This window comes from Hyperolius riggenbachi, chromosome 1 (genome assembly GCF_040937935.1).
Source record: "Hyperolius riggenbachi isolate aHypRig1 chromosome 1, aHypRig1.pri, whole genome shotgun sequence".
In the NCBI taxonomy this organism is placed as follows: Eukaryota; Metazoa; Chordata; class Amphibia; order Anura; family Hyperoliidae; genus Hyperolius; species Hyperolius riggenbachi.
The window spans coordinates 146,575,374-146,863,731 of record NC_090646.1 but is presented as its reverse complement, the minus strand read 5'-3'; the positions used below and the strand labels follow the sequence as shown (position 1 = coordinate 146,863,731).

Here is a 288,358-nt window from a genome sequence, read left to right as displayed (position 1 = left end):
ACGGTGAGTGGAGTATTACTGATCCCAGCAATATACACACTGACTGGCAGAGTACGCAATGCTATATAGTGTGGCTGAGCGGTGTACACAGAGTGGCAGTAAACACAATGCTATATAGTCTGGCTGAGCGAGCGGTGTACTACTGTTCCCAGCAGAATCAGAGTGGCAGTAAACAATGGTATATAGTCTGGCTGAGCGGTGTACATAGAGTGTCAGTAAACAATGGTATATAGTCTGGCTGAGCGAGCGGTGTACTACTGTTCCCAGCAGAATCAGAGTGGCAGTAAACAATGGTATATAGTCTGGCTGAGCGGTGTACATAGAGTGTCAGTAAACAATGGTATATAGTCTGGCTGAGCGAGCGGTGTACTACTGTTCCCAGCAGAATCAGAGTGGCAGTAAACAATGGTATATAGTCTGGCTGAGCGGTGTACATAGAGTGTCAGTAAACAATGGTATATAGTCTGGCTGAGCGAGCGGTGTACTACTGTTCCCAGCAGAATCAGAGTGGCAGTAAACAATGGTATATAGTCTGGCTGAGCGGTGTACACAGAGTGTCAGTAAACAATGGTATATAGTCTGGCTGAGCGGTGTACACACAATGCTATATAGTCTGCTATATAGTGTCAGTAAACAATGGTATATAGTCTGGCTGAGCGAGCGGTGTACTACTGTTCCCAGCAGAATCAGAGTGGCAGTAAACAATGGTATATAGTCTGGCTGAGCGGTGTACACAGAGTGTCAGTAAACAATGGTATATAGTGTGGCTGAGTGGTGTACACAGAGTGTCAGTAAACAATGGTATATAGTCTGGCTGAGCGGTGTACACAGAGTGTCAGTAAACAATGGTATATAGTCTGGCTGAGCGAGCGGTGTACTACTGTTCCCAGCAGAATCAGAGTGGCAGTAAACAATGGTATATAGTCTGGCTGAGCGGTGTACACAGAGTGTCAGTAAACAATGGTATATAGTGTGGCTGAGTGGTGTACACAGAGTGTCAGTAAACAATGGTATATAGTCTGGCTGAGCGGTGTACACAGAGTGGCAGTAAACACAATGCTATATACTCTGGCTGAGCGAGCGGTGTACTACTGTTCCCAGCAGACACAGAACAGTAAACAGAATGCTATATAGTGTGGCTGAGCGAGCGGTGTACCACTATTCCCAGCAGACACAGAACAGTGAACAGAATGCTATATAGTGTGGCTGAGCGAGCGGTGTACCACTATTCCCAGCAGACACAGAACAGTAAACAGAATGCTATATAGTGTGGCTGAGCGAGCGGTGTACCACTATTCCAAGCAGACACAGAACAGTGAACAGAATGCTATATAGTGTGGCTGAGCGAGCGGTGTACCACTATTCCCAGCAGACACAGAGTGGCAGTAAACAGAATGCTATATAGTGTGGCTGAGCGAGGTACACAGAGTGGCAGTAAACAGAATGCTATATAGTGTGGCTGAGCGAGCGGTGTACCACTATTCCCAGCAGACACAGAACAGTGAACAGAATGCTATATAGTGTGGCTGAGCGAGCGGTGTACCACTATTCCCAGCAGACACAGAACAGTGAACAGAATGCTATATAGTGTGGATGAGCGAGCGGTGTACCACTATTCCCAGCAGACACAGAACAGTAAACAGAATGCTATATAGTGTGGCTGAGCGAGCGGTGTACCACTATTCCCAGCAGACACAGAACAGTGAACAGAATGCTATATAGTGTGGCTGAGCGAGCGGTGTACCACTATTCCCAGCAGACACAGAACAGTGAACAGAATGCTATATAGTGTGGCTGAGCGAGCGGTGTACTACTGTTCCCAGCAGACACAGAACAGTACACAGAATGCTATATAGTGTGGCTGAACGAGCGGTGTACTACTGTTCCCAGCAGACACAGAACAGTACACAGAATGCTATATAGTGTGGCTGAACGAGCGGTGTACCACTATTCCAAGCAGACACAGAACAGTGAACAGAATGCTATATAGTGTGGCTGAGCGAGCGGTGTACCACTATTCCCAGCAGACACAGAGTGGCAGTAAACAGAATGCTATATAGTGTGGCTGAGCGAGGTACACAGAGTGGCAGTAAACAGAATGCTATATAGTGTGGCTGTGCAAGCGGTGTACTACTATTCCCAGCAGACACAGAGTGGCAGTAAACAGAATGCTATATAGTGTGGCTGAGCGAGGTACACAGAGTGGCAGTAAACAGAATGCTGAGCGAGCGGTGTACTACTATTCCCAGCAGCGACACACAATGACTGGGGGGGACCCTGGCTAGCGTGGCTGGAGCGCGAACTACCCTGCCTGCCTACCCAAAGCTAAACCCACAGACAAATGGCGGAGATATGACGTGGTTCGGGTATTTATTTACCCGAACCACGTGACAGTTCGGCCAATCAGAGCGCGTTCGGGTCCGAACCACGTGACCCGTTCGGCCAATCACAGCGCTAGCCGAACGTTCGGGGAACGTTCGGCCATGCGCTCTTAGTTCGGCCATATGGCCGAACGGTTTGGCCGAGCACCGTCAGGTGTTCGGCCGAACTCGAACATCACCCGAACAGGGTGATGTTCTGCAGAACCCGAACAGTGGCGAACACTGTTCGCCCAACACTACTGACAGCCCTGTTCATCTTCTGGCATAAGTAGTGTCTGAGTCAAAACCTTGCAACAAGCATATGGCTAATCCAGTAAAACCTGAGTCAGAGTACCTTATCTGCTGCATGCTTGTTCAGGGGTCTATCGCTAGAGGTATTGGAGGCAGAGGATCAGGCGGATAGCCAGGCAACTGGTATTGCTTAAAAGGAAATAAATATGGCAGTCTCCTTGTCCCTCTCACTTCAGGTGTCATTTAACTTTTTTTTTTTTACTTTGATATCCTTTAATGGTGTCTTGCGTGGCTTGTGGAAAGTGGTAGCTTAACTTAAATTTAGCATATTACCTCCTTAAAGGATTTATGAGGCCAAAAGCACTAAAAAAGTAAAGAACCTGCATGATGTTTAACCACTTGAGGACCGTGGGCTTTACCCCCCTTAAGGACCAGGCACTTTTTTTTCCATTCAGACCACTGCAGCTTTCACGGTTTATTGCTAAACACATGTTGCAATTGAATGGTTAATCGCACAGGCATACACCGCCTCTGCCAGACTGAAAAATGCATGCCCTGCATCCAAGACAAGTGCTAACATTTATTAAGCTAGGAGGTACTTTAGCTTCCAATTTGGTTTGCATGCAAAGTATATTATACTAGACACTTGCGCCACGGTGAGGCAGACCTCCGGGCAAGTGACCTAACCTAAATTTAAAACTTCGGGAGTAGTGTTGGGCGAACACCTGGATGTTCGGGTTCGGGCCGAACATGCCGAACATGGGCCAGATGTTCGGCATGTTCGGCCCGAACCCCGAACTCAATGGAAGTCAATGGGACCCCCGAACATGCCCATTTTGGGGGCCTTATGGGGTCGCAGGCATAAGGGGGGAGCATGCCACGATCACGGGGGGGGGGGGGGGGGGTCGGAAATTCCCCCCACCTCCTCCGCTAGTGCTCCCCCCTCTGCCCGCTTCCCCATAAAAAAAGTTTAATGCAAGTTAAATAGTACCGGTGGCTGGCAGTGGAGTGAGGAGGAGGAGTCCGAGTAGGAGAGTGACCCGTTGAGGCCGGGCAGCGGGCGGTTCAGCGGTAGTACCCTTGTGGTACTTCCGCCCTTTCTCTGACCTCACGTCCTCTGCATACGAGGGTACGCGTCACGCGTACCCTCGTATGCGTCATCACGTAGAGGACGTGAGGTCAGAGAAAGGGCAGAAGTACCACAAGGGTACTACCGCTGAACCGCCTGCTGCCCGGCCTCAACACATCACTCTCCTACTCGGACTCCTCCTCCTCACTCCACTGCCAGCCACCGGTACTATTTAACTTGCATTAAACTTTTTTTATGGGGAAGCGGGCAGAGGGGAGAGCGCTAGCGGAGGGGGTGGGGGGAATTTCCGACCCCCCCCCCCGCGATCTGGGCATGCTCCCCCCCTTATGCCTGCGACCCCATAGGGGGGGCCGTATTCGGCCGAACAGGGCCCTGTTCGGCTGGCCATTGAGCAGTTCGGGCGAACCCGAACAGTTTGGCTCGAACTCGAACATCACCCGAACAGGGTGATGTTCTGCAGAACCCGAACAGTGGCGAACACTGTTCGCCCAACACTACTCGGGAGCAGCTAAGCAAGAAAAATGTGTAACTTACATTTGGTAGAACAGCGAGGAAAACGCCAGCGCATACCACTAAGGCTGCATCTGAAATGACCACCAGCTCAGTGTGCAGCACCTATATAGACTCTCTGCACACTTCGCATTCAATTCAGATGCAAATCATATGCAAATCTGCTACTACTTATCATGCAAACAGGAAACTCAGGAGGAGGGGCTGGGAGCAGCTAACCTGACCGTTACACAGTTACAAAGTTAAGGAAAGGTGGGGGGGGGGGGGGGGGGGGGGGGGGGGGGGAAAGGCTGCGCATCCCTAAACACATGTTGCAATTGAATAGTTAATCGCACAGGCATATACCGCCTCTGCCAGACTGAAAAATGCATGCCCTGCATCCAAGACAAGTGCTAACATTTATTAAGCTAGGAGGTACTTTAGTTTCCAATATGGTTTGCATGCAAAGTATATTATACTAGACACTTGCGCCACGGTGAGGCAGACCTCCGGGCAAGTGACCTAACCTAAATTTAAAACCTCGGGAGCAGCTAAGCAAGAAAAATGTGTAACTTACATTTGGTAGAACAGCGAGGAGAACGCCAGCGCATACCACTAAGGCTGCATCTGAAATGACCACCAGCTCATTGTGCAGCACCTATATAGACTCTCTGCACACTTCGCATTCAATTCAGATGCAAATCATATGCAAATCTGCTACTACTTATCATGCAAACAGGAAACTCAGGAGGAGGGGCTGGGAGCAGCTAACCTGACCGTTACATAGTTACGCCTTTCCTTAACTTTGTAACTATGTAACGGTCAACCATTCAATTGCAACATGTGTTTAGGGATGCGCAGCCTTCCCCTCACCCCCCCCCCCCACCTTTCCTTAACTTTGTAACAATGTAACGGTCAGGTTAGCTGCTCCCAGCCCCTCCTCCTGAGTTTCCTGTTTGCATGATAAGTAGTAGCAGATTTGCATATGATTTGCATCTGAATTGAATGCGAAGTGTGCAGAGAGTCTATATAGGTGCTGCACACTGAGCTGGTGGTCATTTCAGATGCAGCCTTAGTGGTATGCGCTGGCGTACTCCTCGCTGTTTCACGGTTTATTGCTCGCTCATACAACCTACCACCTAAATTAATTTTGGCTCCTTTTCTTGTCACTAATAAAGCTTTCTTTAGGTGCTATTTGATTGCTGCTGGGATTTTTACTTTTTATTATATATTCATCAAAAAAGACATAAATTTTGTCAAAAAAATGATTTTTTTTAACTTTCTGTGCTGACATTTTTCAAATAAAGTAAAATTTCTGTATACATGCAGCATGAAAAATGTTGACAAACATGTTTTTGATAAAAAAAACCCATTCAGCCTATATTTATTGGTTTGGGTAACAGTTATAGCGTTTACAAACTATGGTGCAAAAAGTGAATTTTCCCATTTTCCAGCATCTCTGACTTTTCTGACCACCTGACATGTTTCATGAGGGGCTAGAATTCCAGGATAGTATAAATACCCCCCAAATGACCCCATTTTGGAAAGAAGACATCCCAAAGTATTCACTGAGAGGCATAGTGAGTTCATAGAAGATATTATTTTTTGTCACAAGTAAGCGGAAAATGACACTTTGTGACAAAAAAAAAAAAAGTTTCCATTTCTTCTAACTTGCGACAAAAAAAAAAAGAAATCTGCCACGGACTCACCATGCCGCTCTCTGAATACCTTGAAGTGTCTACTTTCCAAAATGGGGTCATTTGTGGGGTGTGTTTACTGTCCTGACATTTTGGGGGGTGCTAAATTGTAAGCACCCCTGTAAAGCCTAAAGGTGCTCATTGGACTTTGGGCCCCTTAGCGCAGTTAGGCTGCAAAAAAGTGCCACACATGTGGTATTGCCGTACTCAGGAGAAGTAGTATAATGTGTTTTGGGGTGTATTTTTACACATACCCATGCTGGGTGGGAGAAATATCTCTGTAAATGACAATTGTTTGATTTTTTTTTACACACAATTGTCCATTTACAGAGATATTTCTCCCACTCAGCATGGGTATGTGTAAAAATACACCCCAAAACACATTATACTACTTCTCCTGAGTATGGCGATACCACATGTGTGGCACTTTTTTGCACCCTAACTGCGCTAAGGGGCCCAAAGTCCAATGAGTACCTTTAGGATTTCACAGGTCATTTTTGTTTCAAGACTACTCACGGTTTAGGGCCCCTAAAATGCCAGGGCAGTATAGGAACCCCACTAATGACCCCATTTTAGAAAGAAGACACCCCAAGGTATTCCGTTAGGAGTATGGTGAGTTCATAGAAGTTTTTATTTTTTGTCACAAGTTAGCGGAAATTGATTCTAATTGTTTTTTTTCACAAAGTGTCATTTTCCGCTAACTTGTGACAAAAAATAAAATCTTCTATGAACTCACCATACTCCTAACGGAATACCTTTGGATGTCGTCTTTCTAGAATGGGGTCATTAGGACATCGTTGTGACCGGGCAATTTGATTGTTGTTTTGTCTGGCCGTGATGCGGGGGACCGCGGGTCTTCCTCCCTGTTCGGATGGGCGTTTGCAGAGGCCAGGCGAGCTTTTGGACCTTGTCTGGAGAGGCGGCATCCTCCTTTGGTCCGCATTTGCGGGGCCCGGTAGTGAGCAGTGTCTGGTGGATTTGTTTGCCTTGGCACTAGCGGAGCCTGGGCTCGCCAGGGTGGCCTTGGTGGTGATCCTTGGGTTCTTTCCCGCCTGGAACTTGGAGGCATTTGGGGACGGCCTTGTGGCCCTTTCCTGGCTGGGAGTGATTGTGGTGTGCAGCCGCAGGTCCTCACTAGGCTGTTGTTATGGCCTGGGCTGACCGCTGACCGGCTGTGGAGAGCTGCTGCTTTGCACCTGTTGAGCTGGTTGGCACAGCCTGGTTGGTCGCGGTGGTTGGGATGCTTTGGCACAGTTTGGAGTTTATGGAGAGATGTGGAGCTTTGGATTGTCCCACTGTGGAAGTTTGTGGAGGGTGTGGATGGCTTTGGGCTGGGCGCTTTCTGCTTGGATGTGGGTGGGAGCCGTTTGTTTGTTTAGCCATTTATTTTTTCCTTCTCTGTGGTGCCTCTTGTGCATCACCCTGTTGTCTCCCTGTGGGCGCCTGTATCTGTTATTGTCGGGAAGCAGCTTGCTGGCTGGACGGAGGTGACTTAGGGTCGGGGTTGCCGGGGAAGGGGTGATTGGGGACAGTACTGAATGGGTGTGTGGATATGTAGTGCACTATTTATTTTAATATACAGCATAATCACTATATCACCTCATGTTGGCTGTTATTATTGGTATTTTCTTTTGATTATCATTAATGAAATACAACTCTTCAAACTGTGATGCAAACTTTACCCGACATGAGGAGCACTGCTGTGAAGCCTTAAAATCAGTCGGGATATACCCTGTAGGTATGCTGAGTTTGAAAAGAAAAAAAAAAGAATGGGGTCATTTGTTAGGTTCTTATACTGCCCTGGCATTTTAACCACTTGAGGACCCACCCTTTACCCCCCCTTAAGGACCAGCGCTGTTATTTGTGATCTGTGCTGGGTGGGCTCTACAGCCCCCAGCACAGATCAGGGTGCATCCAGAGCGATCAGATCGCCCCCCTTTTTCCCCCACTATGGGGATGATGTGCTGGGGGGGTCTGATCGCTCCTGCCTGCCGGTGTTGCGGGGGGGGGGGACACCTCAAAGCCCCCCTCCACGGCGAAATCCCCCCCCCTCCCTCTCCTACCTGGCCCCCCTGGTGTTCCGGGCTGCACAGGACGCTATCCGTCCTGTGCAGCCAGTGACAGGACGTCCCCTGTCACATGGCGGCGATCCCCGGCCGCTGATTGGCCGGGGATCGCCGATCTGCCTTACGGCGCTGCTGCGCAGCAGCGCCGTACAATGTAAACAAAGCGGATTATTTCCGCTTGTGTTTACATTTAGCCTGCGAGCCGCCATCGGCGGCCCGCAGGCTATTCACGGAGCCCCCCGCCGTGAATTGACAGGAAGCAGCCGCTCGCACGAGCGGCTGCTTCCTGATTAATCAGCCTGCAGCTGGCGACGCAATACTGCGTCGCTGGTCCTGCAGCTGCCACTTTGCCGACGCGCGGTATGAGTGCGCGGTCGGCAAGTGGTTAAACCATGAGGAGTAGTCTTGAAACCAAATGTCGCAAAATGACCTGTAAAATCCTAAAGGTACTCATTGGACTTTGGGCCCCTTAGCATACTTAGGGTGTAAAAAAGTGCCACACATGTGGTATCGCCATACTCAGGAGAAGTAGTATAATGTGTTTTGGGGTGTATTTTTACACATACCCATGCTGGGTGGGAGAAATATCTCTGTAAATGACAATTGTTTGATTTTTTTTTACACACAATTGTTCATTTACAGAGAGATTTCTCCCACCCAGCATGGGTATGTGTAAAAATACACCACAAAACACATTATACTACTTTTCCTGAGTACGGCGGTACCACATGTGTGACACTTTTTTGCAGCCTAGGTGCGCTAAGGGGCCCAACGTCCTATTCACAGGTCATTTTGAGGCATTTGTTTTCTAGACTACTCCTCACGGTTTAGGGCCCCTAAAATGCCAGGGCAGTATAGGAACCCCACCAGTGACCCCATTTTAGAAAGAAGACACCCCAAGGTATTCCGTTAGGTGTATGGCTAGTTCATAGAAGATTTTATTTTTTGTCACAAGTTAGTGAAAAATGACACTTTGTGAAAAAAAAAACAATAAAAATCAATTTCCGCTAACCTTTGACAGAAAATAAAATCTTCTATGAACTCGTCATACACCTAACAGAATACCTTGGGGTGTCTTTTTTCTAAAATGGGGTCACTTGTGGGGTTCCTATACCGCCCTGGCATTTTACGGGCCCAAAACCGTGAGTAGTCTGGAAACCAAATGTCTCAAAATGACTGTTCAGGGGTATAAGCATCTGCAAATTTTGATGACAGGTGGTCTATGAGGGGGCGAATTTTGTGGAACCGGTCATAAGCAGAGTGGCCTTTTAGATGACAGGTTGTATTGGGCCTGATCTGATGGATTGGAGTGCTAGGGGTGACAGGAGGTGATTGATGGGTGTCTCAGGGGGTGGTTAGAGGGGAAAATAGATGCAATCAATGCACTGGGGAGGTGATCGGAAGGGGGTCTGAGGGGGATCTGAGGGTTTGGCCGAGTGATCAGGAGCCCACACGGGGCAAATTAGGGCCTGATCTGTGGGCGATCAGGGGGCAGGGGAGGGAAATCAGTGTGCTTGGGTGCAGACTAGGGTGGTTGCAGCCTGCCCTGGTGGTCCCTCAGACACTGGGACCACCAGGGCAGGAACAGCCTGTATAATACACTTTGTATACATTACAAAGTGTATTATACACTTTGTATGCGGCGATCCGGGTGCCAGTAACCCGGCCGCCAATTGTATATACGGCGGTCGGGAAGTGGTTAAATGCCCGGAGGACGCCATCCGCGCCCTCCGTGCAGTTCCGCCGGGTCCCCTTAGTGAAATCACCCCCCGTGCCGATCGCGACCCCACAGGCCGGGTCGGGCTCTCCTGCCACTCCTAATATGGCCGCCGGAGCTGGCCGCAGCTGCGCAGTCCGCATTGCCGCGAGTGCGGCTGCGCAGCTCTATGGCCAACCCCCCAACCACGCCCTGTAGTGTGGATTGGAGGGGGAGGCCCTAGAGCTGCGCAGCCGCACTCGCGGCAATGGACTGCGCAGCCGCGGCCAGCTCCGGCGGCCATATTAGGAGTGGCAGGAGAGCCCGACCCGGCCTGTGGGGTCGCGATCGGCACGGGGGGGCAATTTCACTAGGGGGTCCCGGCGGAACTGCATGGAGAGCACGGATGGCATCCTCCGTGCATTTAAACATCATGCAGGTACTTAACTTTTTTAGTGCTTTTGGTCTCGTAAGTACTTTAAAAGTGACATACAAATACATAGTCCCCAACCGTCCCGTTTTCGTCGGGACTGGCACGATTTGGGAGGGCTCTCCCGCTATCCCGCTATGACCCCCCAGTGTCCCGGCTGGCTGGGGGGTCAGACGCAGGGGCGGACTGTTTGCGCAGGAAGGGAGGCAGCCAGTGAAAGGGAGCTGGTGGCAAAGCGGCGGAGAAGTGGGGAAGTCTCCCCCCCCCCTTCCCTCACCTTGGTGCTCCCTTTCCTGGCTCTCCCTTCCGGATTAATGTGACTCTCTCCGATGGCGCAGCAGCTGACAGCGGGCGGGGAGGACTTACCGCTGTTACGCAGCCGCCGGAGAGAGCTGTGATCTGTGCGCCGCAAGTCTGGTCTACTCAAGACCAGACTAGCGGCGCACAGATCACAGCTCCCTCTGCTGGCTAGAAGGACATCGGTAAGTCCTCTCCGCCCGCTATCACTCTGCCGCTGCGCCATCGGAGGAGATACATTGATCCGGAAGGGAGAGCCAGGAAAGGGAGCACCAAGGTGAAGTAAGGGGGGGGGAGACTTCCCCCCTTCTCCGCCACTTTGCCACCAGCTCCCTTTCACTGGCTGCCTCCCTTCCTGGGGGCACCTATACACCTGGCTACATATACTGGGGGCACCTATACACCTGGCTACATATACTGGGGAGACCTATACACCTGGCTGCATATACTGGGGGCACCTATACACCTGGCTGCATATACTGGGGAGACCTATACGCCTGGCTATACTGGGGAGACCTATACACCTGGCTGCATATACTGGGGACACCTATACACCTGGCTGCATATACTGGGAACACCTATACACCTGGCTGCATATACTGGGGACACCTATACACCTGGCTGCATATACTGGGGAGACCTATACACCTAGCTATATATACTGGGGAGACCTATACATCTGGCTGCATATACTGGGGAGACCTATACACTTGGCTACATCTACTGGGGACACCTATACACCTGGCTACATACAGTATACTGGGGAGACCTATACACCTGGCTACATATACTGTGGAGATACTTTAAATTGATATATTACTAATTTTAAAATGTTAATATGAAGGAAAATGAACCAGGATAGAAAGGATCAGTGTGGTTTGAATTATAAAACCACATATTTTTCTTAGGAAATCTTTATGGTATGCGTGACTAGGGGTGTGACGAGGGCGTGATAAGGGGTGTGGCAGGGGCGTGGCTTAAGTGTCCCTCTTTCTCATCTCAAAATGTTGGGAAGTATGCAAATAATTGATTAAGGAACAACTTGCTGTTTGTTTGTTAGATGTATTGCACTGTAGAAGTTAAAGTGTACCTGAGACGAAAGGGGTGAAAAGTTTTAAACATACCTGAGGCTTCCTCCAGCCCTCTCCAGGCAGATCGGTCCCTCACCACCATCCAAAGCCTCCTGGATCCTCTTGTAGCAGCCCCATTATATTCGGCCAGTCGGGCACAGTCCGCCCACTCACAGTTTCTCCTCAGTTTAGCTCCCTCTTTCAGCAATATACCACCTGGAAAAATATTGTGCGCCCAACATACTTTAATTGAGGATATAGAGCTATTTGTCAAACCAGATCCACCTAAAGAACCCCAAAACACATCCTATTATTGCCAGACTTATATGGGTAATCCTCATGCTCCATACCGACCCCCAGTACAGCCATCTTATTATGGCCAACCTAGATGACCATCAAAACTACTCTTTACCAACTTATCCTACTTATTCTCTGAGGTCTTCATACCCCTACTATCCACCCATAGCACCAGCTATGTCTAAAAGACCAGCAGGTCCCCTAGACCCCTATCCTGACACACTGCTCTTCACAGACCTAAGTGGGCAAGGTAGTGGACATAACAGACCACAAGAAAATGTATCTGACAGTGGGACAATCAGCATGTCTCAATTACTGTTTGAAGACTGAAATGTAATGTGGCCTCCTTACATACACAAACTGGTTATTAAAGGGACACTTAAAAGGAAGGTCTGCGCTGAAAAAACAAACAAACTCCACTTACCTGGGGCTTCTTCCAGCCCCTGCCAGTTGATCTGTGCCCTCGCCGCAGCTCCTCTCACTCCGGTGTCCTGCGCTGATGGAGCTGACCTTGCCAGGTCGGCTTCCGGGTCGGCTTCATGTGCGCTCCATGGCGCAGTGGAGTTTTTTTTTTTTCAGCGCAGACCTTCCCTTTAAGCCAACCTAAAAAATGAGGGCTTCTACCAGCCCCTTGCAGCTGTCCGGTGCCCACGTAGACTCGCTCCGAGATGCTCCTAATCCTGCCGGCAGCCACTTCCGGTTTCAGCAACAGGAGCCGACAGGCCGGAAACGCGAGTGATTTTTTTATGCGTTCCTGGCCGCAATAGCGCCCTCTATACTGCTATTGCAGCCAGGAACGCGAGGAGTCACTCGCGTTCCCAGGCCTGTCGGCTCCTGACGCTGAAACCGGAAGTGGCTGCCGGCGGGGCCAGGGGCATCGGAGCAAGTCTACGTGAGCACCGGACAGCTGCAGGGGGCTGGTAGAAGCCCCAGGTGAGTAAAACTAATTTTTTTAGGTTGACTTAAGTGACCCTTTAAGGTTTATTTATTTATAAAGTTTAAACTTTATTTTGTTTAAAGAGACTCTGAAGTCTCATTTTTACCTACTTTTCTTATATAATCCTCTTCAGCATGAATGCCCTAGTAGAATCGCCGCATCCCTGCGGCAGATGACAGATTTATTACAGAGAGATAGCCCTGCAAAGCTCCACGACTTTGCAGGTCGCAGATCTTGCTGCCCTGGAGAGGCAGAGCTTTGCGCTGTAGCTCTGCCTCTCCACAATTAATCTCTGTGGATCTCTGCCTCCTCCCTGCCCCTCTCAGTAAAAGAAGACTGAGAGGGGCGGGGAGCAGCGGTGATCAGCAAAGATTGATTGCGGAGGAGGCAGAGCTACAGCCTAAAGCTCTGCCTCTTCTAGGAAGTAAAGCCCTGCGAGCCCGGGAGCTTTTCAGGGCTATCTCTCTGTAATAAATCAGTCATCTGCATCGGGGATGCGGCGATTCTACTAGGGCTATCATGCTGAAGAGGATTATATAAGAAAAGTAGGTAAAAAATTAGACTTCAGAGTCTCTCTTTAAGCAGAATAGTGCAAACTGACATATTTTATACCAGCAGTGTGCACATATTTTTATTTACAAATTATATTAATAGAAATAACAGTCATTGTATAGGACATATAGGCAGCTGAAAGACTGTAGTTATCTATAAAAGTCTAGGCCACAAAGTTTATTTGAACATCAGAAACATGAAAGTGTGACATGTGGAAGCTACACGTTATTTTGTGTACTGTGGACTTGTGATGTAACCAAAGTTTTTTAAGTTTTTTGAAACAAAAATTTATTTTGTCAATTACTGACAGAAACAGAAATTATAAAAAGTTAAAACACTAAATGACTCTTTGACTTTGTTTAATCAAAAGGTTTACAACTACTGTTTGATGCATTGTTGAAAGGGCATAAAAATGTTACTTCAATATATTTAGAAGTTAGGGTATTCTGGCGATAATTGGTAGCCTATAGCTGTTGCTAAAGGCATTGAGGTCTCATTTTTGTAGATTTTAGATAATTAACATATTGGAAGATACAATGGCTTTGAAGGACCAAAATCTAACTTACACATGCTTTTACATAAAGATAAGGTGGAAATAAAAATCCTATAATCATACTAGTCTTATGTAATGATTTTACACAATTAGAATTTAATTATTACGCTATATACTGGAATTGTACTTTCCAATTTGGACTCACCTTGATGGGATGCACCCTGGAACAAGGAGGCATGGGCCTTGCCCTCCAAAAAGAGACAGCAGACAAAAGAACACAGATTCTTCCTCCATGGCTATACTCTTCTCTACAACCCACAAAGCATTGCAGGTACCACTCCCCTTATATATCCTGCCCACTACACTCATTACAATATTAATTATACTATTTTTAATCATTTAGGTAAGGGGCTCTTGAAATCTGGCTAAAAACAAGCTAAAAAATGCAAATTGCCCCCAAAAATGCATACAAAACGACTGCCTAGAATCGCAGCGCGCGAAAAAAGTGCACAAAATCGCAAAATGCTTGCGTTTGTGATTTTGATTTTAGATGTGAACAAGGCCTCAAAGGAGCTCACAATCGAATACCTACCACCACCTTGTGGGAGAGAACACTGGCTAATGTGTTCTTATAGTGGGGACATTACCTAGTTGCTTTAAGGTTCACTTTACTCATATCTGGGGAGGAAACTCGTGCCCACTGACTTTGGGTTGCACTTTTACGTGGAAATTTTCATTAGCCACGCCCACTGCATGTTACATGCATGCCAACTTTTACGGCCGTGCCCGCTTTTTTTCGGTGGGGGGGGGGCTTCATAGGTCTGAGGTGCCCAGGGTAGCACGAACCCTAAATACAGTTCTGACAATAACAGTTGCCTGGCATCCTGCTGATCTTCCAGCAATGTCTGAAACACACTCCTGTTCCTGAAACAAGCATTCCATAAATACAGTCAAACATCTGATCTGCTGCATGCTTCTTCAGGGTCTATGGCTAAATGTACTAGAAGCAGAGGGTCAGCAAGACAGCCAGACAATTTGCATTGTTTAAAAGCAAACAAATATGGCAGCCTTCATATGTCTTTTACTGCCCAGTTGGGTTAGGGTACATACACACTTCTAATTTTGATTGGCCAATGATTTGCCAATTTTACCACTTCAATGCAGTATGAGGACCAACAGATTTGGAATACAGTACTCTGAACCAGTGGTGCTCAGCAGAGCTCGAATATTCGAGTAGCTCGAATATTCGAGCTCTTTTTCAGCTATTCGAGCTCGGTATTCGAGCTCCGAATAGCTGGAGCTATTCGAATGGGCTATCCGAGTACACTCGAATAGCCCATTCACTATTCGAGCTATTCGAGCAACCCGGCGCTATTCGAGCTCGGTACCGAGCTCGAATAGCGTCATAGCCCAGATTGATGTCCTTAGAGCCAATCAGAGGGCTCCCAGGCCCTCTGACGGCAGCCAATCACAGAGGGGGACCCTGGCCAGCCCCTACCCTATAAATAGCGGCCGCCATGTTCCGTTTCTCCATGCTTGCCTGAGACTTGTACAGAGAGAGAGTTGCTCCTTTGTGCTTTGGCTTAGCAAGTGCTCTATTGTGATCATTTACCTAGCGTTTTTGCTCACCTACACCTGCCATATACACCTATATTGTTGTTAGTTAGATAGACATTGTATTTGAGTTAGTAGCTTGTGTGTTACATTAGAGACAGGCAGCTGCTGCAAGCTTACAGGTTTAGGCCTCAGGGGGGCCTTGCCTCTGTGGGCAGCTGTCCTCTGTTTATTTCTCTCATCTATACCAGTATTTCTGCTGTCCTTTACTAATAGTATTGTAGTTATACTGTACTAGGAGTAGGACACTCACTGACTGTCACTGTTTATAGGCTACTAGCTAGCTCCTGCGTGTGTGCACTCACTCACTGTCTGTGTGTACACACACTCTATTTCCTTCTGATTACTGATAGATTATTGTTAGTTAGTTGTACTTACTTACTACTTACTCTTACTGTACCCGTAGGGACACTCACTGTCACTGTTCATATAGGCTACTAGCTCCTGCGTGTGCGCACTGCACTCACTGTCTGAGTGTACACACACAACACACACTCTATTTCCTTCTGATCGCTGATTGATTATCGTAATTAGTTAGTTGTACTTACTGTTACTACTTACTCTTACTGTACTAGGAGTCTAGGACACTCAGTCACTGTCCATAGGCTACTAGCTCCTGCGTGCGTGCACTCACTGTCTGAGTGTACACACACCCACACTCCATTTCCTTCTGATCGCTGATTGATTATCGTAATTAGTTAGTTGTACTTACTGTTACTACTTACTCTTACTGTACTAGGAGTCTAGGACACTCAGTCACTGTCCATAGGCTACTAGCTCCTGCGTGCGTGCACTCACTGTCTGAGTGTACACACACCACCCACACTCTATTTCCTTCTGATCGCTGATTGATTATTGTAATTAGTTAGTTCTACTTACTGTTACTACTTACTCTTACTGTACTAGGAGTCTAGGACACTCAGTCACTGTGTTCATAGGCTACTAGCTCCTGCGTGCGTGCACTCACTGTCTGAGTGTACACACACCCACACTCCATTTCCTTCTGATCGCTGATTGATTATTGTAATTAGTTAGTTCTACTTACTGTTACTACTTACTCTTACTGTACTAGGAGTCTAGGACACTCAGTCACTGTGTTCATAGGCTACTAGCTCCTGCGTGCGTGCACTCACTGTCTGAGTGTACACACACCCACACTCCATTTCCTTCTGATCGCTGATTGATTATTGTAATTAGTTAGTTCTACTTACTGTTACTACTTACTCTTACTGTACTAGGAGTCTAGGACACTCAGTCACTGTGTTCATAGGCTACTAGCTCCTGCGTGCGTGCACTCACTGTCTGAGTGTACACACACCGACACTCCATTTCCTTCTGATCGCTGATTGATTATCGTAATTAGTTAGTTGTACTTACTGTTACTACTTACTCTTACTGTACTAGGAGTCTAGGACACTCAGTCACTGTCCATAGGCTACTAGCTCCTGCGTGCGTGCACTCACTGTCTGAGTGTACACACACCCACACTCCATTTCCTTCTGATCGCTGATTGATTATTGTAATTAGTTAGTTCTACTTACTGTTACTACTTACTCTTACTGTACTAGGAGTCTAGGACACTCAGTCACTGTGTTCATAGGCTACTAGCTCCTGCGTGCGTGCACTCACTGTCTGAGTGTACACACACCCACACTCCATTTCCTTCTGATCGCTGATTGATTATTGTAATTAGTTAGTTCTACTTACTGTTACTACTTACTCTTACTGTACTAGGAGTCTAGGACACTCAGTCACTGTGTTCATAGGCTACTAGCTCCTGCGTGCGTGCACTCACTGTCTGAGTGTACACACACCCACACTCCATTTCCTTCTGATCGCTGATTGATTATTGTAATTAGTTAGTTCTACTTACTGTTACTACTTACTCTTACTGTACTAGGAGTCTAGGACACTCAGTCACTGTGTTCATAGGCTACTAGCTCCTGCGTGCGTGCACTCACTGTCTGAGTGTACACACACCCACACTCCATTTCCTTCTGATCGCTGATTGATTATTGTAATTAGTTAGTTCTACTTACTGTTACTACTTACTCTTACTGTACTAGGAGTCTAGGACACTCAGTCACTGTGTTCATAGGCTACTAGCTCCTGCGTGCGTGCACTCACTGTCTGAGTGTACACACACCGACACTCCATTTCCTTCTGATCGCTGATTGATTATCGTAATTAGTTAGTTGTACTTACTGTTACTACTTACTCTTACTGTACTAGGAGTCTAGGACACTCAGTCACTGTCCATAGGCTACTAGCTCCTGCGTGCGTGCACTCACTGTCTGAGTGTACACACACCCACACTCCATTTCCTTCTGATCGCTGATTGATTATTGTAATTAGTTAGTTCTACTTACTGTTACTACTTACTCTTACTGTACTAGGAGTCTAGGACACTCAGTCACTGTGTTCATAGGCTACTAGCTCCTGCGTGCGTGCACTCACTGTCTGAGTGTACACACACCCACACTCCATTTCCTTCTGATCGCTGATTGATTATTGTAATTAGTTAGTTCTACTTACTGTTACTACTTACTCTTACTGTACTAGGAGTCTAGGACACTCAGTCACTGTGTTCATAGGCTACTAGCTCCTGCGTGCGTGCACTCACTGTCTGAGTGTACACACACTAAATTTACTTGTGATTACTACTGATTATTGTAACTGCTAGTTGTACTTCCTGACTGTTACTACTTACTTACTGTACTAGGGGACACTCACTCAGTCACCTCACCAACCAACCCACTCCATTAAAGTACCCCACTTTTCACCCGCCCTTTTACAAAACTTTTGTCTATACGCCCAAAACATTTAAGATGTCTGGAAGTGGCAGCCAGCGCGGTTTGGGCAAGGGGAAGGGCAGCAAGGGAATCAGGAGGAGAGGGAGCAGCATTGTGGCAAGCCGCGGCCGCGGGCGCGCCACCATGCACAGTTCCGCAGCAGCAGCAGCAGCGTCAGTGGCTAACATTCCTCCCATAGCCACTGGCCGTGGACGCCTTGGGCGCCGCCCAGCAGGAGCATCTGCAACTCACGCTGCAGAGACACAGCAGCAGCAGTGTGTAGCACCTGCTCCCATTTTCCTCCAGCCGGGTCGGAAACGTCCCATTGAGGAAAAGGATGCAGACACTGTGGTGCAACTCATGACGGAGGATGAGCAGCCCGCCATCAGCTCTGCATCCGAGGCCTCCACCCTCACCACCACCACCACCCCTGTTCGCAGCAGCCGCCCAGCAGGGTCTGGGGAGGAGGCCAGTTCACCGTCACTCGCCGACCTGTCATTCAGCAGTCTTTTGACCCCAGGCATCATGAGTAAATTGTCTGCTGTTGTTGGCGATCTTGAGGAGGAGATGCTGATGGGCACTTTGGGGGATGAGGGATTGGACAGCAAGACTGTGGCGACAGTCAAGCAGCCCATCCATGCATCAGGAGAGGAGTTTGGGGGGTCCTCATCCCAGCAGGACATGTTTCAGGAGGGGGAGGATGATGATGACCCGGTGACAGACAGAGACTGGGTGCCACCACCTCCAGGGGATGTCGTCCTCAGCAGCTCTGAGGAGGAGGAGGAGGATGCGCTTGTGGGCCTTGCAAGGAGGCGCATCATTGCAAGCATTGGCAGCGTCCCACAGCCTGCTGGTGTCTCAGGCTCAGCAGCAGCAGCATCAGCCAGTACCACCCCCAGCCGCACCCAAGCCCCTCCCCCAACCACCACAGGGAGACAGGCAGCAGCGCTTCCATGCCGTAGGGGGAAGTTTCTGTCACCAATCTGGCGGTTTTTCACCATGCCCACTGTGTACAGCAAGTACGCCACTTGCAACCACTGTCAGCGGAAGTTGAGCAGAGGTGCAGACCCCTTAAAGTTCAGCACCAGCTCGCTCATCAACCACCTTGCGGCTAAACATTTCCACCAGCATGAGGAGTTCCAGAGGCTGAAGGCATCTGCTGCTGGCAGTGGCACCACACCCATCACGGCACAGCCTTCAGCAGCAGCAGCAGCAACAGCAGCCACCCGCCCTCCTGCTCCTCCAGCAGCACCAGCAGGAGTGCGGAAACGCACTGCTCCTCCCCCCTCTGCAACTCCTGCCGCCGACACTGAGGCCTGTTCTGGCAGCCAGTCCTCAGTGGCCTCCTCTGCTGTGTCTGCTGATTCCCGTGTCAGCAAAAGGCCACGCCAGAGCCTTTTGAGCGAGTCCTTCCAGGGGGTGGTTAGGGCTCTGCCTCCCAGCAGCCGTCGCGTGCGGCAGCTGAACGGCTTGCTGGCACGGGCCATGTGCTCCCAACTCCTGCCGTACACGCTCGTGCAGGAGGGGAGCGACATTCGTGCGCTGCTTGCTTGCGCAGCCCCAGATTGGCAGCTCCCCAGCAGACACTTTTTCTCCCGCAAGGCCATTCCTGCACTGCACCGCTTTGTGATGGCCAATGTGGAGCGAGGGCTGGAGCACGCGGTTGGTGAAAGGGTCCACGTCACCATGGACTCCTGGAGCAGCCGCTTCGGGACAGGCCGCTACCTGTCCTTCACTGTCCACTGGGTCAGCTTGGTGGAAGGGGGTGAGGATGGGAGAGCAGCAGCGGGCACAGCAGCAGCAGCAACACAGTGGGTGGTGCCACCCCGCAGGCTCAGGGGAACTGCAGCAGGTTCCTCCGATCCTCTGCCATCCTCCGGCACACCTGGCCAAACCCCCCGCCTCAGCAGCAGCGTGAAGGCCCGCCACTGCCAAGCGCTGCTGCACTTGGTCAGCCTTGGGAAGACCAAGCTGACGGCAACCCATGTGTTGGCCAAACTCCAGGAGCAGGAGAGGATTTGGCTGACCCCCAGAGGCCTCAGAGTCGGAGAGGTGGTGGCCGACAATGGGGCCAATCTGGTTGCCGCAATAGACAGGGGAAACCTGACCCACATCCCCTGTCTTGCCCACGTGCTGAACCTGGTGGTGCAGAAGTTCCTGCGCACCTACCAGGGGATGGGCGAACTGCTGGAAACGGCAAGGAATGTTGTGCGTCACTTCCGGCGTTCGGCTGCAGCCTGTGCGAGCCTGGAAGACGTGCAAAAGGAGCTGGATCTGCCACGCCATCGGCTGATCCTTGACGTTCCGACTCGCTGGAACTCCACCCTGGCGATGTTGGAGCGTCTGGTTGAACAGAGGCGCGCTGTCAAAGAGTACCTTGCCCTGGCCACTGTTTCCGCAGCTCTGAGAAGGGACAAGACCAGCAACTACCCGTCCATCGTCCCCGATGATGACTGGAGGCACATGCAGCAGGTGTGCTTAGTGCTGGCTCCCTTCCTGCAGGCCACAAACATGGTGAGCAGGGACCATGCTATGGTCTGCGAGTGGGTGCCCCTGGTTTCTCTGCTGAACAGGGCCCTCGATGCTTTGCTGGAACAGGGAGCGGCAGCCTTGGACCAGCAGGAGCGGCAACCAGCTGCGCAGTCCACCTCTGAGGGGGAGGAGGAGGAGGACTTGGTGGAGGTCCCTGACCTGGCTGCTGATGAGGGGGATCAGCACAGCGCAGCTGAGTTGGTGCGGGGGTGGAGAGAGGATGAGGCGGCAGAGGAGGAGGATGAGGACAGCACTGACGTCGATGTGCCAGCAGACGTGGCCCGCCTCTTCCCAATGGCAGCGCACATGCTGACGTGCCTGCGCAGGGACCCCAGGGTGATCCAGATGAAGCAGAGGGAGGACATCTGGATCAGCATGATGTTGGACCCACGCCTCAAGGGGAAGTTGAGCCAGTTCCTGCCGCCTGCAGGAGGAGACCCAGCGCAACAAATAAGGAGCTTGCAGCAGGCCCTTGTTGAGCGCTTGGAGGAAGCCTTCCCCCAGCCTTCCATCCCCACTGTCCAGCAGCCAGCACAGAGGCAGCAGCAGGTGCCTGCATCCAGCAGCAGCAAGCGCCCCACAGACCTGCTGTCTCTCAGCCACGAGCTCTACAGGACTGTAGAGGCTCCGGCAGCAGTGACTAGAGAGGAGATGCATGCAGCAGCATCCTCCTCCGGTCACAGCCAGCGCCTGACCCGCATGGTGGCTGACTACATGGGGTCGTACAGCGGGCTTGACAGCGATGCCCCTGTTGATCCCATGGAGTATTGGGTCAAGCGCATGGAGATCTGGAGCGAGCTGGCGCAGTACGCCCTGGAAGTGCTGTCCTGCCCCCCTTCCAGCGTGCTGTCCGAGCGCTGCTTCAGTGCAGCTGGTGGCGTGGTCACCGAGAAACGCTCACGTCTGTCTCACAAGTCTGTTGACAGACTGACGTTTCTCAAGATGAACCAGGCGTGGGTGGAAGGCGAGTTCCTGGCCCCTGTTGTCGGCGAGAGGGGGACATGAACTGGCTGCCGGAACCATCGTTAATGTGCCTTACCACCCTTTACCACCTCCTGGCTCCTGCTCACTAAGCCAGCCTGGTTCACTTTGACTATTACGTCGCCTGCAGCCACACATTTTACACCTACAGTGGGCTGCTGTGTACTGCCCTTCTGCTGTCTGTCTGTGTTTCCCACTGCCAGCGTACACAGAATTACCTTCTTCTGCTGCCACTCTGCCACCAGCTATTACGTCAAACAATAGCTATATTGGTTGCAAAACCAAAAACCAAACAAACCATTAAAAAAAAAAAAAAAAGGTTTAATTTTTCTGAGGTGCCCGGGTTGAAAACTGTGTTGTCCCAGTTGTGTATTGGACACAATGTGGGCTGCACGACCGCTGTCTGGGACCTCCTGTTGTGTTTATTTACAGCCCTGGTATCACCGCTAGGTACCAGGGCTATTATGTCACGCTGCCTACCTGCTGCCACACTCACACTGCTCCTCCATACCTCCTCCTGCTGCTGCTGCTGCTGCTGTCTGTCTGTGTTTCCCACTGCCAGGGTACACAGATGATTTACCTTCTGCTGCCACTCTGCCACCAGCTATTACGTCAAACAGTAGCTGCTCGCCTACTCCTCCATTCCTCCTCCTGCTGCTGCTGTCTGTCTGTGTTTCCCACTGCCAGGGTACACAGATGATTTACCTTCTGCTGCCACTCTGCCACCAGCTATTACGTCAAACAATAGCTATATTGGTTGCAAAACCAAAAACCAAACAAACCATTAAAAAAAAAAAAAAAAGGTTTAATTTTTCTGAGGTGCCCGGGTTGAAAACTGTGTTGTCCCAGTTGTGTATTGGACACAATGTGGGCTGCACGACCGCTGTCTGGGACCTCCTGTTGTGTTTATTTACAGCCCTGGTATCACCGCTAGGTACCAGGGCTATTATGTCACGCTGCCTACCTGCTGCCACACTCACACTGCTCCTCCATACCTCCTCCTGCTGCTGCTGCTGCTGCTGTCTGTCTGTGTTTCCCACTGCCAGGGTACACAGATGATTTACCTTCTGCTGCCACTCTGCCACCAGCTATTACGTCAAACAGTAGCTGCTCGCCTACTCCTCCATTCCTCCTCCTGCTGCTGCTGTCTGTCTGTGTTTCCCACTGCCAGGGTACACAGATGATTTACCTTCTGCTGCCACTCTGCCACCAGCTATTACGTCAAACAATAGCTATATTGGTTGCAAAACCAAAAACCAAACAAACCATTAAAAAAAAAAAAAAAAGGTTTAATTTTTCTGAGGTGCCCGGGTTGAAAACTGTGTTGTCCCAGTTGTGTATTGGACACAATGTGGGCTGCACGACCGCTGTCTGGGACCTCCTGTTGTGTTTATTTACAGCCCTGGTATCACCGCTAGGTACCAGGGCTATTATGTCACGCTGCCTACCTGCTGCCACACTCACACTGCTCCTCCATACCTCCTCCTGCTGCTGCTGCTGCTGCTGTCTGTCTGTGTTTCCCACTGCCAGGGTACACAGATGATTTACCTTCTGCTGCCACTCTGCCACCAGCTATTACGTCAAACAGTAGCTGCTCGCCTACTCCTCCATTCCTCCTCCTGCTGCTGCTGTCTGTCTGTGTTTCCCACTGCCAGGGTACATAGATGATTTACCTTCTGCTGCCACTCTGCCTCCAGCTATTACGTCAAACAATAGCTATATTGGTTGCAAAACCAAAAACCAAACAAACCATTAAAAAAAAAAAAAAAAGGTTTAATTTTTCTGAGGTGCCCGGGTTGAAAACTGTGTTGTCCCAGTTGTGTATTGGACACAATGTGGGCTGCACGACCGCTGTCTGGGACCTCCTGTTGTGTTTATTTACAGCCCTGGTATCACCGCTAGGTACCAGGGCTATTATGTCACGCTGCCTACCTGCTGCCACACTCACACTGCTCCTCCATACCTCCTCCTGCTGCTGCTGCTGCTGCTGTCTGTCTGTGTTTCCCACTGCCAGGGTACACAGATGATTTACCTTCTGCTGCCACTCTGCCACCAGCTATTACGTCAAACAGTAGCTGCTCGCCTACTCCTCCATTCCTCCTCCTGCTGCTGCTGTCTGTCTGTGTTTCCCACTGCCAGGGTACACAGATGATTTACCTTCTGCTGCCACTCTGCCACCAGCTATTACGTCAAACAATAGCTATATTGGTTGCAAAACCAAAAACCAAACAAACCATTAAAAAAAAAAAAAAAAGGTTTAATTTTTCTGAGGTGCCCGGGTTGAAAACTGTGTTGTCCCAGTTGTGTATTGGACACAATGTGGGCTGCACGACCGCTGTCTGGGACCTCCTGTTGTGTTTATTTACAGCCCTGGTATCACCGCTAGGTACCAGGGCTATTATGTCACGCTGCCTACCTGCTGCCACACTCACACTGCTCCTCCATACCTCCTCCTGCTGCTGCTGCTGCTGCTGTCTGTCTGTGTTTCCCACTGCCAGGGTACACAGATGATTTACCTTCTGCTGCCACTCTGCCACCAGCTATTACGTCAAACAGTAGCTGCTCGCCTACTCCTCCATTCCTCCTCCTGCTGCTGCTGTCTGTCTGTGTTTCCCACTGCCAGGGTACACAGATGATTTACCTTCTGCTGCCACTCTGCCACCAGCTATTACGTCAAACAATAGCTATATTGGTTGCAAAACCAAAAACCAAACAAACCATTAAAAAAAAAAAAAAAGGTTTAATTTTTCTGAGGTGCCCGGGTTGAAAACTGTGTTGTCCCAGTTGTGTATTGGACACAATGTGGGCTGCACGACCGCTGTCTGGGACCTCCTGTTGTGTTTATTTACAGCCCTGGTATCACCGCTAGGTACCAGGGCTATTATGTCACGGCGAGCTGCCTGCCTCATTGACTGCCTGCTGCCACACACTCATCCTCCTCCTCCTGCTGCTGAATTTACCTCCTGCTGTCTTTGTGTTTCCAGTGCCAGGGAGCACATACAATGGTGCTTCCAACATGCGTGCGCCCACCAGCTATTTGTTACGCTCAAAAATAGCTGCATTTCTTTAAAAAAAAATTGAAAAGAGAAATACGTGAAGAAGAAGAAGACGATATTGAAAAGGAAGGAGAAGATGAAGATGAAGAAGAAGAAGAAGATGAAGAAGAAGATGAAGAAGATGATGAAGAAGAAGATGAAAAAGAAGAAGAAGATGAAGAAGATGAAATAGAAGAAGATGAAGAAGAAGAAGAAGATGAAGAAGATGATGAAGAAGATGAAGAAGATGAAGAAGAAGAAGAAGAAGAAGAAGATGATGATGAAGAAGAAGAAGAAGAAGAAGATGATGAAGAAGAAGAAGAAGAAGAAGAAGAAGAAGAAGAAGAAGAAGAAGAAGAAGAAGAAGAAGAAGAAGAAGAAGAAGAAGAAGAAGAAGAAGAAGAAGAAGAAGAAGAAGAAGAAGAAGAAGAAGAAGAAGAAGAAGAAGAAGAAGAAGATGAAGATGAAGATGAAGAAGAAGAAGACAATATAGAAGAAGAAGAAGAAGATATAGAAGAAGAAGAAGAAGATATAGAAGAAGAAGAAGAAGATATAGAAGAAGAAGATCGAGAAGAAGAAGAAGAAAGATAAAGAAGAAGAAGAACAAGTATATACAGTAACACTACTGAACAAAATTAAGGACACAACTTCTCTTTCCACATTTTTTTTTAAAGGAACATCCCCACATAATCACTTGCTGTTGTTACTTGGAAAAAAAGAGGTTTCTTGCATCATTCACCCTCAAAAAAAGTGTTGGAAGGCTATTTAAGGCCAATTCGAATAGTCAGCTCGAATAGTTAGCTCGAATACCGACTCGAATAGTGAGCTCGAAGTCCGAGGTCGAATCGAATAGTAAAAATTATTCGACTCGAATATTCGACTGACCTCGAATAATTTACTATTCGAATTCGACCAAACTCGAATTTTAAAAAGTGGTATTTGAGCATCACTACTCTGAACAGATTGTGTATGTAAGCTCTCATACTACATGGAAGTGGTAATGTTAGCCAGTCGTCAGCCAATCAAAATTGGATGTGTGCGCAAACCCTCAATATTAAAGTTATTGGAAAATGTGTCCAATGGGACATATGACAGCTGATCTTGTATGAGACTGAGGAAAAAAAACTGAGACAGCAATAAACCGGTTATTTTTTAAATTTTTTATTTTTATTCATTTACGGTTTTTATTGAGCCATGTATCAGGATACAGATCCAAAGGACCAATCATCCAACATTATAAAGCAAGAACCAAAGATTTCTACACAGAAAAGAAACAGTTATAACAGAAAAAAGGTTCTTACTACACAGATATTATTCGATAAAGATCAACATTGTCTCATAGAATTAGGGAACGTGGGTTCATATCCAGGGCCGGATTTAGGTCAAGGCCACCTCAGCCATGGCCTAAGCCACCACAGGAGCAAGGGCACCAAAGCAACAGGCTAAACTGGTGCAGCATGTGCATACTTGCAAATGCTGCAATGCAAAGAGATCAGGCTAGCGCCTGACCGCGGTACTCTGCTGGTAGCCGCCTGTGCAGCAGCCACCTTGCTCTCTGTGCATGTTTGCATTGTGGCCGGAGGCTATAGACTTGGGCAGCATTGGAGATGGAAAGGAAACTAAGGTTCTGCACTGGAGATGAGAGGAGAAATTAGTGACACTGATGGATGCTGCGGTATGAAGGTGAGCTGGCTACCTATACTGAAAGTGGAGAGGGAAAAGGAGGGATTAAGGAAGTAATCTGGCTACCTATACTGGAGGAAAAGGGGGAAGGGATCATCTGGCTGCCTATACTGAGGGGGGGGGGTGATCAGGCTACCTATATTAGAGAGAAGGGGGAGGGGTCATCTGGCTACCTATACTGGAGGGAAGGGGGAGGGGTCATCTCGCTACCTATACTGAAAGGGGGCGGCTGGTGACAGTGGCCTTGGGTGATAAAGAGCACAACTCCGGCCCTGATCATATCCCTTCTTACGTTCCCTCGCTATATAAACAAGCACATGTAAAATATATCTATATAGACATTAACATCCATCAGAGAGCCGACAGATGGATTATAGATAGGAGTAAAGAAGGAAGAAGAGAAAAATAGAGAGAAACTACAATAGACTACTAAGATAGAGTCCTAAACTGGTCAATAATAACTAAGAGCACCATAATAATGTAACCGGAGCCTTGGTTCCCTATTTGGATCCGTAAAAAGTGGTATTTCCCCCACAACTTATTACACATATACAATTTATCTATGAACCCCTTAACCCCAACAGTAACATAAACTTCCAGAATATTCACTTAATGATGAAATTCAGTCCCTAAATTCCAGATTTTCCACAGCAAGGCAACAATACCATGCAAGTATGCCTCACTTCCAATGTAAACCTGCACGTCATCCTATTAACATTTCTGCGTTGGCACCTGCTGCACAGCAATCAGTGTGATAGCGCCATGGGACTATCGTTGCAGTTGCACGTGTCCCTATGCGAAGGAATGGTCAGAGTGAGAAAGGGTCCTGATTTGGAGAGGCTCAGTTCCACACCCTAATCAAAGAAATAGTATCTCCAGGGCCAGGCACAGATCCAGCGCTAAATGCATGCCTATTGTACTCTGCAAACCATCAGATAAAATGTATGTATTATTTCGGCCTCTCTTATACGACCTTTCCCAATTTGTAGCCTCATATGGACGGCTAGGCCAGTTATTCCTTCTCTGCACGATCATCCACTTTTTCAAAAAGCTCTTCACCTATGGAAACGAAATCCACAAATCACTGGGTCTAAATAGACAATGCTCTCAATTAACAGCCCTCATTGGCAACCTGCACTTTGCCCCTGGCTTAGAACCCCAGCCATGGCTGCAGTGGTCTAGCAGAGGTATTTAATGCGTGAAAGATATACTAGGGGAAGGTCAATTATTGTCTTGGCCTGACCTCTCTAATAAGTTTTCCCTCCCCTCATCTGAGATTTTCCAATACCTGCAACTTAGGGGTTATGTCTTATCCCTCATGAAAACAGGCCTAAGGCTTGAATTAAATCTAAACCCGCTAGCAGATCCGCAAAATGCTAGCAGATTTTGAAACGCTTTTTGTTATTTTTCTGTAGCGTTTCAGCTAGCATTTTGCGGTTTTGTGAAGCGTTTTTGGTGTAGTAGATTTCAGATATTGTTACAGTAAAGCTGTTACTGAACAGCTTCTGTAACAAAAACGCCTGCAAAACCGCTCTGAACTGCCGTTTTTCAGAGCGGTTTGCGTTTTTCCTATACTTAACATTGAGGCAGAAACGCATCCACAATCCAAAAAATGCCTCACCCCGGGAGTATGTGTTTCTGCAAAACGCCTCCCGCTCTGGTGTGAACCACCCCATTGAGATACATTGACCAAGCGGATCGCTGAAAAAGCCGCTCAGTGTGCACCAGCCCTGAAGGTGGGTACACACATCAGATAAAAGTCTTTGGAAAATGAAAGCTCACAGACCAATTTTACCCCCTTCCATGTAGTTTAAGAGCCATACTCTACACAGTCTATTCTATGGAGCTGCACTCCCCATCAGATAAAAATCTTTGCAAGATGCTGCACACAAAGATGCTGTACACATGCAACAGATCAGTATCTGCAAAAGATCTGTTCCTGCAAAAGATCCGTTCCTGCAAAATGCATTGATAGTCTATGATATCTGCAGATCTCATACACACCTTGTTTAACGGACATTCATCTGCAGATCATACAATTATCTGCCGAACTGAAGATCCATCCTGGTGGATCTGATCTGCAGATAATTGTCCGTTAAACAAGGTGTGTATGAGATCTGCAGATATCGTAGACTATGAATGCATTTTGCAGGAACGGATCTTTTGCAGGAACTGTTCTTTTGCAGATGCTGATCTGTTGCATGTGTACAGCATCTGTGTGTGCAGCATCTTGCAAAGATTTTTATCTGATGAGGAGTTCAGCTCCATAGAATAGACTGTGTAGAGTATGGCTCTCATACTACATGGAAGGGGGTAAAATTGGTCTGTGATCTTTCATTTTCCAAAGACTTTTATCTGACGTTTGTACCCACCTTTAAGCGTGATAACTGCTATCACAGCAGTTATCACGCGCTCTGCCGCTCACAAAAGTTTACAAGCGAACAGCATTAGTCACGTGATAAACAAAGGTTATCGCGCAATCACGTGCACTTTTCACGTGAAACTCGCACGTTCGTGTATCCAGCTTGATTCACTAATCCGTGATAAGACAAATATCACACCTTATCAAAGTTATCACACGTTATCAAAGCTATCCCACGTTATCAAAAGTTATCACACGTTATCAACGTTAACACGCCTTATCAGAGTAGCATAGCGAGCGCTACGAACCCGCAGGGGCTCAGGGCAGGATGCGTGCCATTGCCAATTAACAGGCATAAGTTCATAGCGCTCGCTATGCTACTCTGATAAGGCATGTTAACTTTGATAACGGGTTTAATTCACTAAACCGTGATAACTCATATCACGGTCGCACTAGCGTTTTCATGTGATCACAAATTTTTGCGCGTAAGAGTGAATTTTCTCCTGCAATCGTGGGCAAAAAAAATCACGATTACGCGCGCCCGTGATATGTGTTATCACGGTTTAGTGAATCAAGCCCAACGTGTGATAACTTTGGTAACGTGATAACTTTTGATAATGTGTGATAACTTTTGATAATGTGTGATATCTTTGATACAAGATACAAGAAGGATTTATTCGCCAAGTACGGTGGAGCCGTACTCGGAATTGCTTGTGGTACACATGGCTTAGGCAAAGTACAACAGCAACAGTTGTACATGTTACATACACGGCTACATTTACATATACTGACAACACTTGACAATACAGTACATTTACAACTACGATTAAACAGGCTAGCAGCATAAACAGTACGATAACATTCGGAGTGGTATTGGTGTCAGCATTGCAAAGAGAGGCGGAAAGTGCAGAAGAGAAGGCGGAGAGTAATGCTGAAGAAAGGCAGTGTGAGTAGGGATGCAGAGGAGTAGCGGAGTAGCCGCACCAGAGGCAGTCATGCTGGTTGCAGACTAGGAGGTGGAAAGTCAGGGGTCAGTGTTGTTCAGCAACAGAACAGCCTGTGGGAAGGAGTCCCTGCGCCTGGTAGTCTTGGATGGAATGGTGCGAAAGCGCCGGCCAGATGGGAGGGGCTCAAAGAAGCGGCTGCCAGGGTGGGAGGAGTCGCGGAAGATCCTGGTGGCCCTCTTCTTCATCCTTGCCCAGTGAAGGAGTTTGAGCGGTGGCAGGAGCAATCCGATGATCCTTTCCGCCTCACCAATGACTCTTTGCAGTTTATGTCTGTCACTAGCTGATGCACTGGCATACCAGACGATGACTGAGGTTGTGATATTTGTCCTATCACAGTTTAGTGAATCAAGCCCGATAACACGATCACGTGTGCGTTTCACGTGAAAAGCGCACGTGATAGCGCAATAACCTTCGTTTATCACGTGAACGAATGCTGTACGCATTTAAACTTTTGAGAGCGGCAGAGCGCGTGATAACTACTGTGATAGCACGCTTTAGTGAATCAAGCCCATAGTGTGAGTGAAACCTATCTGTGGATCCAACTGTTTCAGACTAATGCAGCTGTTACCTACATTTCCTTGTATGTGAAAAGGGAAGTGCTGTACATTGAAGATGGAAGAGGAATAAAACATGGGACTCCTTCAAATTAATACTGACAGTAAAGTCCTCAAGGAGTTCAGAGCACTGGGCAACTGCCTAGTGTTGTCCTTGTGCCAGCCCTGAGCACTATAATTTCAACTAAACAGTGCACAGCAATCGGTAATGCTGCTACTGGCTGGACTTATGTACTACATCTATAGTACTGCAGCCAGATAGGCACGAGGTGTGCAACTGCATGCAAGTATACTTAGTCCTAAAGCCAGGGGCATTGCTAGCCCCAAAGATCAGTGGCATATGCCCCTTATCTATTCTGGGGTGCCCCGAATGTCCCCCAGGCAGAGTAGAGACACCACAGCACCCAGCATGGCACCACACAGACCGAGCATGCCCCACAGAGGCACCACAGCACCCTGCATGGCACTACACAGATCATGGCATGGCATTACAGCACCCAGCGTGCCCCATAGAGGAACCATATTGCCCAGCATTGCACCACAGCACCCTGCACGGCACTACACAGAACATCATGGCATGGCATTACAGCACCCAGCGTGCCCCAGAGGCATTATATCACCCAGCATTGCACCACAGCACCCTGCACGGCACTACACAGAACATCATGGCATGGCATTACAGCACCCAGCGTGCCCCATAGAGGAACCATATCACCCAGCATTGCACCACAGCACCCTGCACGGCACTACACAGAACATCATGGCATGGCATTACAGCACCCAGCGTGCCCCAGAGGCACCATATCACCCAGCATTGCACCACAGCACCCTGCACGGCACTACACAGAACATCATGGCATGGCATTACAGCACCCAGCGTGCCCCAGAGGCACCATATCACCCAGCATTGCACCACAGCACCCTGCACGGCACTACACAGAACATCATGGCATGGCATTACAGCACCCAGCGTGCCCCATAGAGGCACCATATCACCCAGCTTTGCACCACAGCAATGGGGGGTATGCTGGCTGCTATGGTGCCTCTATCTGGGCATATTGGGTGCTGTGGGTCCACTAGAAGGTCATGGAATGATATGGGGGGGACTGGCAGCAGGCCAGCTCGCCAAGCAGAAAGCCAGAACAGAAGCCAGGTAACTCTGCCTAGTTATGTTTAAGTGACACTGCCTATTTATGTGATATGCTGCATTTTTTTTTACTGAGATATGGGGGCTTCAGCCAACATTTTGCTGAGCTGGCCTACAAAGACCACTGCTAAGTTCATGTAATTTTGGCTTCACCCATGGCCACACCCACATTCTGGTGTATGGCCACACCCATTTCTGGGGCTGGAGTGGCCAAAAGTGCTCGGATCTCTTAGGATCCTAGCAACGCCCCTGCCTAAAGCTATGTATTGACATTAGATTATTGTTGCCCAAGACAATTGTTTGTGATTCTCTCAGGTGAAAATCTAGTCTCAGTACAAGAGGTCCCCAATGTTGACTGTGTGAAGCCTCTTTCCCATGGGCAGCTGAAGGTGGTGAATTCACTGTCTATCAGCTGCTCCCATTCACCGGCCGGGACATTGCTAGCGCTCCACACAGGTGGTGGCCTTCTATGTAGTGGCATCTGAGCATGGCTGTTGATGAATGCTGCAGCCAAATAGCGTTTGTTGCAGGCAGCCACGGAAAAGAGACCATAGTGACTAGCAATCTATACCATAGGCCTGCTATTCATGCAGTTGGGTACCTCCTGGTTGTCCCTCCTCCACAACCCCCACCGTACATTTGAACAGGTTGCCTGTCAGTGGCGTAACCAGAAATCACGGGACCCCATAGCAAAATTTTAATTGGAACCCCCAAAATATTTCTAATGTACCTTTGTGCCCCAGGGAGCACCCCAGGAGCTAGAGTTACCCTCAGTATTAGGTAGTGCCCAGCATGGCTAGCCAGAGCATAGGTAGCTAGAGGCAACCCTACAATTACCCCTACATGTATAGGTAGCCCCCAAAGTATAAGTAGCCAGATTAGCCCCCCCCCCCAAGTATAGATATAAGATTAGCCCCTCAAGCATAGGTAGCCTTATTCGTCCCCCAAGTATAGGTAGCCCCCCCCCCAGTATAGAAAGCCCCCCATACTAAAGGTAGCCAGATCAGGCTCCCATATGCAGCAGCCCATGTCATGAGAGAGGGTGCTGTAGTCATGGATTTGAGGATTTTAGAAGGAAAGTAGATTATCAGTGGAGCTCTTAGAGGTATGTTGCTTCTCTCTAGCGCTCTGCTGTAATACTGCAATTCGGGGGCCCTGCTGTGGGTCTCCATGAGGCCCACTGCAGACCCCCTTATTTCCTCCATAAACCACTGGGCCCTCCCTTGGCGAAGGGCCCCATAGAAGCCACTATGGCTGCTATGGTGATCCCTACACTCTATACCTGTATAGCAGTCAATCCTAAAACTATCACCCGCAATAATAATTCCTGAGCCCGGCATCAGTATAAAGCTTTAATCCACTCAAGTTAGCACTGTACCTAACTGACTGCCATTGCTTATTCATCAGTGTAGGTGTGTATTGCCTTCTATTTTCTGAAATGTAGTTACATTTTCATAAACTGAGGGACACCACTAAATAAAACGTATAGGAAGCTGTCTATGGAGCCAATGCCTGTAGAGTGTGATGCGGTGGCTCTAGCTGAACAGCTGCTCTGGCTGCATTAATATGATGAACAATGGTGGATTTAACAGGATGCCACAGTGTACCTTGTAAAAATAACAAAACCTGTGAGCTATGTGTGAATGAGGTTACTTTCTCCACACCCAACAGGCTTTTCCAACACATTAAACGTGCCTTGAACGCGCTCCAGAGAGGGTCTTAGATAGGGGGGCTCCGGAGCGCCTGAACTGGCCTTTATTTCCACCTCTGAAACGTGTCTGCTGTGCTTTTCAGTGTGACTTTCATCAGGGCCCACAGAAGCCAGCGACAGTCCCACCTCTGCCCATTCCCAGGCAGGGACACCGTGCCTGCGCTCCATGGGAAGAAGGGGGAGACACAGGCGCTTGTTGGCACCACAGCCCAGAGCCATCCAGCGTGACAATGCTGTGCAAATATGTTTGCAGAAAATTAGACAATTGTTGGATTAGAACGTATTCAAGTATGAAATAATACCCTTTCTTGTGTCCAGGGGAAAGAAGAATGCAGCGATGGGAAGTTGACAAAAGTGGCCAGTGTCGCCTTTGTCACGTTTGCGCTTTGGCGTCCTGGCTTGGCGCGTTACCCGCAGCACTTTCAAGGCGATTGTTTCATTCCCTTTAATGACATTTACCGGATCAAAACATGCTGTTAATTCGATCAGAAAGCTCTCCTCTCTTCAACAATAGCAGAATAATTTCTCCTGAAGTTTGTTAAATTGACCAAAATTAGGCAAATGAATAGAGGGGGCTCAGGGTGGCGCTGGCTGCGCGCTGCCCTCCTCCTCGCAGGTGACACTGAATAATAAGACACGTTTAAGAGCAGCTGCATTCATTTCTTTTCTTTCTTCAAAAAAATTAGGCCGATCAAACTATTCACACGTTCTCAATGGGACATTTTCTTATAGGATAATAGACTACAAATTGAGCCTCTCCAAGAAGGGGAGTGCGCCCGGGAGCCCCTCGTGTGCCAGAGCCGCCGTGTGCCAGCCCCAGCCCCACACCTGCCGGGCCGTCCCAGCAAATAAAGAGGGGTAAACAAAAAGCTTGCCATCTCTCATAAAGATAGACGTGTCAGCAAGTCGTGTGAGAAATCCCGAGAACAAACGTCTCGCCAAGATCTCCCTTGAACTCGGCGGAACAGCCTATTAAAGGCTTACTTAATTTCTTTAACGACTCTGGACAGGCTTTCTGAGAGGCAGGCATGGGGCTCGGGACTGGACTTGGGGTGGCTGGTTAGGAATTTTACAAATAGGCATCCGTGGGAGAGAGCGGGGAGGGAGGAACGAGGGTCCCCCCCGGTCTATGCCTGTTCCTGGCTCTGTGCGTAATGCGCCCTGGTGGTGCAGCGAGGCTGTGGGCGTCGATCATTACCTCCCTGTGTCCAGTGTGCTCATAGCCTGGCCATTGCAGGCAAGCTGCAGCTTAACCCATCACACACCACACTGCTAGGGGACATTTGTCTGCACTGATTCTAAAGGAGGGAATAAGCCAAAGGTTTGTCCATACGTGGATGCGTCAGTATTCTTAGTGTGGTTCTGGGCATACAGTTCTTTCTATAAAATACCTGCTCCAATGGCAGTGATTTGTGCAGTGAATCTGTGTGCTTCAATTGTCCAGTCAGGAGGAAAGAAAGCTTTCAGGTTTGTAAAATTCCTCTGCATGGCTGGAATTTTGAAGCGCACATGTTCACATCTGCCATGGCAATTCTCTGCCACAGGCAGCAAAGTTGTAAAAAGTTACAAACATGTAAAGGCAGTTCTGAAGCTGATATTGTGCAGCAGTTTTAGGATGGGAAGTGAGGGCGAAAAAGTGAATTTAGGGCAGGGTTAGGTCATATACTGGTCGACAGGAAACCAATTCCACACATGATCAGACACTATCCAATAAATCTGGAATTGGCAATCCACCACTTTGCACCAGAGAATCTAAGTGGCTAGCACTGCTTGTATCTAGACTACCAGGTTTATTTCACAGCCAGGAACTTGTGTGCTTTTGCCATTTGTCTGGGTTTTCTCTGGATTACACTTATATCCCCCAAAATACATTGGTAGTTTAATTAGCTTCCCCTCCAAACTGGCTGTAGACTATAGTAGCCACAGACATAGGCTAGCATTGATTTAGTTCCCATCTGCTTTGTGCAGCTGATCCGGAAAAAGGCGTGCAGGACCCAAGCTTGCGTTATGTTATCGGAACGGAACAAACTGATCCATTCCAAGCGGACTGATGTGAACGGATCCTGTTGATTTGCATAGGATCCGTTCGCATCGCTTCCGAGAAATGGAACGTTTTTACTGGCAGTGTGAGTTAGTCAGTCAGTGTGAAAGGAGCAAAAAATAGTCAATTTCTGAATACGTCTAAGAAAGAAGCACAAACACTCAAATGCACAACTCTTCCAGTAACACCGGTGGGACTTAGTATCCATTTCCACTTAGGGCCCGTTCACACTTAAAATCGCAGAACGCTGGCGATGACCGCCGGCGTTTTGCGGGAGTGATTTTCCTGCGATTAGCGCGGAAAAATCACTGGACACTGTGGCGGTTTTGGAGCGATCGCGATTAGCGTGCTATGCACGCTAATCACGATCGCAAATCGCGGAACGCTCGTCGTCGGCAAACCGCTGCATGCAGCGCGGTTGCGGTTATCGCTAACTGCAACCGCGGCAGTGAGAACACTGCCACTCGCTACATTGTGTAGCGGTTCTTGCAGAACCGCTAGCGGTTTGCCGTGAGCGGGAATCGTGCGATTCCCGCTCAGGTGTGAATGGGCCCTAAGAGCTCTGGAATATTGCATCTGGAAATGCAGCCCTAAAATAGTATCTCCGGATTGTGCATTGGATGATAATGGCTGCAATGGATTCAAGAATGATATTTGAATACCTATCATTTATGCATAGGTAAAAACAAGTGCCGTATCAATCTTTATTCCATTTGCAAATATATTATTAATAATGCTGACTATGCAGGCATTATTTGATTTAATTTAAATTAATTTTACATTTAAATTCATTTAGTTTGATTTAATTCTTCTAGATTTAAAGGGAACCTGAGGTGAGAGTTTTCAGCAAGGCTTGGTGTACAGAGGCGCCAGAGTAGAATTAAAATGTTTAAAAACCGTCTAAAAGAGGGGGATGTTCAGGTGGACTTACCTCCCTCAAAAATATAGAACTCAATTGAGTCACAATATATCAATACAAAAAAAACGTTTTATTTAACTCCACTTAGTGCAACGCGTTTCGCAGGTGTGGTCCTGTCACAGAGGCGCTCACTTCTGCATCTAGACCCATTGAGTTATACTCCTGTTTGCCTGATGAAGCAGGACCACACCTGCGAAACGCGTTGCACTAAGTGGAGTTAAATAAAACGTTTTTTTTGTATTGATATATTGTGACTCAATTGAGTTCTATATTTTTGAGGGAGGTAAGTCCACCTGAACATCCCCCTCTTTTAGACGGTTTTTAAACATTTTAATTCTACTCTGGCGCCTCTGTACACCAAGCCTTGCTGAAATCTTGATTCCACCCTCGGTGGAGGGGTGCTACCCCGTTTCCTATCTACAGAGAGCGACATCTTAATAACCTGAGTGGGGTCAGGTTCTAATACTCCCCACCTGCATTTGAAGTGGTTGCCTATGTTTGTGAGTATATCTTAATATTTTGCTTTAAACCACAACCAACTTAACAATACTACACCATATTGGGCTCTCGATTTCTCTTTGTTCTTCCAAGCACTGAGGTGAGAGGGATACAGTAGTGGACATATATATTTCCTTTTAATCAATACTAGTTGCCGGCAGTCTTCCTGATTATGTGTCTCTTTTAGGGCTCATTTCCACTATCGCGAATTCGCATGCGTTTTTCGCATGCAAATTCGCATAGCAATACAAGTGAATGGGACTGTTTCCACTTGTCAGGATTCCTTTGCGTTTTTCTGTGCCGAAAAAATTCGCATGGCAGAGCCATCAGAATTCGCATACCGCATACCGCTATGCGAATCGCATACAATGCATTTAATAGGAAATTCGCATGAGGTTTGGGTATGCGAATTTTCATGCGAATTTTCATGCGAATTCGCACAGAAACAATGGAAAAGCACACCAGCACCGCCATGGTTAAATTCGCATACATCGTCATCCATGCGAATTCGCGTGCGAATACGCATGAAAATTCGCATGGACCCGCATGCGAATTTCGCATCCGCATGCGAATTTTTACCGCGGCGATTCGCACCGCACAAGTGGAAATGCAGCCTAAGCCATAGATCCTGAACAAGCATATGCAGATCAGGTACTCTGACTCCACTCGCTCAGGTTTTACTGGATTTGACATATGCATGTTCCAGGGTTTTGACTCAGACACTACTTAGACCAGAAGATCAACAGGGCTGCACAGCAACTGGTACTGTTTACAAGGAAATAAATATGGCAGCCTCCATTTCCCTCGCACCTCAGGTTCCCTTTAAAGGGACTCCGAGGAGTGCCCGAATTTAAAAGAATACACTTACCTGGGGCTTCTTCCAGCTCACCGTAGGCGGCGAGGTCCTGCGGCGTCCTCCTGGCTCTTCTCCCCCCCCCCGTTATCCGCGCCACCAAGGTCTGCACATGCGCGGAAAACCTGCCGGCGTGATGATGCATTGTGTCAATAACCAGAATGAGCCGGTCGACACCAGGCCCGGGTGTCACCGGGTGACGCAGATAACGGGGCCGGCGGAGGCTGAACGAAAAGAGCCAGGAGGATGCCGCGGGACCTCGCCACCTACGGTGAGCTGGAAGAAGCCCCAGGTAAGTGTATTCTTTTAAATTCGGGCACTCCTCGGAGTCCCTTTAAAGGGGATCTCCAGGATGTGTCACATAAGTAAATCCCCTGAAAACGAGTAAATATACTTTGAACTGTATATTCTGTAAGATTGTATCATGAGTGGGCTTCAGGCTCGGACTGAGCCGGCGGGAGCTCGGGATTTTGCCCGGTAGGCCCCTTACTTACAGGGCTGTAGGAGGAGCGAGGAGTCACAGCCAGGCACATCGCAAGAAGGAGGAACAGCGGGGAGGGGGGCAGTCTCCCCCCCCTCCCTCACCTGGGGGCCCCCCTTCCATGCAGCCTGCCCTGCCCGAATGCCTTCATATAACAACAGACCTCAGATCGCGGCGAAAGCAAAATGACAGGCCGCGTACGCTATCCGCACTGAACATATTCCAAATGCGGAAGTGACGTCACTTCCACATTTGGATTACATTGAGCGTGGATAGCGTGTGGGGCCTGTGACTCTGCTGTCACCGCGATCTGAGGTCTGTCACTATAAGAAGAGGATCAGGGACAGGCTGCGGGGACCAGTCGCCGCGAGATCTGAGGTCTGTACTGCACCCTGCCCCAGCACAGCACCCTGCCCCAGCACAGCATCCCTGCCCCAGCACAGCATCCCTGCCCCAGCACAGCACCCTGCCCCAGCACAGCACCCTTGCCCCAGCACAGCATCCTGCCCCAGCACAGCACCCTGCCCCAGCACAGCATCCTGCCCCAGCACTGCACCCTGCCCCAGCACAGCACCCCTGCCCCAGCACAGCACCCCTGCCCCAGCACAGCACCCCTGCCCCAGCACAGCACCCCTGCCCCAGCACAGCACCCTTGCCCCAGCACTGCACCCTGCCCCAGCACTACACCCTGCCCCAGCACAGCCCCCCTGCCCCGGCACAGCACCCTGCCCCAGCACAGCACCCTGCCCCAGCACAACACCCTGCCCCAGTACAGCATCCTGCCCCAGCACAGCACCATGCCCCTGCACCCTGACCCTGCTGCTGCACCCTGACCCTGCTTCTTCACCCTGCCCCAGCACCCTGACCCTGCTACTGCACCCTGCCCCAGCACCCTGACCCTGCTGCTGCACCCTGCCCCAGCACCCTGCTGCTGCATCCTGTATTGAACCCTGCCCTAGCACCCTGTCCCTGCACCCTGTCCCAGCACCCTTTCCCTGCCCCAGCACCCTGTCCCTACACCCTGCCCCAGCCTGCACACTGCCCTAACCAGCACCCTGTCCCTGCACCCAGCCACCCTGTCACAGCTCCCTGCACTAGCACCCTGTCCCTGCACCCTGCCCCAGCTCCCTGTACTGAACCCTGCCCTAGCACCCTGTCCCTGCACCCTGTCCCAGCACCCTGTCCTAGACCATGCCCCAGCCTGCACACTGCCCTAACCAGCAACCTGTCCCTGCACCTAGCCACTAGCCTACACACTGCCCTAACCAGCACCCTGTCCCTGCACCCTGTCCCAGCACCCTTTACCTGCCCCAGCATCATGTCCCTACACCCTGCCCCAGCCTGCACACTGTCCTAACCAGCACCCTGTCCCTGCACCCAGCCACCAGCCTACACACTGACCGAACCAGCACCCTGTCCCCGCACCCATCCTGCACACTACCCTAGCCAGCACCCTGTTCCTGCACCTATCTTGCACACTGCCCTAACCTGCACCCTTTCCCTACACCCATCCTGCACACTGCCCTAACCTGCAGCCTGTCCCTGCACCCATCCTACACACTGCCCTAACCAGCACCCAGCAAGCACCCTGCACCCAGCCAGCAATTGGGGATCCACTATGGTTACCTAATATCTACGGGCACATTTTTCGGGGTCCGTTAAAAATGGCGCCAGTTATCGTAGTTAAAAAACGGCGCCCCATAGAGAACCACTATTGCTAGTTATTTTTCGTTTTTGACAGCTAAAAAAAGGCGCCGGCTTTAAAAACTATATTTATCGTTTATATTTATATTTGTATTGCTCCCAAACGATATTTTTCGTTTTAACCCTTGCTTTGCTGCCGTTTGGAAAATATCTGCCTGCCAGCTTTAATGTTGAATAGCAAAACCCCCTTAAAAGCTAAAAACACCAAATTTGCAGGGAATGTTAAGAAGAAAATTGTGAACAAGAGGAAAACATTTTTTTTCAAAAAGACATTATAGTTTTTGAGAAAATCGATTTTGAATATTCTTCTTCTGACCGTGGGAAAATTAAACGCCCGCCGACTTTAGCGGTTAATAGCAAAGCCCCTTTAAATGCCAGAAACACCAAATCTGTAGGGAATGTTAAGAAGAATAGTGGGAACACGAAGAAAAAAAATTGTTCAAAAAGACCTTATAGTTTTTGAGAAAATCTATTTTAAATCTTCAAAGAGGAAAATGTATCTATTTAAATCGCGTACTGACATTTTGCGGCGGAAACAATTCCCGCCGACTTTAGCAGTTAATAGCAAAGTCCCCTTAAATCCTAGCAACACCAAATTTGCAGGATATGTTCAAAAGATACTGGGAAACAATATTTTAAAAAAAATTGAATTTTGACGTGGGGTCCCCCCTCCCGAGCCTCTGTAACCCCTTGTCTCCCATGCAGGCTGGGATAGCCAGAATGCGGAGCCCCAGCCGACTGGGGCTTCGCACCCTGAGCTATACCAGCCCGCATGGTCCATGGTATGGGAGGCTCTGGGGGGGAGGGGCGGCCAAGCCTCCCCCTCCCCCCCGGAGCCCTTGTCCAATCCATGGACAAGGGGCTCTTCCCCACCTCCGGTGCCCCAGGAGGAGGTGGGGGCGACGACTCCCTGGGGGGGGGGGGGGGGGGTTCATGGTGGCATCTGGGAGTCCCCTTTAAGAAGGGGACCCCCAGATGCTCACCCCCTCCCAGGAGAAATGAGTATAGGGGTACAAAGTACCCTTTCCCGATTTCAACAAAGGGTTAAATGAAATAAAAACACAACCACGAGAAAAGTATTTTAATAATCTTAATTAACCACAAATACTTACCTGTACCTTTAAAAAAATGTTCCCACGCCAATATATCCTCGGAAATGATCCAACGAATAACAATATCCTCTTATCTTGCGATCTCATAAATGAGCCGGTTCTTTTTGGGATAGTAACCGGCTCTTTAGTAGCCGGTTCTTTTTGTATTGAATCAAATGAATCGATTCATTTGATTAAATACAAAAAGAACCGGCTCATTTATAACCGGCTTACTATACCTTAGAATACGTCCTGTGCGTACGTATAGCTGCCAGCTCGGCTGTCTCTCCCCGTCTGCCTGCACCTGTCACCCTCACCTAGGGTGGCACCCATGGGTGAACCAGGTGCCAGACTAGGTGAGGGTGACAGGTGAGGAGGCGGGGAGGACAGTGGGAGCCGTGCTATGCGTCCTTACGCAGGACGCATTGTAAGGTATAGTATTCTAATTGGCGTGGGAGATCTTCAATCAAGGTAATTGAAGATCGCAAGATAAGAGGATATTGTTATTCGTTGGATCATTTCCGAGGATATATTGGCGTGGGAACATTTTTTTAAAGGTACAGGTAAGTATTTGTGGTTAATTAAGATTATTAAAATACTTTTCTCGTGGTTGTTTTTATTTCATTTAACCCTTTGTTGAAATGGGGAAGGGGTACTTTGTGCCCCTATACTCATTTCTCCTGGGAGGGGGGTGTGCATCTGGGGGTCCCCTTCTTAAAGGGGACTCCCAGATGCCACCATGAACACCCCCAGGGAGTCGTCGCCCCCACCTCCTCCTGGGGCACCGGAGGTGGGGAAGAGCCCCTTGTCCATGGATTGGACAAGGGCTCCGGCGGGGAGGGGAAGGCTTGGCCGCCCCTCCCCCCGAAGCCCCCCATACCATGGACCATGCGGGCTGGTATAGCTCAGGGTGCGAAGCCCCAGTCTGCCGGGGCTCCGCATTCTGGCTATCCCAGCCTGCATGGGGGACAAGGGGTTACAGAGGCTCGGGAGGGGGGACTCCACGTCATTTTTTTCAAAAAATTCCCACACTCTGAACATAACCCAAAAATTTAAATTTAAAAAAAAAATAAATGAAATTTTTCAATTTTTTTTTAAATATTGTTTCCCAGTATCTTTTGAATATATCCTGCAAATTTGGTGTTGCTAGGATTTAAGGGGACTTTACTATTAACTGCTAAAGTCGGCGAGAATTGTTTCCGCCGCAAAATGTCAGTACGCGATTTAAATAGATACATTTTCCTCTTTGAAGATTTAAAATCGATTTTCTCAAAAACTATAAAGTCTTTTTGAACAATTTTTTTTTCTTCGTGTTCCCACTGTTCTTCTTAACATTCCCTACAGATTTGGTGTTTCTGGCATTTAAAGGGGCTTTGCTATTAACCGCTAAAGTCAGCGGGCGTTTAATTTTCCCACGGTCAGAAGAAGAATATTCAAAATCGATTTTCTCAAAAACTATAAGGTCTTTTTGAAAAAAAATTTTTTCCTCTTGTTCACAATTTTCTTCTTAACGTTCCCTGCAAATTTGGTGTTTTTAGCTTTTAAGGGGGCTTTGCTATTAAACATTAAAGCCGGCGGGCAGATATTTTCCAAACAGCAGCAAAGCAGGGGTTAAAACGATAAATATCATTCAGGCAGGACAAAATAAAGTTTTAAAACGATAAATTTCGTTTTTAAAGGTCTGCACTATTTTAACCTTTAAAACGATAAATATCGTTTTAAACATATATCGGGCAGAAGGGGGCGCCATTATTTTGCCGGCGCCATTTTTCACTAGACGCCATTTTTCTACCTAATCCTGATATCTATAGGCACATAGCTATTTAACTCTTTTATTTGGTGAACAGGCTGTTTAATTTATGTATCCAGGGTGGACTTGGCTACTAAATTGTTTTATCTTGAGGCATCTGTCTATGTAATTTGTCTATTGTGAGGCACCTGGCTACTTAATTATTTTTTCTGGTTGACTGTTACAACTCTATTTTTATTGGGCAGCTTGTGACTACTTGATTAATTATCTGATGGCATGCAACTACTTGATGAATTATCTGATGGCATGCAACGACTTGATGAATTATCTGATGGCATGCGACGACTTGATGAATTATCTGATGGCATGCAACTACTTGATGAATTATCTAATAGCATGCGACTACTTGATGAATTATTTGATGGCATTAGACTACTTGATGAATTATCTATTGGCATGCGACGACTTGATGAATTATTTGATGGCATTAGACTACTTGATGAATTATCTAATGGCATGAGACTGCTTGCATTATCTGATGGCATGTGATTACTTGATGAATTATATGATGGCATGCTGCTTAATGTATGTATACAGGGCTCATTTGGCTACTGAATAATTTTTTTTTGATGCACCTGGCTATTTATTTTGTTCATTGTAAGGCACAGGGCTGTGGAGTCGGTCCAAAAATCCTCCGACTCCGACTCCTCAGTTTAGGATTCCACCGACTCCGACTCCGACTCCACGACTCCGACTCCTCTAATTTGCATATTACAATTTTGTTGATTAAAAGTATGTAACATGAAATTCGTCTCTTAACTGCCAACGCTTAGGAATTTTACAAGACAACTGAAGTGAGAAGGATATGTAGACTACTATATTTATTCCCTTTAGACTAAAACTAGTCCTTGGTAAGAGTACTTGTAAAAGGTACAAACCGGAACAAAGAACATCTATCAGGCCCTAGGCAATGTAAGTGTGGGTACATGTAAGAATGATGTGCAGGCACTCTGCAGGGGAATGAGGAGATTGTAAACAGACAACACCTCTGTGTTCAATGTGCACAGCATTCTCAGTGGATTCCTGCAGCTCTGTGGGGAGTGCATATGTAGAGTATAGTACTACTGTGTAACAAAGTAAACCTGAGACAGATGAAATTAAAGTTTTATACATACCTGGGGCTTCCTCCAGCCGCCTTCAGGATAATCAGTCCCTCGTCGTCCTCCTCCACCACCTGGATCTTCTGCTATGAGTCCAGGTACTTGAGCCAGTCAGGCGTAGTGCGCATGCACACACTCCGCCGCCAGGAGCATACTACACCTGTGCAGCACTATTGCGCAGGTGCAGAATGTTCCTGGCTGTGGGAGCGGCATGTGGCCGGACAGCGCTGACTGGCTGAATTACCAGGACTCATAGCAGAAGATCCGGGTGGTGGAGGACAGTGAGGGACTGATTAGCTTGAAGGGGGCTGGAGGAAGCCCCAGGTATGTATAAAACTTTACTTTTCATCCGTCTCAGTTACCCTTTACTTTGTAGTCACCAAACCAAATTTTAATAACATATCAAATTATTTTATTTCATCAGCAAAGGGAGTGCATACATTTGCATAAATCAGCATCAATGCAGAATTATTTCCATCTCGTTGATCATCTCTATTAGTGACACAGCTACACATCAGGCTTTATTCTTACAGCATAGATGTTATTTAGTATATATAAGAGATTCCTGTGTACACATCATATATACAGTCACAATCAGATATGTATATCTGACCTTAAAAATACAGGGACTGCTTTATTGAAGCAGCACAAGTAACTAATTTTGATTGGTTTATTTCATTTTTGTGGACTAAGCACAGCTATTACTGTATATATACTGTATATATACATTATTTTTAATGACTATTGTCTGAGAAATAGAACATTTTATCATATTTTCTATTTTCATTACAGTTACAAATTCATTAGGAGTCGGAGCATTTTTTTCCCGACTCCAGTCACCCAAAATTGCCCGACTCCACGACTCCGACTCCACGACTCCGACTCCACAGCCCTGGTAAGGCAACTCTCTGTCAATAGCACCGCTACTTATTTTGTGTATGCTGCGCGCGCCACATGTGTCCATCTCCCTGTTATGGACTGTCCTCAGAAGTGCTCTCAATCTATTCCCCACCATAATTTCTGTAGTACATGTGTGAGTGAGCTCATAATGGTGGGAGGCGATCCCGTGTTGCGTGTGCGTGTGTGGGGGGAGGGGGGCGGGGCGGGCCCCAGGCTGAAACTTTCCTGGTGGGCCCTTAGTGTCCCAGTCCGACTCTGGTGGGCACCATTAGTTATATTAGTTCTAATAATTACAGCTGTGGTTTCCCTTGCTTATATGCTTAGAAGGATTGCTGAAAAGAGCAGGTTTGTTATTGAAAACACTGTTTCTTGGATTTAATTTACTTGGACATTCAGATCATGGTTTATTTACATCCCCTGCTGAGTCGCTAGTGTGTATGCGGAATCCGGCGAGATGGACGGAAAACGCATGGAGGCTGACACCGGACACGTAATGTATAAATGCACACACTGGGGGGAACATTTATACATGGCAGTGGCAGCGGCGGGGGTTTCACCGCTCGTTTCAAAATCATCCGCAATAACGCCGTGAACCAACCAACTTCGGCCTGACATCTTGCAGTCCGTCCCGAAATTGGTTGCTTTGTCGGTCGGGCATGCACTTGGTGGCACCGATTTATTTTCATCCAATTCGATTATAATAATCTAATTGGGTGGTCGATCGGCCGCCAAGTTGCCTGATGTATGGCCACCTTTAGTGTTGTCTGTGGGAGAGGGGAAGGGGCCATTGGCACGGAGAAGGCACTACTCACTGATAGTGCCAGATAAGTCATAAAATGCAAGGACAGCAGTCAGGCCAGACTAATTTGATTTATCATTTTCCAGTCAATCATAGTTTGGCCAAGTGGCATTTTCTGCACTAACAACATAAGATTATTGCCCGATTGGTTGTAAAACAGATGGATTGAATAAATGTCATCTCGTGTCTGTGGGCAACTTAAAGTAAACCTGCCATATCCTTTACCTGAATAAAAGTCTGCACTATATAAATAATGCTTGTTTTAATGCATGGATGTGCTTCTAATTTCATATCAGCAGCCAGTGCCTAGATATCTGTACAAGTAAGGCCTGGTTCCCACTTGCTGCAAAGACGTACAGTACCCTTTGGGTATGTTTTTGCAATCTCCGCTCAGAGTATAAACTAGATCCTAATGTTAAAAACAGCATCAGCTTCAACTTGTTAAAACAAACGCAACCGGAACACAGAGTCCAAACTTGCTGCATTTTCCCGGACGGGAAGATGTGTTGTCCATAGCCACCTGGGTCCGCTTCATTTTATGTTCTCATCGCAATCATGTCTGGAGGTGCCAAACAGATCAGTTGCAAATAGAAACCAAGCCTAATCCATCATGTAATTAAAATACCAGTATCGCAAAAAACTAAAATGTAAAATACTGTAGATGTAAACACATACCTATAAGGAGAGGTACATTTCTCCCATATTAAGATGCATTATAAATCACTTTTCTCCTGTGCTGTTGTCACTAGGCAGTCAAAATATGACAGATCTGTCATGTTTTAAGCTAGTCCATCTCCTCATGGGCTTCTCAGTATTTTCTTTATTCTTTAGAAATCACTCCCTGGAAATGATCTATTTAGTGATGTTAGCCTGCCTCTGCACTCATTAACATACTACTCTGGCTTTAGGACTGAGCAACTGACGTTCAGCAAGTGCTTTTGAAAATATAAAAATCCATGAGACTCCCCCATAAGGATATGGAGTAGTCCAAACATATTAGATCTGTCAGTTTTCTACTTCCTACTGTAAGCGACAGGAATATAGGAGAAAAGTAATGTATAGTGCATTTTATTCTCGGACAAATCTACTTTGTTTACATACGTACTTGAGATTTTTTCATTTTTTGCAATAGTGGTCCTTCAAGGAAAAGTGAAACAAATATGAAATACAGCCTTGACATTCTGTGACTTGGATGCCACCCATCCTTTCTGAATTTCCATAAACCAATGAGAGCTTAGCTCTTACCAGTCAAGGTACTCTCACTGGTTTGTGGGTTGCCAGATTGGTTGGCAGAGGTCTGAGAGAATACACGTCTATTCAGTATGGTCCCAAGAGATTGGAGCTTTTACAACAAAGCTTGAGAAAGCGCCTATCAAGGAGTGTAACGTCCACTTTCAGCCTCCGCACCTCCCTGACTCCTTGCAGCCGCTTTGCCTGTCTGAGAGGTTTTTTTTGTGATTTGAAACAGTGTCTTGTTGGCATTAATAAATGCAAGTTCTAATGCTCCATGAGTGCAGAATGTTCGGTTCTTTAGTGCAATACATTCTATTTCTATGGAACTTTCTATGTATCTCTGAGCATAAATGCACAAGTGTAGACTAACCTTGCAACCAATAAAACTAAGTGCCAATTCACACTTGTTTACTTAAATATGTATAGATGTGACAAAGATGGCTGACTAACCAAACATCATAGTTCAAGCTTTGCTGATCAGTTTTTCTGCTCATCCCATCCAGTGTTGCGTCCAGTCAGCACCCTACTTTTTTCTATCATTCTCCATTCTGGCTGCATCCCTGGCACTGTTCCCACTAGTGACCAGCAGCGCTGAATTAGGTTACAGATGTGAACACTTGCAATAATTAGAACATTGGTGCCATGCTATATTTGACTGTATCCTATGGAGTAATCATACTGCCTGTTGTAGCCCCAAATCCCCAGTCTAAAAGGTGCCCAATAACGGTACAATTTTTCACTAAATGCAATCTTTTGATGCAATGTGAATGATCGTAAATAATCTGAAGGCAATTACCGAATGTTCACATTTACTGAATGACTCTTTCTTCAATTTCAATATTTTCCAACTTTCGGATCGATTTTATCCTATAAAGCAATCGACCAAAGAAACGTCGACTGTCAATTGCCTTCATAAACGGCAAATTTGCTATACAATTCGATCGTAAAATTGAAATGAAAGATCGCATTTGGTGAAAAAAATTGTACCATTAATGGGCAACTTTAGGACCGCAGCCCTGCAAATGCTATTTACTCCCTGCCATGCATTTGTGCTACACAATTTTAAGGTTTTAATTACCGGAAAGCCACATCAGATATTTTCCTGTTACTATATCAGGGTTGCTGTTTTGAACCTCCCATCAGAACTGGGTCTCACGACTTCCTGATTTATAAAGATTTGATTGGTGATAATCAAAGAACTGTTGCTTGTCTCTATGTAAAGTATGTACAACAGGCACCCCCCAAAAATGAATATGTTTTACTGTCAGTTTCATAGATTGATATAATCATAATAGATGCAGATTTGTAATCCTGGGATTCAAGTTCCTCCCATCATAGCTGCTACACTTCCTGTGGTGGGGAACTACTTGTACTTTCTTGCAGGGCGGGGACAAGGCTTCCCAGCAACAGAGGCTGAGATTCCAAAGTGCGCCCCCCCCCCCCCCGCTTTCCCAGAGCAGGTAATTCTATGGCACTACTGCACAAACGTAGGAAACACTCTCAGGGACAGAAGGACGGGGAAGTGCGTATCGGCCAGGCTTTTGGGGACAGTTGCAGATAACAGGAGTCACCCAGGGAGACGGTGAGGGACAAGCAGCCTTAACGGGGCTTAAAGGAGATATCAGGGCAAATCTATGAAAAAGAGTGGTACTTACCGGGGGCTTCCCCCAGCCCCAAGCTCCCAGGACCTCCGTTCGCCGGAGCTCCGACCCGGTCCCCCGCGATGACATCAGAGCGACCTCCAGGTTGCTCTGTATTGCGCCTGCGCGATCGGCGCTGTCAATCACCGCCACGTGGGCTGGAGCGGATTGTGCAGTCCGCTCCGGCCCACGTGGCGGTGATTGACAGCACCGGGATCGCATCTGGTCTTCTCGCTTCCTGCTTCCTGTGATGTCACAGGAAGCGAGAAGACCAGATGGGATCCCGTTACGCAGCGGAGAGGCAATGAAGTTACAGCCCGCTCCGCTGCACATTTGTTTACTCTGCGGGGGGGGGGGGGGAAGGGGACACTGGGGGCACATTAGGAGGGAGGGAGGGAGAAGCTTAATGGCGGCGGCCATCCATGCCGCGTATGCATCTCGGGCTGGTGCCTCGACCGGATTTTTTTTCCCCCCTCTCTGCCCATCCACGACCACCCTCACCCTCCTCCTCCCCACCCACTGGCACCCACTGGCACCCTCATGCCCCTCCCTTTCGGGAGTAATTCATTAAAAATATTTATGTAAAAAAATTTGGTGGGCGTGACTAGGGGGGTTGGGGTGTGTGGCCAGGGGCGTGGCCTAAGTGTCCCGCTTTCAACATTTAAAATGTTGGGAGGTATGCACACACACTGTACACACACACACACTGTACACACACACTGTACACATACACACACACAGGGGCGTAGCAATAGGGGGTGCAGAGGTAGCGACCGCATCGGGGCCCTTGGGCCAGAGGGGCCCCGAAGGGCCCTCCCTCAACTACAGTATTAGCTCTCTATTGGTCCTGTGGGCCTAATAATCACTTCTATAGATACTTTGAATAGTGGTAACCATTAACTAACTGTTCCCCATCCCCTTCTTGCACCTCTGACACTGTAGTTGCCATTGGCAGGTATTGGTGCGCCGTAGCAATTGTTATGTATAGAGTCCTTGGGGGGGGGGGCCCATTGTAAAACTTGCATCGGGGCCCACAGATCCTTAGCTACGCCACTGCACACACATACTGTACACACACGTACTGTACACACACACTGTACACATACACACACGTACTGTACACACACTGTACACACACACACTGTTCACATACACACATGTACTGTACACACACACACACACACACACACTGTACACACACACACTGTACACATAGACACACGTACACAGACACACACGTACTGTACGCACACACACTGTACACACACACACTGTACACACACACACACACTGTACACACACACACACACACACACTGTATACATACACACATGTACTGTACACACACGTACTGTACACACACACACTGTACACACACGTACTGTACACACACACACTGTACATACACACACATGTACTGTACACACACACACTGTACACACACTGTACATACACACACTGTACACACACTGTACATACACACACTGTACACACACACACTGTACACACACACACTGTACACACACACACACACACACACACACACACACACACACACACACTGTACACATACACACACACACTGTACACACACACTGTACACACACACACACTGTACACACACACACACTGTACACACATACACACACTGTACACACACACACACACTGTACACATACACACACACTGTACACATACACACACACTGTACACATACACACACGTACTATACACACACGTACTGTACACACACACACACTGTACACACACACTGTACACACACACTGTACACACACACACACACACACTGTACACACACACACACACACTGTACACATACACACACGTACTATACACACACACACACACTCTACACACACACACACCGTGTTCTCAATACTGCAGTGTATGATTATCTCTCTGCCCTTTCAAAGCCCCTCTTCCCCTCACCATACCTGCTGGCTGCTTCTTCCAAGGGGACAACAGCTGGGTCTCTGTCCCTCCTGTTCATTGATCAGTGGGCAGGGTCCGCACTGCTGCCTGAATCCTAGCAGGGGGTCCCTTATTCAGTTAAGCTGCAGTGCACAGATTCACAAGTGCATAATAATTCTTGTCCTGAGGCAACTCTGCAGGAAGCCGACACCAGTTCCATTCTAGCAGAAGCCGGCTTCCTGCTGTTGCCTAGCAACGCAATGCACACAGCCGTGCCTGTCATCTCTTTGATGACAGCGGCTGTTACACCGCAGGGCAGGATGAAGCGCTCTGTGCCACGTAGGAGGAGGACAATGAGGGGACTCAGAGATATTAATGACAGGGGAGATCGCAGAGCAGGAGGGGAGAGGGCAAAGGAATGGGGCGGCAGGGAGAGTGCAGAGGAACGCGCCCTCTAGGGGAAGCGCTCAGAGGCTGCAGCCTGTCCTGCCTCTGCCTTGTCCCGACAGAGGCAGGACAGGCTGCAGCCTGCGCAGTACAGCCCGGAGGACGTCCGATGACGTCAGCGCGCACAAGTGACACGCAACTTGGAGCGCAGAAGCAGCCCGACCTGGCAGACGGCCTGGCCAGGTCGGGCTCGCCAACGGAGACCACCGGGAGCCTGCGGAGCGGCGGCGAGGGCACCTCCTGCCTGCCACGGGCTGGAGGAAGCCCCAGGTAAGTGGATTTGGATTTCTATTTTTTACAGCTCCTGCGTGAACCTTCCCTTTAACACTGAATCAGCCTTCTGTCTTTGTACTTTATCTGTCCGTACGTTGCCTACTCTGCTTGTCTGACCTTCCTGTCCTCACCAGTGGGCCTAGCCACTGGTGAGGGATCTGTAGTAGACTTCACCTACTCCTCAGGTGAAGCTCAGCTGCAGCACTATCTGTAACACCTGCTCCTCAGGTGTCCGCTAGCTGCAGTATAGTCTTAATCACCTGCTCCTCAGGTGACCAGCCTTTGCAGCACTGTCTGTATCACCTGCTCCTCAGGTGTCCACTAGCTGCAGTATAGTCTTTAATCACCTGCTCCTCAGGTGATCAACCTTTGCAGCACTATCTGTAACACCTGCTCCTCAGGTGTCCACTAGCTGCAGTATAGTCTTAATCGCCTGCTCCTCAGGTGATCATCCTTTGCAGCACAGTCAGTGGTCCCTGCTCCTCAGGTGTCCACTGGCTGCAGTATAGTCTTAATCGCCTGCTCCTCAGGTGATCATCCTTGCAGCACAGTCAGTGGTCCCTGCTCCTCAGGTGTCCACTGGTTGCAGTACAGTCTGAATCACCTGCTCCTCAGGTGATCATTGGCTGCAGTACTGTCTGAGTCACCCGCTCCTCGGGAGATCTCCTCTTCCTCATTACTATTGCACCAAACACTATCTCACATTGGTTGTCCTGTGTCTGGCTATACTAGCATTATTGGTGATTCTGCAGATCACCACATAATCAGGTATAGCATCTGTATTATTCTTGTTATTTTATCTCTGAATGCAGGAGGTAAGGTGTGAAGGAGCTTCTGTGAGCAAGCTATAAAGATAGTTTAAAGCAGGAGGATCAGCCATACTATGCCAGGAAAAAAAACACATATATAAGTAGATAGATACTTGATCTACTTACATAACATATGTATTGTACTGTCCACATTTTTATTTCAGTAAATCTTATACAATAAATGAAGAGAATTATGTTCCTGGTGGGAACCATGTCTTTTGCCCACAGCTGAAGCTAAATATTGATGTCATTCTTCCCTTAACTTATTTTCTTTTCTCCTCCAATTGCTCAGTCACCTCAGCCTTGCTTGCAAACACAAGTGAGCAGGGGATCAGGTTTCAGCTAGGCAGGGAAATAAAGGGAAGGAGCAATATATTATAGATAAAAAGAACCCCCAGCATGCAACTGTTTGGCACTGGCTACTAAAGGGCGAGTGCTACTAAAGTATGTGATAACTCCAAATCATAACAGCAGAAAAAGTTTTGAAAGTTTTGAATGCAGGATTAGCATCGTTATCACTTAATACACTCAGACCAGTTGCTGTTGAAATATGATTTTTATGGTGACAATCCCGCTTTAAAAATACAGAACAGCAGCATGGTGCTTACAGATTGAACTGAACGCTACATTTTTGTAAAATATAGAAGCTTCCAGTCCAGCTGAATGTGACTAGAAGTAAATTTGAAGTTCACACAGGTAGGATAAATTTGTAATTCTATATCATGCTGGACTCTACTTCCTGTTTGCTAATATTAATTCTAAAACTAGACCAGGAACTGGGATTCAAAATAAATTGTAAACAAATGTATTTATTTACCCCTCTACAATCCAGGGGGTGTTAGAGACCATTTATCTTCATTACAGTGGTTTGACAGCTTCAGAGATTTTGAGATCAGAATTTCTAGAGACCTCATTAATTGTTCCTCATTCCCTATCCCTGCTGTGTCTGGGACAAAACCTCCAATGTAACTTAGGGATACTCATTCAGATTTCGCGGAATTGAAATTTTCGCATTTCCAATCGGAAACTCAAAAATGGGATTTCTGCGGAAATCTACAATTCGGTCATTTTAGCCCAATCACAGAACTTGGAAGCACTGGACCAATCAGAGAATACAGAGTCAACTTAGAAGTATTTCGCCAATCATAGAATGCAAAAAAAAATTACCTGAAAAAACACTACTCGGAAATTGGATTTCTGTGGAAATATTGCATTACCACAACTCTGTAATTTCAGGCCAATCACAGAACTTGGAAACATTGGACCAATCAGAGAATGCAGTCAGCTCAGAAGTATTTGGCCAATCAGAGAATGCAAAAAAATTACTAAAAAAACACTACTTGGAAAACAAAAATTGGAAATCCACAGAATCGGAAATCAGCATTTCCACCCATCCTTAATTTTACTAATAATCACTTATCACTCAATTAGTAAAACTTATTTTTCACAACAAATGTTTGGAAACTCTTCCCTTTGGATATTCCATTCCCTTTGTAAAACAGCCAGGAACGATGTGGATTGCTCTCATCTGAGGAGAAAACATCTCCTTCTGTATATCTCTCTCAACTCTCCAGTTTCCATTATATAGGCGCAATTACTCACTACCAAACCTCTGTCTTTATTACTGGGCTTCAGTCCTAGTCACAGTCAGATGGTGGTCCACTCAAAGTGACACTAATCCTGACCTCAGAGGCCACAATGGTGGATTTATATGAGACGCTTTGCAATCTAGTATTCAGAGGAACCAAAGTTTCATATAATCTGACCCCATTAGTGAATACTACTATTATGGCTTGTGACTAGACAGAAACATTTGGATGCAAGTCAATTTTGAGCCTTTATCCTTCCTGGGTAATCCTTATCTTAAACGCTTTAGTTCTATACCTGACCCCAACTGAGGGCACAATAGAACGATCATATTACTTTCACATATTGCCATGAATAAGTTGCCTAGATCCCTGACAATCTAAAAATACAATTCAACCTTCCAAATAGGCTGTTTTTTAGATGTGTGGGGGTCTGTAATGCATTTTACAATCAGCTCCCAGAAAGACAGTAGAGACCATTTTAGTTTAAGTGTCTTTAGAAAAGCCCTTGTCATCTTTGTAGATCTTACTTGTCTAAAACCAGGCTTAAACTTCATACACATGCGAGATAAAAATTGTTGGAAATGAAGGATATACAACCAGTAGTTATGCTATCGTTTTTTTTTTTTAAACAGCCCAACGTTAGGAAAAGATAAGGATGTCGAAAAGTTCTCGGGTACAATGAGCAAGAATGCTCCATAAGCACGCCATAGGGACGTTTGTACTGGATCTATGTCGTATTTGAAACGCCTTGCTTCTTTCCCAACATTGTAGCTCTGTCCGCTAAGCTCTTTGAGCCTGGTCGTACCTTGTGCTAACGTGTGTATTTTGGCCTTCACGCCTACCTTGATCTGTTATTCTGTTACCCGACCTGGCTTGTCTGGTTATCCCTTATCTGGTTTCCTCGTGTGACCCCGCCTTGTGACCCTTGCAAGTATGCAAGTTATCCACCTACTCTGACCTTGGCCATTCTACCCATTTCTGCTAATGACTTATGTTTGGACCTCACTATTGCCTGTCCTTTCCTCAGCATGTCTTGTCCATTATGGATAAGAAAGAATGGACGGACTCCGGCACTCTCCAAGTCAAGCTTTTTTATTAAGGCCACAATGCACAGATACAACAACAAGTGCCCCTACAGTCTACAGCTGTTTCGCGTGTACAACATGCCTCCTCAGACCCTGTCTTGTCCATTTTGACTGTTTGCTGCCTGCCGCGACCTGGATTGCAGAGGCGGGACAAGGTCCTCCAGCACCCAAGGCTGAGACACCAAAGTGCGCCCCTCCATCCCTGCCACCCCAGCCGTCACACACTGATTGCTATTAGACTAAGAGGTGCCACAGGGCCCACAACCTCCCCAACACCTTAATATCTAGTTATCTGGCTTGCAGTCACTGCTATGTATCCCCTTTTCTTATTTCTTTCTGCTTCAAACACAATTAGGAATGACAGCTGAATGAATTGTGCGCCCCCTCCTACACTGCGCCCTGAGGCTGGAGCCTCTCCAGCCTATGCCTCAGCCCGGCCCTGCTGGGTTGTCTCAGATGTTGCAGCTTCTACTCAGTTATCCTATCTTCAGACCTTGCTCAACAGTACAGCATCGCCATTCTTTCTGTCTTCAGTTGGATGTTACCAGGGGTTGTGACCTAATAGTCACCGTCAGAAAACAATGCATTGTTTAGTAGTAGTGTTGCATTGTTCTTTGTGGCGAGCTCCAGTGAGGACTGGATGGCCGCTTATACTCCATGCTTTGGGTGAACACTCAGCAACCTAGGGTCAACAGAACCTGCAGTCTAATTCATAATACTTAATTTACTTACAGCATATTTATTTGTACATATAGTATTATACCAGTTTTAGGTAGCCATTGTGTTTTGTAGCCAGAGGAAACCCCCAGCATTAGGTATCCTGCAGCATGGGTAGGCAGTGAGGACCTCAGTATTAGGTATCCCTCAGTAATAGGTGACCAAAGGGGCCCCAGTATTAGGTACCCACAGTATAGGTAGCCAGAAGTAACCCACCAGTATAGGTACCACTAAGTAGCCACCCAGTATAGGCAGCCAGACGAAACTATAGTTATCCAGAGTTACTCCTCCCCAGCATAGGTAGCCATAAGCTGTGCCCCCAGTATAGATATCCCCCTAGTATAGGTAGTCAGAAGGACCCCCAGTATTAGGCAGCATACCTCTGTTTAGGTAGCCAGAAGTGACCCCCCACGTTCATGCAGAGTAGCGAGCGCAGTGCAGGAAAGAACCGGTCATGCAGAGTAGCGAGCGCAGTGCAGGAGAGAAGTCATTCACCTCTCTAAGCTCCATCAACAATGTACCTTCTTCCATAGTTACCATCTCTATGATTCCAGTGCCGTCTCTCTTTGGAATAGCCAGAGGGTCATGTGATGATGGAAGGCACTGGAATCATGGAGTAAGGGATGCGTGGAGAAAGAATGTTGTAGGTGGAGCCTGGAGAAGTAAGTTACTTCTCTGCTCCACTCTGCTCGATGCACTTCAGGTACTCCCTTATCATGGGCCACTGAAACTCCCCTCCCCCTTGCTCTGGCTAAGGGCTCCGGCAGTCACTATAGCTGCTACGGTGTTGCACTACTGGTATCAGATACCCTATTCACCACTTTTGCTGCAGGTTGCTATTTTAGAAAGTAGTGGTAAGTGATCGCAGCAAAAGTCAATGAGCTGCTTACCACTTCTTTTAAAATAACGATTGCAGGGAGAATTAACAAGTGGCGATCAGCTACTTCGTCCAGCGAATGGCTCAGCACTTTAGTGTAATGATTGTATAGCAAATCACTACTTTTGACATCCTGATTTCCTGGGAATAAAACCTGTTCCCACTTTTATAAAAAATGGCTAGGGAAGGTTCATGAGAGGCTAGTAATTTTAAGTTGCTGTTGCGTTTGATTAGTCCATTTCCAGGCTCCATACATTTGCATAAAATATATGTAGCATAAAATGTACATCGTCTCAGAAAAATTTGCATTTTATTTATCAACCCTAAATATGGCATTATAAATGTTACATAGTACATAGTTATTTTGGTTAAAAAAAGACATATGTCCATCGAGTTCAACCACTACAAAGTACAACTCCAGCCTGCTCCCTCACATATCCCTGTTGATCCAGAGGAAGGCGAAAAAAAAACAACAAGGCATGGTCCAATTAACCCCAAAAGGGAAAAATTCCTTCCCGACTCCAGATGGCAATCAGATAAAATCCCTGGATCACCATCATTAGGCATAACCTAGTAATTGTAGCCATGGATGTCTTTCAACGCAAGGAAAGCATCTAAGCCCCCTTTAAATGCAGGTATAGAGTTTGCCATAACGACTTCCTGTGGCAATGCATTCCACATCTTAATCACTCTTACTGTAAAGAACCCTTGCCTAAATAAATGGCTAAAACGTTTTTCCTCCATGCGCAGATCATGTCCTCTAGTCCTTTGAGAAGGCCTAGGGACAAAAAGCTCATCCGCCAAGCTATTATATTGCCCTCTGATGTATTTATACATGTTAATTAGATCTCCTCTAAGGCGTCTTTTCTCTAGACTAAATAAACCCAGTTTATCTAACCTTTCTTGGTAAGCGAGACCTTCCATCCCACGTATCAATTTTGTTGCTTGTCTCTGCACCTGCTCTAAAACTGCAATATCTTTTTTGTAATGTGGTGCCCAGAACTGAATTCCATATTCCAGATGTGGCCTTACTAGAGAGTTAAACAGGGGCAATATTATGCTAGCATCTCGAGTTTTTATTTCCCTTTTATTGCATCCCAAAATTTTGTTAGCTTTAGCTGCAGCGGCTTGGCATTGAGTACGATTATTTAACTTGTTGTCGATGAGTACTCCTAAGTCCTTCTCCAAGTTTGATGTCCCCAACTGTATCCCATTTATTTTGTATGGTGCTAGACCATTGGTACAACCAAAATGCATGACTTTACATTTGTCAACATTGAATTTCATCTGCCATGTATGTGCCCATATAGCCATTCTATTCAGATCCTGTTGCAATATGTCACTATCTTCCTGAGAGTTGATGATTCTGCACACTTTTGTATCATCTGCGAAAATAGCAACATTGCTCACTACTGCATTAGATTTTGAAAATGGAGAACAAAAAATGATGATCTGATTCTCAGGTTGCTCTTTAAAAATAGACCCCTAGGTGGCAGTAGTCGCTGCACAAGAGGGTCATACCACCAGTTGCTGAAAGCAATGTTTCATATATATTGGCCACTCTTAGATATGTGGATCATTTTACCTAGTAAATAAATACACATTTTTGATTTGTTTGTTTTTAGTTAAGCTATCATCTAGTTTTAAGACTTGGGTTAAATAGGATGATAGAATTACTGAAAACTCAATAAGGCCCATTAACGTGTGTTAGGCGTGCATATTAAATGTGATTTGATTATTATTTTTTTTTTGCATGTTTCTGTAGTGGGAAGAGATTTCTCAGTGTTCAGGAGGTTATAACAAAAGCAATAAGATTAAAATCTATTACAACTGTTCAGCCTAATTAATAAAATCTCTTCCTGAGCTTTTACGCCCCATAAATGCATCAAGTTTTCTAATTTCAGCCGACAGTTTGCCTTAAAATACTGTGACAATCAAGTATAGGAAGCTTGGCTGAGTGATGTGTACTGTGATATGGAGAGGGTTGGGGCAGAGAATCAGTGCTCTGTGACCTAGTGGTGGTGGAATTTTTGGCCCAACTGATTGTGGCTAGAATTTTTACAGACCGAGTCAATGGGGGATGACTATACGGACATCTGTCTCAGGCCCAGTGCACACCAAAACCGCTAGCAGATCCTCAAAACGCTAGAGGTTTTTGAAGCAGATTTCAGAGCGATTCTAGGCATGTTTAGAGAGGTTTTCTAAACATGCCTAGCGGTTTTTGGAGCGTTTTTGTGTAGCAGATTACAAATATTGTTACAGTAAATGCTGTTAGTGAAAAGCTACTGTTACAAAAACGCCAGGAAAACAACTCTGATGTAGCGTTTTTCAGAGCTGTTTGAGTTTTCTCTATACTTTACACAATGGCGGCGCCACACTGGGGCTTACCCAGGCTTCATCCCCAGCTGGCGACTCATTAGCCCCCCTGAAAGCCCCCCCGCTGGCCGCCGCAAGTTCCGAGGAGCCCGACCCTGACCCGACCTTTGTGCAGCACAAACAAGGAGCCGAGCCTGGCTGGGAGGAGGACTTGGGCTGGCGCAGACTGTCACCACCCACCACCAGTGATCAGTCACCCGCCGCCCCGGCCCGAGTGCAGGCTCGGCTCACGCTGACACGCTCGGCCGTGCAGAGCGGCCCGCCCTGCAAGGGTACGTGGTGGCGACAGTATAAAAGTGTGCAATGTCACGTGACATGCAGCGCGTGACATGCAGTGCGCTCTCTTTGCCCGCCCGTGCAGCTAGTTGCCGCCAACAGGAGTCTCCTCTCCACCCCAGACTCTCCGCCGCACAGGCACACAGCAGCGCTGCGCTACACCTAGTCACATCCAGTGGCAGTGACCCAGGCACCCGCGGACAGCGCACAGGGCTGGACTCAGCTAAGACAGCCAGCAGGAGGACAGCACTCGGAACTCCGACAAGGTGGGTGTCCTGTTCACTCCAGCCAGCCTGGCCAACTGCCAAATTGTTTTTTTTTGCACCAGAGAGCCACCTAGGCCTGAGCTGCCCTCCTGAGCCTAGCACCAGCAGGCACCACCAACCACCAGGCCTGACTCTGAGCACCCCCCTGGGGGGCCACACTCCCCAGCCCACCCACCACCAGCTGGGCCTGAGGCCTTTCCACCACCATCCAGGCCTCAGCTGCCCTGGGGCCCTCAGCCCACCACCTACCAGGCTTGGGCTACCTTGGGGCCCTCAGCCCACCACCACCAGCCAGGACTGAGGCCTTTCCACCACCAGCCAGGCCTTAGCTGCCCAGGGGCCCCCAGCCCACCACCTACCAGGCCTGAGCTGCCCTGGGGCCCCCAGCCCACCACCTACCAGGCCTGAGCTACCTTGGGGCCCTCAGCCCACCACCACCAGCCAGGACTGAGGCCTTTCCACCACCAGCCAGGCCTTAGCTGCCCAGGGGCCCCCAGCCCACCACCTACCAGGCCTGAGCTGCCCTCGGGCCCCCAGCCCACCACCTACCAGGCCTGAACTGCCCTGGGGCCCTCAGCCCACCACCACCAGCCAGGACTGAGGCCTTTCCACCACCAGCCAGGCCTGAGCTGCACTGCGGCCCCCAGCCCACCACCACCAGCCAGGCCTTAGCTGCCCTGGGGCCCCCAGCCTACCACCACCAGCCAGGCCTGAGCTGCCCTTGGGCCCTCAGCCCACCACCACCAGCCAGGCCTGAGCTGAGCTGCGCTGCGGCCCCCAGCCCACCACCACCAGCCAGGCCTGAGGTCTCAAGCCCACCACCAGCCAGGCCTGAGGTGTCCTGGGGCCCCCAGGGCATCACCAGCCTAACTACATATACTGGGGACAGCTATACGCCTGGCTACATATACTGGGGACATCTATACACCTGGCTACCTATACTGGGGACACTGTCTGTCATTATGTGCATTAACTGGTGAAATGCTGTCTGTCATTACATGAATTTACTGGGGAAACACTGTCTGTCATTACGTGCATTTACTGGTGAAAGGCTGTCTGTTGTTATGTGCATTTACTGGTGAAAAGCTGTCTCTTATGTGCATTTACTAGTGAAAAGCTGTCTCTTGTGTGCATTTACTAGTGAAACGCTGTCTCTTATGTGCATTAACTGGTGAAACAATGTCTCTCATTACGTGCATTTACCGGTGAAAGGCTGTCTCTCATTCTGTGCATTTACTGGGGAAACGATGTCTCTCATTCTGTGCATTTACTGGTGAAAGACTGTCTGTCATTACGTGCATTTACTGGTGAAAGACTGTCTGTCATTACGTGCATTTACTGGTGAAAGGCTGTCTCTCATTCTGTGCATTTACTGGTGACAGGCTGTCTCTCATTACATGCAATTACTGGGGAAATGCTGCCTGTCATCACGTGCATTTACTTCATATTTTTTTATGTAACTACATTAGCTGGTAAAACTACATTATAGTTAGCCCCACCCAAATGATGTAATGACCACACCCATTTGTGCGCCACGGCGCGCTATGCATGCCGCAAATTCCCCCCATTAGCCCCGCCTGCCAGCCCATGTGCCCCCTTTGAGCCCCCCCAAAAATCTGAAGCTGGAGCCGCCACTGACTTTACATTGAGGCAGAAACGCATCTGCAAACTGCAAAAGTGCTGCAGGAGCCACGTTTGCGGTTTGCTAAAAACCTCAAACCGCTGGTGTGCACCATCCCATTGAAATACATTAGCCAAGCGTTTTCACAGGCGGAAGCGGTTTGCCAAACACTTCAAAAACCACTCGTTGTGCACCAGGCCTCACAGCCAGAACAATTCTCAGATAAGAAGCATCAAGCATGTTGTGAGAAAACGCGGAAAAGCCGCCGCATGTGCTCAGAACAAGGCGGCTGATTCCGCATCTAACGCGGCGGTTTGCACGCGTGGGCCTACATCTGCCAGTATGGCTAAACGCGGAGAAACCGCAGCATGTCCTGATAGCGGTGCGGCTGGTTCCGCGTCCAGCGCGGCAGGTGGTACACAACACATGTCTGGTGTGGCTGGGACTGATAGTCCACACAGGTTCAGAAGGACGTGCGCGCGCTGAGAGGCAGAACTTTTATGACAGCTAGAAGGGAGTCAGCTGACCAAGCCGGTCAGCTGACGATTCAGCCAGTTCCCATTAGTCCAGCACTTAGGGGAGGCGCTGGAGAGTGCTGTGCTATATATACCGGGTGCTGGTCATTCACTGGTTGTCTGCCGTTGCGATCACTACGTGGAAGCACTAAGACCTTTTTGTCAGTATCTGTGTTACCATTCTGTTATACTTCAGACTAGTTCCAGGGTGTCCATGATCAAGGACCTCACACCCAAGATTAGGGACTTGTGTTACCATTCTGTTATACTTCAGACTAGTTCCAGGGTGTTGATGATCAAGGACCTCACACCCAAGATTAGGGACTTGTGTTACCATCCTGTTATACTTCAGACTAGTTCCAGGGTGTTGATGATCACGGACCTCACACCCAAGACTAGGGACTTGTGTTATCATTCTGTTATATGTCAGACTAGTTCCAGGGTGTTGATGATCACGGAGCTCACACCCAAGACTAGGGATTGTTTATTATCTGTTATGACTTACTGCTTTCCTGACCACTCTTCTGTTCACTGATTCGGTACTTCGCTATATCTGATACTCTGTTGCCAAACCCTGCTTGCCTTAGGATTACCGAATCAGCCTCCTGTCTTTGTACTTTGTCCGTGTGTTGCCGGCCTGGCTTGCCCGACCTCGAGAACTATCTCCCCAGTTAGAGATAGTTCACTGATCAGTCAGTGAAATCCTCATATTGGTGTCACTCACGCTCTGGTCCTTCCTTCTCCCAGCCTGACTCCTCCCTGCGGGAGATTCTCAGGCTACTGAAAGGTACTCGTTCTCTAGTGCAGTATTCCTTACTGCCTTTGTACATGTTCTCCACATGTTGTCCTCAAAGTATTACTGTTGCACCAAACACTCATATTACTCAGGTGTCCAGAGGTTAGTAATATATCTGATTATCGGTGATACTGCAGATCATCAATAATCAGGTATATATCTGCATTTTTGGTGAATCTGCAGATCACCAATAATCAGACCCTCTCTGTGTTACACCGATCGTTACACATGAGTACAGCCACCCCCGATGTAATTTAAAGTACACTTGAAGTGACAGGAATATGGAGGCTGACGTATTTATTTACATTTAAACATTTTATTTATGTTTCTCCTCTGTATGCCAGTATATATAAACTGTGTTTTTCAGTTTTTGTTAGTAACCATGTCCGACGAAGGCTTTTTATAAGCTGAAAGCTCACTGTTTATCCATCTCTAAGTTAGCCAATAAATGGTATCATCCTGATTCAAAACTTCTTGCTTTTACTGATGGCTAACACGGTACAACACTCTACTGCTTTTAGTATGTTTGTAACATGGTACTATTCCTTCCTATGGAAATGCCTTATTGGAAATGACAGATAAACTGTAGAAAGCTCTGGTGCGTCACACTCTTCATATGATAGGCAATCTACTACAATGTCTAGGAAACAAGAATTTGGAAATGTTTCATTTTGTTTTTAAAGCCACTTTATCCTTCTGAGTTTTAAAGACAATTTGTCAACTACAGCTGTACAGTTTTTAGTCCACTTTCACAACCTTGCATTTGCCTCTGCACACAGGAATGAAATGGACCAATGAAAAGAACGATTCACAATACTTCATGCATTTTAAGTGCACAATGGGAACGTGTCAAGAGGCCTGAAAACTAGTATAGAATAGGAGCTGCACTTGTAGAGGTGAGGGGCAGAGCTCTGAACTCTGGCTGTTACTGAGGAAGCGCCGTAGCACTAAAACTATGTACAGAAAGGATATCGTAGCACTGAAACTATGTGCAGAAAGGATATCGTAGCACTGAAACTATGGAAAGGAAAGGAGATCGAAGCACTAAGACTAGCCATATGGCCTCAATTCACTAAGGTTAACTCCTGTCTTTAATAACTCTTCAGAGCTGTTTTACAGTTATCACAATTATATCACCATGGTGATAACTGTAAAACAGCTCAGAAGAGTTATTAAAGACAGGAGTTAACCTTAGTGAATTGAGGCCATACAGAAAGGAGATCGAAGCACTAATGTACAGAAAGGAAATCATAGCACTAAAATTAAGTGCAGAAAGGAGATCGAAGCACTAAAGCTAAAGGAGATCGAAGCATTAAAACTATGTACAGAAAGGAAATTGAAGCACTAAAACTGTGTACAGAAAGGAGATTATAGCACTAAGACTATGTACAGAAGGGAGATCATAGCACAAAAACTATGTAAAGAAAGGATATCCAAGCACTAAAATTCTGTTAGGTGGTGCTCGACAGAGCCGGATCATCTACAAGGCAAACCAAGGCAGTTGCCTAGGGCCTGGAGAGAGTCTAGGGGCCTGGTGGATGCTAGCCCCCACCAAATCTTAAAAAAAAAAAGCCATAAGCCATGTGATTATCAGTGGTGGGCAAAATCTGCTATCTTGCCTATGGCCACATTTTGTTTTAATCTTTTTCTGCAACTAGAAGCTGAAATTATGGGATCATACACAGCTCTGTCCAGCTTACCATTTAGAGGGAGTCGAAGCATATAAGACACACCCAATATGCTTGCTTCCTCCAAAATGTGGGAAACAGTATATAGATTACACCAGTCTGCAGGTGAAATCTCCCCATATACGCCGTTGGGGTACAACCACACACTCACAGAATCCCTAACCATGCCAGACCCCAGACTCTGGGCTGATATTGTCAGGCCAAATCCGATTGTCGAAAAAACAATTCCCTTAAATCTTGTGCAGCACTCAAACGAAAATGTCGCCTTCCTCCTTATATTCAATTTAGACATTTGCAATCAGAGCTGGTTCTCTCATGAAGCAATATGAAACACTTGCATCAGGCGGAGAGATTACAGGGGCGGCATGTTTGTACTGTGTGTTTACACTAACAGCATGCAGTCAGAGTAGAAGGAGAGCGAGGTGAAGAGGTCATCATTGGGGAAAAGCAGCTTGTTGTGCTGTGTGAGGAGTCTGACAGTGAGGCGCTTCCTCACAAGGTTACCTCAGGCAGCAAAAAGTCAAGAATCAGCCCGGCAATTGCAGCATGTTTTTTCAGCAGTTGATCCTGGAAGATCGCATTATCGATTTGTTTCCTCAAAGCACACCTGAAGTCGGAGGGATATGGAGGCTGCTATATTTATTTCCTTTTAAAGCGGGATTGTCACCATAAACATCAAATTTCACCAGCAGCGACTGGTCTGAGTTTATTAAGTGATAAAGATACTAATCCTGCATCCAAGACTTTCAAAACTTTTTCTGCTGTTATGATTTGGCATTATCACATACCCTAGGAGCACTGGCCCTTTATATGCCATTACCATCGGCTGTCAAAACAGTTGCACGCTGGGGGGGGGGGGGGGGGGGTTATCTATAATATATTCATCCTCTTCCCTTTATTTCCCACTCCTTCTAAGGACATAAGACAGTGCACTTCCTATAATAATAATAATAATTCCTTTTTTTGTATAGCGCCTTTCTCCTGTCAGACTCAAAGCGCTTGCGAGGCAGCCACAAGAGCGCACTCAGTAGGCAGTAGCAGTGTTAGGGAGACTTGCCAAATGAACTCCTTACTGAATAGGTGCTGGCTTACTGAGTAGGAAGAGCCAAGATTTGAACCAAGGACGCATACATCAGAGGCAGAGCCCTTAACCATTACACTATCGAGCCACCAGCATAGACCTCAGTGGGAGTGTCTGAAGACTCTGGGAGGAGGGCGGGTAACGAATACACAATTAGCAAGAGGAGAAAAAAAGAGTGAGGGAGGAAAAGATGTCAGGATTAGCTTCATTGAAAGGTAACTAAGATGGAGACTGTCTATAATAGGATTCTCTGCTTTTCCTTTTAAAATTCACAGGAATCATAACGTGGACAGTGCAATATATCTGTTATGCAGTGGCGGACATACGAGGGCCCCTGAAGTACCGTTTCTTCAGGGGCCCATTAAGTATTTTTTTTTATATATATATATTTTTTATTTTTTTTTTCCCTCGGGGGGCCCCGACTCCTATCCTCCCTCCCTCCCTCACCTCGGGCCCCCCCCCCCGGTATGCGCGGCGGGAGAGCGGCAAATAGAGGATGTCTCCTGGTCTCCAGGCATGCGCTAGAGGCTCAGCCGCTTGGTCTCCAATAGGGTTGGAGACATATTGGAGACCAAGCGGCTGAGCCTCTAGCGTCTGCCTGGAGCCCTGAAGACTTCCTGTATTTGCCGCTCGCTCTCCCGCCGCGCATATCGGGAGGGGGGCCCCCCCGAGGTGAAGAAGGGAGGGAGGGAGGGAGGATAGGAGTCGGGCCCCCCACCCGGATAGCTACTCAAAGGGCTACCTGCCTACCCACCCGGCTACCTAACCACCTACCCACCCGGCTACCTAACCACCTACCCACCCGGCTACCTACCCACCCACCAGGCTTCCTACCTACCCACCCACCAGGCTTCCTACCTACCTACCCACCTGACTACCTAACCACCCACCAGGCTTCCTACCTACCTACTCACCCGGCTACCTACCCACCCACCAGGCTTCCTACCTACCCACCCGGCTACCTACCCACCCACCAGGCTTCCTACCTAACCACCCACCCGACTACCTAACCACCCACCCGGCTACCTACCCACCCACCAGGCTACCTACTCACCCGGCTGCCGGCTACCTAACCACCTACCCACCCGGCTACCTACCCACCCACCAGGCTACCTACCCACCTGGCTACCTACCTACCCACCCGGCTACCTAACCACCTACCCACCCGGCTACCTACTCACCCACCAGGCTTCCTACCTACCCACCCGGCTACCTACCCACCAGGCTTCCTACCTAACCACCCACCCGACTACCTAACCACCCACCCGGCTACCTACCCACCCACCAGGCTACCTACCCACCCGGCTACCTAACCACCTACCCACCCGGCTACCTACCCACCCACCAAGCTACCTACCCACCCGGCTACCTACCTACCTACCCACCTGCTACCTAACCACCTACCCACCCGGCTACCTACCCACCCACCAGGCTTCCTACCTACCCACCCGGCTACCTACCCACCCACCAGGCTTCCTACCTACCTACCCACCCGGCTACCTACCTACCCACCCGACTACCTACCTACCTACCCGACTACCTACCTACCTACCCACCCGGCTACCTACCGGGCTAGTTACCAACCCACCCACCAGGCTACCTACCCACCCGGCTACCCACCCACCAGGCTGCCTACCTACCTACCCACCCACCAGGCTACCTACCTACCTACCGGGCTAGTTATCTACCTACCCACCAGGCTACCTACCCACCCACCAGGCTACAAACCCACCCACCTACTCACCCACCCACCCACCAGGCTACCTATCCACCCAACCACCCATGGGAGCTGCACGCCGGATGGAGGCTGGGACAGGAGGTCTGCTGCTGCAGGTGAGTAAATGTTTTTGTTTTTTTATTTATATTAGCAGGTGTATGTTCTGGGCAGGTCTGCCACATGATTGCATGTATTTTCTGCACAAATCTGCCGACATGATTGCATGTATTTTCTGGGCATATCTGCCGACATGATTGCACGTATTTTCTGGGCATATCTGCCGACTTGATTGCACGTATTTTCTGGGCATATCTGCCGACATGATTGCACGTATTTTCTGGGCATATCTGCCGACATGATTGCAGGTATTTTCTGGGCATATCTGCCCACTTGATTGCACGTATTTTCTGGGCATATCTGCCGACTTGATTGCACGTATTTTCTGGGCATATCTGCCGACATGATGTGTATTTTCTTGAGAAAACCTGCACAATTATGTGAATTTTCTGGGGAAAGGGTCACCAAAACTTGGGCCCACCGTCTTTGCGTTGCACTTTTCAAGGGAACCTGAGGTGAGAATAATCTTGAGGCTGCCATATTTCTCTCCTTTTAAGCAATACCAGTTGCCTGGCTGCCGTGCTGGTCCTCTGCCTCTTATTCTTTCAACCATAGACCCTGAACAAGCATGCAGCAGATTAGCTGCATGCTTGTTGCTGTTGTAATTCAGTTTATTACTGCAGCCAAATAGATCAGCAGGGCCGCGAGGCAACTAGTATTGTTTAAAAGGAAATAAACCCTCACCCCAGGTTCGCTTTAAGTTACAGTTAGCTCCGCCCTCATCTGGTCATTGCCACGCCCATTTTTTGCCGCGGCACTACGCGCTGCAGGTTCTATCCACTCCTATTTTTTGCTGCGGCTTGTAGCCACGCCCATATTTTGCCGCAGCGCGCTAAGCGCGCCGCAGGTCGTAGGGGGCCCACAATTACAATTTTGCACAGGGGCCCACTGCTGGCTGTGTCCACCACTGCTGTTATGTAAGTAGAACTAGTATTTATCTACAGTACTTATATATGTGTTTATTACTAGGTTAGCATGAGTGTCATTTATTCTTTAAACAATACCAGTTGCCTGGCATCCTGCTGATCTATTTTGGCTGCAGCAGTGTATATATCACACACCTGAAACAAGCATGCAGCTAACTTCAGTCAGAAGCATCTGATCTGCTGCATGCTTGTTCGGGGTCTATGACTAAAAGTGCAAAGCCTAGTACACACTTTCAATAAAGGTTGGCCAAACAATAACCAATTATACCACCTCCATGTAGCATAAGGATCAACAGATATTAAATACTATGTGCAGAATGTGTAGGCAAACCCTCATACTACATGCAGGTGGTAAAATTGGTCAGTGATTGGCTAAACATAATTGAAAGTGTGTACCAGGCTTTAAGGCAGGCAATGTGCATTGTTTAAAAGGGAATAAATATGTCTGCCTCCATATCTCTCTCACTTCAGACGCGCTTTAAAGAAATAGTTGATTGGCGTGGAAGCTTTTTCATACATAGTCAGAATTGGTTTAGATATGATTGCTAACATTGGATTCTTTAATGCTGTGGATCCATTACCGTAATTATGATCTTTTCTTGACCTGAATAAACTTATCAAAAATAAGTTTACACTATTTAATGGGCACCTATAGGCTGACTGGAAGTGATGTTTTACCCCGAAAGGACAACTAGAACAAAAACATTTTAACATTCAAAATACATACATATAAAATGTAAAATGCACTATAAATTACTTTTTTCCTATGTTGCTGTAATTTACAGTAGGTAGTAAAAATCTGACAGAAGCCCCAGCGAATGCCAAGTGAATATCCACTAATTCAGATGTGCTTTAAGGACACCCGAAGCAAAAATAAACGAATGAAATTTAAATATTTTATTCTTGTTGGCGCCTCTGTCGTGTTCTATTATTCCGCTAATGAAGTAAACAATTGTATCGTATCTATCTTCCTTCTCCTAAAAATGACTTGTAGGTATTCAACAGTTTTATTTTATGTTTAAATCTACTTCTTAAGTTTTAACTGTTGTATTGTTTTTGCTCAATGACACATTCATTGACGTATGCCAGAGCTAAAATCTATGAACTATTTATATTTTTTATCTCTTTCCTGCTCTTAGAAGCCATTTTCTACTAGGAAAATGTTTTATAGTTGGAATTTCTTATCAGTGAGGGTCACACTGTAGTCACTTCCTGTCTGAGTCAGGACTGAGTCAGTCACTAACATACCTGATATTTAACTCTTTCAGGCAGAGAAAGAAAAAAAGGAACACAGCATAGTTATTAGGCCTGGTTCACATTGCACAAAAACCGTAGCGTTAAGCGGAGCGTAGAAGCGTATCTGTGGACGGATGCAACACATTTCAATGGGAAAGTTCACATTGGTATTATAAAACGTTTCATTTTCATGGAACTGGCACGGACCTGAATGCTGAACGTATATGCAATGTATCTCAATGGAAAACAGACAATACTGATCCCATTGGCTAGAAACCGTACCTGAATCGCACCAAAAGATCACTTCCTGTTTTGATTCTCTCTACTTCCTGGGCACAGATCGATGCACACCACGCCAGACACAGCAGGTTCCAGGCTGTCTGTCTGCTGCATAGGCACACTGCAACATAGGCCCAGCAACATAAGCCCATTGCAAGCCACATCACCCATCCAGAACTACAACTCAATAGATAAAAATAACCACCGAAACCAACCAACTCCAACCCCACCCTGGCCAACCACTTTCCCTTCCCCATTGTCCATTTTCCATACGTTTTAAGTCATACTGTACTGGAACAGAACGTATGTGAAATGGTTGTAAAACGTGAATGAAACGTATGAAAACGTATCATACGGAATGGAGAACGGATTCCGTTTTGTCGGATCAGTCCCGGATCAGGTACAATGTGAAACGGACCTTAGTGTGCTTGGCACTGTACTTACCCATGTCTGTCTCATCATGTCACAACATGTCACTTCTGGCATCTTTTAAACATCTCTGGGATTGGTCTCTTATGGCAGCTCAAGTGCCAGAACTTCAGCAAGCAGCCAATCAGAGCAGCTATATAGATGAAGCTCTTTGACTGAAGCTGATTATGTGAAAAGACTGTTGATGCGGCCTTGTCACCTTTCTTTATAATTTACGAGCAAAAAGGAATATTACCGGTATTACTATTATTTAGCATTTATATAGCACCAACATCTTCTGCAGCGCTGTAAAGAGATTATTATTTAAAGAAAGATATAGCATTAAAGGTAGAAGATATGACTAACTAAATAAATACAACAGATTTTTATGAATAAATAGATAATGATTGTCAAAAATGTTTCACGATTACAACCATTTATAAACACAAGCATTAAGGGGTCCTGCAGTGTCAATCATGCACATGTAACTGTATTTATAGTGTTTTATAGTGTAGTAGTGGCTGGATGGGGTAGTAGTGGCTGGATGGGGTAGTAGTGGCTGGAAGGTGTAATGGTGAAGGGCTCTGCCTCTGACACAGGACACCTGGGTTTGAATCTCGGCTCTGCCTGTTTAGTAAACCAGCACCTATTCAGTAGGAGACCTTAGGCAAGTCTCCCTAACACTGCTACTGCCTATAGAGCGCGTCCTAGTGGCTGCTGCTCTGGAGCTTTGAGTCCGCCGGAGAAAAGCGCGATATAAATGTTATTTGTCTTGTCTTATTCCACATGGTGTACACTGAAATGTATTCATCTATGTAAATAGATATACTCAGGCTTATTTGCAGACAGCATAATTAACTCAACGCTTTGTACACAAGGAGGAAAAAAATGTCAACAATTTAATAATAATCATTATAAATTCAAATACCTACTTTTAAAATGTGTGATCCAAAGAATGCTTTGTCTGCCTTAAAAAAGCAGCGCTTCCTTTGTGTTAATACAAGAAAAAAAAACAGCTAAAAAGTATAAGTAGTTGAAACCGCAAATGGGCAACATTTGTTCCTGTTACCATGCATAGGTTAAGGTTTTGTTTTTATCTATGTCCTGTAGAGGGCGCACCTAACACTTGAGACTGATCATGTTTTGGCAATATATGATCTGCTGAACTTGCTGATTGCTATATATTTTTTCTACAGCGTCTTCTGAAAGACCTTCCTACATCCACTACTGCTTGAACACTTATGCCTGGTACACACTTTCAATTATGATTGGCCAAACACGGACCAATTTTACCACGTCCACATAGCATGAGTGTCAACAGATATTGAATACTATGAGCAGTTTGCGTTGGTAAACCCTAATACTGCATGGAGGTGGTAAAATTGGTCAGTCATATTTGAAAGTGTGTACCAGGCTTTAGGTTGCATACACACATCCAATTGTGCCAAGTCCATGTAGTATAATAGTTTAGGGCCCTTTTACACTTAATGCGTTGGTATGCATTGGTACACATTTTTTGTGTTCCTCCATAGCAGTATATTGGGAAAAAGCTTTCAGTTAAAACGCGTATAGTGGGAACTGAGCCATAGGAAAACATGGACATTACTTTGAAAATCAGATTTCTTTCATTTATTATTGAGAGCAACTGATTAAAGACCACTATCGTGAAAAAAGTAGACAGTTAAAACCTGAAAGAACCGACAGGTTTTGGGCCAGTCCATCTCCTCATGGGGGTGTAAGGATCTGCGCATGCAGATCCTTAACAAGGCAAAACAAGAAATAGAGATCACTTGTAAGGAAATACTGAGGTCTGTACAGATTGGATTTAAAGGTGACATGAACGTGTTTATTTACAGAAGTGCAACTTAACATATTTACACATACAAACAATATGCATGCAATCGTACAGCAGTGCCCCGATGTCACCATGACTAACTAGCTAATATTTACAACAAATATGCAAAGACACAGGTCACACAGTATATACAATAGCAATAATAATGCAATATATACAGACACGTATCAGCAGAATCAGCACACAGGAGAATTGTCGTACAAGCCAGGATCAATGACCAGAATATCAGAAGTATACAGACAGTGAGCAAGAGAGTAGTCAGACAAGGCAAGAGGTCGATACCTGCAGATCAATACACAATACAGGAAGTAAGGAGCCAGGAACAAGGATGGATGACCAGAGCACAAGGCCTACGGCACAAAATGATCTAGCAAAGTTCTTCTGCTAGAGGCAGCCTTAAATACTGCACAATGGTCAGGTGACTGTTCACAGAGTTCCAGAGATGATGTGAGACCTCTGCTGGTATATACACAAACATGTATACACTCCACCAGCAGAGGTCTAATTACACCATTCAAAAAGAGATAGCCATCCTGGGCAAAGTATAATATACCAATAATAGCTACTGAATCGGATTTCACATGACAAAAACATGCGGGCGTGCGCATACACACATATGTGCCGTCAATAATAAACAGTTTATTATTGACGGCACATATGTGTGTATGCGCACGCCCGCATGGTTTTGTGGGGCGTGGACATACACACATGCACTTTGCACTTTATTTATTCATTAGCGCTAGGCATTGTCACCTTTTATATTAGTACTTTCAGCACTTTGAATGGTCGTTTTGGTTATATGCAGCGTCTGTAGTGACCGGACAGTTATAGATTTAATCTAAACACTTATTAATTATCATTAGTGCGGGCGAGTTTCCATTATAAATGGCAGCCTCTGGGAGTCTCTACATTGTTTTTTAATTGTTTTTAATGTATCCAGCTTGTTGTAATAAAGAATAATTTTTTCATGTGAAATCCGATTCAGTAGCTATTGTATATTATACTTTGCCCAGGATGGCTATCTCTTTTTGAATGGTGTAATTTAGACCTCTGCTGGTGGACAGCGGAAGTTCATGTAAAGTCCATAGTGTGACACCAGCAGCATGACAATTGTCAGGTGACTGTTCACAGAGTTCCAGAGATGAGGTGAGACCTCTGCTGGTGGACAGCGGAAGTTCATGTAAAGTCTATAGTGTGACACCAGCAGGAATTCAAACAGCAAGCAGCATGACAGGGGGAGTCTCATGGTTTTATTTGTTTTCAACAGCATTTCCTGATCAGCAGTTGCAAAGTCTAACTGACAAAATAGTGTGTAAGTGAGTAGGGAGGCTGGCTGGTATCTTACTATTTTGGCAGGTAAACTGCTGTTCAGGAAAGGAAAACCCTGAGAATCCCCCATTAGGAGATGGACTGGCCCAAACCTGTCGGTTCCGTCAGATTTTAACTGCCTTCCTTTTTTCGCGATAGTGGTCCTTTAAGTGTAAATGGATGTTTACCTACACAATCTGCTCTAGTATTTAAAATCTGTTGGCCTTCATACTACATGGATGGTAAAATTGGTCAGTGATTGACCAGTCACAAGTGAAAATGTGTACCAGGCTTAAGGGCTGGTTCACACAGGCTTCTGTGCGGTGATAAACCAATGTTTTTGGCAGGCGGCAAAAGACAAGTTTAAAAGTGATCAACTGCTGTCCATTCAAGTGAATGGAAGCATTCTTACATGACAGGCGCAGCTTTGTGTGTAATTCGCATAAAAGCCGCAGAACATCTCATTGTCTCGTCCTGGGTGCAGCATCCAAGGCAGCTGCGTTCCAGCAGTTCCATGCTTCACCTAGGCTGAAATGTGATGCAACAACAGAATGGCGAGAACTGATGCAGAAATGTTTTCTACTTAGTAGCAGAACAGCATTTTCATCGGCTAAATGAGCCGCCAGCCGCCCCGCCAGCCGCCCATGTGACCAAAGTCTAACAATGGCCAATAGAGATGGGCAGTTAATCAGAGAGTACAATTAGTTGCAGGTCTTTCACATGCTATAAAGCTTTATGCACCTTAGCATGCCATGTAAGTGACACTGACACCCGGGCTCATTGCTCCCTTCATTCCCCCACCCTATGGAAGTTACCCTATCATGAGTCATACCGCTGTCTCTCCCCCCATCTGCATAGAGAAATCTTGCTCAGGTATGCCTGAGTGACGTGTCTGTACAGCACTCATTCCCCGTAGTGTTGCCCACAGGATTGAGCTTCATCCTGATGTTGACATTCATAGAACACGTTTACTAGTTTTGATAGCTATTAATAATTTTCTCTTGTAAATTTTCATATAATTTTATACAATTCATATAAAATGAATTCTAATTATGATGTTGCGTTATTTTTGCAATATGTTCATGGAATCCACTAAGGTATTTCCTCCTAACTTGCGAAAATACATCCATGGTGCACGTACCACGTGTCTGTTGAGTATGTTCAAGGGACGCCATCTTGAAAATTCTTAAAGGACTACTATGGAAAAAAATTGTAAAACTTGCCATACATGAAAACACACACAAATAGTACTAGGTTTCTTTCATCGTAAAATTACTTCTAAATTACTTTTCTCCCATGTTGTTGTCACATACAGTATTTAGTAGAAATCTGACAGAACTGACAGGTTTTGGACTAGTCCATCTCTTCATGGGGGAGTCTCAGTATTTAATTTTTTTCTTTACAAAAGCAATCCCTGGAAAGGATTTGTACAAACATGCAAGCCGCTCCCCCTACCTGTTTGCCCAGTATGGTCTGTACCTGCGCAGTACGCTCCTGGTGACATCAGCGGGAGCGAGGACATGGCAATACAGGCTCTGTGGTTTTCAGACTTTAAAGTCTGAAATTCCAGAAGTAAACCTGAGGCGGGGACCGGAGCATCGGTGAGTGGCTGCACGGGCACAGGATGCCCCGGGTAAGTTCAACTCATTTTCAGCCCGACCGCCCCCCCCCCCCCCCCCCCCTACAGCTGAAGGAGCAAAAGCTGAGCTTCAAGTATTCCCAAAGAAGAGAAATTGTGCATCACAGAGGCGACTATGTTATTTACACTTTAACTTTTAAGAGTTGAAGAAAAAGAAGATCCACAAAGTTCAGATGAGATGAGTACTAAAGTTGGCATCATTATTTTCTTCAGACGGACACAGGATACAAAGACATCCACAGAAACAACTGCTGAGTATCGGCCTCACAATCTGCTTGTAGTTATGGATGATGCAAATTTGCTATTTCCCAAAATTATAACTGTGAAAAATAAATTTTACAGTAGTTTGAAATTTTGCATTACAATTTTGTACAGTAATTGCGATCTTTACTGCAAAATTACTATTGTGCAACATTCGAACTGAGCACTAATGTTTACGCACCTTCAGGATCTTGTCCATTGCAAATCCATTTCTACAAACGTAAGGTGGCCATACACTCGTTAGATTAGCAGCAGATAGATCATCAGATAGATTTCTGTTCTATCTGATGTGTTTAGGAATTTTTTTTACCAGGAACAGATTTCCAATAGATTTCAGTTTGAAATCTATTGAAAATCAATCTGATGGCATTTTTTTGCCATCATATTTCCATTAGGGCCAATGCAAAATGATAAAAAATCGAATTCGATCAAAATCAGCCGCAAATCGGTCGATTGGTCAATCGATTTGCAATCGACCAATCAATTGATTTTGATCGATCGATCGTTCGGCCAAAAATCGGCTGAGTGTATGGGCCCCTTTAAGGTACCCATACACTGATAGATTTGTAGCAGATTCTACCATCAGATAGATTTCTGTCAGATGCCTATCAGGTCGAATCTGACAGGACTCTATCTGATGTGTGCCACACACTAGGAACAGATTTCCAATAGATTTCAGAATCAAATCTATTGGAAATCTATATGCATTATTGCAACATTAGATCCAATGCAACTCTATGGGCCATCTGCCTGCAGCAAATCGACCTAGATCTTCCATCCTGTCATAGATCCTGATAGATCAAATCAGTAGCGTCCCTACCATAGAGCGCAGGGGGGCGGGGCGCACGTGTGACAGACACCCAGGGGGGTGTCACCACGACCCCCCACAGCAGCACAGCAGGAGGGTGAAAGCAGCGCTAAGGGAGGGGCTGTGGAGGCAGTGGTGGGGAGGGGGGAAATATCACCCCCCCCCCTCCCTCACCTGGCACCCCTCCTTCTGCCTCTCTCCCCCTCATAGCTAACTGTCAGCAAGTGCAGGGGCGGCCGGAGGCGTGCTGAGACTTACTCACCTCATTTCCGCGTTCCAAGCGTGGAGCGCAGCGTCATGTCACAGGTCTCTGTCTTCAATGCCGCCCACTGTGCTTCCTGATTAGCGGAAGCACAGTGGGCGGCATTGAAGGCGGAGATCTGTGACGACATGACGCTGCCACGCTTGGATCGCGGAAATGAGGTGAGTAAGTCTCAGCACGCCTCCGGCCGCCCCTGCACTTGCCGACAGCTAGCTATGGAGGGGGAGAGAGGCAGAAGGAGGGGTGCCAGGTGAGGGAGGGGGGGGTGATATTTCCCCCCTCCCCACCACTGCCTCCACAGCCCCTCCTTCTAGCGCTGCTTTTACCCTCCTGGGGCATTTATACTGGGGGCAACTAAACTAGCTATACTATTACTGGAGGCAACTAAACTAGCTATACTTACTTGGGGCAACTATACTAGCTATACTGGCGGGGGGCAACTATAGTGGCTGGGGGCAACTATACTGGCTGGGGGCAACTATACTAGCTATACTGGCTGGGAGCAACTAAACTAGCTATACTGGCGGGGGGGGGGGGGGGCAACTAAACTAGCAATACTTACTGGGGGCAGCTATACTAGCTGGGGGCAACTATACTAGCTATACTTACTGGGGGCAACTATTTTAGCTATACTTACTGGGGGCAACTAAACTAGCTATACTTACTGGGGGCAACTATACTAGCTATACTGGCGGGGGGCAACTATACTAGCTATACTGGCTGGGGGAAACTATACTAGCTATACTGGCGGGGGCAACTATACTAGCTATACTTACTGGGGGCAACTAAACTAGCTATACTTACTGGGGGCAACTAAACTAGCTATACTGGCTGGGGGCAACTATACTAGCTATACTGGTTGGGGGCAACTATACTGGGGGCAACTATACTAGCTATACTGGGGGCAACTATACTAGCTATACTGGGGGCAACTATACTAGCTATACTGGGGGCCACTATACTGGCTATACTGGGGCCCACTATACTAGCTATACTGGGGACCACTATACTACCTATACTGGGGGCCACTATACTAGCTGTACTGGGGACTACAATACTACCTACACTGGCTCCTGGCGCTACCTAAACTAGGGGGCACCTCTCACTACCTAAACTATCTAGGGCAGCCAGCCCAACATCACCACCAGCCAACCAGCCCAGAATCACTGGCAAAAAGGCCACAGCATCACCCCCTGTCAGGCCAGCATTTACTTCAACCAGCCAGGCACAGCCCAGCATCACCGCCAGCCAGCCCAGCCACAGCATCACCGCCAGCCAGCCCAGCCACAGCATCACCGCCAGCCAGCCAGCCCAGCCACAGCATCACCGCCAGTCAGGCCACAGCATCACCGCCAGCCAGGCCACAGCATCACCGCCAGCCAGGCCCACCGCCAGCCAGGCCCACCGCCAGCCAGGCCACAGCATCACTGCCAGGCCTTTCAGTCCACACATCATCCCCAATCCAGCCAAAAACAGTATTGCCAGCCAGGCACAGCAGCCAGTAGAGGAGAACTCAGAAGCCAGGTGAGAGGTGTCTACCATATTAAGGGGGCATTCTGCCCACTTATGTGAAATGCTGTTTATTTATGTGCCTCATGACTGCTGAATTTGTCTTGTTGGGGGCCTCATGGTTACTGGATTTGTCTTGTTGGTGGCCTCATGATTGCTGAATTTGTCTTGTTGGTGGCCTCATGATTGCTGAATTTGTCTTGTTGGTGGCCTCATGATTTGTTGGGTGCCTCACGATTTCTGAATTTGTCTTGTTGGGGGCCTCATGATTGCTGAATTTGTCTTGTTGGGGGCCTCATGATTGCTAACTGTGAGACTATGGGAAAAGCTGAATCATAATCATATGAGACAATAGCCTTAAACCTACTTTTTTAGCCTTTTAAAACAGAAAATTAAAACTAAAACAATACATTTTTCAGGAGTAGGATGGATGAGTTGTTAATCTTCACAGTTTATTTTCAATTTGGATTTTCCATAATGTTCACTATGAGTTAAAATGTTTGTATTTAGTTTAAATTGCTGTTGGCGCTTTGCGATAGATAAGTGACTTTTGGGTTGCAGTTTGGGCACTCGGCCTCCAAAAGGTTCACCACCACTGTCCTAATCTAATGTCCCACCATTGCTAAGTTCATGTAAATTTGTCTCCACCTGTGACCACACCCACATTTTGGTCCATGACCACACCCATTTTTCAGCGCAGCCGCACAATGTAGCCCCATTTTTCGGCTAAGCGCGCCGCATATTGTCTTCCTGTTTGGGGGGGGGGGGGGGGGGGGTGTCTGTGGATAATCAGCACTGGGTGCCAAATACCCTGGATCAAATCGATCGAAATCAAATTAAATCGTCCGAGCATCGATTTGCGGCCTATCGATCAATGTCTGAATTCGACCATTGTATGGCCCTTTACAATGCAAGTGATGATGTGTGATTATCGCTTCCAAACAGAGCAGGATCATCCACCAGGTGCTTGGGGCCTAGTGGGTGTGAAGGGGCCCACCTGCCGCCTTCTCCAACCTCTTACCACTTCTGCTTACCAAAAAGACCACAAGGAAGCCCCAAATCTACTACATTACCCAGGGCCCCATCTCTGCTTCCAAGGATTAGATGGGCATGTTATTTATCACAAGGAAGTCATACACAGCCTGCTTCTGTGAAATTAGGCTGCATGTTTAAACTTTTCCTCACCGGCAGCACTGAAATCTGTGCCATAATTTACAAACAGCACACAGAGCCCTTTTCCACTGTGAAACGCGAGCACGCTGTGATGCACTTTCACTCATTTTTTCAATACTCTAGTGGGATTTATGACAGGAGAAACACATTCTGAATAACTGTAATTCTATGCTATACAATTTTTCTGCTTTTTACAGAAGAGCAAATGCATGGAAAAGGGAGCAGAGAGCGGAGCTGCGGTGTGGGACATGCCAGCTGCAAGGGGCTAGAGGAAGCCCCAGATAAGTAGATCGGGGGGTAAGAGAGATTGCCTGATGATAACCCCTTTTTCGCATGGTGCTTGGGGTAGTCAAAGTCTATGGGCAACGGCCGCAGCGCACATCTTGTAAACGATGTAGGAAGTGCATGTGTGGACTGATGGGAATCCCAGTGACGTACTTCCTGTACAGTAGGGAGTATGTCATTGAATGACGGGTGGCGCTATGCATCTGACCCTGTTGGCGCACTCTGCCGCAGGGACATATGATTGTCGTTTTTAGCGTTGTGACAAGATGTGGCAGGAGCATCGTATTCCATTGCAATGCAAAAAACGTGTAAAACCACCCTAAATGACTAACTGTACAATATTTCTTTGGAAGCTTTCAGAATATTAAGTTTATTGTTCAGGAATGTTACAGAACTGGATTAGTATGGTTCTGATTACGGTTCTGAACCAGTTCTTATCATGCCTTAAAGAGACTCCGTAACAAAAATTGCATCCTGTTTTTTATCATCCTACAAGTTCCAAAAGCTGCCAAGTTCTTCAGTGTTGTGGTTCTGCTATGAACTCCCCCATCCAGGCCCCTCTCTGCACACTGCCTGTGTGATATTTAGATTAGTGCAGCTTCTCTCTGTTCTATTATCTTTTACAAGCTGGATAAATCCTCCTCTGAGCTGGCTGGGCTTTCACATACTGAGGAATTACATACAGGCACAGCTGTCTGCACTCTGCAGGAAGAAATAGCCTGACACTTCAGTGGAAGATAGCTGCAGGGGGAAAGAAACACACAAATGATCTCTTGAGATTCAAAAGGAAGGGTGTATACAGGCTGCTTGTGTATGGATGTATTTTGTATGTGTGGACATACTGTACATCAATCTACTTCCTGTTTTGGTGGCCATTTTGTTTGTTTATAAACAAACTTTTAAAAACTGTTTTTAACCACTTTTAATGCGGCGAGGAGCGGCGAAATTGTGACAGAGGGTAATAGGAGATGTCCCCTAACGCACTGGTATGTTTACTTTTGTGCGATTTTAACAATACAGATTCTCTTTAAGAAGAAACATAAAGTTTTGAAAGCTTGCAAAGAAATCTTGTACTGTTAGTCATTAACGGTACCCAAAAAGGCAACTTTTGTTGTCATGTGTATGAACTGCTTGTGGTACATCTCAGATCATGCGATGACATTGAGACTTTCCAGCGTGCAATGCGCTGACTACAATCACAAGTCTTGCACCACTAAGCTTGTTGGAAGGCACACAATTAGCCGGCTTTTACGTTTAATCCACAGCATTCTGCAAAATAATTTTATTCCTTTATAGTGACTCCCTGTCTATTTGTCTACTTAACTTATCTACAGGAGGTTGCAGCAGAGGAGAACATGCTGCATCCTTACCTTTTTACATATCAAAAGCCCTGATGGCCCATGGACAAAAGAGGGGACACACAGAAAGCTCCAGTGTAGTGTTATAATTTAATTTACACAAGTTCTGTCTCTGCTGGCTCTTGACATTAGTAAGACTGGTAATGCATTAGATATGGGGCTGCATGCAGAAGCCTTATCAGCAGCGATCATTGCGCAAGGTGCCCATTCACACAGAAGATCCTCACCTCTTCTTTCACCCCTGATTACTGGGCTCACAATCACGTGTCTCTCAAGGGCCACGTGGATTAACAAAGCTGCTGTGCCCCCTGCCAGCCCCCAGCCACACATAGGGATTTCTGTTGTTTTAGGGCTGTCTCGCCTGGCTGATCACCCCTCCTTCACTATTCTCTCTGCTCCTAATCCCCAGAATAGAAGCTGAATGCACAGCGCTGATAAGTGATCGCTTTATAAGCCCAGCCTAGCTGGGAGAAGAGCTGCAGTGCAGTCTACCTGACCACACTACAGGACCATGGACATCAGCTTGATGGGGCCCGCCTGCATGATCTCCCTCAGAGGCTCAGCCAAAATCAAGGAGAGAAAAGTGAGTGATGTGTATGGGTACTGAGGACACTCAACTGCAGGGCTCTGTCTGACAGCTCTGTCACTCTTGCCTCACCCATGTCTCTGCCTGACCACTGTCACTCTTGCCTCACCCATGTCTCTGCCTGATCACTGTCACTCTTGCCTCATCCTTGACTCTGCTTGACCACTGTCACTCTTGCCTCATCCTTGACTCTGCCTGACCACTGTCACTCTTGCCTTCTCCCTTGTCTCTGCCTGACCACTGTCACTCTTGCCTTCTCCCTTGTCTCTGCCTAATCACTGTCACTCTTGCCTCATCCTTGACTCTGCCTGACCACTGTCACTCTTGCCCGACTCTTGTCTCTGCTTGATTACTATCACTCTTGCCTTACCCTTGTCTCTGCCTGATCACTGTCACTCTTGCCTCATCCTTGACTCAGCCTGATCACTGTCACTCTTGCCTCACCCTTTTGTCACACTTGCCTCATTCGTGTCTCTGCTTGACCACTATCACTATTTCCTTACCCTTGTCTCTGCCTGATGACTGTAACTCTTGCCTCATCCTTGTCTCTGCTTGACCACTGTCATTCTTGCCTCATCCTTGTCTCTGCCTGACCACTGTCACTCTTGCCTCATCCTTGTCTCTGCTTGACCACTATCACTCTTGAACAAGACAGGACACAGAACATTTATATTGCACTTTTCTCCTGGTAGACTCAAAACGCCAGAGCTGCAGCCACTTAGGTTGGTTTACTGAACAGGAAGATCTGAGATTCGAACTCTGGTCTCCTGTGTCAGAGGCAGAGCCCTTAACCAGTACACTATCCAGCCACTGTCACTCTTGCCTCACCTTTGTCTCTGCCTGATCACTGTCACTCTTGCCTCATGTTTGTCTCTGCCTGATTACTGTCACTCTTGCCTCATCCTTATATGTCTTTGTGTTTATTTCCAGAGAACCCCGGTCTCCCATAAGGTGATAGAGAAGAGGAGAAGAGACAGGATCAATCGCTGCCTCAGTGAACTTGGGAAGACTGTGCCCATGGCTCTTGCCAAGCAGGTCAGCAGCCCTGCCTAGTGAGCAATGTGCAATGAGCTTTAATCTACTATGATTTCTACTATATTTTATATTTTATCTACATATTACATTATACAATGTTTCCTGTACAGGATTATTATCCATGAGGGCTGTTTTTCTAAATAAGTGATTTACATCAACGTTCCTTTCAAACATTAAAGCGCAAACAAGTATATGTAAAGAGAAAATATGCAATAAATAAAACTGGATGTTTGAAGAAAACAGAATTTAAGGCTGATAATGCTCTGTCATTAGATAACCCCCATACAATGTTACATTGCAGTATGGTGGCGTAGGATAGCACTCTCGCCTTTCAGCGCTTGGTTCCCGGTTCGAGTCTCATCCAGGGCATTGGCTGCACAGAGTTTGTATGTTCTCCCTGTGTCTGTGTGGGTTTCCTCTGGGCACACCAATTTCCTTCCAAACAAACAAACAGATAAGTTATTCGGCTTCCTGCAAAAAAATTGGCCCTAGACTACCATACATACATAGACATATGACTATGGTAGGGAATAGATTGTGAGGCCCTCTGAGAGACAGTTAAGTAACAAGACAATATACTCTGTACAGCACTGCAGTCACTCAGATGTTGGCACTATATAAATACTAAATAATAATAATATTGCAGTGCTGTCATCACCACTGCTTCATCTCATGGCAAAGCATTTCCTCTTCTACACTCTATTGTGAAACACTCCCCTGAATATCCACCTGTTATATGCAATGCTACTTAACGTAATTTCTTTGTTTCCTTGTTCCATTCATACAGTATTTGTTAATTCTCAGTGGATCATTGTTTATAGCTGCAGTCATTTGTTAAGTATGCCTTGTACACAACGTCAATGCAGTGCCAAGTATATCACCAAATCCAATCCATCATGCTGTCCATCCCGGCAATTATCATTATTATATAGTATTTATATAGCACTGACATCTTCCGCAGCACTGTACAGAGCATATGGTCTTGTAAGTAATTCTCCCTCAGAGAAGCACCACAGTCACATATCCATTGTAGTCTACGGCCAATTTAGGGGTAGCCAAATAACTTATCTGTATGTTTTTTGGGATGTGGGAGGAAACCATAGTTCCCAGAGGAAACCCACACAGATACAGGGAGACCATCTAAATTCTCTTATATACAGTAGAAATATTACACTCCAATATATGCTTCCTTCAAATATCCAATTAGAGAAATAAAAATTGATGTACCATAGACCTTTGTAAAAGATACAGATGACATCTTATTTTTAGGTACATTCAGTTGTGGTGGAAGTTCCAAGGATCTCATGCTCTGTAATTGAGCCCTATAGCTGATCTACTACCTGTAGTAATATCTTCCCTTATATGCACTTTGTCAATCAGGCCACCCTCTTATAGCGCTCACTTTTTATAGCAGCGTTAGTAAGCTAAGGTAATAGGCGGTCATCAATATTTAAAACTATAAAAGTCCACCTAAAAATAATAATAATCCTAACATTTGTATATTTTATCTGAACAACAATTTCCTGTTATCTCAAATGTTAAGCAGACAAAGGAGAGTAGGGGAGGGTTTGGCTGTTTGCCCTCCATGCTTGTGATACCAGTGGACTCGGAGTTGCCACCAACCGTCGTACATTTCAACTAAGCAAGAAAGATTGTTCATCGCTGCCCTAAATGCAAAACATTTTCATAAAGACATAAAAAACTTTTAAATCTACATTCTGTTGGCTGAAAAACCGATTTATTTTTAATGCTGTGATCATATTTAGGCCTCTTTCACATTAGAAAATGTTTTAACGTGGACTAATGCACAGCATTGCAAAGTCTGTGCGACATTCACAGTGCACACGTTGCATTGTGTGTAACGTGTAGCAATATCTAGAAAGTGCTGTATGCTGTGAGTATAGCAATACATTTGGTGCTTTATGTGTGTTGCACATGCTCAGTATGGTTTTTTTAAAAAAAAAATGTTACGCATGCACCGTTTTCGTTCCATCAGTATGTGACGAAAACAGCGCACCAAGAGACACATAATGCAGTGCAAAAAAAAGTCCAATTTCATAACCTAAATGCGCTGCGCTAGAGGCACGTTGTGCGACTTTAATGTCGCATCAAACGCAAAGTCCCACTGTGAAAGAGGCCTTATGCTGGGTACACACGTTGCAATTTCCCGCGCGATTCGCGGGATCGAATCGATCGCGGGAAATCGAAACGTGTGTACCCAGCATTAAGGTACTATGTAATGCTGGGAATACACCATACAATTTTCTGTTAGATTCTTCTGTTAGATTTTCTGTTAGAATGCATAAAGATAAATTTCCAACATGTTGAACTTTATCTATCTGGCAGGTAAATCTAACAGAAAATTGTATGGTGTATTCCCAGCATTAGGTACCCACTTATGATGCAATCTTTTTTGTGCAATCTTACCAAATCTATGTAGTAGATGGGTAAACTGCACTTTGATTATTTTAGGTAGTCCCTTACATTATATAGAAATGGTAAGATTGGACAAAAAAGACTGTATCATTAGTGGGCACCCTTAAGGTGGCCACACACAATACAATTAAATTATCTGATTTTGCAGCAATTCAATAAAAACAATTGTTTTTGCAGAAAAATTAAAAGCTTTTTTTATTCGAGTAAAAAATTCCATTTGGATTTCCCGTTTTATTTTACTCGATCGGGAGTGGCGGAAATTTCTGATCAATATTTTGCAAGATTGTATGGTGTGTGGTAGATTGACAATTCTGTAATGTAGAGACGCAAGCAATTTTTTTCAGTGTTTTCAATCATTTTTTTCATAATTGGAAAAATATTGAAACCGTGTGGTACATTGGTCAGATTTTTCAAATGTTACAATCAATCAGAAAAATTAAGGCCTCTTTCACAGTGGGACGTTGCGTTTGATGCGACGTTAAAGTCGCACAACGTGCCTCTAATGCAGTAGGTTATGAAATTGGACGTTGTTTTGCACTGCGTTATGTGTCTCTTGGTGCGCCGTTTTAGTCGCATACTGATGGAATGAAAACGGCGCATGCGTTACATTTTTTAAAAAAAATTTACTGATCATGTGCAACACACATAACGCAGCAAATGTATTGCTAAACGCACAGCATACAGCACTTTCTAAATATTGCTACACGTTACACACAACGCAACGTGTTCACTGTGAATGTCACACAGACTTTGTATTGCTGTGTGTTAGTCTGCATTATAAATGTTTATAACGTTCGACTTTAACGTCCCACTGTGAAAGAGGCCTTATTCTTGAATTGAAAAGAAATGTAAAAATTGTATGGAGTGTGGCCACCTTAAGACTGATTATCAGTTAGGTAATTATGTTTTTGCATTTCCTATGCTCTGTGCCTGTCTGTGTATGAGGTGAAGAATTTCCTAACCAGATTATTATTTTATTTTCAGAACTCAGGAAAGCTAGAGAAAGCTGAGATTCTGGAGATGACTGTTCAGTACTTGAGAGCGTTACATGCCTCCGACTTCCCTCGAGGCCGGGACAAAGGTGAGGTATTCATTACACTAGTTACAAAGTTTTATTATTTTGACTTAATACTATTACACAAGTGAGCAGCACAGTCGCTTGGTTGTTACGTACTGTAGTTACATAGTTAGTTGGGTTGAAAAAAAGACATTCATCCATCAAGTTCAACCAGAAAATATGGTACAACAGTGCCCTGCACCCTCACATATATCAGTTGATCCAGAGGAAGGTGAAAAATCCTTACAAAGCTTAGACCAATTAACCCTAAAAGGGAAATATTTTCCCAACAGACTCCTGGACGCGATTAGATAAAATCCCTGGACCATTTGGAATTACCATTTGGAATTACTGAGTAACTATAGCCAGGGATGTCCTTCAATGCAAGGAAAGCTTTCAAGATTCCTTTAAATGCAGATATGGAATTGCCACAACTATTTCCTGTGGTAAAATATTCCACATTTCAATCATCTTTACAGTACAAAACCCATTTTAAATAACGATGGCAAAACTTTTTTCCTCCACTTTTTTTTTGTCCTTCATATAAGCCTAGGGACATTAAAGCTCATCTGCCAAGCTTTATATTGCCCTCTTATGTATTTATACATGTTAATTATTTAATCACCTCATAGAAAAAAAATCCAGAGGGACCAAAATAGTGCAGGACATGAAATGTCTTTTTACGATACTAATCTATTCATCATGGTATAAAAGTCAAGAATAGTAACAGTAAGTGTGGATTATTTCATTCAGTTCAGTTAGAAATAACTGTATTTTGTTGTATGGCTTTAAATAAGTCCTATATTATTGTTGCTCCCTGTTTTTTAAAGTACATCAGTCATGAAAAATCTGTGACTGCCATCTAGAGATGATAGTCTTCTGCCCTTAATGCTGATCCTCTGATGATAATAATTTGTAGGTCATTCACCCAGTCCAGGTGACCCAGTAAAGTTTACTGACATTCCTGAATTACACACCTGAAACAAGCATGTGGCTAAAATTGTCAGATTTTTGTCAGAAACACCTGATCTGCTGCATGCTTGTTCAGGGTCTATGGCTAAAAGTATTAGAGGCAGAGGAGTAACAGGACAGCCAAGCAACTGGCATTGGTTAGAAGGAAATAAAATAGCTGCCTCCATATTTCTCTCACTTCAGGTCCCCTGTAACCTCCATGTACATGTCACATCTAGTACTGATGTCTGTGTCATGGAAACAGAATATTGCAGAGGAATGGTAGAAATGTGATACCTGGAAAATATACATTTTAATCTAACTTACAGTATTTATCATGCCCTATCTATTCCTTGCTCATACAGTATCTAGGCCGATCTTACTGAAATTCCTACCAGACTGGGTTGTATGTCACTTGCATTGCTTCCATCTTTTTGTCTACAGTGGTATGATTAGATGAGATAAACAGTTTAGTCTCTGGTAATTTGCACTGATGGGATATGTACAGCATTGAACTAGTCTGACTGCATTTCAGGCATCCATTCACATGCAGGGAAGTTTATATTTGAGCAAGTGAATGAACCATTACCAGCCTTCTACTTCCCAGGGTTCAGAGGAGGAGGTGTAGACGTAGCTGCAGGAAGCAGGAAAGATAGATCCAAAAGCGAAAGGTCCACAACACACCATTAAATGCCCAAAAAATCTTTTATTGTGCAAAACATTGGCGACAGAAAGCCTTTCTGTCATTGATGTTTTGTGATTTTCACAATAAAAGACATTTTTGGCCTTTAATGGTGTGTTGCGGACCTTTCCTTTTTGAAGTTTCCATTTACTGAAATCTCTCTCTGTACCGACATAACGTTTTTGGTGCATGCGATTATCTTTGTATTGTCCAGACAGAATCCATATAATGTTGCTTTTTACATTAGGATGTGCTCCTCTATTCGATTTTATTACTGGACTATAATTGCAGAGCGCTAACTGAAATCGTTGTCTTCCAACAGATCTCCTATCAGAGTTTGCCAACTACTTTCACTATGGTTACCACGAGTGCATGAAAAACCTGGTCCACTACCTGACCACTGTGGAGAGAATGGAAACCAAGGACACCAAATATGCTCGCATTGTTGCCTTCCTTCAGTCTAAAGCCCACCTAACTACAGAGCCACTGTTCAGTTCTCTTCAGGAGGTAGACATGTCATGCCAGCTGCCTACCTCTCCGCCTGATTACCCAAGCCCTGGTGACTCTACATTCACACCAAGCCCAGGAGCTCCCTTCTCATGGCACAGCACTACCAGAAGCCCCACACTGAACTACCTCACATCAGCGGCTCCTATGCCTTTGCCATGCACCGCCCCACAACAGTCCCCGCATAGCAGCTTCCTGTCTCCAATGCAGACTCTGGACAGACATTACCTCAACTTGCTGGGTCACTCTCATACTAATAGTTTTAGTATGCACAATTCACAGCATCCTGCTGTTTTGTGACACAAAGGGTCAGAATATTTAAGTAATTAAGTATCAAATAGCTCAATCTCCTTGGAAAAAAAAGTAGCAGATTGATGAAGACACTCGCAAAGAAAACTGGATCAAAATTAGAGCAGTTTCCTGCAGCAACCAGTCAGGATATCTTCTTATGCAACACACGATTGGTTGCTGTGGGCCGCTCCTCCTATTTTACACTGGTTTTCTGTGCACCTGTGTTGCTAATATGCCATGGCCTATATCCTATTAATATTTCTCCTGAGTTTTCTCCAGCTTTTTCCAATGAGATATATTCAAACTGTTTTAATAATACATATTTAAAGCTCACATCAAGCAAGAAATTAAAAAAAAGAAGTATTTTTTTTACCTACCAGTAATTTTTAGTACTTTTAAATTGCTAAATACTGAAAAGTAATTTTTTGATAATATGAAAAATGATCGACTGGGAGAAAACTGGGGAGAAAAGTAAACTGGATTAGGGACATTGGCGTCAATTCACCAGAGGTTACCAACCTATTTATCTCTTGGGAGGTAATTTACCTCCTGTGATATCTCCAAATAGCAATTCTCCAGAAGTATAGGGGAAAATATCGACAGAGAGAAATGCAAGAGATAAATGTGAGATAAGTATGAGATAAATAAGTGATAATTAGTAGTTAGTTTTTCTCCAAATCACAATTCACCAGGGAAGAAAGGGGGTGTGGCCATCGTTATTTTTTCATCTCTTTATCCCCTGAATGAACCTGGAAATATCGTGGTTTTCACACAGCAGCTGCTGCTGTGGAAGATGAAGCCTTTTGAGCTTACTCTGTTAGGCTTGGTGCACACCAAAAACCGCTAGCAGATCCGCAAAATGCTAGCAGATTTTGAAACGCTTTTTCTTATTTTTCTGTAGCGTTTCAGCTAGCATTTTGCGGTTTTGTGAAGCGTTTTTGGTGTAGTAGATTTCATGTATTGTTACAGTAAAGCTGTTACTGAACAGCTCCTGTAACAAAAACCGCCTGGCAAACCGCTCTGAAGAGAGGTTTTTCAGAGCGGTTTGCGTTTTTCCTATACTTAACATTGAGGCAGAAACGCCTCTGCAATCCAAAATCTGCAGCAGCCCGGGAGTATGCGTTTCTGCAAAACGCCTCCCGCTCTGGTGTGCACCAGCCCATTGAAATACATTACCCAAGCGTATCCGCAGCTGCAAGCGGATCGCAAAACGCAGCCAAACCGCTCTGGTGTGCACTAGGCCTTAGAGCTTGCTTCTATTATGAAGAGACGAAGGCGCAGGAGGAGGGTCTGTTTAATCGCCCCTCGTATTTTTCGTGAGAGAACAGTTCTTGATAATCTTACTGAGACAGAGGTGGTGAAGAAGTTCAGACTGACTCATGATATGATTTATGATATGATCCGGCAGTAAAAGGCGGGAATACTCTGGTCAGGTAGTGGTAAAACTCCGCCTCCTACCCACAATGCTTCACTTTCAAGCTTACAGAGAGGAAAAGTATCCCATGTAAATCATTAATACCGATTACCTAACTCTCTGTTTTCTCACACTTTCCTCATGCATATCTCTCCATTATCCCCTGCTATCGAACACTTTTCTCTCTGTCCTCTCACACTGGTGAATTGACTCCAATGTCTGTATTGCTAGAAGCAACCAGTCAGATAACCACTCTTCCTTTCAGTTTTGTACCAATTTGACCCAAGACAAAATCTGTGTATTCTCTTAACCAATCTATGTCCATATAGCACAGTAGTGTAAGTAAAAACTTTAGAGTACAGTATTCTCTTGAGTGCATTTCATCAGCTGTCTAGGTTTCAGGTATGGGGAAATCAGAGGTCCCGACAGTGGAGGAACTAGTCGGACATGCAAGGGCTTCCTATACTACTGTATCGCTCTACGTTCAGGCTAAATACTGTCTTGCTATCAGATCTGTCTGATCTGCCCAATGAACTATGTTTATTGTTTGTGTTTATCAATGTGTCCGTTTCACATGTGTCTTTCCATCAACAAGCCCTGGATAGAAAGCTACATGTAGTGGTAGTAATCTGATAAAGTGTCCCTACTGTGGCTCCCTTTAGGATGAGCCGCTGCCTTGTATAATATGCCTTTTGTCTTCACTGCAACGGCAGACATCAGGAAATATTTTTACTAAGTAAATACTTGTAAATTTATAACTTGGTTATTATAATTTATTATTTTTTTCTGTGGAAGCACTCTTTGTAAATGTAGCTGTATTTATAATATACAATTTGTAATAAAAGTTTATCCTTTCAGTAAACTGCTTATAGTTTTTTTTTGAAATCTGTATATTTAATGTGCACCAGTCTGTCACCAGTAAAGCTCATGGATGTGGGGCAGTTTAGATAACTGAACATTTTCATCCAAATCTGTCACACTTTCTGATTGATATGTCAATGCAGTACATCATATAAAACTTGTGAATAAGAATCAGTCGCATGACATGGGAATATGGCCCATATGCAATTCAATTTTTCTCCTAAATTTTCTCCTAGGTGATATTTTCACACCTTGTCATAAAATGCTTTTTAAAGCACCAGCAACCAAGAAAATGCTCAATTTAATTTTGATAGTACTTTTTCACCAACTTTTAGGTACTTTTCCAATTGTGAAATGCTTAAAACTTATTTTAAAGACAATATAAAAATTATCTCCTAGGAGATGACTCAGGAGAAAAAGTTCATTGCATATGGGCCTAATGTCTTAGAATAGGTGACACAAGCATCTACGGTACTTATGGTTAGGGACTTTACTACTCCATGGATGCCATGGGAGACAGCAAATTACAGTCTGGAGGTATTAGAGTAATATTTCCTGCCATATTATGGTGCCTGAATGATCCTTCTCTAGTGATTGTAAGCCTTTGGGCCTGTTCACACTGCACACGTTTCCAGCCGCGTTTTGGAAACGCGTGCAGGTGGCCGACACGCACGACATCAGACATTGCATAGAGTGCAATGTCTGATGTTCACACTGCATGCGTTCCGGACCTGTGCAGTCCGGGAACGCATGCTGCACGCAGATTTTGCCAAAACGCGTGGCTGTCCCATTCACTTTTCAGTGATGGGATCAGCCACGCAACGCACACAAACACGGATGGCCATGCGTTCGTACGCGTTGCGGTCCGCACGCGTTCCGCACGCATGGCCATTCGCATTTGTGATCTGAACGGGCCCTTTGGAAGGGCCCTCCATTCTGGTATATTGTACCTGATTGTGTACTCTGACCACAGAATAATGTGATCGTGTATTAATCGGGACCACTACCCCAGCGTATGATCTGGCATTGTGTGTCTTACTGCTCATTACCTGTATTGTGTTGTCTGTCACCTCTGTTATCACTGTCTATAACCTTATCTAAAATAAATAATAACAGTGTGTCCAAGCATAAACTCTAACTATCAATTTAGATTACATTTGAATTATTATTTAATATTTAAAGAGGAACTGTAACCAAGGATTGAACTTCATTTCATTCAGTAGCTTACAACCTCTTTCCCATGAAAAATCTTTACCTTTTTCTCAAATAGATCATGGGGGGGGGGGGGGGGGGGGGGGTCTGTATGGCTGATATTGTGGTGAAGCCCCTCCCACAGTGTGATGCCATGACCAAGGTCCTGACAGTTTGCTTTCTGTGAACCTCGTTGCATTGTGGGAAATAATGGGTTTTTACAACTGCCAAGCAAAGAATCTCCCTCTCTGCATAGAACTCTCAGTAACTAACATTCTGTACAGATCACCTGGCAGAACTAAAGATGTCACCACCTGTGATAAATTTAAAAATGTAAATCAAGGAGAGGCAAGATTTTACAACGGGCAAGTACTGGCTAAATAATCTATACATTAATATTGTAAACAATAAGCAATTTTATTAATTATGTTATGCTAGGTACACACGATACAATTTTCTGTCAGCTTTACCTGCTAGGTCGATTTTTTCCAATATGTCCGATCTGAACTTCCACAGATTTTCTGAAGTGAACAGCAAATCAATCAGAAAATCGATCGAAATTCAGATCGGACATGTTGGAAAAAATCAATCTGGCAGGTAAATTTGACAGAAAAAATTGTTTGTACCTCGCATTAGTTTTACTACTGTTCCTCTTTAAAACCATGACAACAAAACATTTGACTCCCTTATTTTCTCTTAAACATGACAGTAATAGTGTCTATGAGCAGAAGAATACAACAAGAGATGTCCCTCCCAACATATTATTCTCAGGATCTTTTGGACATGCATTATTTTTCTCCCCCTGCATTAGGTCTGCCCTTGCAAATGTTCATAGGCATGAATATGCACATACAGATAATCCTGGGTGGCAATTTAATGAATGGGTGACATTAATGGTCATTGAGCCATCATCATGCAGTGCCCGTAGGTCTGGACACCAACTAACATCTACTGGTCACTTAAGGTAGGGCGCCTTGTAAAATAAGGAAGCATTGAATCAGGTATAAAAAGATTCTCTGACAAAACAACTGATGGCCTCTCTTACCAGGACATGGACATTGTACAACATCTATAACTCGAGCACTGATCTACTTCTGTAACTGGTGACAGGAGCTCCCTGCCCAGCAGGGCCACACCTCCTGCATCAGACCCTTTGCTAATAACCATGTGTGTCTCGTGCACCTCTGCATTGGTTATTATTCGGAATCTCAGCACAATCCCTCCAGTCTCAGTCCTTCAGTCCCGGGCAAAAGTCGAACCTGAAAGTTTAGGCTTTGCACACACAAAAAAAGATTTAGAATGTTAGATCAGCTTAGCAGGGGGAGACTGATTCAAACCAGATTGTGATTAAACATGTTTTCCCTACTCCCACAATACATGAATAGATTTATCTGTATTCCCCTTTTTTTACTCTTTGCTTCTTTTCTTTAAATAAGTTGTGTATGGCCGATTTCCAATCAAATCCCCAAAAAGAAAAAAGGAAGAAAGAAAGGAAAAAGCTGGCAGTGTTTTTTTTTTCAGGAGCTAATTCATTGCAATGGCCCTGAAAGGCACAATCCCTTGTTTCTTGGGTTTCACCCTTGAGTAAGCAAGAATAAATATAATCATCTCCATGAAATCAAAGGTTCTACACTGTTCTGTGAAACAAAGCTACATGGTCCTCTTGTTACCAGGCTAGGAGTCTTAAGCATACGTAGGGCTCCCCTCCTTTGCCGTAATACAGAGCTCACTTGAGCTCCCAAGCGTTATTGAACAAACAGATACCATGTTGTAGTCACACCAGCGCTCTTCTGTCTTAAAGCCACTGGGACCTCATATAGAAAAGCAATTGCAGGTGCTTCCCTTGCAGCTGCCTGTAGAGCAAATACAGTAATCTCTTTCTTGACCAAGACTAGGGAAATGGGTGCCTTAAAGATGCGCGGGAGGAGAACTGCATCCACCGTCAATATTGTTCAGAAAACATCATTTATGCACATCACAATGCTTTATTATGAAGACACAGTTCTATTCATACCATAAAGCACCATGGTCATAACACACTTTTTAAATGTCATATATATTATTAGTATTATTATTTATATTGCGCCAACATCTTCTGCAGCGCTTTAAGGAGTATAAAGTCACTAAAAGTCCCTCAGAGGAGCTCACAATCTAATCCCTACCATTGTGATATGTCTATCATGGTCTAGGGCCAATTTAGAGAAAAACCAATTAAATTCTCTGGGATGTATTAGGAAACCCACTCGGACACAGGGAGAACATACAAACTGCTTGCAAATAGTGCCCTGGTTAGATCTGAACCAGGACCCAGCACTACAAGTCAAGAGTGCTCTCCACTACGCCATCATGCTGTCCAAATAAATGCCATTGTATAATCTTAATCACAATACAACGGGACCAGGCAAATGCTTATGTCTTATCAAGGATCATGTCTGATCGTTTTTTAACAACAGTCATGCAGCTATTTCTGAAAGTTAGCCAGAACAAGACTGGACACAGGACATTTATATTGCACTTTTCTCCTGGCGGACTCAAAACACCAGAGCTGCAGCCAATTAGGCTCGCTCTGTAGGCAGTAACAGTGCCCAAGTCTTGCCCAAGTTCTCATACTGAAAAATGTGCTGGCTTACTGAACAGGAAGAGCCGAGATTTGAACCTTGGTCCCCTGTGTCAGTGGCAGAACCCTTAACCAGTACACTATCTATCCAATCACTGTGACATCAGTTCTTCATCACCAAACAGAAACTTTGCTTATGTAATGATGATTTTGAAGGAGGCAATGTGTTGGTGTAGCACACAATGAAAACTAATGGAGCCATACATTTGAAGCAGTTAGGTGGGCCCACGGCAAAAAGTGGTGAAAGAACTGCAACACACCGTATTGTGGCAACTGCCTTCAATTGTGTATGTGTATATGGGCCATAACGGCTTTTCCCACTGAGTTCACTGCATTGACAGCAGCACCTCATAACCACTGACAGGCCCACTGTAAATGCCTAGGCCCTGTATGCAATTTCCCAGCCATTATACATAACTATCAATGTAACCCTGTCGTAAGGCAGCACAGACAGCCTCAGGGGCCGTCCTCCCAACCCTCCCACAGAGCTGAACTTTAAATTGCTATGGGAAGATCTTGTAATAAATGAAAGGATAAAAATGTGCTCAAATGTGATGCAATTCACCTTTTTTCTTGATTTTTTTCCTAGGTGATATTTTCACATGTTGTCATAAAATAATTTTGATAGCACTTTTTCACCAACTTTTAGGTACTTTTTCAATTATAAAATGCTGAAACATTATTTTAAGGAGAATATTAAAATTTAAGTAAACTGCATACAGGCCCAGGATTTTTTATTTAAGTTTTTGAACTGTGTTGTGTGGAGGGATTAGAAACATTGAGGGAATGTGTACCCATTGGAAAGTTTTCACGGCTCTGCATGGTACTGACTGCAGTGCTTGTGTGAGGATTTGGCGGTGGGGGGGGGGGACAATGGTTCTCCAAATGCCTGCACCATAACTCCCATCCTGCTCCCTAACCCCCCACTCCCCACTCTTTTACCCTTACAACACTACCCTACCACCCCCTGAAAACCCAGCCCAACCCCCAGACAAACACCACCAAGACTATCTGCAATTTCCCCCCTCTCCCCCCCATAGAAGTGCGGCTTTATGGCACTTTTGCGGGTACAGGCACATCTGCACAGTAAGCCGAAGCCCCGCCATCCTCTACACTACACAGGCACAGTACATCTGTGGACGTACACAAAGGGGAGAGAGCAGCCCTGCAAGAGCAGTGGTGGGATTGATGAGGGAATGGGAATCCTCTGGAGGATCCAGAGGCTTCTTTCATCTTAGGCAAGTATCTAACTGTAGTTTTTTATCCACCTTGGGTTTGCTTTTAGACTACATTCTAAAGGTGGCCACACACGATACAATAAAATGATCTGATTTTACGTTAATTCAATAAAAACGATCGGATTTCCCAAAAAAATCGAAAGCTTTTTTTTTTCATTCGCCTGAAAAATCCAATCGGATTTCCCGTTTTCTTCGATTTTAATCGATCCGGAATGCCATATATTTTTTTTCAATCTTTCTAAAGGTGGCCACACACCATACAATTTTTTAAATATCTGTTCAATTTAAGAATTGCAATCAATTTTTCTGACTGATTGTAACATTTCAAAAATGTACCACACACCTATGTTCAATTTTTCCCCCAATTATGATAAAAATGATTGAAAATTCAGACAAAATTGCTAGGGTGTGTATATTTATAAATTGACAATCCAACACACATCACACAATCTTTGGAAAGATTGAAGAAAAATATCTGGCATTCCGGATCGATTAAAATCGAAGAAAACAGGAAATCCGATCAGATTTTTCAGTCGAATGAAAAAAAAAAGCTTTCGATTTTTTCGGGAGATCCGATCGTTTTTATCGAATTACTGTAAAATCGGATCATTTTATTGTATCGTGTGTGGCCACCTTTAGGAGCACCCATGACAGTCTGATATAAAATCTGCTTTGCTGAGCTGCAAAACAGAGTGAATGACATTTGAAACTTTTTGGTGCTAAAACCTTATCAGCATTTTTTCCTTAGCCAGATAAAGGTGTTCTATCTTCTATCTATTTAATTTTAGGAAATAGGGTGAATTCACTTACTCCATAAGCTTATTTGTATACATAGCAGATCTAGTTTTTTAACATGATCTCCAGGAAAACAGAAAGGGACTTCAGACAATTACTTATTAGGACTAGTACTATATGTACTTATGCTTAACTCGTCATGTCACATGTCAGTTCAAGTATGCTTAAAGGGACGCTGAGCAGTGCCCTGGAAAATAAATTTGGACTTACCTGGGGCTTCCTCCAGCCCCCCCCCCCCCATAGGCCGCAAGGTCCCTCGGCATCTTCTTCTTACTTCCCCGTTCCCGCTGGTGGCTCCGGTAATCCGGTAACTTTGGCTGAAGTTACGCGTACGCGCCATCATGTTGGTTGCCGTAAGAGTCCTGCACATGTGTGGTTCAGTCTTTAGAGAACCGCGCAGTCTTTAGACTCTTATGGTGACCAACCTGATGACGCGCAGGATGTAGATGGGTGCGCACGCGAAGTTGCCAGATTACCGAAACCACCAGCAGGACCACGGAAAGGAAGAAGAGGATGCCGAGGGACTTTGCAGCGTATGGGGGGCTGGAGGAAGCCCCAGGTAAGTCCAATTTTCTTTTTCAGTGCAATGCTCAGGGTCCCTTTAAAGGGAAACTTAAGTCAAGTATAAAAAATGAGATTTACTCACCTGGGGCTTCCCTCAGCCCCCAGCATCCGATCGGTGCCCTCGCAGCCCCGCTCTGACGCTCCAGGACCCGCCGGCGAACACTTCCGGTTTCGCCGTCACCGGCCGACAGGCATGGGAACGCGAGTGATTCTTCGCGTTCCCAGCCTGAATTTCACCCCCTATGCTGCTATTGCGGCCAGCTGGTGATGGCCAAACCGGAAATGTTCGCCGGCGGGTCCTGGAGCGTCAGAGCGGGGCTGCGAGGGCACTGATCGGCTGCTGGGGGCTGAGGGAAGCCCCAGGTGAGTAAATCTCATTTTTTATACTTGACTTAAGTTTCCCTTTAACACTGACCTATTCAACTTCCTGCTAAGTAGCTATACATACATTTCCATACTTAAACAACAATGAGTTGGGCATGTAAGCCTGGGGGAAAAAACAGATGCTTATTACTGTTAATACAGCTGGGGGACACTAAAGGCCTTCTTCACACTCTGGAAACAAGAATGTTGACAAAGAAGTAAAAACAAATGTGGGGCAAGAAGTAGAAGAATAAAAAAAAACAGTAAAATTAACTTGAACCCTGAAAGCCCTTTTCAAGTACAATTTATTTGTATCATTTCCACTGAACCAGGATGATATACAGATCTTTAGTTTGTGCCTTAGATGTCCCAAACTTAACTAATTGAGGTTTGCCTCTTTGCTTTGTATTGTCAAGTGCCGTCACCTATGTTACTAAGATAATTCCTGACCGAGTATGGGGCCTTTCAGACAAACGGCTAAATGACACGTTAAATGTGCCATTTAACTGCAAACATCCATCACAGAAACAGGAGCGACTGTTAAGCAGTAAAGTGCGCTGCTGTCAGCAGTTCATGTAAAAGAGCCTTATTTCTGCACATGGGCTGTGAACAGACATTTGGGATTCTGAGCTGCCCTTAGATTAGCATACTAATAATACTCTAAAATGAACAGTCACTCCAGAAAACCAGAGGCTTTTTAGCTGGAGATACAAAAATCAGAAATTTGGACTACTCCATACACAAAACTCTGGACTGTTGATGCAATTTTAGGACACATAATTAAAATAACTAAAATGGAAAAGTACATTTTAATAACAGTAAATTACAAAACGGCATATGTACTAATGTTAATAAAAAAAAATAAAGCGGGGTTACATTTTAAATGACATGCACAATACACCTTTAGTAGGAGTCTACAGAAAACTACACGCTAAATGTTAGAACAGATAAAAGCTAGGAAATAATGATAAAATAAATACCTTAAAGGAAAATCCACACATGAACTGCTGATACTCTTTGTGATTTTAATTTAGGAATATTCTGAAAGACGCTGGGAAGATAGTAGTGAGAGAAATGGGTGATGACATCTTACTGGTTACCCTTATCTATCATTTATATGATACATTCACTGCAGTGATGAAGTCAAATCCTGTAATGTGTCGAAGAAGTGGAATATTTTTTCACCTAATATGTTCAATACACAGACTTGGCTTCTGATGAGGAGAATGTCTGTTGTGTTTTATCCAGAACAGGTCCTAAAATTCATTTGACAGGTTCACTTAAATAATCTGGGGCAGAAAGGGGCAAGCAGTGGCTCTCCAACAATTGTGGTAGGTGAAGTCCCAGAGTCTAGCTCTGAAGCAGATGGACATCTATAAGTAGCTGGAGCTTAGTCATCATCAGGTTTGTTGGGGTCACGAATGATGTTTCTCATGGTGAAGTGGCCTCTACATAGTGTTTGACAGAGGTGTGCCGGACGTTTCCCTCTTACAAGTGTGCTCTAGAAAGGATTTGTAGTTGATGCGTCCATCCATGTTCTGGTCATACTTAGACATGATGTGATACACCTCATCTTCATCAAGAACAAAGTTGCAGAGCTTCAGGACGGATCTAAACTCAGGCAAGGATAAGTAGCCGCTGCTGTCCATATCCAGCTTCTTAAAGGCTCTGCGCAGAGTCTTCCACTCTCCTTGTAGCTGCATATTACAAGACATGGTTGGAGTATTTAAATCTGTCGTGCCAGCATTAAATATCCCCCTCCAGCCCCCTTTCCCAGGACAAGGCAAATTCTATATTTATATTAAAGAGAAACTGAAGAGAAACGATTGCATTGTTTCTGGGGCTACATTTAGTTACAGTACAAAATTATATTTTTGAGGTGCACAGAAAATGTAAAGCTATGCATCTTCTAAAAGCCCTGGGGATATCCTGGATGATGGTGGGATTTTATATACACATGAGGGTTTACCTTCAGTTGAATGGGCATTTAGGGCACTGTCACAGGTGCTAATGCAAATTTGCAGAAATTTAGCCTCCTGATAACTAGCGCCTGTCCAACCCAAAATGTTTAATTTTGAGAATTATTGTTTTGAAAATTATCATTTTGAAATTCATTTTGAGAATTATCATTTTGAAATTCATTTTGAGAATTATCATTTTGCAAATTATCACTTAGATTTTTTTTAATAATTTCAAAATTCATTTTGAGAATTATCATTTAGTAAATTACTGTTGTTAAATGTATTGTCTTACAAATGTATCTTTTTTTTTTTTTTTTACGTTATTTGTGGCGGAGGGAATGGGTTTTAAGATTAGGCATCAGAAAGGGGCATTTCAGGGTTAGGTGTCAGGAAGAGTGGTTTTAGGGTTAGGCATCAGGAAGGGGGTTTCAGGGATAGGCATCACCCGGGGGGTTATTTAGGGTGAGGTGTCAGGAAGGGGTTAGGCGTCAGGAAAGGTGGTTGTAGGGTGAGGCATCAGGAAGGGGGTTTAGAGTTAGGCATCAGGAAGGGGGGTTTTAGGGTTAGGCACCACTAGGCGAACACTGCAAATGCAGCGCAGGAAACTTGGGCACAGCCGGCGCCACCGCAGACCGTAATAGGAATTATGGCTATAGCGGCACACAGTCAGTAACTTCGGCGCCGTCAGAAAACGGAGCCAAAGTTACTTTGAAAATACTGTAATTTAGCCTCCAGCAATAGCTGGCAGCTGAATTTCATCATTCCCCACCATTCACGTGGACCTAGAGGGGGAATAGTATTTAACGCCAACGGGACTTGTGCAGCAGCAGGATAAGCCATACCGGCTGTATCCTGCACCCAAGTCTCCCAGCGGCGAATTCTTTCGGACGCCCACTAGGGGGGGTCTTAGGGTTAGGCATCAGTAGAGGGAAGGGAAGGTTCTGGGTGAGAGTAGAGTTAGGTTAATTTGTAGTAAAATCTCAGTAATATTTACCAATGTTTTACTATCCTCATTATGATGTAGATATTGATTTGTTTTCATGGTTATAGACAATATTTCACAATTTCAGCTTCACCCCACGCCCTTTTTAATACCGTTATTTTAACATACCGTATTTATAATTCTAACTAAGATTAAAAAAAACATTGTTATAAAGATATTTTACAATTTCGGCTTCACCCTGAGTCCTTTTTTCCTGGCGCCCTTATTTAGTGTATGTACTTTCTCACTAAAGCAGTGGTCCTCAAACTATGGCCCGCGGGCCGAATGCGAATTTTCACTGGCCCTCAAACACAAAATGTATTACTTATAGATGTGGCCCACTGCACCTTTAAATATCAGCGGCCCGCATATAGAATAGCAGTGCTGGCACCACCCATCCACATACTGTAGAAGCCAGCGAGCACTGTCTGGTGCACAAAGACGTTCTTTGGGCGCCGCTTGACTGAATGGCTGCTACTGGGAGTTCTCCCGGCATGATTGGGGGAATCAATACCTAGATTCCATGTAATGTTCTTCAACATCATTTTGTGCATGTTCCGCCCCCCAGCAGTCTGAAGTATGTTGAAAGGTTTGGAGACCCCTGCACTAGAGTGTTATGTTTCAATGGACAACATAATAACAACCACTAGGTGTAATTACCGGTATATTGTAATGGTACATTCACATCTGTGCTTTAGCAGTGCAGTGAGGCAGGATCTGACTGAATAATAATGCAAGCCATGCTGTGCGTTACTGGACAACGTGTGCGTTTAAGCCTCATTCACACTAGTGCGCTTCTGTCCGCTTTTCAGCAACATGTATCAATCTGTAACATTGATGTGCTGGAAAAAGCGGACAGAAGCGGACGAGGCCTCATTTCCACTTAGGGCCTGTTCATACTTGCTGCGTTTGTAGAACGCGTATAAATTCAAAGAAACGCAAGTTGAAAAACGCATGCGTTTTTCTTGCGTTTGAATGCGTTTTCTATTGCGTTTTGCACAAACACGTGACCCAGGGGAAAAAAAAGAATTATGGGAACCGCAGAGGAAAACGGACGCTAAAAACGCAATAGTACGCGTTTTTGATACGCGTCCATAGACTTTCATTGCGTCCGTTTCTATGCGTATCGCACAGAACTGCGTGCAGCAATGCGGATGAGAAACGTATGCGTCTCATACGCATACATGTGAACTAGCCCATTCAAAAGCATTAGGAGCCGTTTCTATGCGTTTTTGGTACCAGTACGCGTTCCCTGAAAACGGCTAGGAACGCATATAGTCTGAACAGGCCCTTAATGCGCTTTTGTCGGCTTCTGTCCACTTTTTCTTTCAGCACATCAATGTTACAGATTGATACATGTTGCTGACATGCGGACAAAAGCACATAGATGGAAACAAGGCCTTAGAGTTGCAGTGAAGCATGCGTCACATCACATGCATGCTGCACAATGCGAAAGCACAGATGAATAGTTATATTTGATTTGGGCACCAAGCATCAGGCCTAGGAAGTTTAACTGATACTGAATTCAATTAGAGTTCTTCTGAAACCCCTGACCTCACTGTACGCCACTTACCTACCCTATCCCTAACATCATACCCTACCTTAATTGTAACCCTCCCATTCCTAACATGACATTACCCCCTTTCCCCACTACTAATCCCCTCCAAAGAGCCCAAAAATTCACCTTAAAACTCTTCCTACTAAGAGCCTAAGATTAGCATTTTCATATCAGTTACGCCCATATCTATCTATCTATCTATCTATCTATCTATCTATCTATCTATCTATCTATCTATCTATCTATCTATCTATCTGTCTGGTAGTGTGTATGTGCAGAATGTCATTTTGCAGTGTTAAAGCGTGCATCCTGAATACAACATACAGCTTTTTTTGTGAGACAAATATGTTAACAAGGGCAGGTTTAGTATTCCCAGCCTTCTGAATAAGGGGAGTGACAGCAATAAATGCATAACGTGGTACTTTTCAGGGCACCCTATTTGACATTTTGTGCATGGTTAGTCATGCAGATAATATAGGCGGGTGCCCAATGCAAATGGCCAAGACCTCATATTTGTCCTCTGTTTATGTCTTTGTATTGATACAATACTTGAGCTAATCTCTCATTATGGAGAGGGGTCTCAATCTGCATTAGGCTGCATTGTTTTTTTAGACCATAAATATCTGGACTGTGAACGGTTAGATGGGGCTTAATACTAACATAATAGTAAAATGTATTGCTGTGACTGCACAAGTAAATTTAGCTTTGTGGAATTCTTTTTTTTAAAGGAAAACTAGTCAAAGTGCTCACTATATATATATATATATATACAGTATATACACACACATAGAGAGTGCTCCCTCGACCCCAACCCTATATGCATCTTGTTCCCAGGCAGGCTGGTATAGCTCAGAGAATATGGAGCTTGGTTTTCTAAATATGGGTACACCAGTTTTTGATGTTCGCACCTTTAGGAAGTAGAACAAATTATCCTCCTCATCTCCTGCAACATGGCAACAGCCATTCAGTAACTTGTAACATGGTAGGAATGACTCAGAATTTCCTGTAATATAACAACAGTGACTCTGTCTGACAGTCTCTTTTGCTTGTTTTAATATGGGAATAGTAATTAAAGAGGAACTTTAACCAAGGATCGAACTTCATTTAAAAAATTTATTCATTGTGTTATTTTCACTACAGTTCCTCTCTTTAAGCTTGATTGTATAAGGCAATGGCACAAAGGGACTGATTCTACAAAGAAAGAAATAATGTCTTTGCTGGGTTTCGAGATCGCTGAGAACCGCAAACTTTCCCAGAAGTTCGTTTCGCCCCCACAGTGCATCATGAGGGTCAACTTTGACCCTCTACATCACAGTCAGCAGGCACATTGTAGCCAATCAGGCTACGCTCCCTCCTGGAGCCACTCCCCCCTTATAAAAGGCAGGCAGCGTCAGGCTTTGGACTCACTCGTGTGCCTGCATTAATTAGAGAAGGGAAAGCTGCTGCAGACTCTCATAGGGAAAGCTTAGGCTCTTGTAGGCTTCTTAGCTTGCTCCTTGCTGATTCTTATTGCTAAAAAAGCACACCTCAACAGCTCTTTTGAGAGCCCATACCCAAGAAAAGAAAAAATTCCTCCATTGCATCAGCAGTTACAACCCACTAACAATATACCTATGTTTCCATAACAGAGCTCCATATCCCATATAATCTCGAAGGATAATCCAAAGAATCAAAAACCATATCATCTACAACATTATCTTCAATTCTCAGATAAAACAATACCTTTTCTTTTCATTCTTGTATACCTAATGTCAGTGGGTTTTTCCATCTTTCTGCTATCAGTTTACGTGCAATTAAGAGGGCAAAATTAACTATTTTACTCTTGGGCGATGTTTCTATTTCGGTATTTGACTCCAAAGTATTTCCAAAAAGAACAATTAATATATCATTACTATTCTTAGCCAGATCAAGATGGTTATAAAGAAAATCAAGTACCTCTAACCAAAATAATCTAGTTATCGGGCAATAAGCCCACATATGCAAATAGCTGGGTGAATCTTCCTTACATCTCCAGCACACATTTCCTTCTTTTTGTTTACCTCTTTTCATCTTTCCGGGAAACCAATACATTGACAAGCAGGTATCTTTGAAATCCATATACTGCTCAGTATTTTTTTCCACATCACATTATCAATCATTATACCCAGTTCTTCAGACCACTTATCCCGTACTATATTTGATGATCTCGAATCATGCTTGTTAAGGAATTTATAAATCCAAGAGATTGTCCGTGATGGTATTTTTTTTTCCCAAAAAATTTCTTCAAACTCGTTTGGAACTGATCTTAGCGTCTATATTCCTTTTTAATCTTAGCCATTATATTGTAAGCTTGTGTCAGAAAAAAAGATTTAACCACTTGAGGACCGCCCCCAGCCGATGGGCGGCGGCAAAGTCCGGGCCCAAACGACCGCAATACGCCCATCGGCGGGGGTGGCTGCGTGGGTGGCTATGCGGCGATCGCGTCATTCGTGACGCGATCAGCCGCCGGGGACTGGCTCCGCCCACCGCTCGTAGTAACCCGCCGGCCGTTCGGAAGCGCCGGCGGGTTACTAGCAACCGGATCGCCGCATGGAAATAGTATAATAGGCTTTGTAATGTATACAAAGCCTATTATACTGGCTGCCTCCTGCCCTGGTGGTCCCAGTGTCCGAGGGACCACCAGGGCAGGCTGCAGCCACCCTAGTCTGCACCCAAGCACACTGATTTCCCCCCCCCTGCCCCCTGATCGCCCACAGCACCCCTCAGACCCCCCCCTGCCCACCCCCCAGACCACTGTTTGCACCCAGTCACCCCCCTAATCACCCATCAATCACTCCCTGTCACTATCTGTCAACGCTATTTTTTTTTTATCCCCCCCCCTGCCCACTGCCCCCTCCTGATCACCCCCCCACCCCTCAGATTCTCCCCAGACCCCCCCCCAGACCCCTCCCCCCGTGTACTGTATGCATCTATCCCCCCTGATCACCTGTCAATCACCTGTCAATCACCCGTCAATCACCCGTCAATCACCAGTCAATCACCCCCTGTCTCTGCTACCCATCAATCAGCCCCTAACCTGCCCCTTGCGGGCAATCTGATCACCCACCCACACCAATAGATCGCCCGCAGATCCGACATCAGATCACCTCCCAAATCCATTGTTTACATCTATTCTCTCCTCTAAACACCCACTAATTACCCATCAATCACCTATCAATCACCACCTGTCACTGTTACCCATCAGATTAGACCCTAATCTACCCCTTGCGGGCACCCAATCACCCGCCCACATGCTCAGATTGCCCTCAGACCCTCCTTTATCAATTCGCCAGTGCAATATTTACATCTGTTATTCCCTGTAATAACCCACTGATCTCCTGTCAATCACCTATCAATCACCCCCTGTCACTGCCACCCATCAATCACCCCCTGTCACTGCCACCCATCAATCAGCCCCTAACCTGCCCCTTGCGGGCAATCTGATCACCCACCCACACCAATAGATCGCCCGCAGATCCGACATCAGATCACCTCCCAAATCCATTGTTTACATCTATTCTCTCCTCTAAACACCCACTAATTACCCATCAATCACCTATCAATTACCCCCTATCACCACCTGTCACTGTTACCCATCAGATTAGACCCTAATCTACCCCTTGCGGGCACCCAATCACCCGCCCACACGCTCAGATTGCCCTCAGACCCCCCTTTATCAATTCGCCAGTGCAATATTTACATCTGTTATTCCCTGTAATAACCCACTGATCACCTGTCAATCACCTATCAATCACCCCCTGTCACTGCCACCCATCAATCACCCCCTGTCACTGCCACCCATCAATCAGCCCCTAACCTGCCCCTTGCGGGCAATCTGATCACCCACCCACACCAATAGATCGCCCGCAGATCCGACATCAGATCACCTCCCAAATCCATTGTTTACATCTATTCTCTCCTCTAAACACCCACTAATTACCCATCAATCACCTATCAATCACCACCTGTCACTGTTACCCATCAGATTAGACCCTAATCTACCCCTTGCGGGCACCCAATCACCCGCCCACACGCTCAGATTGCCCTCAGACCCCCCTTTATCAATTCGCCAGTGCAATATTTACATCTGTTATTCCCTGTAATAACCCACTGATCTCCTGTCAATCACCTATCAATCACCCCCTGTCACTGCCACCCATCAATCACCCCCTGTCACTGCCACCCATCAATCAGCCCCTAACCTGCCCCTTGCGGGCAATCTGATCACCCACCCACACCAATAGATCGCCCGCAGATCCGACATCAGATCACCTCCCAAATCCATTGTTTACATCTATTCTCTCCTCTAAACACCCACTAATTACCCATCAATCACCTATCAATCACCACCTGTCACTGTTACCCATCAGATTAGACCCTAATCTACCCCTTGCGGGCACCCAATCACCCGCCCACATGCTCAGATTGCCCTCAGACCCCCCTTTATCAATTCGCCAGTGCAATATTTACATCTGTTATTCCCTGTAATAACCCACTGATCTCCTGTTAATCACCTATCAATCACCCCCTGTCACTGCCACCCATCAATCACCCCCTGTCACTGCCACCCATCAATCAGCCCCTAACCTGCCCCTTGCGGGCAATCTGATCACCCACCCACACCAATAGATCGCCCGCAGATCCGACATCAGATCACCTCCCAAATCCATTGTTTACATCTATTCTCTCCTCTAAACACCCACTAATTACCCATCAATCACCTATCAATTACCCCCTATCACCACCTGTCACTGTTACCCATCAGATTAGACCCTAATCTACCCCTTGCGGGCACCCAATCACCCGCCCACACGCTCAGATTGCCCTCAGACCCCCCTTTATCAATTCGCCAGTGCAATATTTACATCTGTTATTCCCTGTAATAACCCACTGATCACCTGTCAATCACCTATCAATCACCCCCTGTCACTGCCACCCATCAATCAGCCCCTAACCTGCCCCTTGCGGGCAATCTGATCACCCACCCACACCAATAGATCGCCCACAGATCCGACATCAGATCACCTCCCAAGTGCAGTGTTTACATCTCTTCTCTCCTCTAAACACCCACTAATTACCCATCAATCACCCCCTATCACCACCTGTCACGGTTACCCATCAGATTAGACCCTAATCTGCCCCTTGCGGGCACCCAATCACCCGCCCACACCTCAGAACGTCCTCAGACCCCAGCCCTGATCACCTCGCTAGTGCATTGCTTGCATCTATTTCCCCCCTCTAATCACACCTTGAGACACCCATCAATCACCTCCTGTCACCCCCTAGCACACCTACCCATCAGATCAGGCCCTAATTTGCCCCGTGTGGGCTCCTGATCACTCGGCCAAACCCTCAGACCCCCTTCAGACCCCCTTCCGATCACCTCCCCAGTGCATTGATTGCATCTATTTTCCCCTCTAACCGCCCCCTGAGACACCCATCAATCACCTCCTGTCACCCCCTAGCACTCCTATCCATCAGATCAGGCCCAAAACATCCTGTCATCTAAGAGGCCACCCTGCTTATGACCGGTTCCACAAAATTTGCCCCCTCATAGACCACCTGTCATCAAAATTTGCAGATGCTTATACCCCTGATCAGTCATTTTGAGAAATTTGGTTTCCAGACTACTCACAGTTTTGGGCCCGTAAAATGCCAGGGCAGTATAGGAACCCCACAAGTGACCCCATTTTAGAAAGAAGACACCCCAAGGTATTCTGTTAGGTGTATGATGAGTTCATAGAAGATTTTATTTTTTGTCACAAGTTAGCGGAAATTGATATGTATTGTTTTTTTTTTCACAAAGTGTCATTTTCCGCTAACTTGTGACAAAAAAAAAATCTTCTATGAACTCACCATACTCCTAACAGAATACCTTGGGGTGTCTTCTTTCTAAAATGGGGTCACTTGTGGGGTTCCTATACTGCCCTGGCATTTAAGGGGCCCTAAACCGTGAGCAGTAGTCTAGAATCCAAAGGCCTCAAAATGACCTGTGAATAGGACGTTAGGCCCCTTAGCGCACCTAGGTTGCAAAAAAGTGTCACACATGTGGTATCGCCGTACTCAGAAGAAGTAGTATATTGTGTTTTGGGGTGTATTTTTACACATACACATGCTGGGTGGGAGAAATCTCTCTGTAAAAGGACAATTGTGCGTAAAAAAAAATCAAACAATTGTCATTTACAGAGATATTTCTCCCACCCAGCATGGGTATGTGTAAAAATACACCCCAAAACACATTATACTACTTCTCCTGAGTACGGCGGTACCACATGTGTGGCACTTTTTTGCACCCTAAGTGCGCTAAGAGGCCCAAAGTCCAATGAGTACCTTTAGGATTTCACAGGTCATTTTGCGACATTTGGTTTCAAGACTACTCCTCACGGTTTAGGGCCCCTAAAATGCCAGGGCAGTATAGGAACCCCACAAATGACCCCATTTTAGAAAGAAGACACCCCAAGGTATTCCGTTAGGAGTATGGTGAGTTCATAGAAGAGTTTATTTTTTGTCATAAGTTAGCGGAAAATGACACTTTGTGAAAAAAAACAATTAAAATCAATTTCCGCTAACTTGTGACAAAAAAAAAAATCTTCTATGAACTCACCATCCTCCTAACGGAATACCTTGGGGTGTCTTCTTTCTAAAATGGGGTAATTTGTGGGGTTCCTATACTGTCCTGGCATTTTAGGGGCCCTAAACCGCGAGGAGTAGTCTTGAAACGAAATTTCTCAAAATGACCTGTGAAATCCTAAAGGTACTCATTGAACTTTGGGCCCCTTAGCGCAGTTAGGGTGCAAAAAAGTGCCACAGCCACACATGTGGTATCGCCGTACTCAGGAGAAGTAGTATAATGTGTTTTGGGGTGTATTTTTCCACATACCCATGCTGAGTGGCAGAAATATCTCTATAAATAGACAATTGTGTGTAAAAAAAATAAAACAATTGTCATTTATGGAGATATTTCTCCCACCCAGCATGGGTATGTGTAAAAATACACCCCAAAACACTTTATACTACTTCTCCTGAGTACGGCAATACCACATGTGTGGCACTTTTTTGCAGCCTAACTGCGCTAAGGGGCCAAAAGTCCAATGAGCATCTTTAGGCTTTACAGGGGTGCTTACAATTAGGCACCCCCCAAAATGCCAGGACAGTGAACACACCCCACAAATGACCCCATTTTGGAAAGTAGACACTTCAAGGTATTCAGAGAGGAGCATAGTGAGTCCGTGGCAGATTTCATTTTTTTTTGTTGCAAGTTAGAAGACATGGAAACTTTTTTTTTTCTTTTTTTTGTCAGAAAGTGTCATTTTCCGCTAACTTGTGACAAAAAATAAAATCTTCTATGAACTCACCATGCCTCTCACTGAATACTTTGGGATGTCTTCTTTCCAAAATGGGGTCATTTGGGGGGTATTTGTACTATCCTGGAATTTTAGCCCCTCATGAAACCTGACAGGTGCGCAGAAAAGTCAGAGATGCTTGAAAATGGGAAAATTCACTTTTGGCACCATAGTTTGTAAACGCTATAACTTTTACCCAAACCAATAAATATACACTGAATGGGGTTTTTTTTATCAAAAACATGTTTGTCCACATTTTTCGCGCTGCATGTATACAGAAATTTTACTTTATTTGAAAAATGTCAGCACAGAAAGTTAAAAAAATCATTTTTTTGCCAAAATTCATGTCTTTTTTGATGAATATAATAAAAAGTAAAACTCGCAGGAGCAATCAAATAGCATCAAAAGAAAGCTGTATTAGTGACAAGAAAAGGAGGTAAAATTCATTTAGGTGGTAGGTTGTATGACCGAGCATTAAACCGTGAAAGCTGCAGTGGTCTGAATGGAGAAAAAGGCTCTGGTCCTTAAGGGGCGAAAAGACTGTGGTCCTGAAGTGGTTAAAGGGTCATTTTGTTTAACAATATTCTCATCTTTAAACAGTAATGACATCAAATCTCCCACTGTGGCCTGCTCCATCAGTCCTACTTTCAATAACCACATCTTAAACTTAAATTGGTCTATCCCCAGACTTAGAAGAGATGTAATTGGTGACATATCCTTAAAGCCTTTTTTCGGCTTTAAGTAATTGGTTAGTATGCTTAAGGTAGATTTTATCAGAGGGTGAGAAGTATTCAAAAGAAGCTGCCGATATATATTTTAAAATTCCATGTGGCCAGAAATGTATCACTAATTAAATCCATCTATAGAATAGTCCAGATATTAGTCTGGTTACAATTCCTCCAGCATAACACTCGGCCCAAATGGACCGCTTGATAATATTTGAAAAAATCGGGGGCTGCCAATCCTCCAACATTTTTATCTTTAGTCAAAATTCACAGATTTGTGCCTTTTTTTTGCACCAGATAAATTCTTGTAAAAGCTTATGGAGCTCTTTAAACCACACATTTGGTATATTAACTGGTATATTTTGAAAAAGAAATAATAGCTTTGGAGTAATCATCATCTGTATAATAGAAATTCTTCCCATGCTAGATTCAGTAATGACATTTCTATAGTTAAGCTCAAAGAGATCACCTAATTTTTTACCAATTTTTATACCTAAATATTTAATATATGTTTCAGACCATATCATATTTATTATGTTAGAAATGTCTTCTCTTGTAGTTTTTGTGCATCCCAAATCCAGAATCAAAGATTTTCCATTATTAACTCTGAGTCCAGATAAAAGCCCAAATTCTGCGACTAGCTCCAAAGCTCTTGGTATAGATCTACCAGGACTAGTAAGCATTAACATAATATCATCTGCATAGGCCAAAATCTTCGCCTCTCCATAAGTGAAGAGCAAACCGCACACAACCTCATCCTGTTGGATTTTTTGAATGAGTATCTCGATAACCAAATTAAACAGATATGGAGATAGAGGACATCCCTGATGAACCCCTCTGGTCACAGCCAAAAAAATCTGAATTAAAAACCATTAATTTTGACATACGCATACTTTTTCAAGTATAATTTCTTAATACGTTCAATTATATTTTCCCAAAAACCCATTTCATGCATAATCTCATAGAGAAAGTCTCTAGAGATCATATCAAAAGCCTTCTCAGCATCTAGGCTTACCTGAACCGCCTCTAATTGTTGAACTTCACACTTGTGCATAAAACTACAGATGGTATATATGTTATCCCGAGCCTGTTTGCCCTTTCTGAAGCTTGCTTGCTGTCCTCCTAATATTTACTCCATAACAGAAACCATACTAGTTGCCAAAATCTTAGAATATATTTTCACATCAATATTTATAATAGAAATCGGTCTCTAGTTTTCACAGGCGGTCCGTGGCCTACCTTCTTTATGAATCAGAGAGAGAGCAGCTATATTTGTTGTATGAGAAAAGGTTGTTGAGGTCTGGTCATTATTTATCATTGTACAAAATGGATCTGCCAGAATAGATACAAATGCTTTATAAAACTCTGCTGAATATCCATCCGGTCCTGGGCTTTTATTTGTAGCCAATCCAGACACAATACTAACAAATTCTCCTTCTTGAATTGGTGCATTCAGCAACCGTCTTTCTTCCTCCTCAATTTTTGGTAGATTTATTGTTTTTATATATCTAGATATATCTGATGAAAAACCCTTCTCTTTTGTATAAAGCTTGCCATAAAGTTCCGCAAAGGCATCAGCAAGGCACATGATTACAAAGCACAAACTTCAATGGGATGACCACCTGAGGAAAAGCAGCACACACAAGCAAAGCCACACACTGCAGTGGAAGATTGCAGGCCGCAATTTTTTCTCAAAAAAGGCGATACCTAAACTGTACCATGATGTTGAAAGGCAAGTGGTGACATCTCTGGCACACAGCGTTGGGTCAAGAGTCCAGTTGACCACGGATGCCTGGTCTGCAAAGCACACTCAGGCCTGCCCGAAGACTAAGTCAGTCCCCACACACAGCATCTCTGCCTGCACGCCGTGTGACTGCCTGCCCCTAGACTAAGTCGCTCCCCACACAGCATCTCTGCCCGCAGGCCGGTTGACTGCCTTCTCTGCCACCACCAACAGGGTCCAGGACTCCAGGTGGATTCCTGAATTTTTAAGGCCACTGCTAGCAGCGGCCGCTATAATACTTTTTCTGGTGCGTGTACATGCCTGCCTAATTTTTCTGGCTGCACTGCAGCTGCAACAAAAACACAAAAGGCATGTACATGTGCCAATCCCCCTTCGTGATCATTACCTTGCAGCGGTGAAGGGGCTTGCGTATCACAATGAAGCAATGACCACCGGCTATATGAGTGTCTCGGGGGGGGGGGGGGGGGGCACACCCAAGATAATAAGGTAGTTGCTTCATTGTGGACAGACCAAACTTGATCAGCTGGACAGTCACTGTTGTTCTATCATTGAGCTACCACAGCCCGGCGACCATATGGGCTTGAAATCCGCCACGGCCTGCACTCTAGCCATGGTGTGCACCAGTCCAGCACGGCCGTCACTACACAAACAGCTGTTTGCGGTGCGTTACACAGTAAGTTTAGTCTGTCAGTGTGAAGCAGTACACTAATTACACTCCCTGATTGATGTATACACATGCAAGATGTTTTAAAGCACTTTAGGCCTGCAATTTAGCATGCAATGTGATTTCTGCCTTTAAAACGCTGCTTTGCGTCCAATCCAGATTTTTCCCCGGGACTTCTGGTGACTATCACACTATCCCGCCCCCTCCAGGTGTTAGACCTCTTGAAACATATTTTCCATCACTTTTTTGGCCATCATAAGTGTTTCTAGTTTTCAAAGTTCGCCTCCCCTGGTTCGCAAACTGAAAATCGGAGGTTCGGGCCATCTCTAGTGTGAAGTAACAGCAGGTGAAGTGACATTTTCTCTCTTTATACCACCACTGCTTTAACCTCTTTAAACATATGAACAGTAACTCAGTCCCCTTCAGAGCTGGTTTTCGGCAGGTCAACAAAGCGTTGTTTAAGAGTGATCTACCGCCATTCCGTTCAATTGAATGGAAGCAGTTTTTGAATGATGGTGACAGCAGTTGCCATCATTTGTGCAAACATCAATAAGGTGTGATGACATGTCATATCTACACTGTGTTCAGGGCAGTCATACCTTCTTACGCATCCTTGATGTTAGTGTGCCAAGACCATCTGGGTGGCTTTCAGCTGGATCCTTCTCTTCCCGTGAGCTCTGCATAACTGCTTCCATATTAGTTTTAGTCTTCAAAGCTTGTCGCCGAGGCACAAAAGGTTGCAGAAAATCAATATAGCATACCCTTAAAAAAAAAAAAATGAAATGTGTTTATTCATTGTTTAATGGTTGACAGGATAAGTTTGGTGTAAAATGTATGTCATTTTATCAGAGAGTTAATCAAATTTGCCCCAGGCCCCCTAGAACACATAGCCTACCAAGAAACTTGCATGACAGATAATGAAGTACATCATTTCTTTTAAAAAGGTGTACAAAGTGTAACAAAACCCGGACAGTGGCACGGTGGAGGGGGAATCAAGTGCAAAAAACTCACCAAAAATATGAATTTTATACAAAAACATTTTAATGGTTACTTTTAAAGAAGTTTCAACGGCCACCAACTTGAGCAGTTACCGTATTTTTCGGAATATAAGACGCTCCGACATATAAGACGCACCTAGTTTTAGATGGCAAAAATCAGGAAAAAAAAATTAACTAAACCTAGATGCGTCTTTGGTGCAGGGGCGTCTTACCAACCTACTCCCCTCTAAAATGTCTCCATCTAGGCTACACTGGCCAGCTACACTACACTTCACTAACTAACCCCTTCTGCCCCCCACCAACTACACTACACCTCACTACACTTCACTAACTAACCTCTGCTGTCCCCACCAACTACACTACACTTCACTAACTAACCCCTTCTGTCCCCCACCAACTACACCTCACTACACTTCACTAACTAACCTCTGCTGTCCCCACCAACTACACTACACTTCACTAACTAACCTATGCTGCCCCCACCAACGACACTACACTATGCTACACTTCACTAACTAACCTCTGCTGTATCTCACCTGATCCTGCCGCCGCGCTCGTGTCCTCCATCAGCGGTAATCCGAGGCTGCCCGATCATCCAGATTCATGTCTTCTGTATCATGAGGCTTCCCACTCATTAAGGATGCAGCTCTTTGGCGTCCCATCCGCCGCGTTCCTCATCGCTGCAGTCTCGGTAAATAGACTGCAGCCTTCCAGTGTACTCGTTCGTCTGGCGATACTCTTCCTAGTTACCGCGTCATAGGCACTTCCTGGTTGTAGCGCACGTGACGTCAGGCGCACGTGCGCTGCGGGTCACACAGAAGAGGCACTGTAACCAGGAAGTGCCTATGACGCAGTAACTAGGAAGAGTATCGGGCAGAGGAATGCGTACACCGGAAGGCTGCAGTCTATATACCGAGACTGCAGCGATGAGGAACGCGGCGGATGGGACGCCAAAGAGCTGCATCCTTAAGGAATGGGATACAGATACAGAAGACATGAATTGGATGATCGGGCAGCCTCGGATTACCGCAGATGGAGGACAGGAGCGCGGCGGCAGGATCAGGTGAGTATATTCTGGGACCCAAAACCGTACCTTTTGAATATAAGACGCACCCACTTTCCCCCCCCCCCCAGTTTTGGGGAAGAAAAAGTGCGTCTTATATTCCGAAAAATACGGTAATAGCAAAGTCGTCATACATGCCCGAATCACCAAATCTGAGTATGTAAAGGGAATTGTTTTTTCCCAAAAGACATTGTAGTTTTTTGAGAAAATTGATTTTACATTTAGGATACAAAACGGTGTATATATATATATATATATATATATATATATATACATATATACAGTGTTTCCCATAATTATTCATACCCCTGACACATTTTCACTTAAAGTTACTTTTATTTAACCAGCAAGTAATTTTTTGACGGGAAATGAAACAGGTGTCTCCCAAAAGATAATGAGACAATGTACAAGAGGCATGTGGAAAAATTTCTCAGATTTTATTTACATTTGAGCAAAAAGCGTCCAGTCCAAAATTATTCATACCCTTTACAAACTGTCACAGTCTGTGGGAAAATCCTAAGTTCTATACCATTCCAAATAGTCCAAGCTGTTCTAAAGCATTCTAATTACCCTAATTAATTGGGAACAGCTGTTTTTATCAGCTCAACAGGTAAAAAACAGCAACTCTCTGCAGTTGGTTGGTGGACAGTCCTGGCTAAGATAAAGGAGCTCAGTGAGGACCTGTGGCTGCGCTTTGTGGCTGTTCACAAGTCAGGAAAGGGCTAAAAGGCCATTTCTAAATGTTTTCAAGTTCCAGTGGCTACATACAGTGCAAAGTATAAAAATACAAGATGTTCCACACTGTGGAAAATCTCAGAGGATGTGGTCGGAAGCCAAATGTGACGCCTGTGCTGGCCAGGCAGAGAGTGAGAGAGGTGAAAAATCCAAGGATCACCACCAAGGCCATCCTGGTGAATCTGGTCTCTGCTGGAGGCAATGTCTCAAGGCAGACAATCCAAGGATACTGGATGCAGACCTAGGAGGGCGCCACTTCTCCCGATAAGGCACAAAAAAGCTTGCTTGGCCTTTGCAAATCATCTGGACAAAGAAGAAGACTTTGGATCTTCTGTATTATGGTCAGATGAAACAAAATTTGAATTGTTTGGTCACAATGATGTAAAAAGGAGAAGCCTTCAACCCAAAGAACACCATGCCCACTGTCAAACATGTTGGTGGGAACCTAGTGCTTTGGGGGTGTTTTTCAGCCAATGGACCAGGGAACCTAATCACAGTAAACGGCACCATGAAAAAAGAGTAATGCAGTCTGCAGAAAAACTTGGCCTTGGGCACCGGTGTACATTTCAGCATGACAATGACGCAAAACAGACAGCAAAAGTGGTGAAGAAATGGTTAGCAGATAGCAGCATTAACTTTCTGGAGTGGCCCAGCCAGAGTTCTAACTTGAATCCAATTTAGAATCTGTGGAGGGAGCTAAAGATCACGGTGATGGCAGGAAGACCCTCCAACCTGAAAGATTTGGAGAAAATTGCAAAAGATGAATTGGTCAAAAATACCTGTGGAGACATGCAAAAAGCTGGTCTGCAATTATAGGAAGTTTTGATTGCAGTAATAACCAATAAAGGTTTTTCTATTGATTTCTTAGAAGGGTATGAATAATTTTGGACTGGACACCTTTTGCTCAAATGTAAATAAAAGTTTAATAAGATTTTAAGATGTTAAATGTGAACGCAAACTTTTGACACTAAAATTTGTGTTAAGCACAAACGGGTGAACGGCAACTCTTCGCTAGGAACTGTTCGCCGGGCGAACGTTTCTACCATCCCCACTGTTCGCAAACTTTTGCCATGCAGCAAAAGGTAGCTTCAATAATTCAAAATAGTATTTGTACTATTTCACATTTTCTTGTTCTAAAAATATATTTTAATACCAAACACAATAAAAGAACAATGATGCTGTAAAAAACACATCCCCCAACATAAAGACACACATACATAAAGAATTATCAATACAACTTACCGCCCATCACCACTGGATTCAAATTTTTTTGCTAAGAGATCACGTTCATAATTATTCAGGTGAATGCAAAGCTCGGCTAAGAGATCTTTAAATTCTTCTTTGCTGACAAAGCCAGTGCGGTAAGGATCAAGATCCTCAAATTCTTTTCGTAAGTCATCCCATAAGTATTCCACCTAAAATATAACAAATACAGCTGAAACTTTCACCACTGTAGTAACACACCAGCCTTCCGTTAACCTTTTTGGCGGTATGGACGAGCTCAGCTCGTCCATAGCTGCCGAGGCTGATATCTCTGACCCTGCTGGGCTGATTTCCTCCAAATAAAGTGCGCCACACGCAGCTAGCACTTTGTTAGCTGTGTGTGGTCTTCGATCGCCGCCGCTCACCTGCGATCCGCCGCCTGCAGCGGCGGAAGAGGGCCCCCCCCCCCGCCAGAGCCCTGCGATGCCTGGACCAATCACTTTCAGGCAGCGCAAAGGGCTGGATCGGAGGCATCTGACGTCAGGACCTCGGCTGACGTCCATGACGTCATCCCGATCGTCGCCATGGCGACGGGGTAAGCCTAACAACAAATCCCGCTCTTCGCGGGATTTCTTGTTACTTGTGATCGCCGACAGAGCCCTCTAGTGGCCTTTCATGCTGCCAACTTTCAGTTGGCAGCATGGGGGAAAAAAATGCTGCCGCCACCCTGGCAATTTAAACAGAACGCCAGGGTGGTTAATCCTGTCTCACCTATAGTAACTTGGTTACTGAATATATGGGAGAGTAAGAATGGTCAGCTGGTGCAATGTTTATCTAAATTTTTCAGCTTGGAAATCGATCAATCAAATGCATCAACTGCAGCATTTTATTGTTCCAGTTCTAATCTGTATACATTTCCATAACATTTGCATAAACTCAATTATTAGCGTTCAATTTGTCCACCAAATTTGGTTCACGTGTAAATAAAGTCAAATTGAGTACATTTAACAAAATTAAGTCTTGTGCACCAATGATTTATACTTGTATCTTTAAATTAGAATATCTTCTCATCTTTATGCACTGTATGACAAAATGAGGAATCTCTTGTTCCTCTGATCATATGTTTATATACAGTATGTCTGCTGTTACATGCCCTTTTTACTATAAAATTGCTGTAAAGTTAAAAAAATAAATTGAACTGTCTTGCTGTCAACCTCCATCTGGTCAACCCATTCATGAAGTTATCTTCCCTTCAAACAAAAAAATCACCTTAATCTATTTGTAAGCAGCAACAAGCTCATTCATTAAGGTCCAATTACAACAGGCCAAAGGTGATAGGTAGCCTGTCACAACCAATTTTTAAACTCTACTTTTACTGTTCTGACCGATATGCTGTCAAATCTGCCTGGCCGCTATGAAATACTGTAGATTACAAACTGCTAAGCTGTGTTTTGAACAAGCTGGTTAGTGTCAAGATGATTAGATTTTATTACAAACCAGTATCTGAATACGGTAACTAATTTGCAGACTGCATTGATTAGCATCCATTTGGAAATTATCTCCTAGCCGGTGTTAGTCCAGTAAACTGATATTGTACAGGATGCTATGAGTTACAGATTGTTTTACACTGCTTGAGGCTAAAAAAATGGACCATTTTCCATAATGAGGACAAGCATATAATTAGACATGCTGATGGATTCTGTTATTTGTAGGATCCACTCAAATTGGAGTTGCAGAACGCACAGTCCTATGTTGCATGACTCTTCTGGACACCACATACCCAACAGACACAAAGTCTATAGAGACGGACTACATTGCTTCTCACTAGTGCTTGCAGGAGAAATTATACATGTCAAGAATAACAAAAATCAATCCCGGGATTGAGCGCTGTAAAAACCAGCACAGGAGATTTGGGCGAAGTCGGCGGCACCCTAGGCAGTAATAGGAATTACGGCTATAGAGGTGCTCATTGAGTAATTTGGGCGCCGTCAAAAGATGGAGTACAAATTACTACAAAAACACTGTAATTCGGCCACCAGCAATAGCTGGAAGCTATCTCATCTGGTTGATTATGTACATCAGATCGGCTGTGATCATACAGTGTGGCATAGTGTGGACCTAGCCTTACATTATGACTAATTTGCAGCATGCAGCATATGGTATCATTACCTTTGCACGGACATTGTCTATAAGAATGTCGGAGTCACAGTTCAGCTTGTTGGATCGAACCAGGAAATTGCCATCGCCTTTCTTTGGAGGGCTGATCTTTGCATTGGGATAACATGCAGATTTTGGTGAGTAGCCAAAGTGTCTGACAAACTGCAGATAGTCCAGTGTTTTATCCTGGTTTGTGATAAAGGTGTTCCATAGCCTGCGGATCTCTCCTCGTGTGACTCCAGGCTGAATGTCAAAACTATGTAAAAAAAAACAACAAAAAATAGTAAGTTACATGATCTCACCAATGAGCCATCAATGACATAATTCAAGCTGGTCTACAGTATATTAAGGGCTGATTGCTGCTCTGAGTCTGACACAATGAGAGGCATCTTTGGAGATCTACAAGCATTTCCAGTACAGTACGGATATCATAGGTGTTCCTGAAGACCTGGACTACATGGATTAAACTTGCCTGCTAGAAAGTGGTTAAGACTAGTCTCCCTCATCTGGTTGATAATGTATCAGACCAAGAGTTGCTGAGAGATATGTGAATCAATAGTTATGTGATTGTATACAACTTCAAGCAGCATTCAGAGCAAAAGGTTTTCTTTCTTTTAAATAAATCCAGAACAGCCTGAGTTTATTCAAATAAAAGTTCCACTGTAGGCACCTGCATAGAGTGCAAACACACAACTATCAGGGCTGCCATCAAAATCTCTGGGCATTACTGCCCCCTCCCCCCCCTTCCCCAATTAACCAGAGCATCACCCACAAACTTAGCTAATTTGGAGAAGGCCTGAACTTCTTCCCCCTCGCCCCCTTCAGGGTCCGCACTCCCCCTCAGATCTGCAGATCAGCGCCGAGTCTGACAGTGGCTCTGCCACGCAGCTGTGATAAGGAAGCAAGCCCCACGAAGTCGCGCTGCCTCTCTTCAGTTACATTGCAGACCTGCAGATCAGCATGGTGTGTCTGTGTAATAACTCATCTGATTCCCATGCAGGAGTAATCTCTTCTCTGCACTCTCCTGCAGCCCTCAGATCATTCTGCTGAAAGACTTCTAGCCACTTAGAGAGGATACAACACTACAATATCCTTTTTATTGTCACTTACTTTTACACTACACACGATGTGTAAAGGGTTATAGGAAGAACCCTGTCCACTTAAGCAGTGGCTGGGGTGCTTATTTAATTGCTCTATTTTATTCTATTCTATATTTAATTGCAATTAAATAGCACCATGAACACTGCACCTCATGGGCACCCCAAAACATAGATATGGGGTTGTCTGAAAATCTCTTTGTTTATCAGCTGTGAGAAGTGGTTTTTTTTTCACTCTGTATGTTTTATTATGTACAGGTAACTACATCTAGTTACACACAGATACATACATACCGTTTTAACAAGAAGTACATAGTCTCCTGTGTGAGCCGTCTTGAATTCATTTCATCCAATTCTTCAAATGCTTTCTCCACTGCTGCATAGTTCTTGTGGATGTGACTCTTAATATTTCTGAATAGCTTGAAAAAGGATAGATTGTATTATACAGCTGCTCCTAAGGTACCCATAATACAACTGACAACACCGGGGAACAATTTTAAATACATTTTTTGGCCAACTTCAATTTTATGCTTATTTACCCTAAACTAGGTATGCTGATTCTTGAACTGCAGTTAGTTTTCTTCTATCTTGTCAGGTTTTTTTCTCTACCACTAATAGTAGGGTGGATTTGTGTAGGCTATTAATTTACACACAAGGACAGTGATCCAAAACATTGCCCACAAATGTAGACCCAAACATACTGCATGAGCCACTTGTTGATCAAAAAACTATTATATTCCCACCTCTACACAGGAAACTGGGTCTGATGAAGCAGTGCATTAAAGCTTTGCCAACTGAGGCAGATGCGTATCTGGAAGGGTGCAGGCATGGCACGGGCCCCAGGCAACTTCCCTCTTCAAACAACAGGGGGGCGGTGCAGTGCTGCTGACAGCATTCCTGAGTCCAAGGGTGTAACAATCATCCAGCAGAGTGTGTGTGTGTGTGTGGGGGGGGGGAGCGCAATTTTAGTATTTGCCATGGGCGCTGTCTTACCTAGATACGCCACTGAACTGAGGTACCTCACATTGGCATTTCCTAGCCTGTCGTTTACAAGAAGTAAAGGCTGAAGTCTTTGATGGTCCACAGATTCAGCAGCTTATCAAAGAAAAACATTTTATTAGGACAATGTCAGAAGTTGAAATTAATGCTTGGATATCATTTAAAGCCATTGTCGGGGACTTTCTAGGAAACACACAAGCAAATAATTCCAAAGATATTATCCACTCTTGGTTGCAATATGAGCATCAAGGTGCATTTTCTGCATAACCATCTTTCTAAGTTCCCGTAAAACCTCAGTGCAGCCAGTGGGTAGCAAGGCAAATGATTCCACCAAGATTTGAAGGTCATGGAAGGATGATATCAGGGTAGATGGAATGTACAAAATGATAGTTGATTATTGTTGGAGCATCCAGGTAACGCTTCAAGGGTAAATTTTTACCATGAAGCACAAGGGGTTTAAAGCAAAGGGTGAATCTTATACAGTTGTGGCTGTTTATTCAATGACAAGTAATCTATATGAGGATAAAACATTTTTTTAATTCTGTTGATCCTACAGGATGGAAAAATTCAGTGTATTGTAAAAGAATGGAGTACATCTCACCTAATAAAGGCGCAGTGTCTGCGTCCACCTGTATCTGTGTTAGAGATGGCCCGAACGGTTCGCAAGCGAACGATTCCAGGTGAACTTCGGGTGGTTCACCTTCGCCGACGAAGGCGAACTTTCCTGGAAGTTCGATTCGCCCCATAATGCTCTATGAGGGTCAACTCTGACCCTCTACATCACAGTCAGCAGGCACATTGTAGCCAATCAGGCTGCACTCGGTCCTGGAGCCACTCCCCCCCTTATATAAGGCAGGCTCCGCCAGCCATTACACTCACTCGTGTGCCTGCAAATAGACAGAGTAGGGCGAGCTGCTGCAGACTTTCTCCTAGGGAAAGATTAGTTAGGCTCTTGGCTTGTTAGCTTGCTCTTGGCTGAATCTTATTGCTTTAATAGCATCCCTCAACAGCTCTTTTCAGAGCTCATCCTGTTCTTGTGATCTATTTTTTTTTTCTTCTATGTGTCCCACTGACACTTGTGTTGCATACACAGCCTTGATAATTCATACTGTGTGTGTGCCACTGCCAGCAACCCAGCACATTCAGTGACTACCTGTGTGTATGACAGGGAGCTGCATATTGTAATACCCAGTACTGCATATACCTAGTACCTGTTGTGTTTAGGTAACCCACCTCATCACTGCGTATACCTACCTTTGTGTACAGTGAACCCACCTCACTTCATATACCTTTTGTGTTCAGTGAACCCACCTCACTGCATATACCTAGCTGTTGTGTTGAGTGAACCCACCTCACTGCATATAGCAGGGGTAGGGAACGTTGGCTCTCCAGCTGTTAAGGAACTACAAGTCCCACAATGCATTGCAGGAGTCTGACAGCCACACTCATGATTAATAAAGGCAAATGCATTCTGGGATTTGTAGTTTTATCACAGCTGGAGAGCCAAGGTTCCCTACCCCTGGCATATAGCTACCTTTTGTGTTCAGTGATTCCACCTCACTGCATATAACTACCTTCTGTGTTCAGTGAACCCACCTCACTGCATATACCTACCTTTTGTGTTGAGTGAACCCACCTCATTGCATCCACCTAGCTGTTGTGTTGAGTGAACTCACTGCATCTACCTACCTTTTGTGTTCAGTGAACCCACCTCACTGCATATAACTACCTTCTGTGTTCAGTGAACCCACCTCACTGCATATAACTACCTTTTGTGTTAAGTGAACCCACCTCACTGCATATAACTACCTTTTGTGTTCAGTGATCCCACCTCACTGCATCTAACTACCTTTTGTGTTCAGTGAACCCACCTCACTGCATATAACTACCTTTTGTGTTCAGTGAACCCACCTCACTGCATCTAACTACCTTTTGTGTTCAGTGAACCCACCTCACTGCATATAACTACCTTCTGTGTTCAGTGAACCCACCTCACTGCATATAACTACCTTCTGTGTTCAGTGAACCCACCTCACTGCATATAACTACCTTTTGTGTTCAGTGAACCAGTGCCTTACGAAGGCACCTTGAGAAAAGGCACAAACAGCTATGGCAAGAACACCTGAGGAAAAGCAGCACCCAAAAGACAAGCCACCCTCCTTCTCCTCTTCCTCCTTCAGGTGCATCATCTTCAGCCGCTTTCTCACTTGTACCTTCACAGCCACCCTCCTCCACACCTCCTCTGCCCTTGAGTGGTTCCTGCTCCTCTGCCCACAGCAGCCAGGTGTCCATGAAGGAAGTCTTTGAGCGGAAGAAGCCAATTTCTGCCAGTCACCCTCTTGCCCGGCGTCTGACAGCTGGCGTGGGGGAACTATTAGCTTGCCAGTTATTACCATACAAGCTGGTGGAGTCAGAGGCTTTCCGTAAATTTGTGGCCATTGGGACACCGCAGTGGAAGATACCAGGCTGCAATTATTTTTCAAAAAAGGCCATACCCAAACTGTACTGTGCAGTTGAGAGGCAAGTGGTGTCATCTCTTGCGAAGAGCGTTGGGTTAAGGGTCCACCTGACCACGGATGCCTGGTCTGCCAAGCACGGGCAGGGCCGCTACATTATGTACACAGCCCATTGGGTCAACCTGGTGACCGATGGCAAGCAGGGAGTACGGGGCTGCGCAGCGGACCAACTTGTGACACCTCCACGGCTTGCAGGCAGGCCTCCTGCCACCTCCTCTCCTTCTCCTCCTGCTACATCCTCTTCACTGTCATCCTCCTCCTCCTCCTCCTTGGCTGAGTGGCAGTTCAACTCTAGTGGTGCTGCCATCTCCTCCTCTCCAGCTACACAGCCCCATCTCCCCAGAGCCTACGCTGCATACCAGGTACGACGGTGTCACGCCATTTTAGACATGTCTTGCCTCAAAGCGGAGAGTCACACTGGACCAGCTCTCCTGGCTGCTCTTAACAAAGAGGTGGAGCAATGGCTGACCCCGCACCAGCTGGAGATCGGCAACGTGGTGTGTGACAACGGCAGCAATCTCCTTTCCGCTTTGAATTTGGGAAAGCTGACACATGTACCCTGCATGGCACATGTGCTGAATCTGGTCGTGCAAAGATTTGTGTCAAAGTACCCAGGCTTAGAGGACATCCTGAAGCAGGCCAGGAAGTTGTGTGGGCATTTCAGGCGGTCTTACACGGCCATGGCACGCTTTGCGGACATTCAGCGGAGAAACAACTTGCCGGTGAGTCGCTTGATATGCGATAGCCCGACTCACTGGAATTCCACCCTGCTCATGTTCTCTCGCCTGCTAGACCAGGAGAAAGCCGTCACCCAGTACCTGTACAATTACAGTAGAAAGACACAATCTGGGAAGATGGGGATGTTGTGGCCCAACAACAGGACACTGATGCAAAATGCATGCAGGCTCATGCGGCCGTTTGAGGAGGTGACTAACCTGGTGAGTCGCGCTGAAGGCACCATCAGCGACTTGATCCCCTACGCTTACTTCCTGGAGCGTGCCGTGCGTAGAGTGGTGAATAAAGCTGTGGAGGAGCGTGAAGAAGAACAGTTATGGCAGGAGGAGTCATGGGAGCAATTTTCATCCAAACCAGATGTTTCCTCAACACCTGCGGAAGCACAGAGGGGGGAGGAGGAGGAAGAAGAGGAGTCAGACTCGGATGATGAGGAAGGTGTTTCTGTGGAGGAGGAGGCGGCAGAAGAACAACCGCAGCAGCCGTCACAGGGGGCTTGTGCTGCTCCATGTTCCCGTGGTATTGTTCATGGCTGGGGGGAGGAAGAGGACTTGCGTGACGTCACTCAGGAAGAGCAAGAGGAGATGGAGAGTACGTCTGGATCCGACTTTGTGCAGATGGCCTCTTTCATGTTGTCCAGCCTGTTGAGGGACCCCCGTATAAAAAAACTCAAGGGGAATGACCTGTACTTGGTGGCAACGCTACTAGACCCTCGGTACAGGAAAAAAGTGGCGGACCTGTTGCCAACTCAACAGAAGGCAGAAAGGATGCAGCACTTGCAGAACAAGCTGACAATGATGCTTTACAGTGAGTTTAAGGGTGATGTGACAGCACAACGCAATAAAGGTACCACTGGCAGTAATCCTCCTCCTCCTATGTCCACGCAGGCAAGGACAGGACGCTCCAGCGATCTCATGTTGATGTCAGACATGCAGACATTCTTTAGTCCAATGCCTCGCCGTAGCCTTTCCATATCCACCCTCCACCAACACCTGGACCGGCAGGTAGCCGACTACCTGGCCTTAACTGTGGATGTAGACACTGCGAGCAGCGACGATGAACCTTTGGTCTACTGGGTGCGCAGCCTTAACCTGTGGCCAGAGCTGTCCCAATTTGCCATCCAACTTCTCTCTTGCCCTGCCGCAAGCGTCCTGTCAGAAAGGACCTTCAGTGCAGCTGGAGGCATTGTCACTGAGAAGAGAAGTCGCCTAAGTCACAAAAGTGTTCAGTACCTCACCTTTATCAATGAATGAGGCATGGATACCGGAGGGCTACTGCCCGACCGAAGACTAAGTCAGTCCCCACACACAGCATCTCTGCCTGCAGGCTGCTTGCCTTCTCCACCACCACCAACAGGGTCCAGGACTCTAGGCGGATTCCTGAATTTTTAAGGCTGCTGCTAGCAGCGGCCGCTATACTAATTTTTCTGGTGCGTGTACATGCCTGCCTAATTTTTCTGGCTGCACTGCGGGCGGCTGCAACAAAAAGACAAAAGGCATGTACATGTGCCCATCCCCCTTCGTGATCATTACCTTGCCGCGGTGAAGGGGCTTGCGTATCACAATGAAGCAATGACCACCGGCTATATGAGTGTCTCGGGTGGGGGTGGCACACCAAAGATAATAAGGTTGTTGCTTCATTGTGGTCAGACCAAATTTGATCAGCTGGACAGTCACTGTTGTTCTATCATTGAGCTACCACAGCCCGGCGACCATATGGCCTGGAAAACCGCCACAGCCTGCACTCTAGCCATGTTGCGCACCAGTCCAGCATGGCCGTCACTACGCAAACAGCTGTTTGCAGTGCGTTACACATTGAGTTTGGTGTGTCAATGTGAAGCAGTACTCTAAATAAACTCCCTGATTGATGTATACACATGCAAGATGTTTGAAAGCACTTTAGGCCTGCAATTTAGCATTCAATGTGATTTCTGCCCTTAAAACGCTGCTTTGCGTCAAATCCAGATTTTTCCACGGGACTTTTGGCGTCTATCCCACTCCGCCATGCCCCCCTCCAGGTGTTAGACCCCGCGAAACGGAAGCAGTAGATTTGGGCGCATGAGACAAGTGGACAAAAAGGGCGCCCCATTCACTTCCATTATAAATATCGTTTAATGGGCGCTGAACGGGGAAAATAAGGCGCCGGAGATTTTTAAGGATTTATAACGGCGCCCGGAGATTTTTAAGGATTTATAACTATGTTTGTGATGATTTAAGTTTACAAAATGAGCCCGTGACGAATAACGTTTATGAAGATAATAAATCACTATTTCTAAAACATTTCTAACACATTATTATCCACCCAAAAAAATAATTTACATTTTTTTTCTTTACATTTTTTATTTATTAATGTCTGTAAAACATTATTATCCATAGGGGGTTTTAGGTTTAGGCACCAACAGGGGGGTCTTAGGTTTAGGCACCAACTGGGGGGTCTTAGGTTTAGGCACCAACAGGGGGGTCTTAGGTTTAGGCACCAACTGGGGGGTCTTAGGTTTAGGCACCAACAGGGGGGTCTTAGGTTTAGGCACCAACAGGGGGGTCTTAGGTTTAGGCACCAACAGGGGGGTCTTAGGTTTAGGCACCAACAGGGGGGTCTTAGGTTTAGGCACCAACAGGGGGGACTTAGGTTTAGGCACCAACAGGGGGGTCTTAGGTTTAGGCACCAACAGGGGGGTCTTAGGTTTAGGCACCAACAGGGGGGTCTTAGGTTTAGGCACCAACAGGGGGGTCTTAGGTTTAGGCACCAACAGGGGGTCTAGGGGTTAGGGATAGGTACAGGGAGGGTTTTTAATAAACGAAAATATAAGTTTCACTTTACAAACAGGGAAGATTAACGTTTTAAGAATTGCCGATCTCATACACATTATTTAGTGATTTATAAATTCTTAAAACACTATTTATAAACGAAATTCTACACAAAAATTTCTATAAACGATATTTCCATTTATCGTTTATACCACGCGCCCTTTTTTCCCGACGCCCTTTTCGTACGTACGCCCTTGAAACATGTTTTGCATCACTTTTCTGGCCAGCATAAGTGTTTCAATTTTTCAAAGTTCGCTTCCCCATTGAAGTCTATTGCGGTTCGCGCAAAGTTAGCGCGAACCGAACCTTCCGCGGAAGTTCGCGAACCGAAAAACGGAGGTTCGCGACATCTCTAATCTGTGTCTGCCACCGTCACACTGTACAGGTGCAAGGCCATGCATTATGCAACCTGGAAGAGGCATGGGCGCGCAGTGAATGTGCTTGGGCGTGCACGCAGGGGTGTGTGTGCGCATGCACGTGCGGGGGCCCGGCATGCAGCAACCTAGCGTTATTTAACGGGCCTAATCGGCTATTTTCAGTTACCGGTTTATTTTAATTGGTTGATTGTTTTCGAATATACGCATCATCAGCTTTCTGGAGAGGAGAAAATAGCTGGCATCATGACTTATTTCCTGATTGACAGCACAAATCTATCAGATATTGATTTAGGTGTGTGGATCTCTGATTGATTATTTTATCAACTGACCCTTTTTCCGATCGAACAAAGAAAAAAAAATGTTCATGGATTAGGATAAAAGGATGAAAGTGCAAATGTAGAGATGATCTTTTTGTGATATTCTACAGAAATTCTGTAGTGTAAGTTCATCATGAAGCATTTGATGGATGTGATTCTTTCCTAGGCTAAACCAGGAAGTAAAAGTGAGATAGTCACATGACCAGTCCCACAGAGACATACTAACTAATCAATCACCTGATCAAATTGCATCTTTCTCCCTTATTTTTTTTAGAGGAGATTTTTTTTCAATAATAAATGTATGATTTCCACTGAGATATATTGTAAATATTAACCAATACTGAACGGCTAGTTACTTGTTCCGGTGTTCTTCCCTGTCCTTGCACTCTTTCCTCTTCAAGTTCTGAGACTCCCATAGAGCGTTCATCAAAAAGGCTTGGCACGCCTCGTCTATAAAAAGAAAAATATTAATATAAACATGATTAAATTATAATATATAATATTACAATATATCAGCGATGTAACATGATACAGTATATTGAATATTTACCAAAGCCATGGATTTTCACTACACGGTTGACAAAATTAAAGAGTACCTAAGTTAAAAATGGCAGAGCCTGTCAGACTCAGGACAGGCTATGTCTTAATGAGGACGGATGTGGGGAGGGATGCAGGGTTAAATACTTACCTGTTCTGGCATCATCCCTCAGCCAGGTAATCCTAAGCTCCCCTCACTGCCCCCCCCCCCCCCCCCACACACACACACACACAGGCCTTTCGAAAATGGTCCCTGGTGAGTTTTCTCCAAAATCTCTGCCGATGCTTTGGCCACCCTTATATGTATTGCCACAGCTCGCTCCCAGCTTGGCAACTGCTGCCTAATGGGTGGCTTCCAAGATGGGGGTTGGCCGCAGCAGCGTATGCGAAGGTTTCTAAAGAAAACAAACTGTTCAGGACAGCAGTGTCACCTCTTCCCTTCTGCTGTGTAAGTCAAATGAAACACTGCTGCTCTCCTGCCTCCCCCCTCCTCACTCACTGTCAGACTCCTCACACAGCACAGCAAGCTGCTTTTCCCCAATGATGACCTCTTAATTTTGCTTGCTCTCCTCTTGCTTTTCCTCATACTCTGCCTGCATCCAATTAGTGTAAACATACAGTACAAAAATGCTGCCCCTGTAATCTCTGCGCCTGATGCAAATGTTTCACCTTGCTTCAAAAGAGAACCGGCCCTGCTTGTAACCTGAAGACATCTGGACAGGTAAATATTTAACTCCGTGACCCGGAGTTGGCTCTGTCATTCTTACCTTTGGTCCTCTTTAACACGTATTTCCTTTTTATGTAAGAAATTTACTGAGCAGTTCCTTTTGGGCTGTGGCTATGAATGAGCTGATGTGGTTTGAACTCATGTCAACATATAACGGGAATACTGCTTAACTTAAAGAGAACCTGTACTGAGTAAAAATATTTAAAATAAACACATGAGGTAACTTCAAATGAACATTGCATAGTTACCTTGCCATCAGTTCCTTTCAGAAGCTCACCATTTTCTTCTGACAATAATCCCTTCCAGTTCTGACAATATTTTGTCAGATCTGAAATATGTCAGTTCCTGTCAGTAAAATATCAGTTGCTGTCAGTTATAGCTGAGAGCAAAACTGATGTACCAGGTAATGTCCATGTTTCCCTATGGCTCAAGTGGGCGATGTTACAGTTTAACTGTGTGCTGACCAGAAAGCTGTTATGGGTAATGGCCATTTTCAAAATGGAGGATGGAAAATTCCATTGATCACAGTGCACAAACAGGACGCGGGAGAGGAGAAAGACACTGAGGAGTAGACTACATGGAAGGTAAGTATGAGTTGTGTATGCTTATTTTGACTTTTAATTGTCAGTTCAGGTTTTCTTTAAACCACTTTCCTCTGGCTGTGGCCAGATACTTACAACCAGTAATTTGTTGAGCACACAAAAACCCAAACAAGTACAAATTATTTAAAAAAAATGTGATTATCCTCGATAATAAAATCCCTGTGTCCTCTCCTGTCCCTGTGTCCATGCGTTTGCGCTACTGCTTATGTGTGGCATGTGGGTGGACGTTGGAGAGCAGGAGGACGGGCGTAGGGGGAGAGCTTGAGGTAGGGGGGGCGCGGCTTACGGCATGGGCAAAGTGGTGGGGCTGGGGGTCGTGGCTGAGCCCTAGCTCCCCTTTTAAATGGGCAGGCCTAGTAATTATTTACCTAGTAAATAATTATATACAAGTCTATATGGTCAGTAATAATTGAGTATGGCGCATGAGCCCACCTTCTTATTAGAAATGTCTTGCATAAAGCATGTATTTTGGTTTCATAGCCCAATGTATCCTGCATGCCCATGTCTGATAGTACATGAAAGGACATTCATACAAGATTTAGTAATATTATAATGCCGGCAGCTCTGAGAATATACAGTGGGAGCATTCTTTGCAGGCATTAAGCACTGTATAGTCCCGGGGAACTTGATGTGTACCCTAATGAGTTTTATCTCCGCTTCACTGGGCAAAACTGACGCCTTGAGAAGGCCAAAAGCTGCAAACCTCCCAGGCTTTTGTCCGGAGAAATGGCAGGCACTTTGCATCCCTTTTAAAAAGGATGGAGGCCTTTCCAAGCCCTGATGAGTGATGTGGATTTTGAGGGCGACCTTGGGTCATACAGAACTAATCAAGCGAAAACAATGCCCCAAATTTGCCTGACAGACAGCAAGTATCTGAGGACTGTATGAAAAAGAATTAGGAATTGACAAATGCGCAGCCAGTGCCAAAGGATCAAATCTTGAAGGTGGTGGGATTAAAATTATTTATTCATTGTTAATTTATTTATTTATGTATGTGCAAATATCCTGCAGGTGCTGAGGACAGGCTGAAAGGAGGCGGTTTCCGAGCCAGGGTTAAAATGTTGGTCCATTTAACTCATTCTTATTCTTAAGGCAATCACAACACAGGCATTTATGAAGCTTGTGGACGTTGAAATAAAGTAAACAAATGCACAAAAACCAGAGACCAGTCAAAACTGTTGGCCTGAGAGGCCAATAGGGTATTAGCTGTTCAGTGTCCAGGAAATTAGCAAGTCAATGCTTATGACAATGCTAGAATAATCCCTATGTGATCTAACATATAGAAAAGGTGTTCAAGGCATATAGTGCTCTTCGTCATCTAGTAAACTTTTTCCAACCATTTTCATTTGTCATTATGGCCATGGTGTTTGTCTATAAATTGTCCCATAATGTGCTATAAAATCACTACTAATATCCCAATCACTGTTGTGCTCTGAAGTCAGGGAAACCCTGTGATTGTAAAACAATGGTTGAGTAGAAGGCTCAGACTACAGTACTAATACTGTATACACAAGACTATCAATCCTCAGAATCTAGAAGGAACTCTGATATACAGTCATATCCAGTAAAGAATAATGTAATATGGACTATATACCCCTTATACTGTCACCTATTCCCTCTCTATGCCAATAATTCCACAACCACCCCTCCCATGCTAATGCTAATGTTTTGTTTTGGCAAAGCTAAATGTATTTGTTCTTTCCAATAAAGCTTTTTTGGATTGGATTGGATTGGATTGGGACACCTACAGGCTACAGGCAAGAATGCAACATTTTCACTTCCACATAAAAATATATTAGCTCTGTAAAATGCAAAAACATAATGTAACCAATAGCATCTATCTATCTACAAGATAATAAAACATTACACTATACATTTCGGTACATCATGTAGTCCTTAGTTCACACAGAAGAATTTCCGATTCTCATTTAACATTCTGTACATCTAATGTTGCTGATGTTAGAAGCAGAAAGGTGTACTTTCTCAACTGGGACTTATGCAAGGTCCTACCTAACAGGCACAAACTAGTATTCCATATGTGTTCATCCAGACAGTTCATATATGTTGGATGCTCACCACCTTGTCACTATGTGGAACAGCAAATGGGAACTGTCCCTTTGTCAGTTAAGTATTTTTTTTATCAAATCACTAGTGATCCAGGCTCAAATAGTACTTCTCTCACACCCTGCTTCTGATCAGTGTAGTGTTTGTGTAGGGTTATGCTACGTACACACATGCGACAACGATCGTTCGTTGAGAACGACGAACGAACTTTTAATTGATGAAAGAACGACCTAAGTAAAGTTAGTTTTAAAAGGTGTGTAACGATCTGATCGTTAGAATGAACGTTACATCACGTAAAGCAACTATTGCACCTGCGCATAAAAATGAGAAGTTTCACAGAGAAATAGTGAAATGCGCATGTCAAGCCTAGTACGAACGACTGTTTCCAACGATGTACTACTTTTACAAACGATCGTCGTTGGTTAAAATCCGCCGAGACAGAACTTTCTTTTGTAGCGATTTGGCTCGTTCGTCGTTTGCCTTAATAGTCGGTGGTTCGTTTTTTGTAACGATCGTCGTTGGTAAAGATCGGGGAACGATCGTTACAAACGACTATAGTCGCATGTGTGTACGCACCTTAAGTGTAGGGTTAGGTGGTTTCCTGGTTGCTCAAATTTCCAGGCAACCTATTATTACGTATGCCTCTGAAATAGTGTGAACAACCCTAAAAGGCTTTTGTTTTCTTTTTACAGTTTTTTCAGTCAATTCCACAGGACTAGGATTTTGTTTCATTTTTGGCACAATAACTCTAATGTCCACCACCATTTGTCAGCAGATTCCCTTCTGAGCTTTTAACATTAATTTCCAAATGAAAAACTTAGAAATGACATGATAAAAACCAGCAGCATTTCTCCAGTGTGTCCTGAAGACAGCAGAAGATGACTGCAGATGACTTTGGCAGTGAGCACACCAGCAGCCAGCATTCTGATTTTGACTTGAAGCAAATCTCAGTGGGGATTCCATGTAGAATGTGACCCTGGAGGACAATCAACACAACAACTCACCAGGACACAGGATGAGCCTGATACTGATACCCCAGTGATTTCCTCCCTGAGCTTTGTCCTGCTATTCACACAGGCACACTGCTTAATCCACATCCTGTGCTGCATGTATGCAAACTGCAAGATGTCTGCGACTCATGCCAGAGATGTGATGTTATAAAATGCAATGAACAGTTACGTGTTCTGTGAATCAGCTAGGCTGTGTTTGTTTTATGCATTTATAAATAAAATAATCATGTTGTTTCCATAAGTTACCAATGCTGGTATGGATAGTTATCATGTAAAGGAAGCACAATAGTCAGAAATGTTTAAAGCGCACCTGAATTCAGAACTTCTTCTCTGCTCTAAAAGATACGCAACAGCATAATACCCTTAAAAGAAGAACATTTCTTTGTTACAACTGATACAAATCCTGCAATAAATCTGTAGTGTGTATACTTCCTGCTTTCATGGAAGCAGACATATTATTAACATCCTGTGTTTACCAATTAGCTACTCAGCCGTCGCAGTCAGCTGACACAGCTGAGTGATCATATTACAACTTGTGATTAGTAACATATGAGGGGAATTAGGTAGACTAAACTCTCTAAATACATAGAGGGTGCATTTCTCTCTGTTTTCCTTCTGTCCTGTGTAAGAGTTCAGGTCCACCTTAAACTAATATGAAATTGCTTTTTTTTTAAGTATCCCTTTTTTAGACTATATCTATCACATATTGAACTTATGATGATAAAATACAATATCAGAGGTTTCCTGGAGTGAAAACTGTATGAGAAAATGATCAGTGATTCCACACATTCTGGCTGATGAATTAGGCCCCTTTTACTACCGGTACTAGCAGGGTAAACCTGCTTTGCATTACCCTATTTTGCCACGAGGGGCAGCAAAAGCAATGAAAGGCTATGGAGACTTCCACACTTATTATGGTCCCTTGCAGTGCGCCGAAAGTATCTGATCTGACGCAAGGGCAACAGCACATTACCATCAGCACCACACTTAACGCACGTAGCTTGGGGTAATGGAAGTCTATAGGCGACGCATCTAGTGTAAATGACGGGGCTCGGTGCATTGCGGCGCGCATGCGCGGACCAATGGGAATCCTAGTGACATACTTACTGCCCAGCAGGGAGTACGTCACTGAGCGGGGAGTGGAGCTATGAATATGACCCTGTTGGTGGCTCACTCATATATTTGTCATTTTTTAGGTTGTGGTCTGTATGCAGCAAAAAAGGTAGGGAATGCAAATGAAAACAATAGATGTAAAATGCCTCAATGTTCACAAAACCTGCAAATTGCCTTGAGCTCATTTCTTCCAACCCCAAAGCCTCTTTAAGGATTCTCAGCACCATGGTGGCCACGCTGACCAATAGGGGAGCTCTGGGGCTGAACTCACTTTACTTTCACATGGATTTTACTGCTATTTATTCATCCTCTAGAAATCTGAAAGTAATGAGACTTTTCACAGGAGAACACCTTGGCGATTTATTTTTTTCAATTATATAATTACACTTTATTGCCCAGATTTGTGACTATCTTGCTTTAAAGCCTGTCTCCCCCTCCGTCTCTCACTCTTACTCATGTAAACTGAGCCCCTGATTTAATCTCATGCTTTTTTTATGCCTATTGTAAGGATAATATAGTCATTTTCAATAAATAATTTTTTTCTGCATTGCACATAATTTATTTTGCATGCTTTATTGTTTGTTACCTGGCTGCATGGGTTTGCATACCTGTCTTCCTCTGTGAACGCAGACGTAGCTTGGTTAGACTGAACATCAGTCATTGAGATGTCCAAATGCATCCTCCTATCCCATTATAACTCACGTAGGGTAGTCAGGCAGAGTTGGTCACCTGACCCTCCTAACCTCCTTCTCATGCTGCTGAGAGAGAATGAAGGTGGCCACAAACAATCCAATTTCTAGCAAAAAATCGACTGAGCAACCAGATAATTCTGATCAGAAATGAAATCGCTCACTACACCACCAACGAACCAATCTTTGCTTCTTATCTTTCACAACCAACAAGATAATCAAAATTTTGGTTCAACAAAAATCAAATTGGATTGTTTTTTTAATCATTCGTAATCGATTGTGCCCATCAATTGAGATTATTTACAACCAATCCAATAAGAATTTCTGATCGCTCTAACGATTTCTCGCTAGAAATTGTACCATTAGTGGCCACCTTTAGTCTTTGTGGTCAGCATTATAGCACTACAGCTCTGCAGAATATCATCATCAGTTCTACCCTAGTTATTCACTGCTGAGTGTGTATTAAAGCATTTAACTGCCCCACAGCCTCCCTAATGTTTTTATAAAAAATGATTAAATGGCTCTTACTTTTATAATCATGGAAAGAGTTAAATGCTTCATTACATACTGAGCAGGGATGGAATGCTGAACTGCAGTTGTAGTGCTGCTGGGCACAGAGATTTATTCTATCTCAGCAGTAGTGGAACCGCAAAGTTTGCTTTTTTAAAGGGAACCAGAGAGGATAAAAAAAAGGTTTTATACATACCTGGGGCTTCCTCCAGCCCCATACGCACGGATCGCTCCCACGCCGCCGTCCTCTGCTGCCTGGATCCGCCGGTACTGGGTCCCGTCAATGCCGCGAGTCGGCCAGTCGGCCGGTGGACGCGGCTGATTCTCTGCATCACACGGAGCTCCCTCTATACAAGTACGCATGAGGCTGTCTACTGCGCAGCCGCATGCGTACGTGTATGGAGGGAGCCCCTGTGATGCGGAAAATTGGCCGCGTCCGCCGGAAGTGACGGGCCCGGTACCGGCGGTTCCAGGAAGCGGATGATGGCGGCGTGGGAGCGATCCAGGCTTATGGGGCTGGAAGAAGCCCCAGGTATGTATAAAAGCTCTTTCTATTTCCAGGCTCCATTCCTCTCTGGTTCCCTTTAAAACAGAAAGAATTTGCGATAATTCAGGTTGGAGTGAGCTAGAGATGTCTCTCAGGGCATCACTGCTGAATATATGCAAATTAACCATTGTTACCCTTAGAAGCTAAACACACCTCCAGAACCGCTGAAATGCAATGATGTGTCAGCTTGTTAATTTGTACAGAGCCATAATAATCCAACATACATACAGACTGTTTCGGATTGTTTGATCCTCATCAGTGCATGGCATGGATTAATGTGGTTCTATGAAGTAGGGCTTGAAACACCCAGAGGTGAGGAGGGGTCTGGTTAGGTGATCTCTGTGCTGGGGAATGAACTCCCACTTTACTTGCAATAAAGAGCTACAGGATGTAGTTAGGCAGGTGCATTTGATATAACAAAAAGGGCAATGTGCAAAATCTTAATGCAAATTTACTATCACATACATTAAAAAGAGTAGGCTGAACTAAGGGTTTAAAAAAAAAAAGACCTTGAATACCTGCCTGCTGCTGCTTGTAGTTCAGCAATGATGGACAGGCTCTTATATGCAGACTAAAAGAGCCTGCTGTGCAACATCCTCCTTCCCCACCAGCCATGTCATGTCCCTGCATCCACCCTCATGGTAATTGGGTTGATTGGCAATCCAGGTAAATCCCAGCTTTGATTAGGAGTGGTGTATGTGGCCATTCTTCACTTTCCAGAATACAGCGTGGCTTAGCAATCTTCAGAATGATTGAGCCCATAGTACCTGATCGGGTCCATGCTACCGCATACACATGCGCAGTAGCACAGACCCGATCAGGCTCAGCTTTTCCTGCCAAAGCCCCTGCAGGTCCATACCACTGCGCATGTGTAAGCCATCGACAATGGCTTGTCGGCGGTTTTGTGGATAGTACATTGGCGGAACAGCAAGGAGGAGTAGGATGGCGGAAGCTTCTACATTATCCTGAGGATTCCCAATACCTAGCTAAGTACCCAAATTGGGCACCTTTTTCTCTAATGACTTCTAAAAACATAGATGAAAGCTGTCAACTCTAGCGTAGCTATGGAGCTTTGGGCCCCAGTGCAAGTTTTCCATTGGGCCCCCAAGCACTCTTGAGAGGTGTAAGCAGAGGAGAGAAACAGTTTGTTAATGATTACACTATTCAAAGAATTTATAGAAGTGATCAATATTTAATACCAGAACAGGACCAATAAAGAGCTAATACTGCATTTGAGGTGGGGTGCCTTGGAGTCCCTCTAGCCCAAGGGCCCTGGTGCAGCAGCAATCTCTGCATCCAATATTGGAACGCTAATGGCTGCCAATAACAATCAAATAAATAGACCTGTCAGAGCTACAGCAAAGAACTAGAGTTGATTTGGAGTTATATCATCAAATCTCAGTAAAATATCACCATTGCCATACACCCAACAGGGAATAATGCGTTTTCTGTTCCTCAGATTATTAGCAGGGCCTGATTTACCATAAGGCACTGTAGGCATGCGCCTACAGGCGCCTGATGATAGAAAGGTAGCTCACTTCCCTCCCCAAGTGCTTCTCTCGCTCCTTCCCTATGCAGAGTCCTGATGAGAGTGTAAATGAGAGGTTACTCAGCCCAGTTTCGGCATTCCATTCACGAGATCTCCCTTCATTCAGGGGCACATCTAGCTACCTAATACTTGGGGGAACCTCTAGCTACTTAATTCTGAGGATAGCTATGGCTACCTAATACTTGGGGGAACCTCTAGCTACTTAATACTGAGGATAGCTATGGCTACCTAATACTTGGGGGTACCTCTAGCTACTTAATACTGAGGATAGCTATGGCTACCTAATACTTGGGGGCACCTCTAGCTATTTAATACTGAGGATAGCTATGGCTACCTACAGTAATACAAGGGGGCATCTGTAGCTACCTATGGGAAATAACAGATGGTGCAGCCAGCACACTTGTGGTGCGGTTCGGCAGGTGTAGGTTCATGGAGAGCGAAGTCTAAGGTGCCAGGACATCTGTGCCTATAGGCTCCACCGATGTAAATCTGGGCCTGATTAGTAGTATTAGTAGAGTATTGTACCATTTTAGCCATCAGTAAAAGCAAGAAGCTTTGAATCACTGATTCAACACTTCTTGCTATTACATAATGACTCAGGTGAAGCCTTCACCTCTGAAGTAGAAGCCAGGCCCATAAGACATTGCCACTTTGCCAGAGTATCTGAGGCTGTCCAATCTCAGGCTCAGCACTGTGAGGGCTGCACTGACACATTAGGAAAATTACGCCTTTCTTTTCATGCAAGGTTAAAAGAAAGAAGACATAAAAATGAGATGCAAACTTTACATTTAAAATGGCATTGTTCTTGGCCTAATCTGGCCACCATCCGAGTGGTGAGCTGGTTATTAGAGAGAAGGCAGAAGAATGGAAGACATTGGCAGGGATTGAAGCTGCGGGATGAATGTGGAAATGTAGAAGGATTGTTTCTTTTTTTTTTATTCTGTCTTTCAGCTGACGGTTGATTCTGTCTGTTTTTTAACAAGTGATCCAAGGGGACGGAGAAAGTCAGTGTGGGGAGCTCTAAGGAAGACCCCTTTCTACAGCTGCGGCTGAGAGGATTAAAGTGCTTCATCCACAAGGCAACATTACACAAGTAGCCTTTGAACAAAAGTCATGGATACTATTAATGATATGGTAATCCTTAATCGAGCTACCTCCCAGTAGTGATTATACTGACATGGGAAGAATATATAAGTCAGGGATGCATCCCACAAACAACACTGTTCTATTGTCCCGGCCAAGCTTGAGCAGGACTAACTTTAGTAGCATCTATAGCGTCACTTTTCTCCTCCATGTATAGAAAGAACAAAAAAATCTGGACCTAAGACTGGATTTGCTTCCTGCAAGTTCCCACACACATCTTGTGCCATTTAGAAAAGAACACATCCCTGACAACCTCTGCAATTGATGGCTGTCAGAGAGGCAGACCACACAAAGGTTACTTCTGGGGGTCTGGCAAGAAGATGATTTAATTGCCCCGCAAAGCATGTCTCTCTCTCTCCCCTGCTTACATATGAATTTAGGAAAATGAAGAAATCTCGCAGCAAGGAATATTTTCAGGAGAAATGGGCTCACCTGTCATGGGTGACATTAGACCGCCCCATAAGCCGCTGTTTGTTTTATTTAAACCTAACAGCAGCTCTTCAAACAGCGGCTGTCCATCACTCTGAGAAAAGCCCATGTCAGCTATTTACTTCTATTCTCCTTTATAAAAAGAGTAAATATGCTGCGTGGAAAAGGGGCGTTAGGACATGTGTAAAGACATATCGGGGGGATGGGACACAAACAGCAAGGATGACCCCTGTGCCACTGTCGTCAGAAAATCACTTTTTCAAAATGTCTTTGCTATGTGCATAAAAGCTTTAACGGAATAAGAAAGCTAAACATCATGCCATGCTTCCAGGCATAAACTGGCATATACCGGTAACAGCAGTTAGGAAAAAGAGTAACATCGATGTCAGTTATTAACTAGTACAGTACCACATTGTCCTCTAGGACCTAGGTTTTCAACACATGGCATGAGTACCCCTGGGGGTAGTTGGGTAGTGCTCTGGGGGTAATGTAATTTGCACGTATCTCATGTCTTTGCGGCAACTTTAACCTAGCGTGTGTACAGACCTTAAAGTGGGATAAAAAGCTGACATAACATTCAGTGAAAAAAAAATGTCCTACATTTTATTACCCATGCAGTTATCATATTTGCTTTTATGCACAGTATTATTGTCTGTTTGCAAATTACAAGTTCCCAAAGTACAGTTTATCTGCACTGAAAGCTGCCTTTGTAATTTATTGCATAGCTGCTGTATTTATTTATTACAATGTATCCAGTGAGATTGTGTCTTCTCCTGCATACACTTTTGGCTTGTATTCAGCCAAGACACTGTTAGCAGTGTTTCTATTATCTTGTTGTTTTCTTATCTGCTACTATTGTAATCACTTCCTCAAGCTTCCCACTGCAGAAGAAAGTGCTGCGTTTAACTGTTTGAATGCTGTTCTGCTACTAGTGTTTTTTCTGGTAGTGCTTCTTTTGCTATAAATAATGTTTTAGAGCATAGAAGAAATGCTGAGTTTCACACCACTTTAAACTTGTCATTATCAAGGTGGGAACTGAAAAGGAAGGAGAGGAGCATTAATGCTTATCTGTTCTGAGACTTATATAGACCTTATAATGTGGTTACATTTTTCCATTTTCCGGTGTGGTGACAGAATTTATATCTGCGCTGAAATATTGGATAGTAGTTTGAAAGTTTTTACTAAAAACTGGAGGTTGGCTGCAATTTCATAGACTTTTAGCACAAAATGTATTCCCACCAGGGCCGGATTTAGGCCAAGGCCACCTAGGCCATGGCCTAGGGCACCACAGGAACAAGGGCACCAAAGCAGCAGGCTAAACTGGTGCAGCATTTGCAAACTTGCAAATGCTGCAATGCAGGGAGATTAGGCGAATGCCTGACCGCCGTACTCTGCTGCTAGCCACCTGTGCAGCAGCCACCTCGCTCTCTGTGCACGTCTGCATTGTGGGTGGCGGCTACGGACTGGAGATGGAAAGGAAGAGGAAAATTCTGCACTGGAGATGAGCGGAGAAATGAGTGACAGTGATGGCTGCAGTGGTGTGAAAAGGAGCTGGCTACCTATACTAAATGGGGGGGGGGGGGGGGGGTAGGGATTAAGGGAGCCATCTGGCAACCTATACTAGAGGGAAGTACGCTACCTATACTGAAGGGGTGACAGTGGCCTTGGGTGGTAAAGAGTACAAATCCGGCCCTGATTCCCACCAGCTTATCATTATATAAAATTACAATCCACAAGAACTGTCCTCAAAAATACAATAAAAGGTGGATAGCTGGATATATTTACATGATTAGATATTCAATACTAACCCCTGAGGTCCACCAGGTATAAATAGGTTATGTCAAGAGTATCATCCCTGGTCTAAACATAAACAGGTATTGGTAGAAAAATATATATGAAATTTGTATTTGTCTCCGCCCCCTTTTTGGTTAGGGAGATAAAAAGAATCCTATATGTTATACCAGGTAATGTACTATGCGTGTGCCAAATTTCATTCAAATCCGTTCTGCCATTGTGGCGTGATTGAGTAACAAACATCCAAACTTTCGCATTTATAATATTAGTGAGATAACTCAAACTAACATTTATTCATTTCTTTTTTAATAATTCCAGGCCATGTTTTCATGATTATTTAAATTTTCCACTGTTTTCTACTTATTAGAAACCTAAAGGGGCACATTAATGATACAATCTTGATTGTCCAATATTGCTACTTCTATGTATGCTTCCCCCTAGTTACTCCCCTGCTATTAATGCTGCTTAACAGAGTTCCTAGTATATTGAGCCCAATCTACATGATACAATTCTTTGTGCGATTCGATTATGATTCTATTTACGATCCAATTAAATCTGACATGTCCGATAGGGATTCGATCGACTCCTGATCAGACATGTCGGATTTAATCGGATCATAAATAGAATCGTAATCCAATCGCACAAAGAATCGTATCGTGTAGATTGGGCTTAACAGTTGTGATCTGAAATGGGACTTCCCAGATTACATAAAGTTATAATTAATGTGTATTTATTTAGTGCTTACTACTTCCACGTAGCTTTACACAGTCCATTGTCATGTCACTAACTGTTAAATATAATTATTCTAGCCTCTTAATCACATCAGTTATTGCAATTTATTTTTTAATAGTTTTAATTCATTTGCTTGTAACCTGTTTATAAAGACTGTTAAAACCTGTGCTCCCACACTGTAATGTCACCCTGTTTATTGCACTATTTTCACCCTGATTGTTGAATTGATATATTGCATGTACTATATCTAGCCATTGTATATTGCCTATATACTGCACTATGGTTTCTATCATACATTTTCTACTGTTTCCTTGATTTGAACATATTATATTGTATGAAACAGCATTTTTATATATATGCCTTATATGTTTATGTTCTCAATAAACTTTGTTTTTTGTTTTGTTTTAAAAGACTGTTAAAAACATACTCTTTGTTATCATATGTATGGACACTTAATCAAGCTGATCACAGGAGTCTGAAAAAATGTAGCTAGACAAACAGTCTAAAAGCGGGCCTGAACTCAGAACTTCCTCTCTGCCCTAAAAGATATGCATCAGCATAATAACTTTTAAAGAAAAACAGTTATTTGTTACAGCTGATACAAATCCTGAAATAAATCTGCACTGTTTCTACTTCCTGCTTTCATGGAAGCAGACATATTGTTAACATTCTGTGCTTTTTAAATTAGCTTATCTGCCTTATCTGTCATGGCAGTCAGCTGACACAGGGGGCAGATCAAATTACAAGTTGTTATTAGACGCAGATGAGGGGGAATTAGACAGGCTAAACTCTAAATACATACAGGGTGCATTTCTATGTTTTCCTTCTGTCCTGTGCACAAGAGTTCAGGTCCACTTTAAGAAATGTTATGCATGACAAATACTCAAATAATACTTCTATTGAGAGCCCTATCTAATGACACCCAATTAGAATAAAGTGTTGATAGGAAATCTGATCACAGTTAATTAACACAGGTGACCAGTATATTGGGGCAAATGCCTAAAAGATTAAAAAATAAATAAATAAAGGATTAGGACTTTTACTCCTTTGCAGAGAGAAATGATAAGACCTGCTCACAGTTATGCTGGGAATACACAATGAGATTTTTCAGTCGATTTACCGTCCGATCTTATTTCCCATCGATTTTTCAATTGATTTTCTTACCTTTTCTTATCTATTTCCATTCACTTCTATAAATAATCGATCAGAAAAACGATCGAAAATAAGATCGGACTTGTCGGAAATTATCTATCGAACCATCTATCTGCTGAAAAAACTTATGGTGTATTCCCAGCATAAGGTGGTTACATTTGATAAAATAATAAGATTTGATTTAACAGCAATTCAAGATAAACACTCAGCGGTACAGAAAAATCATACTTTTTTTATTCAACTGAGAAATCTGATCAAATTCCCTAGTTTTTTTTAAATTTTACTCGATCGAGAGTGACTGATTTTTCTGGTCAATTTTTCTAGAACTTAAATTGTCTTGATGTAAAGTCCCAGGTAAAAAATTTTTTTAGAGTCGTTGAAAAAAAGATTCATAATTGGGGAAAAGATGTGTGATATATTGGTCAGATTTTGGTACTTATCCGTTAGCCGGGCGCATCCTCTAGGTGGCGACAAAACTCCACCAGAGTTACATCTTTCCCTACTATCCATGTCGGCCTGGAGGGGGAATAGTAATTAGCACCACCTGTCGAATGCGCCCGGCTAACGGATAAGTACCCAGATTTTTTAAAGGGAGTCTGAAAATAAAAATAAAAAACAGATACTCACCTAAGGCTGGTTTCACACCAGAAACCAACGTCAGCGATGCGTTCTCTGTCTGGCCACCGGCCAAGTAGGAAGTGACACGCGCGTGACGGATGTTTGCTGTCACTTCCTGCTTCGGGTATGCGGAAGTGTACTGGTTAAATACAGTTCCGCGCATGTGCATGCCGCGATGTCGCGTCAGTAATTTTTTAATCATCCACGCGTCGCCAAAGACTAACATGACTTCCTGGCAGACGCAGATTGCTGCAACTCGATGCAGCCCTGCAGTGTAGTTCTCGACCTTCGTCAGGGATGCAGCGAAAACGTCACTTCTATAACGCCGTAGTATAAAAGTCTCCATAGACATAGTCATTGCACGGGTGCATTAAAAATATCGCACCACACGCCTCGGTGTGAAAGGGCCCTAAGGAGAGGGAAGGTTATGGGTCCTCTAGAGCAGTGTTCTCCAACCCTGTCCTCAAGGCCCACCAACAGTGCATGTTTTGTGGAAATCCACCCAGGTAGTTCATCAGCTCCGCTGAGACACTAATGACCTCACCTGGGAATCTTTATGGTTTTCTGCAAAACATGCACTGTTGGTGGGCCTTGAGGACAGGGTTAGGGAACTATGCTCTAGAGCACAGTTCCCCAACCCTGTCCTCAAGGCCCGCCAACAGTACATGTTTTGCAGAAAACTACAAACATGCACAGGTGGGGTAATTAGCATCTCAGCAGAGCTGATTAACTACCTTTGTGGATTTCCACAAAAACATGCACTGTTAGTGGGCCTTGAGGCCTCTTTCACATTATACAACGCATGCAGGAGTTGAATAGGCTGCAGCGTGTCGTCGGGATGTGCAACGCTGAGTAGCGGCGGTAGTAATTAATAAACCCGATGGGAAAACGCAGATTCCCGACGATAAAATGCTCCCGGGTGCGCCACACCGCAACGCATTGAAACGCAGCGTCGGGTGTGAAAGGTAAAATGAAAGTCTATGGACTTTCATTTTGCCTTGGTCAACGCAAAGTTTCAACTTTGCGTTGAAACGGTGAAAAAGTGCTCTAGTGTAAAAGAGCCCTTAGGACAGGGTTGGGGAACACTGCTCTAGAGCCTTCCCGGTCTCTTCACAGTGTTTCGGTGTATGACCTATCAGTCAAAGACTGCTTTTTCCTGCTTCTGCTGGGCTTTAGCAGTCTTCGGAAGAACTCAGGCTCCTTACTGCAGAGCCGCTGGTCTTCGGGAGCCCAAGTGCTTCTACTAAGAAGACTACCGAAGCTTCCTGCAGAGGGCGATTCAAACGGAGGAGCCTGTGGGGGAATGAGGACACCGTGGGGAGAAGTGGAAGGCTCTAGAGGACCCAGAGCCTCCCCTCTCCTTAGGTAAGTATCTGATCTTTTTTTAAAATTTTTCTTCAGAATTGCTTTAAATGTCACAATTGAATTGTCTAAAAATTGATGGTAATTCTCAATTAGAAAACAAAAAGATATAAAAAATTGCATTGTTTGTGGCCACCATATGGCTGGGTTCCCACCTAAAGCGATCTTTTGTTTAAATACAAATGTTACATACTTACCTGAGTAGATGGAGGTCTCTGGATAGTCCAGAGGCTTCCTGGGTCCTTCTACATGCCACCATTCAAGTGCAGGGTCCCTTGTTATCTTTTTTCCATGAACATGGGCGTGAATGGGCACAACCGCACTGGGCATGCCTGAGTAAGGTTCGTGCATGCCCAGTAGAGGGAAGCGCTTGTCCCATGTTGTAGAGGGAAGCGCTTGTCCGATGTTGGATTTGTCTGGAGACCTCAGATCAGAAAACCGGTTTTGTCACATAAACTGGCTTTCAGGAGAAACATTTCCACACCATAATCGCTTCTGTATAATGATTTAACTTTGCTGGCTTTTATAGAGGTCACAACTTATGTGGTGTATATTTATTTTACAAAATGGTTATGATTGTTTTTAACAGTTATTACTAAGGCTACTTTCACAGTAGGACGTTGCGTTTGATGCGACAATAAGGTCGCACAACGTGCCCCTACCTCAACGCATTGTGCACTATAACTTGGGCGTTATAGTGCATTCTTTAGCCCTGCATTTGGTGCGCCGTTTTCGTTGCGCAGTGATGGAACGAAAACGGTGCATGCGTTACATTAAAAAAAACACTACTGAGCATGTGCAACACAACTAGCGCAGCAGATTCTTTGCTAAACGCACAGCATGTAGCACTCTCTAAGTATTGCTACACGTTACACACAACACAACATGTGCACTGAGAATGTCGCACAGACTTTGTATTGCTGTGCGTTACTCTGCGTTATAATTTTTTATAACTTGCGACTTTAACATCCCACTGTGAAAGAGGCCTTTAGGTATATTTTATTTTAACATGGACACTAGACCCTACATAGATTCTTTGTTGATCATCCCCCCTTCCCGTTCCTTACCTCTCCCTTTCCTGTTGCCCATCCCCTCCTTCCCTCTTCCTGATATCCCGAGTCTCTTTTTCTCAGTCCGTGATATTTACAAGTAAAATGAGAAACAGCTGTTTCTGATTTATGAAAACAATGCCAAAGCTGCCAGCTAATTAATCATTGGCTCCTGAATCTGATTAGCTGCAAAGTTCTGGTTCTGCCCCTGGCAATTCTATGTTCTGTGTAGTAGAAAAAGAAATAGCCTCCCGTTGCAACAATCAGCAATGCATAATGTTTTATGCATTTGACATCCCTACTTTTTGCAAATAAATACAGTATATTAAAAGCATTTGATTGCCTGCAGCCTGTAGTTCCATTTCCAGTTGAGATGATAGCGTAACTTCACTATACAGAAATCTGTCCAGACTACTCCCTATACCAGTGGTTCCCAACCCATGTGCTGCGACACATACATGTGTCGCGGCAGCTTCGGGGTATGTGTCGCAGTACTCTCGGAGGAAAGCAGTGGAGGGAGAGCTGTGGGCAGCGGCGGAGAAGGGGGCCATCTCCCCCCCCCCCTTCTCTCACCTTAGAGTCCTCTCCCTCCCTCGCTCTCTCCTCCGGAGCTAACTGCGGTCAGGCGTTTGCAGCGGGCGGGACTTACCTTCCGTGTCGCTCCAAGCGCCGGAAGTTCTGGTGCCACAGCCGCTGCTCTGGTCTGTATCAGACCACAGTAGTGGCAAATCATCCCGCGCCTGCGACGAGACCAGATGGAGAACACGGAAGGTAAGTTCCGCCCCTCTGCCAGCCACCGCACTTCGTTCCGGAGGAGAGAGGGAGGGAGAGCACCCTGAGGTGCCGCTCTCCTTCCCTCGCTCTCTCCTCCTGGGGGGGGGGGGGGCCCTGGCTACATATACTGGGCATATATACACCTGACTACATATACTGGGCATATATACACCTGACTACATATACTGGGCACATATGGCTCTGGCTACATATACTGGGCACATATACCCCTGGCTACATATACTTGGGACATATACCCCTTACTACATATACTGGGCACATATACCCCTGACTGCATATACTGGGCACATATACCCCAGACTACATATACTGGGCACATATACACCTGCCTACATATACTGGCCACATATACACCTGCCTACATATACTGGGGACATATACCTCTGGCTACATATACTGGGCACATATATCCCTGGCTACATATACTGGGGACAACTAGCTGTTTGTCATTATGTGCATTTACTGGTGAAAAGCTGTCTCTTATCATGTGCATTTACTGGTGAAAAGCTGTCTCTTATCATGTGCATTTACTGGTGAAAAGATGTCTCTTATTATGTGCATTTACTGGTGAAAAGAGGTCTCTTAAGTGCATTACTGGTGAAAAGAGGTCTCTTATTATGTGCATTTACTGGTGAAAAGCTGTCTCTTATTATGTGCATTTACTGGTGAAAAGCTGTCTCTTAAGTGCTTTTACTGGGGAAACGCTGTCTCTCATTACGTGCATTTACTGGTGAAACGCTGTCTCTTATGTGCATTTAGTGGGGAAACGCTGTCTCTCATTACATGCATTTAGTCTACGTGTCACGGAGATCTGAACGTTTGGTTTGATGTGTCACGACTCCAAAATGGTTGGGAACCACTGCCCTATACCATCAGTGCCCTCTAGAAGTAGTCAAGGAGAAGCTGGGAGGTCAGTCTTTCTCTGTCAGCACAGATCACCTCAACAGTCTACCTCCTCCCTCCATTGTTAAAAAGTACATCTTTGTGGGCAGTACTGAAGCTAAAGCCCAATCTTGTAATGATATGAATCATCTGCTGTAGTGCTGGCCACAAAGAATAAATCTCTCAGCCACAGAAGGGAGAGAGTGGTTAGGTTGGCCATGTACTTTTATATTACTTACTTCTGGTATATGCGCTGCTAAGGGAACCGCTCTCCTCTCTGGGTTGCTGCTCATCTGAGATCTAGAAGCAGGTGATGGGGACCCGGTGAGACTGTCCTGCAGGAAGTGGCTGCTTCTTGTTTCAAGAAGGTAAACGAGCGGCGGCCAGCTAATCTATACCTGGGGTAACCTACCTGCCTAACCTATACTGGGAAAATCTACCTAGCTAACCTTATACTGGGGGACTTACCTGGATAACCTAAACTGGGGGAACCTTTCCGGCTAACCTATACTGGGGGAACCTAACTGGCTCATCTATACAGGTGGATCCTACCTGGCTAACCTATATTGGGGAAACCTACCTTGCTAACCTATACTGGGAAAATCTACCTGGCTAACCCTATACTGGGGGACTTACCTGGCTAACCTATACTGGGGGAACATAACTGGCTCATCTATACAGGTAGAACCTACCTGGCTAACCTATCCAGGGAAACCTACCTTGCTAACCTATACTGGGACAATCTACCTGGCTAACCTTATACTGGGGGACTTACCTGGCTAACCTATACTGGGGGCACCTTATCTGGCTAACCTATACTGGGGAACCTACCTGGCTAACCTATACTTGGAAAACCTACCTGGCTAACTTATACTTGGGGAATGACAACCTGGCTAACCTATACTGGGGAACCTACCTGGCTAACCTATACTGGGGGAACATACCTGGCTAACCTATACTGGGGAAACCTACCTGGCTAACCTATACTTGGGAATGCCAACCTGGCTAACCTATACTGGGGGAACCTACCAGGCTAACCTATACTGGGGGCACCTACCTTGCTAACCTATACTGTGGGCATCTGTACCTGGCTTTTTATACAGGTAGCACCTATACCTGGCTACCTTCCTACCAACCTATACTATTTTTTTGTTGTTGCTTACACCGCAGCTATAAAATGCAGTACACATTGTCCGATGTTGGGCAATCATTACAAATTGAAAGGGGGGGGGGGGGGGGTGTTTCAGTAATAACTACTGACTCTTGGATGCATTAGTTATAGAGCAGTATGAAAGATTTGCTGCCTGCTGGAAAATCTCTCACAGTCATCAGAATGCAAATCACCATAATTACATAGCAGGTTGCAGTGGAATCAGAGGGATTGTCTCACTGTCCATTATTATTATGGAATACACAGCTCGTTTTTGGTGACCCAGAACCACTAGGAAAGTATAGAGCTCACCTGAAGTGAGAGGAATATGGAGGCTGCAACATTTATTTCCTTTTAAACAATGAAAATTGCCTAGCTGATATTCTGCTTCTACTACTTTTAGTCATAGACCCTGAAATAGCATGCAGATCAAGTGCTCTGGCTAAAGTCTGACTGCATTTGCTGCATGCTTCTTTCAGGTGTGTGATTCAGACACTGCTGATGCCAGAAGGTCAGCAAACTGTCAATTGGGTAGACCTAGTAGTGAGTGTATTGACATTATAAATAATAACATTGCATATACATATCTTTTGAGTATTTACAGTATGTGCATGTGGTGATTTTGCAGTGGAAAATGCTGCTTTTACTAGTGTTTTAAAATATCTTTATTTGTTGATTAATACAAGAGTTGTGTTCATAAATATATTGAATTGTGCTGTACTGAAAGTTTGTTATACTTTCTATAAGTGGGGGCTAAACCTAAATAGAACTTTCCTTAAAGGGAACCTTAACCGAGAGGGCTATGGATGTTTCCTTTTAATCAATACCAGTTGCCTGGCAGTCCTGCTAATCTCTTGGGCTGCAATAGTGGCTGAATCACCACTGAAACAAGCATGCAGCTAATCCAGTCTGACTTCAGTCAGAGCACCTGATCTGCATGCTTGTTGAGGGGCTGTGGCTAAAAGTATTAGAGACACAGGATCAGCAGGAGAGTCAGGCAACTGTTATTATTTAAAAGGGAAAAATCCATATCCTTCTCAGTTTAGGTTCCCTTTAAATCCCTATTCCTTGTTTTAATGTTAAAACTTAGAAAGCTAGATTTGACATTTAATTTTATGTCAGTGTGATGTTAAATCTGATTTACTCATCTCCCACACAGAGAAATGATAACCTACTGAACTTTTTATCACATCCTTCTATCATGAGTATTTGCAAAAACACACAAAAGTTTTATGGCCACTAATTAGTTTTTGGGAGAGCTGCAGCCAACTAAAGTAAGTGCTCCAGCTGCACAAATAAGGCACTGGTTTATAAACTCTTGCAAATTAAGACAAAATTAAAAATGAGTAAATCAACGTCTACATGGGATTGATACTATTGCCCTTATTTAAATCCGTTTTTCTCCTAGGATATAATTTTTCATCTTCTGTTTAAAATAACTTTTCAGCACTCAGCAATTGAAAAAGTACCAAAAGTAGGTGAAAAAGTACTGTCAAAATTAATCGGAGTATTTTCATGCTTGCGGGTGGCTTCAAAGGCATTTTTTGATTAGGTATTAAAATATCACCTAGGAGAAAAAGTGAATTGAATAAGGGCCTTTATGTACACGTTTAACACATATGCCACATATCAGTTCAGGTATGGTTTAAATGAATGTATTGTTTGTTACCTAAATAAACTGTGAGAGAAGTATCCCAGATACAAACTACATACTAAAGGCCTAGCTTGAGAGTAATTACCGAGAGTCAAACATCGCCATGAAGTGAGGGTATCTGACATTCCCATCTTCATCAAGGGGGATTCTGTCAAGTAGCTGCTCAAAGTCTTCATCAGTAATCTCCACACCAAACCTGAAACAGAGGTTAGTACCAGTCAATCAAGTAGTTTGTTTGCCTCACAGACAGCCACAATAACCCAAGCATATGGTTGCCATTAACTCCGCCACCGCATTGCCCTTCGCCACCAAGAGTGCCCACAGTGAATATCAGAGGTTAATCAGGTTTTTCAGCAGTGAAAGAATTTCAGGCTCAGGCGCCGCACACAGAGCTTGGTCAGTGGAGGAGATAGCAGCATAGAGAGCCATGTCTGATTGTCCTCTGTAAGACTGTATTCATTAGGCTAAAACACTGCTATTACTTAAACAAGCTAACACCGCTAAAGCAGCTTTTCAGGAGCTGTGGTTGGCGTGAAAGGACATTTACAAAAACACGCTTTTCATAAGAAAAACAGGGTGAATTTGGAAAGTGCATTGTCAGAGCTTGCAAAGGAATATCTGAAGAGTGCCAGTACGTCTTCAATGGCAACAAAGTCTTCTCATCCCTGGAGCACGATTTAGGCATAATCCCCAAAACACCGGCATAAATCAGGGTGACTAAAGAAAATAATGATGAACAAGGCTTCATTCATTATGTGGAGACGGTGATAATGAACAGCTGACTTTTGGGGGAAGAAGGTTGTGGAGGGGATGGGAATGGCGGTGAGTTGCTTTCCTAGTGGCAGGAGTGAAGAATGCTATGCCACCACTAACTATTCAACTCACTTTGCAGACTGTTCATCACTTTGACAGATTTATGTAAATAAAACAGAGCTTTGTAAAACTACAGAAGCAGTCCCTGTCATGGCTTTACACATAAATGTCTTTCTCAGGACTAAACGGCCCACTTCCTTAAAGGTTCTGTAAAGTGATCTATATCGCAGTGATAGGAGCTCATTAGCATGTAAAAGGCATTTCGCTTAATTCCTATATTGTACATATGTGGTATATATAGCCTGGCACAATAAAATATGGTAATATAGTTAATGCAATTATGGAAGCGCACGCAGCTCTTTAAAGGTTAGATGCATTAACCTCTAGAGTTCCAGAATGCATGAAATATGCATAAGTGAAATAATGAAAACCCTCAAGACTAAAGATGGATTCCAGGGCACTGGAAAATCTCCACTATGAGAATAATTAGTCTAGACTATATGAGGAAAGCCCGGCAAAAATATTTTCCTCACAGCTAGGTTCCCCCATCAATTGTTTGCTGCATTACTATTGCAGTAAATGTGTTTAATTACAGTGGCAGTGTTTTTAATAATATCTCTCACTAATGCACAGTAGGGCAGCTCTGTGAGACTGTGCTCTGCGCCGAGTCCCATATGCCCACAGTGCAGTCTCACCTCACCCACTTGTATTGGGGCTGCTTCTACTTGGTGCCTTGACAATTATAAAAGACTGGCATCTAGGTTACTGCCAGTCTTCTAGCTGAGGTAAGGTGATGGCCAGCTGCAGAGGATGATCAATTCTCCAAATTCACTAAAAGCATAAATCTTTTTGAGGCTAAGTACACGCTTTCGCCATATTAGCGATGTGTGTAATCCTCTATGTCTGTCCACTCCATTCTGGTCTCCTTTGGCGTCTATCAGACATGTCCATTTTCCATGCAGTGTCCAGAAAAGTCATGCAGGATAGGACTTTGTGTTCCATTACCACAAAAAATACTTTGAAAATGGACACGTCCAAACAGATGCTATAGACCGGCCTTCCTCAACCTTTATACCCTGGAGGAACACTGTAAATAACTTTTGGATCTCAAGGAACCCCTGCAAACAATTTTTTGATCTCGGGGAACCCCTGCATTTATTTTGCAGGAGACTTGGGCACATATTGGTGCCCAGCAGAGCTATAGAGCCTTATAGTAGAGGCACCTGTTAGAAGTGTAAAATGCCTTCAAGTGATGATTGTGTCAGAACCACAGCTGGACTTATGCAGGTATTTGGATAAAAATGTAAGCTTACAGAGACATTAAGATATTTCTGTCAGCCCGCAGGAGCAAATAGCATAGACAACTATTACAAGAAATATTGCTAGCCAGAGGAAGAATCACCAAGTCAGGAAAGTGTTTCTCCCACAGGCATTATCCGTATTGTCTGTGAGAAGCCAAGGTGCTCCTCGTCATCACTGGTGGGATAAGGCAGCTCGGCTAGAAAGCTAGACATGCTCTTAACATATCACTGGCTTTATTGTGAATGACCAAAGCGCGCCTAATAAAAGTTTCATTTTTATGTCAGTTCTCCACAGGCTAACAATGGCTCTTATGCAACGGGAGCTGAATGGGAGACAGTGATGGAACATTGAGACAATGGCAGGATTAGGACACAATAGTGGGAATCAGAGCGATAGAAGTTGTGAGACAGTGCAGCGGAAGGCAGAGGAGCAGCAGGGGAAGGTGATGGGGCTGGAGATGCAGAGAAATGTCTGCTATGTGGATGTATAACTCTCATAAGCTATCAATGACAAAAACACCCGATACGAGACAAAATCCTTCAGGTCAAATGACATCTACTTATGCTACTGACCCATAATGGAAATATACTAGTAATGGTACTAAAATTATGTTGTCACTTACAGTGGGATGCGAAAGTTTGGGCAACCTTGTTAATCATCATGATTTTCCTGTATAAATAGTTGGTTGTTACGTTAAAAATGTCAGTTACCGTAAATGTATCATATAGGAGACACACACAGTGATATTTGAGAAGTGAAATGAAGTTTATTGGATTTGCAGAAAGTGTGCAATAATGGTTTAAACAAAATTAGGCAGGTGTATAAATTTGGGAACCATAAAAAAGAAATGAAATCAATATTTAGTAGATCCTCCTTTTGCAGAAATTACAGCCTCTAAATGCTTCCTGTAGGTTCCAATGAGAGTCTAGATTCTGGTTGAAGGTATTTTGGACCATTTCTCTTTACAAAATATCTCTAGTTCATTCAGGTTTGACTCCTATTGACATTTTTTATCATAACAACCAATGATTTATACAGAAAAATAATGACGATTAACAAGGCTGCCCAAACTTTCGCATCCCACTGTATATACAGGATCTTCTCAAAAAATTAGCATATTGTGATAAAGTTCATTATTTTCTGTAATGTACTGATAAACATTAGACTTTCATATATTTTAGATTCATTACACACAACTGAAGTAGTTCCATGCCTTTTATTGTTTTAATATTGATGATTTTGGCATACAGCTTATGAAAACCCAAAATTCCTATCTCAAAAAATTAGCATATTTCATCCGACCAATAAAATAAAGGTGTTTTTAAAACAAAAAAAGTCAACTTTCAAATAATTATGTTCAGTTATGCACTCAATACTTGGTCGGGAATCCTTTTGCAGAAATGACTGCTTTAAAGGGAAGGTTCAGGACGGATTGAAAAAAAATAAAAATCCATATCCACTTACCTGGGGCTTCCTTCAGCCCGTGGCAGGCAGGAGGTGCCCTCGCCGCCGCTCCAGAGGCTCCCGGTCGTCTTCGGTGGCCGACCCGACCTGGCCAGGCCGGCTGCCAGGTCGGGCTCTTCTGCGCTCCAAGGACGGGCTCTTCTGCGTCCCACGCGGGCGCGCTGACGTCATCGGACGTCCGCCGGGCTGTACTGCGCAGGCACAGTAGTTCTGTGCCTGCGCAGTACAGCCCGGTGGACGTCCGATGAAGTCAGCGTGCCCGCGTGGGACGCAGAAGAGCCCGTCCTTGGAGCGCAGAAGAGCCCGACCTGGCAGCCGGCCTGGCCAGGTCGGGTCGGCCACCGAAGACGACCGGGAGCCTCTGGAGCGGCGGCGAGGGCACCTCCTGCCTGCCACGGGCTGAAGGAAGCCCCAGGTAAGTGGATATGGATTTTAATTTTTTTCAAGGCGTCCCTGAACCTTCCCTTTAATGCGGTGTGGCATGGAGGCAATCAGTCTGTGGCACTGCTCAGGTGTTATGGAGGCCCAGGATGCTTCGATACCGGCCTTAAGGAGATGAAGATTTCATTTTTCGGCACGACCTGGCACCTGCTCACAGTGCCAAAACCACTAGTAAATGGTTTACTGACCATGGTATTACTGTGCTCAATTGGTCTGTCAACTCTCCTGACCTGAACCCCATAGAGAATCTGTGGGATATTGTGAAGAGAAAGTTGAGAAGAAAGACCCAACACTCTGGATGAGCTTAAGGCCGCTATTGAAGCATCCTGGGCCTCCATAACACCTGAGCAGTGCCACAGGCTGATTGCCTCCATGCCACGCCGCATTGAAGCAGTCATTTCTGCAAAAGGATTCCCGACCAAGTATTGAGTGCATAACTGAACATAATTATTTGAAGGTTGACTTTTTTTTGTTTTAAAAACACTTTTATTTTATTGGTCGGATGAAATATGCTAATTTTTTGAGATAGGAATTTTGGGTTTCATGAGCTGTATGACAAAATCATCAATATTAAACAATAAAAGGCTTGGAACTACTTCAGTTGTGTGTAATGAATCTAAAATGTATGAAAGTCTAATGTTTATCAGTACATTACAGAAAATAATGAACTTTATCACAATATGCTAATTTTTTGAGAAGATCCTGTATATATATATATATATATATATATATATATATACACATATACAGTATATATATATATATATATATATATACACAGTATATATATATATATATATATATATATATATATATATATATATATATATATATATATATATATATATATACATACATATTAATCCAGACAAGTGTCTGCAGCAGGTATATATGGCTGAAAATGCTGTACTATGCAAATAGTGGTACGAGGTTGATCCAGATGCAACATAATAGTGACACAACTGCGGCGGCAGAAAGTACAGAAAGTGCTATGTGCAGGGTCAATAACCATGTACAAAATTCTCAACATGCATATACAATATATAAACAATGATACAAATCAAATAAGCTTTACAACCACAAGTATTTAAGCAATCCCAAATATAAATCAATCAATTGCATAGTGTAATGAAGAGAATACAATGTGTATCCAGTCGCTTTACCAGCTTATAAAACCGCTGCAAGAAATAAACTGCTCACCAATAGCATCCCATATACTTCAGTACCTGTATAGATCTGAGCACAGGATCAGAAAGAACAAAAACGTCATACCTGCTCCCCCGCCCCGCTCCAACACACTGCAGCCAGCCCCGAAGGTGAGCAGACTGCTTATTTCTTGCAGCAGTTTTATAGACTGGCTTTTTGCTTTAGTGAACTGGGCACTGGGAGGGCACATTCACCATTAGGGGGGACTACGTCAGAGGTTTTGTTGCTCGTTCCGATATCGCTCGCTGTTACCGCCGCGTACCCAACTGTCCTCGATGACCCGATATGTTGCAGCATGCCTGACTGATTGATGCAACCAATTTCGTCCAATCAGCACTTGGCGGAGCTGATTTTCATGTGCTTCGATTATAATAATTGAATCGAATGGTCGATCGGCCACCAAGTCGCCTGATGTGTGGACACCTTTGCCTGATCTTCCATAATTCATTCATTTAAATTAACACTCTGTGCCCCTCTGAAATGAGACTTCTGCCAAGGCTCAGCCCCCCATCTGTGTTGCCGCAGCCCACCCCCAGCTCAGCAGCCGGCCGCAGCAATGCAGACGGAGGTTTCCAAAGAGCTTCAGCAGACCTTGCAAAAATGCATTGCCAAGGAGGGAGATGGAGGGTCACCAGTGAACAAATTATAGCCGATCTGGTATGTAATTAACCCTGACAACTCCCCAATCCGGCATCATGGAGACAGAGCCTGGCAAGAAAGGCTCTGTCATTTATGCTGGAGGTAGTCTTTAACTTCTTCCTGACTGCTCCACGCCAATTGGCGTCGACGCAGCAGCAGCCCCAGGACTAGTGTTGGGCGAACAGTGTTCGCCACTGTTCGGGTTCTGCAGAACATCACCCTGTTCGGGTGATGTTCGAGTTCGGCCGAACACCTGATGGTGTTTGGCCTTTTAAGTTCGGGTTCGCCCCGAACTACTGAATGGCCGCCGAACAGGGCCGAACAGGGCCCCTGTTCGGCCGAACAGGGCCCTGTTCGCCCGAACATGCCGCAATATGGCCCCCCTATGGGGTCGCAGGCATAATGGGGGAGCATGCCCCGATCGCGGGGGGGTCGGAAATTCCCCCCACCCCCTCCGCTAGCGCTCCCCCCTCTGCCCGCTTCCCCATACAAAAGTTTAAGGCAAGTTAAATAGTACTTGGTGGCTGGCACTGGCAGTGGAGTGAGGAGGAGGAGGAGTCCGAGTAGCAGAGTGACGCGTTGAGGCCGGGCAGCGGGCGGTTCAGCGGTAGTACCCTTGTGGTACTTCCGCCCTTTCTCTGACCTCACGTCCTCTGCATACGAGGGCACGCGTCACGCGTACCCTCGTATGCGTCATCACGTAGAGGACGTGAGGTCAGAGAAAGGGCGGAAGTACCACAAGGGTACTACCGCTGAACCGCCCGCTGCCCGGCCTCAACGCGTCACTCTGCTACTCGGACTCCTCCTCCTCCTCACTCCACTGCCAGTGCCAGCCACCAAGTACTATTTAACTTGCCTTAAACTTTTTTAATGGGGAAGCGGGCAGAGGGGGGAGCGCTAGCGGAGGGGGGAATTTCCGACCCCCCCCCCGCGATCGGGGCATGCTCCCCCCTTATGCCTGTGACCCCATAGGGCCCCCAAAATGGGCATGTTCGGGGGTCCCATTGACTTCCATTGAGTTCGGCGTTCGGGCCGAACATGCCGAACATCTGGCCCATGTTCGGCCTGTTCGGCCCGAACCCGAACATCCAGGTGTTCGCCCAACACTACCCAGGACCGATCCATGCCAATTGGCGTGAACGCAGCAGCAGCCACAGGACCGATCCATGCCAATTGGCGTGAACGGCTTCTTATGAGGCTTGCAGGAGATCACTCTAGCTGATGTGCACGTATCTCTGCTTGGAAGGCGGATCACCGCCTTCAGTCTCACAGCAGCGATCGCCGCTTGGAGACTGTTAGATGCCGTCTATAAACATTGTACAGTGCTGCAATCTGCTGTCTGTTGTACTGGGGACAGCCATGTGACACGGCTGAAGCCTATGACAGCCGATCACGCTGATTGGCTGGCGGGGGAAGGGAGGGAGAATTATAAAATAAATAAAAATATAGGTAAATTTATTCAAAAATTAATAAAATAAATATTTATAAAAAACAACAACAAACAACTGGGGAACGACCACCATAAAGAGGAAATCTAGGCTAAATGCAATTGGAAATATTGAACCTATGAATGAGCAAACTTAAATTAAGATATTGTTGTACCTCTGCTTGTATGTTGTCTCTTGTATTTCTTGCACAATTACTGAAAAAAAAATCAATGTGACCAGACTTTGGCATAAGAAAAGTTAGTTACTGTGAGTTTAGATTTCCTTAGTCACCAGACAGCCACCAGAGCCACTAGCTGACATCAGCCACTGAGATTTAGCATGGTCAGCTTTGTATTAGCAGCTAATGTAATCCTGTGTCTAACACGCACTTTGTGCAGTAAGACGTATCAATCCCTCCCATTAGGCTTGCTAGTAGTGTCATGTAGTGGGGTTAGACTGATGATATTATCACTACATTAACAAGTATTTCAAGGTGTATGAAAGGGTTATTACTGAAAAGCGTAAAAGAGTACCAGAGCTGAATAATAATAAAAGTTTCATACATTCCTGGGGCTTCCTCCAGCCCCATGCTGCCGTCCTAAGCATTCTCCTGCTCCGGTACCGGGTCCCGTAACTTCAGCCAGTCGTGGCCAGTCTGATGCAAGAGAAGTGCGCTCTTTACGTATCTTTCCAGCAACCGCCGGAGAGATACATAGAGGGCGCACTTCTCTTGCACAGACTGGCCGTGACTGGCTGAAGTTGCGGGACCCGGTACCTGAGCTGGAGAAGGCTTAGGATGGGGGTGTGGGAGAGATCTGTGCGCATGGGGCTGGAGGAAGCCCCAGGAATGTATGTAACTTTTAATATTACTCAACTCTGGTTTCTTTTAAAGTGAATATAATCAGAGAGGAATAAGGAATTCTTTTATAAGGAATTTTATAGCTGCCAGAAGTTCCTCTTTAACTATAAACTTTAATATCCATATACCTACCTGCTTTCTACAGCTGCTCGAAATTCCTGCTGGCTAATCACATTTCTTTTGTATTTATCAATCTTCCTAAAACATAAGAAAAAATGGTGTTATATATTTATACATATTTGGCATTTTAATGTTCTGTATTTTGATAGACCTTCCCAAATAATCTGTGAGGAATGCAAAGATGTGCTTACCGTATATACTCGCGTATAAGCCTAATTTTTCAGCACAAAAAAATGCGCTGAAAAGTTACCCCCCTCGGCTTATATGCAAGTCACTGGAGCAAAACAGATGGTGGAGCAGGTTTTTTTGTATTGGCAGAGGAGTTAAAGGATTGGGCACTAGTGATCCTGCTCTTGCCAGCTGGCTATTACGGAATTACGCATTACATCCATGATCACGAGTCAGAATCTGTGATTATTTAAATGGTTAATAGCAAAGCCCCCATAGGTGCTAGAAATACCAAATTTGCAGGGTATGTTAAGTAGAACAGTGGGAACAAGAGGGGAAAAATGAAAACAAACTTATAGTTTTTGTGAAAATCGATTTTTAAGTTCTTGTGCAGGGTGTGAGAAAAGATTCCCTGGCCGCCGAATTTAGCAGTTAATAGCAAAGCCCCCTTACATGCTAGAAACACCAAATTTGCCGGGTAAGTTAAGTAGAACAGTGGGAACAAGAGGAAAACATTTTTTTTTCAAAAAAAATCTTATGGTTTTTGAGAAAATCGATTTTAAAGTTACAATAGGAAAAAAGTGTACATTTAAATGCGGTAAATGACAGATAATGTAGCAACCTAGTGGTAGTGTAAATTTACATATATTAAAAGAAAGAGCAATGAATTTCATGATGGGGTTTCCAGGGGGTCCCCCCTCCTGAGACTCTTTAACCCCTTGTCCCCCATGCAGGTTGGGATAGCCAGAATGCGAAGCCCCGGCCGCATGGGGCGTCGCACTCTGAGCTATACCAGCCCTCATGGTGTATGGTATGGGGGGCTACAGGGGAGAGGGGCGGCCCAGCATCCACCTCTCCTCCTGGAGCCCTTGTCCAATCTATGGCCCCACATTATTATTTTTTTATTATTTTCACCACTCTGAACATAAAGTGTACATGTTAATACATTATCTTTCATTTTAATGCTGTGACTTTGTTATACTTTGCTATTTTTTCCCTCTAACTTTCAAATCAATTTTCTCAAAAACTAGAAGGTCTTTTTTTAAAATGTTCCTCTTGTTCCCACAATTCTTCTTAACATACTCTGCTAATCTGGTGTTTCTAGCATGTAAGGGGGCTTTGCTATTAACCGCTAAAGCCAGCGGCCAGGGAAACATTTCCCCCATGTTGCACTAGAACTTTAAAATCGATTTTTCTCAAAAACTATAAGGTCTTTTGGAAAAAATGTTTTCCTCTTGCTCCCACTGTTGTTTTCAACATACCTTGCAAATTTGGTGTTTCTAGCACGTCCGGGGGCTTTGCTATTAACTGTTAAAATAATCACGGAATTCCGACTCGTGATTACGGGCGTAACACGAGATTACAGGTCAAATGCGGATGAAATTACAGATGCATTCGAAATCGGAATCCATGATCGCGGCTGATCACCAATTATGCTTTCGAGCCCATGATTGCTCAAATCGGCCCGTAAACACTGGTTACCCGTGATTCCGAGGTCGTGATGAGCATCCCTGCATGGAAACACATGCAATTATTTTGAACGGGCAGCAGATTTATTTATAAGGCTCTGATTTGCATTGATCACTTCCTACACCAGAACAAGAAGCAACGCATAACCATTAAAGGCAAATCAGTGCCTTACAAATCTGCTGCCTAATCAAACTGATCACATGCTTATCCATGGGCTGTGCTACGCAATAGCAGCTCAGAAAACAGACATGTCTGTGAGGCTGAACCTCTCACAGATCACAACAGTTTACTTCAAGAGGAGAGCAAAACAAATCTCTAATGAAATGTCACACCTCTAATGCATACCATTGTTAATTATGGGGAAAAGGGGGCTTTAAAATAGGATATTACCACAATTTGATAAATCAGTCTAATCATTTGCCTCCAAAACATCCTTTCTGATCTCTAACAGATGGGTTCTCAGACTTGGTTCTCACTAAATTGCATTATTGCTTTACATGTTGACAGTGGATGCGCTGTCAACATTCAGAGTGTCTCCATTGTGTCTGTTGCATCAGACATGTCATATAGCATTGCTATATATGCAGTGCCATTTCTAGGCACAGCCATTCCAGGTCTGTGCCTGGAGTTCCACCAAGGTCAAAGGGCATACTTTTCAGGCTCCTGGGGCGTGGTCCCTTTAAGTCACCAGAGGTCTGTCAGGTCCCTCGCCAGCTATTTACTCTTCCTCTCCTGCAGCTAGATTGGTTAATGCAGCCTGTCAATCAGAGTGGACAGTTTGATGAACCTGCAGGAAGGAAAAGCTCCACCCCCGCTACACACGTAGCCAGAGGAGACCCTTGACCTTGCCACACACATATTGGATTACCAACTTATTTCTATGCTACTGCCATGGCCTATGTGCAACAACATTCAAAACCTTTAGCTAAGTCTTGAAGGGAACTGAATATTTAGACACAAACCCACTGTTATAAACCACCTCAAAATATATAAGTGAGACTCTAAAAAATAGAACATCCTGCAAAAGTACATTTATTTCAGTAATTCAACTTACAGTGAATGGTGAAACTAATATATGAAATAGGAACCCTTTGCAGGTGTTTTGAATTAATTATATGATTAGAGTCTGATACTTTGAGCATTTACTGCAGTAAATGCAGAGGAGTAGCTATGGGTGGGCAAGGGGGCACACATGTCCCCGGGCGCAGCACTGTGAGGGCGCTCAGCACGGCCATTGCACCCCCACGTGCATGAGAGGCGGCTCGCTGGCTGCCTGAAGTGCCTTAGCTTATCTTCCTCCCTCTGCAGAAGCGTTAACAGCAGCAGAATAAGGCTATCTAAAGGGGGCACATCTGGCTATCTATACAGGGTGAAGGGGGGCACATCTGGCTAATTAAAGGGGCGAGGAGGCACAAATAGCTATCTAAATAACTTTTGACGCCACCCATGACCATGACCACATTTTGATGTGTGGCCACGCTCATTTTGTCCAGCGTGGGGGTGCAAAAACTGTCTTTGTCCCCCGGCGCTGAAAACCCCTAGCTATGCCTCTGAGTAATTGTCTTGGCTTTTTTCCCTGTGGAAAGACAGGAAAGACACCGCAGGTAACTATTACTTTTTTTCTACGGCAGAGCTGAATTATTTTGTTAATTAGTTTGGAGATCTGCTTTAAACTAATGATTTTTGACATACAAGGTTAACTCAGATTCCACTATTTGTTCTTTTAAATAAGATCTGTCTTCTGTTATGTGGGTATGCGTTTTATTGATTAACATTTTTCCTTTTATTCTTTTACTTGGTGTATTTTCCCAGAAATCAACAGTGATTTTTACTGCAATTTTTAGATAACTGTACGATAGGGCTGTTAGGATAATACACCAATTGTTTGACATATCCTTGGTAAAATTGGGGATTCCTGTTTGTTTGTTTGTTTGTTTGTATTTAAAGAGGAACGGTCAGCCATACTATCTCAGAAAAAAAACAAAACACATATATAAGTAGATAAATACCTTCGTAGCATTTCTAGTTTTAACTGTGGCTATTTTTGAAACCAATCCTGATGTAATTTCCTCCCTTACTCTCATCTGCCTGATTGTGTATGCATTGCCCGCCCTTCACTATAGAAAGTGTATTGTCTCAGCATGAGAAATATTGGCCAATCAGAGAGGAACAGAGGTGTGGGAGGGGAAAACAGGAGGGAAAGAGAAAGGCTTCAGCCAATCAGGCTGCATTAGTTAAGTCTGAGGAGAAGTAGAGAAGCAAAAAAGGACAACCCATTATTATGCCCTGCAAATTTCTTTGTGTGTACCAAATTTTGTGTGTACCAAATAAAAGTCAGGTAAACTGGGGAATGATCATTAATCAACAAGAAAAGTAATAGTGATTTTAACTTTTGGATTGCCTGATTAGCACCCTTATTACTTGTTTACCAGATAAAAATAAAGAATTGATTTTTGATTTTATGCCAGACAGTGACACTTTAAGAAATAAATATATTTAAAAGCACACTATATGTGTCCATTACTCCCCCATATAAGACTCTATGCCATAACACGTTAATAATCAATATCATATCAATAACGTTTTGCTTGGTTATATGAGGATACCATTCCAGGTAAGAAAAAAACAAACAAACTACTGTAATTTAGCTTATCATTACAAATTGTTCCTCTCAGAATTGCCCCAAATAACCAATTGCTCTTTTTCTCCACAGTGGTCTTATGTTGATGGTGTAGAAATTATGTCTAGTAGAAGGGGATTGGAGAAGCATGTGATCAGATTGATCAGCTGATAGATTCGTAAGGCTCTGATTTGCTGTTCAAGATCAGGCTTTAAACCAGGAACACATCACAGCAAATCAAAACCTTACAAATCTATCAGCTGATAAAACTGATTACATGCTTCTCCATGAGCTCTCCTAAGCATTGCCATCCCTACTAGTAGGGTAACTGGAAATGGACTACTATACTTATTAGATATTCAGTGATACCTCACTAAACATGGAAAAAGATAGTGAAAAAGAAAACTTACTCAAATGTTGCCAGCAGAGCCAGAAAGTCTGACTGGAAGAGATTGGCTAGTCGTGCTTCCACCGCAGTCAGTGTAGATGCTGGGCTAATAGCCCCCTCTCTGTGAAATCTAGAAGAGACAGGTAACATTTTCATGGTGGTGAACCTCTAAAGAGACTGATTGTATTTTTGAAATCCTACTGTAAACAATGTGCTGTGGAATGAGGTCAGCATAAATTTTGCACTGGGGCAAAATTGGACATGGGGGAGACCAGGACGACCACTGGGGACACGGCTGAACATGGGGGGGCAGAGGACATATGCTGGGGGACAAAATTGGACATAGGGGGATGGCTCTCTGGGCGCTGCTGCTTTCAAAACACTATTTTGCGTTTTAATGTTAAAGCATTAAATAGCGTTTTAACATTAAAACGGTATTTAATGTTTTAACATTAAAATGCAAAATAGTATTTTACACACTGGCGGCGGCTCCATGTGCCATATATTCCCTGTGCCATTTTTGGCTGTATGCATTACAGGAGACTATTTATTAATAGTGTCGGTCAAATGTCATCAACCACTCCTTATTTGTACTACAGTTTTGCACAGATTTACCTATACGACATTTCATGTGTGCAAAACTAGTGCAGTGTCTTCTTATTCTGTAAGTAGAGAATTTACTCTCAGAACACATACATAATTATTACTACTTTCTTCCAATTGTGGTTAAATAGGTCAAAAAGAATGAAGGGATCGGTTGAAAAGGGTGCCCGAGCTGCCTGTATGAAAAGGGCGCCACCATAGACATCAATGTTATTTCTGGAAATATGGGCTACAAGGTGTAGAAAAGGGCGCCCGAGTTTTGATATAGGCAACAAGTGGGCTCCCCTTTGTAGCCCATATTTTTTCGGTTACAAGGTTTTCGGCTACAAGCGGGCTCTCCTTTGTAGCCCATATTTTTTTCGGCTACAGTAAGGTGCCCCTCTGTAGCCCATATTATTGACTTTTTTTTTTGTAGCCGAAGTTTTTATATGGGCTACAAGCACTGTAAGCCAAATTATTTCATTCCCCCACTATCCATGGCGGCCTGGAGGGGGAATAGTAATTAACACATCCCGGAGTTTTTTTGTAGCCGAAGTTTTTATATGGGCTACACCAGCCGCCTTGGTTTTTTTGTAGCCGAAGTTTTTATATGGGCTACACCAAGCGTCTTTTTTGTAGCCGAAGTTTATATGGGCTACACCAGGCGCCTTTTTTGTAGCCGAAGTTGGTATATATATGGGCTCCACCAGGCGCCCTTTTTTACCGGCGCCCTTTTCGTGTAGACCCAGAATGAAAATTAGACTATCGTTGGTGTTTGAATTCGGCACCACGTGGTTGGGAAAAAAACCTGTATTCAGCACCAATTAAGCACCGAAGGCGAAGAGCAGGACAGGGTGCATTTCATTTAACTCCGAAACTTTCGCCTTCCAGGTTGGAAGGATAGTTGCCGAAATATTAGCGTGTGAAAAAAATGACAGAATTAAAAAGATAATACATAAATTGTTACTTTAGGGTTTTAACGTTTTGTATTTGTATGCCATGAGAGTATATTATTGTTATTTTTGCAACTTAGGGATTACAATTATTGCTAGGGTACAGTGAGAAAATCCTAACACAAAATGGAAAAAAGACACCTTTATTTCCCAAAAAAATATTGGCGCCTTACGTTGTAATAGGGACATAATTTAAACGTTGTAATTATTGGGACAAATGAGCAGTGTGCAATACACAAGATCATCAGACAATTCATAAACAGCACTATCTTATGGGCACACACATGTGCACAGCAGTTTCTAGGCTAAATTTCGCCCAGGATGAGGGTGTAAAAATTGCGCCCCCATAGGCTCGAACGTTATTTGCAATGTGGTACTTAGCCCCCCAGTATAGGTAGCTAGGTGTCCATTTAGTATAAGCCAGGTAAAGGTGCCCAAGTACAGGTAGCCAGGTGTAAGTGCCCCCATTACATGTAGCCAGGTATAAGTGCCCCAGTATAGGTAGCTGGGCATCGTTGCCCCAGTATAGGTAGCCAGGTATAGGTCCCCCCAAGATAAGTATCCAGGTATAGGTGTCCCCAGTATAAGTAGCCAGGTATAGGTGTCCCCAGTATAGGTAGCCAGGCATAGGTGCTCCCAGAATAAGTAGTCAGGGATAGGTGTCCCCAGTATAAGTAGCTAGATGTAGGTGTTCCCAGTATAGGTAGCCAGGTATAGGTGCCCCAGTATAGGTAGCCGAGTATATTTGCCCCCAGTATAGGTAGCCGAGCATAGATGCCCCCAGTATAGGTAGCCAGGTATAAGTCCCCCAATATAAGTTGCCAGGTATAGGTGTCCCCAGTATAAGTAGCCAGGTATAGGTGTCTCCCAGTATAGGTAGCCAGGCATAGGTGCTCCCAGAATAAGTAGCCAGGTATAGGTGTCCCCAGTATAGGTAGCCAGATATAGGTGTTCCCAGTATAGGTAGCCAGGAATAGGTGCTACCAGTATAAGTAGCCAGGTATAGGTGTCCCCCAATATAAGTTGCCAGGTATAGGTGTCCCCAGTATAAGTAGCCAGGAATAGGTGTCCCCAGTAAAAGTAACCAGGTATAGGTTTCCTTAGTATAGGTAGCCAGGTATAGGTTCCCCCAGTATAAGTTGCCAGGTACAGGTGTCCCCAGTATAGGTAGACAGGCATAGGTGCCCATGTATAGGTAGCCAGGCATAGGTGCTTTTAGTATAAGTAGCAAGGTATAGGTGCCCCCAGTATAGGTAGCCGACCATAGTTGCCCCTGGTATAGGTAGTCCCCCAATATAAGTTGCCAGGTATAGGTGTCCCCAGTATAAGTAGCCTGGTATAGGTGTCCCCAGTATAAGTAGCCAGGTATAGGTGTCCCCCAGTATAGGTAGCAAGGTATAGGTGCCCCCTGTATAGGAAGCCAGGTAAAGGTGCCCCCAGTATAGTTAGCCTGGTATAGGTGCCCCCCTCCACACACACACACGCACACACACACGCACACATATATTAGGCAGCCAGAATCCACAATGGAGAACACAGCGGAGCAATTAACTCGCCCTCCTGGATGGGACGAGGCACATGCAATACTTTCGTCTTCGGTGTTCTGGTCTCCATAGCTGCAGGATGCCAGTCATCATGTAAACCGCCATTGCGGGGTCACGTGACGACTGGTGTCCAGCAGCTATGGAGACCAGGACGCTGAAGAGGAAGAAGGAAGTATTGCTTGGGCCTCGTCCCGACCAGGAGGGTAAGTTAATCGCTCCTCTGCACCCTGCATCCTCCTCTCCTCCCTCTGCTCCTCCTAGCGCTCTGGGTGGTGACCCACCTCTAAGAAAAAGGTCCTACATATGTGTTGCATATGTACTGCTGCATATATTTTCATTGCATAACACCTGCAGTACAACGCAGATGTAACGCAACACACTATCTGCACAATAAAGCGTAGATGTTATTTTCATAGCACTCCATGCAATGGAGGGCAACACAAGTGCTGTTTTTATAAAACGCCAGCCATCTGAGTTGCAAAGCAAAACCACAGCCTGTCCAGGCTCTAAGTATGAAAGACAGAGGTCAGGAGTTGTTTTACTACGTCTATGCAATGTTAGCACATTCATAATGTAGTCTTCAGTGCCATCTAGTGGGCCATTATGTAGATCAGTTTAATATCCCTTTTTCGAATCTGAAGTCTAAAGAGAACAAAGTTCATGCATAAAAATAAATCACTGAACTAAAAATTATATTTTTTATGAGAAAATAAATTTCCAGTCTCCTGTCATAGCTAATATTTCAGAAGATGTCACCAATGCAACCATAAAAAACTCACCTGTGATTTGGATTAGAAAGTATCTTGTGGGTGATCCCCTTCTCACTGCGATCTTGGAAATTCCTTAGAAAGTCCATATAGCTGATTCCCGACAGAGAGTTCTCCAGGCCACATCTTGCCAGGAACAGGTTAAAGTGCTCATCTTTAAGTTTTAAATCAAACTTCTCCAAGACTGTAAGAAAGTCCTCTTTCTCAACCTTCACAAACACAAATAAAGCAGATTATTATAAGTACATCTGTCTCTGGTATAGTGAATTAATCCTCTCTCTAAACATACACTCCCTGGCCACCTGGCTCATACACACGTGCGAGGCATGTCACCTGGCGGAGATCGGGACTCGATCCCTTAGGTGACATTGAATGGCCAAGGCTGGACAGACACGCTAGCGAGGTGTTCTGTTGCAGGGTGGTGCGGTGTAAGAAGATGCACTGTATGAGGGAATACACTACAAGTCTGATGGTTTATAGAAATTCATTCGAATTTGCACTACTCAGATAATAAAAAACGAAAAAAAAGAAATTGTTTATTACTTGTAAGACATCCAACCAGATTTCAGCTTTCAGAAACTAAGAATGCACAATCTTACATTTTTTGTAATTAAAGGACCACTATCACAAAAAAATTGTTAGATTTACAAGTACATGAAAACACATAAATAAAAAGTACATTTCTCCCAGAGTAAAATGTGCTATAAAGTACTTTTCTCCTATGTTGCTGTCACTTACAGTAGGCAGAACTGACAGGTTTTGGACTAGCCCATCTCCCCATGTGGATTCTCAGGGTTTTATTTATATTCAAAACCACTTAGTGGACACCAGTTGCTCAGTCCCACTGCCAGAATAGTGTGCAAACAGGTAGGGGGCAGCCTGCATCTTTGTATAGATCCTTTCCAGCAAACACTGTTAAAACAGCGCAGGAGATTTGGATGCAGCTAGCGCCACCATAGGCAGTAATAGGAATTACGGCTATAGCGGAGTAACTTGGGCGCTGTCAAAAGATGGAGCTCAAATTACTTTTAAAAACTGTAATTCAGCCGCCAGCTATAGCTGGAAGCTGAATTACACATTCCCCACTATCCACGTGAACCTGGAGGGGGAATAGTAATTAACGCTGCCAGGACTTGTGCAGGAGCAGGGTGAGCCATATATCGGCTTTATCATGCGGCCATATCTCCCTGGGGCTATTTCATAAGTATGCCTTTCCAGGGAATGCTTTTGTAAAGAATAAGGGAAATACTGAAAATCCCCCATGAAGAGGACCTGTCAGTTCTGTCAGCTATCAACTAACTACTGTGAGTGATAGCAATATAGGAGAAAAATAATGTATAGCTCATTTTCCTCTGAAAGAAACATACTTATTTCTATGTGTTTACATGTACAGTATGTAGTAAATTGTAAAATTTTTCGTCATAGTGGTCCTTTAAAATTGGTTAATGACGAGCGACTAATAGGTACTTCTATCGGGATGCACTTTTTATTGAAGCCAGACCAGTATACACTGGATTCTCAGTAGTATTCAGGGGAGTTATGCTTTGCACTTACTACTTGTCTTCTTGCACTATTTTCCTCAATAAGCTTCTGTTTTTATGCTGCATATTTATTTTAACAAAATCTGAGCCTTGAATCTGCCTTTGTCTTGCTCTGTCTTTCTCATCCTCATAGAGTTTATGAAGTCTCAGGAGCATTATCATAACTAGCTAAATATATGCATTTTTCTGCATCATGCAAATCTCCAATCTTTATTGCTTACTTTGAGAATCTGGGAAGTTGACATTACCAGGACTGATGATCTTCTGTCTTCATCTTTGTTCATTCAGTAGAGCAGCTATATACATGTAATGCTTATACATAGCTCCCAACTGTCCCTCTTTCGAAACCACAGTGCCTGTCTGGGACCCCAGTCCCTCTGTCCCTCTTTCAGGACTCACGCACATATGCAGGGGCGTAGCAATAGGGGGTGCAGCGGTAGCAACCGCATCGGGGCCCTTGGGCCAGAGGGGCCCCGAAGGGCCCTTCCTCAACTACAGTATTAGCTCTCTATTGGTCCTGTGCTGGTAATAATTACTTCTATAGATACTTTGAATAGTGGTAATCATTAACAAGCTGCTCCCCATCCCCTTCTTGCACCTCTGACACTGTAGTTGCCATTGGCCGGTTTTGGTGCGCCGTATCAATTGTTATGTATAGAGTACTTGGGGGGCCCCATGTAAAACTTGCATCGGGGCCCACAGCTCATTAGCTACGCCACTGCACATATGTAAATACATGTTTTTTATCTACGGAAAATGGGTTTAATTGCCTCTAAACTTTATTTCCATCCCTTAAATTTATATATTTCTTATTCTCAAAAGTTAGTATGAAGGAAAATGAACCAGGATAGAAAGGACCAGTGTGGTTTAAATTATAAAACAGCATCTTTTTCTTATGAAATCTTTATGGTATGTGTGACTAGGGGTGTGCCCAGGGCATGATTAGGGGTGTGGAAGGGGCGAGGCTTAAGTGTCCATCTTTTTTATCTCAAAAAGTTGGGAGGTACGCTTATGTGTGCTCATCTTTGTAATCCTTTCACCTTTCATAAGTGGAGCAATGTTCTGCCTACCTTGCCAATACGTTGAAGGTCACACTTCTCAAATTCTTCCTTCATGTTCCGGAATCCCTCTCTGAACTTATCCTTCAGCCATTTCTCAATATTGAGGGAGGCCTTCCTTTCCAACTCTGCCTGTGTCATTTCTCTAGATGCTTCTGTGTAGGATACGAAAGAAACTCAAAGAAGAACATTTCTTCTTCCACAATAAATACGAATTGAAGAGTATCTCTGGAAAAGCTAAAATCTTTGGATAGTTTGGTGCTTTTAGCTGGCAAATTAATCATTGCTATATTATGTGTGGTTCTCTGGGTTACTCGGTACCCACAGATCCTAGTAGTCAAACAAGTTTATTCAGTAAGTCAACTAAAAAACAAGCCAAATAACAAAACATAAACAAGAATGAGGTGTAAAGCTACCCAGGAACATTTGGTTATCCAAAATGAATTTGGCTGTCTACACAACCAACAATTGCTACAGCAGCCAACAGGTGATGGGCATCTGCCTGGAAACTTGTTTGGTTGGATGGCGTTTTCAGGTTAATGTTATGTGTATGGAAATGTCAATCACCTCTGAATTTAGAGCAGAATACCCGAGCATCTTGGGGTGACCCAAAACCTCTAGGAAAGTATAGGGGATTAAAAGAGACCAAAAAGTATCCCTCCTACTAAAAATCAACGCTCAGTGTAATTTGCCTTCTTAAAACAGAAGGTATTTGCTATAGTTCAACTTTAAGTGAGCACCTGTGCATTTACATATTCAGTAGTGATGCATTGTGAATAACCACAGTTGCTCACTTAAAGCTAAATTATCACAAATACCTTCTGTTTTAAGAAGGCAACTTACACAGAATGTAGCTAACTCATTTACTGCACCCTTGCTTCTCACCATTATGCAGGAGAACAGAGGCGCCAAAAGGATAAAAGGAAGCTAAATGAGCTTAAAAAAAACAAATTCTTGGTAAATAGAGGAGGTAGTGGTGGACTTACCTCCTCCAAGTAGACACACAATGACTGTAGTAAAGACAGTCAATATATTTTATTTTTATTTTATATTTATTTTTATTTATGAACTCCAAATATGCAACGCGTTTCGCAGGTTTGATCCCGCTTCATCAGGCAATAACAACAGAGCAATAGCATATATGGTCAGTAGAAGAGCCAGGCGCCTCTTGCTGCTCACCAACTCACTCACATCATGTCTGCTAAACCTGCACTGCTAGACAATAGTCTACAATGCATACATGCAAATCTGCAGATGGAAGGCTAGCCGAAGGGCTGCCATTGGCAGTTAATTACCGTAGTGTGCATGTTGTTTTTTCTCCTTATAATACAAAAACTAGTAAAAACATTTTCAAGTGCGGCATACTGTATATAGGGCTTTTTGAAATGTCAAATATTTTTTATTTGATATATTCAAAAGACACTTAAAAGGGTTAACAGGGTGGAGCCCATGTTAGATTTTTATTATCCTTAATATCCTTCTCCTTGCTGAGAATATGCAAATCATTTTTTGTACCCCTAGGAGCCAGGCACATACAACCTGGGACACTGGTGTGCAGATGGCTTTTTCGTCTCTTTGAGCCCCAAATAACATTCTGGTAGTTCTGGTTCACCACGAACTATCTAGCTACAGTGAGCTACTCGGTCTAAACCCTACTACACAGAGCCATATCCATGCATTACACCAATGAGGAGCAAGAACTTACAAAGGAGGTATAACTTTTGAATTAATACGGCTCTATATTATTTATAGGCTATAAACTCATAGTAGACCAGTGATTCTGGATGTGTGCCTAGCTTTTAAGGTCATAAACAGATGAGTTAAAGCACTGTCTGTGATGGTTTTTATTTTATTTTTTTACTTAGTTCACACAGACTTTACTGCTGCCTGTATTCACATTAGAGGATCTACTGTTTTCCCACTGGATGACAATAAAGCATTGAATGTTACTGAAAAAAAACCACAAATAAAGCCAGAGATTCTGCCCCTCTCCAGTCTATCCTGAGCAGCAATAAAGATCTCATCTTTCCGTTGTTGTCCTCTTACCTTTTCGGTTAGAAGGCTGATTGCTAGAAGACTGATTTCGGATTTCATTTCCAAGTCTTTTCAGTAGTACATCTCCCTTAATTACACCAGTTCCATCAGTGTCATACCTAACACAGAATAAATGCAGAATGTCTGATAAGAAGAGGTGCAAGCATACAGGTGTAACACATGCAACTCTTACACTTTACAACATACAGCATCTTTTATTTTTTATTTTTTTAATAAAATGCAAAGAAATTCTCCAGATAGCAGCATTTCACATGGTTCATATACTTATAAACGACTGGAGTTTTGAGCAACTGCTTACTTTTCTTTCACCAGTAGAGGTCTCTAGTTGCAATGGAATTTGCATCAACTAATGTAATAAGGAACTGAGACTCAGGCCCATATGCAAATCACTTTTCTCCTAAGTTTTCTCCTAGGTGATAATTTCTCATCTGTTCTTCAAAATTATTTTCTCCTAAGTTTTCTCCTAGGTGATAATTTCTCATCTATTCTTCAAAATTATTTGCATTTGTAGCAGGGAGCAGCATGGAGTACATCACTGAATGGGGGGGGGGGGGGCGGAGCTATGCATATGACCCTGCCGCCACACTCTGCCGCTGGGTCATATGATTGTCATCATTTGCGTTGCGGAGGGATGTGGCTGGAGCATCGCACCGCTATGCAAAAATCAGGTGGAAAAACGGCCTAAAGCTAATCTCTAGACACTCATCTAACTATGCTTTATTTTCCCATTGTGAGCACCATGCTCAGATCTTACCATTATGAGCATGTTAGGAATATTATACGGTACCTACACCTTCAATTTAGACATGTATTAAGATAAAGATACACTGAAAGTTTCTCTAAATAATAGAAAGTGAAAACCTTTTGAAAAGTTTGTTGAACTCTGAATCCTCCATGAAGAATCCAAGCTGTGTGAGCAGATCTCTGAACTCCGGGGGTAAGATCCTCGCACTTCCAGCCGCCATTTTCCCCAACAACAGCACTGAAAGTTCCGTAAATCTGTTATCAAAGAGGACAGTGTATTTAAGATATGATTTATTATTGTTTAAAATTCAGCATATTTATTTATAGTTGTCTTAAAGGGAACTTGAAGTGAGAGGAATACAGAGGCTGCTATCTTCATTCCCTGGCTGTCATGCTGAGCTTTAGGCTTTAGTTATCTTTCAGTCACACACCTGCAACAAGCATGCATCTAATGGAGTCATACCAGTCAAAGCCTCTGATCTGCATGCTCATTCTAAGCAAGTGACATGCTATTATAAAAGGTTGCTGAGTTTAGCAACCAGAAATTGTGAGTTTTCTACCACTGAAACACCATTAATCTTCCATCTAATACTGACAATACTGCACCAAATCAGGCTCCTGGTGTTCCTGTTATTTTTCCTTTTACCCTTTCATTTGTTTTAACCTTTTCAGTACTTTATACAATAATTGTTTGACCTTACAGGTTGTTATGGTATGGCTATTGGCTAATACTTTAGGGGAAATTTTGACAGTAGTTCCACTTTAAGGGTACGTTCACATCTGTGGGTTGTTACAAACTATGTGATCCACATAATTTCTACAGTGTATTTGTGGATGATGAGTGCGATAATAAGTATGTTACCATAGCAATCTTCATGCTATGAACAACAATGTGCACATTACAAAGTGCAGAGCGCACATCGTGTTATGTCCACGTTGTGTCTCTGGCATTATGCAATGCACCTACTGTGAAGTTAGCCTAAAGCTTCCCATTAACTATCCAATTTACAGATCGGCCATCCGATCTGATCATTACAATTGATTGGAAACTGTCCTTTGGATCCTCCAGTGGAGCGAAAAATGGTAAGCAATCCGATCAGATTGAAAGAATTGTTCCGCAATTCAGATTCATCATTAATGGTACCCGATCCAATCGATCGTACGGTCGATTGTTCAGAAGATTACACCATTAATGGGCACCTTAAGGCCGGTACAGCACAGAGAAAACAGTGGTCAAGAACTCTTGTCGTAGCTCAGGCACTGCTCAGCAACAAGTAAGCAATATGCAGAAATTAAATGTATTACAGTGCCAAAACCAGACTGGGTAGTTATATATTTTCCCCATTGCCTGTTGGACACACTGGGAACATGAAACTCAGGGGTCCCCAAACATTTTGGGTCGAGGGCCGGGTCAATATACTTCAGACTGCTGGGGGGCCTACATCATACATAAAATGATGTAGAAGTCTTTGCGGGCCAGACAGTGCAGCATACCCAGGTGACAACCTGAAGTCCAATTGGATAGCAGTGTCACCTGATCTGGCATTTGATTGGAAACCAGTAAATTACTGCTTTCTGGCTTCCATGTGGATGGGTGGTGCCAGCTCTGCTATTCTATATGCGTACCCTGCCATGTACTGAGGGCCACTACACCCCGGAGAAACATGCGGGGCCTCTCCAACGCTGCGATGCGGATGGTATGTACACCACCACTCACCCTGCTCCCTGTTCTGCTCCTTATGGGCACTGAGAATCAAGGCCGCGGCCGCTCCACCACTGCAGCCCGTAGGGTATGTGCACCTCCGCTCACCCCAATTCCTCTCCTGCTTCATCAAGCCAGGCTCTGCTCCCCACCACCGAGCCTTAATAGTCACCAGCATCACAGTGCAGCTCTAGAGTACCCATCTGCTCTTATCCACCAGGCCATCAAGACCAGCCTACACAGCAGCCCTGGTTCCCCGTAAGCCCTGGAAGGCCTAGTTCCAGTCACCAGAAGACCAGCTCCAGGACAAGTGGTCATCAGTCACCCCGACGCATCACCAGCTGCCTTGAGGGCTCCAGCCATCCCACGGGTCCCTGTCCTCCAGCACGCCTGTGAGCACCACCACCTAGCCCTGAGGATAGGTGAAAGCATGGAAGGATCTTACGGCCATTTCCCCACCACTCACAGCTAGCAGGCGCTGCCAACGGACTCAGGTCGCCGCACATCGGGGGTCACAGCTGCTCCATTCCATGCTCCCAGCCTCTCACTGCACATGGGACACGCCATGGCAGGCCACATCCACCAAGGCCGGAGGATCCTTTTGTTTACCTGGATCCCCATGGACCCTGGAGCTTGGTCCTTTCTCTGTAAGCTTCAGCGGCCAGAAGCACGGGGTCCCATCTGCCTACATCCACCAGAGATCCCTGCACATCAACTGGACTGAGGGCCGGATCCAGGGGTGTTTTTTTAATCTGCAGCCCATGGACTCTGCCTCTCTCTCTTCTTGCCTTGGTCTTCTCTTCATCTCTCTTAGCTATCCTTTCTCTCTCTCTTCCTCTTCCACACTTTCCAGGACACACTGCGGGGCATCTGGAACTGCTGTGGAGCGAGTGAGCGCCGTCGATAGTCGCAGGGCCGGTTTAAGCAACAATGGGGCCCTAGGGCAAAATAAACTTGGGGGGCCCCCCCAACATATACCCCGGAACAAAAATCGGCATTAGGGGACCTTTTTTGCAGCTGGTATAGTCAGGGTGTGAAGTCCCAATCGGTCAGAGCTCCACATTCTGGCTATCCCAGCCTGCATGGGGGACAAGGGGTTAAAAATTTTCAGGAGGGGGGACCCCACATAATTTTTTTTTTAAATTCCCACACACTAAACATAAAAAAAAAAAATTGGGAAAATAGGAAAAAATGCCAGGGATCTTCATACAGCCATATTGCGGCTGTATAGCGATCCCTGGCCAAAGCGCTGCAGCTGCGTATAGACCCCCTGGAAACCCCGTCAGGAAATTTATTGCGCTTTCGTTTGATGCATGTAAAATTACACTACCGTTAGGTTTGCTACTAAAAGTGACATTTACCGCATTTAAAAGTATACTTTTTTCCTTCGAAACTTTAAAATCGATTTTCTCAAAAACTATAAGGTCTTTTTGAAAAATTGTTTTTTCCTCTTATTCCTAATGATCTCCTTAACATATCCTGCAAATTTAGGGTTTCTAGCATTTAAGGTGGATTTGCTATTAACCATTAAAGTCGGCAGGTTTTTAAATGTGTTTTTTTTTTCCTTTAAAACTTTAAAATCGATTTTCTCAAAAACTATAAGGCCGATTTGAAAATTTTTTTTTCCTCTTGTAGCCACTGGGGGCCCCTACAAGCTCTGGGGCCCTGGGGCAGCTGCCTCCTTTGCCTTAATGGTAGCGCCGGCCCTGGATAGTCGGCAGGCTGCTCCCCTCACATAGCACTCCAGATTTCCCCACGCGTCCTTCACTACAGTTATAGGTGACATGTGTATATATAGGTATATGCTTACTTGTACTACTGTACCTGATTGTATGTGTTGAATTGCTGCATGTGTTTGTACCATCTCCGACCCTGTATGAGCCAAAAATAATTCCGGGTACAACCCCCGTTGTACTTGGCGAAATAAATTTGATTCTGATTCTGATTCTGATTCAACAATATTTAAAAATGTAGCTGACTGCATCTATAAGTAAAACATTTTGTGTGTGGGAGGTGCAGTAAAAAAAGCCTCAGGGGGCCACATTCAACCCGTGGGCCTTATTTTGAGGACCACTGATGAACCTGATCTGTACCTCACACACGATGGTAAGGAAGCTGAACTTACACATGTTTTGACTTCAGTTGTGTGTGGACCTGGGAGGCTGTCATTGACCTCTTGTCATCTGTTTTCCTGTTGACGGGATCCAACCATGTCGGTCTTCCTGATGGGACTGGGTCCCTTATTGCTGAATACAGCTCTTCACATTTTATTATTGTTTTCTCATGAAGCTGCAATCTGAAAGATTAAAAATGCAACCATAATCTTGATAACTGTATATACTATATTGTATACTATTATACTATATTGTATACCTCAGACCAGGACATCAAGTGACCCTCAACTATAACATCTCGTATGACATTAATGCCCCCAGAAATCCAATGCCTCCATGATTCCAGGACCAGGCCCGGGGAAATCAACATCACTAAAGAGAGGGAATTTGATTTACTAAGGCCCAAATCTCTAGCTGCCTTCTTTCAAAAGGTTAAATCCCTAGTTCCGTTTTTAATGGATGGTTTGCTTTACATTTTTTTTATTTCCTAGCTTGCTGAGTTGCCACTTCCTTTGTGACTGTCACCCACCCAGCTCCTTTTCATGTGTTACAATAGGAAGCAGATAGAAGAGGTGGGTGAGGTCACGTGATGTAAGTGAGGTAGGGTGATGACTCGGTGTAGAGTCAGATTTGGCCCTCAGGTGGATTCCCCATTTTGCATTATGTTTGGCCCATTGTAGATCACCAGAGCATCTAATGTTGGAGGGTAAAACCTAGATCACCAGGGATGTCATATGGGGAGGGGGGCAGCACTAGATACCAGGGAACTGTGTAGGGGAATGAGGGGGCCACTAAACACCAGGGGACTGTATAGGGGAAGGAGGGGACCACTAAACACCAGGAAACTGTATAGGGGATGGATGACCACTAAACACCAGGGAATTGTATAGATGAGGGAGGGAGGACCAGTAAATATTAGGGAACTGTATAGGGTATGGAGGGGGGCTATTAGACACCAGGTAATTTCATAAGGGAGAGAAGTGGCCACATGACATAGAGGTCAGCCCGCGACTTGGTCCCAGAGCTCAATTTCGGCCCACTTTGTGTTTAAGTTCTACACCCCTGGTGTAGAGGAAGAAACTCAACCTCTGCCGGCAGCTCTTTGAATAGAGAGGAAGGAGGATACTCACCAGCTTCTAGAGAGGAATACAAGAGCAATTGGCTGAATAAATCTAACATGCCCATTATGCTATTTTCCCAAGCAGATGAGGTTGCATTGGATAGATGATCGCTGTAAAAACATTATATTGTCATATCAACTGGTTATAACTGGTTGGATCAGACAAAAACATATCTGCAAGTAAACCAACCACAAGCAAAATTTGATAATGCTTGAAATACTCATTTGGTTTAGCATTAGCTGTTGGGAATGGTAAGGAGCTGGGAATTCCAGTTTTTTTGCCAATAATTCTTTAAGGGGAATAAAGAAGGTACACACAGACATGAGACAGTAGTCACGTGATCCAGCCACATTCAGCCACACCTGTTACAGATCTATGAGTACAGAAGATAATTGCTGGCTAAGCACTTCTACACATAAATCCAAACACTTGGCTGATCCCAGCATTTATGTTTATGGAGATGTCTTCCAGCAGAAGCTTTGTTTTCTGGTGTATATGGGTATCTTAAAGTGGACCTGAACTCTTGCACAGGACAGAAGGAAAACATAAAGAAATGTACCCTGTATGTATTTAGAGAGTTTACTCTGTCTAATTCCCCCTCATCTGTGACTAATCACAACTGTAATTTGATCTCTCAGCTGTGTCAGCTGGCTGCCTCGGCAGAGCAGCTAATTTGTATACACAGGATGTTAACTCTATGTCTGCTTCCATGAAAGCAGGAAATAGACAGACTGCAGATGTATTGCAGGATTTGTATCAGCTGTAACAAAGAAAGTATTTTCTTTAAGGTTATTATGTTGTTTATCTTTTAGAGCAGAGAGGAAGTTCTGAGCTCAGGTCCGCTTTAAGATTCCTGCATGGTTATTCAGCTTAGCAGCAGCCACAGTGAGTGGAACCACCACAGCACCAACTAATGATCACACTACAGCATTTGTACTTCCATAGCAGTTTTAGTGGATTTTATCTCTAACGCAAGAAAAGTCTCCTAAACTATTCATTGAATGATTTGTAAACATAAACCTATTGTGGGCGCACACTCAGGTATATAGAATAAAAGATGCTTCTGATGATAAAGTATGAAAATGAAAAAGAAGAAATGAAAAAGAAAGTAACTGCAAGTGATGTATAACCGTCATGCCTAATAACACTTTTAGTACCATACCTTAAAAGAAGCTGCTGAAATTGTCTGGAGCTTATAAGTCTTCCAAGAAATTTCGTTAACATCATGAGCAGGACATCTCTGTGATAACAACAAGGTAAATATTAATAGCCAGTAGGCGGCAGCATAATGCATGGCAAGAACTTCCAGTGTATTTTTTGTTTGTTTTTTATTTATATAGCGCCAACATATTACACAGCGCTTTACAAAGAACAATAAGACGACAAGGGGAACATAGGTACAACCAAAAAATGTACTGCAGAGTCTCAAGCAGCACAAATATTGCATCAAAAACAGTAAGCATTAGGAGGAGGACCCTGCCCTTGCAAGGTTACAATCTAAAGGGTAGTGGGGGACACACTAGGTAGGGGGGTGGAGGATGGATGAGGCAGTGACCCTTTGCCTCTGATTACATTGTGACAGATAAGTTATCTGTCACAATGTAATCAGAGGCAAAGGGTCACTGCCTCATCCATCCTCCACCCCCCTGCAGGGATGCTCGGATGTGCCTCATCCACGAATTCGGAAATCCGTGTGGTTGCAAAAAAAAATCCGCATTTGGCCCCGCCGCATGCGGATTTTCGTCCGCGTCCACGCAACCACGCGGATTTTTTCCCGTGAATGGCGTAATCACGCGCGGATTCACGCCCGGAGGCGGATTTTCTTTTAACGTTAATAACAAAGCCCCCATACATGCTACAGTCCCCCAAATAGCATGGATTATCGAGGTGATAAGGGGCAACATAACTTCAACATAAAAAATTCCCCCCAAAAAAATTTTTCTAGAGAAAATGGATGTTAAAGTGAAATCAACACTTTAAATGGGGCTATTAATTGGTAATAAGTGGTTTTAAAAAGGGATATATGCGTTAAGCAGTCAAAGAGGTGAAGGCGAGTTCCAATGGCACTTGGCGGCGAAGGTACCGCTGGAGGAGGATGAGTGGCTGACGGCAAAAAGGCTCCAGAGAGGTTTTTGTAATTTTTTTTTTGTTTTTTTTTGCAGCAATTAGCAATGACATCGCAGCAGAGTTGTCAGTGGACACGGGCAGTGTGAACGCAGAGTGCAGTGGTGGTAGCGACTGAGTCAGGAGAAGGACTATGCGGGCGGTCAGTTCAGCAGCACAGAAGGACCACGGCAACATACTGGTGGTAGTAGTAGCAGCACAGCGTCATAGTGCTGGCCAAAAAATTAAATGCACCCGGCGACCCGGGCAGTGTGAACGCAGAGTGTAGTAGCGACTGAGTCAGGAGGACAAAGCGGGCGGTCAGTTCAGCAGCAGCAGCACAGTAGTAGTAGCACAGCGTCATAGTGCTGGCCAAAAAATTAAATGCACCCGGCGACCCGGGCAGTGTGAACGCAGAGTGTAGTAGCGACTGAGTCAGGAGGACAAAGCGGGCGGTCAGTTCAGCAGCAGCAGCACAGTAGTAGTAGCACAGCGTCATAGTGCTGGCCAAAAAATTAAATGCACCCGGCGACCCGGGCAGTGTGAACGCAGAGTGTAGTAGCGACTGAGTCAGGAGGACAAAGCGGGCGGTCAGTTCAGCAGCAGCAGCACAGTAGTAGTAGCACAGCGTCATAGTGCTGGCCAAAAAATTAAATGCACCCGGCGACCCGGGCAGTGTGAATGCAGAGTGTAGTAGCGACTGAGTCAGGAGGACAAAGCGGGCGGTCAGTTCAGCAGCAGCAGCACAGTAGTAGTAGCACAGCGTCATAGTGCTGGCCAAAAAATTAAATGCACCCGGCGACCCGGGCAGTGTGAACGCAGAGTGTAGCAGCGACTGAGTCAGGAGGACAAAGCGGGCGGTCAGTTCAGCAGCAGCAGCACAGTAGTAGTAGCACAGCGTCATAGTGCTGGCCAAAAAATTAAATGCACCCGGCGACCCGGGCAGTGTGAACGCAGAGTGTAGTAGCGACTGAGTCAGGAGGACAAAGCGGGCGGTCAGTTCAGCAGCAGCAGCACAGTAGTAGTAGCACAGCGTCATAGTGCTGGCCAAAAAATTAAATGCACCCGGCGACCCGGGCAGTGTGAACGCAGAGTGTAGTAGCGACTGAGTCAGGAGGACAAAGCGGGCGGTCAGTTCAGCAGCTCAGAAGGAGGACCATGGCAACTTACTGGTAGTAGTACCATAACACCAAAAAAATTAACCAAGGTAGGCACTAGGCAGGTAGTAAATGTCTTTATAAAGGCAGGCATAGTTAACAACAGCACATGCAGCAGCCACTTCATGTCCCCCTGTGTCCGACAATAGGGGCCAGGAACTCACCTTCCACCCAAGCCTGGTTGATTTTCAGGAAGGTGAGTTTGTCCACAGAGGCGTGGGAGAGCCGAGAGCGCTTCTCTGTGACCACGCCACCGGCCGCACTAAAGCATCTCTCTGAGAGGACACTGGAAGGAGGGCAGGATAGGAGTTCCAGGGCGTACTGGGAAAGCTCGCTCCAGATGTCCAGTCTCTTGACCCAGTACTCCAAGGGGTCCACGGGGCTGTCGGTGTCATTGAGCCCGCTGGATGACCCCATATAGTCAGACACCATGGTGGTCAGTCGTTGCTTGTGCTGGTTGGTGGTGGATGCTGTGGCGGGCACCTCTGTTCTGGGCTGCTGCACTGCATACAGGCTCTTGCTTAGGCTCTTCAGGTCTCCGGGGCGCCAGTTGCTGCTGCTGCTGCTGGTGGTTGTTGTTGTGCTGCTAGTGGCAATGGCAGGCACCTCTTGCTGGCTTGGCAGAGCAGTTACAGTGGGGGTGGAAGGCTGGGGGAATGCTTCCAGTAGTCTGCGCACAAGGGCCTCCTTCAACTCCCTTGTGCGTTGCTCGGTGGTGGATGGCATCATTAAGTCTCCCAGCTTCCCCTTCAGACGGGGATCAAGCATCAAGGTAAGCGCGCGAAAAAATGGGCGTGGCCATGACATTGTATGGGCGGAGCTAACGTAATGATGTAACAGCGAGGCATAAGAAAGCAGTGTTTACGCCATGATGTGGACAAACGAGACTTTGTATCATGGGTGTGCAGAAACTGTGTGATGCTAATAGTATACCGTAACCACAAAGCAGCAAACATAGCCATCTATGACCATTAAATAATAAATGCAGTAACAGTTACCCCGGACACCAGAAAATAAACGCAATAGGCAACATGTCAGTATAAAATAAATGCAATGCGGGCAAACATGTCAGTACAAAATAAACGCAATGCGGGCAACATGTCAGTACAAAAGAAACGCACTGCGGGCAAACATTTCACCAGAAAAGAAACGCACTGCGGCCAAACATTTCACCAGAAAAGAAACGCACTGCGGGCAAACATTTCACCAGAAAAGAAACGCACTGCGGGCAAACATTTCACCAGAAAAGAAACGCACTGCGGGCAAACATTTCACCAGAAAAGAAACGCACTGCGGCCAAACATTTCACCAGAAAAGAAACGCAATGCGGGCAAACATTTCGCCAGAAAAGAAACAATGCGGGCAAACATTTCACCTGGAAAAGAAACAATGCGGGCAAACATTTCACCTGGAAAAGAAACAATGCGGGCAAACATTTCACCTGGAAAAGAAACAATGCGGGCAAACATTTCACCAGAAAAGAAACAATGCGGGCAAACATTTCACCTGGAAAAGAAACAATGCGGGCAAACATTTCACCTGGAAAAGAAACAATGCGGGCAAACATTTCACCTGGAAAAGAAACAATGCGGGCAAACATTTCACCTGGAAAAGAAACAATGCGGGCAAACATTTCACCTGGAAAAGAAAGCATTTACTCACCTGGCAGAAGTGTCCGGCCTCTGGCGCGCTGCTCCGTCCCGGGACCGTCTTCCTCCTCCTGCTCTTCTCTCCCGCGCTGACAGGGCTACGGCAAGATGGCGCCCGAAGCCCTGTACTAGTGACACAAATAGGTCTCCAGTACAGGGCTTCGGCAGCCATCTTGCCGTAGCCCTGCTCGCCTGCCGGTGTCGGAAACAGACACCGGAAGAGGAGGCTGGAGCGGGGCTGCGGGCAATGAACTGGCACGGCGTCTATAGACGCCGCTGCCAGTTCATTGAGGAGAGAGTGGCCAGAGTCCCGAGGCCGGGACGTCCCGCTGCTGAAAGCGGGACGTTTCCCGGGACCTCATTAAGCCTGGGACAGCGGACCCCGAATCCGGGACGTGTCCCGGGCAATCCGGGACGTCTGGTCACTCTACCACTGGCACACAGAGGCCCACTCCTCACTGACCATCTTGGTTGCCTCCAGGAAGGGACTCAGCACCAGGCATACTTGCTGCATCAGTGTCCACTGAGTGGCAGTAATCATGGGGACTTGCTGGTTGCTGGGGACACTTGGGTCTAGCATGTAGGCCCTAAGAGCCAGCCTGTGCTGACACAGCCGCTCCAACATGGCCAGAGTCGAATTCCAGCGAACTGGCATGTCGATGATCAGCCGGTGTTGTGGCCTTCCATACTGCTGCTGTAAGGTGGACAAGAGTGCAGAGGCAGTGGCTGACAGGCGGAAAAAGCGTACCACCGCCCGGGCATCCTGCAGCAGCTCGCTCATCCCCTGGTAGGTGCGCAAGAAGCGCTGCACCACAAGATTGAGCACGTGGGCCAAGCAGGGGATGTGCTGGAGGTTTCCCTGCTGCACTGCTGCCACCAGGTTGGCCCCGTTATCGGCTGCCACATACCCCACTTCCAGGCCTCTGGGGGTCAGCCACCTCCGCTCCTGCTTCCTGAGGGCGGCCAGGACGTTGGTGGCCGTAAGCCTCTCCTTCCCCAGGGTCACCAATGTTAAAAGGGCTTGGCAGTGCCGAGGCTTGGCGCTGCTGCTGCCGAGGCGGGCTTGCTTTCCGGGTGCTGAGGGAGTGTCGTGACAGGACCCTTCTGCATCCCCCCTGATCCCGCGTGGTGGCACCACTAGCTGGGTTGATGCGCTCTTGTCCTCCCTCCCTTCCATCAGTGTCACCCAGTGGGCCGTAAAGGACAGGTAGCGACCTGTCCCAAATCTGCTACTCCACGAGTCCATGGTCACGTGGACCCGCTTGCCCACAGAGTAGTCCAGGGAACGGGCCACGTTTTCCACCGCAAACTTGTGGAGTGCTGGGATCGCGCTCCTGCTGAAATAGTGGCGACTGGGGACTTGCCACTCGGGGATGCCAAATTGGAGCAGCGTCCGCATGGCGCTCCCCTCCTGCACCAGGGAGTAGGGAAGCAGCTGTAATGCCATGGCCCGGGCCAGCAAGCCATTTAGTTTGCGGATCCGCCTGTGGCTTGGAGGCAGAGGCTTGGTCAGACCCTGAAAGGTGTCGCTCAGCAGGGTCTGACGACGCTGGGATGCAGGGGAGACAGAGGAGAGAGACGAACACTGGCTGCCAGCCTCAATGTCTGTGTCCTGAGCAGCCGAGGTGGAAGAGCGCTTGCGTGCTACAACTGCTGCTGCTGTGGGGGATTCACGACCCTGAGGGAGGGAGGATGCTGCTGCGCTGGTGGGCCTTCTGCTCTCAGGAACCCCTGCCAGCAGTGCCTGCTTCCTCTTAAAGTCCGCATACTCGCGGCAGTGGCGGCTTCTCAGGTGGCCCTGGAGGGATGAGGTACCCATCTTGCTCAGACTTTTCCCACGGCTCAATCTTTTGCTGCATAACCTGCACACCGCATACCTTTTGTCATCAGTACATTCCTCAAAGCAATCCCACACTGGTGACTTTAATTTACTGCGGCCCCCACTAGCAGAGGGTGCAGCGGACCAAAGTGTGGTAGTAGTTGCCGGGGGTTGTATGGTGGTGGTGCCGGCTGAAGCAGTGTCCTGTCTACTTCCTCCACGCCCACTGCTGCCGATGCCCCTGCCCCTGCCTGACATATGGCGATATCCTTGCCTAGGCCGAGGTGACTCGTCATCCTGCTCTGACCATTCTTCCACGGACTCAGCAGGCTGCACATAGTTAGGGTCCACAACGTCGTCATCATCAGCAGCATCATCATAATCCAGCTCTTCCTCTGACTCCCCCGCCTCCTCTTCTGTCCCTACATCCCCAGACACAGACCCCTCTTCTTCATCACCAGAACTCAACAACGCTTGTGATTGTGGCCCGATCTCAATCTCTGCCACATCAGTCCCCAGTAAGTCCTGAGCTTCTTGCATCAGCAGGTTCCCAGATGCCGGACTGAGGGACAGAACGCTGTCATCCTGGGAGGGCTGCTGACCAGTGGGTGCTGGGGTGGATGTCACAACAAGCGTGGGATGTTGGCTGCTGCTGCTACTGCTTGGAGTGGTGCTCACAGTAGAGGTCTGGGAGGATGTCCATGAGTACGTCAGGTTCCATTTGCTCAACCACCACACGGGGACCAGAAACTTTAAAATATTTGGACTATGACCGCTGACTCGGCCCAGGCTTTGCTGCCCCCTTTTCTGCTGCATCGCGACCATGTACAGCTGGGCGTCCTCTCCCTGGACGTGGAGCAGTCCCAGAAGTGGCTGAGGCAATTGAACTCCCTTTCCTCTCACCCCGCGAAACCCTGCCAGACATGTTGCTAGTAATGAATCACTGGATGCAGTGGGCACAGTACAAGGTCACTGAAGGATGCAGTGGGCACAGTACAAGGTCACTGAAGGATGCAGTGGCCACAGTACAAGGTCACTGAAGGATGCAGTGGGCACTGGATATACAACTAGGTCACTGAAGGATGCAGTGGCCACAGTACAAGGTCACTTAAGGATGCAGTGGGCACAGCAGTGGGCACTGGATATACAACTAGGTCACTGAAGGATGCAGTGGGCACAGTACAAGCCGGTCACTGAAGGATGCAGTGGGCACAGTACAAGGTCACTGAAGGATGCAGTGGGCACAGTACAAGGTCACTGAAGGATGCAGTGGGCACAGCAGTGGGCACTGGATATACAACTAGGTCACTGAAGGATGCAGTGGGCACAGTACAAGGTCACTGAAGGATGCAGTGGCCACAGTACAAGGTCACTGAAGGATGCAGTGGGCACAGCAGTGGGCACTGGATATACAACTAGGTCACTGAAGGATGCAGTGGGCACAGTACAAGGTCACTGAAGGATGCAGTGGCCACAGTACAAGGTCACTGAAGGATGCAGTGGGCACAGCAGTGGGCACTGGATATAGTACAAGGTCACTGAAGGATGCAGTGGGGACAGTACAAGGTCACTGAAGGATGCAGTGGGCACAGCAGTGGGCACTGGATATACAACTAGGTCACTGAAGGATGCAGTGGCCACAGTACAAGGTCACTGAAGGATGCAGTGGGCACAGCAGTGGCCACTGGATATACAACTAGGTCACTGAAGGATGCAGTGGCCACAGTACAAGGTCACTGAAGGATGCAGTGGGCACAGCAGTGGGCACTGGATATACAACTAGGTCACTGAAGGATGCAGTGGGCACACAAGGATGTCACACTGTGTAATGAGATGCTCATATGCCAGCGAGCGAGCGAGCAGTTGGCACTGGGCACGGCACAAGGTCACTGACAGAATGAATGAACAGCGCTGGCAGAGAGTGGCGGCGCCGGCGGTGTGACTGGCTGCCTGCAAATAGTACAAGTGTATAACTGTCACTGGAATATACAAGTGAACACTGCAGCTGCACTAACCTGCCTGCCTGCACTCTACACACAGATAATCCCCACTCCCACTACACTGCAGCACTGAACCTGCCTGCACAGCACTACACACAGTTAAATAATCACTAGACTCCCACACTCCCACTACACTACACTGACTACAACTAACTACAGCAATCACTCACTGACTAGCTAACTGTGTACAGTATAAGAGCAGTGTTAGCAAAAAAAACGCTTTGTTTTTAACACAATAAATGCACTTGCTCAAACAACAATGGCCTGGAGATAATCCTCTCAGCACCACAGTCTAACAAGGACAAAGCTTTTCCATCATGGCCGCCGCTTTATATTCAGGAGGGGAGGGCATAGCTCCCCCCCTGTGATTGGTTGCTAGGGCCTGGCTGGGGCACTCTGATTGGCCTGCAATGTGTCACTTCCACATAGTTTGACGCATTTCCGCAAACCACGACTTCAGCACCGGGTTTCACGAGCGTGAATGCGGATTTCTGTCCGCATTCACGCGAAGCCGAAGTAGATTTTCGTGGTTGAAAATCTATTCACGGATTTTCGTGTCCGAGGCGGAATGCGTCAAAATGGTCGTGAATCCACGCGTAAGCGTGATCACGACCTGGCGGTGAGCACCACTGCAGATAAGTAAAAAGGGGCTATACAATGTTATAAGCTTGTCTGAAAAGGTGTGTTTTAAGAGTGCGTTTGAAGATGTCCTGGTTTGGAGCATGACGTACAGGCTGTGGAAGAGAGTTCCAGATGAGGGGTGATGCTCGTGTAAAGTCCTGAATGCGAGCATGAGAGGAGGTGATCAGCTTAGAGGCCAGGAGAATTTCTTGAGAGAAGCGAAGGTTGCGGGAGGGACAATATCTAGAGATTAGTGAGGAGATGTATGGAGGGAACAACTCGTGAAGGACTTTGTATGTTAGAGTCAGGAGTTTGAACTGGATCCTCTGGGTAATGGGTAACCAGTGGAGAGAATGGCACAGTGGGGCTGCATCAGAGGAGCATGTGGAAAGGTGAATGAGGCAGGCAGCTGAATTTAGAATGGATTGGAGAGGTGCTAGCCTGTTTTTTGGTAGACCACAGAGCAGGGTGTTGCAGTAGTCTAGGCGGGAGATGATTAAGGCGTGTACAAGCATTTTGGTGGTCTCTTGTGTGAGGAACTGACGGATACGGAATATATTTTTGAGCTGGAGATAGCAGGTGGTGGTTAATAAGGCAATTTGAGGTTTAAAGGAGAGCTCTGAGTCAAGTATGACCCCCAAGCAGCAGCAAACCTTAGAGGTCGAGGTTATTGGGGTGTTGTATACAGTTATGGTTGCAATTGGTAGGGGTGTAGATAGTGATGGTGGAAACATCACAATTTCCATTTTACTCATGTTGAGTATATATGTATATGTATTTGTATAGTAATTTGTAGCTATGCCATAAATAATACAGTAGGCAGACGTTACAATCTGTTTCCACTAGGGATGATTCGCTTCATTTTCCTGGACACAAATTCAGAAGCAGAAAGACAACCTTTTGAAATCAATAAGCTGCTCTCAATTCACATTGATATGGAGGCAGCCATATTTTTTTTCTTTTAAACAATACCAGTTGCTTGGCGCTTAGCTGATCTTTCTGGCATGAGTAGTGTCACTCACCTGAAACAAGCACGTGGCAAGTGTAGTCGAACTTCAATCAGAGCAACTGATCTGCATGCCTGTTCAGGGTCAATGACTAAAAGTATTAGAGGGGACCAGCCAGGCAACTTGCATTGTTTAACCATTTCAGCCGCCCAGACGTGATCATCACGTCCAGGCGGCTGCTCTGTTGTGGTGCCGCGCTTCGGCGCACTCCCGTGCACGATTGCGGGCGCGCCCCTGTGCGGTTCCCCGGTAGCCCTGGGATCAGTGAACGGGAACATGGTTCCCGTTCACCGATCTAAGTCCACAGCAGAAAAACCGACGGTCTCTTATAAGAGGCCGCAGTCTTTCTGCCTCCTTGTGCTTCTAAGAAACGAGAAGCACAAGGAAAAAAAACTCAAGGTGGCCATCTTGTGGCCAAATAGTAAAACTACATCTACATACATTTTTCAAGGCAATTTACACACAGTATAACATTAAAAATTAACTGTTTATTTCTCAACACCAAAAAATTACCCAAATAAAGATTTTAATGGAAAAAAAATACAATTAAAAAAAAATTGGTTACCTAAAGGTCTGAACTTTTTAAATATGCATGTGAAGGGGGTATATCACAAACATGTTTTAAATTATAAGCTTGTAAATAGTGATGGATGCAAAACTGAAAAAATGCACCTTTATTTCCAAATAAAATATTGGCGCCATACATTGTGATAGGGGCAAAATTTAAATAGTGTAATAACCGAGACAAAGGGCAAATAAAATACATAGGTTCAGGGGAGGACTGGTCCAGGGGGACGGGGGGCAATTGCCCCCCGGGCCGCCCGAATCTTAAGTAATTAGGGCCGGCCGCTGCTATACGCAGCGGCCGCAGACATACCACAGGTGACAGGTTCGCAGTGGGGATCGCAACCTCGCGCGATATTTCCCGGCAAGTTGAAGTATCCAATCAGAGAAGGGGCTGAGGCGGCCGGCCGTGGTGTGCCCTTGTGCGTGGCTGCGCCTGCGGTGGATGTGAGCGGCACAAGGACACAAATAGCTTAGGTCCTCTCCGGCCCGGTGGGTTGACCTTGCTTGACTCCGCCCCCCGCCTGGAGCCATTGCCGCCCGCAACGTGCTGCTGTGCCCTTCGGTGTCATCGGAGTGAGCTGTCTCACTCTTCAGCTTTCTGTGCTGGGGGGGCTGGGGGCCTGGAGCTGCGGCTACGAGTGGCTGGCTGTCCTGGCTGGAGGAGTCGGACACTCTGGGGGCTGGGAGTCGGAGATGCCACCTATAGCTGCTTGCTGCTGTGGAGGAGGAGGAGGTGTAGGACTGAGGAGACAGGAGGATAGAGGAGGTCGGGTCCAGGTTGCCAGAGGAGAAGGTGGTTTTTATACATTTTGTTTCTGTACTTCTTCTCCCTTCTTGTCACTGAGTTACTCACACTTTGCTGCCTGCCTGCTACTGCTGTCACATTCAATTCTCTGCCCAGGCCAGTGCCCTCTGAGGTTTTTTTTTTGTGTGATAATCATCCCCATTCTGACCCTGGCCTGAGGGGGAACATTTTTTTTTCTTGTGGTGTGATTGACGGCAGGGGAGGGGGGGGGAGGCAGGCAGTTAGGCACTGTCAAACAGGTAGTTGGAGGGGGGGGGGGGTAGGTGTCAGACAAGTAGTTTGTATGGTGGGTGGGCAGAAGTGGGGTTAGGCATCACCAGGTAGGTAGGTTTGTGTGTGTGTGTGGGGGGGGGTTGTTTAAAGGAGTTATCAGGCATTTTTAAGGAAATAAGTGCTACTTACCCGGGGCTTCCTCCAGCCCCACGCTCCCAGCATGTCTCTCGCCGCAGCTCTGCAGTCAGCTGTTCGCTGCCGCTGCCTCCCAGTCCCCGGCGATGGCACCAGTCCGACCTGGATGTCAGCCTGTACTGCGCCTGTGCGAGCAGCACTGTCAATCACCGCCACGTGGACCGGAGTGTACTGCGCAGGCGCAGTAGTTCTGCGTCTGCACAGTACGCTCTGGTCCATGTGGCAGTGATTGACAGCGCCGCTCGCACAGGCGCAGTCGGCCTGACTTCATCGCCGGGGGCTGGGAGGCAGCGGCAGCGAACAGCTGACTGCAGAGCTGCGGCGAGGGACATGCTGAGAGCTTGGGGCTGGACGAGCCCTGGGTAAGTAGCACTTATTTTCATTAAAAAAAAAGCGTGTGTGTGTGTGTGTGTGTGTGTGTGCGTGCGTGCGTGCGTGCGTGCGTGCGTGCGTGTGTGTGTGTGTGTGTGTGTCTCATCACAATTTGAAGATTTGCACACAAGAAAGATATGGCTTTGGGCTGGGGATGCCGTGAAACGGGCCTCTAGTTTGTGTTGTCCCCCCAGGCCAAAAGGTCCCAGTCCTCCCCTGCATAGGTTTTATGGTAGCATGTATTATTTTAAAGCTATAATGAATTGCTCTGATGCATAAGGGGAATAATCCCCGTGGGCTGAAATGGTTAAAAGGAAATAAATATGGAAGCCTACATATCCCTCTCACAGTGTAGAACCCCTCCCCCATCATTATTTTTTTTTTAAAATGAGCCCCAGGGCCAGATTATGCCTACAGGTGGCCTGTGTTAATGGCGGCTCACTGACAGTGGTCGCCCAAAGTGTCTCCCCCTTTCTCTCTCCCTACCTCCCTCTGCAGAGTGCAAACGGGGTGTATTGAAGATACTCACTGGCTCCAAATGTGACAGCATCCTCTCATCGGCTTCAGCATCATCTCCTTGGCAACACCGGAGTCATCACATGATGCCGCTGTTGCCAAGGGATGACACTGAAGCCGATGAGAGGATGCTGGGGCGCCCTGTGCGAGATAGATTTCAGCGCTGGGATATCGGGAGCTGGTGAGTATCTGCTTGCACTGATTTTCCCCATGCCAAGTAGTGGTATAGCCCCAGCTAAAGCTACATGTGCTTTTTCCTTTTTTTTTCCAGCTAAACAATCATTGATTAATGGCGGTTAGTGTAAAACTATTGTGTACAGGTGCACCACAATGTCATTGACCTCTCCTTCAACAACATATTGAAAGTGGACCAATCAAATGCCATTGCAGTTGATTTTGATTGGTCCACCTTCAATCTGCAAACGTACCGACCCACCCATATTGCCTACCACCACCTTCCTTTCACTAAAATATACTTATTACTACCTGCCTGTGATTAGAAACGATTTGTCACAATCTTTATTGATATAATGTCCTTGTGATTTGTATTATTTGCTTGTTGTTGGTAATACTGTCCTATATATAAAGTCAACAAGTCGTTGGTAATATCTGCACATTGTTGGTATTCTCTACTTGTCTTTGGTAATAGCTACATTACCTTGTGTGGTTGTATTTAATATTAATGGGGGCATAGCCTGTGTTAAGGGCTGGAGTTTAGGGCGCCAGCGCTTATGAGCTGTAAATCCAGCCCTTTGGGCCCCTGTTTGTTGTTATCTACACTATGCTTTCTGTTTGACTAATTACTGGTAGAACTGGCTACCCATAATGCTCACCAGCTGGGTATCAATCCTGGATATTTGATCTTTACATACCAGGATAAAGGGAAATTCAACTCTCATTTAAAAAAAAAACAACAACAACTGACATCAGCTTAGATAGGTGCTGCACAAGTTTTTTTTAGAAAGTTGGATATAAAAAAATGATTTCTCCATTTCAGTCTCCAGCCATATAAGAACTTCCAGAACTGACCCTAAGCCTAACAACTCTGACAATGGGCTCACTCACAATTTTGCCAAAAAACGCAGCCATGAATAAAGACCAAAGACCAAAACACCCTCCAACAGCAACTTGTTCCAACAATCCAACAACAGTTTGGTGAAGAACAATTCATTTTCCACCACGATGGAACACTGTGTCATAAGTTATCACCGTGTTATCACTCTTGATAACTAAGTGGCTCGGGGACCAAAACGTTGAAATTTTGGTCCATGGCCTGGAAACTCCCCAGATCTTAATCCCATTGAGAACTTGTGGTCATTCCTCAAGAGGCGGGTGGACAAACAAAAACCAACTTCTAAAAAAACTGAGAAGTGATTATGAAAGAATGGGTTGCTATCAGTCAGGATTTGGCCCAGAAGTTGATTGAGAGCATGCCCAGTCAAATTGCAGAGGTCCTGAAAAAGAAGGGACAACACTGCAAATACTGACTCTTTGCATAAATCTCATGTAGTGCTTATAATTATATTTCAGTACATCACATTAACAACTGAAACAAAGATCTAAAAGCAGTTTAGCAGCAAACTTTGTGAAAACTAATATTTTTGACAGTCTCAAAACATTTGGCCAGGACTGTACACTAATGAAGGGATACAGATGTGTGCCCCAATGTATGATATTGTTGTCTTTATGTCTTCGGTGCACCAAATTAGCAGCTTTCATCACAAAACTAAATAACACAAGGAAGCTTGTTCTCGTACCTTAACAAATAAAACTTTATTGCTTATGAGTTAAGAAACACTTTTGTCCACTCACCTGTTCACCTGACCCTTGCCCTCTGGATCATTGTTCTTAAACAGTTGCCTGAGAGTGAAATACCCCCCAGACCTTAGCTTCTCCCGCAATACATGCTCCAACTGCAACACAAAATCAAGAATCATGTTACCTGTAATGACCAGACAATGGGCCTGATTTAGTGGGACAGAAGATCACTGAAGGGCATCCAGGGCACTGTGCATTTATTAAGAAAAGATCTTTCTGTGTGTGTATGTACAGTGGGATGCGAAAGTTTGGGCAACCTTGTTAATTGTCATGTTTTTCCTGTATAAATTGTTGGTTGTTATGATAAAAAAAAATATCAGTTAAATATATCATATAGGAGACACACACAGTGACATTTGAGAAGGGAAATGAAGTTTATTGGGTTTACAGAAAGTGCACAGTAATTGTTTCAATAAAATTAGGTAGGTGCATAAATTTGGGCACTGTTGTCATGTTATTGATTCCAAAACCTTTAGAACATTTAGAACTAATTATTGGAACTCAAATTGGCTTGGTAAACTCAGTGACCCCTGACCTACATACACAGGTGAATCCAAGTAGGAGATAGAGTATTTAAGGGGGTCAATTGTAAGTTTCTCTCCTCTTTTAATTTCTCAGAAAATTAGCAACATGGGGGTCTCAAAACAACTCTCAAATGACTTGAAGACAAAAATTGTTCACCATTATGATTTAGGGGAAGGATACAGAAAGCTGTCTCAGATATTTTAGCTGTCTGTCTCCACAGTTAGGGAAGTATTGAGGAAATGGAAGACCACAGGCTCAGGTCCTTAAGGCTCGATGTGGCAGACCAAGAAAAATCTCGGATAAACAGAAGCGACAAATGGTGAGAACAGTCAGAGTCAACCCACAGTCCAGCACCAAAGACCTACAACATCATATTGCTGCAGATGGAGTCACTGTGCACCTTTCAACCATTCAGTGCACTTTACACAAAGAGATGCTGTATGCGGGAGTGAAGCAGAGGAAGCCTTTTCTCCGCCCACAGCACAAACAGAGCTGCTTGAGGTATGCTAAGGCACATTTGGACAAGCCAGCTTCATTTTGGAATAAGGTGCTGTAGACTGATGCAACTAAAATTGAATTATTTGGGCATAACAAGGGACGTTATGTATGGAGGAAAAACAACACAGCATTCTAAGAAAAACACCTGCTACCTACAGTAAAATATGGTGGTGGTTCCATCATGCTGTGGGGCTGTGTGGCCAGTTCAGGGACTGGGAATCTTGTCAAAGTTGAGGGACACATGTATTCTACTCAGTATCAGCAGATTCTGGAGACCAATGTCCAGGAATCAGTGACAAAGCTGAAGCTGTGCCTAAGCTGGATCTTTCAACAAGACAACAACCCTAAACACTGCTCAAAATCCACTAAGGCATTCATGCAGAGAAACAAGTACAACGTTCTGGAATGGCCATCTCAGTCCCCAGACCTGAATATACTGTAATTGAAAATCTGTGGTGTGAGCTAAAGAAAGCTGTCCATACTCGGAAGCCATCAAATCTGAATGAACTAGAGATGTTTTGCAAAGAGGAATGGTCCAAAATACCTTCCACCAGAATCCAGACTCTCATTGGAACCTACCGGAAGCATTTAGAGCAAGGGTCTCAAACTCAATTTACCTGGGGGCCGCAGGAGGCAAAGTCAGGATGAAGCTGGGCCGCATAAGGGATTTCACAATCAGCAGCTCCCGCAACATCCCCCCCCCCCCCCCCCACACACCATCCCTTGCATTGATTATTATTTCAAAATCAAATTCACACTGAAGCGAACTATTTTGCCTATTTTACCTTAAGCCTCATCTACACGCGTAGATGAGGCTGCGATCCGGCGGCTCGATTAGCCGCCGGATCGCCTCTTCCGCATACCCGCGAGTGCCCGCCACGTCCCCGCTCGCCGCACGTGCGCCGCATTCGATTCCCCGCTCGTCCCCGCCGGCGCCGCTTATCTTCCGCTCGATTCCCTGCCATTGTCCCCTCGCGGGGAGCGAGCAGGGAATCGGCGGAAGCAAGATCCGTCCTGTTGGATCTTATCAATCGAGCCGCATCAGCGGCTCGATTGATAAGGAGCATCGCGGCCGCATCTACGTGTGTAGATGCGGCTTTATAGTTCGCTTCAGTGCTCCCATTACAAGTAATCCGCCGTGTTCCCGCCGCAAAAAATATTTAAAGAACAAAATCAGTGTAAAGAAAATACACGGTATGCAGAGACAGGCAGATTGAGAAGCTAAACTTTTTCAAACCACTGTTGAATAACAAAGAAGCATTTTTCTTCCTTTAACCCCCTTGGCGGTATGAAACATTCCGCCAGGGGGAAGCGCAACAGTTTTTTTTAATTTATTTTTTTTGCTTAAATCATGTAGCGAGCCCAGGGCTCGCTACATGATAGTCGCTGCTCAGCGGCATCCCCCCGCCCTCTTCGATCGCCTTCGGCGATCTCCGATCAGGAAATCCCGTTCAAAGAACGGGATTTCCTGGAGGGCTTCCCCCGTCGCCATGGCGACGGGGCGGGATGACGTCACCGACGTCAGCGATGTCGGGACGTCATTGGGAGTCCCGATCCACCCCTCGGCGCTGCCTGGCACTGATTGGCCAGGCAGCACATGGGGTCTGGGGGGGGGGGGGCACGCCGCACCGGATAGCGGCGATTGGGCGCGGGCGGCGGCGATCGGGGTGCTGGCGCAGCTAGCAAAGTGCTAGCTGCGTCCAGCAAAAAAAAAATTATGTAAATCGGCCCAGCAGGGCCTGAGCGGCGGAAACAGTAAATTCGGGCGCCTGAGGCTAGTGGACAAATCGGGCGCCGCCATTCACTCCTATAATAAATATCGTTTAATGGGCGCCCGATAGGAAAAAAGGGCGCCGGTGAAAAATAACGTTTTAAAAGCGGCGCCCGGAGACTTAATGTTTTATTACTGCTTCTCATGATTACACATTATTTAATGATTTATACATTTTTAAATATTATTTTTAAACGAAAAACAGTACAAGATTTTTTTTCAAACATTATTTTTAAACGAAAAACAGTACATTTTTTTTTACATTATTTTTAAACGAAAAAACCAACAGGGGGGGTCTTAGGTTTAGGCACCAACAGGGGGGTCTTAGGTTTAAGCACCAACAGGGGGGGTCTTAGGTTTAGGCACCAACAGGGGGTCTTAGGTTTAGGCACCAAAAGGGGGGTCTTAGGTTTAGGCACCAACAGGGGGGTCTTAGGTTTAGGCACCAACAGGGGGGTCTTAGGTTTAGGCACCAACAGGGGGGTCTTAGGTTTAGGCACCAACAGGGAGGTCTTAGGTTTAGGCACTAACAGGGGGGTCTAGGGGTTAGGGGTAGGTACAGGGAGGGTTACTTAGGCACCAACAGAGGGGGTCTTAGGTTTAGGCATCAACAGGGGGGTCTAGGGGTTAGGGGTAGGTACAGGAAGGGTTACTTAGTAAAAAAATTTTTAACGTTATTATACGTTTCAGTATTTAAACGAAAGATTAACGTTTTTACAATTGCCGATTTAATGCACATTATTTAATGATTTATAACTTTAAAAACATTAATTTTAAACGAAATACAGTACAATACATTTTTAAACGTTATCCATGCTTATCGTTAAAAACCCGGCGCCCTTTTTTCCCAGCGCCCCTTTTTAACGTACGCCTGAGCGGCACCCTCCGGCGGCTTACCCCGTGTCACACACGGGGTTACCGCTAAGGAGGTTAAAGAGACTCTGAAGCGAGAATAAATCTCGCTTCAGAGCTCATAGTTAGCAGGCTAAACCGCCGCTATAGCGCCGCTAAACGGGGGTCCCTTCACCCCCAAACCCCCCACTGCGACACTTGGTCGCAGACTTGGTCGCTCCTGGAGGCAGGGCTAATGGCTGCAGCCCTGCCTCCAGTCGCGTCTATCAGCGGCGCATCGCCGCCTCTCCCCCGACCCTCTCATTGAAGGAAGACTAAGAGGGGCGGGGGAGAGGTGGAGATACGCGCTGACAGACGCGCGTGGGGCAGGGCTGCGGCGGTTAGCCCTGCCCCAACCAGGAAGCGCTCCCCCGCTGAAACGAGGGGATTTGGGGGTGAAGGAACCCCTGTTAAGCCGCGGGATAGCGGCGGTTTAGCAGGGGCACCCGTGCCCCTACTATCTATGAGGTCTGAAGTGAGATTTATTCTCGCTTCAGACTCTCTTTAAAGGACAACTGAACCAAGAGGGATATGGAGGATGCCACATTTATTTCTTTAAGCAATACTAGTTGCCTGGCAGCCCTGCTGATCCTCTGCCTCTTTTTATCCATAGACTCTGAACAAGCATGCAGCAGATCAGCTGTTTCTGACATTATTGTCAGATCTGACAAGATAAGCTGCATGCTTGTTTATGGTGTGTTATTCAGAAACGACTGCAGCCAAATAGATCGGCAGGGCTGCCAGTCAAATGGAATTTTTTTTATAAGAAATAAATATGGCAGCCTCCATATCCCTCTCACTTCAGTTGTTCTTTAAAGGAGTAATGTAACCTTAAAAAAAATGAGTTCATCTTATCTGGTGCTTCTACCAGTCCCCCCGCAGACGTCCTGTGCCAGCGCCAGGGCAAAAAGATCCTCTGGTCTTTGAACTCCATGTAAGTTGAACTCATTTTTTTTCAAGGTTACAGTACTCCTTTAAAGAGACTCCGTAACAAAAATTGCATCCTGTTTTTTATCATCCTACAAGTTCCAAAAGCTATTCTAATGTGTTCTGGCTTACTGCAGCATGTTCTACTATCACCATCTCTGTAATAAATCAACTTATCTCTCTCTTGTCAGACTTGTCAGCCTGTGTCTGGAAGGCTGCCAAGTTCTTCAGTGTTGTGGTTCTGTGATGCATCTCCCCCCTCCAAGCCCCTCTCTGCACACTGCCTGTGTATTATTTAGATTAGGACAGCTTCTTTCTTCTCTCTTATCTTTCACATACTGAGGAATTACATACAGGCAGAGCTGTCTGCACTCTGCAGGAAGAAACAGCCTGACACTTCAGTGTAAGATAGCTGCAGGGGGAAAGAAACACAAAAATGATCTCTTGAGATTCAAAAGGAAGGGTGTATACAGCCTGCTTGTGTATGAATGTATTTTCTATGTGTGGACATAATGTACATCAACCTACTTCCTGTTTTGGTGGCCATTTTGTTTGTTTATAAACAAACTTTTTAAAACTGTTTTTAACCACTTTTAATGCGGCGAGGAGCGGCGAAATTGTGACAGAGGGTAATAGGAGATGTCCCCTAACGCACTGGTATGTTTACTTTTGTGCGATTTTAACAATACAGATTCTCTTTAAGTTCACAGTTGCATGTAATGCTAGCATACATTTTACTTTCCACAGGCAAAACAGCTTCTGCAATGTCAAGCAAATATTATATATATATATATATATATATATATATATATATATATATATATATATATATATATATATATATAAACAAGAAAATGTTTGGCATATCTGTACCTCATCCACTTCAAGCCGTAGTTGTGTGCCAGGCCTGGATACCAGACTAGATCTACTGCTGGCGGTGCTCACTCTGCTCTCTGCTCGACTAGCAATGTCTGCTCTTTGACCTGCAGGTGGAAATAATAATAATAACCATTAAAAAGAAATATTTAGGAGGTTTCATAAACAGCATAACAAATCTAGTGAAGTGAACCGAGATGAAGCAATTGTGAACCTGACAACCAATTATGTAAAGAGGAGTACCCTTTGTAATTCATAGACATAATAAGATGATAATGAGGAGAGCACACATTTGCTACACCTCACTGCTCTGCACTTCTTCAGTAAACCATCCCCAGAAGTGCTCCATGTAATTTTCAGGATAACATTGAAGTTGACCTGAACTGAAACACAAAATATATAGACAGTTTTGAAAGCTACCTACCAGGGGCATAGCAATAGTGGTTGCAGAGGTTGCGACCGCATCGGGCCCTTGGGCCATAGGGGCCCCGGAGGGCCCTCTCCCAATTGCAGTATTAGCTCTCTATTGTTCCTGTGCTCATAATAATCACTTCTATAGATACTTAGAATAGTGGTAATCATTAACAAACTGCTCCCCATTCCCTTCTTGCACCTCTGTAGTTGCCATTGGCAGGTTTTGGTGCACCATATTAATTGTTACATATAAAGTGTTTGGGGGCCCGATGTAAGACTTGCATCGAGGCCCACAGCTCCTTAGCTATGCCAGTGCTACCTACACACCATAGATAATGTCATGCAAGTCTGTGAACCTCGTTGCATTGTGGGAAATAACGGCTTCTTCCAACTGCCAAGCAAGCAGTATTTCCCTCTGTGCATAGAACTCTCAGTAACGAACATTCCATACAGATCACCTGGCAGAACTTAGGGCCCTTTTCCACTGCACTGCGATTCAGCAAAATCGCAAAAAACGCTAACGATTTTTAAATCGCTAGGGTTGCTACTTTAACATAGGAATCACATTAGGTATTTTCCACTACTCCGATTCGATGCTCTCTGGAGCGATTCTGAGAGGGATTTTGCAATGCAAGCGCATTGCGTATGTAAACTCCCAAATGCTTAACTAAATGAATGAAAAATCGCAATCACTGGCGTTTAGCTATTGTGATTGCAATTGCTAGTGGAAAAGGGCCCTAAAGATGTCACCACCAGTCATAGGTTTCAGAATGTAAGTCAAGGAGAGGAAAGATTTTACAATGAGCAGACACTAAATAATTTATAAGTGAATAGAAGAAGTAAGCATTAATAGTAAAACAGATACATTTAAATACTATATTTTCAAGTCCTTTACATGCAGTTCTGTTAGGTGGGAAACAGATTCATTTTACCTTTCAAAATGTAGTCGCAGTTCATGTCTTTCCCCAGCAGATGGTGCGAGCATTCTCCATTCCCAATAACAACACTGACATTGGCTGCAGTGAGAGGCGGACAGAGGGCTGATGGTTGTGGCGTTCTGGGTCAAGAGGTCGGAGGTGGAGCAGCCAGCTGTTACAACTGGTAAGCACTATAATTCACTTGCAGCTGCCATCTAACTTTCCACAGTGCTTGAGGATGCTGGTACGCTGCTAGAATCTGATATGTATTGCAGCATAACCTAAAACCACTATTAGATGGCATTTCTTTTCCAGTCCATAGCCCTTTAGGGTTCTTAATTATACGTTGCAGTGTATGTAATGTTAAACTAGTAATGAGGCATGATCACTTACCTGAACCTATCAAGTGAGCAATCTGTGGTGTGACTTGTACAACCTATTATTAGTGTTCAGGTTGTGCAATAGTATGTGTTGTTACCTCCAGGGAAGGTACTAGACTTTTAGCTGCCTGAAGAACGCCACAGACAGAATGCTTTCAAACATGGAAGTGACTATCTCTATATATACTGTAAACCAGGGGTAGGGAACCTACGGCTCGGGAGCCAGATGTGGCTCTTTTGATGGCTACATCTGGCTCACAGACAAATCAGTAGGGGTTGATTCACTAAGCTACACTGCTCAAGTGCAGCTTAGGGCCTGAACCCACTAATGCAGTTGTGCGCGGTTGTGTCCGATTTTGTCCGCTTTTCAGCATCTGTAACATTGATGTGTTGCTGAAAAGCAGACACAACTGTGCACAATTACGTTAGTGGGCTCAGGCCCTTAGCGTGGCAGCGCAAGTAAAATTGTCAAAGTAGGCACACTACTGCTGTAGCATGCACTAATAACTTACAATCCCCCCAAAACTGAAGGCTACTACAATTTTCCCACTCCTGGCCCTGTCAGGTCCAGTAACGTAGGACGAGATCCCCACACTTTGATTGGCCCAATAGGCTTCCTGTCCCTTGACAGGCAGCCGAATGGGCTAAAGTGTGGGGATCTCGTCCAACAAAGTGAATCAACCCCCAAGTTAGCTAGATAATTGTACAAGCTGTTAGTCGGTATTTTTCCTGTCTTGCTCTTGGGGAAATTGCAGATGTTGCTGAATACCAAGAGAAGCTGAAGACATGTCTTACACTTCTGTTGCCCGGAGGATCAACTATATACACATCACCATGGAAACAGGGACATGAGCCCTACTGTCCCAGTTGAAAACATATTGTATGGCTCTCACGGAATTACATTTTAAAATATGTGTTGTTTATGGCTCTCTCAGCCAAAAAGGTTCCTGACCCCTGCTGTAAACACAGAGGCATAGCAATAGGGCATGCAGAGGATGCGACCGCACTGGGCCAGAGGGGTGGTGGTGGGGTGAGTTGGCAGCTCAGCAGGCAGGAGAGGGAGGCAGGGATACATAAGTTACCTATTTCGCCAGCATAGTGGTTTTCATGGTTCCCTTTCTACCTAGTGGACCACAGTGACACTCTCCCCGACCTAACGTTACATTCCACCGTCAAGTGTGGGAGAGAGCCACTGCGGTCCACCAGGCAGGAGGGGAACCATGAAAACCACAATTCGCACAACACTTAAGCCGGGGGCGGCCACTGGAGCACAAATAGGCTGGCTATACTGGGGCACCTACCTAGCTAACCTATACTGGGCGCAACTATACTTAGCTATCTATACTGGTGTCAACTATCCCTGACTAACCTATACTTGGGGCAACTATACCTGGCTACCTAGACTGGGGGTACCTACCTGGCTAACCTATACTGGGGGCAACTATACCTGGCTGCCTTGCGTGAAAATCTAGCATGTGTACAGATGATTTGAAGAAAATATTGAATTGAATCAAAATCACAATTTCTGACAGAAAAATTGCAATTCAATCTTTCCCTAAAATCATTCAGCCATACTCTGCATCCCCTGTTGCTACGCATGTTGGTTAATTGAGACTTCTGGTTGCCTGAGTTCCAGATAATGGAGATTTTCCTGTATCTTGTGTTGACTGATACCCAATTGTTTGCTATGTTAGCTACACATTATCAGATTTTGTTTCCTATTTTCACTGTCAAATTAAAGATTTCTGCCATACCTGACTAAATATACTGTATTTTCAGCAGGATGCTGCATTGTGCAGCTCTAGATGTTCAGTGAATGCAGGCATGCCATGCCGTCACTAGAGCAGTTTCTAAACTTAACATTTCCTCACAGCTGCCACATAATGGTTTGTGCTGAAATACCGCACATGGTGAAACCCAATATGTGGGCTTCCTGACCCGGGACCTGGTGAAATCCCATAACGTGTCCAGGCCATGCTATCTATTGCTGCTGCTAGCTGCACAATCACTAACATGCAATTACCGTAAGCAATGTACTACTGGATAAAGGGATGTCATAGCGTTGTGTTGCATTGCCACAAATTTGCATTCACATCGCTTTATATCTCTTTAGCTTCTTCCCCGTTGTATTGCATGGTAGCAGGAAAAAAGGGCGCCGGCTGAGAGTGGACAAAAAATGTGCCACCATAGACTCTAATGCAATTATCGTTAACACAGCAAAAAAAGCAGAAAAAAGGGCGCTGCGATAAATATCGTTAACAACGTTAGAACATTAAAGTTTTTGAAGTATGTTATCGTTTTAGAAGCTTGCAACGTCATCCACTGGCGCCATTTCGTTATCCAGCTAGTCCCTTTTTTCACAACGCCCTTTTTTCATGCCCGCTATTGTATGTAGCTTGGAATTGGGCCAATTAAATGCACTTTTTGATGATTTTGATTGATCCATTTACCATCTGCATACAATCGGCACGAAATCTGCATGTAAACCTTAATGATTTGCATCTCATTGTCCATCCCTACCTACAGTATGAACCGATGCTTCTTCCATGTGCCAACCATTTCCAATCTCCTCCCAGCATTAATGTACAGTGTAAAAGCCCGTACCCACCTCACAAATTTGTCCGCGATTCTTCCGATGGCTGGTGTTTTTTGAGCGATGAGCAAAAATCACCAGCGATTCTTTCAACGTGAGTACAGGTGTGCAATTAGTCAAACACCACTTTGCGACATGCGGCGATAACGACCGTCAGGGTGGAATGGATCTTTAACCACTTGAGGACCGTGGGCTTTACCCCCCTTAAAGGGACACTTAAGTCAAACAAAAAAAATGAGTTTTACTCACCTAGGGCTTCCAATAGCCCCCTGCAGCTGTCCGATGCCCTCGCCGTCTCCCTCCGATCCTCCTGGCCCCGCCGGCAGCCACTTCCTGTTTCGGTGACAGGAGCTGACAGGCTGGGGACGCGAGTGATTCTTCGCGTTCCTCGCCACAATAGCGCCATCTATGCTGCTATAGCATATATCATATACCATATAGCAGCATAGAGGGTGCTAATGTGTCTCGGAACGCGAAGAATCACTCGCGTCCCCAGCCTGTCAGCTCCTGTCACCGAAACAGGAAGTGGCTGCCGGCGGGGCCAGGAGGATAGGAGGGAGACGCCGAGGGCACTGGACAGCTGCAGGGGGCTATTGGAAGCCCTAGGTGAGTAAAACTCATTTTTTTTGTTTGACTTAAGTGTCCCTTTAAGGACCGGCCACTTTTTTTCCATTCAGACCACTGCAGCTTTCACGGTTTATTGCTCGCTCATACAACCTACCACCTAAATGAATTTTGGCTCCTTTTCTTGTCACTAATAAAGCTTTCTTTTGGTGCTATTTGATTGCTCCTGCGATTTTTACTTTTTATTATATTCATTAAAAAAGACATGAATTTTGGCAAAAAAATGATTTTTTTAACTTTCTGTGCTGACATTTTTCAAATAAAGTAAAATTTCTGTATACATGCAGCACGAAAAATGTGGACAAACATGTTTTTGATAAAAAAAAACCCATTCAGTGTATATTTATTGGTTTGGGTAAAAGTTATAGCGTTTACAAACTATGGTGCAAAAAGTGAATTTTCCCATTTTCAAGCATCTATGACTTTTCTGACCACCTGACATGTGTCATGAGGGGCTAGAATTCCAGGATAGTATAAATACCCCCCAAATGACCCCATTTTGGAAAGAAGACATCCCAAAGTATTCACTGAGAGGCATAGTGAGTTCATAGAAGATATTATTTTTTGTCACAAGTAAGCGGAAAATGACACTTTGTGACAAAAAAAAAAAAAGTTTCCATTTCTTCTAACTTGCGACAAAAAAAAAATTAAATCTGCCACGGACTCACCATGCCCCTCTCTGAATACCTTGAAGTGTCTACTTTCCAAAATGGGGTCATTTGTGGGGTGTGTTTACTGTCCTCGCATTTTGGGGGGTGCTAATTTGTAAGCACCCCTGTAAAGCCTAAAGGTGCTCATTGGACTTTGGGCCCCTTAGCGCAGTTAGGCTGCAAAAAAGTGCCACACATGTGGTATTGCCGTACTCAGGAGAAGTAGTATAATGTGTTTTGGGGTGTATTTTTACACATACCGATGCTGGGTGGGAGAAATATCTCTGTAAATGACAATTTTTTAATTTTTTTTACACACAATTGTCCATTTACAGAGATCTTTCTCCCACTCAGCATGGGTATGTGTACAAATACACCCCAAAACACATTATACTACTTCTCCTGAGTACGGCGATACCACATGTGTGGCACTTTTTTGCACCCTAACTGCGCTAAGGGGCCCAAAGTCCAATGAGTACCTTTAGGATTTCACAGGTCATTTTGAGAAATTTCGTTTCAAGACTACTCCTCACGGTTTAGGGCCCCTAAAATGCCAGGACAGTATAGGAACCCCACAAATGACCCCATTTTAGAAAGAAGACACCCCAAGGTATTCCGTTAGTAGTACGGTGAGTTCATAGAAGATTTTATTTTTTGTCACAAGTTAGCGGAAAATGACACTTTGTGAAAAAAAACAATAAAAATCAATTTCCGCTAACTTGTGACAAAAAATAAAATCTTCTATGAACTCACCGTACTACTAACAGAATACCTTGGGGTGTCTTCTTTCTAAAATGGAGTCATTTGTGGGGTTCCTATACTGTCCTGGCATTTTAGGGGCCCTAAACCGTGAGGAGTAGTCTTGAAACAAAATTTCTCAAAATGACCTGTGAAATCCTAAAGGTACTCATTGGACTTTGGGCCCCTTAGCGCAGTTAGGGTGCAAAAAAGTGCCACACATGTGGTATTGCCGTACTCGGGAGAAGTAGTACAATGTGTTTTGGGGTGTATTTTTACACATACCCATATTGGGTGGGAGAAATAACTCTGTAAATGGACAATTGTGTGTAAAAAAATCAAAAGATTGTCATTTACAGAGGTATTTCTTCCACCCAGCATGGGTATGTGTAAAAATACACCCCAAAACACATTATACTACTTCTCCCGAGTACGGCGATACCACATGTGTGGCACTTTTTTGCACCCTAACTGCGCTAAGGGGCCCAAAGTCCAATGAGTACCTTTAGGATTTCACAGGTCATTTTTGTTTCAAGACTACTCCTCACGGTTTATGGCCCCTAAAATGCCAGGGCAGTATAGGAACCCCACTAATGACCCCATTTTAGAAAGAAGACACCCCAAGGTATTCCGTTAGGAGTATAGTGAGTTCATAGAAGTTTTTATTTTTTTGTCACAAGTTAGCGGAAATTGATTTTAATTGTTTTTTTTTCACAAAGTGTCATTTTCCGCTAACTTGTGACAAAAAATAAAATCTTCTATGAACTCACCATACTCCTAACGGAATCCCTTTGGGTGTCTTCTTTCTAGAATGGGGTCATTTGTGGGGTTCCTATACTGCCCTGGCATTTTAGGGGCCATAAACCGTGAGGAGTAGTATTGAAACCAAATGTCGCAAAATTACCTGTGAAATCCTAAAGGTACTCATTGGACTTTGGGCCCCTTAGCGTACTTAGGGTGTAAAAAAGTGCCACACATGTGGTACCGCCGTACTCAGGAGAAGTAGTATAATGTGTTTTGGGGTGTATTTTTACACATACCCATGCTAAGTGGGAGAAATATCTCTGTAAATGACAATTGTTTGATTTTTTTCACACACAATTGTCCATTTACATAGAAATTTCTCCCACCCAGCATGGGTATGTGTAAAAATACACCCCAAAACACATTATACTACTTTTCCTGAGTACGGCGGTACCACATGTGCGACACTTTTTTGCAGCCTAGGTGCGCTAAGGGGCCCAACGTCCTATTCACAGGTCATTTTGAGGCATTTGTTTTCTAGACTACTCCTCGCGGTTTAGGGCCCCTAAAATGCCAGGGCAGTATAGGAACCCCACAAGTGACCCCATTTTAGAAAGAAGACACCCCAAGGTATTCCGTTAGGTGTATGGCGAGTTCATAGAAAATTTTATTTTTTGTCACAAGTTAGTGAAAAATGACACTTTGTGAAAAAAAACCAATAAAAATCAATTTCCGCTAACTTTTGACAAAAAATAAAATCTTCTATGAACTCGTCATACACCTAACAGAATACCTTGGGGTGTCTTTTCTTCTAAAATGGGGTCACTTGTGGGGTTCCTATACCGCCCTGGCATTTTACGGGCCCAAAACCGTGAGTAGTCTGGAAACCAAATGTCTCAAAATGAATGTTCAGGGGTATAAGCATCTGCAAATTTTGATAACAGGTGGTCTATGAGGGGGAGAATTTTGTGGAACCGGTCATAAGCAGGGTGGCCTTTTAGATGACAGGTTGTATTGGGCCTGATCTGATGGATAGGAGTGCTAGGGGGGTGACAGGAGGTGATTGATGGGTGTCTCAGGGGGTGGTTAGAGGGGAAAATAGATGCAATCAATGCACTGGGGTGGTGATTGGAAGGGAGTCTGAGGGGGATCTGAGGGTTTGGCCGAGTGATCAGGAGCCCACACGGGGCAAATTAGGGCCTGATCTGATGGGGAGGTGTGCTAGGGGGTGACAGGAGGTGATTGATGGGTGTCTCAAGGTGTGATTAGAGGGGGGAATAGATGCAAGCAATGCACTGGCGAGCTGATCAGGGCTGGGGTTTGAGGGCATTCTGAGGGTGTGGGCGGGTGATTAAGTGCCCTAGGGGCAGATAGGGGTCTAATCTGATAGGTAGCAGTGACAGGGGGTGATTGATGGGTAATTAGTGGGCGTTTAGGGTAGAGAACAGATGTAAACACTGCACTTGGGAGGTGATCGGACGTCGGATCTGCGGGCGATCTATTGGTGTGGGTGGGTGATCAGATTGCCCGCAAGGGGCAGGTTAGGGGCTGATTGATGGGTGGCAGTGACAGCGGGTGATTGATGGGTGGCAGTGACAGGGGGTGATTGATGGGTGGCAGTGACAGGGGGTGATTGATGGGTGGCAGTGACAGGGGGTGATTGACAGGTGATTGACAGGTAATCAGTGGGTTATTACAGGGGAGAACAGATGTAAATATTGCACTGGCGAATTGATAAGGGGGGGTCTGAGGGCAATCTGAGCGTGTAGGCGGGTGATTGGGTGCCCGCAAGGGGCAGATTAGGGTCTGATCTTACATAGTTACATAGTTATTTTGGTTGAAAAAAGACATACGTCCATCGAGTTCAACCAGTACAAAGTACAACTCCAGCCTGCTCCCTCACATATCCCTGGTGATCCAGAGGAAGGCGAAAAAACCCTTACAAGGCATGGTCCAATTAGCCCCAAAAGGGAAAAATTCCTTCCCGACTCCAGATGGCAATCAGATAAAATCCCTGGATCAACATCATTAGGCATTACCTAGTAATTGTAGCCATGGATGTCTTTCAACGCAAGGAAAGCATCTAAGCCCCCTTTAAATGCAGGTATAGAGTTTGCCATAACGACTTCCTGTGGCAATGCATTCCACATCTTAATCACTCTTACTGTAAAGAACCCTTTCCTAAATAAATGGTTAAAACGTTTTTCCTCCATGCGCAGATCATGTCCTCTAGTCCTTTGAGAAGGCCTAGGGACAAAAAGCTCATCCGCCAAGGTATTATATTGCCCTCTGATGTATTTATACATGTTAATTAGATCCCCTCTAAGGCGTCTTTTCTCTAGACTAAATAAACCCAGTTTATCTAACCTTTCTCGATAAGTGAGACCTTCCATCCCACGCATCAATTTTGTTGCTCGTCTCTGCACCTGCTCTAAAACTGCAATATCTTTTTTGTAATGTGGTGCCCAGAACTGAATTCCATATTCCGGATGTGGCCTTACTAGAGAGTTAAACAGGGGCAATATTATGCTAGCATCTCGAGTTTTTATTTCCCTTTTAATGCATCCCAAAATTTTGTTAGCTTTAGCTGCAGCTGCTTGGCATTGAGTACGATTATTTAACTTGTTGTCAATGAGTACTCCTAAGTCCTTCTCCAAGTTTGATGTCCCCAACTGTATCCCATTTATTTTGTATGGTGCTAGACCATTAGTACGTCCAAAATGCATGACCTTACATTTGTCAACATTGAATTTCATCTGCCATGTATGTGCCCATATAGCCATCCTATCCAGATCCTGTTGCAATATGACACTATCTTCCTGAGAGTTGATGATTCTGCACAATTTTGTATCATCTGCAAAAATAGCAACATTGCTCACTACTGCATCTACTAGGTCATTAATAAATAAATTGAAGAGCACTGGACCCAGAACAGACCCCTGTGGGACCCCACTGCTAACAGTCTCCCATTTTGAGTACGATCCATTGACCACAACTCTTTGTTTTCTGTCCATTAGCCAGTTCCCTATCCATGAACACAGACTCTTCCCCAGTCCTTGCATCCTCAACTTTTGCACCAGACTTTTGTGGGGAACAGTGTCGAAGGCCTTTGCAAAGTCCAAGTATATCACATCTACAGCATTCCCAATATCCATATTAGCATTCACTACCTCATAAAAGCTGAGCATGTTAGTCAAACAGGACCTGTCTTTAGTAAACCCATGTTGATGCTGAGAAATAAGATTATTTTTTACTATGAAGTCATGTATAGTATCTCTTAGTAACCCCTCAAATAGTTTGCATACAACTGATGTTAAACTTACAGGTCTATAATTTCCTGGATCAGATTTTTTGCCCTTCTTAAATAATGGGAAAACGTGGGCTGTACGCCAATCCACTGGGACTCTGCCAGTTGCAAGAGAGTCACAAAAGATAAGATAAAGGGGTTTATCTATAACTGAACTTAATTCCCTTAGGACCCGAGGATGCATGCCATCCGGGCCAGGTGCCTTGTCTATTTTTAATTTATTTAGTCTTGCCTTCACTTCTTCCTGCGTTAAGTATTTAATATTACAGTTAGAAGATTGAGACTCTTCTGCCTCTGTAGTTTGCAACAGTGCTGTTTCTTTTGTGAAGACAGAAGCAAAGAAAGCATTTAATAACTCTGCCTTACCTTGGTCATCCACCATTGAGTTCCCATCCTCATCCTTTAGGAGTCCTATACAGTCAACCTTTCTTTTTTTAGAGTTAATGTACTTGTAAAACTTTTTTGGGTTAGATTTGATATCCTTAGCGATTTGTTTTTCAGCTTCAATCTTTGCCTGCCTAATTTCTTTTTTACAATTTTTATTGCACTCCTTATAATTGCTTAGTGCAGCCTCGGTCCCCTCCTGTTTTAAGACCTTATAGGCATTCTTTTTCCTCTTCATTTTATCTTTAACCTTTCTATTCATCCATAGAGGCCTTTTTTTATTCCTAGACATTTTGTTTCCATATGGGATATACATACTACAGTATTGATTGAGTATAAGTTTAAAAGCTTGCCATTTCCCTTCAGTGTCTTCCCCTTGTAGTACATTATCCCAGTTCACCAAACTTAGTGCCTGCCTAATTTGAGTGAACTTTGCTTTTCTAAAATTCATAGTTTTAGTGGTCCCGCTGCCCCGTGGCCTATCAGTCACCAGATCAAACGTTATCATGTTGTGATCACTATTTCCCAAATGTTCTTGAACCTGCACATTTGATACATTATCTGGTCTATTAGAAATGATCAGATCCAGTAACGCATTCCCCCTAGTTGGTTCAGTTACCATTTGAGTCAAGTAATTGTCCTGTAGTGCTGCCAGAAATCTGCTGCTTTTACCAGAATGGGTAGCCTCAATACTCCAGTCAATGTCTGGAAAGTTGAAGTCGCCCATAATTATGACCTCATTTTTACCTGCAGCTTTTTCAATCTGCTGTAGTAATCGCAGTTCTGCAGCTTCATTATCCATCATGATCTGATGGGTAACAGTGACAGATGGTAATAGGGGGTGATTGATGGGTAATTAGTGGGTGTTTAGAGGAGAGAATAGATGTAAACACTGCGCTTGGGTGGTGATCTGATGTCGGATCTGCGGGCGATCTATTGGTGTGGGTGGGTGATCAGTTTGCCCGCAAGGGGCAGGTTAGGGGCTGATTGATGGGTGGCAGTGACAGGGGGTGATTGATGGGTGGCAGTGACAGGGGGTGATTGATGGGTGATTGACAGGTGATTGACAGGTGATCAGTGGGTTATTACAGGGAAGGACAGATAACATTTGTAAATATTGCCCTGGCGAATTGATAAGGGGGGGTCTGAGGGCAATCTGAGCGTGTAGGCGGGTGATTGGGTGCCCGCAAGGGGCAGATTAGAGTCTGATCTGATGGGTAACAGTGACAGGTGGTGATAGGGGGTGATTGATGGGTGATTGATGGGTAATTAGTGGGTGTTTAGAGGAGAGAATAGATGTAAACACTGCGCTTAGGTGGTGATCTGATGTCGGATCTGTGGGCGATCTATTAGTGTGGGTGGGTGATCAGATTGCCCGCAAGGGGCAGGTTAGGGGCTGATTGATGGGTGGCAGTGACAGGGGGTGATTGATGGGTGATTGACAGGTGATTGACAGGTGATCAGGGGGGATAGATGCATACAGTACATGGGGGAGGGGGGGGGGGTCTGGGGAGAATCTGAGGGGTGGGGGGGTGATCAGGAGGGAGCAGGGGGCAGGGGGGGATAAAAAAAAATAGCGTTGACAGATAGTGACAGGGAGTGATTGATGGGTGATTAGGGCGGTGATTGGGTGCAAACAGCAAACAGGGGTCTGGGGGGTGGGCAGGGGGGAGGTCTGATGGGTGCTGTGGGCGATCTGGGGCGGGGGGGGGGAAATCAGTGTGCTTGGTGCAGACTAGGGTGGCTACTGGGACCACCAGGGCAGGAGGCAACCTGTATAATACACTTTGTAAACATTACAAAGTGTATTATACACTTTGTATGCGGCGATCGTCGGGTTAACATCCCGCCGGCGCTTCCGTATGGCCGGCAGGATGTTGCGGCGGGTGAGCGAAGCCAGGCGGCTCCGCCCATGCCCCTACAAGGACCGCCGCCATTTGTCAATACGGCGGTCCTTGCGGGGTCCACTTCCCGGCCGCCAATTGTCAATATGGCGGTCGGGAAGTGGTTAAGATCCCCAATGACTCCCGTGCAAAGTGCAGTGATTGTTTGAACTCTGGTTCATGGCTTCTGTGTGATGCCACGTGTTCCCGCGGGCAAGAAGATGGATTGGAGAACCTCGTTCGTCGGGAGGCGCCGCTGTGTGGTTCAGGTGAATATTGAGCTTAAGGCCTGGAACCCACTAGCAGTTCGCTACTAAGCCGTTACTAAGGAGATTTGAAAAGCTCTTGCGTGATGTGATATTATAAAAATCCCCCATAGCTTTGCATTAGCGAGAGCTTTTCAAATCACTAGCACTTAGATAAAGCTGCTAGTGGGTTTGAGCCTCATAACCTGTCTCATAACCATCTATTATCCATTTCTATTTTCTCTAAGCTGGCACAGATGTAGTCACTCTCAGGGCTGGTGCACACTACGGCCGGATCCACACTATAAGCGCTTATGTGAGCGCTTGCGCTTGATTAGCGCTTGTTACAAAATCGCTCCCATTCACTTTCATTAAAATCGGGGTGAAAATCATGTAAAAGTGACTGCGATCGAGTACATTTTTCCTCGTACACAATCGCGGCGATTTTTACCGTGATTTTAATGAAAGTGAATGAGAGCGATTTTTTGAACAAGCGCTCAGCAAGTGCTAATCCAACACTATCCATCACAAAAGCGCTAATAGTGTGGATCCAGCCTACAAGAGCTTTTTAACCATTTAATGGCATCCTGTCGTATTAAAACGTCATGCTTACCGCTATTAACGGCAACATGACGTTTTAATACGTCGCGCGATCCCGCCGCCGCTCCGCACGTGTCCGCGCCGCTACCGCCGCCGTTTCCGTCGGGATCCCGTGTTTAGTGATTGGGGAAGAGGACCGAGCAGTCCTCTACCCAATCGCAATGCCTGGAGTGAATGGACGTGGCCGCAAACAGCGGCCACCTCCATTCACAAAACAGGAAACTGTTACATTTAAATAAAGTGTAAAAAAAAAAAAAAGTGATCACTTCCTATAACCGGAGTGTTCACTAGCGCCATCTTGTGGCCAAAAAGTATATTACACACACAAACACATACATATACATGTACATATACATTATTAATAAAATTAATAAAATTACACTTCCAACCCTCCCCCCCTCCAAAAAAAAACCACTTAAAAAAATAAATAAGCTAAAAATAAATCAATAAATAGTTGCCTTAGGGACTTAGCTTTTTTTATCTATATTTTATTAGGGAAAATTACTTTTAATTTATTACATAGGGGCTTGTAATTTGGGCCAGAACAAAAAAAAAAAAACCCAGAAAAATAACACCTATACTTCAAAATAATATATTGTCGCCGTATATTGTGATAGGGACATAATTTAAACTGTTTAATATTCGGGACAACTGGGTAAATAAAATGTGTTGGTTTTATCCAAGCGAGAATGTTTAATTTTAAACTATAATGGCTGAAAACTGAGAAGAAATTATTTTTTTCCCATTATTTTTGTATTTTTCCCATTTAAACGCATTTAGAATAAAAAAATTCTTAGCAAAATGTACTACCCACAGAAAGCCTAATTGGTGGCGAAAAAAAATGAGGTATAGATCATTTTCTTGTGATAAGTAGTAATAAAGTTATTAGGGAATAAAAGGGAGGAGCACTGACAGGTGAAAATTGCTCTGGTCCGTTAGGGTAAAAACCCTTGGGGGTGAACTGGTTAAAGAGATACTCTGACCAAGAATTGAACTTTATCCCAATCAGTAGCTGATACCCCCTTTTACATGAGAAATCTATTCCTTTTCACAAACAGACCATCAGCTGGCGCTGTATGACTGATATTGTGGTGAAACCCCTCCCACAAGAAACTCTGAGTACCGTGGTACTTCTGGCAGTTTTCTGTCTGTGAACCTTGCTGCATTGTGGGAAATAGCTGTTTACAGCTGTTTCTAACTGCGGAAAAAAGCATGCAGCAGCTACATCACCTGCCAGCAGTAAAATGTCACCATGTAATAAATGTCAGAATGTAAATCAGGGATTTAAAAGATTTTACCATGGGCAAACATTGACTAAATCATTTATACATAATTATTGTAAAAATGAAGCACTTTTTATTACATTATTTTTACTGGAGTTCCTCTTTAAGCACTAGTGATTTTAAAAGCTCTTGCTAAAGCAATGCTTTGGGGGATTTTTACAAATTCACATCGCTCCAGTGTGCACACACACATAGGATAACATTAGCAAAAGCTTTTAACATCACAAAGCGCTTAGAGAAGCTCTCGTAGTGTGAACAAGGTAGAGCTGGTGCACACCTAAAAGCGCTAGCGTAATCACAAGCGCTAAGCGTTTTTTTAACCACTTGCCGTCCGCCCACTCATAACGTGCGCCAGCAAAGTGGTAGCTGCAGGACCAGCGACGCACATCTGCGTCGCCGGCTGCAGGCTAATTAATCAGGATGCTTCCTGTCAATTCACGGCGGGGGGCTCCGTGAATAGCCTGCGGGCCGCCGATCGCGGCTCACAGGCTAAATGTAAACACAAGCGGAAATAATTTGCTTTGTTTACATTTTTACAACGCTGCTAACAGTAGCAGCATTGTACTAGATCAGCGATATCCGGCCAATCAGCGGCCGGGGATCGCTGTCACATGACAGGCAGGAGCCTGTTAGAGGCTGCACAGGACAGATCCGTTCCTGTGCAGCCTCCGATCTCCGGGGCAGGGATGGAGAAGAGGGAGAGGGGGAATCCTGCGGTGGAGGGGGCTTTGAGGTGCCCCCCCCCCCGCCACCCACACGCATGCAGGAGCGATCAGACCCCCCCAGCACATCATCCCCCTAGTGGGGAAAAAGGGGGGTGATCTGGTCACTCTGCCTGTTATGTGATCTGTGATGGGGGCTGTAGAGCCCACCCAGCACAGATCTTAGAAATCAGCGCTGGTCCTTAACCTCCTTGCCGGTTATCCCGAGCTCAGCTCGGGGTAACCTGCGCAGGAGGATATCTCAGGCCCCGCTGGGCCAATTTGCATAATTTTTTTTTTGTTACAAGCAGCTAGCACTTTGCTAGCTGCTTGTAACTTCCGATCGCCGCCGCCCGCCGCCGATCCGCCGCAATCCGCCGCGCCGAGTCGCTCCCCCCCGCCTCAGAGCCCTGCGCTGCCTGGCCAATCAGTGCCAGGCAGCGTTGAGGGGCGGATCGGGATTCCCTATGAGGTCCCGACGTCCATGACGTCGGTGACGTCATCCCGCCCCGTCGCCATGGCGACCGGGGAAGCCCTGCAGGAAATCCCGTTCTCAACGGGATTCCCTGCATACTCTGATCGCCGAAGGCGATCGGAGTGGGTGGGGGGATGCCGCCACTTAGCGGCTATCATGTAGCGAGCCCTTGGCTCGCTACATGATTTAAAAAAAATAAAAATTAAAAAAAATGTGCGGCGCTGCCTCCTTGCCGGATTTTTTAGACCGGCAAGGAGGTTAAGGGGGGGGGGGGGGGTTAAAGGCTGAGTCCTGAAGTGGTTAAATTATTTTTCAAAGCGATTTCAGGCATATGCCTGGTGATTTTCTAGGTATGCCTAGCAATTTTTGGAGCGTTTTGGTGTCGAGATTTTTTTTTTTTACAGTAGAGTTGTAATTGTACAGCTTTTGTAAAAAAAAAAAAAAAACACTTGGAAAATTGCTCTTTTCTAGCGTTTTTTAGAGCGATTTTCCATTTTCCTATATTTAACATTGAGGCTGAATTGTCTCATAAATGCTTCAGGACCCAACTTTGCGTTTGAGAAAAAAAGCACATCGCTCTGGTGTGATCCATCCCATTCAAATACATTAGCCAAGCATTTTTCAAAGCGCTAGAGGTGTGCATTGTGGTGTTTAGCCACTACTCTCCTGAGGACTGCACTCTCTCTAAATCCCTATACACAGGTACCGGCAGGGCCGAGCCTGGGCGGGTGCTGCGGGTGCAAGGCACCCAGGCGCCTGCCTCTGAGAGGCGCCGCCCGGCCGCCGCTCTCCCCCTGTGGCCGCCGCTCGCTCGCTCCCTTCCTCCCTCTAGCCGCCGGCGCCGCGTCAGACCTCGATCAGGCGGCCGGGCGCTAGGACCTAGCACGCCGCACTGATATGCGGAAGTGACATCACTTCCGCATATAGAGCGGGTGCGCCTGGCGCCTTCTTACTGGTCGGGTCGCCCGCTGATTGAGGTCTGAAGCTGCTGCAAGGTGAGGAGGGAGCGGCGGCGGCAGAGGCAGCAGCGGCGGGAGGGGAGGGTTGGGTGCGCTCCTGTCACTACCTAAACGGGGACCCTATACCCCCTGGCTACCTATCCTGGGCACATATTACCCCCTGGCTACCTATCCTGGGCACATATTACCCCCTGGCTACCTATCCTGGGCACATATTACCCTCTGGCTACCTATCCTGGGCACATATTACCCCCTGGCTACCTATCCTGGGCACATATTACCCCCTGGCTACCTATCCTGGGCACATATTACCCTCTGGCTACCTATCCTGGGCACATATTACCCCCTGGCTACCTATCCTGGGCACATATTACCCCCTGGCTACCTATCCTGGGCACATATTACCCCCTGGTTACCTATCCTGGGCACATATTACTCCCTGGCTACTTATCCTGGGCACATAATACCCCCTGGCTACCTATCCTGGGCACATAATACCCCCTGGCTACCTATCCTGGGCACATAATACCCCCTGGCTACCTATCCTGGGCACATAATACCCCCTGGCTACCTATCCTGGGCACATATTACCCCCTGGCTACCTATCCTGGGCACATATTACCCCCTGGCTACCTATCCTGGGCACATATTACCCCCTGGCTACCTATCCTGGGCACATATTACCCCCTGGCTACCTATCCTGGGCACATATTACCCCCTGGCTACCTATCCTGGGCACATATTACCCCCTGGCTACCTATCCTGGGCACATATTACCCCCTGGCTACCTATCCTGGGCACATATTACCCCCTGGCTACCTATCCTGGGCACATATTACCCTCTGGCTACCTATCCTGGGCACATATTACCCCCTGGCTACCTATCCTGGGCACATATTACCCCCTGGCTACCTATCCTGGGCACATATTACCCCCTGGTTACCTATCCTGGGCACATATTACTCCCTGGCTACCTATCCTGGGCACATAATACCCCCTGGCTACCTATCCTGGGCACATAATACCCCCTGGCTACCTATCCTGGGCACATAATACCCCCTGGCTACCTATCCTGGGCACATATTACCCCCTGGCTACCTATCCTGGGCACATATTACCCCCTGGCTACCTATCCTGGGCACATATTACCCCCTGGCTACCTATCCTGGGCACATATTACCCCCTGGCTACCTATCCTGGGCACATATTACCCCCTGGCTACCTATCCTGGGCACATATTACCCCCTGGCTACCTATCCTGGGCACATATTACCCCCTGGCTACCTATCCTGGGCACATATTACCCCCTGGCTACCTATCCTGGGCACATATTACCCCCTGGCTACCTATCCTGGGCACATATTACCCCCTGGCTACCTATCCTGGGCACATATTACCCCCTGGCTACCTATCCTGGGCACATATTACCCCCTGGCTACCTATCCTGGGCACATAATACCCCCTGGCTACCTATCCTGGGCACATAATACCCCCTGGCTACCTATCCTGGACACATAATACCCCCTGGCTACCTATCCTGGGCACATAATACCCCCTGGCTACCTATCCTGGGCACATAATACCCCCTGGCTACCTATCCTGGGCACATATTACCCCCTGGCTACCTATCCTGGGCACATATTACCCCCTGGCTACCTATCCTGGGCACATATTACCCCCTGGCTACCTATCCTGGGCACATATTACCCCCTGGCTACCTATCCTGGGCACATAATACCCCCTGGCTACCTATCCTGGGCACATAATACCCCCTGGCTACCTATCCTGGGCACATATACCCCCTGGCTACCTATCCTGGGCACATATACCCCCTGGCTACCTATCCTGGGCACATATACCCCCTGGCTACCTATCCCGGGCACATATACCCCCTGGCTACCTATCCCGGGCACATATACCCCCTGGCTACCTATCCCGGGCACATATACCCCCTGGCTACCTATCCCGGGCACATATACCCCCTGGCTACCTATCCTGGGGACACTGGCTGTTTGTCATTATGTGCATTTGCTGGTGAAAAGCAGTCTCTTGTTATGTGAATTTGCTGGTGAAAAGCAGTCTCTTGTTATGTGCATTTGCTGGTGAAAAGCAGTCTCTTGTTATGTGCATTTGCTGGTGAAAAGCAGTCTCTTGTTATGTGCATTTGCTGGTGAAAAGCAGTCTCTTGTTATGTGCATTTGCTGGTGAAAAGCAGTCTCTTGTTATGTGCATTTGCTGGTGAAAAGCAGTCTCTTGTTATGTGCATTTGCTGGTGAAAAGCAGTCTCTCGTTATGTGCATTTGCTGGTGAAAAGCAGTCTCTCGTTATGTGCATTTACATGGGGAAAAGCTGTCTCTCGTTATGTGCATTTACATGGGGAAAAGCTGTCTCTTATGTGCATTTAGTGGGGAATTTTTGTCAGTAAAAATCTTTTGTCAGTAAATTTTTAGGTATTTGTCAGTAAAAAAGAACGTGAAAGGTTGGCAACACTGGCAGGCTGTGTGGTGCAACGGGAAAGATACAGGCAGCCCACCTTGGGCTTGGCAGGGGAGAGGAGCCGACGTCAGCGAGCGAGAGTAGGGTGGCCGCAGGCAGCCATAAATACGCAGTGTGTGACTGCGTCGCACTCGCAGAGCCTCTCAGCCTGAGTCAGTCCAGAGACTAGCAGACTGTCACTTGCAGGAAGCCAAAGCCAGCCAGGAGCAAGCCCATGGAAGAGGGGTAGGAATGAGGTATCACATGCATGCGTAAAGAGGTGGAAGGTGTGGGTGTGATTAGGAAGGACATGGGTGTGGTTATGTGGTTGGGCGTGGTTAATTTAACCACTCCCATAGGCGCCAGAGAAAATCTTGCACCCAGGTGCCAGGCACCCCAGGCTCACCCCTGGGTACCGGGCATGGGGATTGGGACCCGATCCCTCAGGTGACATTGCAAAGCCGAGGCTGTACAGGCGCATTATTAGCCTGCATGCTAACAACGGGTTCTGTTGCTATTCGGGAGGGAGAGGGCCAGTGGAGGGGTGGAGGTGTGACAATACACATGAGCAATGCTCTTGTCCAGCACTCGGCTGAAGCAATCCACCAGGCTGATCCCTGGCCGAGCAGATGAGAGGGGCTGAGAGCTGCTGCCTCTGCCAAGTTTCATCTAGCGCAAGGTTGGGTAAACTTTCTTAGGACCAGGCTGCATTCCTTTAGAATGCGTCCCACTGCTACTGCAGCTCTCCGTCCGCCTCCCTCTCTTCCTGTACATCACTGAAACTAAATTGTGCAGGTAAATGTCAGAAATGTTCCATGGAGCATTGGAGGAAAATTATCTGTGTCATGGTCGATCTGCCCATAAATCGTCTGATGTATGGGCACCTTTTTCTAAACACTGTATCATCTGCCTTTTGTTTTTTTTGTTTTGTTTTTTTGCTTCAGTGTCACTTTAATGCAAAGAGACCATACCTGTGTGTATCTGAGAGGAAACATGCATTCTCTTTGTTTTTCACTACTAAATCAATACCAGACGCTCATCCTGCCACATTTATGCAAAGATTATCTATACAGGACAATAGAAGAACATTTTATATGAATGACCACAAAAGATGATCAATCGGATGCTCAGTATGCAGATTGTGATTGGACCAATCCATATCAGCTGCAACTGCATCTACGGTATGTTGAGCGTAATATAGTTTAGGACCGTGCACCCTCTGGCGCCCACACCAGCCACCTCCAACGCACCCAGGTACAGCACAGACGTTTTAGTGATGTCCATGTTTTGTGATGTTTAGCATCTCACATGCAATCGCACTTTAATGTTGTTTTTGCCACAGCACGTCTTTTCTGCAACGCTGTACTAAAAAACCATTAACTATAGTGCCGGACATTTCCTGTCTCTCCATATTTTGAAAATGAATCATGTGACATCACTGGGAGGGCATGGCTACATACCAGTATATAGCTATATGAAGTGTTTCAGATGCTGAAACCAGGATAATTAATGTAAAAGTGTGTGCCCTTAAGAATTTAGAACCTATGAGAAGGCTCTGCCACCACAGATTAAAGTAGCTGTAACACAGTGAGTAGATGAGGGAGTGCCTCATACAAATCTTGCATTATTAGAATATAGGGGTTTGTGTTTTTTTACAGACTTACCAAATATAGGCAGTCTGGCCTTCTTTTCATCCGAGGAGAGAGTGACTTGCACACGTGGTGGAATATGGTGTGGTGTGAGTGGAAGGCTTCTGTCACTGGTGGAGGAGGAGGCCGTCTGGAGGTTCCTCCTGGCATATGGTTCTTCCTCATGGTGTGCTCGCCCTGCTCTAGAAACTCCTCTGAGTGACAAGGTATCAGGGTCTCCTAGACGAGACAGAGGATGCTCAATAACTGGCAGGCGTGGCACTGAAGATCCAGGTGGGGAAAGAATGCGTCCAGACATCATTTGTGAGGGACCCACTCTAGCATAAAAAGCACAAGAGAGACTATAACCAATGCTCACAATAATTAAAAACGTTTGTAAAGTTACTTTTCAAAACATTTTAATGTGGTTGTTCATGATCAGTTACATTGATACAACTCCTGTATGGAGTACTTAACATTTTACATAAACCACAGTTTTCAAAACAAATATAAGGCACAGGTATTGACATCTGTAAAAAGATTAGAATTCAAACCATTGAACAGTTGGCAAGTACAAAAGTGCCATAGCAGTCACACACTAACAAAAGACTGCTGTTAACAAGAATATCAAAGTAAAACATATGGAATATAAGAACAAAGAAGAAATGCCATTGATGTTATTTTTAAATCTACTAAGTGTATCTGATTTTTTTTTTTATACAGTAGCTCTAATTTTTTAAACTCTAGATCCAATTCTATACTGCAGGGGCAAACCCAGGATTTTCAAAGGGGGATTCCTGAAAGGTCTCCCTCAGCCATGCACAATATAGTATAATAATATGGTAGGATCATGCTGGGTACACATAAAGCTATTTCCTATCCGATAAACCAACAATGGGATTGTTTGCATACAGATAATAATGACAGCTGACATTGGTAATGAAGGGGGATGCAGAGGCACAGGGCTGTGTTCATACCTAACTCTGTTAAGTTCCTTAGAGCTGCTCCATGCTCTGTACACACAAAGCTGCTCCATGCTCTGTACACACACTGCTGCTCCATGCTCTGTACACACACTGCTGCTCCATACTCAGTACACACACTGCTGCTACATCCAAAGTCAACGGTAGCAGGGAAAGAAAGGGGGCAGTGCTGTGAGCTGCAGGATGCCTGCAGATATTCTGGTGTCTTAACTTGTGCCTGTCCCCAGACACTGCACCAGCCCTGGTCTGAGGGGGAATTCTGGGCAGCTGTAATCCCCCCCCTGCGTTTGCCTATGTATACTGCAGTCATTGTATAGTTAATGAGTTATGTGATTTCTATTCTTAAAGAACCTCTGTTTGTGTTAGTGAGTTGGTTATTTTTGCAGTTTCTTAAAACCATGTTTCCTGCCATCCAGCCAAGGAAATTAAACAATAAACATCTTCAAAATGAGTGTGAACTAGCTAAACTATTGTTTGCCTGAAACAGTTAAATTCCTGTGCTCTTAAGTGTCTGGGTATTTCCTTCACCTCAGTTGAGGGTGACATTGACAAAGCCTCTTTTACACACAAAAAAAAGGTGTTCAAATGAAGGTACCTTATTTTTTCTTTTGATACCACCACACTTGTGTTTGGTATGATGATTTAATGATGTGTCAAGATATGATGCTCAAATATCCATGTTGCAAAATGTTCTAATAATCAATTATCATTTCATGAGAGATTGGTACAACCTACTTCATAACATTAGATGCATAATATATAGAAGTTACCTCATCAACTGATGGAGGCACCTGTACCTCATCTGTACCATCCTGTGACCAGTGACATCACTTCCTGTATGAGAAGTGCAGGAACTCCATCTTATTTAATCATTGTATTATCTCTATTAATAGACAGCAATCCATGATAGACCTCCAGCATGAGACAGTCTCCATGACATACTCCTAATGACATCACTTCCGATCACCTTGTTATTGATCTCATCTGACGAATCATCTTGGACGAGCACAGGTTGACCCTATTGTTCTCCTAATCACACTGCCTGCTCTATCATGCGCTGTGCCATTGGACATTCTCTCCTAGGTCTATGTCAAGAAGAGCATTTCTATTCTGAGATCACAATGAAAGCCAAAACAATCATGACTTATTAGTTTCGCTGTCGAAAGTATGATGTTTGTATGTACTATGTCTATAGGGAAAGTTAGCTTTAGGTAAAGGTCAGGAGACAAAGCTAAGTACACATGCTAGATGACACTTGGCTGAGGTTACCATTCATGATTGCCTCCGCCTGATAATCTAGCATGTGTACAGGTATCCCCGACAGGTGTTCCCAGGTGTACAGGTGTCCTCCGACATTGCACAAAGACGGAGTGCCTCTAACAATGCCTCACCGATGCCCGAGCCCCATTTTTCCCCTCCTTACTCCACCCACTGGAACCCACTCCATTGCCCGCCATGCCATTTACGCTCCCTCCCCCTCCCCAGCAACAGAATGCTAAACTAGCCTGTAGGCTAGCAATGTGTCTGCACAGTACAGCACACAGCCCCAAATTGTCACCTGAGGTATCAAGTCCCGATCTAAAAGGGTCACAGTGATTGTGCCTGTGTACACACCACCTTAATGGTAGGGTATCCAGAGGAGTGAGGGATACCTTGTGGGATTTACAAGAGGTTATTCCTAGAAATTAGAAAATATTTCAACTTTCTTACTTTCAGTGAATCAATAATTATCCTTCTGTATCTGATTCATGAAAAAATCCAATTCAACCTCTGCTAATTTTGGGTATGGCAGGATAAAAAATAAAACGCTCACATTACTAGCTATTACCAGTATTCTTAAACTGATATCTGAGGTCCCCATTAATGGTGCAATTTTTAGTGAGTGATCCTATTTTCGATCAGATAACCATCCACAGCAAAAAAAAATGAAGGAGATTCTCCTCCGCCCCTCCTCTACTCTCACCTAAAAGCCCCTCTCAGCCTCTTCCAGGTCAGCCATCGGCTGGGAGGGCTCTGTGCATGCGCACAATGTCAATCATGCACAGAGCGTTCCTGGCCCCAATCAAGGTCAGGTCAGCCAGGTCAGCGCCGCGCACTACTACCCAACCTGGCCAACCCAGAAAGCCTAAGGGGGGCGTTTAGGTGACAGTGGAGGGGAGCAGAGGAGATCGGAGGGAGCGGTGGGCATGTGGTCTGCTTCATCCCATACATGACTGATCACCCGGTTTTAAAATTTGTGTCAACTCTGGGGCATAGTAATGTGATTGTACATATGCCGATTGACCAGTTCTTTGAAGGTGCCCATCAATGATACAATCTTGAGTCTTGTACAATCTTACCAAATCTATTTAATAGGAGGGTAAACCAAATGCATATATTTCGAATGGATACTTCAGGTAAGCCTTCATATTACATACAGTAGAATCAATAAAATTGTACAATCAAGAGTATTTCATTAATTGGTTTCTTTAGGAGACGATCAATAATAGATCATTAAGGATCAGTTGGACTCAGCAGCTACTCTGTTTTCATATAATATGATCTAAAAAAAATCAGATCGAAAATATGATTGTTCACAAAAAAATGGCCATTTTTAACCACTTGAGGACCGCAGTGTTAAAGCCCCCTAGTGACAGGACATTTTTTTACTAAATTGGCCACTGTAGCTTTAAGGCCTCGCTGCAGGGCCGGACAACTCAGCACACAAGTGATTTCCCCCCCCCCCCCCCCCTTCCTTTTCTCCCAACCAACAGAGCTCTCTGTTAGTGGGGTCTGATCGCTTCCCCCATGTTTATATTTTTTTGAAAATATTTTTCTTCTTTTTTAAAAAAGAAATGTACTTTTTTTTTTTTTAAATGAAATTTCCCTCCCTCCCTTCCTCCCCTAGTCAGCCTATCACAGCGATCGGCTGTGATAGGCTTCAGCCTATCACAGTGGATTGCTCCTGTGTCCCCTAGGGGGACAGCCGTGTCACACGGCTGTCACCAGTACTGCGCTGCCTTAGATCGCAGCGCTGTACATAGTTATTATACAGTGGTTTCGCCGTCTAACAGTCTCCGAGCAGCGATCGCCACTGGGAGACTAAAGGTGGAGCGGAGCTCCGTCATCCAAGCAGAGATGCGCTCCTGCAATCCCCATAGGAAGCTATTCACGCCAACAGGTTAAGGTGACTATACATCTCTTGACTTGGCCAATCGACCATTAGATTCAATAATTATTATCAAATTGGATGTAAATCAGTGCCACCACGAGCATGCCCAATCGACAATATGACCAATTTTAGGCTGAAATCGGTCACATGTATCAATCGGACATGCTACAAGATGTCAGGCCATCGTGGTCGATCGAGCGTGCAGTGATAAACGTGAGCGATATCAGGACAAGTGACTAAACCCCTGGCGCTGCCCACCTGGCACATGTGACCTCTACACACGCAATGCACTACACACCGGCGGAGGAAGAAAATAGAAGAGGAAGAACCGGAAGATGGATGGGCACCACGCGGTGGGCGGCACAGGACAGGTAATGTATCAATGCACACACCAGGAGCGGACGTAAGAGATTTAATGCTGAAATCAATCTGGAATCAGCCTGCGGAGTATGGGCAGCCGACAGATCTCTCTCTGATCAGATTCGATCAGAGAGAGATTTGCCTCTTGGTGGAATCTGCCCATCATCACCAGATGTAGGCTCTGATGTGATTATCTTCTGTAGAGTGCCAAATCCAAGTGTTTAAAATCCTTATCAGGAAGGGGACTGTACCATCCATCCCACGCAGCACACTGAATGTTAGGCAGGACCTTCAGCCGTTCATGTTGTACAGCAGGCATTACATTCACTAACAATCACCACATAAATTATATTAGTTTTGCTCTAGTAAATGCACCACTGACTGTATTATGTCAGAGGAATGAATGCTGCAGATAAGGGAAAGGTGTACATGACTAATGAGCGGCCAGTTACACTGCTGGCTGTTCTGTGAGGTAATGCTGTAGCCTTTTACACACAATTCAAGTTATAAAGAATACTGCTGCACTTTGTGCTGAGCAACTAAGTTTTTCTTTCAGGACTATCTGTACAAATGTTAACCTAAAATATGAACATAAGTGATATATATGGTGAATATCAGCAGCAATAAACAAAGGTTTCTTCAGAAATCCTTGTCTAATTAGCACCAATTTAATAGTCTTTTAATCCACCAAAACATCCCCGCTATTCAAGCAATTAAAGGCCCTTTGTAGACGGTGCATTTAAATTCTGCCCATTCAGTGACATGGCCTGCGTGCTGCTGAGCCTCAGACAAACAAGCTGTACCATTGCCTCTAAAGTTTACATTCACGTATATATTGAAGAAAACTCACTGTGAAGATGTGCGGTTTTCCTCTGTAAATTCTTATTATCCAGTCCTGCTCACTTTGCAGTCCTCAGTGTTTGTTGTAGTGTTGTTCTCTTCATTGTACAGAGACAAGTTGCCAAAGGCAACAGAGAAGTTCTGAAATCTCCTGCCAGTGTATTGTAATGGGATGAGGCTGCGGCCAGCACTGGGAGGCCGGACTGCCAATCACTGCAGTAACCAAGCCCAGAGGCTTTATGTGGCTTGTGAACTGAAGTTACAGCCACACCTTTACCCTGATCACTACAACACAACAGGCCGTGTACAGTATAATCTGACACCGCTGAATACTGTTATTTCCTAGCAGTGGGATAGCTTGGTAGCTTATAGTAAATATGGAAAGAGAAGCAACTACAGCTTTGTATCTTTTTTTTTTTTTAGTTTTTTGTATCTTTTTTTTTTACTTATTTTAAAAGGAAACCAGAGACGATAAAAATGTTATACATACCCGGGGCTTCCTCCAGCCCCATGCGCATACATCGCTACCACGCCGCCATCCTCAGCCTTCTCTATCAGCTGTAACGAGTCCTGTAACTGCGGCCAAGTTTTTAGCCCATCGTTAGTGGGCAGAGCTGGGACAAGGGCCTCCAGCACCCAAGGCTGAGACACCAAAGTGCCCCCTCCATCCCTCCCACCCCAGCCGTCACACACTGATTGCTATTAGACTAAGAGGTGCCCCAGGGCCTCCAACACCTTAATCTCTAGTTATCTGGCTTGCAGTCACTGCCATGTATCCCCTTTTCTTATTTCTCTCTGCTTCAAACACAATAGGGGAATGCTAGCTGAGTGAGTTGTGTGCCCCCTCCTACACTGCGCCCTGAGGCTGGAGCCTCTCTCGCCTCTGCCTCGGCCCTGCCCTGTTAGTGGGTATGGTTATAAATAATGGCAGTTGGTGCTGTCTAGTTCTTTTCTTGTCTGCCAGTAGTGAAGATGATGTTGTGCAGACTCACTGTAGATCAAACACCATGAATTAATTACAAGGCGAATATCAATTATTTCTTGATCTCGCTACTATTTTTTAACTTCTCACTTTGCAATTTATTGATTTATTTTTCCCCCTTTCGCTAAAGTGCCCCTCTAAAGTGACACTGAAGCGAGAAAAAAGGTTGCAATGAGCATATGAGACCTCCCACAATGCATCACTGTCGCTTTGTTGTCCCTGAAAGCTAAACACACCTTCCGAACAGCTGGAATGCAATGACCTGTCAGCTTGTTAATATTACAGAGCCAACAGAGCCAAACTAATACAACATGCATACGGACTGTTTCGGGCTGGCTGATCCTCATCAGTGCATGGCATGGATTAATGTGGCTCTATGAGGTAGGTCTTGAAAAAAACACAAAAATACAGATTGCCCAGCAAGTTCATGGTGAACCGGAACTCCTAGGAGTGTGTAAGAGGCTGAAGGACCAAAAAAGCCTCCTTACTAAAAATGCAATGTAAAACACAATTTTGCCTTCTGAAAGGATACGTCCAAGGAGAATAAAAAACAAAAATCCACTCACCTGGGGCTTCCTCCAGCCCCTGGCAGCCGTCCTGTGCCCTCGCCGCAGCTCCGGTGGCTCCCGGTCTCCCCCGTTGCCGACTTGGTGAGGTCGGCATCTGCAGTGGAGGAGACCGGGATCCACATGAGCTGCGGTGAGGGCACAGGATGGCTGCCAGGGGCTGGAGGAAGCCCCAGGTGAGTGGATTTTTGTTTTTTATTGTACTTGGATGTATCCTTTAAAACAGAAGGTATTTGCTATTATTCAGGTTGGAGTGATTCTTTTTGGTGTCCCACAGTGCAATACGATTCTCACCCAATCACAATTGCACTGTATTCTGCATTTTTGGTGTATTTTTGTTGCGCATGCATTTGTGAGTCCAATGCAGACCCTAGGGCCCTTTTACACTTAATGCGTTGCTATCCGTTGCCAGTTTTTCGGCATATAGTGTGAAAGAGGCCATAGGGAGACATGATCACCGGAATGCACATCAGTTGTTCTTTCAGTTACAACTGACAGTAACTGATATAGGCCTTGATTCACTAACCGGCACTGAGCCGGTTAGTGTGCCTTATCACTTAGTGGGCACAAACTACAGCTCTAACCTTATCTGAGGTTAGTGTGCCTTATCTGAGTTAATGTGCCTTATCTGAGTTAATGTGCCTTATCTGAGTTAATGTGCCTTATCTGAGATTAGTGTGCCTTATCTGAGGTTAGTGTGCCTTATCTGAGTTAATGTGCCTTATCTGAGGTTAGTGTGCCTTATCTGAGGTTAGTGTGCCCCTTAAGTAGCTTTGTGCACACTAAAAGATGCACAAAGCTACATCGTGCACTGCACCTTGCACAGTGCGTACAGCGTAATGCGTCGATCTTTGCGCACGGTTCGACGGTAACGTCGCATCCGCTATACTGTATATGATGCGACCATAAGGTCACATAGGATGCAACGATAACGGTGCACTGATGCACCGTATAGGTCGCATCCTATGCCACCTTAAGGTCGCATCATGTACAGTTTAGCAGGTGTGATATCGTGCAGTGCGCGATGTAGCTTTGTGCATCTTTTAGTGTGCACAAAGCTACTTAAGGGGCGCTAAGTTCAGATAAGCCACACTAACCTCAGATAAGGTACACTAACTCAGATAAAGCACTCTAACTCAGATAAGGCACACTAACTCAGATAAGGCACACTAACCTCAGATAAGGCACACTAACCTCAGATAAGGCCCACTAACCTCAGATAAGGCACACCAGTGGCGTACCTACCGTCAAGCGGCAGGGGCGGCCCGCACCGGGTGTCTTGATGCTTAGGGGGTGACACCCGGAGTCCTGTGTTGCCGCCCCTGCCGCTGTGGCCGTCCCCGCTGACAACCTATGTGTCGTGTCCCCCCCCCCCCCCCCCCCGGCCTTCCCCGGTGACAGGCAGGACTCAGGAGCAGCCCAGCTTCAGACCTCCGACCAGCCGGCGACCAGTGGGCGGGCGCTAGGACCCAGCGGACACCGCACTGATATGCGGAAGTGACATCACTTCCGCATATACGGCGTGGTGTTCACTGAGTTCGGTGCGCCCGCATACTGGTCGCCGGCTGATACTGAGGTCTGAAGCTGGGCTGCTCCTGCCTGTCACCGGGGAAGGCCTGTGAGGTGAGGTGAGGTGAGGGGGGGGGGGGGGGACACATAGGTTGTCAGCGGGGACGGCCACGGGGGGGTGTAAAATCCCAAATTTGCACAACGTGTGAAGGGCACCTGTCACTATCTAACCTGGGGGGGATCCCTATTACTATCTAACCTAGGGGGTCCCTGTCACTAACTGGGGGTCGCTGTCACTATCTAACCTGGGGGGTCCCTGTCACTATCTAACCTGGGGGGTCCCTGTCACTATCTAACCTGGGGGGTCCCTGTCACTATCTAACCTGGGGTGTCCCTGTCACTATCTAACCTGGGGGGTCCCTGTCACTATCTAACCTGGGGGGTCGCAGTCACTAACTAACCTGGGGGGTCCCTGTCACTATCTAACCTGGGGAGTCCCTGTCACTATCTAACCTGGGGGGTACCTGTCACTATCTAACCTGGGGGGTCCCTGTCACTAACCTGGGGGTCGCTGTCACTATCTAATCTAGGAGGGTCCCTGTCACTATCTAACCGGGGGTCGCAGTCACTAACTAACCTGGGGGTCACTGTCACTATCTAACCTGGGGGTCGCTGTCACTATCTAACCTGGGGGGGTCGCAGTCACTAACTAACCTGGGGGTCGCAGTCACTAACTAACCTGGGGGTCGCTGTCACTATCTAACCTGGGGGGTCCCTGTCACTATCTAACTGGGGGTCGCTGTATCTATCTAACCTGGGGGTCACTGTCACTATCTAACCTGGGGGGTCGCTGTCACTAACCTAGGGGTCGCTGTCACTATCTAACCTGGGGGATCCCTGTCACTATCTAACTGGGGGTCGCTGTCACTATCTAACCTGGGGGGTCCCTGTCACTATCTAACCTGGGGGTTGCTGTCACTATCTAACCTGGGGGGTCGCTGTCACTACCTAACCTGGGGTTTCCTGTCACTATCTAACCTGGGGTTTCCTGTCACTATCTAACCTGGGGGTTGCTGTCACTATCTAACCTGGGGGTCACTGTCACTATCTAACCTGGGGGTCACTGTCACTATCTAACCTGGGGGTCACTGTCACTATCTAACCTGGGGGGGTCACTGTCACTATCTAACCTGGGGGGGTCCCTGTCACTATCTAACCTGGGGGGTCCCTGTCACTATCTAACCGGGGTTCGCTGTCGCTATCTAAGCTGGGGGGGTCGCTGTCTAACCTGGGGGGGTCGCTGTCTAACCTGGGGGGGTCGCTGTCTAACCTGGGGGGGTCGCTGTCTAACCTGAGGGGTCGCTGTCGCTATCTAAACTGGGGGTCCCTGTCGCTATCTAAACTGGGGGTCCCTGTCACTATCTAGAATTCAAATATACCAGCACTCCAGCTTTCTAAAAGAATCACGCTCTTTTATTGATATTGGTAACCACACACGCCTTGAGAAAGGGGGACCCTGCGAGGCCCCGAAACAATTGTCGGTCATTTCTGTGGATATGTTAGCTCAATAAAAGAGCGTGATTCTTTGAGAAAGCTGGAGTGCTGGTATATTTGAATTCTGGACTTATACTTTGGTGGTTTGCCTATACCACAATACCAAGCACCCTACCTAAGATGGTGTGCCCAGTCACAACTTTTCCTGTTCCTGTCACTATCTAAACTGGGGGTTCATGTCACTACACAAACTGGGGGGCACCAGTCACTAGCTGAACTAGGGGGCACCAGTCACTAGCTAAACTGGGGGGCACCTGTCACTAGCTGAACTGGGGGGCACCTGTCACTACCTAAACTGGGGGGTACCTGTCACTACCTAAACTGGGGGGGTACCTGTCACTAACTGAACTGGGGGGCTCCAGTCACTAATTGAGCTGGGGGGCTCCTGTAACTACCTAAACTGGGGGGCTCCTGGCACTACCTAAACTATCTAGGCCAGCCAGCCCAACATAACCACCAGCCAACCAGCCCAGAATCACTGGCAAAAAGGCCACAGCATCACCACCAGTCAGGCCAGCATTTACTTCAACCAGCCAGTCCAGCCACAGCATCACCGCCAGCCAGCCCAGCCACAGCATCACCGCCAGTCAGGCCACAGCATCACTGCCAGGCCTTTCAGCTCACACATCATCGCCAATCCAGACAAAAATAGTATTGCCAGCCAGGCACAGCAGCCAGTAGAGGAGAATTCAGAAGCCAGGTGAGAGGTGTCTACCATATTAATGGGGCATTCTGCCTATTTATTTGAAATGCTGTCTATTTATGTGCCTCATGACTGCTGAATTTGTCTTGTTGGTGGCCTCATGGTTACTGGATTTGTCTTTTTGGGGGCCTCATGATTTGTTGTGGGCCTCAAGATTGCTGAATTTGTCTTGCTGGGGGCCTCATGATTGCTGAATTTGTCTTGTTGGGGGACTCATAATTTATTGGGGGCCTCATGATTGCTGAATTTGACTTGTTGGGGGCCTCAAGATTGCTGAATTTGTCTTGTTGGGGGCCTCATGATTTGTTGGGGGCCTCAAGATTGCTGAATTTGTCTTGTTGGGGGCCTCATGATTGCTAACTGCGAGACTATGGGAAAAGCGGAATCAACCTCATATGAGACAATAGCATTAAAGGAGTTATCCGGGCAGTTTTAATAAAATTAACCGGGGGCTTCCTCCAGCCCCAAGCTCCCAGGACCTCCCTCGCCGCATCTCTGCTCTCAGCCGTTCGCCGGAGCTCCGACCCGGTCCCCGGCGATGATGTCAGAGCGACCTGGAGGTCGCTCTGTACTGCGCCTGCGCGATCGGCGCTGTCAATCACCGCCACATGGGCCGGAGCGGACTGCGCAGGTGGTAGTAGTTCTGAGCCTGCGCACTCGCTCCGGCCCACGTGGTGGTGATTGACAGCGCCGATCGCGCAGGCGCAGTACAAAGCGACCTCCAGGTCGCTCTGACGTCATCGCCGGGGACCGGGTCAGAGCTCCGGCGAACGGCTGAGAGCAGAGATGCGGTGAGGGAGGTCCTGGGAGCTTGGGGCGTTCATTTTATTAAAACTGCCCGGATAACTCCTTTAAACCTACTTTTTTTTTTTTTTTTTTTTTTTAGCTTTTTAAAACAGAAAATAAAACTGGGGGGTTCTAAAAAAAAAAAATACATTTTTCAGGAGTAGGATGGATGAAATTGTTTATCTTCACAGTTTATTTTCAACTTGGATTTTCCATAATGTTCATGTATGAGTTAAAATGTTTGTATTTAGTTTAAATTGCTGTTGGCACTTTGCGATAGATAAGTGACTTTTCGCTACCACTGTCCTAATCTAATGTCCCACCATTGCTAAGTTCATGTAAACTTGTCTCCACCCGTGACCACACCCACATTTTGGTATATGACCACACACATTTTTTGCGCAACGTAGCCCCAATTACGGGGGGGGGGGGGGGGGGCAGGGCTGTGGAGTCTGAGTCGAAGAGTCGGAGTCTGGGCAATTTTGGGCACCTGGAGTTGGAGTCGGAGTCGTTGATTTCATAAACTGAGGAGTCGGGCGATTTTGGTACAAAATCCACAGCCCTGTTAAGTATTAAGACTAATGCTACGTACACACATGCGACAACGATCGTTCGTTAAGAACGACGAACGAACTTTTAATTGATGAAAGAACGACCTAAGTAAAGGTAGTTTTAAAATGTGTGTAACGATCTGATCGTTAGAACGAACGTTACATCACAGAAAGCAACTATTGCGCCTGCGCATAAAAATGAGAAGTTCCATGGAGAAATAGTGAAATGCGCATGTCAAGCCTAGTACGAACGATCGTTTCCAACGATGTACTACTTTTGCAAACGATCGTCGTTGGTTAAAATCCGCTGAGACAGAACTTTCTTTTGTAGCGATTTGGCTCGTTCGTCGTTTGCCTTAATAGTCGGTGGTTCGTTTTTTGTAACGATCGTCGTTGGTAAAGATCGGGGAACGATCGTTACAAACGACTATAGTCGCATGTGTGTACGCACCTTAAGGAGTCGGAGTTGAAGCTATTTTGGGTACCCGGAGTCGGAGTTGGAGTCGTGGTTTCATAAACTGAGGAGTCGGAAGATTTTTGTACCGACTCCACAGCCCAGGGGGGGGGGGGGGGGTGACTGTGGATAACCAGCACCAGATAAGGCACACCAACCTCAGATAAGGCACACTAACCTCAGATAAGGCACACTAACTCAGATAAGGCACACCAACCTCAGATAAGGCACACTAACCTCAGATAAGGCACACTAACTCAGATAAGGCACACTAACCTCAGATAAGGCACACTAACTCAGATAACTCACACTAACCTCAGATAAGGCACACTAACTCAGATAAGGCACACTAACTCAGATAAGGCACACTAACCTCAGATAAGGCACACTAACTCAGATAAGGCACACTAACCTCAGATAAGGCACACTAACGCAGATAAGGTACACTAACCTCAGATAAGGCACACTAACCGGCTTAGCGCCGGTTAGTGAATCAAGCCCTAAGAGTATAAATGGAGTGGGGTGCCACGCTAGTGTGTGTGTGTGTGTGTGGGGGGGGGGGGAGAGCGCACAAATGTCAGAAATATAAATAGGCTTGAAAATTGAAAAATAATAATAGATCATCTACACCTACTTTAAACTAGCCATATTCTATGTTGTTTGTATAGCACAAATTGCACTAGTTACGTTACTTGCATTACATAGTCTGTGTAACTTATATGAGCTCTGTACACACTTAAAGGACAACCGAGGTGACATGTGACATGATGAGATAAACATGTGTACTGTATGTATAGTGCCAAGCACACAAATAACTAGGCTGTGCTCCTTTTTTTCTTTCTCTGCCTGAAAAAGTTAAACATCAGGTATGCAAGTGACAGTTTTCGCCCAGGTCAGGACAAGGTCGGACTGGGTCAGACTATAGCATAACCCTCACTGATAAGTAATTACAGCCATAAAACACTTTCCCGTTAGTAAATGGATTCTGAGAGCAGGAAAGAGATAAAAGGGTCAATCAATAATTCATAGATTTGAGCTCTGGCATAGTTCAATGTAGGTGTCCTTGATCAGAGACAATGCAACAGTAAAATTCCCAAACCATCTTTCCACAACCAATCTTTCTGGCCAACTCTCAGGCAACAAAGATCTAGGGCTTGATTCACTAACTGGCACTTAGCCGGTTAGTGTGCCTTATCACTTAGTGGGCACAAACTACAGCACTAACTTTATCTGAGATTAGTGTGCCTTATCTGAGGTTAGTGTGCCTTATCTGAGGTTAGTGTGCCTTATCTGAACTTAGTGCCCCTTAAGTAGCTTTGTGCATACTAAAAGATGCACAAAGCTACATCGCGCACTGCACCGCGCACAACGCACACAGCGTAATACGCAGATCTTTGCGCGCGGTGCGACGATAACATCGCACCCGCTATACTGTACATGATGCAACCTTAAGGTCGTATAGGTTGCGACTTAAACGGCGCATCAGTGCACCGTTATCGTCGCATCCTTTTTTTTTTTTTCAATTTCTTTTGCGAACTCAGCTCGGCCTTGCCCGGCCTAATCACAAGCTTCATTAAGACACTCCCAGTGTCTAGCTCTTTAGTTTGCATCATAGTTCATTTTATATTGAGTAAGTTGTAGTTTGCGATTTGGATATTTCCATACTAGTCTGAAAATCCTATACCAATCCTCTTTTTACCAGGTCACCCCCAGATCCCTTTCCCATTTTTTCTTCCATAGGTACGATTTCTCTGTTATATCCCCCCGAATAAACTTATACATTAATGATAGCGGCTTTGCAGGTTTTTCTTTAAAATAGACCCATTTCTCTAACATATTTGTAACAAATGTGGAATCGTCTCCGTGGTCAGCGCACCAGACGTGCGCTGACATGGCGGATTTCCTCCACAAGCATATAAATTTGCAGAAACCCAGCAGTAGGTGCAATGCACCTGCAGAGGGCAATTCCTGACGGCAGGTGGAGCTGTGGAGTGCAGAGGAACAGCTCCTCTGCTCTACCACACACGCCAGACAGGAATTGTACGAAGGGAAGAACCGTAATCGCAAGAGAAGCTGAGCAAATCATCACAGTACCCCCCCCCCCCCCCCCTCCAGGGTCGAATTCCAGACATCCCTCAAAACTGATATCTCCAAACCACTCTAACAGAAGACTCATGAAGGTCGGGGCAGCCCGACAAAGTCCAATTCCAGAGTCAGTCCACCCGAAACCGACCTCATCGGAAACAGAAGCCACCGAAACATGCCCATCAGTACTACCAGTCTCAGTATAACACCCATCAGGACTGTGAACGCCAGAGAAGAAGCCATCGACACCCTCCAGACAAAACCCACCACCTTCCAAGGAGCGTCCGAAAATACCAAACCTGCCACAATACCTGTTCGAAGTGTCCCTTACAACACAAAAGCCACCGTTGATCTTATCCAAGGTACCAAGCAAAATTTCTCCCGGAATCTCCCAGAACCTTTTGAAGCCAGGGCCGGATTTGTACTTACCAGTGCCCTAGGCCTGCTGTCACCAAGCGCCCCCCCCCCCCCCCCCCGCCGCCACCACCACCACCACCAAAAAACATTCTGTCCAACTATCTGACTAGCGATCACTGGTTTGAATGGGCTCATTTCAGTTGTGCTGCTGTGCCCCTCATTGAACAAAGAATCAGTGGATGCTCTGTCCTCTCGCGATGGAAATTTGCGCTCCTGCTCGAATGTGCACAGCAGCCGATAGTGTTCTGGGAATGCATACTTGAGAAATTACGCTGATGTATGATCGGTACTCGTCAAGAATGCATAACACTGTACCGGCCTTGGTTGCTGTGCACATCTGGGCAGGAGCAGGAAATTACAGGGAGAGCAAGTGGCCAGAGCATGCGCTGCTTCTTTGTCCTCTGTGCGGCTGACTGCAGTTGGAGCCACAAACAGGTGGCAGGGCAGTGCAATGGAGAAAAGCCCAAACAAAACAGAGAACAGGTAAGTAGCAAACATCCTGTCAAGACCCACTTTGGATGTTTGGTTGTAATTAGTGTGGACCTGAACTCAGAACTTCCTCTCTGCTCTAAAAGATACTCAACAACATAACCTTTAAAGAAAAAAATTTCTTTGTTACAGCTGATACAAATCCTGCAATAAATAGACAGTGTGTCTAATTCCTACTTTCATGGAAGCAAATATATTAACATCTTGTGCTTTAAAATAAGCTTATATGCTGTGGCAGTCAGGTGACACAGGGAAGATATCAAATTTGTGATTAGACACAGATGTGGAAGAATTCGAAAGGCTCTCTAAATACACACATGGTGCATGTCTCTGCATGGTTTCCTTCTGTCCTGTGCAAGAGTTCAGCTCCACTTTAAAGCATCTGAATGACATTTATTTATATTTGCTGAAAAATCTACGTATCTCTTTTGAATGCTGAATGTACATATGGTGGTGTGCTCTAACATATAGTCAGTATACAGGAACAAAGTCTGAAGAAGGCTTATTAGCAGAAAGATTACTCTTTTTCTTTTAAGTCAATAAATGGTATCACCCTGATTCAAAACTCTCTGCTTTTGCTGATGGCTAAGATGGTACAATGTTCTACTGCTACAGGAAAGCAGAAGGATGCCAATTCATACACACTAGCATAGAGGTAGTAACAGCTCAGGTGACAGTGACAGTTTAGCCATGAAAGGGAAGCATACAGCATTTTTATTCCAGGCTGCAGCAGTTCTCATAGATGGTCGGAGATGAAGGACAGAAAATGAGTCAGGAAAGAGTTAACTTAAGCAGAGACGAGATCACTGGCTAGGAAGAAAAAAAAGCAATAAATTAGGCCTAGATAAGAAAGTGTAATTTACAACTGCTGGGGTCAGACAGTGCCACAGCTCTAAAAGAGAAGGCAAAGAAACTAGCAGAAATGTTTGTGAATGCCTGCATTAGAACTCAGCGGAACTTAGTTGTATCTTCTTTGTAATGTAAATCCCTGGTATTTCTCACATCCACTTGTACTGTATGTCGATCCATATAAATAATTGGATCATCAGGTGACAGTTATGATTGATCCTGATTGTTATAACACATCAGGAAGTGAGAGGTGCAGGGATTGGGGAACTCTGGAATTCCTCTATTAGTGCAGAGCAGGGCGCTGGCTGGCTGCGCTGCGGGAACAGAGGAGATGATTTACTTTGACATATGACCTCTTGTCTCTCCAAGTCATGCCGCCCTTCTGATCTTATCTGATTTTATCGCCCTAGGCCGTGGCCTCTGTGGCCTTTGCAGAAATCCGGGCCTGTTTGAAGCTCCACAGAGATCCCAAGAGGGCAGAACAATCACCAGGCTCACATGGAGAATTACCAAGAACCCCCATGGAACCAATGACAATTCAGGATTCAGAATTACGAGGACACCCATCAAGATCAAGACTTTCAGGGACCACTTCTGGGCATGCAAGCAGGCAGGCCATATCAGAGCATGTCTCCACCGAGGAAGCATCTGAGTACGCTGGTAACCGAGGCACACTTGGGCTTTCTGGGTCACAGAGCACACTGGGGTACACCCCAGGACATGTCGGGGAACTGCCAACCTCAGAGTCCGGGACGACAAGACCAAAACCAGTACCGGGCAGAGAATCATCATGAGTGGAGGTCACAGGCACTGGACTTTCAAAAGAAGACTCGGATACAAATTCAGAAATTTCTGTGACAATAATATCATCATTGACTACATATGAGTGAAGCTCCATCAGAGCTGAAAAGGTAGCCAGCAAGGCAGCAATGCCTACGGAAGAGGGTAACACCTCAGAAGGACTTGGGGGGCAGGAGACATCTCCTACAAGTTCTGCACCCTTTGGGAGGAACTCGGAGACCTCCAGAACATCAAAGAAGACCTCAGGAACATCATTTTTCAAGTTTTCTAGGAAGGATTCTGAACTATCCATGTTACAGGGCAAAACTGAAACTTTATCTTGTGGACAGGGCAGATGTCCCAAGGAAGGTTCCACCATAAACTGAGATTGAATTTCATAATCATGAGGGGAATGTACAGGCATATTCACTGGACCACACACTGACTCCCTAACTTTAATCTCACTGCACCCAGAATTCTGCGTAGCAGTCAAACAAGCTTGCAATTCCAAAACTGTATTGTAAGTGGACGGCGCTGCAGGAAGGGACGTCAGTGGAGCGCACGCTGGATCGAGCGAGGAAGAGGTGAGTCCTCCCCGCCCACTGCCTCTTACGAGTTGCGCTTCTTATCTATTTAAGGCTGGAGGGGAGCGGAGGACGGGGGACCCAGGCGAGGGAGGGGGGGGGAGTCCGACCCCCCCTCCCCGCCGCTAGGCCCAATACCCCCGTGCTGCCCGATACCCCTCCAGCTCGCCGGCGGTGAGGGGGGGGGGGGGGGGGCGGCGGCGGCGGCATTTTTTCCTCAGGCGGCAGAAAGTCTAGGGCCGGCCCTGGGTTCATAAATGTACGATCTCAGAGAACCTGAGGGAAAATATCTGTCTTTCTTAGACAAAGGACCACACAGACTTTTTGCAGCCATACGTGCGGTGGCGACATCAGACCGCACTGGTTCAACTTCCACACAAGCAACTGCTCTGAACGACTTGCACTCAGGCTTCAAACACTCAGTAGCTTTGGAAAAGGAAATGCATTCAGAACTCACTTTCTTTAATTCCAGAGGATTGGAACAATCGTCCGTTGACAATGTGTTTTTACAAGAATTAGCAGATTGAAGCGCATGTAGTTCATCCAAAATCATTCTCCACACGTCAAACAGCGGAGTCACAAAGTCAGAGATACATTCACCAGTCTTGATTAAAGTGCACGCAGACTCAATGCACGCATACAAAACTGCTTCATTTTTAGAAAGGTAATGATTGCAAAACGATCTCCAATCACCTTCCAATTCATAGACCAGGAGCTCGATCTCCCATTTCTCAAACGGGGGCTCCCATGCACACTTAACAAAGGATGAACAATCATAGTGCGCACAGTCTACAGATGGAACTGGAGCAGGAACAGAACGGGAAACTTTTACCTCTTTATTGGGATCAATTGATTGTGTGTGTGTAATTCATCCAAAATCGTCTGCCATACAAACATCACCAGATCCACAACACACTCATCACATTCATCAGAATCAATCAAAAGGTACATAGAGTCAAGACAATCATTCAAGACATCTTCGCTTTTTGCGATGTAAAAATCGCAAAAGGCTTTCCAATCAAAATCAAATTCTTCCACCAAGGCCCCGATTTCCCATGAGGCGAATGGTGGTTCAAACAACCCGGTATCTAAATAATCTCCATATGGGTGGGGATCAGGAACGAGTACAGATTTTTTAACTGCTTTAATATAGCGTGCGATCCTACCTATAATAGGATCCACATACGCTTTTGTCTCAGGCAATGACATCTGAAGCAAATCAAAGGTTCCCTCTGCCCTGGGAATTTTGGTTTGGCTGGTCATACTGTAACGAATGTGGAATAGTCTCCGTGGTCAGCGCACCAGACGTGCGCTGACACGGTGGATTTCCTCCACAAGCGTATAAATTTGCAGGAACCCAGCAGTAGGTGCAATGCACCTGCAGAGGGCAATTCCTGACGGCAGGTGGAGCTGTGGAGTGCAGAGGAACAGCTCCTCTGCTCTACCACACATGCCAGACAGGAATTGTACGAAGGGAAGAACCGTAATCGCAAGAGAAGCGATTGAGAGTGAGCACAGAGACAGATTGTGTGTGTGTGCATAAAACTAGTCGCCAACCCGCGACTGTGCACACACCACAGCAGATACGAAGCAGGAACGCGATCGCGAGAGGTGCGATCGCCAGACGTGACACAAGGCTACAGCAAGGCGGAGCACGAGAATAGCAAAGGCACAGCAAATCATACAATGAGGAGATACGGAAAATAACAAACGCTAGCTAACCGCGAACACCGCACTCATTCGCAACAGTGCACGCGGTTATGCGCGGTCTCCACGTGATAAGCACAATAGAGACAAGCACGCCTAACTAACCATCGACAGACAAACATGAAACAGAGGACGCGAACGCTTGCTTAACGGTTACCTCACCGAACCTCCAGCAAGCGTCCGTAGCAGACAAGACAGACACACGAAAACAGGGACAAGCGAGAGATAGGATCCACAGCACTAGCGAGAAGCGAGTGCGATCCAGGTACAGAGTAGCAGAACAGAAGGATCCACAGCGCTAGCGAAAAGTGGGTAGCGCGATCCCAGGAGACAGAACAGAAGGATCCACAGCGCTAGCGAAAAGTGGCTAGCGCGATCCCAGGAGACAGAACAGAAGGATCCACAGCGCTAGCGAAAAGTGGCTAGCGCGATCCCAGGAGACAGAACAGAAGAGATAGCTGGTAGCAACAACCGCTGCACCAGCTATACTCCAAGAACAGAGATCAGAACCATTTCCTGTCCACCACCACTGGGACAGGACAACAGCAACAGAACAAACAAACAGATAAACAATCCTAACTGCACTTAGGGAATCTGCCTAGCACAATTTCCAGGAATTACTCTAAGCTGATCTTCAAACCAAGAGCATGGCTGACACTCTCCAGAGTGTTTCACAGGAAGACTCCTTATGACCAGCGAAGCATTGTGGGAAAGACATAGTACTTATAGTACACGCCTCCAATGAATGTGGCCAGGCAATTTGCATGACAACGTATGCAAATTCCTCTGCAAGCACAAGCTGCAAAACTGACAGAAGCTCTTCTTTCCAGAGTCCTGCAGCATGCAAACCTACACAATGGTCAGAAAGCTGCCTGCCTGCACAGGCAGCTGAGCAAATCATCACAATATTTAGCTTAGATCTAATACCTTTATTTATTTTCTCTAAGGCTCTGAGAAAACTATTAATTTGCATCTTACCCCAGAGTTTGATATCATTACTTCCCTCAAGCAATCCGCAGATGCCTAGCACAGAATCCCCTTTAAGGTCTATTATCCGTATTTCCCTATCTACTTTGTTAGCATTAAACCAGTTTTTTTGTCTACCTGGAGGAAATTCTAGATTATCCATAAGTGTGATCAGCGGGGAGGTGCCGGCCCTCCCCCTCCACCTCAATACAAAATCAAGTAATACTTTAAGTGTAGGTTTAATAAGGGTGTGTGTAGCCTCATGACCAATGGCCCTAATATTCTTTGGGATCCAAGTAAATACGAGGTTGAGATTGATCTCTTTCTCATCTGCCATAACCCAGAGCCTATCTTCTAGACCCGCTCTCCATTCCACCACTCTTGTTAGAGGAATGCCCTTATAGTAGGTTTCAATATCTGGTGCTCCCACACCTCCCTGTTCTTTATCGTTCATTAATTGCGAATACTTAATCCTATGTTTATTATTTACCCATATGAATTTTTGGAATATCTTATTCCATTCACTAAACCATTGGCTGGGAAGGGTTATTGGGAGACACTGCAATACATATAATATTTTTGGTAAGACCAGCATTTGAATGATCTCCAACCTTCCAAGCACATTAAAGCAAGGTCGATCAGCTCCCCTCAAAATATTTTTACATTCTTTAATTAAATTGGAGTAGTTGTTCGAGAAAAGGGACTTAATATTGCTACTCAGCATAATACCTAAGTATTTCACTGAGTTTTCGCACCATGTAAGCGAGTTTGCTTTCTGTATCGCTATTCGAGTCTCCTTTAAGCATCCAATATTGAACATTTTTGTTTTTTCCTTGTTAATTTTGAAGTTTGAATACATGCTAAATTCTTCAAAAGTTTCTAACGCTTTCTGCAGAGAACTCCTTGGTTCAGTAATAAGTCATCCGCATATGCTAATATTTTTAGTTCTCCCCCCTTCATCAGCATCCCTTGTATCTGAGGGTCCCTTTGAATCTGACTAATAACGGATTCGATACAGAGATTAAAAAGGAGCGGGGAAAAGGGGCACCCCTGCCCAGGGGCGGCGCCAGGGGGGTGCTTGGGGGTGCTCGAGCACCCCCTAGAATTGTTCAAGCACCCCCAAAGCACCCCCTGGAGTGAACTGACTTCAGGCGTCTAAAAGACGCCAAGTCAGTTCACACAGCGGCAGCACGGAGCAGCAGGCAGGGCTACGGAAAGATGGCCGCCCGGAGCCCTGTTCTGCAGACTTCGGGCGGCCATTTTCCCGTAGCCCTGCTCTCGGTATGCAGGCAGGAAGTCTCGTCGTGACGTCGGGAAGGAAGAGGATCGTGGGCGCGCGGGCGCTGCGCGCCACAAGGAGGTCGGGACAGGAGGTCGGGAAAGAAGGTCTTCTGGCTGTAGGTGAGTAAATGGGTTTTTCTTTTCTTTTTCAGGTGATGCTGATTGTGCATATTGGGGTCATATCTGCTACGGATTGTGCATATTGGGGTCATATCTGCTACGGATTGTGCATATTGGGGTCATATCTGCTACGGATTGTGCATATTGGGGTCATATCTGCTACGGATTGTGCATATTGGGGTCATATCTGCTACGGATTGTGCATATTGGGGTCATATCTGCTACGGATTGTGCATATTGGGGTCATTTCTGCTACCGATTGTGCATATTGGGGTCATTTCTGCTACCGATTGTGCATATTGGGGTCATTTCTGCTACCGATTGTGCATATTGGGGTCATTTCTGCTACTTGGGCCCTCTGTCTTTGCGTTGCACTTTTAAAGGGAACCCGAGGTGAGAATAATATTGAGGCTGCCATATTTATCTCCTTTTAAGTAATACCAGCTGCCTGGCTGCCGTGTTCACACAGCGGCAGCACGGAGCAGCAGGCAGGGCTACGGTAAGATGGCCGCCCGGAGCCCTGTTCTGCAGACTTCGGGCGGCCATTTTCCCGTAGCCCTGCTCTCAGTATGCAGGCAGGAAGTCTCGTCGTGACGTCGGGAAGGAAGAGGATCGTGGGCGCGCGGGCGCTGCGCGCCACAAGGAGGTCGGGACAGGAGGTCGGGAAAGAAGGTCTTCTGGCTGTAGGTGAGTAAATGGGTTTTTCTTTTCTTTTTCAGGTGATGCTGATTGTGCATATTGGGGTCATATCTGCTACGGATTGTGCATATTGGGGTCATATCTGCTACGGATTGTGCATATTGGGGTCATATCTGCTACGGATTGTGCATATTGGGGTCATATCTGCTACGGATTGTGCATATTGGGGTCATATCTGCTACGGATTGTGCATATTGGGGTCATATCTGCTACGGATTGTGCATATTGGGGTCATTTCTGCTACCGATTGTGCATATTGGGGTCATTTCTGCTACCGATTGTGCATATTGGGGTCATTTCTGCTACCGATTGTGCATATTGGGGTCATTTCTGCTACCGATTGTGCATATTGGGGTCATTTCTGCTACCGATTGTGCATATTGGGGTCATATCTGCTACCGATTGTGCATATTGGGGTCATATCTGCTACCGATTGTGCATATTGGGGTCATATCTGCTACCGATTGTGCATATTGGGGTCATATCTGCTACCGATTGTGCATATTGGAGTCATATCTGCTACCGATTGTGCATATTGGGGTCATATCTGCTACCGATTGTGCATATTGGGGTCATATCTGCTACCGATTGTGCATATTGGGGTCATATCTGCTACCGATTGTGCATATTGGGGTCATATCTGCTACCGATTGTGCATATTGGGGTCATATCTGCTACCGATTGTGCATATTGGGGTCATATCTGCTACCGATTGTGCATATTGGAGTCATATCTGCTACCGATTGTGCATATTGGGACCATATCTGCTACCGATTGTGCATATTGGGACCATATCTGCTACCGATTGTGCATATTGGGGCCATATCTGCTACCGATTGTGCATATTGGGGCCATATCTGCTACCGATTGTGCATATTGGGGCCATATCTGCTACCGATTGTGCATATTGGGGCCATATCTGCTACCGATTGTGCATATTGGGGCCATATCTGCTACCGATTGTGCATATTGGGGCCATATCTGATAACGATTGTGCATATTGGGGCCACATCTGATAACGATTGTGCATATTGGGGCCATATCTGATAACGATTGTGCATATTGGGGTCATATCTGATAACGATTGTGCATATTGGGGTCATTGGACGTGTTTTTTGTTAAAATCTGCTCACATTACGTGTATTTTCTTGAGAACACCTGCACAATTATGTGAATTTTCTGGGAAAAGGGTCACCAAAACTTGGGCCCTCTGTCTTTGCGTTGCACTTTTAAAGGGAACCCGAGGTGAGAATAATATTGAGGCTGCCATATTTATCTCCTTTTAAGTAATACCAGCTGCCTGGCTGCCGTGTTGGTCCTCTGCCTCTAATTCTTTCAACCATAGACCCTGAACAAGCATGCAGCAGGTCAGGGGTTTCTGACAATATTGTCAGAACTGACAAGATTAGCTGCATGCTTGTTTCTGGTGTAATTCAGTTTATTACTGCAGCCAAATAGATCAGCAGGGCTGCCAGGCAACTAAAATTGTTTAAAAGGAAATAAATATGGCAGCCACCATATCACTCTCACCCTGGGTTCACTTTAAATTACAGTTAGCCCCGCCCTCATCCGGTCATGTCCACGCCCATTTTTTCACCGCTGCGCGCTTTGCGCGCCGCAGGTTGTAGCCACACCCATTTTTTGCCGCGCCGCAGGTCTTCAGCTCCCCCGGAAATTGGTCCAGCACCTGCATAGCACCCCCTAAAAAAAATTCCTGGAGCCGCCACTGCCCCTGCCGCACCCCATTCTGTAGTCCAAAACTTTTAGCCACGCAGCCGTTCAGCGTCACATTTGATGACTGGTTGTTGTATAATTTTTTTATTCTATTGATAAATTTACCAGTTAGTTCATATTTTTCTAGAGTTCTAAACAAAAATTCTCTCGAGATTCTATCAAAGGCTTTTTCCGCATCCACTGTAACTACTATCCCTTCTTTATTTTTCTTTTTACAGTCATAAATGAAACTGACGGCTGCATAGATATTTTCCTGAATCAATTTTTTTTTCTGAATCCACTCTGCTGTTTACTTATAATATAATCTACTGCCTTCTCCAATCTTGAGGCCAGGATGCTAGAATACATTTTAACATCAATATTAATTAATGATATTGGCCTATATTGATTACAATGCTCCAAGTTTTTACCCTCTTTCGGTATTACCGAGATGTAAGCGCTATTGGTTTCATTAGAAAAAGTTATAGGCATTTCATCTTGGTTTATAAGACTGCAGAATAGGGGGGCCACCTCTTCTGCAACACATTGATAGAATTCCCCTGGGAATCCATCAGGGCCCAGGCTCTTGCCTTTTTTTTGTTTTTGCACTGTCTCCTTAAATTCCAGTTCAGATATTGGGGCGTCCAACATTGCCCGCTCCTCCTCCCCAATCCTTGGCATTTCCACTTTCTTCAAGTATTCTCCCGGGTCCTGTGTTATGTTCTTATTTATATTATACAGGTTTTTATAATAATTTGAAAACACTGTTCCTATTTCTTCCGTCTTAATTTTTATTTCTCCATTCACATCTCTAATTTTATTAATGTAGCTTTTCCCTTTAACCTCCTTGCCGGTTATCCCGAGCTCAGCTCGGGGTAACCTGCGCAGGAGGATTTCTCAGGCCCCGCTGGGCCGATTTGCATAATTTTTTTTCCTACACGCAGCTAGCACTTTGCTAGCTGCGTGTAGTACGCGATCGCTGCCGCTCGCCGCCGAGCCGCCCCCTCCCCCGCCCCAGACCCCTGCGCCGCCTGGCCAATCAGCGCCAGGCAGCGCTGAGGGGCGGATCGGGGTTCCCTGTGATGTCCCGACGTCCATGACGTCGGTGACGTCATCCCGCCCCGTCGCCATGGCGACCGGGGAAGCCCTGCAGGAAATCCCGTTCTCAACGGGATTTCCTGCATACTCCGATCGCCGAAGGCGATCGGAGTGGGTGGGGGGATGCCGCCGCTCAGCGGCTATCATGTAGCGAGCCCTGGGCTCGCTACATGATTAAAAAAAAAAAAAGTGTGGCGCTGCCTCCTTGCCGGATTTTTTAGACCGGCAAGGAGGTTAAATTCACCTTTAAGAAACTGTGCCAAATATCTACCAGATATTTATATATATTTTTGTATTCTTTATTTCTGCTTCACATTTTTTATCCAAAAATAAATTTAGATCTGATTTGGTCTTATTTAAGTTAATTATATTATCAGTCGAGAGGTTCTGTTTAGCTAAATTGTCTGCATCTTCAAATTTATTAAGCAAGTTGTTTAGTTTCTGCCCTCTTTCTTTATTTTTAACACTTTTCATTGCAATCAGCTCTCCCCTTATCACACGTTTCATTGTATCCCATAGTGTAATTGGCGAAATCTCGGGGGATTTGTTTGTTATAATAAATTCATTTATACTTGCGGACAGCTTTTTTTTAATATTTTCATCTTCTAAAAGACTAGGGTCTAATCTCCAAGTATTCTTCTGTTGTGAAGGTGCCCCTATTCTTAATGTTAGCCAAATTGGAGCATGATCTGAATAAGTTATCTTCCCAATCTCGATATCTATTACCTCTATTGATTTTTTTTGAGGCCGTCTCATGTCTATTGGAGTAGAAGGTGTAGTCTCTATTATTTATATTATATATTCTCCATACATCTGACAATTCTAATGTCCTCAATCTATCTTTCAGTAGAGTTAGTTCAGTATCTGATATCTGACTAATACCCCTTGATGTGTCTTGGGGAGGGCTGATTGCAACGTTAAAATCTCCCCCTATTATGATGGTGCCAATTGCTACCTGTTTTACTTTATCTAAAAAGTTGGTAATAACTGTAATTTGATGTCTGTTGGGTGCATATATATTTGCCATTGTGAAGTTTACACCATTAACCCTTTCCAGCACAATCAGTTCTCGTGCCTCCTTGTCTTTTATTATTTTATCAATTGTCACTGACAATTTTGAGCTAAAAACAATTGCCACTCCTCCTGCCTTTTTTGTTTGGTTTGCATTAATTATCCACCTACTATACCTTCTATCAAAAGCTTTCGGCATTTTTCCATTTTAGAAATGTGTCTCTTGCACAAACCCTATGTCTACCTTTTTTCTCACAAATTACTCAATAATTCTACCTCTTTTGCAACCAGAGTTTGCTCCTTTTACATTAATTGATTCAAATTTAATTGTATTCATTTTATTAGAGAAGAGAGCACGCATATAAAATTACAAGTAGAGTTTGAGGATAAGCAGGAGAACGGACCTCAGGAGTGGAGGCGGGAAATAAACCAGCTGATTTACATTCTTCCACATTCATTCGCATCCATAACCCCATACACCCCTTTAGATCCCTATCTGAAGAGGGACACCTCTTAGTGCCACCAATGTGAGGTTGAGTTAACCTCTTTCTCCAGATGCCTTCTTTCACATTCCTAAAAAGGATTATAAATTGAGGGCCCCATATCCGGAAAAATTGCACCACCTGTCTTTTCTAGTCAAAATTATACCTCTGTATGCATTATACTGTCTCCCATTCAGTGATCTCCCTTTTTGTGAGGCCTAAAGACTCTGTGAAGTGTGAATGCTGCCAATGGCTCACCATCTCTCAGTATTGTGGATTTATTATCAAGTAACACAATCAGTCAAAGTGGATATCCCCAGCGATATGTGCCTACTTTTTGTTTAATTTCGTGCAGGAGCGGTCTAAGCAATCTACGCCTTTCCATCGTCCTTTTAGAGAGGTCTTGAAATATTTCTATATTAGAGTCTTTGTATTTTATAGTACCCATATTTCTTGCTTTTTTCATGATCTTTTCTTTCACTTGAAACATCAATAATTTACATAGGACCTCTGCTCCTCCTCCCTCGCCCTTCTTGCCTCGTTCCCTGCCAACTCTGTGTATTCTTTCAATGATTATTTCCTCTGGTGCTTCCTGGCCCAGAATATGTTGAAATAAGTCTGTTATCACCTTTGTAAGCTCCTCTGTTCTAATCTGCTGCAGGAGACCTCTTATTTTAATATTATTGCGCCTATTTCGTTTTTTCTAAATCATGCAGGTTACTGTTGATCTCATGAATTTGTTTTTATAAGTTTTAAGGGACTTTAAGGTGCAAATCTTAGTAGCTGTAGAAACCTCGTCCAATTTATTGTCAATCTTCTTTATATCTTTGGTTAGCTGGATTATTTCATCTTTAATGGGTTGAATTTCATTGGCTACTGCCTCCTTAATACTATTCTGTACTGTCGTCACCACAGTCTGTTGTATTTTTTTTGCAAAGGTCTCCATCATTTCCATCATTTTTCCCTCCATATCCCTCCCCAGTTCTCCCACCTCCTTTCTCTGATCCGCCACCGCCACTTCCTGCGTATTTAAATGAGTCTTATCTGTTTTTAATTTCGTTTTTTCCATTTTTAGGTCTTTTTGTGTGGAATTATTGCATAACTTGGCAATTCTCTTCATATGTGTGGAGATGTCTGATGGAGTAAAGGCTGCTTGTGGAGCTAGGATTGGGGGGTCTTGTGTTTTGGGGTTGCTTAACATCCTAGTGATTACGGTATCTTTTACAGGAGAGTTTTTATTCCCTGAGCCGCTTGCATTTACTTGGAAGCCAAAGTTTGTTAGGTTTTTACCTTTATCAGTTTGTGCCGTTCTTCCTCTATTTCTTGTACCTGTGGCCATCTAACTCTTCCCCAAATCTCATTCAAGGGGAAGTACCTTAAGTTACCTCAGGTTTTTTTATCACCTTAAGGATAGCTACGTATACAGTACACCGTCTTTTCCTTTCCGCTTACCGTTAACTCCCAAGTTGGTAGGGAGCAGCGATCTGATCCGCTACTCCACACTTACCCTTTTTCTACTTTACAGGTAGTGTTTAATACCAGCAGTTGTAAGGTGAGTTTTAGGCCAGGGGAAGGGCAGCTGCATAAGGAGAGGGAAAAAAACACACTGCAAGACAGACAGCAAATAACAATCCTCCAAATAATAAGTCGGTTATGGCAGGCAGATGGCAAAATACGTTGACACTGTTGGTGGTAGTTGGTAGCAGTTAATAGCAATTAGTATAAAGTTAGTAGTGACTAGTTAGTAGTGACTAGTAATATTAGTAACAGAGGCAGCAGCAGCAGCGGCAGGGAGCAGCAGAGGCCAAATATCATAGCATAGACATCAATTAATTGAGAACGTGCTTGTTAATTTAGCTTAGTAGTTAGCTTAGTAAAAATAATCATCCTGGTAGTCAAAACATTAGGATATAGGATATACGATATGTACATATACACCTGTTAGTGTTTTGGTGTTGCTGGCACATTAAAGTGATTTAGCTGAGATTAGACAGAGTTAGGCAAAGTTAGGCAAGGTTAGGCAAGCTAAGCGTATAACTAGGCGTATATTATTTTGATTGTCTATTGTCTTGATTGTCTAGATTGATTATGTAACTGGGCAAGCTAGCTAGCAGGGCAAACAGGGCTAGCAAGGCAAGCTATACCCACAAACAGCAATATCAGAGCCTATTAGTCTCTTAGCTGCCTACATCTGCTACCCCTGCTCAGATCCCGGGCAGTCACAGTGTTTGAAAATATCTCCCCTGCTGCGGCTCAATATTTTGCCCGAGCAGCGTGTGCGGGTGCTTGCATCCGGGTCACGCTGTCCCTTGGCTCCCGGCTCCGCTTCCTCTGTACGAGAGCGGTGTTCACCCAGCCAGCCTGCTTACCAAGCTTGCATCCGGGTCGCATCCGGGTCATGCTGTCACGCTGTCTCCTGGCTGCTCTGAGCTGCTCATTACCTCTGCATGAGTGCAGCGTTTTGCCCAGTCCGCCTGTTTACCAGGTCTCCAGGTCTCCGGCAACTCCTCCTTCCCACTGCTCCACACCACATGCACGGAAGGCACGGAGAAAACACAAGGATGCCACGGGGGACACCACAGCGCGGTTCAGCGTTCAGTGCAGTTCAGCTTCTCAGCCTCTCACGCCTCCTCCTTCTCACAGCAGGTACACAGCCATGCACGCTAGTACGCAGGTGGGCGGTACCGGACAAAAGGTGTAGGATCACTCTACCTCCTCAATCATCACCCATTTATCCAGTTCCTGTTATCGTCGCATCCTATGCGACCTTATGGTGGCATCATATACAGTATAGCAGGTGCGACGTTATCATCGCACTGCACACAAAGATCGGCGCATTACGCTGTGCGCGCTGTACGCGGTGCAGTGCACGATGTAGCTTTGTGCACCTTTTAGTGTGCACAAAGCTACTTAAGGGGCACTAAGTTCAGATAAGGCACACTAACCTCAGATAAGGCACACTAACCTCAGATAAGGCACACTAACCTCAGATAAGGCACAGTAACTCAGATAAGGCACACTAACCTCAAATAAGGCACACTAACCGGGTTAGCGCCGGTTAGTAAAGCAAGGCCCTAGTGTATGTGTACACAGATAAGCCCTATTCCACCACAAATGTCTATGCAATGCAAGTGTAATGCTGCCTACCTTCATTATAGCTTCCACGCAAACACTGCTGCACACAATGTATCATATTTTTCCTTCCCATGCTCTCTTTGGATTGTCCAGGTTTGTGATATATTTCGATAAGTTTGTGATAATAAACAATCAAAGTCTTGAACTTTTCAGCCGTGACAATGAAACGTGATGCCCTCTGTGACACGCAGCACAAGAGACGCCAGCACAAGAGACGGCCATGTACTCAGTGTGTGCTTCAGTTATCCAGTGTTTACTTTTGTGACCGCAACTTGACAGAGTTAATATATTGAATAATACACAGAAGCTTATTGACATTTCCAAGTATGTTAGTTATCTTTTATGTCTCCTAGACAGTCGTGTCTATTGTTACTTGGAGGTAAAAGTACACATTTGTGTCTATATTGCTATGTAAATACAATTAAGGTGGCAATCTTCTGATATTATTTCAATACATTAGGTTCTAGGGAATGTATGCAATAAACTGTGTTAAGCAGAATTACATGCATCTTACCATACAATGGGGATGATTCACTAAACCGTGCTATGACAAATATCACACCTTATCAAAGATATCACAACTTATCAAAGCTAACACACCTTATCAGAGTAGCATAGCGAGCTCTACGAATCCACAGGGGCTAAGGGCAGGATGAGTGAATTGCCAATTAGCAGGCATACGTTTGTAACGCTCGCTATGCTACTCTGATAAGGCGTGTTAACTTTGATAAGGTGTGATATCTTTGATAAGGTGTGATATTTGTCATAGCACGGTTTAGTGAATCAACCACAATGAGTGGAGGGGAATGTAATACATTATATGCATAAGACTTTATGGGGTTGATTCACAAAGGTTACTTTTTTTTCACCTTAACTGTAAGGAGTGCTTATGCATGAGATAAACAAATAAGGAGAGATAATTCACGAGATAAATAGTTAAGGAGAGCTAAACCATGAGTTATGTCAAATAAAGAGAGCAAAACCATGAGTTATGTCAAATAAGGAGAGCTAAACCATGAGTTATGTCAAATATGGAGAGCTAAACCAAGAGTTATGTCAAATAAGGAGAGCTAAACCATGAGTTAAGTTAGATAAGGAGAGCTAAACCATGTGTTATGTCAAATAAGGAGAGCTAAACCATGAGTTAAGTTAGATAAGGAGAGCTAAACCATGAGTTATGTCAAATAGGGAGAGCTAAACCATGAGTTCAGTTAGATAAGGAGAGCTAAACCATGAGTTATGTCAAATAAGGAGAGCTAAACCATGAGTTAAGTTACATAAGGAGACGTAAGTCATGAGTTAAGCCATTTAAGGAGAGATAAAATGTGAGTTAATAAATAAGATGGGATAATTTAATAGAAAAGCTTTGTGAATCAGGTCCCTATGTGTGTAATTCTGCTTTAAAGCAGTAGGATTAGCCATACAATGCCAGGGGGAAAAAACACATATATAAATAGATAAATACTGGATCTACTTACATATGTATTGCACTGTCCACGTTTTGATTTCAGTGAATTATATATAGTAAATTAAGAGAATTCTGTTCCGGGTGGGAACCATGTATTTTACCCAAAGTTTAGGCTAAGTCCTGATGTCATTTCTGCCCTTTACTTTTTTTTTATTTTCTCCTCCAATCACTGAGTCACCTCAGACTTGCTTGTAAACACAAGTGAGCAGAGGATCGTGTTTCAGATAGGCAGCTAGGCAGGGAAATAAATGGAAGAGGAGGAATATAGTATAGATAAAAAGAACCCCCAGCATGCAACTGTTTGGCACTGACTATTAAGCCCCGTCTACACGGGGAGATGTTGTGGCATCCGGCGGCTCGATTAGCCGCCGGATCGCCTCTTCCGCATCCCCGCGCGTACCCGCCGCGTCCCCACTCACCGCGCGTGCGCCGGATTCGATTCCCCGCTCGTCACCGCCGGCACCGCTTATCTTCCGCTCGATTCCCTGCCATTGTCCCCTTGCGGGGAGCGAGCAGGAAATCGGCGGTGAGGCGATCCGTCCTGTCGGATCTTATCAATCGAGCCGCATCAGCGGCTCGATTGATAAGGAACATCGCGGCCGCATCTACGCGTGTAGATGCGGCTTTAAAGGGCCAGTGCTCCTAAAGTATGTGATAACTCCAAACCGTAACAGCAGAAAAAGTTTACAAAGTTTTGATTGCAGGATTAGCATCTTTAACACTTAATACACTCAGACCAGTTGCTGTTTAAATTTGATTTTTATGGTGACAATCCCGCTTTAAGGACAGCTGTAACAAGAGGGATATGAAGGCTGCCATATTTATTTCTTTTTAAACAATACCAGTTGCCTGGCTATCCTGCTGATCCTCTGCCTCTAATACACTTAGCCATACACACTGAACAAGCATATGTAGATCAGGCGTTTCTGACATTATTGTCAGATCTGACAGGATTAGCTGCATGCTTGTTTCCGGTGTTATTCAGACACAACTGCAGCCAAACAAATCAGCAGAGCTGCCAGGCAACTGGTATTGTTTAAAAGGAAATACTGTAAATATGGCAGCCTTCATATCCCTCCCACTTCAGCTTCCTTTAAATGGTCTGTCACAGCACAAAAAAACACATTGCGATTTTTTCAGGCGCTTACATTCAGCACCAAAAGTTCTACAGGCACTTGTGTTACAGTTGTCCTTTAATGCAGTTTATTGGATACATCCCTAGAACTGATGTAAACATAGAATCTGATGATAAGCTATGTGATTTCTTATCAATATTATGGACAATATATTGCTTGTATACAGATTGGAAATGGCAGTTCTTTTCAGGGTCAAACCCACCAGTCCAGGAACCAGTGAATGTGTAACATTGAGGGGGGAGAAGGAGTAGGGGGAGGGTTCAGGCAACACTGGCATGTTTCAGGCTCTGCATAGCTTTGTACTCATGGCTAGTGCTGCCATTCAGGCAGAGCCCCAGGGCTCCTAACCACTGCAGGGGCCCCATGCTGCCAGACCCTGCCAAGTGGTCTTGCCCCACTACTCCCTGCAGCTCCTGCACATGATGCAGCAGCAGATGAATAACTCACTCATCCTGGTGTTGATCCATCCATACCTTCTCTATCTGGGAGAGATGGGAAACAGAACATTGAGTGTCCCGTGTACAATTCTGTCAGAGGGGGGACCCAGTAAAAAGTTTGCCCTTCAGCCCATGGTTCTGTAGCTACATAACTGATGGGTGGCCCAGTGACTAAGGAATCAGCACACTAGAATCCCAGACTTGCATGGAGTTTGTGTGTTCTCTGTTTAAGAGCTCTGAAGTAATGCATGGATGGTCTTGTTTTATTTATCTGTGGAAGTGATAACTTGTCATTATCTTCTATTTTGAAAAGACAATACAAAACAAATAATATTTATATCGCAATTTTCTCCTGGTGGACTGAAAACGCCAGAGCTACAGCCACTAGGACACGCTTTATAGGCAGTAGCAGTGTTAGGGAGTCTTGCCCAAGGTCACCTCACTGAATAGGTGCTGGCTTACTGAACAGGAAAAGTTGAGATTCAGTCCCCTGTGACAGAGGCAGAGCCCTTAACCAGTACACAGTACAAAATACTATACTACACAGTGCTTTGGGTACAATACATTTTGGTTATGGCTGGGCAATCTACAAAATCTAGGTAGTTCTGGTTCTCTATAACTTAACTAGATAAATAAAACATAAGAGTAACCAAGTTAGAGGACTTGTCTTACTGGTTGCAGTAAAACGAATATGTATCAGTGATGCATGTCTTCAAATACGTGGGCAGTACCAAGGTCAATGCCAAGGTATCCCTGTAAAGCCTTGCACACACTAGCGGGAATGCCCCCCTCCAGTGAACAGTACACACTGCTTGGTTATATCCAAGCTGTGTACAGTGTCATTCCAGCAAATGGCAGACAAACCTACAGCATTCAGTGGTATGGCTCCAAGTAAAGATATGTACAAACTTTCTCAATCATTCCTAATTGATTTGTTTAGATATTTTAAGCCGGTCGGCTACTACATCTACATACCTCCCAACATTTTGAGATGAGAAAGAGGGACACTTAAGCCACGCCCCTGCCACACCCCTTATCACGCCCCGTCACACCCCTAGTCACGCATACCATAAAGATTTCCTAAGAAAAATATGTGGTTTTATAATTTAAACCACACTGGTCCTTTCTATCCTGGTTCATTTTCCTTCATATTAACAATTTAAAATTAGTAATATATCAATTTAAAGTATCTCCACAGTAGATGTAGCCAGGTGTATAGGTGTCCCCAGTAGATGTAGCCAGGTGTATAGGTCTCCCCAGTATATGCAGCCAGATGTATAGGTCTCCCCAGTATATATAGCTAGGTGTATAGGTCTCCCCAGTATATGTAGCCAGGTGTATAGGTGTCCCCAGTAGATGTAGCCAGGTGTATAGGTCTCCCCAGTATATGCAGCCAGATGTATATGTCTCCCCAGTATATATAGCTAGGTGTATAGGTCTCCCCAGTATATGCAGCCAGGTGTATAGGTCTCCCCAGTATATGCAGCCAGATGTATAGGTCTCCCCAGTATATATAGCTAGGTGTATAGGTTTCCCCAGTATATGTAGCTAGGTGTATAGGTCTCCCCAGTATATGCAGCCAGGTGTATAGGTGTCCCCAGTATATATAGCTAGGTGTATAGGTCTCCCCAGTATATGTAGCCAGGTGTATAGGTCTCCCCAGTATATGCAGCCAGGTGTATAGGTCTCCCCAGTATATATAGCTAGGTGTATAGGTCTCCCCAGTATATGCAGCAAGGTGTAGAGGTCTCCCCAGTATATGCAGCCAGGTGTATAGGTCTCCACAGTATAAGCAGCCAGGTGTATAGGTGCCCCCAGTATATGCAGCCAGGTGTAGAGGTCTCCCCAGTATATGTAGCCAGGTGTAGAGGTCTCCCCAGTATATGCAGCCAGGTGTATAGGTCTCCCCAGTATATGCAGCCAGGTGTAGAGGTCTCCCCAGTATATGCAGCCAGGTGTATAGGTCTCCCCAGTATATGCAGCCAGGTGTATAGGTCTCCCCAGTATATGCAGCCAGGTGTATAGGTCTCCCCAGTATATGCAGCCAGGTGTATAGGTCTCCCCAGTATATGCAGCCAGGTGTAGAGGTCTCCCCAGTATATGCAGCCAGGTGTATAGGTCTCCCCAGTATATGCAGCCAGGTGTAGAGGTCTCCCCAGTATATGCAGCCAGGTGTATAGGTCTCCACAGTAAGGGCAGCCAGGTGTATAGGTCTCCCCAGTATATGCAGCCAGGTGTATAGGTCTCCCCAGTATATGCAGCCAGGTGTAGAGGTCTCCCCAGTATATGCAGCCAGGTGTATAGGTTTTCCCAGTATATGCAGCCAGGTGTATAGGTGCCCCCAGTATATGCAGCCAGGTGTAGAGGTCTCCCCAGCATATGCAGCCAGGTGTATAGGTGTCCCCAGTATATATAGCTAGGTGTATAGGTCTCCCCAGTATATGCAGCCAGGTGTAGAGGTCTCCCCAGTATATGCAGCCAGGTGTATAGGTGCCCCCAGTATATGCAGCCAGGTGTATAGGTGCCCCCAGTATATGCAGCCAGGTGTATAGGTGCCCCCAGTATATGCAGCCAGGTGTATAGGTCTCCCCAGCATATGCAGCCAGGTGTATAGGTCTCCCCAGCATATGCAGCCAGGTGTATAGGTGCCCCCAGTATATGTAGCCAGGTGTATAGGTGCCTCCAGTATAGCCAGGTGTATAGGTGCCCCCAGTATAGCCAGGTGTATAGGTGCCCCCAGTAAGGGAGGCAGCCAGTGAAAGGGAGCTGGTGGCAAAGCGGCGGAGAAGGGGGGAAGTCCCCCCTTGAGTAGACCAGGCGCACAGATCACAGCTCTCTCCGGCGGCTGCGTAACAGCGGTAAGTCCTCCCCGCCCGCTGTCAGCCGCTGCGCCATCAGAGGGGACACATTAATCCGGAAGGGAGAGCCAGGAAAGGGAGCACCAAGGTGAGGGAAGGGGGGGGAGACTTCCCCCCTTCTCCGCCGCTTTGCCACCAGCTCCCTTTCACTGGCTGCCTCCCTTCCTGCGCAAACAGTCCGCCCCTGCGCCTGACCCCCCAGCCAGCCGGGACACTGGGGGGTCATAGCGGGATAGCGGGAGAGCCCCCCCAAATCGTGCCAGTCCCGACGAAAACGGGACGGTTGGGGACTATGCATCTATATATATAATAGAGTAAGTGCCTCAACCTTCAAGCAAGAAGAAGAAGTAGCGCCCTGCCCCCAGGGCCGGTCCAAGCAAGAAGAAGGGGCTGGTCCAAGCAAGAAGAAGAAGTAGTGTCTTATAAAACCAAGGGCAAATAGGGATAGTTTGCATATTCAGTAGCAGTGCATTGTGGGTAACTACAAATGTTAACTTATAGCTGAATTATTGCAGATATGCTTCTGTTTTAAGAAGGAAAATTTCACCAAGCTTTGCTTTTTTTAGTAGGAGGGCTTACTGGTCTCTTTTATCCTCCTGTACATTCTTAGTAGTTTGGGTCACCCTGAGCTGCTTGGTTACTCTGTTGTACTGGTCCAAGCCCTATCTCATATAGCTATCTCAATCCCTGCTATGTACTGATGAGGACCAAATGTCTGAAACAGGCTGTCACATGTGGGTTTGATATGACTGTGTAAAATTTAAAGCTATATGCTTGCTATACACCAGCGGCTCTGGATGCTTGCTTGGCTTACCAAGGGGGAAAAAGGGTAATTTGCATATTTTGTAGCAGTGCATTGTGGGTAACCACAAATGTTCACTTATAGCTGAATTATTGCAGATTTGCTTCTGTTTTAAGAAGGAAAATTACACCAAGCTTTGCTCTTTTTAGTAGGAGGGCTTTTTGGTCTCTTTTATCCTCCTATACATCCTTAGTAGTTTGGGTCACCGTGAGCTGCTTGGTTACTCTGTTGTACTGGTCCAAGCCCTATCTCATACAGCCATATCAATCCCTGTTATGTACTGATGAGGACCAAATGTCTGAAATAGGTTGTCACATGTGGGTTTGATATGACTGTGTAAAACTTAAAGCTATAGGCTTGCTTGACTTACCAAGAGTGAAAAGGAATAATTTGCATATTTAGTAGCGGTGGATTGTAGGTAATCACAAAAGTTCACATGTAGCTGAATTATTGCAGATTTTCTTCTGTTTTAAGAAGGCAAATTACACCAAGCTTTGATTTTTTTAGTAAACGGTCTTTTTGGTCACTTTTATCCACCTATACATTCCTAGTGGTTTGGGTCACCCTGAGCTGCTTGGTTACTCTGGTGTACTGGTCCAAGCCCTATCTCATACAGCCATATCAATCCTTGCCATGTGCAGATGAGGACCAAAAGTCTGAAACAGGCTGTCACATGTGGATTTGATATGGCTGTGTAAAATTTAAATCTATAGGCTTGCTATGCACCAGTGGTTCTGGATGCTTGCTTAGCTTACTAAGGGTGAAAAGGAATTATTTGCATATTTAGTAGCAGTGCATTGTGGGTAACCACAAATGCTCACTTATAGCTGAAGTATTGCAGATTTTCTTCTGTTTTGGGAAGGCAAATTACACCAAGCTTTGATTTCTTTAGTAGGAGGGCTTTTTGGTCCCTTTTATTCCCCTATACATTCCGAGTGGTTTGGGTCACCCTGAGCTGCTTGGTTACTCTGTTGTACTGGTCCAAGCCCTACCTTATACAGCCATATCAATACTTGCCATGTGCAGATGAGAACCAAAAGTCGGAAACAGGCTGTCTACATGTGGGTTTGATATGACTGTGTAAAATTTAAAGCTTTATGCTTGGTATATACCAGTGGCTCTGGATGCTTGCTTGGCTCACCAAGGGGGAAAAGGGGTAATTTGCATATTTAGTAGCAGTGCATTGTGGGTAACCACAAATGTTCACTTATAGCTGAATTATTGCAGATTTCCTTCTGTTTTAAAAAGGCAAATTACACCAATACAGTGTGCGGCATTGCAGGAAGTGACGACAGTGGAACGCACGATGGAACACAGAAGAGGTGAGTCATCCCCGCCCGCTGCGCCTCTTACTAATAATGGTGGCTGCTACTGTGCTTAAGCAGGAGGGGGAGCACACATGGGGGACCCAGGTGAGGGGGGGTTCCTGCTGAGCTTAAGCAGGAGGGGGAGCGCACATGGGGGACCCAGGTGAGGGGGGGGGGAGGTTCCTGCTGAGCTTAAGCAGGAGGGAGAGCGCACATGGGGGACCCAGGTGAGGGGGGGTTCCTGCTGAGCTTAAGCAGGAGGGGGAGCGCACATGGGGGACCCAGGTGAGGGGGGGTTCCTGCTGAGCTTAAGCAGGAGGGGGAGCGCACATGGGGGACCAAGGTGGGGGGGGGTTTCCTGCTGAGCTTAAGCTGGAGGTAGAGCACACATGGGGGACCCAGTTGAGGGGGGTCCATCCCCCCTCCCCGCCACTGTGCCCAATACCCCCTTCCTGCCCTCTTATGCGGTGTATGCTACGCCGCGGGTCGGCTAGTAGATTTTAATGGTTGTAGACGATTGTCGGCGATCGGCAGCAACTATAGGCACCCGAGGTTATGGTTATGTAATAGATGGAGGGTTTATGGTTAGGCACCTACAGTGGTGCTAGGCATTAGTGGCTGGCTAGTGTACTGGTTAAGGGCTCTGCCTTTGACATGGGAGACCAGGGTTTGAATCCTGGCTAGGTTAAGTACCTATTCAGTAAGGAGTTCAAGGCAAGACTCCCTAACACTGCAGGGTGGCCTCTTGAGCGCGTCCCTGTGGCTGCAGCTCTTGAGCGCTTTGAGTCCGACAGGAGAAAAGCGCTATTCAAATGTTTGGATTATTATTATGGATTATTATAGTTATGGGGTGGTTAAGGTTAGGCACTTAGAGCGGAGGATTAAGGTTGGCATATGTGTCGGGTGGCATAGTAAAATATTGGTAATTTCAATTACAATATTTTACTGTAAGCGGCACCACCTGGCGCCCAACTGTTGCGGCAATACCTATTTATCTCTCCTAACTGCTGATGTCAGCTTTACTGTGCTTAGGCCTTGGCTCCAAAGTAATTTAGCATAGTTTTTACTTGGCATGAACTAGATCTCTCCCATTGTGGTATAATTCTACTTGGCCCCTCTGCTGTGCACATGTAGTATGCCCTGTACTCAGTGTGGGACAAAAGAAGCATTGACAAGATGAGCCTGTAAATACACTAAAATCATGTATAACAAAAAAGTGTTCATAAAAAAAATGTTACTTCTGAGCCATACAAATGAAAGACGGAGCATTATGTTAGGTAAGTGAGACTCCTGTCTGTGTATTACCTGTACTATAGTCAGCCAGGCTAAGTCTGCTGTTTGCACTTTCTTTGTGAGATCGCCCCGCTCTTTGTCACACAGGCTTCACCTTCATCCCTCTGGCTTGGCTGGCCTGTGTTTGTTTGTGACCAGCAGGTGTATGTGCGCTGCTATGGTTTCCTACAGAGGTAACAATTATGCTCAGCTAAATGGCAGTGGAATCCGGGCAGGTAAGCCTGCTGGAAATGAGCTGCAAATAAACTCTCACAAAGCAAGATTTGTGGCTGTGAGTCGTGACATCAGACCTGGCAGGGGTGCAGCAGCTTCTGAAAATGTTACCAAGTGACGTCTGCAATGAGATACTGAGGCTGATTTTTGGAACTGATAACCACTTTAAGGCTACTTTCACAGTGGGACGTTGCGTTTTGATGCGACGTTAAAGTCGCAACGCAAACTAACAACGCAACGTCCCAAAAATGTCACAACGCAACTCTATGCCCTGTTATCGTCGCATACAGTAGGCATACAGGCAATGAAAAGTATGCTTCCAGGTCATTACTGAGCATGTGCAAACAGTCCAACGCAGTTAATAATGTGTATAACGCACAGCATGCAGCACTTTCTAATAATGCTACACGTTACACACAAACACAACATGTGCACTGTGAATGTTGCACAGACTTTAGTATTGCTGTGCGTTAGTCCACGTTAAAACATCTTCTAAAGTGCGACTTTAACGTCGCACTGTGTAAGAGGCCTTAAGGACATCCAAGGTGACATGACATAATGAGATAGACATGTGTGTGTACTGTGCCAAACACACAAATAACTATGCTGCATTCCTTTTTTTCTTTCTTTGCCTGAAAGAGTTAAATATCAGGTATGTAAGTGGCTGACTCAGACCCGACTCAGACAGGAAGTGACTACAGTATGACCCTCACTGATAAGAAATTACAACTATCTAGGTATGAAAGTGACAATTTCTGTCCGGGTCGGACTGGGTCAAACTGTAGCATAACCCTCACTGATAAGTAATTACAGCCATAAAACACTTTCCTGTCAGTAAATGGCTTCTGAGAGCAGGAAAGAGATACGAAGGGTCAGTAGTTCATAGATTTTAGCGCTGGCCTACTTCAATGAATGTAATTGAGCAGAGACAATGAAACCGTAATAACTTAAAACGTACATTTAAATTTAAAATAAAACTGTGGATTGTCATAAAAAGTCATTTTTAGGAGCAGGAGGATAAATACTATTGTTTATCTCATCAGTTTATTTTCACCGCGGATGTCCTTTAAGGGCTCGGACCCACTAGCAGCCTTTTCTAAGCACTTGTGATTTGTAAAGCTCTTGCTAATGTAATGCTATGGTGGACTTTTAAAAAATCTGATTTCTTAAAGAACAAGCGACACCCATGCCTAGATAAATACTACTTCTACTTGCATAACAGATGTATTGTGCTATCCACGTAATGATTTCTGTGAATTTTACAAAGGAAAAGCAGAAAATCCTTTTCTAGGCAGTGGCCATCTTGCCAAGCTAATGCTGACATCATATCCTCCCTGACTCTTGTTTTCCCCCCTCCCTTCTCTTGCTCATAGTGTATTCATTAGCTGCCCTCCTCCCAGAGTCTTTTTTTTATTTACACATCCAATCACTGAGTCACCTCATCCTTGCTTGTAAACACAAGTGATCAGCTAGGCAGGGAAATAAATGGAAGAGGAGGAATATAGTATTGATAAAAAGAACTCCCAGCATTCAAAAGAACTCTCAGCACTCAACTTTTTGGCACTGTTTGGCACTAGGGCCAGTGCTCCTAAAGTATGTGATAACTCCAAACCATAACAGCAGAAAAAGTTTTGAATGCAGGATTAGCATCTTTATCACTTAATACACTCAGACCAGTTGCTGTTGAAATTTGATTTTGATGGTGACAATACCGCTTTAAAGGGTACCTGAGCAGGGGCGTAGCAATAGTGGTGCAGAGGTAGCGACCGCCTCGGGGCCCTCGGGCTAGAGGGGCACTGAGGGGCCCACCTCTCAAACGCAGTATTAGCTCTTTATTGGTCCTGTGCTGATAATATTCACTTCTATAGTTGATTTGAATAGTAGTGATCATTAACATACAGTTTTCTATCCCCTTCTTGCACCTCTGACACTGTTGTTGTCCTTGATTGTTTTTGATGTGTTGTATCAATTGCTATCTATAGCATGCTTGCACCGGCTTCTTAGCTACGCCACTGTACCTGAGATGGTGTAAAAGGAAGAAATGATACATAGTGGGGCTTCCCCTAGCGCCCTCCAGGCTGATCGGTCCCTCGCTGTCCATCTGCGCCGCCTGGATCCTCCGCAATTTGCCCTGGAAAATCATCCAGTTGGCGCTGTCCGACCGCACACTCCCCCCCGTTGTGCTCCCGTGGCCGGAAGCATACTGCGCCTCCGCAGGCACAGAATGCACCCGACCACGGGATCAGCCAGGCCACATATTTACAGAATGGAGGACTTTCCGGAGCTAATTGCGGAGGATGGAGCCTGGAGGGGGCTGGAGGAAGCCCCAGGTATGTATAATTACTTCCTTTTACACCATCTCAGGTTTACTTTAAGCTGGATCACACACATTTGGCTTGATTCACAAAAGGTGCTAAGTGTTAGCATGCCTGTGAAAAGCCCCTTAGCACGCATAAAGAAACTTTGCTAGCGCCCAAAAAGTTTGCGCGCACAAAGTTTAGCGCTGTGCGGTACGCGCGAAATGTCGCATCATGTGCCCCTAAAACTTCGCCATGCTCCTCTTCTAGCATGAGCACGGCTGTGCTGTGGCAGTGCGAGCGCAGGCGTGACCATGCAAGTGCAGGCACAGTATGGCTGTGCTCATGTTTGAAGAGGAGTGCAGCCCCAATCACATAATCACATTACCGATTATACTGTTGGGAATCTTTGGACGGTCCGGGCTCGGTGATGTGGGGGGAGGGGCTAGAGGACGGTGAGGGAAGCCTCATTAGGATCCAGAGACTTCCTTCTTCTTAGATATGTCATTTTGCAGGGGCGTTGCTAGCCCCAAAGATCGGTGGCACGTGCCACGGATCTATTCTGTGGTGCCCTGGATGTCCCTTAGGCAGAGTCAGAGCTATGGAGCAGTGCAGCCCCTATGGTGGCATGCTGAGAACTGTGGTGCCTCAATGGTGGGTATGCTGGGAACTGTGGTGCCTCAATGGCGGGCATGCTGGGAGCTGTGATGCATCAATGGGGGGTATGCTGGGGGCTGTGATGCCTTTATGGGGGCATGATTGGTGCTGTGGTGCCTTTACGGGAGCATGCAGGGAGCTGTGGTTATTCTATAGGAGCATGCTGGGAGTTGTGGTGCCTCAGTGGGAGGCTCATGGGAGCATGGGAGAAGGTCCACTAGAAGGTCACAGAATGCTATGGGGGAACTGCCAGACAACCAGGCAGCAGGCCAGCCGCCCAGCAGTAAGCCAGACCAGCCAGCACAGAAGCCTGGTAACTCTGCCTAGTTATAATTCAGTGGCACTGCTTATTTATGTGATTGAATAATTTTATAATTTAACCACTTAGCAACCCTTGCCACGCTTTTCTACGCCCCTTTAAAATTCACCTGGGGCACAGGGGCGTAGATAGGCATCTCCTGTTTGTTTTCCCGCTGTGAGCGTTCGCGTGCGCGATCGCGTGCACGCGAATGCGCGGTTGCGTGCACGCGGATTTGCGGTCGCGATCGGCACCCACTGGTCAGCCAATCAAAGTGCTTACAAGTTTGAATGAGCACTGCCGAAGCCAATGGCAGTGCTCATTCATTCAGAATGTGTGTAAACACTGAATCAGTCACTGTGCTGTTACAGTTACTGAGATCACTCGTGAGAGGATCTCAGATAACTAATACAGCATTAGTGAGTGATCAGCATCAGTTAGGTTTTTTTTAAAATAAATTTTACCCCCATTAAGGGCATTAACCCTTGCCTCCCTAAAATGTTAAAATTGCTGTGGTTTTTAGGGGAAAAACCCTGTGGTAGAGAAGTGGTTAATTTGCTGCATTTATTTATTTATTTTTTGTATTAATGGAGAGGTGGGCTTCATCCAACATTTTGCTGGGCAGGCCTACTTAGACTGCTGTTAAGTTCATGTAAATTTGGCTCCACCCATGACCACACCCACATTCTGCTATATGTGGCCCCACCTATTTTTTAACTGAAGTGCCCCGGATCTCTTAGGATCCTAGCAACACTCCTGTCATTTTGTAACCAAGCTTTGGCTCATGTACACTTTAAAATATGATGAACAGGAAATTAAGGCTCGATCAGGCTTCATCAGGCTTACCATCTAAATAGCTATGGAGCATAGTAGCTTTTCATAGAGTTGCGGTTTCCTTTTTTTTGCAGTTAAGGTTAGGTGTGGGTGCTTAAAGTTAGGCGTGAGGGGTGGGTAGTTAAGGTTAGGCCTGGGGGGTGATTAATTGTTAGGCCTGGGGGGGTGGTTAATAGAGATGGCCCCAACCTACGATTTTAGGTTCGCAAACCTACCGCGAAAGTTCGGTTCGCGCAAGCTTTCGCGAACCGCAATAGACTTCAATGGGGAGGCGAACTTTGAAAACTGGAAAAAATTATGCTGGCCACAAAAGTGATGGAAAAGATGTTTCAAGGGGAAGAGTAAATAGGAATTATTTCTCCAGGTAAATACCATTTATTGGCTCCGAATAATTTTTGAAGCAAGTGTTTCAGAGCCCTCAGTTCTCTTCCTCGGGAATGATTTTAGTATGCCATACATAGAAGAAATCTGTTACTGCACTCCTTATGCTGGCCACACTGGAATTTATACATTTTGAAACAATCATAAAGAATTTAAAGTGATAAAAACATAATTTTTAAAATTTACCCTGATAAAGATTTTCCAGCTGTCCATTATGATCAAAAATGTTTACAGCACCAGCCAGCACCATACATGAAAATACTTTTTCCAAATAATAGTGAAAAATAGCCTAATGCACCTAATGCCTCTACACTGCCCATGTCAAGCACTAGGAAGAGCCTGGCCAGTGTACAGCAGCAGCTGAGGTGGTGAATACAATGCCTGCATCTGCCCATGGGAGGAATGTCTAAGGCTAGGTTCACAGTGGTGTATTGCGGTGTAATACTTCTTTGTAAGACGGCTCACCGCACTACAATGCGTCATTCACAATGCGACAGTAACATTGCGGTATAACGGTTTGCAGTATGGTAAGCACTGCATGTGTTACCAGAAATCGTGCACATTAACAGGTGCAGTGAAGCACAACGCTTTCATAATGATCAGTCTGGTTTTATAATGCAGGCCTCATTCACAGTGGGACGCTGCGGAGCTGCATTATAAACTCTTGTAACACAGCTTACCATACTGCAACTTTTCAATCCGCGTTTCGGGAACACATGCAGGTGGCCGACATGCAGGACATCAGAAAGTGCATAGACTGCACTGTATGATGTTTACACTGCATGCGTTCCGGGCCAGTGCAGTCCAGGACCGCATGCTGCACGCATTTTTTGCCAAAACGCGCGGCTGACCCATTCACTTCAGTGAATGGGATAAGCCACGCAACACACAGAAACGCAGATGGCGTGCATTCGTACGTGCTGCGTTCCGAATGCACGGCCATCCGCGTTTCATAATGTGAACATAGCCTCACCTCTAAACGCACACATTCCCAGGTACAGGAAAGCATACTTTTCATTGCCTGTATGCTTTACTGTACCTACTGTATGCGATGGTGACGCAGCGTTAATGTGCGTTACCAACTTTTGTTTGCGTTGTAATGCTGCGTTGTGACATTAACGTCACATTACAATGCAACGTCCCACTGTGAATGCAGCCTAACTTGTGCACATGATATTGGTATACAGATAATCCCCTCCTCACAAATTATTCCAGATACAAAAGAACAAAATATACTGCATTGTTTTCATTACATATTTTTGTTTTCACATGTTACAATATTACATAACTGTTGTAAGTTGTTTACAGCGCATTGAAAACCACTGTTTGTACTATATGACCAAATCCAGAGTTGCCCAAAAGCAAATCATGAATCCATGGATTGCAGTATGTATGATACATGACTTCACCTACAAAACAACCTAGACTTAAGGTGGCCACTAATGATACAATTTGGTGAACCATCGTTTACAAAACGATTATTCCTCTGAAAGAACGGAAATGATCGTTTGGGACCACTAACGGATCATAATCTCTTAACCAATCCAATCAGATTAATGAAATCGAACCCGTCAATCTGATTGGATTGGTTAGGAGACTTTCGTCCGTTGGTGGTTCCAAATGATCATTTCTGATTGTTCACATGAATAGTCTTTTGTAAATGATTGTTCAGCAAATAGTTGGTGGCCATACACTGAAATGAAATCAGGTAATCATTTTATGCTGAATTTTAAATTAAGTTATTTATTTGTGTGATAAAGTTAACATATTAAGAGGTTTTTTTTTTTGCAACAAATATGCATCTGAAAACATCACTTGTGTGTCTAAGTTATGTAATATTCTGTCATTTGCATAACATCGTGCCTATGGACTTAGAGTTCTCAAAATCTTTTTGTCTGAATTAGGGCTGGTGCATACCAAGAGCGCTTCTGAGCGCTTTTTAAAACGCTTGCGCTTTGAAAAGCGTTTGGCTAATGTATGTGAATGGGATCGATCCCACCAGAGCGATGAGCTTTTTCCCCAAACGCAGGTCCTGCAGCATTTTTGCTGATTTCTGAGGCGATTCAGCCTCAATGTTAACTATAGGTAAGAGGCAAATTGCTCTGAAAAGCGCTAGATCAGAGCTATTTTCCAAGCGTTTTTGTTACAGAAGCTGTTCATTTACAGCTCCACTGTAACAAAAAATAAAAAACACTACTCCAAAATGCTCAAAAAATTGCTAGACATGATAAAAAAAATGGCTAGGCACGTGCCTAGAAAAATCACTTCAAAATGCGCTGAGCGTTTGTGATTACGCTAGTGCTTTTTGGTGTGCACTGGCCCTTAGGTCCCTTTTCCACTAGAGGCGATTGCTGAATCACAAAATCGCAAATTGATACCGATTTTAAAATCGCTAGGGTTTGCTAAATAACATAGGAATTGTGGTAGGTAATTTCCACTACCGCGATTTGATTTCTACAAAAGCACGATCGTGTCACAGCGATTTTTGCGCGATTCTGCTATGCTATGCAGTGCATAGCAAATTCGCAATCGCCGCAATCGATTACTAGTGGAAAAGGGCCCTTAAAGTATATTAGTCTGCCTATAAAAATGTATCTCTTTGTTTCTCATTTCTAAATTATACATGAACTTTCAGCATGCCTTTGTTTACCAGAGTCCTTTATCAGAGTATTTGCCACAGGTCGTCTAGTAAGTATGGACAGTGTTTTTCCCAGCTGTCACCCACTGTCCCCCTAAAACCGTGGCACTGGAAGGAGATATACAGAAGAGAGAGATCATGCTATAGAAATGCTCTTCCACTGACTGACTGCTGGATCTGTGTCCTGTGATGTCCTCATAGTTACTACAATTCAGATTGGGTACAGAGCGGCTTGTGCTTCCCAAGTGTCACAAGTGTCACATAGTGGCAGGCAAGGTGACAGTCAGTGCAGCGGAAATAGATGTGAAGGTGACTTGTGCAGCATCTTCTATCACTCACCACTACTGCCTGCCATTGTTCTGCCTACTATCATTATCCTATCCTACCCATACACTGCTTGCCCTGCACTAAATAAATGTACAGCTGTCAGAAAGTTATGTACTTGACAGAACAAGTAGCTGTCCTCCAGCTGATCTCTGCACAGCACTTTGCATGGCACACATGGAATTCAGTAAGCCATCTACTCTGCTAATACAATGTATAATGGAACAGCCCCCATCACAGAGGTCTGTGTAATACTGTAGCACTTAGTCGTTGCTGTGCTGTAGCAGCTGTCACCACATTATTAGAAGAGTTCTTTAGCCTCCTCCATGCCTGTGTGTGTCTCCGGATTCTTCCCTGGCCAGTATTATTTTGGGTACAGGCTGTGACACAATGCACTTCGCTCAGGACTAGATAACTTTATCATGCCCTTTAAATGTCCCTATCAGCATGAGCTGCATGGGGGTCTCCATTATGCAATATGGCTGCCTTGCCCCCTATGCCCTCTGATCCAGGCTCAGCAGCCAATAGATGGCAGTTCCCATGAGCCCACCCCCAGGGGATCCTGTATCTTTATAAAGGGGGGTGAGGCTGCCCCTCATCCTATTTTGGCTGGCACAGCAGTGTGGGAGCTGTGTGGGGAAGCAGACACTTTTGCACAGTTAGGGAGGCAGGTGCTTCATATCAGCCAAGATGAGTGACCAAGCTATTAGCTTCCTCAAGGACTTTATGGCTGGGGGTATCGCTGCAGCCATCTCTAAGACTGCTGTGGCCCCTATTGAAAGAGTCAAGCTGCTGCTGCAGGTAAGAGAAATTCATTTGTACCATTAGCACTAGACATGTGACTGTTCCCTCACTATATGCTTACTTAACTTTCAGCTTGCTGTAGAGTGTCCTTTATTTATGACTATTCATATATTTGCAGAAATAATATGTAAGGTAAATGATTGTATGTTGAAGAGATCTTCTGTATGACAAGTGTGAGCTGGCTGAGATGGATACTTTCTGTACAGATCTGTATGCAGAGTATTTCATAGCATTGCAGTACATGAGCCAGTTACATGGTACCTGACGCAGTTGGGATGCAGCTGTGGATAGTAATGATATAGTGGGGGATAGGATGGATGTAGCTGAAAGGTCAAACACATTTTATAGATTCAGAACAAGCCCAGTTTAAACACTGGAGCACGTGAGCCAAGATGGGCTGTGACAGAACCTGAGGCTGTGGGGTGGCTCTTGTGACATAGACAGGCAGCTTTGAGTGACTAAATATGGAAAGTGTCTTGTGCTCTGCCCATTGACTGTTTTTAGCTCTGACCTGTCACATGACTGCACTGGAACACATGCCAAGTCAATCTCAGAGCTACTGTCACTGACAGATAGAAGGAGCCCAGCAGGCCATCATGTCTGTGACAGGCATGTAACCTAGCAACGGCTTCTTGTGTCTGCTTTACTTTATAGATCATCGTTTTACATTTAAAGGCGTAGACACTTGAATGATCATGCATATTAGGTAAATATTAGGTTTAGTAGAGTGAAATAATCTGTACCTTTTCTAACAAGACTCTTTTTGGCAACTGCTTGCATAGAGCATTTTCTCCTGTTTTGAAGAAAATAAACAATTAAGCCTGTTGCAATGCTGTACAAGCCATAGAGTTCACTCATGATCCAAGTTTATCCTGCCATCCAGATTTCACATATACTAGTATACATAAACATGACTAGATAGTATTTTGGATACCCTAGTAGAACCCTCCCACCCCAGGGCCGGTTCAAGTAACAATTGGGCCCTAGGGCAAGATTAGCCTGGGGGCCCCCCAACAGACACCCCCGACCAAAAAGCGTCATTAGAGGCCCTTTGTTGCAGCCAAATCTCCTTCCTGGGCCCCTGAGCTGGCTGCTGACCCTCCCCCAATCACCTCCCAACTTAACAGACTCTGCAGAGTCCTTAGGGAGCAACAGTTAAGATGGGGAGTGATACCTTAAGGGCCCCTACAGGCTCTGGGGCCCTGGGGCAATTGCCCATTTTTTCCTATGGTAGCTCCGACAAGTCAGGCTTCTGTTAGTATCCAGCCATCATTTCTCTCCACAATAGCACCATTGGAAGTATGGATGTATTTAAACAAATAGTAACAAACAGGAAGATTTGTTTAGTCAACAAAAAAAGGTTTATTAAAAGATTTGGCAGTGAGAAGAGCTAGTTTCTTGTTTAATTCTATGCAAGGATGGGAAGTGGTACTGAGTGACTGTCATGTCATGGTTGTCATGGTGAAACTGATCATCTCTAGTATATAAGGAAGCTGCACATGCTTGTCCCCACAGTGTATTTTCTTCTATATCCTAGTTTCTCAACATGCGGTACGCGTACCCCAGGGGGTACTTCTGATGGTTCCAGGGGGTACTCGGGTTTGATTTACTTAACCAAGAATAACAAATTTTGAGTTTTAAAAAATGATAAATCTTATATAGACAACACCAAAATAGTATTTTAGATAATTAAAAGCAATAGTTAAGGCTTGGAAATTGTTTGGTGCCAATTATCATGTACTATAATTGAATATATATTTGTCAAGGGGTACTTGTGATAATGTTTACTATGCTAGGGGGTACTTGGTAAATTCAAGGTTTTAAAAGGGGTACATACCAATAAAATGTTGAGAAACACTGTTCTATATCATAGTGCGACCCATGAGTTCACTGTTCTGTGGTCAACCTCTGTTAAGGAAACTCCTCATAAATATTTACATTTATGTCAGAATAGCATAGGGAAGGGTCAGAACCTGCATCAGGGTTTTATTGATATCTGTGACTCTTTTAGAGACACCCCTACCCTTCCTGCTCTTGGAGATACGGTCACCTTGACAGGAAGTGACAAAACATCGAATTTGGCACACAGCAGGCAAATAAAACATCAAAGACAAGCTAACCCTTTCCCATGATGTCCAGAGGCGTGTTCTATTGCCCCCTACTGGAGAGATTCCACTTCCTGTTCTGGGTGACCTTGTCACTGTGACTGGAGGTGAGGTGAAACCACCCTCACACATAACTCAGAGGACAGCGAGCAGCTGACATCCTTACCCGATTACACCTACTGTAAATCTACAATCAAAACTTTGGGCTGGAGTGCCTCTTTATATGTATTAGTAAATGTTTTATAATGGTGATGACTGCTTCCCCCCACTACTAGAGAGCTTCTTGTCCTTAGACCACCTTGTCTCACCTCTCCAGCAGCAGTAAGTGAAGGAAATCTCTATTACCGTACATACTTGGCAGTCAGGAAACTGGAAGCCTCATTTAGTACTCTAGATAGACAATGAGTTCATCATTTTTCCAGTTTGTAAGAAATGTAATGAAAATTGTTTGGATCTTGGAACTGGGTTAATCCAAATAGTCAGGAAATACATTTGATTGGTCTAGTTATAAACTCCACCCATTTTGCATTTAATTGGCATGCAAGCCAGCAAATTAGCTTCTTGTTGGCTACAGCACTATATCAGCGCTGGCCCCGATTGCATACTGAAAGTGGTGCACATACTTGGCTTCAGTCATATCTCCTGCATGGTAGCCACTATCTAGGCATGCCAAGTGGAATTCCATACAAAATGATGTCATCTGTGACTGAGCAGGCAAAAGTTTGGTCTTCTGTAAAGAATTTAGGGTGTTCTCATTTGGGAATTTTGCACTCATGACCTGTCTTAGTGACCAGTATAAGCAAGAACAGAAAGTTAGGAAATAAAGAAAGTAGTACAATGAGGAAGAGGCAGAATTGAGATTCCACTGTGGTGTTGGCTTTCAACAGTGACAGGTACTGAGGGGCAATCTCTGCAATGTGGACACAGAAAGCAATAGAAGCGGTTCTGTGCCCTTTGGTTTCTCCCTCACTCATTCAGGATCTAGTGGGTGTGGCTTGGGTGTGTGTGATTTGGTGATGCTCAAATCTTTAATGATAGCATCCGTAATGTCTTCTTCATAGTATTATATAGAAACCTTTGAGCCATTGTTGGTATTCTGGTCACTTGCAAAGCAGATGTATTTTTATCTATGCAAATAGAATAGTGGCTCTAATAGTGGGGGTGAAGTATTCTTCCAGGTGAACATTGCAGTATATGTATTTTTTTTGTGTTGTGTGAGTTATTGTTTGTAAGTGCCGTTTAGCTTGATGGGGATTATAGAGTTAATTATTGAACACGACATCCTTATTTAGGATTGGAGAATAATAGCATTAGAATTTGTATTCTTCTGGGATAAAAAATGACTCTTTTAGGGTCAGTGAAGTGGATTGTTGACAATTAAAGACATATAACTCCTGTCAGCTTAGTAAAGTTATGATCTTTATGCTATTCCCCACAGGGTGTTATATCTTCAATATCATAGTGTGACCCATGAGTTCACGGACCAGTGGTTAACCTCTACTATGCATCCATGTGGCCATTTCTGTTCACTAAAGATGAAACAGTTGTTTTTCAGCACACTATAATGTGCCATTAGTTTAGCCTCAGTGTATGGCTACCATAAATAGCAGGGCACCTAGCAAAAATATAAATGTCACATTCAGTAAAAAAGAAGCTAGCCACCAAACATACAATCTTGATTGTACAATCTGACCACATCTATGTAGTGTAAGGACCAGCAGATTGAGAATATTGTAAACAAGTTGTTTAGGTAGGTTATCAAACTGTTAAGATTGTATAGTTAGTGGTCAGCTTAAGACTTTAGCAATGTGTTTCTCTGCAATATCTGGAATTGTAGGGTGCTATGTTATGGTCTCCACTTCCAATGATAAACTTGTCCTATAGTGTGTGTGTGCTGGTTTCCTATATGTAGAATACGTGCGTGGTTTCCTATGTGTAATTTGTGTGTGGTTCTCAAATATCTCCAGATAGCGTGGCCTGTGTGCAGCACTACAGTGTTATCACATGACATGAGGACTCACATTACCACTTGGCTACAGACAGATTACATCTCTTTATGCAATTCATGAACATAATATATTGGAGGAGTTACAATCAAGGATAACAGCTGTGGGCTGCAAAAGTAAGCTTGTTACAGAGGGTGCCAATGCTGAACTCCTGAAGAGAATTCATTTCTTGGCTGCTATGTTGGTCGTCTGGCAATAATACTTTCTGAATTTGTCAACCTGAACAAGAAGGCAAATCAGCTATTCCATACCTCCCAGCTTTTTGAGTCAAGAAAGAGGGACACCTTCAGGACAATTCCCTGCCACACCTCTTATCACGATCCAGTCACACTCCTTGTTGTTCATATCACAAAGAATTCATACCCAAAAGATGTAATTTAAGCTTCAAACCACATTGGCCCTTTCTGTCATCATTAGTTTTCCTTCATGTTAACTTTTGAAAATAAGAAATGCATCCATTTGAAGGAAGTGAATAAATTAATATATTTACATAAATCTTTGCATTAGTTACGAAAGAGGGACAGATTAGGCAGAAAGAGGGATAGGTAGATTTGGTTCCCAAAGGGACTGTCCCTCTGAGAAAGCGACAGTTGGGAGCTGTGAGTATTTTGACTTTCCTCAGACATCCATAAACTGCATACACATTACATGCAGGCAACACAGAAATATACCCGTACTTAAAGAGAACCCGAGGTGTTTTTTTTTTTGGGGGGGGGGGGGCAGATGGGACACAGAGGCTTGTTCTCTGCCTCATGACATGCCTCTGTGTCTCCACACCGATGCTCTCTGCCCCCCCACTGCAGCTGGGATATGATCCCCTGCCCCCCCCCCCCCCCCCCCCCCCCGAGATATGCAAAAATATTTGTCGCTATCTTGGAGGTAAGCATGTGGGAGAGGGATTCCCTGTTCAAAACGCCTGTCAGGGACATTCCTGCAGGGTTTCCAGAGCCGCCATTGAGCAGCTCTCTCTGCCTGGCCGCGCCCACTTCCGATCCCCCGCCTCCCTGTACGCTGTGAATGAGAGAATTAATCTCTCATTCACAGCGTCACGACCCAGAGGTCACAAAAGTGAAGTGTGGCGCACAGGAGTGGCGGTTTTGGAGGCTACCTGATCCGCTCAGCCCCCCGGATCAGGTAGCCCATTTTTTTTTTTTATTTCTTGAGCCCACCTTGGGCTCTCTTTAAGCTGTTTTAGGTTTACTGAAGCCAGCATTCAATTCTAAAAGATGGAGGTGAGGCCTTTTCCCCCTTTTTGAAATTCTAGAATCGATGGTCATCACTGCAGGCTGACACACCAATTCACTCTGTTTAGGAGATGACTGTTGTGGCATGTTTTAGCCCATACGCATCAGAACATGGTTCCAATATGGAAAAATGATGGTGAAAATCCTTGCAATATATGGAACTAACCTGGAGTTGATTTCTTTATTCTAAGCTAAAGTGTGGTATTTTACTTTATAACTGTAGTTCACCTATCCAGATTTTTTTTAGTTAATAATAGTAAAGAGGAGGCACTCCTACTACTGTCACCATTGACATAGCTGACACAACTGTTCTTGAGAAATTTCCTTCGTAAAAAAAAAAAGTCACATTACCCAGGTATCTCTTAACCACTTAGTGTATTTTATACAGTATATCTACATCTTATACAGTATATCTACTGGATTTGACCAGTGAAATGTGTTGTGAATGAAGTACTATGCACACTAACTGGCATTTTACATTGGTGGGGATGTACTCAAGTCACATCCTCCTCTTAGTATTTTTCATTTACTGACACATATTGAACATCTGTTAAAACTCTCCAACCAGTTGTTCCTGTCCTGTTCCTATCTCTGGTGCTCTAATTACTCCTCCTCATTCCCCATTAAGGTGATGAAAAGAATCTTCCATCCCTCTGTGTGGACCGCATATTATGTCCAGGGCTTCAAGATGGATTCATTGTTGTAGCCACAGAGCCCCTATTTTGGGTTCTATACTTTCTTTTACTTTCGCATTAAAATAGCAATTGTGATTCCCCATAGTTTTCCTGCAGGGGTTATTTCCTCCTCTTTTTTGGTCTTCAGATATGTGCAGATATTGTATTATGCCCCTTAAGGTTTCATCAGCGCTATGTTTGTTACACTACTTGCCCTTTGAGAATGAGGGTGATGGAACATTACTGTGATATATCCTCTACTTGCTGGGCCAACATATTGAATGTTTCCTCATAGTTCACAGTGGGGATTTGTCTGGGTTTGCATTCCGTGGTAGGTAAGAGTTGTTAGACCTATGAATGGGTTTGCCTAACAGGGGAAGTTATTGGAAAAGGAGATGTGCTGCATATTCCGGTTAAAGAGTACAGCACCTTCTGGCTACAGTTCACATTGGAACATGGACCTTTTCAATAATGGGGAAAATAATCTTTTGTATTCTTTAATGCAGCTCCCTTTAAGAACACATCTGCAATGCTTGTAGCTAGTACTGATTCCAGTCCTGGTTTTAATTTTCACTATTGCTTTAAAGTGGAACCAAACTCTTCCACAGCACACAATGAAAAGTCTTTATTCTACATACAGTTGCTGAATAAATCCAATGCTCTGTGTTTATTCACCCAGATAAAAGCGTCTAATTCGTTTTTATCGCCAGCTGTGCATAGACTGCAGGAGCACCCCCACTCCAGCACTCTTACCATACAGTAAACACTGAGCCTTAACTCCTTCAGTGCTTCCTGCAAACTGAAACCAAGTTCTCAATTGCAGGTTTTTTTTAATTTCCATAAATAGTAATGAAGTATTTTTTTTATGTTCATAAAGGTTATCCTGAGGCGGCTAATCTTTTAGAGTATAGAGGAAATTCTGAGTTTAGTTCCAGATTTACAGACTTATTAGAGGTAGGGTGCATGGACTGTTTAAATACGGTATGTCACTATTAGGGATGATCAATGAGATTAAAATGTTTCTGAGTTTATGCAAATTTATGGAAATATATGCAGTTTGAAAATGGACCAATCAGTTCAAACCCAGGTTTAAATTGATGGGTCTATTTTGAAGCTGCATATATTTGCATAAAAATGTGCATACATTTGCATAAACTCAGAAAATTTAGCATCTCATTGATCATCCCTATATATGTAGTTATGTAGGTATAAGAAAGAACCAGGTTGATCAATGACATGTCATTTGTTTTTTTGTGATGTCTGAATAAATACATTTATATTGATTAAGACTATGTGTACAGTCTCTTCCTATGTTGAACCTGATACAGTGGGTTGCAAAAGTATTCGGCCCCCGTGAAGTTTTCCACATTTTGTCACATTACTGCCACAAACATGCATCAATTTTATTGGAATTCCACGTGAAAGACCAATACAAAGTGGTGTACATGTGAGAAGTGGAACGAAAATCATACATCATTCCAAACATTTTTTACAAATAAATAACTGCAAAGTGGGGTGTGCGTAATTATTTGGCCCCCTGAGTCAATACTTTGTAGAACCACCTTTTGCTGTAATAACAGCTGCCAGTCTTTTAGGGTATGTCTCTACCAGCTTTGCACATCTAGAGACTGAAATCCTTGCCCATTCTTCTGTGCAAAACAGCTCCAGCTCAGTCAGGTTAGATGGACAGCGTTTGTGAATAGCAGTTTTCAGATCTTGCCACAGATTCTCGATTGGATTTAGATCTGGACTTTGACTGGGCCATTCTAACACATAGATATGTTTTTGTTTTAAATCATTCCATTGTTGCCCTGGCTTTATGTTTAGGGTCATTGTCCTGCTGGAAGGTGAACCTCCGCCCCAATCTAAAGTCTTTTGCAGTCTCCAAGAGGTTTTCTTCCAAGTTTGCCCTGTATTTGGCTCCATTCATCTTCCCATCAACTCTGACCAGCTTCCCTGTCCCTGCTGAAGAGATGCACCCCCGAGCATGATGCTGCCACCACCATATTTGACAGTTGGGATGGTGTGTTCAGAGTGATGTGCAGTGTTAGTTTTCCGCCACACATAGCGTTTTGCATTTTGGCCAAAAAGTTCCATTTTGGTCTCATCTGACTAGAGCACCTTCTTCCACATGGTTGCTGTGTCCCCCACATGGCTTGTGGCAAACTGCAAACGGGACTTCTTATGCTTTCTGTTAACAATGGCTTTCTTCTTGTCACTCTTCCATAAAGGCCAACTTTGTACAGTGCATGACTAATAGTTGTCCTATGGACAGATTCTCCCACCTAAGCTGTAGATCGCTGCAGCTCATCCAGAGTCACCATGGGACTCTTGACTGCATTTCTGATCAGCGCTCTCCTTGCTTGGCCTGTGAGTTTAGGTGGATGGCCTTGTCTTGGTAGGTTTACAGTTGTGCCATACTCCTTCCATTTCTGAATGATCGCTTGAACAGTTCTCCCTGGGATGTTCAAGGCTTTGGAAATCTTTTTGTAGCCTAAGCCTGCTTTAAATTTCTCAATAACTTGATCCCTGACCTGTCTGGTGTGTTCTTTGGACTGTACGGTGTTGTTGCTCCCAATATTCTCTTAGACAACCTCTGAGGCCGTCACAAAGCAGCTGTATTTGTACTGACATTAGATCACACACAGGTGCACTCTGTTTAGTCATTAGCACTCATCAGGCAATGTCTATAGGCAACTGACTGCACTCAGATCAAAGAGGGCCGAATAATTATGCACACACCACTTTGCAGTTATTTATTTGTAAAAAATGTTTGGAAGCATGTATGATTTTCGTTCTACTTCTCATGTGTACACCAATTTGTATTGGCGATTTATGTTTACCCGCACCTATGCTCCTAACCATTAAAGTATGGTATGCGGCCAGGAAAAAGCATGCACAAATGGATGTTTATTCACCATATACTCCTCTTTGGTGTAACCCTCAGCTGGCCCAATTTCAATCTATTCCTGACCCTATAATATGGGCGAGATTTGGGATCAAATGGCTTAAGCACATAATTGTGGATGGGCAGCTATCCTCTTTTGATACCTTAAAACAAGAATATTCCCTGACGAAAAAAAATGTTCTTTAGGTATATTCAACAAGGCATGCAGCCAGGTCACAATTTCCCAATAGTATTACACGAAAATCAGATCCATTAGAGGCATTGCTACTACAAAAGCACTTAGAATCTCCTCTTTCGGCCATATATGCCACTTTGATTGATACTTCATCACCTAGAGTGACTAAAGCCCTTCAAGAGTGGCAATCTGATGTGCCTGATTTAGAGGAAATGGACTGGAGGGATATGTTGGAAGACACGGGTTCTAAACAAGGCCCTAGCATTTTACAAACTGACATACATACAGAGAAACTGTCCTTTCAAATTCGAAAGTATTTGGATCCCATGGATTGAGTATCTTAACCACCCTGGCGTTCTGATAAGATCGCCAGGGAGGCTGCGGGAGGGTTTTTTTTAAATTAAAAAAAAACTATTTCATGCAGCCAACTGAAAGTTGGCTGCATGAAAGCCCACTAGAGGGCGCTCCGGAGGCGTTCTTCCGATCGCCTCCGGCGCCCAGAATAAACAAGGAAGGCCGCAATGAGCGGCCTTCCTTGTTTTGCTTACACCGTCGCCATAGCGACGAGCGGAGTGACGTCATGGACGTCAGCCGACGTCCTGACGTCAGACGCCTCCGATCCAGCCCTTAGCGCTGGCCGGAACTTTTTGTTCCGGCTGCGCAGGGCTCAGGCGGCTGGGGGGACCCTCTTTCGCCGCTGCTCGCGGCGAATCGCCGCAGAGCGGCGGCGATCGGGCAGCACACGCGGCTGGCAAAGTGCCGGCTGCGTGTGCTGCTCTTTATTTGGCGCAAATCGGCCCAGCAGGGCCTGAGCGGCAGCCTCCGGCGGTGATGGACGAGCTGAGCTCGTCCATACCGCCCAGGTGGTTAAAGACCAAGGTATTGATTCACTCACAATAGTAGTGGAACATGAAGTTTGTTTTTTTTTCACTGTTTTGTTATTACTTGCTTGCATAAGGCAGGACCATGAAGGGGGGAAGATGGGAAGGGTGGGATACTGTAGTAACTTAAAGGATGGTTATGTATGTAACTGTACAATGTGTTGTATTTGTTGAATCTGTGTTAAAGAGGAGCTGTTAGGTATAAGGTCTCAGAGAAAATAAACACATATATCAGTAGCTAAAGATTGGCTGTACTTACATTACATATGCATTTCACTGTCCATGTTTGTACTTCACATAATTTTTATATAGTATTTGCAGAGAATGATGCTCCTGACAGCTCATGGCAGGTTCCATGTTTGTCTGTCTCCTATGAAGCCAAATGTGTTGTCATGTCCTGCTTGCTTCCTGATGATTCCACTCTCACAAACGCTGGTAATGAATAACACTACTGTGCAGTGAATATTAATTAGCCATGTGGCTAGGAACAATAGCGGACTCCTGCAGTGTACTCTGCCCGAGATTTATTAGTGCTGTGAGCTAGACTGTTACATGCTGTTGAAACTTGAGCCTCACTAGCAGCCAGGGGAGGGCCCCAGAATGCTTTGCAGTATCTGTTATTCGGCTTGCGTCCTCCTTGGGAGCCTGGGAATACGGAGCCTTGCTGTCAGCAAACATCTAAAGTAAGAGAGATTTTTAACTGCAGTATTGCCTTTTTGGCTTCCTTCTAAACTGTTTAACACAGGAGAATAGAGGTTTAAATTAGCTTTTGCAGCCTGACAGTTACTCTTTAAGGAAAAACTTCAATAAAACTTATTTGATTAAAAAAAAAAAAATTGATTCATGTTTGTGGCAGTAATATGACAAAATGTGGAAAACTTCAAGGGGGCCGAATACTTTTGCAACCCACTGTATATTGGTGGTACCTGTGTACAATAGTTCGGATGTCTGTGTGGAGTTTGAGCTGAGTTTTATGTACATGATTCACAAAAGCTGTTTCACCTTATCTGTTACATTTTTAAGCTCCCAAAGAGCAAAAATATAATACAATTAAGGTAAGAAAAGTAATATTGAAATTAAGTTAATAAGGAACAATTTAGTTTGAGTGATTATTTTGCTTGTAAATGTGCTGAAAGGTTATTTTTATCACCTAGGTGATAAATAAGTCATTTATGAGAAGTTTTGTGAATAAAGCCCAATGGGCAACAGCAGCTGATTGATTCTGAAGCTAACCAGTGACTGAGGTGGGGGCAGGGGCACTCTATCACTGATACTTGTGACATATGCGCAGTCACTCTCTGATTCCTGTTCCCTTTGCCACAGTTTACCATTCAGCCTCAGACCCTGAGGGAATCCTGAAGGGAGTCAGCACTGCAGGCTAACTAACCTTTTGGAATGGTTGGTGAGTCCACACACAGTCCAATTTCGATTGTATGTACAATCAATACAATCTGTGATCTCATATAAAGACCAGGTCTCTGCCACTGATTAAGTGTGCGAATACGCTAAGTCTAACTCTAGCTAATTCCTGTAGGAAAAAAGGTTAACAACCTTGCTAGAGATAGCAAAATAACAACGTTAACAAAACGGATGTGAACACTTTTCAGAGATTTCAGAAGCGCACTTAAATGAACTACTTTTTAATTGTTTATTTAAAAAATAATGCATAAACTAAATATAACAATTGAGACAGATTGATACAGTTAAAATAATAAGGGATTAAACATGAAAATAATAACTAATCATAGTCGGAGCAATGTGCCTAGTTACCGTATGTATTTTGGAATAATAAATCCAAATGAAAGATATAATAGTCCAATTATGGAAAGTTCTGTGGTTAGAAGTCCATGGATAATACAGCCAATCCGTGATGGTATATGGATGGCTGAAGAAGGACTCTCTCTCCAACCTGTGTCCAGGCCCGGCCCACTCATGAGGCGGGGTGAAACATTTGCCTCAGGCGGCAGATCTGGGGGGGGCGGCACCCGCCTGTCTGTGGATGCTGGGTGCCGCCCGCCGAGCTGGAGGGGCAGCTGGCAGAAGGGGGGTATTGGGCCTAGCGGTGGGGAGGGGGGTCGGACCCCCCCCCCTCCCTCGCCTGGGTCCCCCGATCTGCGCTCCTCCTCCAGCGTTAAGTAACCAGCGTGCATAAAGATGAAGAGGCAACGGGCGGCGAATCACTCACCTCTTCCGCGTTCCATCGTGTGCTCCACTGACGTCACTTCCGGCAATGCCGCCCACTGTATTGTAAGTGGACGGCCTTGCAGGAAGTGACGTCAGTGGAGTGCACGATGGAACGCGGAAGAGGTGAGTGATTCCCCCGCCCGTTGCCTCTTCATCTTTATGCACTACTTAACGCTGGAGGAGGAGTGCAGATCGGGGGACCCAGGTGAGGGATGGGGGGTCTGACCCCCCTCCCCACCGCTAGGCCCAATACCCCCTTTCTGTCAGCTACCCCTCCAGCTTGCCCCCCCCCCCCACGGCTGGGGGGGGGGGGCGGCGGCGGCGATTTTTTCTAATTATGCCTCAGGCGGCAAAAAGTCTAGGGCCGGCCCTGCCTGTGTCCAGCTGTATTTTAACCCTTTCTCCGCTTTAGGATGGAGATTGTAAAAGGAGATGGGCTGTGTCTGCTACAGGAGTCTCCCCCCTTTGTCATGACAGGCAGAAAAGTATATGATGTAGTGTGAAACCTGCCGGCCACAGAGAATGTCTATATCACACGGGGAGTCCAGTGCGGTGAGAGGCCCCTCAAACCTCACGACATAAACCAAATAGTTGCAGCTTCCACATAGGACTCAACCCTCCAAGGTGTAATATACAATGGTATGTTTATTTATCCATAGTGGTAACACAGCACACAAGATAGCACAACGTTTCGGGCAGAGGCCCTTTCTCAAGTGCTCCCAGGCAGAAAAGTATATGCAATATCTGAAATGGTCATATCTCGGCGACAGTTGATCAGAAACTGCAGAGAATCCAACCGTCACAATCCTATCAGTCTTTGGGATCTTTCAGTGAGGATACTAGAGTCTGTGTCATGGGGGACGCTGTCATTAATGGACATACCAGACAGTGATGTGATATTTGTTAAGAAGGGAAAAATTACTTTTGTGCATATTATAATGGGAATGTTACTGCTGTGCTTGTGGGATATTATTACTGTGCTTCTTGTGATGAGGGATGTTACTGCTGTGCTTGACATGGTGGAGGATATTACTGCTGCACTAGGGATGTAATTGCTGAACCTGTGATGGGTCGTTACTGCTTTACTTGTGATGGGGTATATTAGTGCTGCACTCACTTGTGATGGGGGGGGGGGGGATTATTACTGCTGCACTTGTGATGGGGGTAGTACTGCTGCACTTGTAATGGTGGTATTACTGCTGCGCTTGTAATGGTGGTATTACTGCTGCACTTGTAATGGGGGTCTTACTGCTGCACTTGTAATGGCAGTATTACTGCTGCACTTATGTTGGTGGTATTACTGCTGCACTTGTGATGGGGATATTATTACTGCACTTGCAATAGAAATGTCATTGTTGTACCTGTGATGTATTATTACTGCTGCACTTATGATTGGGGATATTACTGTACTGCTTGTTGGGGCATAGGATATTACTGCTCCAATTTTAATAGAGAATAAGAGCCCTTTTCCACTAGCCACGATATGTAGTTTTAAGAACAATTAACTCATTTGCTTTCACCTTTTTCTGTTTAGGTTCAGCATGCCAGCAAGCAGATTGCTGTTGAGCAACAATACAAGGGTATCATTGACTGTGTGGTCCGTATCCCCAAAGAACAAGGCTTTATCTCCTTTTGGAGAGGTAACCTTGCTAATGTCATCCGATACTTCCCAACACAAGCTCTCAACTTTGCCTTCAAGGACAAGTACAAGCAGATCTTTCTGGGGGGAGTAGACAAGCACACTCAGTTCTGGAGGTTCTTCCTTGGTAACTTGGCATCTGGTGGTGCAGCTGGTGCCACCTCCCTCTGCTTTGTCTACCCTCTGGATTTCGCCAGAACCCGTCTGGCTGCTGATGTGGGCAAGGGTCCAGCCCAGAGAGAATTCAATGGCCTTGCAGACTGCATAGCCAAAATCTTTAAATCAGATGGGCTTAAAGGTCTCTACCAGGGATTCAATGTGTCCGTCCAGGGTATCATCATCTACAGAGCTGCATACTTTGGTGTCTATGATACAGCTAAGGGTAAGAGAAAACAAACTTTATTCAACAAATGGAAGTAATGCATCTGCATTGCCTTTGTAGTCTAATTACCATACTGAACTCATGTTTCTTTCTCTTGTATAAAGGCATGATGCCAGATCCCAAGAACGTGCACATCATTGTGAGCTGGATGATTGCACAGAGCGTCACCGCCGTAGCTGGCTTAGTTTCCTATCCCTTTGACACTGTCAGACGTCGTATGATGATGCAGTCTGGAAGGAAAGGAGGTAAATCACAATCATGTTTGCAACCTCAGCCATGTCTAGAATATACATTGTGAAGCTATTAAGGCTATGTGATGGTTTTACGATACTCCTGCGTTTGCACTTTTGAACAACTGGCAGTATGAAACACGGGGTCCACAGGATTAGGCCCTATTGTACTGTTATTATTATGGCAAAGCAGATAGTTAGAAGTGAATTTGCAGTGCCTCAAGAGGAAGGATCAAAGGACAACTGTAGTGAGAGGTATATGGAGGCTGCCATATTTATTTTCTTTTAAATTAAAACTGCCAGGGGCAGCGCAGCACTATTTTTGTTTTTTAAATCATGTAGCTAGCTTAGCGGGTCCCGATCCACCCCTCAGCGCTGCCTGGCACTGATTGGCCAGGCAGCGCATGGGGTCTGGGGGGGGGGGGAGGGGGGGCGGAGTGGCACGGCGCGGTGGGTAGCTGCAAATCGACGCGGAGCGGCGGCGATCGTAGGTAACACGCAGCTAGCAAAGTGCTAGCTGCGTGTACCCCCCAAAAAATTATACAAATTGGCCCAGCAGGGGCTGAGAAATTCTCCTGCGCGGCATAGCCCGAGCTCAGCTCGGGCTTGCCGCCAGGAAGGTTAAAGCAGTAGGATCAGCCATACTATGCCAGGGAAAAAAAAACACATATATAAGTAGATAAATACTTGATCTACTTACATAACATGTATTATACTGTCCACGTTTTGATTTCAGTGAATGTAATATAGTAAATTACGAGAATTCTGTTAGTGGTGGGGGCCATGTCTTTTGCCCACAGTTAAGGCTAACTCGTGATGTCATTTCTGCCCTTTACTTTTTTTCTTGTCTCCTCCAATCTCTGAGTCGCCTCAGCCTTGCTTGTAAACACAAGTGATTAGGGGATTAGGTTTCAGATAAGAAACTGGCAGGGAAATAAAGGGAAGAGGAGGAATAGATTATAGATAAAAAGAACCCCCAGCATGCAATTCATTGGCACGACTACTAAAGGGCCAGTGCTCCTTAAGTATGTGATAACTCCAAATCATAACAGCAGAAAAAGTTTTGAAAGTTTTGAATGCAGGAATAGCATCTTTATCACTTAATACACTCAGACCAGTTGCTGTTGAAATTTGATTTTTATGGTGATGATACCGCTTTAAGAAATACCAGTTACCTGCCAGCGCTGCTGATCCTCTGCCTCTGTGGGGGGAAATCGGAGTACCCAGAGGGAACACATGGACAACACTCATCTCAGCTATCATAATTTTACAAGGGAGCTTTGATCTTTAATAAGTGAACTGAAGTTTGTAACGTGGCAGAGGTGTGGCTAGTGGCATTTCTATCATTTATATATACCCCAAAAAGTGCTCAGTGGAGCGCTCCCTAGGTGACCAGAGTACCGATGCAGAAGCTGTGACCTGAATGGTCATATGATACTTTTCTCATGTCTATTATTGGAAGGCACAGTCTGTACTGAAGTTTGGTTCAATGAGGTCATGCGTGAAAGTGGATCAGAACTCTTTCACAGGACAGAAAGAAAACATAAAGAAATGCACCCTTTATGTATTGAGAAAGTTTAGCCTGTCCATTCCCCTTCATCTGTGACTAATCACGAGTGTAATTTGATCTCTTAGCTGTGTCAGCTGACTGCCACTGCAGAGCAGCTAATTTGTAAACACAGAATACTAACCCTGCTTGCTTCCATGGAAGTAGACACACTGTAGATTTATTGCAGGATTTGTATCAGCTGTAGCAAAGAAATGTTTTTCTTTAAAATATTATGCTGCCGATTGTCTTTTAGAGCAGAAAGGAAGTTCTGAGTTCAGGTTCACTTTAACCATTTCTGCCGCCCGGACGTGAAGCTAACATCCGGGTGACTGCAGTGCCGCTCTTCAGCGCGCTCCCACGCACGCGCCCCCGTGCTGTCCCCCGGTAGCCCTGGGATCAGTGAATGGGAACATGGTTCCCGATCACCGATCCGTGTCCACAGCAGAGAAACCGAAGCGCTCTTACAAGAGGCTTCAGTCTTTGGCCTGGAACACACCAGGGGAGTTTTTCTGAGCGTTTTGAGTTTTTAAATCTGCTGCTAATGTTATCCTATGTGTCTGTGCACACTGGAGCAGTGAGGTTTTGTAAAAAACCCCATAGCATTACATTGGGAAGAGCTTTTAGAGGTTTCAAAAGCTCTTCCCAATGTAATGCTATGGGGTTTTTTACAAAACCTCACTGCTCCAGTGTGCACAGACACATAGGATAACATTAGCAGCAGATTTAAAAACTCAAAACGCTCAGAAAAACTCCTCTGGTGTGTTCCAGGCCTTTCTGCACATAAAATCTTCCACGTCATCCTTGTGCCTTGGTTAGCGAGAAGCACAAGGAGAAAAAAAAATTCAAGGTGGCCATCTTGTGGCCAAATAGTAAAACTACATCTACATATTTTTTACATTACAATTTACACGTATAATAACATTAAAAATTAACTGTTTATTTCCCACACCAAAATATTACCCAAATAAAATTTTTAATGGAAAAAAAAATACAATTAAAAAAAAAAGACATAAATAGTTACCTAAGGGTCTGAACTTTTTAAATATGCATTTGAAGGGGGTATACTACGAACATTTTCTAAATTATAAGCTTGTAAATAGTGATGGACGCAAAACGGAAAAAATGCACCTTTATTTCCAAATAAAATATTGGCGCCATATATTGTGATAGCAAAAATCTATTAACCATTCGCACTCTCGCATGCAAATGTTCAAACAAATGCATTCACTGTTATCCCTCAGCTAAGTTTAAAGCCGGGGTCTTAGTTCACAGAAGAATGCATTCTTATGCTTAGTCACCTATACTGCGCAGAAGTACCCAGGTTAGTTAATTGTTCTTAAAAGGTGTCCTAACCCTGGCCCTGTAACATGCATAGTGCAGACATGCAAACGTTAATTGCATCAAATCTTTCTAGGGATTAGGAGCACACATCCTGACGTCCTCTCCTGGGACAGATAGCGCATCTTACCAATCGCACAAGGGAGCGAACGTAATGTATCCATGCGCACCATGCGCATACACCAGCATAAGCTGTGTGCATGCTGACAAAAAGACACATACAGGGGAAGGAGGGAGTGCACTGAATTAAAACCCTAGCCACAGGGGTCAGTAACAAGGAAAAAAAAACACATATCCAGGCACATCGCCTCTAGTTAGGACATTTTATTGTGATAGGGACAAAATTTAAATAGTGTCATAACCAAGACAAACGGGCAAATAAAATACATACGTTTTAATTATGGTAGCGTGGATTATTTTAAAGCTATAATGGCCAAAAACTGAGAAATTATGAATTTTTTCCATTTTTTTCTTATTAATACTGTTAAAATGCATTTATAAAAAAAAAAATTCTTAGCAAAATGTATCACCCAAAGAAAGCATAATTAGTGGTGGAAAAAACAAGGTGTAGATCAATAAATTGTGATAAGTAGTGATAAAGTTATTAGCGAATGAATGGGAGGTGAAAATTGCTCTGATGCATAAGGTGAAAAATCCCTGTTGTTGAAATGGTTAAGCTATTTTATAGGCTGAGAATTGATCAACTAAATTACTTGGATACAAATGAGAGGAAAATGTATTTGAATCCAGATAGTCTTGTAGTACCGGTGAGCTTACATATAATACCTTCACACTTTTCCTTAGCCACTATACAGAAGTCCACCCTTAAGACCATAACACTGTGCTGCTTATTTTATCATCGTGTAAAGATATTTTGCTGGATTCAAATAATGCACAACAGGAAGCATCTACATTGTGTCTAGTGTGAGCAGCACGGTGACATAATGAATAGCACATTTGCCTTGCAGAACTAGCATCTTAGCTTTGCCACTATCTGCATTATGTTTGGATGCTCTGCTTGTGTTTGTTTGTTTTGTGCCTTCCCCACTGGAAGTGGCACATAGGCATATATATAGATGGGGAAATTGACACCCACAATTGATCAGCTGTGTATTGTACTGCATGCAACTTTTTGGGGTAGTGTTGCGATGCTACTTTTTACCGCTGCTGTAATGCGATGCATTCGGTGTGTAAGGCCCCTTTAGCGGTATACTCATGCCAGATTTTTGAGAATTGTATTGGTTGAAAGGCTAGACTCTAGAATAGTCTCTGCAGAGGGGTGCTTTCCACATGTCCTTTCCCCACCTTCTCTATAGAGTAGGAATCGACTGCTTGCAGGTATCAGAACAGTATGGATGGTCAATGCTTCTGAGATGAAGCAAATTGCATGAAAGCCTATGCAGCTTAAAAATGGACCAATCCAATGCAGCAGCAGATGTACAAAAAAATTGGCATACAATTTGGAATTACATGGACTATCTCTACTGAGCAGCATCTCTGTCCAACCATTATTTCCATCACTAACGATTATATCAGAAGACACTAACAGATCTTCTTTTTCTAGTTTTAGGTGTAAAAGAGTGATATTTAATGTATTTGCAGCCGTAGAAGACGCACTTTTTCTCTAAAAAATGGGGTGAAAAAGTCCCTGCGTCATACGACGATTACAGGGAATCCCTGACTAACGAACGCCCTCCGGTACAAACCACTGACCAGCCAGGTATTCCCTGTGTGCCCACTCTGTCCCCGCTCCCCTCCCCCATGGCTCCCACACCCCCTGTATATGTATTAGAATGTAGCGGCAGCTGTCTAATGGCCCATACTCACGGGCTACAAAGGTCGGTTGCGGCGACAGGTCGCCCGTGAGTATGAGCCGTTGCACGGGCGCGCACCCCGAACAGTCGCTCGTCGCTGCTGTCGCCAGGCGATTGGCACGGTCAATTGCCCGGCGACAGTTACCGCCGCATCTCCGCCGCAACTGTCGCTAGTCCGCGTGAGTATGCGGACTAGCGACAGCAACACCCAGGGAATACCATCAACTTCCGGCGGGGGGAGGAACAACAGCGACAGCTTCCGCCGCATTAGTTGCCAGGTCCCTCCGCCGTGTGTATGCGGAGGGACCTGGCGACGAGCTATCGCCGGCCTGTCGCGCACACGCTCACGTGTGCTGGTGACAGGCCACTTTTGCAGCCCGTGAGTATGGGCCATTAAGCCTCATACACACGAGGCACCGTTGTTGCTGTTGTTAGCACACAGGTGACTTGTGCGCAATAGCTCAGCGACAGCTCCGCCTGAGCGACAGCTGTCTACACGTCTCTGCCCAACAGGCAGAGACGCGGCGGAAGCTGTCGCTGAAAGTCCCCCCCCGCCAGAAGCTCCCTTCTGGCTGTGGGTAGCTATCGCTAGTCTGCACATACACACGCAGTACGCGTGGTGGACTAGCGACAGTTGCGGAGACAGAAGTTGCCAGCGATTGAACTTTTCAATCGCACGGCAACTGCTGTCTCCGGCGACAGTTTGGGGTGCGCGCCTCATACACACGGAGTAACTGTCGCCCAGACATGCGCGTGCCACGTGTTTGTGGCGACAGTTGTGCCCCGTGTGTATGAGCCTTTAACCACTCCAGCAGCTCCTGTGAGGATTGCTGACCTCTTCTCCTCCGCACTTCTCCCTATAGTGAACGGCTTGTACTGCATCGCATCATCAGCACAAGCCAACACTAGGGGGAGAAGTGCTGAGGAGAAGAGGTCAGGGATCCTCCCGGGAGCTGCTGGAGTGGTTAAGGGCCCTTTTCCACAGGTGCTGAACTGCACACTCCGTTACCAAGCAGCAGCGAGCATTTACCAGGCAGCAGCAAGCAGTTGTGAGTTTGACAGTCTTTTCACTGCCTAACTGCTCATGTGAAAAGGCCCTAAGAAAGTTGCTGCTACACTCTAAGGCCTCTTTTCCATGGGCAGTTGAACTGTGTGCGCAACAAGCAGTTACCAAGCAGTAGTGAGCAGTTGTGGGAGTTTGAGGCCTTTCACTGCCTATGAACTGCCCGTGGAAAAGAGGCCTAAGGCTAGATAATGGCAGTAATGGCAGTATTTGTATAGCGCCTTTCTCCTGTTGGACTCAAAGCGCTTGCGAGGCAGCCACTAGAGCGCACTCAGTAGGCAGTAGCAGTGTTAAGGAGACTTGCCCAAGAAACTCCTTACTGAAATAGGTGCTGGCTTACTGAACAGGCAGAGCCGAGATTTGAACCCAGGTCTCCTGTGTCAGAGGCAGAGCCCTTAACCATTACACTTTCCAGCCACTGCTGGATAGATCCACACTGGTCAATTTACAGATCGGATCCGTTTGAAATGGATCATTTTTTCCCCCTCCGTTTTTAACCTTTTTAAAATTTTTGCAGCATACGTTTCCAGTCCATGGAAACGTATGCCCGGGGGGTAGAGGTGCTCCAAACTGGAGGGGGAAGCAGCCAGGATGGAGGTGATAGTGGTGGGAGGGGGGTCGCCCACCTCCCTCCCTTACCTGGGTCTCCTGTCCCCGCTCCCGCTGTCAGCAGCGAGCAGGGACGCTTACCTTCTCTCTTTCAGCTCCACCGCTCAACGCTTGACTTCCTGCAATTCCGCCCTCTATACTTCACAGGACGGCATTGCAAGAAGTGATGCGGCGAGCGGAGGAAGTACAGAAGGTAAGCTTCCCACTCGCTGCGGACATTACATTTAATATCTTTTGCACAAATAGCTGGAGGGGGAGCTGGGATGGGGGATGCAAGTGAGGGGGGGGTGCCCCCCCTACCGCTGCCACCCCAGTCCTGGCTGCTTCCCCCTCTAGCCTATACCTGGGGACACCACCTATGCTGAGGGGAGCAGGCAGTATACAAAACAGATCTCCCTCCATGCCTGTGTAGAGGAAGATCCATTTTTTCTGTGTATCCGGATCCATGTACGGTCCGTGAAGTCCCAACAAGTTCAGACTATCTAGTCAGTTTTTCAAAACTGATCCCCCGGAACGCAAACGGATCAGTTTTGAAACCGAGTGAAGATTGCTTCTATTTTTAACCTATCTGTGGCTCTGGTATTGATCCGGGCCAAAAAACGGAGCCACGAATAAGTTTTTAAAATAAGTGTGAACCTACTCTAATACATATACAGGGGGAGCGGGAGACATGGGGGAGGGAAGCGGAGGTGTGGGGACAGAGCTTGCACACAGGGGACAGAAGGTGGGAGACCTGGGTACAGAAGGGAGGACAGACAAAAACACCTGGGGACAAAAGGGGACACAGGAGAACATCTACAAGAAGCTCCTGGAACATGGACACACCAGGTTTAGTATATATATATATATATATATATATATATATATATATATATATATATATATATATTTTCCCTGGTTTTTGCCCTCTAAACCTGTGTGCATCTTATATTCTGGAGTGTCTTATATGGTGGAAAATCCGGTATTTAACAAAGGTCTGCCTAAACTTTCTTATAGCAAACCACTTGATGTACGCCAAATTGTCCCCCTTTAGGTTCTCAACATGTGATACGCGTAATTAAAAGCAATAGTAAATGCTTGGAAATTGTTTAGAACCAATTATTATGTACTATGATTAAATATATATTTGTCAAGGGGTACTTGAGATAATGTTTACTATGCTAGGGGGTACTTGGTGAGTACAGGGTTTTAAAAGGGGTACATACCAATAAAATGTTGAGAAACACTAGCACACTGAAGAAATTCACATGGTTATTAACACATTTTCTGTTTTTGCCTCCACAGCTGACATTATGTACAAGGGAACAATCGACTGCTGGAAGAAGATTGCTAAAGATGAGGGATCTAAAGCCTTCTTCAAGGGTGCCTGGTCCAATGTATTGAGAGGCATGGGCGGTGCTTTTGTACTTGTACTGTATGATGAAATCAAGAAATATGCATAAATGAATAAACCTGTCATATTTAACCATTTCTAAATACGTTGTGAAGACTCAGTGAAGAAGCATCAGGTTTCAGGGACATAATGCTGTTTCCTAGGGAAATTGAAATAGACAGAAGGGGAGCTATGCAACACAATAATAAGACGCGTACCATCATCACGGTACTTCACACAGCTACAGCGCATTCACGCTGAAGGTCTCTGATAGAGAACAGCAATAGAAGACATGTAGACATCAGATATAAAGGGATGCTTGGTCAGCCTCTATCTAGTCTGTTGCATACAACATCTTGGTAAGTGTATCCAATGAAACCTGTGCAACATATGTAAAGTGTAGCTATGTACTTTATAAATGCAAGAAATCAAATATGTATTTGTCTGAGAGATTATATATAGTGCAATAAGAATTCCTCCCTGTTTACAGAAGGTTGGATATGAATAAACACCACACAGAGAACATAACTTGTGCTTTTTTTTATTGCACTTTCTTGGGATCAAAGTTGTTATTGTGTTGCTATTGAGAGCTGGATCACATACACGGCAACTTAGGCAGGTGAACGTGTCACAAGGTTTTGGCGGTGAGCATGATCAATAAGATGCTACTAACTCTGGCTTGCATCCAAATTGGGCTATGGACTGATACACAATGATTTGCCAATCACTGACCAATTTTCCCCCCTTGATATAGTATGAGGGTCAACAGACACTGAATACTATGAGCAGATTGTGCAGGTAAACCCTCATACCACATAGAGGTGGTAAAACTGATCAGCGATTGACCAATCGTAATTGAAAATGTGTACCAGGCTTTGGCACTGAGCCAATGCAATACATTTTCAGTCCATTTTGATTGAATCAGTTCCATTTCAAACCCCATCCCTGGGCGATATCATTAGCTCTCCTGCTCCATTTCCTCAGTGGTGTTGTCACATTTGGACAAGTGACACAGCATGTTCAGCTTCTAGACGTCTCACTTGAAATATTTTGAATCACAGCAGCTCCACTGAGGGCCTGTTCTCACTAGGGCAATTAGCAGGGGACTCTCGCTAATCGCTGAAGCGCTAGCACTTTTTAAAGTGTTAGCGCAATAGAAACCTAATGGCAGTAATCTCACTACCGTGACTACTGATCGTGGGTATTTCGCGATTAACAGCAATCACAAAACGTGTTAACTGCAACATTTTTCCGCAATTCGAGTGATCGCGGTACAGTGCTTTTACAAGCGCTGATTGCGATCGACGGGAATCACAGAAGTGCACAGTGATCTTTATCCGCAATCCAGTAACGCTAAGTGCGAGTGTGAATGGGCCCTAAACTGTCCCCATTGTGCAGAATTCAGAAGAGGCAGGATGTGGCGGCCATTTTGGTGGTCACAGCTTGAAGAGAAAACAGGGACTCTAGGGAGAAGAAAGATCTCAAAGAAGGAAGAGGATGTTTCTGCACAAAATGGAACCTTTCTATGGAGGCAGCCATGAGATTCTATCCCCATATGTTTGCTGAAGTACATGCCCGGAGCTTTACTTTAAAGGGAATACCTGACAAATGATAAGGACATTTTCAAGAGTAAAAAAAAAAAAAAGAAAGGAAAAAAAAAAAAAAAAATGAAAAAAAAAAAAATCACCTTTCCAACTGCTGACCAGTTTTTAACCACTTTATCCACCACTACAGTATATTTACATCCTCTGTGACTTCATC

General features: G+C 45.2%; 3 protein-coding genes across 3 annotated transcripts; 2 read left to right on the top strand and 1 right to left on the bottom strand.

The window, feature by feature from the left end:
* The first annotated feature begins 80,213 nt into the window (after window positions 1-80,213).
* HELT (helt bHLH transcription factor) lies at window positions 80,214-87,256 on the top strand. The gene is made up of 4 exons (XM_068268784.1): window positions 80,214-80,285; window positions 81,219-81,323; window positions 84,744-84,840; window positions 86,772-87,256. Exons 1-4 carry the CDS (start codon window positions 80,214-80,216, stop codon window positions 87,254-87,256), a joined length of 759 nt encoding a protein of 252 aa, XP_068124885.1.
* A 9,871-nt stretch (window positions 87,257-97,127) lies between these two features.
* On the bottom strand, window positions 97,128-245,114 carry LOC137546384 (EF-hand calcium-binding domain-containing protein 6-like). The gene is made up of 19 exons (XM_068268771.1): window positions 245,050-245,114; window positions 216,859-217,160; window positions 195,820-195,929; window positions 190,329-190,429; window positions 176,655-176,732; window positions 174,383-174,553; window positions 170,673-170,810; window positions 169,803-169,909; window positions 167,769-167,911; window positions 165,170-165,366; window positions 161,334-161,441; window positions 156,678-156,743; window positions 148,480-148,590; window positions 126,643-126,736; window positions 118,833-118,957; window positions 117,454-117,697; window positions 115,324-115,496; window positions 111,885-112,047; window positions 97,128-97,987 (listed from the first exon to the last, which is right to left on the bottom strand). The coding sequence occupies exons 2-19, from the start codon at window positions 217,142-217,144 to the stop codon at window positions 97,739-97,741; spliced, it is 2,664 nt and encodes an 887-aa protein (XP_068124872.1). The 5' UTR covers window positions 217,145-217,160; window positions 245,050-245,114; the 3' UTR covers window positions 97,128-97,738.
* Window positions 245,115-264,214: 19,100 nt separating this feature from the next.
* On the top strand, window positions 264,215-287,125 carry SLC25A4 (solute carrier family 25 member 4). The gene is made up of 4 exons (XM_068268757.1): window positions 264,215-264,421; window positions 278,136-278,622; window positions 278,727-278,867; window positions 286,510-287,125. Exons 1-4 carry the CDS (start codon window positions 264,311-264,313, stop codon window positions 286,665-286,667), a joined length of 897 nt encoding a protein of 298 aa, XP_068124858.1. The 5' UTR covers window positions 264,215-264,310; the 3' UTR covers window positions 286,668-287,125.
* The last annotated feature ends 1,233 nt before the right edge of the window (window positions 287,126-288,358 follow it).

What these genes read in the sequence shown, in the direction of transcription:
- HELT (XM_068268784.1), top strand. Translation starts at nt 80,214, where the DNA reads ATGGACATCAGCTTGATGGGGCCCGCCTGCATGATCTCCCTCAGAGGC. An exon ending in CCATGGCTCTTGCCAAGCAG is followed by an intron (nt 81,324 to 84,743) that starts GTCAGCAGCCCT and finishes TTTTATTTTCAG; the next exon opens with AACTCAGGAAAGCTAGAGAA. An exon ending in CCCTCGAGGCCGGGACAAAG is followed by an intron (nt 84,841 to 86,771) that starts GTGAGGTATTCA and finishes GTCTTCCAACAG; the next exon opens with ATCTCCTATCAGAGTTTGCC.
- LOC137546384 (XM_068268771.1), bottom strand. Translation starts at nt 217,144, where the DNA reads ATGATGTCTGGACGCATTCTTTCCCCACCTGGATCTTCAGTGCCACGC. An exon ending in GGCAAGGGTCAGGTGAACAG is followed by an intron (nt 176,733 to 190,328) that starts GTGAGTGGACAA and finishes TTGTTATCACAG; the next exon opens with AGATGTCCTGCTCATGATGT. An exon ending in CATCAAGGATGCGTAAGAAG is followed by an intron (nt 97,988 to 111,884) that starts GTATGACTGCCC and finishes TGTAATATGCAG; the next exon opens with CTACAAGGAGAGTGGAAGAC.
- SLC25A4 (XM_068268757.1), top strand. Translation starts at nt 264,311, where the DNA reads ATGAGTGACCAAGCTATTAGCTTCCTCAAGGACTTTATGGCTGGGGGT. An exon ending in GAGTCAAGCTGCTGCTGCAG is followed by an intron (nt 264,422 to 278,135) that starts GTAAGAGAAATT and finishes TTTTCTGTTTAG; the next exon opens with GTTCAGCATGCCAGCAAGCA. An exon ending in TGTCTATGATACAGCTAAGG is followed by an intron (nt 278,623 to 278,726) that starts GTAAGAGAAAAC and finishes TCTTGTATAAAG; the next exon opens with GCATGATGCCAGATCCCAAG.